General features: G+C 44.8%; 1 protein-coding gene across 2 annotated transcripts; it reads left to right on the top strand.

Annotated features, from left to right (window-relative positions):
- The first annotated feature begins 90,123 nt into the window (after positions 1–90,123).
- NPL (N-acetylneuraminate pyruvate lyase) lies at positions 90,124–287,359 on the top strand. 2 transcript variants are annotated; one of them, XM_078643292.1, is made up of 13 exons: positions 90,124–90,317; positions 96,149–96,190; positions 203,482–203,550; positions 215,346–215,419; positions 217,134–217,221; positions 223,382–223,439; positions 231,001–231,076; positions 250,953–251,045; positions 251,743–251,909; positions 277,423–277,469; positions 278,356–278,440; positions 284,871–284,910; positions 286,742–287,359. In XM_078643292.1, the coding sequence occupies exons 3-13, from the start codon at positions 203,489–203,491 to the stop codon at positions 286,918–286,920; spliced, it is 969 nt and encodes a 322-aa protein (XP_078499418.1). In that variant the 5' UTR covers positions 90,124–90,317; positions 96,149–96,190; positions 203,482–203,488; the 3' UTR covers positions 286,921–287,359. The 2 variants fall into 2 exon arrangements, with proteins under 2 accessions (XP_078499418.1, XP_078499424.1); XM_078643298.1 differs by lacking the exons at positions 90,124–90,317; positions 96,149–96,190 and adding an exon at positions 159,456–159,536 and having other exon boundaries at positions 286,742–287,141.
- Positions 287,360–288,358: the final 999 nt, after the last annotated feature.

Below are 288,358 nucleotides of genomic sequence, written 5' to 3'. Positions count from 1 at the left end.
CTGCACTCACTGTCACTCTACACGCAATCTGCATGATTATGTTTATGTGTCTTCTAATATCCATTGGTGCGGAGACGGGAGAGTGAGGCATAGTTTGAAGGAAGGAGCGGCTCTTCCGCTATGGCAGAGGAGCATCGCCCCACTGCTTTCTTGCAGTGCGAGAAGCTGAAACATAAAATGTAATAACTTCTAGTTATTACCATTTTATGTTTACGTTGCGGGCAAGCAGGTGGCCAGGGCTGCTCTGCTCTCCGAGCAAGGCAGGGGAAGAATGGTGTGCCCACTCCCGAGTGTGCAAAGACTGTTTGGTCGGCCCTCTTGGACCGCCCAAACCAGTCATGCGCGCTTTTCCGTTCTCCATGCAGGCTGCGATACAGCCTGCATTGAAAACATGCCCACCCGATAAGCCCCTGGCTGGGCGCCATCCCGACCAATCACAACGCTGCTTGCAACTTTGTGATTGGCTCAGGGGAGGGAGTCTGGCTGCCTGCTTCCTGTTCCTGTCAGAGGCGGGAGAACAGGAGCAGGGAAAAACACGATACCCAGCCTTAAGGTAAGTTTAAATTAATATTTTTTTTATTAAACCCCGCCACCCCTCCCACACGACCTTCTTCACAGCCTCCCTCCCTGCAACCGCCCCCCCCCCCCCACCTTTGAGCCAGGACAGGCGCAACTTTTTCAAGGGGAATCACGGCGTTTGTAAAGCTTAAACAAACATGAGGAGTCTCCTTACTTTCCGGTCCCTCTCCTTGCATGTTTGTTTAAGCTTTACAAATGCCATGATTCCCCTTCAAACTATGCCTCACTCTCTGGTGCACAGATACGTTTTAAGGCATATTCAAGAGGGCCCTGGCCAGGGTCCCAGCCTTTCAGGGGGGCCCTGATAGAGGCAGCATTGCACTTGCCCTGAAGACCTTGAACAATTCTTAACAGATTGTTTTAAATACCATTTTCCTTTCATGTATTTTTAACATGGGTGATGGATTGGAATCTAGTACACACATTTGGCAGAGAAATGTTTGTTTTTAACACCATGCGACATTCATAAAAACAATTCTTTTAGATCAAAACAGGACCTTACATATGAGAAATGGTGGTGGGGGGGTCACAAAGAATATTTATTAGCACTAATATCAGTAAGCTTCTGCTGAATTATAATATTGAAAAAACCCATAACTATCCCTGAATATTTTATGTGAACACATTTAGAATATGGACAAGTCTGCCTATGCCATGTCAGTGACTTCGCCAAAGAGGGAATGAAAGAGCTGAAATTGATCATAAATTCAAAACTTTTATGTACAGGGGTCCCCAAAATTAATTTGGTCCATGACCCCCGAAATTCTTAAGATGTGATTTGGAATTGCACATGAAAGAATATAGTACATTTCAAAATAAAATAATCAGCATCTCAACTAAATATAAAGAATCTCAACATAAGTCAATAAAAAAACCTAATTTATCTTCACCTATCATAACATTCAACGTGTCACCTCAACCAAAAACAACTCCACACTAATACTCAGTTTCAAGTAACGCAACTCAGCACTCTAGTCCGCACAATGTAAATGAGATCAATAGATCATTCATAATACAACTCAACATAATCCGGTCACCGAAAAGTGAGGCATCGTTTGAAGGGGAATCACAGCATTTGCAAAACTTAAACAAATGTGCGTGGCGACCGGCAGAGATGGAAGGTGGGCATAGTTTGAAGGGGAGGAGGGCCTGGCACACAGAGTGGGAATCGGATAGAATGAGGAGAGAGACAATACGAGAAAGAGATTAGCAAGAGGGCGAGAGAGAGAAAAAGAGAGCTACGGTTGGAAACGGAGACAATGACAAAACAGAACTGGAACACCACCTTCAATAAAGTTAAAATAAAGTAAAAATAAACGCACATAATGAAAAAAGGAACAACTGAACATACTTATTACCGAACGATAATGATGTTTGCTGGAGATAATGTAGGTGCCATTGTGCAATAACTACACTCCACGGTGTTACTTGAAGCGTAAAAGGTCATCTTATTAGGACAAATTAAATCAAATCAAATCAGGAATATTTATTTAGCGCACATATCACCCGGAAGTCTCAAGGCGCTTGCGGAATACTCAGGAGTTGGTTTGGACGAGGAGAGCCAGTTAATTGTCAAAAAGCCGTGTTTTTAGCTCCCTGCGAAAACGATTGTGGTCAGAGATAATACGTGAGTGTAGAGGCAGCTTATTCCAAAGAGCGGGGGCGAGAAAGGAAAAAGATTTTCCTCCCTTTCTTATGGCACAAAATTTGAGGGATGTTAGAAGAGATTTGTTGCTGGATCTCAGAGCCCTGCAAGGCCGGTACCAACTGAGCTTCTTTTTCCAGTAATCAGGACCACTGCCGTACATGTTCTTATGCGTTAGGCAGAGAATCTTGAAACGAGTCCGCTTCCTAACAGAAAGCCAGTGAAGAAGTCTCAAGTTGGGTGCCGATGGGGATCCTGACGGGAGATTCAGCACTAGCCTAGCAGCAGTATTCTGCAGAACCTGGAGCCTAGTGAGAAGATCTTCATTTATTGAAGACAACAAAGCGTTTCCATAGTCCATGTGGTTGATAATCAGTCCCTGGACTAATGGCTTTCTGGCTACCATCGCGAGCCATTTAAAAACTTTGCGCAAATTTCGCATGATGCCAAAACAGGAGCCAATAAGGTGGTTGACCTGGTCTTTCATTGACAATTGGTTGTCCATTTGAATACTTAAGTTCCGAACTGGCTGTCTTGGCGGGGAACATCCTTTACGACGCGGATGTTACCCCGCGCTACCATTACGACGCGTCTCTTACAACGCAAGTCGTAACGACGACTTGCGCTGGAGGGCGCTCAAGGACAAGGAATAGTTAATTTACTATTCCATCACCTTCCCTACTATCCACAAGAACTGGTGTTGGAATAGTAAATTAAACTATTCCTAAGTCCGCACCCTACAGCGCAAGTCGTGGTAACGACTTGCGTTGTAAAACACGCGTTGTAACAGTACGCGTGGTAATAGCCCGCGTCGTGCCGTCATACATCCGTCTTGGCACAGGGCAAGGGCCGAAGGTTTGAGGCCACCAGTCGCTAGACCAGTGTTCATGTGCCTTGCCAAAGAGAACTATTTCAGTTTTTCCTCTGTTTAGTTGTAAGTGATTTGAGTTCATCCACCTATCGATATGGATCATGCAGTTTTTAAAACATGATTACGTGTCTGTTGTATCTAGGCCAAGGGTGATCACAACCTTAGTATCATTGGCATATGACACTACATCGAAGCCATAGGATCTGATCACCTTGGCCAATGGGGTCACGTATAGATTAAAGCGTGTCAGGCTCAAAATGGAGCCCTGCGGCACTCCCATCCTGATTGGCCTATTGCAAGAAACAATGTCACCAATCTGAACAGCGGTAATTCGATCCGTTAGAGAGCTCCTGAGCCATTTTTGGGCCTTCCCTCGGACACCAATCTCCCTGAGCCTTAGATATACAATGCTGTGGGAGATGGTGTCAAAAGCAGCAGATAGCTCTAGCAGGACGAGAATAGATGATTGTCCCCTGTCCAATGCTAGCCTGAAGTTATCTGTGACCTCTACCAATGCTGCTTCGGTGCTGTGGACGGCCCTGAAACCAGACTGTGATGGGTCCAGTAAGACATGGCTCTCCAGATGAGTGATGAGCTGTCGGTTGACCAATGATTCAAGCATCTTCCCAAAGTAGGGGAGTAGCAAGATTGGGCGATAGTTAGTTAGAAGTTTAGGGTCTGCGGTGGATTTTTTTAGGATGGGCCTGACTCTAGCCACCTTCCATATCTTTGGGACGGCAGAGTGTGACAGTGAGCTATTAAATAGGTCAGTGAGATGATCAAGAAACACTGGTGCAATGGTTGAAAGGAAACGCGGTGGTACAGGAGCCACAGGTGATCCGGATTTGATTTTTAGCATAACTCTGGCCACATCTTCCGAGTTGCACAAAGAGAATTCTTCTAGAATGGGAGGAGAGCCCGTGGAAACAATGGAATGGCTTCCCAGGATGTTTATGTCTTCTTGGGACGGAAAGGAGCTATGAATTACAGTGATTTTGTCATCAAAACATTTGGAAAGGGAATCCACCCAGTTCTGTGAGATAGAGGCAGATGACTGGGCTGGAGGTGACATGAATTATTTTAAGATTTTATAAAGCTCCTTATTGGAGTTTGCTCCCTTTTCGATCTGATTTAGGAGAAACACTTTTTAGCTTGTCTGATGTTCTCCAGATAGCTACGATGGATACTTATATATTTTTCGCGGTCAGTCGGGCTTTTGTTTTTTCTCCATTTCCATTCCGTTGTCCTACAGGAGAGCTTTGCTATCTTCAGTTGCTCTGTAAACCAGGGTGCGGTTCTGGGTTTAAATTTAACTTTAGTAAGGGGGGCAACTATATTTAGCGTGAAGGTTATAGCCCCCTCAAGGGAGGTTGCTGCCAGATCAATGTTATCTGCTTGAAATTTAGGCGGAGTGTTAAAATGAGTTGAGAAAGAGATGGGGGTAACTTTCCGCCATGGCCTTCACCATTTTAATTCGTTCCTGAACTCGGTTTTAGCGATATGAGCTGGGATGGTAAATTTCAGTAGATCATGGTCTGACCATAGTAGCGAAGATGGAGGTTCTACCGTGATGCCAGGAGAGTTTGTAAATATTAGATCGAGCTTGTGGCCTGCTGAATGGTTGTCATACTCCAAACCAATTAACAAAACGTAAATATAACAATGTAACTTTATTCAACAATAACTCATACTCCCCATTCATTCTCAAACCATCTCACCTGTTACACTACACTACCCTTTCTTGTTGCAACCTCCTCCATACAGCCGTTCTCACCTTCACTGCCTTCTAAACATGCTCTCTTGATATTCTTCTGTTGCTCCTTGCATCCTGCGCTCCGCCATCAGTCATCTGTACCTTTCCCCCCGAGGGGTGTCTCCACCCGCATGTGACTCACCACCCCTCCAAAGTTTCGCCAACCAGGGAACCCCTGTAGGGCAGTCACCTGCCCCATCAACTCAATTTGTGCACCTTTCCTATCCCCAGTCTTCCCTGCGACACCATATGGACCCATTCCATAGTTTGCTGATCATATCTCGTACCTCCATCATATAATAACCATTCCCCATCCCTGAAATGTTCACCCCTTCATCTCTGAATAAAGCTGGCTCCACCAGCCTTAAACCCCCATAATCAATCACCTTTATATCTTTTGTCTGGAAAAAAACTCTCATAGCTCCCTTCAATTTTCTCTGTGCCTTGTCAATGGCTGCATGACTGACGCCCCCCCCCCTCCACACGCTACGAGGTCCCAGCTCAGTCTATATTATGCATGTTCCTGACAAATTCCTCTTCAACACCTCCAAGTCCCTTTGCATGTGCTGGAGCAATGCCAGTCCTGACATTCTCACTAGGTCGTTTTCTCCCAGGTGTAACACAAGCATATCTGGGCTGCCCCTTTAACATACCATCTTAGACAACCAAGGCAGCAAATCACCCCATCTCATTCCCCCTTTACCCCAACAACAAAGTTTGTGGTGGCTGCTCCTCAAGCCCAGATTATGTCCATACAATTGCTGGTCTGCATACCTGGATGCCCAGTGCACGAATAAGTGTCACACAATCCAGGTAACCCTCTTGGTTCCCGGTCCCCTCACGCAGCCTGTAGTATAAACAGATGGTAATTAGTCTCCAGCAAAAAAACCTCTTCATCAACCGCCCACCCTTATTTCCCCGTTGTTCTGCCCCAATTCCACCCTTCATTTCTTCACGTATCTCTCACAACATCAAAAGCGCCAACGGCCTATTTGGCGAATTTTGTCCCATGACCAGCCCAAATGTGCCGTCGATGTAGCCGCGCCTATGCGGAAAGAATGTGTCCCGTAGTCCTCTAGCTCCAATCCCACCCTTCGGAGTGCCCTGTGAAGCACCGCTAGTAACTGGAAAGCCGTCACTCGCTCCACAGAGAACTACTTCTCAGGCCCATCTCCTATTTGATGCATACTCCAGCCATTGTTGCACCCAGCATACCTTGCTGCATCCACTCTCCTTTAACCACACCCATCGTCCCCTCCCCGCCTTGTCTGTTTTAGACTGACTCAACCAGATTCCCAGTCGTCCTGCACGAAAAACATCCAAATCATGCATAACCTAAATATGGACACCTCAACTTTGTCGTAAGAACAAACTGCTAAAACCCCCCAACAACTCCCACAACAAATCAAACGTGATAGCTACCCATAAAACTCCTCCCCCGTCCCCCACCCCCAGCTCCTGCCCCCAACCTTTCAACATTCTGCTCAGCATTTCGTCCTTGGCGGGATCAAAACCCAGATATAGCTTGCTGTAAAAAGATATACCAGCTAATTTTCCAGCTATGGTCCTCTGCGATATAACCTTTATCTATACAAAGTAACACAAACATCAACACTCCCTGCTCTGCCACTTGACGTGTGATATTCCTTGTTGCTACCCCTGAGCCCAAAAACTCTCCAAACTCGGACCACGCCAGTCTGTAACTCTGTTGAGTGGATTTCGCCACCAATCTCTCAACCAGGCCTACTACTCTCACCCAGGGCCAGATCTCATCCGGCAACTGCGTCTTGCACTGCTCCGCTCCAGGCGCCAGTCTTCGAAATCGCTGCCACTGAGAATGAGACAAAGCATCCGCTATCTCATTGCTAGACCAAGGCACTTGCTTAGCACGAAAAACCACATTCAACTTCAGATACCTCAACAGAAACCTGCGCAACAGTCTCAACACCCTCAGGTCCCTAGCCTTCTGTCTGTTTACAAGTTCCATCATTGTTGTGTTGTCAATGTGGAAAAGCATCGTCTGATTCTGCAGTTCACCACCCCACACCACCAATGCCACAAGCAGAGGAAAAAACTCCAGGAATGCTATACTCCGCCCTTGGCTCAACCAATGTGTAGTTCTGAAAATTCTGGACTCGTGTAATAACTCTGGACTCGAGAATTAAACTTCGTCGTAAAATGACGAATTTGGTATCAAAAGACCGAGAATGGCTAGTACACTCCGTACAAGCATTTTCGTCATATTCGAGTGACGTTTTCACCTCGAAATCGTCATTCTCGTCTTGAACCCTTGGCTTCCATTTTGTGTAAGGCAGCCATTTTGTGAGTTGCCCTTTACATAGGCTTATAATACAGCTAAATTCGATTCCAAAGGACACGTACACCTTGATTGACTCTTCTCTGACCTGGGCAAGTTGGAACCATTGCCCCAGGCCGAACCTGTTTGGTCAGTTCCTCTCCCAGTGGCCGAACAAGATAGCATCAAGGTACAACAGGCCATAAACCCATTCATCGCACACACACCCTGTCGAATCTTGCTCACACCTGTCCTCGCTCTTTTTTCTTTCACTTGCTTTATGATGGGGAGGTGCCCGTTTTTATTGGGGGTCCACCGGTATCTGATGGAAATGCTGGACCTTGCCGGGTAATTTATTGTGGGCTGGACAAACTGAACTATGGCCTTGTCATCATGACTCTGCTTTTTCTTTGTAATGGAAACATTTCAATAGTATAGTAAAATGTAAAGAAGGTTTGCCTAAAGCACAATATTTCGTATAAAAGGAGAAGCCTGACTTTGTGAATTGCAGCAGTCTCCTGAGAATATACATCCCGTGTGTTGTACTTCTAGGACACTTGTTACCTTGGTTGCAGCCAATAAAATCGATCCATGACTTCACCTAGAAGACTCTGAGTTTCTGTGGTCTGAATCAGGAAAGAACTCGAGGTCTTTGGGTGTGTTCCCTGACACCGCTGGGTTACCGGTTCAGTACCGGTTCTGAAAAACCCTGTACCTCAGTTGGCGCCCAACGTTTGGGGCGATTCCAGCGGTACCGGTCCAGCCAGAGGTTCGTGAGGAGCTTCGTGAGAAAATTCTGGAGGAAGGCCTGCCACTTCATCGACCCCTGCATGTCGACGTGGTCCGAAAGTCTTTGCTGCGAGGTTCCCCGCTTCCCGACGGCTACGAAGGACTGCTGCCCTGGCTATCGCCCTGATTTGGACCCTTGAAGTTTGGTAGAGCGAAACGCTGAGACGAGTTTCTGGTGACATCATCGATATTTCAGTTAAGTATAAGTGGAGCGTCTCCCAGTCCTTAGTTGGTTCTTAGTTTGGGTATCCTTTGGGATTAATTTGGAACTTGCAAGTGCCAAAGCCGAAGGACTCTTGTATTCACGAGAAATATCGTAATCGATAATCCTTTGAAGTTTGGAGCTAGACTAGAGAGCGAAAATGCCTGGTCTTAGACTTGGAAATTTGTTTTGTCTTGGTTGTAATAAAAGGGATTCCCGATTGGAGGACTCGTGTCCGGTTCCTCCGAATGGAACTCCAACTTATGAATTATATGTGAAACATGGAGTAGGCCCCATCACATATAACGAAGTGTGGATCAAATACACCAGAAAAGACGGTGTTTTAAAATGGCCCCAATACGGTAGCTTTGATACCGAAATCCTAGATAACCTTGAAGTTAAACTTTGTAAGAAGAAAGCCCGGCCGGCGATGTTTGACTCTTTCTGCCTATGGCGTAAGGAGGCCCAACAGAAGGAAATTAAATTAGCGAAGAAAAATAAGAGAGAAGGGGGTACTTCAATATTGCGAGCTGCTATGCAGTTTAAAGACAATGAAGAAGAACAGATGAATGAGCAGTTGCACAGGCAACGTAAAATGGTGATAGATAAATGCTATCCAGTTTTGCCGCCTCTTAAGCAAGATGCAGCAAAAGAGCTTGAAAAAGATCCGCTAATGTCACATCTGTTAAGTTCGCCACCCCCCTATGCGCAAAATGCTACGGCACCTCCGCAACCTTTAGTTGCGCAACCTGTGATTGCATTGCCTCCTGCTCCTCCACAGCACCCACCAGCTACTCTTCAGCTGGCTCCTGCTCCTCTGGTGCAGCCTCCTCAAGGCCCACCGATCACATCTGCTTCACCTGTGCCTTCTACGACTTTGCCTAGTGCACCTTCTACTGCTCCTAATGCTCCCTCTGCTATTGCCTCTGCTCCTACCTTATCTCACCCTGTTTTTCCACCCGTTCTTCCGTCAGTTTCTCCTTCCGTTCGACAGAGAATGGCCAACACTGTTACTAATCTTTTCTCACCTTTCTTCGGGTCGCCTAATACGACCCCTAACCCGGAACGAAGACAGTTGCGGAGTCAACTGCCTGACTATCAAGAGAGAGATTTACTGAATCGTTTAGCGCATAAATGGGTTCTCGACGCTGTAAGGTATGATGTAGAGTCTGTCATGGAAGTCTTCCGTCAATGGGAAGCACCTAAGCAGAGATATGTTTTTGAACAAATGTGTGTTTTTCTCTGTGAAGATTTGGAAGACAATGATCTGGAATGCAACCCGCCCGAGTTGTGTCGTGTGCGGTTCGACTTCGCAGAGGGCATGATCGTAGGTTCCGATGTTGAGAAAGCAGTTGAGATATTGTTGTCGTATCGGAGTAAGGGGGGCACTTCTTGATCACTATTTGAGCATGATGCATCCGGTAGGAAAAAGGCACGACAGTACCCCATGAGAGAAGTTCCTCCGGTTTGGAAGGAAGAAGTAGCAGCTGGTCCTGGTAACATTCCACCACTTGTGCCAGCACACTTTCAGCGTGTGTGGGTACATGTTCCTTGGAAGCGAACTGAAGTTTTAGCCCTTAAACAGACATTGCCTGATCCCCGTAAAAATCCCGCAGGGTATTACAAAGAGTTGTCACAGACTGCTGGGTCATGTATAATGAATTTAGCAGACATAGACATGTTGTTTGGGAACGTTGTTCCACAGCCTTTATGGGAAAAGATTCGTCATGTAGATCATGATCAGGAGTTAGGTGACTCATGGGCTAATATTACTGCTGCAGATGCCCGACAAGTTGGTGGTACTAAGCCTGAGCCTTTAATAGCTGAACTTCCTGGTAAAATATTCGATTACATGAAAACGATAATGCCTGCGATACGTGTAAACTGGGATAAGTTGTCTGCATGTAAGCAAAAGGAAAGAAGAAACGGTGTCTGATTTCTTCACCAGGTTTGAAGAAACGTTTGTCGACCACAGTGGTCAAGATATGAGCACAGAAGGTGGTCAGCGATTGTTCGTCGATAAATTTGTGCACAATCTGCTTCCAGAGTTGTGTAAAAAGTTGAAAGATTCGGAGAGTTCTTGGGCAGTTTCCTCTTCAGCACAGATATTGGCTACTGCACAATACTACGAAAATAGAGACAAAGACGAGAAAGAGCAGAAAAGAAAACTAAAGAACTGAAAACGAAGGTTTTGTTACAGCAAGCATACCCGCCACGTGGTGGTGGTGGCCAGAATAATGGTGGTCAGAATAACTATCAGAATAATTATCAGCAGCCTCAGCAGTATCAAAGGAACTCACAAAGAGTCGAGTATACTCAGCCACGTGTTCCTGTAGGTCCCAATCAGTGTTCATATTGCAAGGAAGAAGGTCATTTTAAGTATAGTTGTCCTATTCTGTTACAGCGTGCGAATGGTGGTTCAAACACAAGAGGTAGAGGTGTTCAGCAAGCCTCTAGAGGTAGAGGACGTGGAAACCTCCCCCAGAACACACAGTCTCTTCCACCTCAAAATTCTATGAATAGGTTCGATCAGCAGAATAACGCATCTGGTAGGACAGCTCAGTACTATGCTGATGATTACTATACAGAAGATGAACATTGGGAAGGTAATGATTGCTAGGACAGCCATAGACAAAGAGAGGGAGTTGTTTCAGTTCCAGTAGATCAGAGTGGACCATACGTTGAGGTGATTACATCAGGTGTGTCAGAACCTTTTCTGTTGGATACTGGTGCTACAAAGAGTTCTATTATGCACTCCAAACTCCCTGGCGCATCTTTGTCTGACGAAACGAATGTTTCTGTAGGTTTTTCTGGCGCCCCGGTTAGAAATCCGATTTCTGACCCTTTGTCTCTTTCTGTTGGTCCTTGTGAATTAGAAGCACCCCTTATTCTGACAACAGGTTGTGGTGAGAATTTGTTGGGATTAGATCTGTTAAAAAGATTGCATGCGACTTTATACTGTTCTCCTTCGGGAGTACAGCTGACACTGGGTAAGAAAGTGGTCTCTCCGATGTATGTGTCAAGGGATAAACTTCCAACGGAATTGTCGTTTCTGCCTGATATTCTTTGGGCTACTGGTCCTAATGATGTGGGTCTCTTGGAAATACCGCCATATGTTATAACATTGAAAGCCAATGTTAAATTGCCACGAATTCCCCAATACAAAATATCTAGTGAAGGTGAAAAAGCTTTGCTAGCGATCGTTTACGATCTGATTGAAAAGGATGTGATTGAAGAGACTAGAGGCAACGTTTGCAATAGTCCTGTTCTGCCTGCTTTGAAAGAAACCGACCCTTCTCAGCCACCTGTTTACAGATTTGTGATTGATCTGAGAGAGGTCAATAAAGTAGTTGTGCCACAATTTCCAGTTGTCCCCGACATTACTGCCCTATTGACTATGATTCCAGCTTCTGCAACATGGTTTTCGGTGATTGACTTGAAGAATGCTTTCTTCAGCATCCCGATTGCCGAAGAGAGCAGGGACATTTTCGGCTTCAGTTTAGGAGGACGAAGCTTCCGCTTTAAACGAGCTCCACAGGGCTACTGTGAAAGTCCATCAATATATAGTTAAGCTTTAAAGACACAGCTTGATACGATTGTTTTACCTGAAGGCGCTACTCTTGTACAGTACGTTGATGTTTGCTTGTGGCTGCAAATACTGAGGAAATATGTAAGAAAGCCACGTTGTTATTGTTGCGTCATCTGTGTGATTTGCATCACAAGGTGTCACTTTCCAAACTACAATATTGTCGACAAGAAGTGACCTACTTAGGTCTTATCGAAGGAGGGAAGGAAACTGACCCCAGAGAGAATTCAGGCGATAGCGAAATTGAGTGTGCCAAGAACACAGAAAGAAGTGCGTGCTTTCTTGGGTATTACATCGTACTGTAGGCAATGGATACCAAATTTTTCGTTATTAGCCAAACCTCTGGTGGCATTAACGTGTAAAGATACACCCAATCCCGTCCCTTGGTCTGAAGAGTGTCAGAAAAGTTTTTCTGAATTGCGCACAGCATTATGTTCGGCTCCTGTGTTAGGTACCCCCAACTACAGTAAGCCCTTTACATTGTATGTCCATGAGAAACAAGGTTGTGCATTATCAGTACTGACACAGTTGTTTGGAAACAAACAGCGTCCATGTGCATATTTTTCGTCGACTTTGGATCCGGTAGCTAAAGCATTGCCAAGTTGTTTAAGAGCAACAGCGGCAGCAGCTGTTTCTATTCGACAGTCTGCTGGTTTAGTGATTAATAACACCTTGATCGTCATGGTTCCGCATGCAGTAGACACGTTGTTAAACAGAACCAAGACACAGAACTTAACTAGTGCTCGATTGTCAGGTTACGAATTAACCTTGTTAGCGAGTCATGTGCACATAAAAAGATGCAACACACTTAACCCAGCTACGTTGTTGCCAATTGTAGAAGAATTAGATGCTTCAGAACAGCATGATTGTTTCCTTAAGACAGAAGAAGAAACGAAAGGGAGAATAGACCTCCTAGACACTCCTCTTGCTGAATGTGATGGTACATTATGGGTGGATGGTTCATGTTTCAAGCTCCCGAATGGTGACACGACTGCAGCATATGCTGTCACGACTTTGCATACGATTGTTGAAACTGCACGTATTCCACATAATTCAGCTCAAACAGCAGAATTGATTGCACTCACAAGAGCATGTGTGTTGTCAAAAGGAATGAAAGTGACTGTCTATACCGACAGCCAGTATGCGTTTGGAGTGGCTCACAGTTTTGGGCGATTGTGGAAAGAACGTGGGTTCCTGACTTCGCATGGAGCTAAGATTCAGCATGGTCAGTTGGTGAATGAGCTTCTTGAATCACTGACCTTGCCTCTGCAAGTGGCGATTGTGAAATATAGTGCTCACAAGAAGGTGACTGATGATGTTGGTCGTGGAAATGCATTCGCTGACGAAATCGCGAAAGAAACTGCAAGGAATGTGATGAGCCGAATGTATGTTGCAGGCCCTGCAAGATGGGTTGGTGATGTTGGTATGTGTTAAGACACAATAGAGAGTGTGAAGTCTATTCAAGCTGAGGCTACAGAGAAAGAGTTGAACATGTGGAGAGAAAGTACGGGTAGAATGGATGCAAATGGTTGTTGGATCGAATTGTCAGAGCATCAGAGATGGTTGTTACCCGATGCATATGTGCTCGCAGTGGTTACAATGGCTCATGGAATGGCTCATATCAGCGTGAAAGGGATTTGCAAGTTGTTGGCCCCAGTATGGCAAAATTCAGGAATTCCCAAGTGTGCAGAGAATGTCGTCAAGAATTGCATGGTGTGTCTGAAACACAATCCTGGTAGGGGAACCCCAACTCCAGCTGGTCATTTTGCACCTCCTACGTATCCGTTTGAGGTTTTGCAGCTAGATTTCATCCACATGGAGAGGTGCAACAATTTAAAATATGTGCTTGTTGTTGTTTGCGCCTTCTCAAGATGGGTAGTAGCATACCCCCTAAAAAACAATACTGCCTTGTCCACAGCGAAAGCCCTTGTGAAAGAGTTCTTCCCCAGATTTGGAATGCCTAGAATGGTCTGGACTGATAATGGGAGTGAATTTGTGGGTCGTGTGATGAAGAATGTATGTGAAGGGCTAGGCATTCAACAGAAGTTCCACGCTGCAAATCACCCCCAATCAGCTGGATTAGTAGAATGTTACAATGGCACGCTTAAGTTAAAACTGGCCAAAATTCAAGCGAGCACAGGTCTTAAATGGCCTGACGCTCTACCCTTAGCTCTCCTATCCACCAGAATGACTGTGCATTCGCGAGTGAAACTTAGTCCCTACGAGATAGTCTTTGGCCGTCCGGCCAACATATGGGGAGTGCCAAGGCCCACCAAGTTCAGTGAATTGGAACACCCTGTTTTGCTTGATTACCTGTACGAATTGACGGCTAAATTGCGTGTTTTGCATCAACAGGTTCACGACACCCTGCCTCCGGTCTCTGAAACTCCAGGTCACCCAATCAACCCTGGATCCTGGGTCCTTGTCAAGAATTTCCAATGAACCAAGAACGAGCAGCCCAGGTGGACCGGACCGCACCTCGTCCTTCTTTCCACAAGATCAGCTGTTCGAGTGGAAGGGAAGAAGCACTGGATCCACGGGGTCCACTGTAAAAGGATCCCTTTTCCTCTGCCGTATGACCAGTGGGTCCAGAAGGGTGTCGCTGACTCAGAAACTGAAACCGTGCCACGTTTTCTGCCTTTCAGTGATGCACATGTAAAAGGAACTAACTCTGAACGTGAAAGTGAGAACATTTTGCAAGAAGCTGTGCCACCATCAAAGCGATTGAACACTTTGGAGCCTGAACTTCTGTTTCAGGATCAGACAGTACCGGGAAAGAAGCGCTAAAATTTGAGGCCGAGACCTATGGACAAATAAAACCTTTTTTCCCTCCAAGTGCTATTTTTGAAAGTGCAGCTCTCCCATTTGAAAACTTGCTTATTTTTGTTTTTCGAACCGCCATCCGGGTTCCGCTGCTAGGGCCGCAATTGCCCAAAGTCTTTGGGGTGCAGCTGACGACGTTAGGTCGGCAGTTCTGGTTGGTCCAAGGGAGTTGCCCTAGACTGACAGAAGCATTCCTTAGCAGAATCAACCTCCCATCGCGGGCAGCACCTTAGAGAGGATGGAGTTTGTCGAGATGGAGAGACCTGCCAAACCAATGAACTTTAAACACAGATTATGTAAAATTATGACAAAGAAAAGCTTCTTGATATTGTTCATTTTTATGTTATTCAGTGTGATGACATTTTTAATAGGATATGTTTTATTCTCTTTTCATGTAACCTTTGCACCCACTGCATCGCCCATACCTCCTCCTACTGTTTCCTCCCATTCTTTTCAACTCCTTCCTGAACACGAATCCGCTAGGAGATTAGAGTTCATTAATAACTCCTTTGTTCAGCTTTTGCACCAACACCAACTAGTAATGAACACAACTAACTGTTGGGTGTGTGGTCTTATGCCTCACACAACGGATAAAGGTTTCCCTTATCTGGTCCTGCCTTTCAGCCATAATGGTTCTGTGTGGGCATACAGAACAATGTTCATATACGCACGTGAAGTCCACCCCCTACGTTCTGTAAAAGACAACCCCAAGACTAGCGCCCTAGTCAAAGGTATAATTGACATGATTAAGGAAGAAATTTCTTATGAAAATACCCCGGAAGATGAGATATTTGCGTATATAGGATGGAACGTGACCGGATATGGAGCTACTTTAGGTGAGAAACAGCAAGCTAAGAGATCTTCCCCGATTTGGATTGTACCCCATCAGGGTCACTTATGTCTGCAAGGTACTGGCAAGAATCCCAGAGCTCAGTTAGGGAAAAGTGTCTGTACAGAAATGTATGTTTTTGGGTCTCAGACTTCCCCTGCGTTTTTGGCAGCTAAGGGTACTTATTTCATCTGCCATGATAGAGCCTATACATGGTTGCCCCCTGACTTTTCGGGCTCATGTTTTGTTTCATTCCTGTTGCCTCCCACCTACACAGCAGCGGCAGATTACCACAAGACAAGGGTAGTTAGAGGTGTCTTGATTAAAGAAGACACTGCAGGTCAAGAATTTGGGGACTTTGCAAAGGGTTTTCTGCCGTTCTGGGGACCCATGGTTAACAGCAGGAACATAAGGCAATTAACAAGGGTAGTTGAGTCTACCGTGATTGAAACTGCTGGTGCGCTTAGTAACTTGACTGCTGAGCTCCAGTCGGATCGTCTTATGACCCTTCAGAACAGGGTCGCTTTAGATGTCATACTTGCAGACCGAGGTGGGGTATGTAGATTGATCCAATCGAGTTGCTGTGTTTTCATCCCAGATAACGCTCCAACAGTGTATCAGGACATCTCCAAACTGCATAAGATTTCCGAATCTATTCATGTGGATAAAGGAGATTGGTCATTAATGGGGTGGTTCTGGGAACTGATATCCGGCTGGGGATGGAAAATTCTGATGGTCATTTGGGATGGTCTTAGCCATTCTTTTCCTGTTCTGTCTGTGTGTACAGTGTGCTCCTGCACTATGTGGCCTCTGTGTTACATCATGTGTAAGGAAACCTGTATCAAGAGACGAGCTAAGTACTAGGATGATGTTACAGCAACATCTCAATGACTTTAGGAATATAGATCTGGACTCAGATTAGCATGAGGATAGATTAATTGCCTATGTAAGGGCAAAAGGAGGGTTTGTAGTTCTGAAAATTCTGGACTCGTGTAATAACTCTGGACTCGAGAATTAAACTTCGTCGTAAAATGACGAATTTGGTATCAAAAGACCGAGAATGGCTAGTACCTTCGTACAAGCATTTTCGTCATATTCGAGTGACGTTTTCACCTCGAAATCGTCATTCTCGTCTTGAACCCTTGGCTTCCATTTTGTGTAAGGCAGCCATTTTGTGAGTTGCCCTTTACATAGGCTTATAATACAGCTAAATTCGATTCCAAAGGACACGTACACCTTGATTGACTCTTCTCTGACCTGGGCAAGTTGGAACCATTGCCCCAGGCCGAACCTGTTTGGTCAGTTCCTCTCCCAGTGGCCGAACAAGATAGCATCAAGGTACAACAGGCCATAAACCCATTCATCGCACACACACCCTGCCGAATCTTGCTCACACCTGTCCTCGCTCTTTTTTCTTTCACTTGCTTTATGATGGGGAGGTGCCCGTTTTTATTGGGGGTCCACCGGTATCTGATGGAAATGCTGGACCTTGCCGGGTAATTTATTGTGGGCTGGACAAACTGAACTATGGCCTTGTCATCATGACTCTGCTTTTTCTTTGTAATGGAAACATTTCAATAGTATAGTAAAATGTAAAGAATGTTTGCCTAAAGCACAATATTTCGTATAAAAGGAGAAGCCTGACTTTGTGAATTGCAGCAGTCTCCTGAGAATATACATCCCGTGTGTTGTACTTCTAGGACGCTTGTTACCTTGGTTGCAGCCAATAAAATCGATCCATGACTTCACCTAGAAGACTCTGAGTTTCTGTGGTCTGAATCAGGAAAGAACTCGAGGTCTTTGGGTGTGTTCCCTGACACCACTGGGTTACCGGTTCAGTACCGGTTCTGAAAAACCCAGTACCTCAAATGCGCCGGCCACCTTTCTGCACACCAACGCCCATCCCAGAACAAACCAAAACCTGAAGCCCCTGCAGCATCAGAGAATATCTGCACCTGCCAGACTGTTCTCTCCCATGAAATCCAAGGATACACCATTGAATTCAGCCAAAAAGGTCTGCCACACTCCGAAATCTGCCCCGACCCCCATTGAGATCCTGACCTTGTGGTGTGGTAATACCGCACCTGACATGGCCATGCCAAGCCGCCTACAGAAAGTCCTTCCTGCTCTTACCACCCTGCAAGCTAAATTCAGGAAGCCCAGTAGCTTCTGCACAGTCCTCAACTCAATTTTCCTTTCCAGCATCACTTGTAACAGGAAAGCTGCATGGCATCCACTTTATCCTTAGGCAGCCGTATCATCCATTGCACAGAGCCCAGTTCTATGCCCAGAAATGTCAACCTGCAACTGGGCCCAGCTGTTTTCTCCAGTGCCAATGGTATCCCAAATGTTTGTGTCAAACCTTCAAACTGATGTAGTGCTCTCTCACAGGATTCAGAGCCTCCCTGCCCCACGAACAAGAAGTCATCCAAGTAATGTGACACCTCTCTGTGACCTGCAAAAAACACAGTTGATGGACAGAATGTAGAACAATGTCATACATTCACCCCAGTACAAGGATCTGGGCCTAAATCCATCGTTTTTTTGCACTCCACACCACCCTGGGTTTGACACTGGCTATATGCAAATCAGCTCTGACCCTGTGCCTCATGGGAACAGTCCAGTCCGAACTACCAAGCCATGTCTTTCCCAGACCGGAATCAAGCATCCAAGGACCGGTTTCTGGCTATCAGCCTTCATCAGCCTGGATAGCTTGACTCCAGTGGTGTGGAGAGCCTGGGACTCACGTCTGAGCATACCCAGCCCACTCGGGGTGAAAATTGCAAAAAACACAGTTGATGGACAGAATGTAGAACAATGTCATACATTCACCCCAGTACAAGGATCTGGGCCTAAATCCATCATTTTTTTGCACTCCACACCACCCTGGGTTTGACACTGGCTATATGCAAATCAGCTCTGACCCTGTGCCTCATGGGAACAGTCCAGTCCGAACTACCAAGCCATGTCTTTCCCAGACCGGAATCAAGCATCCAAAGGCCGGTTTCTGGCTATCAGCCTTCATCAGCCTGGATAGCTTGACTCCAGTGGTGTGGAGAGCCTGCGACTCACGTCTGAGCATACCCAGCCCACTCGGGGTGAAAATTGCAAAAAACACAGTTGATGGACAGAATGTAGAACAATGTCATACATTCACCCCAGTACAAGGATCTGGGCCTAAATCCATCGTTTTTTTGCACTCCACACCACCCTGGGTTTGACACTGGCTATATGCAAATCAGCTCTGACCCTGTGCCTTATGGGAACAGTCCAGTCCGAACTACCAATCTATGTCTTTCCCAGACCGGAATCAAGCATCCAAGGACCGGTTTCTGGCTATCAGCCTTCATCAGCCTGGATAGCTTGACTCCAGTGGTGTGGAGAGCCTGCGACTCAAGTCTTAGCATACCCAGCCCACTCGGGGTGAAAATTGCAAAAAACACAGTTGATGGACAGAATGTAGAACAATGTCATACATTCACCCCAGTACAAGGATCTGGGCCTCAATCCATCATTTTTTTGCACTCCACACCACCCTGGGTTTGACACTGGCTATATGCAAATCAGCTCTGACCCTGTGCCTCATGGGAACAGTCCAGTCCGAACTACCAAGCCATGTCTTTCCCAGACCGGAATCAAGCATCCAAGGACCGGTTTCTGGCTATCAGCCTTCATCAGCCTGGATAGCTTGACTCCAGTGGTGTGGAGAGCCTGCGACTCACGTCTGAGCATACCCAGCCCACTCGGGGTGAAAATTGCAAAAAACACAGTTGATGGACAGAATGTAGAACAATGTCATACATTCACCCCAGTACAAGAATCTGGGCCTAAATCCATCGTTTTTTTGCACTCCACACCACCCTGGGTTTGACACTGGCTATATGCAAATCAGCTCTGACCCTGTGCCTCATGGGAACAGTCCAGTCCGAATTACCAAGTCCTTGGATGCTTGATTCCGGTCTGGGAAAGACATGGCTTGGTAGTTCGGACTGGACTGTTCCCATGAGGCACAGGGTCAGAGCTGATTTGCATATAGCCAGTGTCTAACCCAGGGTGGTGTGGAGTGCAAAAAAAACGATGGATTTAGGCCCAGATCCTTGTACTGGGGTGAATGTATGACATTATTCTACATTCTGTCCATCAACTGTGTTTTTTGCAATTTCACCCTGAGTGGGCTGGGGATGCTCAGACGTGAGTCCCAGGCTCTCCACATCACTGGAGTCAAGCTATCCAGGCTGATGAAGGCTGATAGCCAGAAACCGGTCCTTGGATGCTTGATTCCGGTCTGGGAAAGACATAGCTTGGTAGTTCGGACTGGACTGTTCCCATGAGGCACAGGGTCAGAGCTGATTTGCATATAGCCAGTGTCTAACTAGGGTGGTGTGGAGTGCAAAAAAACGATGGATTTAGTCCCAGATCCTTGTACTGGGGTGAATGTATGACATTATTCTACATTCTGTCCATCAACTGTGTTTTTTGCAATTTCACCCTGAGTGGGCTGGGGATGCTCAGACGTGAGTCCCAGGCTCTCCACATCACTGGAGTCAAGCTATCCAGGCTGATGAAGGCTGATAGCCAGAAACCGGTCCTTGGATGCTTGATTCCGGTCTGGGAAAGACATGGCTTGGTAGTTCGGACTGGACTGTTCCCATGAGGCACAGGGTCAGAGCTGATTTGCATATAGCCAGTGTCTAACCCAGGGTGGTGTGGAGAGCAAAAAAACGATGGATTTAGGCCCAGATCCTTGTACTGGGGTGAATGTATGACATTATTCTACATTCTGTCCATCAACTGTGTTTTTTGCACCTCTCTGTGACCAGCGCTCTTGATGAACACCCATTGCAGAAATGTAATGAAAATCTCGAACAGGGCGCAAGAAATTGCGCACCTCATGGGCAAGACTTTGTCCATGTAGACGGCCCCTTCAAACTGCATTCCTAGTAGCGGAAAATCCAATGGGTGTATGGGCAGTAGACGAAAAGCAGACTTGACCTCACACTTCGCCATTTCTGTTCCCCGCCCACACCTGACTCTTCCTCAGCAATAAAGTAATTGATTGATCTTCCTTCTGGCCATGCTGGGTGATGAATCATTCTGAATTCCTCCAATTCTTTTTTAGGGACTGCCCCTAAGGGTGACACAATCAAGTCTTCAAATGACCAGTCTGTGAATGGCCCTGCCAATTTGCTGCCACCATATTTGGTAATTCTTTGGCTGATTTCAAGTTGTCTGCCCACCGACGTGCCCTTAGCCCCTGGTAACCCACCCGGAAACCTTCAATAAACCCCCACTGTAAACGCAGGGTCGCCTCCCTGTCAGGGTAAATCAAGAGCCACAGGCTAATGGCCTCAATCTTATTTGGAATAGGAGCCCTTCTGTCCAGACTGTCCCCTCCCCTTCGTTGACCTCCACTGCTCGCTTGGTGTGGCCAAGGTAAAGCACTCAGGGAGTGGGTGTATGTCCCCGCATTTGGAGTTTGTTTGAATTTACATGGGTTCTTGGAACAGAAACCTTTTTTTGAATCTAATAGTTCAGAATATACAGAATACTTTTTCGCACCTTTCATTCTCAGCTTTTCCACGGCCCTGACTGCATTTGGGAGAGCATTGTCATGTTGTCGTGGAACCATGTGTGTAGGCCTGGCCTAGTCGTGTGCCAGTTGCCAGGAGAAGACCCAGACTACAGTCAGTCAGCCAATGCCAGCCCCGTGGGAAGCAAGGGTAACAGACCAGTCTTCCCCGGGGTACTTTTGCAGGCCGGAAGGACAAAGTGGGAGGGGGTCTCAAGGGAGGGATTTAGGGGCAGATCAGGAGTGGCTATAAAGGTGTCAGGACCAGAGGTGCTGGCCTCTTTCCTGACACCTCACACCACCAGGTTAGGGAAATTGTAATTAGTGAGTGTAGCTAGCAGTAGTCCAAATTGGTGAACACCCTAAATATTGATTCCAAAATATAGACTGCCCAAAATATTGAATCAAAAATATACACAGCCCAAAATATCGAATTAATAAAATATAGACAGCCCAGAATATTGAATTTAGGGTATGAAATATCGAATTCCATAATATCTAATTTAAAATATCGATTTCCATAATTTCGATTTTTTTTTTGTGTTATGTATGGTAGTATATGTATTAAAATTATGTATTGTATGTTTAATTTTTTTAAAGTAATGAATGTTATGTAATTAAATGTTTGCGTAATTTAATTCTGTAGCGGGTTGTGGGTTTATAGGGGAATAGGGTGGGAAGTAATTTAATTATAGTAAATTAAATATTAATTTTTATTTATATGTATTGATAATTAATTGATTGATAATTAATTTGTAATTGGTAATTAATTTTTATTAATTGGTAAATATTTTTTATTAATTGGTAAATAATTTTTATTAATTAATTAATTGATAATTATGTAAATTGTATTTATTTGGAGCGGGTTGTGGGTTTATAGGGGAATAGGGTGGGAAGTGATTTAATTGTAATAAAATTAAAAAATGTTTTTATTTATATGTATTGATAATTAATTGATTATTATTATTTGGTAATTAATTGTTATTAATGAGTAAATATTTTTTTTATTAATTAGTAATTAATTTTTTTAATTGGTAATTATTTTTAATTAATTTTTTTATTGGAATTGATCATTAATTTAAATTAATTTTAATATTAAATCATTACTTACCCTACTGTTGCAGTCTTTGGAGTGGGAATAGTAATTTTTACCCATCCGCTATCTAATGTTTTCCCTACTGTTGCACTCATTGGAGTGGGAATAGTAATTTTTACCCTCCGCTATCAAACGCTTTCCCTACTGTTGCAGTCTTTGGAGTGGGAATAGTAATTTTTACCCCTCCGCTATCCAACGTTTTCCCTACTGTTGCACTCGCTGGAGTGGGAATAGTAATTTTTTAATACCCCTCCCCCCCGCTCTCCTACGCTTTTCCTACTGTTGCACTCTTTGGAGTGGGAATAATAATTTTTACCCCTACATTATGCAACGTTTTCCCTACTGTTGCACTCACTGGAGTGGGAATAGTAATTTTTACCCTCCCGCTATCCAACGTTTTCCCTACTGTTGCACTCACTGGTGTGGGAATAGTAATTTTTACCCCCCCCCCCAGCTATCCACCGCTTTCCCTACTGTTGCAGTCTTTGGAGAGGGAATAATAATTTTTACCCCTCCGCTATCCAACGTTTTCCCTACAGTTGCACTCACTGGAGTGGGAATAGTAATTTTTACCCCTACGCTATCCAACGCTTTCCCTACTGTTGCACTCTCTGGAGTGGGAATAGTAATTTTTACCCCTCCGCTATCCAACGCTTTCCCTACTGTTGCACTCTTTGGAGTGGGAATAGTAATTTTTACCCCTACTCTATCCAACGCTTTCCCTACGATTGCACTCACTGGAGTGGGAATAGTCATTTTACCCTCTCGCTATCCAACAAATTCTCTACTTTTTTTTACATTACATTTATTATTTTTATATTTTAAGATTGTTTACATTATTTTAAGTATGTTTTATTTAATTGTTTTTAATATTTAATGAATTTTATATTATTTTTAATATATTTACAAAAATTCGATATTTTAGTTAACTATATTTTTAACAATCTCTATTTTGGAGTCAATATTTTAGTACTTACCTGTTTGTAGATAGGGATTCTATATGTTGTCCTTCGATATTTTGGAGTCAATATTTTGGGCATTCTATATTATGTCCCTCGATATTAAGTCACTGAACCATTTAAATTAGCCAAGGGTGCTTTCTAACAGAGGCCCCCTCTTTTTGGTAATTTAGTGAGCATTAGGTACGACATCTTTCTCCCTACCTGGTCAATCGGTGATGAAATGGCCAGACCGGACAACTACGCGGTGCCACAATACCTACACTAGGAAGCTGGGTGCATAGGTGCAAAGTGACGTCGGAAACCGCCATAGACAACAATGGAGGACTTTAGTAAAGATACTGCTGGCAAAGAAGGTACAAGATTTCGGTGGAATCTAAGGGTGGGTTCTTGAAGTGAAGAACCTGCAAGCAGAGGGGGCAGAGTCTATGCCACTCGGAGGTGACCAGCAGGGGAAGAACAATGCCCACTGATGACGGAAGATGCAGGAGTGATGATGATGACCTAATCGCTGCAGCTAGGAGGACCAGGCGATGCTGAGGAAGACCAGGAGCTGAGCACGAGCTGTCCCATGTCAGAAGTCGAGAACCATGGGGTCGGTGTCCGGAGGGAGCACCAACAAGCCTTGGCAGCAGCAACAAGCGTGTAAAATGATGAAGGAGCCACGTTGGGACCAGCAAGGTCCAAGGGATTCACCAAGTGCAGGAGAGTCTGAGCAGGCACTGAGCAAACAGGGAGCCCACTGGAGCAGAAGATGACCCTCAGGAGGTCCCACAGGCCAAAGGCACAGAAGTCGCAAGAGGATCTCAAGCAGCTCACCAAAGATGAAGGTCCACGGTGCAGAGGATGCAGTAAGCACAAAGATCTTGAGAGGAAGCGATGCTGGAGGATGGAGCGTCTTGTAGCCTGAAGATTTTTAGAGTGGAGAGCAAACAGGCTTTGGCAACGGCAATTCAACACGGTGCACAGGGGTTCGCTCCCAGCGGTTCTGGCAAGGGATACTGGCCTCAAAATTGCAGAGAGGAAAGGTCAGGCCTCAAGGGAGTTGCAGAACCACCACCTGTGTTGCTAAGCCTTTCAAAGTCTGTAGGTTGCCAGTAGCAGCAGACCGGTCAGCTTTGTTGTGGTGCCTGCAGATACAGGGGAGTGACTCCTTCACTCCAAGGGAGATTAGTTTCGGTGTCCTTAATGCCCACAGGTCTGTTGAGGATCCTGGAAGAAGCACAGACACAGACGATGAAGAATTGCAGAACAGTGAGACCAAGAGCAGCAGGAGTCCTCCTTGATGCAGTCTCTGTTCCAGGCAAAATCCAGTGAACTCCAAGCATACAGATGGTCGAAGAGTTTAGCGGTTTCAGGCTTGAGTCTTGTCCCATGATTAATCTGAGGACTCCATTACCCGGACCACGCAGCTCGGACGCACGGATCTGCTGCGCTCCCTATTTTTGTTCCAAGTACCCTCGGGAAGTTTTGGACGCACCCATCCGCTACTTCCACTCCCCCATTGAGGAACGGGGTTCTCTTGTATTTAACTTCTGTTTTAGTACGTGGCCATTTTCACCCTTGAGCTCGCCACGACAACCCTGATCACCCCTTCAACAAAGCAGCCCTGATGAGTCACATCTCCTTCACGGTGTGACGAAACACATGTCGGCTGGCTATTATCTTCTGTACTGACCAACAATTGATTTATAAAAGACTTCTTCACGTACACAAAGATTTGTGCTTGAATTTTTAACTTTGACATACCTTTCCTTCTTGTATGTAACATTGCGTCCTGACAATAGGACAACCGATCTCTCCAGCGTGTGCACAGGATCCGCTTCTCTTCTATTTTGGTCTAGGCCTCCCTAAACCTACACAGGGGTGTTTTTCCATTTGGATTTGTGTTCCCCTGTCCTGAAATGCACCGCGTGACCACCGCACGAACTTAATAACTAAGAGATCACACCGCTTAGAGCGCCACTGCTTCCTGTTCCCTCAACTCAAACCCATTCCCTTACATAAAATTAATCTGAGGACCACCTACAGGAAAACCCTTTTATACCCTAAGAAAGGGGTTAGAATGACTCAGGGGTCCCTCGCAGAGGAGGGGTTGGACAAAGGGGACAATCAATATTCCATGTCCTTTGTTCAGTTTCGTGCCAGAATGGGAGCCACGGGCTCCCTGAACTGGTTCCAACTGGAGAGTGCAAGTACAGCACCAAATGTGCCCTTCAAAGCAGTCTGGTGGTAATGGCAACCTCCCTCACGCCAGCCCAATACACTAAGTTCTGTCTGGGGACGTGGTCACACCTCCCTGCGACAGGAAACCTATTGTTCTACCTTACCCTGCTTGAGCTTGCCTCAGCAGCAGGAGGGCAGAATCGTGTCTGTGGTCGGCAGCAGCACGTGCTAGCTGTCAGACCCTGAAAGGCTGTAACCAGGAGTACAGGGGGATACCCCAAGGGAACCCCCAGTACATGGGAGCATACTTATAACATTAAAATATGTGTTGGGGTACGATTCCAACATGTTTGATACCAAACATGACCCAGTTTGTTGCAGCCACAATAAAGTTAGACATCTCGTAATGACTGATGTCCATTATATGTTTTTAAAATGGCTGACCACACTTACAAAGTCTGGAGAATCGATTCTGGGGCTTGTAGGGGAATCCTGCTCATGCATGGGCACCCTCACACTTATAACCAAGCACCCTGCCATCAGGATTGACACGCCTGGCTTAGGGGTGACTTATAGGTTTTAAGTGTAGTGACCTCAGATATATGGAAACCTATATCTGTCGTAGATGATGCTAGCACCAGCTTACACAGGCTGCAATGGCAGACTTTTAGTCACAGTTTGAGTGCTTTTTCATGGGTGGCATTCATGGGTGGCATAAGACATGCTGCAGCCCATGGGAGACCCTTGGTGTACCTATGCCCTGGGTACCTTAGTACCATATACTAGGGACTTACATTGGTACACCAGTAGCCAATTGTGAAGGTACAAACGTACTTACCATGTCAAATTTTGGGAGGAAGCACATTGGCTGGGGTCCTGATTAGCAGGATCACAGCCAGACTAGTCGAAAAAACACACTGACACCAGCAAAGAGTTAGGATAACCATGAAAGCAGATCCTACTTTCCTACAGGGGCCCTCCCTTCTCTAGGGATCTAGAGGTGTGGATATTGAAGCTATTCCAAGACATTAGCAAGACTATGTTGGTTGCACATTGGCAGACAGGGGTATGTTAGCTACCGGAGGACGTGTACCCTGATGAGCAATTCCTCTCTGTTCAAGAGCCATAGGAGTCATTTTCTGTGGGGGAGGGCTAATACCTACAATAGGAAAATCTTGACAGGACTGCAAGAAACATCTGGTCCATGTTTCCAGAGGCTTCCCCTTGCACCAAGGCTCGTTAGGGGATTCTAAGCATGGGAGGGAGCGGACACCTGGTGTCCTAGAAGTACAAGACCTGTAAGATGGATAAACCAAGGAAGGCGATCATAGCAAGAGCCGCATGATGTGAAGATCTGGCTGAGAGCCTCATAAACAGCGACTGGAAGGTGATCTGTATCTCAATAAAGGGGGTTTCTGGCAATGTAAGACTCTAATCCATTTCAATTATGTACATCAGAATTATTTCACCAAGATAAAATTAAGCAGAATATAGGTTGGTCGCTTGGCGTCTTACCCGCAATGCGGATAGGAAGAGGCTACTTTTACTTACTGATCCTGGTATTGCAGTGCGGCGTTAGTTTATTCGAGGGAGGTGATGCAAATCCGGAGACGGACAAGGATTACCCTTGCTCTTACCCCACATCAGTGTGTCCTGGGAATTGTCAGAAAACTGTAGCATAGGAAGATGCAGTTTACATTTCTCCAACAGGCCTTGCTAATAGCAAAAAGGCGCATCCTGAACCTGCGGGTGACCAAGATCTGTATGTTTTGGTACAGTAGGAAACAGCCTATCACCTTAGTGGGAGTATTCAGTGCACCAACTGGACATTGCAGCATGAGACTATGATGAAGGAATATGTGGCCGGGAATGGACCAGGGCACTGATCAACTGCAACACAGCTGAAGACCTTGGTCTAATCGCTTCATGCCTGACAAGCAGGAGACTCCTTGCTGCAGAGCATACTAACTGAATTCAAGTACCTAGTTCAGGGGCAAAAGTGACTAAAGGGAAAAAAACAATTAAGCTACACACGCTGCCCCAGCGCGGATATAACCGTCGGGGTGATTCAGGCACTATACAAATTCATAAATAAACAAGTCAGTGACACCTGTGGTGCTGCTGGCAGCACTGCAGAGTTTCTTTCCATCTAAACCGTTAGTAAAGAAAGAACCCCTTATAGTGCACTCTATGGTAAGGGTGCTGGGGGTGTCAAGGAGCTGTTGCTACCCTACGTATCGGGTAGAGACTTACGCTCTTCTTCAAAGAACCTGCTGGTGGTACCTTGCTTCCGCAGGAATAAGTGGGGAGGCAGGGCTTTTTCTTCAATCGCCCCTAAGCTATGGAATACTCTTCCTTGCAAAATTAAATCTCAGCCCTCCGCTCTGCTTTTTCGAAAAGCCTTGAAAACTTGGCTGTTTGCTAGGGCGTACCCGTAGTTACTGTTTATTTGCTTTTATGGTTTTGTTGTTAGGCGCCTTGATGCCTTCGGGCTTAGTCGCACATTACAAGATTCCTTTCATTTCATTTCAACCCCAAAAGTTGAAAGACAAGGGAGTCATCGAAAAAGTCTTGGGGCCCCTCCATAGGTTCCTCCCATGGTGGTGGCAGCCAAACCTAAAAAGCAAGAAGTGGTGCAAATATGTATTGACATGAGAAATCCCAACTTAGCTATCGGTTGACAGAGGCAAATCACACAGATACTCGACTACATCATGGCAAATCTCAACGGTGCCCAGGGGTTTACCACGTTAGATTTAAACACTGAGGGACTCATTTATGAAAGGTGTTGCACGGCTGCATTTTTCTAAATAAAAGCTTTTTGAAATAAAAAATAAATAAATAAATAAACTTCTTTCAATAAATAAATTGAAAAAAACAGCGATGCAACACTTTTCCTTCCCTGCAACACCATGGATGCCGTATTTACTGTATGGAGCTCCAAGTCACAAGGATTGATGGATAAATCAAGAATCCTGATGTATCTGTCAGCGCAAAACTCACCCATTGCTGGAGTTGTGTCATAAGCATGTTGTGTCGTAAGCATGCTGCAACTCCAGCAATGCATGGGGGAGGCCTATACCTATTGCACTGTGTCACCCTTCTGCCTGCTATGAGGCAGACATAAAGTTTTGATGCAGTGGCGTCCTAGAAGTGGCACAGCGAAATCTGATTTATTTCACTGTGCCACTTCTACAGGGCTTTCTTGTTGGGGAACGCCCTACCTGCATACATTATACCTGACACGGGCATATTGTGGCACAGGTGTTTACAAAGTGACGCATCTGCCTAGATGCGTCACTTTGTAAATATGACGCAAGTGGCGCATCATTATTTCACGAAAAGTGACACAACTGTGGCGCAAATTTGTTGCAAGGGGCTCATAAATAAGCCCCTCATACTACCAGCTCCTCCTTAGCCCAGAAAGTCACTACATAACATTTCCAACACATTTAGGTCTAAGATGTTATAAGCGATTTAGCAGGGCTTGAGAATGTCCCTAACATTTCCACTTATACCTATATTATACACACCTAACATGTGAGATGACATGTTTATTTACTCAAAGATAAAGGCTGAAAATGACCAAAGAATACGAGCCGAAATACTAAGGGGTCGATTCCGATCCGGTAAATTCCCCGTCCGTACGATTCGTATCCGGAGCCGTTTCCGTACGACTCGTACGGACGCCGTACGACCGGACGATTCCGATCGGCCGACCTGGACGCGATTCGTACGGTACACGTCGATTCGTACGGAAAAGCGCACGATCACCTACACACTGTACGGCGCGTACCCCCCATGATCGCAGGGGTACGCGCCGTACCCCTGTGATCATGCGGGGTACGTGCCATACACCCAGCGTACATGGGGTACGTGCCGTACACCCACCGTACATGGGGTACGGTGCGTACCCCATGTACGCTGGGTGTACGGCACATACCCCACATGATCACAGGGGTACGGCGCGTACCCCTGCGTTCATGGGGGGTACGTGCCGTACCCGGGGGGCGTTCTGTACCTGTTTCGGCGCGAACTCTGCGTTTACGACTGTTTTCGGCTCCCGTAGGAAAAGGGTCGTACGGCGCGTACCCGACACGAATCGTACTTGCTGGGTCGTAAAAACCAGCCGCGAACCGTAGTGATGTCGCGTACAGCCGGTTCCGAGTGAGACTCGTACGGAGATTTGAGTCGTACGGAGTCCTGTACGACTCGTACGGAGTTTGGCACCTGGTACGGATCGTACTTCGTCGTACGTACGGGACGTCTACGGGTACGATTCGTATGGGGAAAAAACTCTCCGTACGACGATTCGGAGCGCATTTTACCGGATCGGAATCGACCCCCAAGTCTGAACAAGGCCTCACCCTACATTAGGAGAATTCTAATGCTTCAAAGAAAATATACAATTCTTCAGAATGTCTTCTCAAGAGAAGTATTAAGTATTAACCCAAAAAGGTTTGATGACAACAAGAATGAAAAGGCACTGACCTCAATCAGCGACAGGAGAAGTTTTCTGGGAATGGCTAACAGGGCCGTGAAAACCGGCCCTGGCAAAGTGCTCGACTCCCCCCCACCCGCCCCTGCGGGTGGGTGGTACGGCCGAGCTCTTTGCCAGGGCCGGTTTTCTGCCGTTTTTGTTACAGGGACATGCTGCAAAAACGGCCCTGTAACAAAAACGGCCCCCAGAGGCCCAAAACCGGCCCCCACCCATGCGGCGCACCGGGGGATTGCCCGGTGCCCACTATGGCCAGTCTGGGCCTGATGGCTAATTATTGCAGAGGGTTCTTCCCTAGGCTGGCAGTGCTAACTTGGTTTACGAAAGAACATGCACCGGGAAGCATACAGAAAGTGAAGAATGCTCTTCTGAGTGAAGGGACCGTTATGTATTTTGACACCCTGAAGCCCCTTGTGGATGCAAGTTCCAAAGGATAGGGAGCTGTGTTGATGCAGGAAGTGAAGACAAGGCGGCGTGTGCCCACAGAATTTACAAGCAAAGCCCTAACCAACACTGAAACCTGGTATTCATGGATCAGACAGGAGGCATTGGTCATCAGGTGGGGTTATGTTTATTTCCACTTATACCTATATTAAGGCTGTACCTGACCACAAGCCTCTTCCTAACCTTTTCAAATGAACTTCTCAACATCTGCTCCCACAATTGAGCAGTAGATTCTTCAATTGTAGAAGTACAGTTTTCAGGTAATGTACCAACCAGGGGTTGACAATCCATCCAACTTCTTCTCACATCATCCAAAGAGAGGAAGTGACAAGTGTAAGAAAGGTGAGGGTGGCACAAACTAAGGCCTATAATCTGAGTATTACTGGGACTATCTGTCTCAAAGCAATCACGCTAGATGAAATGGCTAGAGCAATTGTACAGGATGAATGTGGAATGAAAACCAATAAGTAATGACAAGTGTAAGATATTCCTCGTCAACCACCAAGGGCTCATCACCAGTCAAAAGCATATGATGTTGCAACTTTGGCGAATAAGAAACAAGCTCAGTGTTTTGCCTGTGAGACTCAATCTAAGGGAAAGCTTCATCATTACCCCCATGGCCCTACAGGAGAATATGGTGGCCAGGGAATGGTGAAAAACAAAAGTCGGCTACGTGAAAAGCAATGGTTTCCCAGCATGGATACGATCATGGAGGAAATAGTCAGGAAATGCCGATTTTGTCAGTTTACCAGTGAGCCACATGGTCAGAGCTGATTTGCATATAGCCAGTGTCTAACCCTGGGTGGTGTGGAGTGCAAAAAAATGATGGATTTAGGCCCAGATCCTTGTACTGGGGTGAATGTATGACATTGTTCTACATTCTGTCCATCAACTGTGTTTTTTGCAATTTTCACCCCGAGAGGGCTGGGTATGCTCAGACATGAGTCCCAGGCTCTCGACACCACTGGAGTCAAGCTATCCAGGCTGATGAAGGCTGATAGCCAGAAACCGGTCCTTGGATGCTTGATTCCGGTCTGGGAAAGACATGGCTTGATAGTTCGTACTGGACTGTTCCCATGAGGCACAGGGTCAGAGCTGATTTGCATATAGCCAGTGTCTAACCCAGGGTGGTGTGGAGTGCAAACAAATGATGGATTTAGGCCCAGATCCTTGTATTGGGGTGAATGTATGACATTGTTCTACATTCTGTCCATCAACTGTGTTTTTTGCAATTTTCACCCCGAGTGGGCTGTGTATGCTCAGACGTGAGTCCCAAGCTCTCCACACCACTGGAGTCAAGCTATCCAGGCTGATGAAGGCTGATAGCCAGAAACCGGTCCTTGGATGCTTGATTCCGTTCTGGGAAAGACATGGCTTGGTAGTTCGGACTGGACTGTTCCCATGAGGCACAGGGTCAGAGCTGATTTGCATATAGCCAGTGTCTAACCCAGGGTGGTGTGGAGTGCAAAAAAATGATGGATTTAGGCCCAGATCCTTGTACTGGGGTGAATGTATGACATTATTCTACATTCTGTCCATCAACTGTGTTTTTTGCAATTTTCACCCCGAGTGGGCTGGGTATGCTCAGACGTGAGTCCCAGGCTCTCCACACCACTGGAGTCAAGCTATCCAGGCTGATGAAGGCTGATAGCCAGAAACCGGTCCTTGGATGCTTGATTCCGGTCTGGGAAAGACATGGCTTGGTAGTTCGGACTGGACTGTTCCCATGAGGCACAGGGTCAGAGCTGATTTGCATATAGCCAGTGTCTAACCCAGGGTGGTGTGGAGTGCAAAAAAATGATGGATTTAGGCCCAGATCCTTGTACTGGGGTGAATGTATGACATTGTTCTACATTCTGTCCATCAACTGTGTTTTTTGCAATTTTCACCCCGAGTGGGCTGAGTATGCTCAGACGTGAGTCCCAGGCTCTCCACACCACTGGAGTCAAGCTATCCAGGCTGATGAAGGCTGATAGCCAGAAACCGGTCCTTGGATGCTTGATTCCGGTCTGGGAAAGACATGGCTTGGTAGTTCGGACTGGACTGTTCCCATGAGGCACAGGGTCAGAGCTGATTTGCATATAGCCAGTGTCTAACCCAGGGTGGTGTGGAGTGCAAATAAATGATGGATTTAGGCCCAGATCGTTGTACTGGGGTGAATGTATGACATTGTTCTACATTCTGTCCATCAACTGTGTTTTTTGCAATTTTCACCCCGAGTGGGCTGGGTATGCTCAGACGTGAGTCCCAGGCTCTCCACACCACTGGAGTCAAGCTATTAAGGCTGATGAAGGCTGATAGCCATAAACCGGTCCTTGGATGCTTGATTCCGGTCTGGGAAAGACATGGCTTGGTAGTTCGGACTGGACTGTTCCCATGAGGCACAGGGTCAGAGCTGATTTGCATATAGCCAGTGTCTAACCCAGAGTGGTGTGGGGTGCAAAAAAAACGATGGATTTAGGCCCAGATCCTTGTACTGGGGTGAATGTATGACATTATTCTACATTCTGTCCATCAACTGTGTTTTTTGCAATTTCACCCTGAGTGGGCTGGGGATGCTCAGACGTGAGTCCCAGGCTCTCCACATCACTGGAGTCAAGCTATCCAGGCTGATGAAGGCTGATAGCCAGAAACCGGTCCTTGGATGCTTGATTCCGGTCTGGGAAAGACATGGCTTGGTAGTTCGGACTGGACTGTTCCCATGAGGCACAGGGTCAGAGCTGATTTGCATATAGCCAGTGTCTAACCCAGGGTGGTGTGGAGTGCAAATAAATGATGGATTTAGGCCCAGATCGTTGTACTGGGGTGAATGTATGACATTGTTCTACATTCTGTCCATCAACTGTGTTTTTTGCAATTTTCACCCCGAGTGGGCTGGGTATGCTCAGACGTGAGTCCCAGGCTCTCCACACCACTGGAGTCAAGCTATTAAGGCTGATGAAGGCTGATAGCCATAAACCGGTCCTTGGATGCTTGATTCCGGTCTGGGAAAGACATGGCTTGGTAGTTCGGACTGGACTGTTCCCATGAGGCACAGGGTCAGAGCTGATTTGCATATAGCCAGTGTCTAACCCAGAGTGGTGTGGGGTGCAAAAAAAATGATGGATTTAGGCCCAGATCCTTGTACTGGGGTGAATGTATGACATTGTTCTACATTCTGTCCATCAACTGTGTTTTTTGCAATTTTCACCCCGAGTGGGCTGGGTATGCTCAGACGTGAGTCCCAGGCTCTCCACACCACTGGAGTCAAGCTATCCAGGCTGATGAAGGCTGATAGCCAGAAACCGGTCCTTGGATGCTTGATTCCGGTCTGGGAAAGACATGGCTTGGTAGTTCGGACTGGACTGTTCCCATGAGCCACAGGGTCAGAGCTGATTTGCATATAGCCAGTGTCTAACCCAGGGTGGTGTGGAGTGCAAAAAAATGATGGATTTAGGCCCAGATCCTTGTACTGGGGTGAATGTATGACATTGTTCCACATTCTGTCCATCAACTGTGTTTTTTGCAATTTTCACCCCGAGTGGGCTGGGTATGTTCAGACGTGAGTCCCCGGCTCTCCACACCACTGGAGTCAAGCTATCCAGGCTGATGAAGGCTGATAGCCAGAAACCGGTCCTTGGATGCTTGATTCCGGTCTGGGAAAGACATGGCTTGGTAGTTCGGACTGGACTGTTCCCATGAGGCACAGGGTCAGAGCTGATTTGCATATAGCCAGTGTCTAACCCAGGGTGGTGTGGAGTGCACAAAAATGATGGATTTAGGCCCAGATCCTTGTACTGGGGTGAATGTATGACATTGTTCTACATTCTGTCCATCAACTGTGTTTTTTGCAATTTTCACCCCGAGTGGGCTGGGTATGCTCAGACGGGAGTCCCAGGCTCTCCACACCACTGGAGTCAAGCTATCCAGGCTGATGAAGGCTGATAGCCAGAAACCGGTCCTTGGATGCTTGATTCCGGTCTGGGAAAGAGATGGCTTGGTAGTTCGGACTGGACTGTTCCCATGAGGCACAGGGTCAGAGCTGATTTGCATATAGCCAGTGTCTAACCCAGGGTTGTGTGGAGTGCAAAAAAATGATGGATTTAGGCCCAGATCCTTGTACTGGGGTGAATGTATGACATTGTTCTATATTCTGTCCATCAACTGTGTTTTTTGCAATTTTGTAAAAGTGGCAATTGCTAAACTGTAACTTAACATCCAACTTCACCAAGAGTTGCGATTTTAAATTGTGAGTCCAGTAATACCAAACTTGAAAAGTCTATCTCTTCATAAGAGAGGCCTTTGAAGTCCACAAGGTCCCTGCCCTTCCTGCCCTGGTTCCAATCTCACTACAGGGGTGCATGCAGCTCTTTGTGTCAGGACAAGCACAGCCCTATTCAGGTGCAAGTGTCAGCTCCTCCCTCCCATCTAGCTCAGGAAGGCCTATCAACCTGGCGATGGACAATCAGGATGTGAAAGTCAAAGCTCAGCTCCCTTTGTGAGCGACTGTCTAGAAGGAATGCACAAAGTCCATCTGTCAGCCACCCCAGACATGTATTCAGAGATAGGCAGAGAAACAGTGGGTTTAAAGTAAGAAAATACTAACTTTTTAAAAGTGGCATTTTCAGACTTGCAATTAAAAATCTGACTTTACCATTAGTTGTGATTTTAAATGGTGTGTCCAGAGACACCAAACTTGAAATATCTCTCTTGAACCAATTGGGAATTACACTTATAAAATGTAATAAGGAAATTCCAATGATAACCTATGGGAGGGATAGGCCTTGCAGTAGTGAAAAACTAGCTTTGTAGTTTTTCACTACCAGGACATGTAAAGCTTAAAAGTATATGACCCACTTTTTAAATACACTGCACTCTACCCTTGGGGCTGTCCAGGGTCTACCTCAGGGGTGACTTAAATGTATTAAAAAGGAAGGTTTAAGCCTGGCAAGAAGGTTAACATGCCAGGTCGAAATGGCAGTTTAAAACTGTACCCACAGGCTCTGCAATGGCAGGCCTGAGACACGTTTAAATGGCTACTTGCGTGGGTGGTACAATCAGTGCTGCATGCCCAATACTAGCATTTAATTTACAGGCTCTGAGCACATGTAGTGCGCTTTACTAGGGACTTATAAGTAAATTAAATATGCCCGTTGTGGATATGCCAATGTTACCATGTTTTAGGGGGAGAGCTCATGCACTTTAGCACTGGTTAGCAGTGGCAGAGTGCCCAAAGTCCTGAAGCCAAAAAAACGAGGTCAGGAAATAAGCGAGGAGGAAGGCAAATATTTTGGGGGTGACCCTGCAGAAAGGGCCATGACCAATAGTGGGGTTGTCCAGCCGCGGTCCATGAAGGTAACAGCGGTGAGGCTCTGGGGCCCTGTAAGGGGGGATTTTGAGGGACGATGCAGAGGGAAAATTAAATAAATTATAAATGTTCCCTCTGCATGATCCCTCAAAACCCCCTTACACTGCCCCACCGCTGGTACCTGCTGGGTATATTGGAGCACACCCCATTGCACTAAAGACTATGTCCCCTGCAACACTACCAGTTGGCAGGCCAAATGAGGATGTCCTTTCTGCTGTTCCCTAATGGAGGCCAAAAGGCAACTGACCAGAAGGAAGTACAGCATAAGAGGTGCCTCAAAAATGACCAGAGCAGTCAAAAGAGGCATGCAATCATCCCCCACAATATTTCTTGGGATGTGGTGTTGCTTTGAGACGGTCATCATGAGTGGACGTTACGGACACCATTTGACCGAGCACCACAGATGATAGTCAAAATCAAAGGAATAATGGTGACTGCTAAAAGGAGACTGGAAGTGGTCTTCAGGAAGATGTCTTTGTTTAAGATGCCAGGAGAGTGGTCCAAGCTCCGGAACCACAAGACGGCGATGAGCCTAACTTAGGGAGACTCATTAACCACAGACTGGAGAGTGCAGAAAGATGCACAGTTGTCACCAACAAGCAGGCTCCATTTGAGCTGGGGGCAGACAGCATTGGAGAGCTTGATCAAGGCGAGATCTTGCAGCCCTATGAGAGATTTTTTCTCTCAGGTAATAGCCAAAGGTATGATTTCAGTTCATACCCATAACTAAGAGTCAGGGACAAAGTTCAGTCAGTGTCTATGCTTGAGAAGGCTAAGCATATGATAATTGTTATTCAGTCAGTCAAAAATTACTTTATTTGGTATTTCACAACCATAAAGTATACATATCCAAAAACAATTTAAAAGTAACAAACACTTAAAAGTTCCTTTAGTTAAAAATGTCTTTTCTCGTTTTTTCCTTTACAAACTAACCCAGTCATTATCGAAGGTCTGATTCTGCTTTTTGAAGCTTGGTCTCTACAGAATTCATAAACTTTACCCCGCGGCATATCAAAATGTTTGAACCTGCTCCCAACCAGCTGGTCACAGCTTGCCTGCAGGTACGGATCTGTAGCATATTAAAAATTGGTTTCAGTAAAATTTTCCTTTCTTCTTTAGAAGACTCACACGTGCACAGGAGGTGACACAAGGTCTCACTGTGATAATCGCATAATCTACATCTTCGTTCCTGGTGAGTGACCTTCCATGATGGAATCAAATCTTTTGAGAAATGGTTACCCATTCTGAAGGCCATAAATTTTGATTTTAGTGATAGCCGGAAGTGCGCAGTGAGATAAGGTTGAGGTTTTAGTCGTTTATACGAATTTAGAATGGTCCATGCGTGTCGACGTTTGGCCAAAGTCTTTTTATCCTCTACCAGAGATAAGGCTTTTGCGTTTAGATTGCAAATTTTTTTAAAGGACGTTGTTTCCGGTGGGTTATTCCAGATCTCCACCATTTTTAGGGTATCTAGTGATGCTCTCAGGTCATAGCCCCATGAGTCAGGTTCCTGTTGGTCATATTGTTTTTTAATTTCTTGCCAACATAAGTTGTTTAAGGATCCAGTTTCCGATAATCTCAATTTCCAGCACCATTTCACTAGAGCTGCTTTCCTCTGGTAGATTTGATTTTGTAGACCAAATTCTAGCCTTATTTGGGCAGGGGCTGCTCCTTTGTATATGTGAAAGACAGATTTGTATATTCTTGTCTGGAGTGCGTTTAGGATAGCTGCTTCTTTCCCATGCCATATTTCCAGACCATATGAGAGGGATGGTAAGACTTGGGCTGTCATTACTTTTAACAGGTGGTCATATGATGGACATTGCAATTTCTTTTGCAAAACCTTGTAAGCAAAGCTCAGTGCTTTGGCCTTTACGGCAATTGTTCTTTTATGTTCTATGAGGGACATGTTTTTACTTATTGTAACCCCCAGATATTTATAAGCAGTTGTTTCCTCAATGGGTTTTCCTTTTGTTTGCCAATTGAAGGATTTTCCACCGGTGCCCGTCAATCTCACCACCTTTGTTTTTTTTATGTTTATTTCCAAACCTTCTCTCTCGAAATAGTCAGTTAGTTCCGATATTACTCTTTGTAGGCCTATTGGGGTTTGGCTTAAAACTACAATGTCATCCGCATATTGGAGGCACTGGATGCTTTCATTGGCCAGTTTGGGCGGGTGTCCATTAACATTCTTGAGATGGTCTTTCAAATCGGCCAGACATATATTGAAAAGGCTTGGGGAGAGCACACAGCCTTGTTTAAGGCCATTAGTTATTTTTTGTTCAGCAGATATTCTTCTTCCATCACCCAATTTTATCTTGGCCCATGTTCTGCTATATAAAGCCATTAATATTTCAGTTAGTGCCGGTGGGAGACCCATGAGATCCAATTTTTCCCATAGTCGTTTTCTGGGAACTCGATCGAAGGCGGATTTCAGGTCTATATAGCAAGCTATTAGACCGATCTTCTTTTTCCTTGCTCCTTCGATTAGTAAGGACAGGGCTGACAGATTGGTTAAGCAGCCATGCCTTCCCTAAAACCGGTTTGAAAGTTGGGTATTATATTGTGATCTATTATCCATTGTCGTAGTAGAGACAATATGCAAGAAGAAAAAAGCTTTGCCTCCACATCGATTAGGGCTATTAGTCTGTAGTTACCAGGGTCCATTCTGCATCCACTTTTAAGGAGAGGGTGGAAGATGTTTCCTTGCCAAGATTCTGGAATCCTTTTTTCCTTATAAATGTGGTTAAATAATGGGGTCAGGTAAGTTGCCCAGAAGTCGATATCATATCTGAATAAGGCATTAGGCAATCCATTTGGGCCAGCTGCTCCCTCCACTTTTAGTTTCCTTATTAGTCTGATTAGCTGTTTGGCAGTTGTCAAGGGCATTTGATCCTCTAAGGCAGTGCCTTCGGGCTGGAACTTTTTCCACTGTCCCAGGGTTTTTTCTTTTTGTTCTTGACCCTTTTTTGAGTAATTAGATGTTACTGTGTTAGTTGGGGGGCTCAGGAAGTTATACAAATTGTCGATATATGCAGCCCATGTATCTTCACTTATTCCAATGTTATGTTGATCACCAGCTCCTTTCGATAATGTATTTATGATTTTCCAAAATTTTCCACTGTTAGGTAGTTTGCTTGTTCTTAACAGTTCTATCCAGATTTCCTCTATGAAAGATGTTTTTGCTTTTCTGCAATCTTCTTTATATTCTTTCCTCATTTTTTGTATAGCGGTGTGATCTACTTCTTTTCCTGATCTTTTTTCTGCGGCCATTTTTCTTAACTTTTTCGAAATTTCTCTTTTCTTGTCTCTTAGGTTGAAATTATACCATGGATCTTTATTTACTTTGTATCCATAAATTGCCGGAGATTTTACCGCGAATTTTCCTAGTACAAATTTATGTAAATTCTCCCAATTTGTTATGGGTGATTGGTTTATTATGGCGTTCGTGAAATTTACGTGTTCCAGTACCGAGTCCATAATTTCTTTTTTTATATTGCCTTTGCTTTTGATTTTCTTCAATTTGTATATCTCCGGAATCGCGGTAAGAAATTCTAATTGAGTTTTATCTTCGATGTTTTTCCTCATAATAATCTCTTGTGGGGAATGGTCGCTCTCTGGTCGGATTTGGATTCCGAAATAGTCTATGCTCTTTTTTAATTCATTGCTTGTTAAAGTGAAGTCGATTATAGAGTTCCTTTTGCCACTGGTAAAGGTGGTTTTGGCAGGTATATCTCCCTCTGTGTTTCCGTTTAGGATTATTAAACCTAGAGATTCCAGTTTGCCCCAAATATTATGTAATTTATCGTTAGTCGTATTGGCTTTTATTAGGTTGCTGTTGAAGTCGCCGGAAAGAAATATCTCATGAAATTGATAAGTTTTGCGTAGGGATTTTATCAAATTTGTTAAAGTTAATGCTTTATTCTTTTTTGTTGTCTTATCTGGGTGGATATATATATTTATAATTATTAAATTCCATCCTGGACTTTTTTTGCTTGCTTTTGACTCGATTTTGACCAGTTGTAACCAATTTTCCCCTACATCGAGCAATTCGGTTTTCCAGTCTAGGTTGTTCGTAATAAAGGTAGACAGGCCACCCCTTGGGTGTCCAAACTTTGCCAGTCTTTCTGCCAGTATGTGGTGTTCCTCGTATCCCAATATTTGCTTCGGGGTTAGATTCCATGTTTCCTGAAGTAGTATTATTTCGAAATTACTCAGGTAGTCTATTGTCTCTTGATCTTGGGACATTTCTTTGAAACCGTGTACATTCCATGAGCAAATCTGTATTTTTTTTATTACTGGTTTTGGGATTAATTTGATATTATGTCTTTGATTTTTTAGTGCCAGTTTCACTACATCAGGATTGATGAGAATTTAGTGCCTGAGCTACCCAAAACCAATCCTTCTAATCCTTCTGACGCTGGTATTCCTGCTTTGTTTTGATACTGCTCAGATCTTGTTCGGGGATTGTTTTATTTCTTGCTCCCATTAGGATTGATTGCGTTTTTTCCTTTGTATTATTAGATTGGGGAAATGAATTACTTAACAGTGGGAATTGATATTTTATTGGGGTGTGACGCTCTAGAGTTATTCCCCATTCTGAAAAATGAGTCCTAGTTGAAAAAATAAGATCTGCTATTTCTTTGGATCCCCAGGTGGTTCTACTTATTTCCATGTCTGTTTCTTTGTTTCCTTGGATGAATTCTAGGGCTTTTAGGTCGCTTGTTGTTATACCCCTTAGTTTTGGTATCACTTCAAATAATCGCAGGATATTTCCTCTGTTCAGTTTGTCTGTGTTTCCTTTTGTTTGATATTCCGGCTCAAACAATAATGTACATTCTGCTTCCATACTGACCGATTCGGGATGTCGGATTTGATAGACTCTCCTTTTTCCCTCACTTGGAACAAAATGTATATGAGATATGTTGTCGTTCTGGCAGACCGTAGTTGTTGAGTCCGGTCGGATGTAATCTACCATAGCTGCCTCTTTTGTGGGATGCGATTCTTCTCGGTTTATTTGTATGTTGTTTACGTTTTGCCCTATTTTATCCTTAGACTCATTTTCGGGGCTATCTCTACAGGTTCTTCCTTTATTTCCTACTGTGATGGTCAAGTAAATATTAGATTCCCTCACTTGGTCTGCCTCTGTATTTTGTCTTTGCTCGTGTTCCGTTTTTATATGTTTGAATGGTGGATTTCCACCATTATGACAACTTGATCCTTTTTGGGCCAGAGTTTCGCAAACCCTTTCTTGCGTGTTATCCTGAATTTTTTGTTGTTCTACGGCTTCCATACTGTTTGATTTTAATGTTTCGTTTTTGTTGTTGGTTTTCTTTGAAAATGACTTTTCCTCATCTGTTGGTTTCCCTTCTGTATTTGATGGTAATTTGGTCTGATCAGAAAGTCTTGTTTGTTCTACTATTTCCTCTGTGTTTTTTACTTTTTTCCCATCCTCTCTGGTGGAGGTATCTATAATCTGATTAATTGGGGTAGCTTCTGTCTTTTGTTCGAAAATGGCAAAAAGTTTGTTTACCTGCTTATTTTTAATGGCTTTTTTTCTCGCCTTCCTTGCCCGTTTCCGTTGTCTTTTAGTTAGGGGTTCTGACGTGCCCGACGAACTCATTGTTTTGTTTTCTTCCAGGCTACTCGTTGGTGGTTCATTTTTGTCTGAGTCATTTAAGGTTTTTTCTTCTGTGAGTATGGTAGATCTCTTTTGATTTACGAGTTTGTTGACCTCTATGGCCTCTGTGTTGAGGTTGTCACTTTTGTTGGATTTCCCACATGTTGCCTCTAATATATCTTTCAAAATGTCTGGGAGGGTTGCTAATTTATCGATTATTTCCTTGCAGACACAATTTTGGTCTGTTAGTTTCTTTTTCCATTGTTTTTCCTCCTCCTTTTCTTTTATGAGGTATAACGCAATTTTTTCCAGTTTCAAATTTATCCCTGATATGTGAGTTGCAATTAGGTTCATTAAGTCTACCTGCACATCCAGTTTGTTTGATTGAAAATTCAGGGCACTGGTTGCTTGTTGTAGACTTTTTAGAAGCACATCCCCCCAGAGTGTAGATTTTTCTTCGGTTTGTGCTGACCGTATCCCTGTTGTCCTGTTTAAACTTTCTGATGAAGAAATGGTTATGGGGTGTGCGTCTTTTATTGAGTTTTTACCTATGTCAGAGACCTGGCTTTTACTCCCTGGCTGATTGATTGGACTTGATGTGAGGATTATTGGAGAAGATATTAGCTTCATTTTCTGTCCAGTTACTTTCCTTGTATCCATATTATCATCAAATTCTTGTTTGCTTAAATTTTCAAGACTCAGATGCATTAAATCGACTTCCTTGTTGATGTTTTCTTCGAGCATTCTCCGCAATTCTGTTTCTTCGAAGATCGAGAACGATTTTGACCACTCTGTTTTTTGTGCGCTTTTCTGTAGATTTGTTTGAGCTCCCAAGTTACTCTGCGTGATGTGTATTAGATTATTTTCATCAACCTCATCTGGTATGTTGTTTGGTATTGACTTTGTTTCGTTGCCTGGTGCGTGAACTTGGGCTGTTGTTTTTATCAGCCAGTTTTTTAATGTTGATTTTTCTTTGAGATTAGGGCTCGTATATATTTCAGAGTCGTTACTCATCTTGCGTTTTTTGCGTGTTGTGGTTAGACCAGTTGTTTTATTTTGGCTTTTTTGAAATTTTACGCCGATGCTGTTATTTGGTGTTATTCCCCCTCGCTCTTTTAAAAACTGGAAATTGTACGTCACATTATCATCTCCAAAATTGAAAGGTTCCACTGAGGGGGTATGTGCCTGGTCTAAATGAACAATCCCGGTTTGATCTTTTGGATTGTTCTTGTTCCCTTGTTCCTTTTTCCCTTTTACTGCCAACCTTTTTTTAGCTTTCTGTATTCGAGGTTGTCGAATTTTTCCTGACCGCATCTTCGGTGCTTCAAGTACCGGAAAAGGGTTTCCTTCCTACTCCTATCCTGTGTTATTTTTCCGATGGTTTCCCTGGCCCGTCTGCCACTTAAGCGACAGCTGCCGTCTAGGGAAAGCACTTTAGAAATATGATCTAGGATTGGATTGGATGGAGGGTTCTGTAGATTGCTTTATTAGCGGGAACGATGAGAGTACTCCCCGGAGGTTTCCGGCTAGTCCTTAGCTGCTCCCAACACCACTCCTTATAGGCTCGTTCGCCTCATATGTGTCATATGCCTCATATGCCTCAAAATGCCTCTTGTAGAGTCTTTACTGTTCTGCAAACCCGCGTGGCTCCTCCAGCTCCAACTCCTTCAGCCACTCCCTACTCCTCTCTGTAACCAGGGCCTTGGGGAGCCTTGGGAATGCTTTAAACCTTTTCTGCTTCACCTCGCTAGGGTAGCTAACGTAGATTTACTCCTCTGCTCCCACACTGCCAAAAAACCCTCTTTTCTGGCTCAAGGGCTCAAAGGTCTCAGGGGGTTTCAAAGTGTTCAGAGCGCACAGGAGGCTGCCTGATGCCCAGGCTCCCTCTGCCGCCCTCTGCCACCCTCTTAGATTGATTAGCTGCTTTAGGTTGTCTTGATTTGTCTTTGATTGTCTTTGATTGTCAGTGAACTGACAATATGTAATAAATTGACAAAATGTTCGTTTTTAGAAAAGCTGCAGCAGCAAACTCTTACTATTGCTATTCCCACATAGCAGCCTAATAGCTCCACAACGCCATAAACACTGCAGATGCCAGCAGTGCTAGCTCATGTTACTTGCCTCGGCTCTTGCTCAGCTCGGCTCGGCTCCACTTTTAGACCTCCTCTGCTGGCTGCCGGGTGCTGCTGCTGGGCGCCTCGCTGTATTTGGCGGTGCAGCAATTTGACCGCTCGCTGCCGCTCCGCCTGCCCGTCAGAGCACCACGACCCGACCCGTGACCTGCAAACTGGCAGCGGTCTACAAAGGAACACACTCGTGCTCCGCTCGGCCGTGGCAACCAAGCACGCCAAACACGCCGCCACTTTCTCCTCTGTTATTCATGTTGTTTGTTTGTTTTTTAAGTAGGGCGGCACGTAGTGAGCCACCTGGTGTAAATGATCTAGCAGAGTGATGTAGCACACATCTGTTGGCCGCAGCGGCTGGGAGGATAAATACAGGTGGCTCAGACCGCACGCGGTATCTGATGGTTTGCACTCTGCAAGACACAAGTGGCATGATTTATTAATGCACACCATTAGCGCCTAATGCCTCGTACAAGACCCAATGACAGATGCCTCCAAGACAACACGACAAGCACCACAGTGGTCTTTAAATTTGGCAGGGAAGCCTCAGTTCAGGTGCAGGTAGGCCTGCCAAATCATAAATGGCCCCTAAATGGAGCCCTGCCAGTTGCCACCCATCTAGGGTTAATATAACGCATTTTAGAGTGCATCACTGCATTAAAAAGCAATGTCACGCATATTTAGCTCCTACTCGTTGCTTGAGGCGCTTAACCCTAGACGCCTGGCACTTGGCAATGCTCCACTTCGATCTCAGCACTATTTGTGTAAAGCAAGTGCTAGTTCACCTAATCTTTTAAAGTGCACAACGCAATGTGAGGCAGGCCCAGAAAAGGCTTGACTCTGATTGTCATGATAACAAGTTCTGGGGCTATGAAACCTGTTACAACTGGCACCTTGGAGTGGGTCTCCCTTCCATTTTTGCTGTTGCCTCATGTGTTTTTGCTGGTGTTAGATGCGTTGGGCACTGTGCCACTGCTGTTCAATGCCCCAGTGCCAGTGCTCCCTATTGTAAATTAATGTATGGATTAGTGATTCCATGATTGGCTGATTTGGTTTACTGGTCAGACCCTAGTACAGTGCACTGAGTGGGGGAACATCCTTTACAACGCAACTATTACTACGCAGTACTTTTACAACGCAACTTTTACAACGCAGGTTCCATTACAACGCATGTTTTTACAACACATGCTATTACAACGCAGAGGCCATTACAACGCATGCCATTACTACGTAAGTTTTATTGATTATATAATGTTTTAAATAATGTATATTGTGTTTTGGGAGATTTGTAAGTAATTATTTAAATGTAAAAATTTAAAAATGTAATTAATAAATAAAATTTAGATTATTAATTTACATTATTTTATAAAAGTATTATTACTCTTGTTTAATCTATGTATACAATTTAAAGTATTTTTACATTTAAAATATTAAACATGAATCTATGTATTACATTTTTAGTATTTTTAAAAATAAAAATTTAAACTTGAAAATATTTATAAGAAAAATCATGTTTATTTTATAAATTAAAATTTAAATAACACTCTTGTTTAATATATGTTTAATTAATATATATGATTAGTTATATAAAATTAAAATGTGAAATTATTTATAGAAAAAAATCGTGTTTATTTAAAAAAAGAAATGAATACTCTTGTTTAATATATGTAAAATTAATATATATGATAAGTTATATAATATTTCATTATAAAAAGTTTAAAAAATAGATACATAAAATAATAAAGTTTGAATATTGTAGTTTATTTAATATATAATAAAAAAGAAATTAATAAATTAAATAAAAATACTAAAGTATTAATACTAAAGTATTAATATTCTTGATTTAAAAAATTACAATTATAATATTTTAAAAATAAAAAATATATATATTTTGTATAGTTACAAATATTTAAAACAATATTATGAATTAATACTTTTGTTTAAAATATGTAAAAGAAACTAAAAAAGTATTAATACTGTTGTTTAATATATGTTTAATAATTACAAGTAATTTAATGAAAAAGAAAATTTAAAAATGAAAAGTTGAAAAAAATTACATTTTTTTAATAGATGTTGATACAAAAATAGAATAAATATAAATATAAAAAAATATTAAAGATTTTATTTTACATTTTAAATAAAAACTATAAAGTATAATAAAAAAGTTCCCACGCTTTCTCATAGAGTTTAATGAAAAGTTATGCCCTTCATTTATTTCTATAGCACCTTGTATGTATTCCGGAGAGCAGTTTACTTACTTCATTTTCAGCTACATGCGGGACAGAGCAGAACAAAGTGGAACAAGTAGAGAGGTAAGAACTGTATAATAGTAATTAAGGAAGTATATTTTGCATTTTAAAAAGACAATACATAGTCAATTGTAAATTAAAATACGCAAAACAGAATTATTTTTAAATATATTTATCTGAAAAATAAATATGTTGATTGTAAATATTTTTAATAATTTTATTAGAAATTTTAAAAAACCAATATATTTTTAAACATATATAAATAAATGTTTATTTCCACATTTATGTAAAATAATGCCTAATAATAATAAATTGTCCTTTTTTTCTGTTAGTTGCAGATGATGACGTATACACGTAAACGTGCTGGGACGCGGCCAATTTGAAGAGCGTCGTTGGACAATGCAGCAGCAAGCAGATCTGCGCTCAGGTAGGAAACATTTAAAACTTTATTTACAAACAGTTTATTGGTTAGAATTAAATATATTGTAAGGAGAGAATAAGGGGAGGTTACAAATGTAATGAAATGTGTAATGTTTACGTTTTCAGCATGTCGCCGATCATTTAGCTAGATTATGCCTTAGTCGGGTCGCAGGAAAAGAGTAGGAATTGTAAAGAAATGTTTCAGTATTGCTGTTAAAAAAAGTTTATAAAGTATACTTTATACATTGAATTTGAATGTTTACGATGAATGCAACATGCATAAAGATTAGAAGACAAGAAGAAGATCGAATTCGTGGATTTGTTCCCCGTGGATTTTGGTTGTTTTTTATGGTTTTTAAATGGGAAATGAAATATAAGAAGATTGTTTGAAAAAGATTTTGTTTGCCGAATCGGGAAGGTTTTTGGATTTGATCATTGATGGATTGGAGGTTTTTTTTCCATTTTGGAGATCGTTTTCAAAAAGAAGATTTGTTTTGGAATCATTTTTCGAAGTATTGGATTTGGATTATTTTTCTGCTTGGGAGAACTTTTTGGAAAAGAAGAATTTTTTTATAAAAACAAAGATTAGAAGATGGTTTATTTGCCAATTTTGGAACATTGGTAAAAATGGATTTCGATCTTGGAATGCCTTTTTTGAACAAAAATGGAAAGCTGTACTCATCGATGAAGAATGACTTGAAGAAAAAAGAACATGGGCATTTTTAAGAAAAAATTCTTTTTAAAAATAAGGAGTGGTATTTTGGGTGGATTATATTGTACTGTGGATTGCTTTTGGGTAAAAAGATGTAAAAGAAGAAGATAGAAGACATCTTCAGGTAAGGTGACCCGACATTATAATGTAAAAATTTGTATTTTTTTATAAAAAAGCCAATTAAATTGTAATGTTATAGAAATTTAGGGCAAAGCAGGAAAGTAATGTTTTTGTTTAGGTTACAAATGGAGTATGTTAGCAACATTATCAAGGTAGTCTAAAGCCACACACAACGAAAGTTGTTGTAAAATAGCCAATAGTCTCTCAGACATTTCTTTTGGTCTTTTGGAGATTCGTGGATTTAGACCACCTGTTAATGTTTGTGAGATTCTCATTTCATGAAAACTTTGCTCCTTCTTCAAAGTTTTCAAAAAATGATAGAAATTTGGATGAGGTTTGCCAATTGTATGGTTGAAGGAGTTATGCCATCCCTCTATGGCATTGTTTGTTTTTGCTTCTCCTTCTAAACAGCTCGTTTAGCAGTTCCACCACTCCACATGGAAACGTGGCTTCCTCCTGCGACCCGACCTGCTTAGATGCCCAATCCATGTGTCCTCAAAATAATTTAGCAAGGGTGCCAATTTGTCTTCATTTTCTGTAAAAAACTCTGATTCAGTAATTATTATTATTATTATGCGTTCTTATATAGCGCTCGATTACCCGTAGGCATCTCGGCGCTTGCCTTGGGAACCCGTCCTGGCTTTTCCCTGTGAGAAACCCGTACTGGGCATCCCCAAAGTGAAAGCCAGGCATCCCGCCGCGGGGGGGGGCCGTAGTGGAGATTAAGCAGGCTAATGCCCAGAGCTGCAGAGTGTGAACCCATGATTCGAGTAGGCACCGAAACGAGAATTATCGAGTCCGTGGATATTTGGGCTCAAGACCCTGCCGCGTCGGGAATTGAACCCTGGTCCCGGGTCTGACCTCTGCTTCAGGGTCTGCCTCCTCTAACCAGTGAGCCACACTTCTCCACTCTTGCACAATTGCAGTGTAGTACTCGTCTACACTTTCAGGAGGAACAAAGCAAAGAGCTGTTAGTTTTTTAAGTTCATATTGTAGTTTGCTATCCTTAGAATAATCTACAACCAGGGATGTTTTTTGTAATTTACGCCAAAATGCCTGGGAAAAATGGAAAAAACATCCCTGAATTTGGGTATCCGTGTACGTTTTGGTGATCACATTGATCATTGCAAATTCGAAATCAATAATGATTTTCCTAGGTCTTTTGTTAGAGGTTTTGCTTTTAATCACTGATAAAAGCTCAGTGTAGGTTGCAGATTGTTTGTCAGGTAGCAAACTGTACACTAAGGGGACTACATTGTTGTTAATTTTAGCGTGAATAGTGTCAATTTGAGTGAATGGTTGGGGCGTGCTTTTAAACGTCCCATCCATCATCCAAATTTCACTATTCTCTAATTTGACAAGGTTACGGGGAGTACTAAAGATAAGTATACGTTTCAGAGGGTTTTGATTGTCGTGCAGGAGGAAAGGTTCATTAGAAAAAGAAATAGTGAGTTCTTGTGGAATGTTAATGTCAGAAAAGGTATGTGGAGTGGTAGTATTGGTTTTACTTGCCTGCTTTTTTCGTTGAATTATTCTTCTCAGATTTGGGATTATAGGCATATTACTAGCTATATGACTGGGGACATGCTGGGCAACCTCCCTTAAAATAGAACCTGAAGTGTCATTGGAGGTGCTTGCAATATCTTTCATCTCATTTACAGTTTCTCTAATTTCAATGTCCATTGCAGAGGCAGAGTGGTTGTGCTCAGTTGTACTTATGATTGTTTCATCCAGAGTAACCGCTCTGCCTTTGCAATGGCTTGAGTAATATTGCACGCACCTCCAATACCTTCGTGGTTGACTTATTCTCTCCTTACAAGATATATATCCTGAATGTTTAAGAAGTCTGTTTCCTTTGTTGGATTTTATGTATCTTGCTGTTTTGTCAGGTGACATTTTCTGCAATAAAAAAAAATTGTTTTGTGATAAAATGTAAATGACTTATGTTCATTTTAAAACAGTTTAAGGTTTTTACCCCTTCACTATCCATCACTTTCCCTCTTGCTGCACCTTCCTGGAGTTAGAATAGTAAATCATACCCCTACACTATCCATCACTTTCCCTACTGCTGCACCTTCCGTGAGTTAGAATAGTTAATTTTACCCCTACACTATCCATCACTTACCTTACTCCTGCACCTTCCTGGAGTTAGAATAGTAAATTATACCCCTACACTATCGCTCACTTTCCATACTGCTGCACCTTCCTGGAGTTAGAATAGTAAATCATACCCCTTCACTATCCATCACTTTCCCTACTGCTGCACCCTCCTGGAGTTAGAATAGTAAATTATACTCCTACACTATCCTTCACTTACCTTACGGTTGTACCTTCCTGGAGTTAGAATAGTAAATTATACCCCTACACTATGCAACACTTTCCCTACTGCTGCACCTTCCTGGAGTTAGAATAGTAAATTATACCCCTACACTATCCCTCACTTTCCCTACCTCTGCACCTTCCTGGAGTTAGAATAGTAAATCATACCCCTTCACTATCCATCACTTTCCCTACTGCTGCACCTTCCTGGAGTTAGAATAGTAAATCATACCCCTTCACTATCTATCACTTTCCCTACTGCTGCACCTTCCTGGAGTTAGAATAGTAAATTATACTCCTACACTATCCTTCACTTACCTTACTGTTGTACCTTCCTGGAGTTAGAACAGTAAATTATACCCCTATACTATCCAACACTTTCACTACTGCTGCACCTTCCTGGCGTTAGAATAGTAAATTATACCCCTACACTATCCCTCACTTTCCCTACTGCTGCACCTTCCTGGAGTTAGAATAGTAAATCATGCCCCTTCACTATCCATCACTTTCCCTACTGCTGCACCTTCCTGGAGTTAGAATAGTAAATTATACCTCTACACTATCCTTCACTTACCTTACTTTTTTACCTTCCTGGAAGTATAATAGTTAATTATACCCTTACACTATCCATCACTTACCTTACTGTTGTACCTTCCTGGAGTTAGAATAGTAAATTATACCCCTACACTATCCAACACTTTCCCTACTGCTGCACCTTCCTGGAGTTAGAATAGTAAATTATATCCCTACACTATCCTTCACTTACATTACAGTTACACCTACCTGGAGTTAGAATAGTAAATTATACCCCTACACTAGCCATCACTTACCTTACTGTTGCACCTTCCTGGAGTTAGAATTATACTCCTACACTATCCTTCACTTACCTTACTGTTGCACCTTCCTGGAGTTAGAATAGTAAATTATACCCCTACACTATCCATCACTTACCTTACTGTTGTAACTTCCTGGAGTTAGAATAGTAAATTATACCCCTACACTATCCAACACTTTCCCTACTGCTGCACCTTCCTGGAATTAGAATAGTAAATTATATCCCTACATTATCCATCACTTACCTTACTGTTGTACCTTCCTGGAGTTAGAATACTAAATTATACCCCTACACTATCCATCACTTACCTTACTGTTGCAATTTAATGGAAATAGAATAGCAAATTATTTCCCTACTCTATCCATCACTTTCCCTACTGCTGCAACTTCCTGGAGTTAGAATAGTAAATGATACCCCTACACTATCCATCACTTTCCCTACTGCTGCACCTTCCTGGAGTTAGAATAGTAAATTATTCCCCTACACTATCCATCACTTTCCCTACTGCTGCACCTTCCTGGAGTTAGAATAGTAAATTATACCCCTACACTATCCATCACTTACCTTACTGTTGTACCTTCCTGGAGTTAGGATACTAAATTATACCCCTACACTATCCATCACTTATCTTACTGTTGCAATTTAATGGAAATAGAATAGTAAATTATACCCCTACACTATCCATCACTTTCCCTACTGCTGCACCTTCCTGGAGTTAGAATAGTAAATTATACCCCTACACTATCCATCACTTACTTTACTGTTTTACCTTCCTGGAGTTAGAATAGTAAATTATACCCCTACACTATCCATCACTTACCTTACTGTTTTACCTTCCTGGAGTTAGAATGGAAAATTATACTTTTACACTATCAATCACTTTCCCAACTGCTTCACCTTCCTGGTGTAAATTTTGATAACATTTTATTATAAAAATTCAATTTGATTTATTTTTTTGCTATCTTATTATTTGAGAAGAAGCTTATTAATTGTATTTATTTTATATTTTACTTCAAGTTTCTTACCTTTTTGAGTTTTGTTTTGGTGGCTTGCAAGTTTCTCTGGATTTACTGGTTTGGAATGGAATCCAAATGGTGGCTGTTGTCAATCTTAAATTAAAAAAAATGTTTGAAAGTTTGTTTATTTTACTGTGGTGTTATTGCTTTCGCAAACTGTTTGTCGATTAAAAAATGGTTAATAAGAAACTGTTTTTTGGTGCTTTTAAACAAATATTTACCTTGTTTTAAGTAGTCCTTTTGATGTTGGTGTGTTGAGTCTTTACACTGTTTGAAAATGAGGGTCCTTTTAATGCTTCTCAAATTCTTTTTCACACTTGTATTATCTGTGATTGGAAAAAACGAGTTTATAGAGGTTCATTTTTATATTTTTTAAACCCTACTAAATTGATTTAAAAATGTTGTTGTTATTCAAAATCTTTCGAATGTATTTTACATTGTGTGTGAAATAGAGAAACATATTTTTTGCATTTTTAATATTTTTCAAACATATTTCATCACTTTTTAGACACATGCAGAAGCATTTTTGTAAAAAATAATTTAATTGCGTTTCATTGAAATTGTTTAGCTTAGTGTATAAAGAAAATAGTGAAACAGGTGGTTTTTATTTAATCTTCTAAGGATGGCGATGTGTGGTCCTTTTTGAAAATTTCGCCAGGCTGAATTTTTTTTTATTTATAGTACGTAAACCTTACTAAATATTTGTAAAGTTTTGGATTGTAACACATTTGAAATGTCAATTTATTTATTAAAATCACGTGATAATTTAAAATACACATAACGACAACTTTTCAATATGTGAAAATTTTAGAAATCGTTTAGTTCATATTTTACTTAAAAATAAACGTACTTACATTTATTATCACTTTTGATAATTGACGAGAAGATTTTGAAGAGTAGTTCCTAATTTTTAACAAAATCTGAAAAATAATCATGTTTAAGAATTAATAATATGCTAATATTTGATTTAAATTTAGTAATGTTTTAGTTGGGTTTTTGTTTAAACTTACTTGTATGTACGATAATAGTTGTGTCTTGTGTGTTCAAGTTTTTCAATGTGGCAAGAGGTCAGAGGGTCTGAAAGTCGCGACTGCTCTCTCTGGTAGTAGAATTACTACTGAATTCAAAATGGAGTAGTACTCATATTTATAGGTTTTTTGGAATGTTATCCTAATTTACGAGAAAGGTATCGTTTGGATTGTCTTTTTTCAAACATTTATTTGCTGTGAAAAAGTGCAATTTAAATGTTGTTGTTAAAAGTGTGTGTTTGTGTGCAGAGTATCATTTTGACCACCATTTTGTTTACTGTGCTTCTGTATTTGTTTAATGAAAATAGTTGTAGGACTCATTTTTAGCATTATCTCTAAGATGGCGGCTATCAGTTTGTTTTGCAGTTTTTGGAAATAATTCCCATGTTTACGTGGTTATATATATTTATTTGTGGATTAATTACATTTTTAAAAATAAGTTTTGATGTCATTTAAAGACGTTTATTACTCGAGTATTTTTTTGTTACTCGAGTACCTTTTTTAATACTAGAGTACTAAAAACTATGCTATTTTTTTAAATATACGTTCAGTTCTCTACTATTTTTTAATACACTTCCCCACCCAAAACCCCTATTTTCCCTGCATCCCGTCCCAGGAGTTATTTTACTTAAAAAAAAAAAAAATTTATTTTAAAGATGCGTTGTAATGGCATGCGTTGTATTTGATTTAGTTGTAATGGTACTTTTCTATTAACATTACTATTATGCGTTGTAATGGTATGCGTTGTAGAAACTTTCGTTGTAATGGTACTTGCGTTGTAAAAAATGCGTTGTAATAGCATGCGTTGTAATAGTATGCATTGTAGTGACATACATCCACTGAGTGTGCCCAGGGCTTGTAAACTAAATGCTGCAAGTGGGCTTGCAGCACTGGTTGTGCCACCCACAGAAGCAGCCTGTAAAAGTGTGTCTCAGGTCTGCCATTGCAGAGCCTGTTTTGCAGTCTGATACTGCCATGTTGACTGAGCAAGTGCACCCACTTTCCAGTGCCTAAACCTTCCCTTTTCTTCATATCAGACAAGGGCATTGTACGTATAAGGTAGGACAAGCCCTGGTGTGTGTGGCATGCCCTAATAGTAAATTACAGCCATTTTCGTTTTTCACTATTGCAAGGCTACCTTTTCCCCATAGGCCAGAATGGGCAGTAGATTATTACATCTTATAATCCTAACTGACTCAGGGAACTAGGCAGAAATTCGAGTTTCGTATGCTTGAACTCAGAATGATAAAATGCATCTTTTTAGTAAAGTTGGTTTTAACATTCTGTGTTTGAAAATACCCCTTTTAGAAAGTAGGTATTTTCTTGTCTAACTATCCAAGCCTGCCTCTGCTAGGATGTGTATTCCTTGTCTGGAGTTTGAGTGACAGGAGCTGGGGATTCCAGGAGACAGGGTGAGTTAGCCCAGTGTTGAATAGAGAGATCTGTATCTAGATGAGAGGGAGGAGCTGCACCTGGGACCTGAATAGGGCTGTGCCTTCCCTCCACAATGCTGGCTCAACCTCCTGTGGTGCGTCTGATGTCTCTGCCCTGCACTGTGAAAAGAAAGAAGGAGTCATGTAAACAGAGTGCTCCAGTACTGACTAGAACTGGTTTGGACTAGGCAATGGCCTCTCTGCCTTCAGAGAACAAAGAGAAACTGTGTTTAAAAGAGGGGACCCCGACCCCAGAGAATTAGATCACTTTTGGATAGCAATAAGAAACCTTTGCTGAGGAGTGGAACCAGAGAGACTGAGGAGAGACTATCCCTAAGCTGAAGTGCTGCTTGGGGGATTGGCCTGCAGTGGTTGCCTGACTGCCAAAGAAAGGAGAGAGGAACTTTGTGTACTTTCATCAACTTGTAAGGATCTCCAAGGGCTTTAGAAAAGAGCTTGCCTCCTGTTGAAGTCTCAGGGACAGCAGACTTCACCCACCAGCTCTCCAAGAGTTATTTTGAAGTGCCTGCATTTGTGCAGGACTTTTTGAGGAACTGCGTATCGCAAGGAGCTGGAAGCACGACTCACGAGCAAGAAGCATGACGCCGAACTTCCGCTGCAGCTTCACAACACAAGAGCGCCTCTGTTGCAGCTCGCATCATTGTCGAAGCACCACGCATCGCTGGAGAAGAGGACCGCCGTCGCAGCAGATGGCGCTGCATCACCGAGAAGCATGTCGCAGGGTCTGTCGCGGCTCGCATCATTGTCAGCGCACTGAGCATCGCCGGAGAAGAGGATTGAAGTCGCAGCAGATGCCGCCGCATCACCAGGAAGTGTGTCGCAGGACCTGTCGTGGTCAGCATCAAGAGGAAGACAACATCTTTATTTCTTTGCACCAAAACTTCTTCGCATCAAGGCTTTGCTCACCGCATCGCCACGGACGCGGAGTAAGAAACCGACGCACCTCCGTCCCCTGCGCATCAGTAGGGAACCAACGCATCACCTTCCCGCAACACTTTTGTTGTATTGCGTTACGCATTTTAAGGTACATTGACTCAAAGTGTCGCATTTTAAGATCGAAGAGAACTAAGCTAATTCTACCATTTTAAGTGCAGTATAGTGGATTTTTTTCGTTTGTGGTCTTCTGTTAAATCTATATAAAAGGTACTTATTTTTATTATACAACTTGTGTGGTGTCCATCTGTAGTGGTGTCACTTGATTACTGTATGTGTTCACAAATGCTTTACACACTGCCTCTGAGATAAGCCTGTCTGTTCGTGCCAAGCTACCAAGGGGGTGAGCAGGGGTTATTTTAGGAGTGTACCCCCTTTCCCTGACTATATGCAAGAGTCCCTATTTGTCACAGGTACCTATCTTTGCCAACTAGAGACCCCCAAATCTAACAAAACCCTTGCTAAAAATAGCGGTGGCACAGCTGAAGCCCAGCTAATGCTCCCACATAGCAGCAAGAACTTAGCCAGAGCAGCCTGATGTTTTCAAAAGTGACTGTAAACCATTAAGGTAATCTGTATTAGTAATGCAGCCTGAGTCTCTGTTTACTTTTTCATAACATACCTTGTGTACCGCAGCACTTGTCTATGAGCTCTATCTTATTTAATTGATATGTTTCTCCACGCACCACCATTAACTTTTCCTATGGACTACACGCAATATCGTACACTGAAGACACCCAAATTATTGTGTCAATTCCTAATAACTTTGCAGCCACAGAAGGTTATTTCTCACATTGTATGTCTGCAGTAGCAGAATGGATTGGAAGAAATGTCCTCAAACTCAATAGGGAGAAAACCGAGGTGCTGCTCTTTGGAACGCATTCTTCGATTTTGAATGATGCCTGGTGACCAGACTCCCTTGGCACTGTGCCTGTCCCAACGGATAAGGCTAAAAATCGAGGGATTCTAGATACTGAGCTTTCCCACAATGAACAGGTCAATCACACAGTTTCTATGTGCTTCTGGCTTATAAGCCTGAAAAAAATCTTTCCCATCTCGGCGCGGAAGCAGGTTGCTCTGGCATTGATCATTTCCAGAATTGACTACTGCAACGCTCTGTATCTGGATTAAAAAAATCAGTACCCAAGCTAAACTGCAGGTAGTAAAGAACACTCTCGCTAGGGCTGTTCTTGATATTCTTAAGCATCAATCTGCTTCTGCGGGACTGAGTGAGCTTCACTGGCTCACTATGAGAAAGCATATCAAATTTCAAATTTAAGGCTATCTGAATGGTACATAAGTCTCTTTATCAAGTATGCCCTGCTGGGATAAGGGAGATGTTCCATTGGTACACTCCAAGCAGAGTCCTGCGATCTATCCATCGCAATCTAATCACACTGCCCAGAGTCCATAAGATGAGATGGGTGGGGGGCAGAGCTTTCTCAGTTCTGTGGCCAGACTCTGGGACTTGCTCCTTAAGTCCTTGACTTCAATTAAAGGGCATTTGTCTTTTACAAAGGCATTAAAGACCTGGCTGTACACTTTATAGGCTGTTTTCTCTTTGTGTTCTCATATCTGTTTGGCTGACCGCTGGATCCGGCAGGCTGCTGTGAATATAGTGCCTTGATGCCTATGGGCATTTGTTGTGCTGTATACATTTAAAATCAAATAACCAAGATGCTATGTTTCTGTATTTTTGTTTAAGATGCATTTGACTCTATTTACCTGTGCATAATATTAACTGAGTTGCCTTTAGGTGTCTGAGTAGGTTCTGGTTGTGGGTGTCTGTGTGCGACCGGGTACGAATGAAAGCTTTGGAGTTTGGGTTGAAAGGAGTGCAAGTTTCTCACAAAGCCTTTCAGGGGGTCTTTTAAGCATTTAGACTACATGCTCATGAAATCCTTACCTCTCTGCAGAGTACACAAATAGACAATCATGTGTGCTAACTGTAATTAAAATTTTATTTGAAAGTGTGTGAAGGATTTACACGGTTATCAAAATCTGGACAGTGCCAAAGGAAAAAAAGTGAAATTACTAGCAAGAAAGTGTCATACATTTGGCAGCTTAATGTCTCTCACATATACAGAAACCATAAAAATGTCACTCATAAGCTGTCTAAAAACTTGGCAGATATGTAAATAAGAAGCACAGGTTACAATCAACCAAATCAGAAATACTTGTTTAATTAGTATTGCGAAACTAAAACAGGCTGGTATTTTAGTTTTGTTAGTTCAATCAATTGGCTGGCAGAGTTTAATTTCAGCCAGTGGTTGCAGGTGGTGGCCCCAGACACTTATCTTTAGGGACCGGCACAAATTTTTCTGCATCAGATGTTCACCAAGTGCAAGAGAGGTAAAAACACACTGATCAAAAATGGCAGATGAGTTGGGGGGAAGAGAGAGAAAGATGGAAAAACAGTAATAAAGGGAGAAAGCAGGAACCTGCAAGAGTGAGATTAAGGAGCATGGAGTGTTGAGTCATGGATTTACCCCTTCGATGCATTAGCCGACACAGAGGGAATGGATCACACTTGCGTCATAAGTAATCCTTATGCAAGGGCAACTGTTGGCCATTGTTTTACCCACTCCTGTTGCAAGCACTAGGCCCAGACACACAAGTGCGGTAGTGTTTTTATCAGGACAAGTGGGGAATGCTGGGTGGTAGGAAGTTTGTGGATCCCTGCACCTTCCTGAAGTTTATGTCACAGTAATTCAAGGAAAATGTGTGCTTTTATTCAACGTTTCACCTTTGCAGGGTATTCTGGGTGACAAAACGTTGGGGGAACCCCATAAGTGACACCTCCCTGGACTCGGGATGATGTCTACTTTTTTGGAAATATCTGGGTTTGATAGGTTTCCCTACATGGTTGCCAACTCCAGGACTAATTAGTATACCTACCATAGTTAGGAGTATCATCACAATACATTTCGGGCCACTCCCTGTTGCGGGCTCTTGGCCGACCTACACAAGTGAGGTAGCATTTTTACATGCAGACCTGGGAGAACGCTGGGTGATAGGAATTTTGTGCCGGCGTGGTGATTCCATAACTTTTCCACACAGAAATGCACAGAAAATGTGACTTTTTAGCAAAATGTTAGGTTTGCAGGGGATTCTGGTTAAGAAAACATTGGGGGATCCACACAAGCCACACCTCCCTGGACTCCCCCAGGTGTCTAGTTTTCAGAAATGTCTAGGTTTGGTAGGTTTGCTAGATGGCCACCGAGCCCGGGACCAAAAATGCAGGTGCCCCCCTTATGTTTATATGATTTGTAGAGCGCATAGCTGCCCAAGGGCTTCCCAGTGCTGCAGAGAGGGTGGTGGGTCGTCGCGGAGGGGCAATCATGGAAAGAGCCAAGTTTTGAGTTTCTTCCTGAAACTACGTAGGTCCTTTAGAAGTCACAATTCAGTAGTCATTGAGCTCCAAAGATTTGGGACCAAATGGGTGAAGGATCTTCCTCCCCATCTGGCTCTTTTTATCCTTGTTGTGCTCATGAGGTAATCAGATGAAGACATGAAGGACCTGTTGTGGATATATGGGGAAATGAGGGACTGTGACAAGGTTGCGCCCCTAACGGTTATAGCTTTGTGGGCTAAGCAGAGTGCCTTGAACTTGACTCTGGATTGGATAGGAAGCCAGTGGAGTTCGCTCAGTGAGGCTTTCACTGACTCCTGCTTGGGTATCTTAAGTAGCATCCTAGCCACGGCATTTTGAACCACCTGAAGCCTGTTGACAACATATTTGGGGGCCCCTAGGTACAGTGAGTTACTGTAGTCCAATCTTGAGACCACTAGTGCCTGAATCACAGTTCTCCGCACCTGGTCTGGGAGAAGGTCTATGATCTTACGGATCAAGCGTAGAATACCAAAGCAGGTAGGAAAAAGCCACATCCCCAACGTCTTGATGGAGGGCTTGGGGGCAGGAGGAGCCCCCCAGTTATTTGGCCAGCTGATCCTGTTCCAAAGGTCTGTGCAATTACCCAGGAACGTAAGCTCAGTTTTCTCACCCTTGAGCTTTAGACTTCAGTTGACCATCCAGTTAGCTATTTTTTCAATGAATGGGACTAGCTGCAGGTGATTGGAGTTAATTGCATCAGACACTGAGACTACCAATTGTGTGTCATCAGAATAAGGCACAGTTGACAGTCCAAGTTCCTCTACAATTTGTGCCAGTGGACTCATGTAAACATTAAACAGGGTGGGTCTGAGTGCCGATCCCTGAGGAACTCAACATGGGGCAATGAGCGTGTCTGAGAAGAGGCCTGATTCCATGCATTGGAAAGATCTTTTACTTACGACAATCATAGGAAGGCCTTATCCTGAATCCCAATCCCAAAACATGTTTTCTTGTAAGGTTCCCATTGGGTGCAGGTGTGTCTGTCTGTGCATGGAGCACAAGCCCCTCCCCCCACCGCCCAACAAGAACAAACACAGTCCGAGTCCTCGTCACAGACTCTTATCTACAATGTTGGCTCTCGGCTGCTCCTCTAACTAAGAGTTCATTACAAGCCTTGGCGTCGCCTTGCCATATCCCCACTGGCCCTGGACTTCCATTTGCTGCTCACCAATGACCCCGCCCCCTCCTGCAGGTCCTTCCACAGGGACAGTTTCTTCTGTTTCTGGGTCACAATACAATAACTCTTTTCCCTGAAGTCGGTCCACACCCAGGTCCTTCACTCCTGCCTGACTCACAGAAGAGGGATGGAGAGCTCAGTCTGGAGGTGCATGAGCTGTGTGCTCTGAGGCAACCTAAACGTGCAAGAACTGTGTGCTCTGAGGCAACCTAAACGTGCATGAGTTGTGTGCTCTGAGGCAACCTAACCGTGCATGAGCTGTGTGCTCTGAGGCAACCTAACTGTGAATGAGCTGTGTGCTCCGAGGCAACCTAACTGGCATCAGCTGTGTGCTCTGAGGCAGCCGAACAGTGCATAAACTGTGTGCTCTGAGGCAGCCGAGCAGAGCATGAGCTGTGTGCTCTGAGGCAGTCGAGCAGTGCATGAGCTGTGTGCTCTGAGGCAGCCGAGCAGTGCATGAGCTGTGTGCTCTGAGGCAGCCGAGCAGTGCATGGACTGTGTGCTCTGAGGCAGCCGAGCAGTGCATGAGCTGTGAGCTCTGAGGCAGCCGAGCAGTGCATGAGCTGTGAGCTCTGAGGCAGCCGAGCTGTGCATGAGCTGTGAGCTCTGAGGCAACCTAACCGTGCATGAGCTGTGTGCTCTGAAGGCAACCTAACCGTGCATGAGCTGTGTGCTCTGAGGCAGCCGAGCAGTGCATAAACTGTGTGCTCTGAGGCAACCTAACCGTGAATGAGCTGTGTGCTCTGAGGCAACCTAACTGTGCATGAGCTGTGTGCTCTGAGGCAGCCGAACAGTGCATAAACTGTGTGCTCTGAGCAGCCGAGCAGAGCATGAGCTGTGTGCTCTGAGGCAGTCGAGCAGTGCATGAGCTGTGTGCTCTGAGGCAGCCGAGCAGTGCATGAGCTGTGAGCTCTGAGGCAACCTAGCCGTGCATGAGCTGTGTGCTCTGAGGCAACCTAACCGTGCATGAGCTGTGTGCTCTGAGGCAGCCGAGCAGTGCATAAACTGTGTGCTCTGAGGCAACCTAACCGTGAATGAGCTGTGTGCTCCGAGGCAACCTAACTGTGCATGAGCTGTGTGCTCTGAGGCAGCCGAACAGTGCATAAACTGTGTGCTCTGAGGCAGCCGAGCAGTGCATGGACTGTGTGCTCTGAGGCAGTCGAGCAGTGCATGAGCTGTGAGCTCTGAGGCAGCCGAGCAGTGCATGAGCTGTGTGCTCTGAGGCAGCCGAGCAGAGCATGAGCTGTGTGCTCTGAGGCAGTCGAGCAGTGCATGAGCTGTGTGCTCTGAGGCAGCCGAGCAGTGCATGAGCTGTGTGCTCTGAGGCAGTCGAGCAGTGCATGAGCTGTGTGCTCTGAGGCAGCCGAGCAGTGCATGAGCTGTGTGCTCTGAGGCAGTCGAGCAGTGCATGAGCTGTGTGCTCAGAGGCAGCCGAGCAGTGCATGAGCTGTGTGCTCTGAGGCAGCCGAGCAGTGCATGAGCTGTGAGCCCTGAGGCAGCCGAGCAGTGCACGAGCTGTGAGCTCTGAGGCAGCCGAGCAGTGCATGGACTGTGTGCTCTGAGGCAGTCGAGCAGTGCACGAGCTGTGTGCTCTGAGGCAGCCGAGCAGTGCATGAGCTGTGTGCTCTGAGGCAGCCGAGCAGTGCATGGACTGTGTGCTCTGAGGCAACCTAGCCGTGCATGAGCTGTGTGCTCTGAGGCAACCTAACCGTGCATGAGCTGTGTGCTCTGAGGCAGCCGAGCAGTGCATAAACTGTGTGCTCTGAGGCAACCTAACCGTGAATGAGCTGTGTGCTCCGAGGCAACCTAACTGTGCATGAGCTGTGTGCTCTGAGGCAGCCGAACAGTGCATAAACTGTGTGCTCTGAGGCAGCCGAGCAGTGCATGGACTGTGTGCTCTGAGGCAGTCGAGCAGTGCATGAGCTGTGAGCTCTGAGGCAGCCGAGCAGTGCATGAGCTGTGTGCTCTGAGGCAGCCGAGCAGAGCATGAGCTGTGTGCTCTGAGGCAGTCGAGCAGTGCATGAGCTGTGTGCTCTGAGGCAGCCGAGCAGTGCATGAGCTGTGTGCTCTGAGGCAGTCGAGCAGTGCATGAGCTGTGTGCTCTGAGGCAGCCGAGCAGTGCATGAGCTGTGTGCTCTGAGGCAGTCGAGCAGTGCATGAGCTGTGTGCTCAGAGGCAGCCGAGCAGTGCATGAGCTGTGTGCTCTGAGGCAGCAGAGCAGTGCATGGACTGTGTGCTCTGAGGCAGCCGAGCAGTGCATGAGCTGTGTGCTCTGAGGCAGCCGAGCAGTGCATGAGCTGTGAGCCCTGAGGCAGCCGAGCAGTGCACGAGCTGTGAGCTCTGAGGCAGCCGAGCAGTGCATGGACTGTGTGCTCTGAGGCAGTCGAGCAGTGCACGAGCTGTGTGCTCTGAGGCAGCCGAGCAGTGCATGAGCTGTGTGCTCTGAGGCAGCCGAGCAGTGCATGGACTGTGTGCTCTGAGGCAGCCGAGCAGTGTAATTGACTGTGTGCTCTGAGGTAGTCGAGCAGTGCATGAGCTGTGTGCTCTGAGGCAGCCGAGCAGTGCATGAGCTGTGTGCTCTGAGGCAGCCGAGCAGTGCATGAGCTGTGAGCTCTGAGGCAGCCGAGCAGTGCATGAGCTGTGAGCTCTGAGGCAACCTAACCGTGCATGAGCTGTGTGCTCTGAGGCAGCCAAGCAGTGCATGGACTGTGTGCTCTGAGGCAGCCGAGCAGTGCATTGACTGTGTGCTCTGAGGCAGTCGAGCAGTGCATGAGCTGTGTGCTCCGAGGCAACCTAACCGTGCATGAGCTGTGTGCTCTGAGGCAGCCGAGCAGTGCATGGACTGTGTGCTCTGAGGCAGCCGAGCAGTGCATGAGCTGTGAGCTCTGAGGCAGCCGAGCAGTGCATCAGCTGTGAGCTCTGAGGCAGCCGAGCAGTGCATGAGCTGTGTGCTCTGAGGCAACCTAACCGTGCATGAGCTGTGTGCTCTGAGGCAGCCGAGCAGTGCATGAGCTGTGAGCTCTGAGGCAGCCGAGCAGTGCATGAGCTGTGTGCTCTGAGGCAGCCGAGCAAAGCATGAGCTGTGTGCTCTGAGGCAGTCGAGCAGTGCATAAACTGTGTGCTCTGAGGCAACCTAACCATGAATGAGCTGTGTGCTCTGAGGCAGCCGAGCAGTGCATAAACTGTGTGCTCTGAGGCAACCTAACCATGAATGAGCTGTGTGCTCTGAGGCAGCCGAGCAGTGCATGAGCTGTGTGCTCTGAGGCAGCCGAGCAGTGCATAAACTGTGTGCTCTGAGGCAACCTAACCTGCATGAGCTGTGTGCTCTGAGGCAGCCGAGCAGTGCATGAGCTGTGAGCTCTGAGGCAGCCAAGCAGTGCATGAGCTGTGAGCTCTGAGGCAGCCGAGCAGTGCATGAGCTGTGTGCTCTGAGGCAACCTAACCGTGCATGAGCTGTGAGCTCTGAGGCAGCCGAGCAGTGAGGTAACGGGTTTTTAGGAACCCGTTTGCCAGGGGATAACACCCGAAGACCTCTGAGTTCTCCCTTGTTCCGGACCACAGAAACACTGAGTCTTCTAGTCGAGTCAGAGATCAAGTTTTATTGGCAGCTACCAAGTAACAGGTGTCCTAGAAGCACGACAAACACGGGTCATGTGTTCTCAGGAGACTGTTCGTTTTTACAGAACCAGCCTTCTCCTTATATACAAAAATAATAGCTGCAAGCAAGAATTCTTGAGTTTATGATATGGCTATACACATATTTCTACAATAATACAAAAGAGCGAAGTCATGTAGGCAAGCCCGTATTTTAGATGTCCAATTCGTGATAGATTACCCAGCCAAGCCCGGAACTCCCATCAGATATCGGTGAAACCCCAATAAAAGAAGGCACCTCCTAGTCATAAAACTGGCCATAAACAGGGAACGCGGACAGGCGTGTGTGTAGAAAACATGATCTGGATGTAGTGAATGGTTTGGGGCATGTTATGCATTGATGCTATCGTATTAGGCCACTGGGCGAGGAGCTGCCCAAACAGGTTCGGCTGGAGGCAATGGAGTCAGTTGGGACAGGTCAGGGGGGAGTCAGGGAAGGTGGACGTGTCCTTTTAGATCAAGCTCGACCTTTAATTGACTTATCATGAGGGCAAGACACAAGATGGATACCGTTTACAAAATGGAGTCTGAGGGATCGGGACGGAAACTACGATTCAGGGGTGTTAGCATGTCTCGATCATGACGCAAATGCATAGGAATGATGTCCTAATCATTATCGGTTCGTCGACACCAAATTCGTCATGGTACGTTGATGTTTCGGGACACGGGTATCGGACCTCGATACCGGGACAACAGTAGGGTCCAGAATTTCAGAACCACAGACCCTCCTTTTGCCCTCATATAAGGCAATAATTCATGTTAATCCGAGTCTAAGTCTGTATGAAGGAATTCGTGGAGATGCTGCTGTAGCATCATTCTGTTGCTCAGTTCGTCCCTTGACACAGGCTTCCGTACACATGAGGTAGCACAGAGGCCACATAGTGCAGGAGCGCACTGTACACACAGGCAGAACATAAACAGAAGTGCTAAGATCATCCCAATGAAGATCGGTGTTTTCCATCCCCAGGTAGCGATCAGTTCCCAGAACCACCCTAGTAAGGACCAGTCCCCTTTTTCTACGTGAAGGGAACCAGATATCTCGTGTAGCTTAGAGATGGCCTGGTACACTGTCGGTGCGTTATCAGGGATGAAAATGCAACAACTGGATTGGATCACTCTACACACACCACCACGATCGGCGAGTATGATATCTAGGGCAACTCGGTTCTGAAGGGTCATAAGTCGATCCGACTGAAGTTCGGTCGTCAAATTGCCAAGGGCTCCGGCCGTTGTAATCACGGCGGATTCAACTATCCTCGATAACTGGCGAATATTCCTGCTGTTCACCATAGGCCCCCAAAATGGCAGAAAACCCTTTGCGAAGTCAGCGAATTCCTGACCCGCGGTGTTGTCTTTACTCACGACACCTCTAGCTGTCCTTGTCCGATGGTAATCTGCTCTGGCCGTGTAGGTGGGAGGCAGCAGAAATGAGATAAAACATGTACCTGAGAAGTCAGGGGGCAACCAGGTGTAGGCTTGGTCATGGCAGACGATATACGTGCCTTTGGCTGCTAATAGTATACTAGTGCCTTGTTACTGGAATCACTCTCAGTAGAACGGGTCGGGTACGGTTCTAGGGCGAATAGGAACATGGTCTGGAAAGCCCACAGAGAACCATAATAACTGAAAGGCAGGATGAAGTATGGGATACCCTTATCAGTCGTGTGCGGCATGAGTCCGCATACCCAACAGTTCGATGTGTTCATTATGGACTGGTGTTGGTGTAGAAGTTGAATGAATGAGTTATTTACAAATTCGAGTCTTCTGGCAGACTCGTGTTCAGGTAGAGGGTGAAAGGAGTGTGTGGAGAGAGTGAGAGGAGGAGTTGGCCGAGTGTCATTTGAGAACAAGGAAACTTGAAAGACGAATAGAGTATAACCAGTCAAGAACATTGCTATGCTACACAACATAAAAATACAAATTATCAAAAAACTTCTTTTGGCCAGTATCGGGCATAATTGTCTTTCAAAGTCCGTGAGTCTGGCAGGTCTCTTTACCCTAGGAAACTCCATCCTCTAGTTGCTGCCCGCGGTGGTAGGTTGGTTCTGCCAGGGAGTGCGCTCTGTTCAGTCCGGGGTAACTCCCTTGGACCAACCAGAACCGTTGACCTAAACGTCCCCAGTTGCACTCCCCAGACTTCAACCGCGACCCTAGCAGCAGAACCGGATGGCGGTTCGAAAATCAAAAAATGAGCAAGTTCCCTGGGCGAGAGAGCTGAAGAATCAAAAATAGTTCTTAGGGGAAAAGAAAATCACATTTGTTTGCTTTTATTAGTCTCTTTGTTTAGACCTTAAATTGTACCGTTGTTTTCCTGGTACGGTGTGGTCTTCAAACAATGTCTCAGGTTCGGTAGTGTCCAACTGCATAGACGGTGGCACAATTCCTTGTAAAATATGATCACTCTCCTTTTCGGTACTAGTTTCTTTTAAACGTGCATCGCTGAAAGGGATGAAGCGAGGTATGGATTCTGTCTCGGAGTCGGCAATTCCTTCGTTGACCCACCGGTCGTATGGAAGGGGCAGAGGGACCCGTTTACAATGGGTCCCGTGCACCCAGTTCTTTTTGCCTTCCACCCGAACAGCTGATCTCGTGGAAAGAAGTACCAGGTACGGTCCGGTCCACCTCGGCTGTCCGTTGTTTGTGCGCTGGAAATTCCGCACCAAGACCCACGTGCCGGGTTCGATGGAGTGACCTGGATCGTCAGAGGCTGGCGGAGAGGAGCTGTGAACCTGTTGGTGTAAAACACGCAATTTAGTTGTTAATTCGCACAAATAGTCAAGCAGTACGGGGTGCTCTATTTCGCTGAGTTTCTTTGGCCTTGGCACGCCCCAGACGTTGGCTGGGCGGCCAAACACTATCTCATGAGGACTAAGTCCTAACCTGGAATGGACTGTCATTCTGGTTGACAAGAGTGCTAGGGGCAAGGCGTCAGGCCATTTAAGACCTGTACAGGCTTGGATCTTGGCTAATTTGAGCTTTAAAGTGCCATTGTAGCACTCTACTAATCCAGCTGATTGGGGGTGATTCGCAGAGTGAAACTTTTGTTGTATGCCTAAACACTCACACACTCTCTTCATCACGCGTCCTACGAATTCACTTCCATTATCACTCCAGACAATTCTAGGCATACCGAATCTCGGGAAGAACTCTTTGACAAGGGCTTTGGCAGTTGACAAGGCAGTATTGTCCTTAAGGGGGTACGCTTCCACCCACCTGGAGAAAGCGCAAACAACAACGAGCACATACTTCAGATTGTTGCATCTCTCCATGTGAATGAAATCGAGCTGCAAAACCTCGAACGGATACGTTGGAGGCGCAAAATGACCAGCTGGAGTTGGGGTTCCCCTACCGGGATTGTACTTCAAACACACCATACAGTTTCTGACCACATTCTCTGCATATTTCGGGATATTACCATTTTGCCATACTGGGGCCAATACTTTACAGATTCCTCTCGAACTAATGTGCGCAACTCCATGAGCCATGGTTACTACTGCAAGTACATATGCGTTAGGTAATAGCCATCGCTGGTGTTCTGACAGTTCGACCCAACAACCATTCGCGTCTAGTCTACCTTTACTTTCTCTCCATTCATTCACCTCTTTCTCAGTTGCCTCGGCTTGTATAGATTTTACGCTTTCAATGGTGTCCTCACACATTCCCACATCCGTAATCCATCTAGCGGAACCTACAACATACATCCGACTCATTGTGTTCCTTGCAGTCTCTTTCGCAACCTCGTCTGCAAATGCATTCCCGCGGCCAACATCATCTTGAATCTTTTTGTGTGCACTGCATTTCACAATCGCAACTTGTAGTGGCAAGGTCAGTGACTCGAGGAGCTCATTAACTAGCTGACCATGTTGTATCTTTGCACCATGTGACGTCAGGAATCCACGTTCACGCCACAATCTCCCAAAACTGTGAGCCACACCAAAGGCGTATTGGCTGTCAGTGTACACATTCACTCGCTTTCCTTTCGCTAACACACATGCTCTGGTAAGCGCAATTAGCTCTGCAGCTTGTGCAGAATTATGGGAAATGCGCGCGGTCTCTATAATGGTGTGTAATGTCGTTACGGCTTATGCTGCAGTCGTATCACCATTCGGCAGCTTGAAACATGAACCATCAACCCATAAAGTATCGTTGCATTCAGGAAGGGGAGTGTCCTGTAAGTCTACTCTCCCTTTTGTCTCTTCTTCTGTCCTAAAACAGCAGTCATGGTTATCAATCTTGTCTGTTTCTGTCGGAATGGGTAATAACGTTGCGGGGTTAAGTGTATCACACCTCTTTATGTGGATGTGACTTGCTAGCAGTGTAAGTTCGTAACTGGATAGTCGAGCGCTAGTAAGATGTTGTGTCTTCGTCCTGTTTAGTAAAATGTCTACTGCATGCGGGACCATAACGATCAGAGTATTATTCATGACTAATCCAGCAGGTTGTCGAATGAAGACAGCTGCTGCGGCGGTAGCCCTCAGACAACTTGGTAGGGCTTTAGCCACAGGGTCTAGAGTTGCCGAAAAATACGCGCATGGGCGCTGTCTGTCCCCAAAATGTTGTGTTAAAACTGATAATGCACAACCTTCCTTCTCATGGACATATAATGTAAAAGGCTTACTGTAGTTGGGGTTTCCCAACACAGGAGCCGAACATAATGCATCACGCAACTCGTGGAAACTCGTCTGACAATCTTCAGACCAGGGCATAGGATTTGGCGTGTCTTTACAGAGTAGTGCCAGCAAGGGTTTGGCTAGTAGTGAGAAATTCGGTATCCATTGTCTACAGTACGATGTAATGCCCAAGAAGGCTCGAACCTCTCTCTGTGTCCTTGGGGCACTCAGTTCTGCAATTGCCTGTATTCTTTCTGGTGTCAGTCTCCTTCCCTCCTTCGACAAGATGTGACCTAGGTAGGTAACTTCTTGTCGACAAAATTGTAGTTTGGAGAGAGAGACTTTGTGCGTCATGTTACATAAGTGATGCAATAATGACAGCGTAGATCGTTTGCAAATTTCTTCAGTGTCTGCAGCGATCAGCAGATCGTCTACGTACTTAATCAGAGTTGAACCATTCGGTAGAATAATCGTGTCTAGTTGTGTTTTCAGGGCCTGACTGAATATTGATGGGCTTTCGCAGTAGCCTTGAGGAGCGCACTTGAAGCGGAAGCTTCGTCCTCCTAAATTGAATCCAAAAATATCTCTACTCTCCTCAGCAATCGGGATGCTGAAGAAAGCGTTCTTCAGGTCAGTCACCGAGAACCAAGCTGCTGAAGCTGGAACCATTGTCAATAAAGCAGTAATGTCGGGGACAACTGGAAACTGTGGGATAACTATCTTGTTCACTTCTCTGAGGTCGATGACGAACCTATACACAGGCGGTTGTAAAGGATCAGTACGCTTTAAGACGGGCAGAACTGGACTGTTACAAACATTTCCTGTTGTTTCTTCGATGACGTCTTTATCAATCAGGTCATAAACAATCGTCAATAACGCCTTTTCACATTCGCTAGATATTTTGTATTGGGGAATACGTGGCAACCTAACGTTGGCTTTCAATGTTATGACATACGGTGCTATCTCCAAACGACCTACATCATTGGAGCCATTAGCCCAAAGTATATCAGGAAGTGATGACAATTCAGTCGGAATATTGTCCTTTGACAAATACATTGGAGAAATGACTTTCTTACCTAAAGTAAGTTGTACTCCCAAGGGGGAACAGTACAAAGTCGCATATAACCTTTTTAGCAAATCCAAACCTAACAAATTTTCACCGCAACCTGTTGTAAGAATGAGGGGTGCTTCTAATTCGCATGGGCCAATAGAAAGAGATATAGGACTAGAGATCGGGTTTCTAACAGGGGCGCCAGAGAAACCTACTGAGACATTCATTTCGCCAGACAAAGGTGCGCCAGGAAGTTTCGAGTGCATGATAGAACTTTTTGTAGCACCAGTATCCAGCAGAAATGGCTCTGACACTCCTGAGGTAATTACCTTGACATAAGGTCCATTCTGATCTACTGGAACTGAAACAACTCCCTCTCTTTGTCAATGGCTGTCCTAGCAATCGTTACCCTCATTTTCGTGTTCGGTGTAATAGTCGTCAGCATAGTACTGAGCTGACCTAGACGATTCATTATTCTGTTGGTCAAAGCTGTTCATCGAATTCTGAGGCGGAAAAGAAGTTGTATTCTGGGTGAAATTTCCACGCCCCCTACCTCTAGGGGCATGTTGAACACCTCTTCCCCTTACACCTGAAGCACCGCTCAAACGTCGCGCAAGAGCCGGACAATTACCTTTAAAGTGACCCTCTTCCTTGCAATACGCACATTGATTCGGGCCATAAGCAATACGCTGATGGGAAAACTCGTTTCCTTGCGCGTTTCTCGAATACTGCTGTTGTGGTTGATAATTGGGCTGACTAGCCGTGCGAGGCGGATAGGCTTGCTGGAGAAGAACTTTAGTTTTTAAATCTTTTGTCTTTTTGTCGACTTTATCTAGCTCGTCTTTGCGCCTATTTTCATAGTACTGGGCTGTAGCTAAAATTTGCGCTGACGTAGAGACAGCCCAAGCACTCTCTGAATCTTTCAGTTTATTACACAGTTCAGGGATTAAATTATGTACAAATTTGTCTACAAACAATCTTTGACCACCCTCGGTAGCCATATCCTGACCACTATGATCGGTGAAAGTCTCCTCAAATCTTGTGAAAAAGTCAGACACATTCTCATCTTTCTTCTGCTTGCACGCAGATAGCTTGTCCCAGTTTACGCGTACTTCAGGCATTATGGTTTTCATGTACGCGATAATTCTACCGGGAAGTTCAGCTATTAACGGCTCAGGTTTAGAACCACCTATTTGTCTAGCATCTATAGCGGCAATGTTCGCCCATGAGTCACCTAGTTCTTGGTCATGGTTCGTATGACGTATTTTGCTCCATAAAGGATGTGGAACAACGTTCCCAAACAACATGTCTATATCCGCTAAATTCATTATACATGAGCTTGCAGTTTGCGATAACTCCTTATAATACCCAGTCGGGTTTTTACGAGGATCAGGCAGTGTCTGCTTGAGTGCTAAGACTTCGGATCTTTTCCAGGGGACATGTACCCATACACGCTGGAAATGAGGCAGAATTGGTGGATTCGCATTCGCATCACCTTCCCTCCAAACCAGAGGAACCTCTCTCATGGGGTACTGTCTCGCTCTTTTTCCACCTGGTGCATCGTCTTCGTGACATGATCTAGAGACGTTTCCCTTACTCCTATAAGAGAGCAATAACTCTATCGCTTTCTCAACATCTGCGCCTATAATCATACCTTCATAGAACTTAAAGCGTGTACGCCATAGTTCGTTCATTGTGTATTTGGGATCATTCGTCTCCAAATCTTCGCCCAGATATACACACATCTCTTCGAATACGTATCTCTGAGTGGGTGCATTCCATTGACGGAAAACTTCCATAACAGACTGAACATCATATCTAACAGTATCCGTAATCCATTGGCGTGCTAGTTCATTCAGCACTTTTTTTTCCTCGTAATCAGGCAGTTGACTACGGGACTGTCTATGTTCTGTTTTAGGCGTTGTTTTAGGCGACCCAAAGAAAGGTGAAAATAGACTAGTGACGGTACCTGTCACTCTTTGTCTAATAGAAGGAGAACCTTGCGGAGGAGTAAGTGCCTCGGAAAAAACAGGCTGAGGCAAAGAAGAAGTAGAGGCAATAGCAGAGGAAGTCGAAGTAGTAGCAGACGTAGTATCATAGACAATAGCTGGAGCTGTAGGCAAAGTCGTAGAAGTAGATGGAGTATGTAGCAAAGATGGCAGCCCATGAGAAGGCTGCGCCGGAGAAGTAGAAACCAGCTGAAGAGGAGCTGGCGTTCGTGCAAGAGCTGGGTTACGTGTGCCGGGGCGCGGTATAGTAAAATGCTTTGGCGTTGTAGTAGCGTCTAACGCATACGGTGGAGGTGAGCTTAATAAGTGGGACATTAATGGATCTTTCTCAGATCTCTCCTCTTGACCTTGTCCCTTATTTGGTAACATCGGGTAGCATTTATCTACTGCTAGTTTCTTGCTCCTAAGTATCTGTTCGTTTTCCTGCTCTTCCTCGTTATCCCTGTATGCAACGGCAGCTTGCACCATTGACATACCTCTTTTATTCTTTTTTGCTAACTTTATTTCTTTCTGTTTGGCTTCTTTGCGCCATAAGCGGAAAGAGTCAAACATCGCCGGCCGGGCTTTTCTCTTGAATAATTTGACCTCTAGGTTATCTAATATTTCTGAGTCGAAACTACCATATTGGGGCCATTTTAAAACACCATCCTTGCGGGTGTATTTTATCCACACTTCATTATATGTGATAGGACCTACGCCGTGTTTTACATAGAGCTCATATGTTGGAGTTCCAATCGGAGGAACCGGACAGGAATCCTCTAATCGGGAGTCCTTACTATAACCAAGACAAAACAAGTTTCCAAGTCTGCTAAAACCAGGCATCTTTGCTCACTAGTCTAGCTTCAAACTTCAAAGGATTATCTGTTACGATATTTCTCGTGAATACACAAGTCCTTCGGCTTTGGGGCTTGCAAGTACCAAATCAAAGCGTATCTCAAGGATACCAAAAACTAAGGACAAACTAAGGACTGGGAGACGCTCCACTTATACTTAACTGAAGTATTTGAAGATCGGTGACGTCGCTAGAAGACTCGTCTATCGTTTCGCTCTACCAAGGATCACTGGGTCCAAAACAAGGCGATAGACAGGGCAGCAGTCCTTCGTAGCCGTCGGGACGCGGGGAACCTCGCAGCAAAGACCTTCGGAACCACGTCGACATACAGGGGTCGCTGAAGTGGCTGGCCGTCCTCTGGAATTTTCACACGAAGCTCCTCACGAACATCTGGCTTGGACCGTCGCCGCTTGATACCGCCCCGAGTTGGGCGCCAACTGAGGTAACGGGTTTTTAGGAACCCGTTTGGTGCCAGGGGATAACACCCGAAGACCTCTGAGTTCTCCCTTGTTCCGGACCACAGAAACACTGAGTCTTCTAGTCGAGTCAGAGATCAAGTTTTATTGGCAGCTACCAAGTAACAGGTGTCCTAGAAGCACGACAAACACGGGTCATGTGTTCTCAGGAGACTGTTCGTTTTTTTTTACAGAACCAGCCTTCTCCTTATATACAAAAATAATAGCTGCAAGCAAGAATTCTTGAGTTTATGATATGGCTATACACATATTTCTACAATAATACAAAAGAGCGAAGTCATGTAGGCAAGCCCGTATTTTAGATGTCCAATTCGTGATAGATTACCCAGCCAAGCCCGGAACTCCCATCAGATATCGGTGAAACCCCAATAAAAGAAGGCACCTCCTAGTCATAAAACTGGCCATAAACAGGGAACGCGGACAGGCGTGTGTGTAGAAAACATGATCTGGATGTAGTGAATGGTTTGGGGCATGTTATGCATTGATGCTATCGTATTAGGCCACTGGGCGAGGAGCTGCCCAAACAGGTTCGGCTGGAGGCAATGGAGTCAGTTGGGACAGGTCAGGGGGGAGTCAGGGAAGGTGGACGTGTCCTTTTAGATCAAGCTCGACCTTTAATTGACTTATCATGAGGGCAAGACACAAGATGGATACCGTTTACAAAATGGAGTCTGAGGGGTCGGGACGGAAACTACGATTCAGGGGTGTTAGCATGTCTCGATCATGACGCAAATGCATAGGAATTATGTCCTAATCATTATCGGTTCGTCGACACCAAATTCGTCATGGTACGTTGATGTTTCGGGACAAGGGTATCGGACCTCGATACCGGGACAACAGTAGGGTCCAGAATTTCAGAACCACAGCAGTGCATGAGCTGTGTGCTCTGAGGCAACCTAACCGTGCATGAGCTGTGTGCTCTGAGGCAGCCGAGCAGTGCATGAGCTGTGTGCTCTGAGGCAGCCGAGCAGTGCATGAGCTGTGTGCTCTGAGGCAGCCGAGCAGTGCATGAGCTGTGTGCTCTGAGGCAGCCGAGCAGTGCATGAGCTGTGTGCTCTGAGGCAACCTAACCGTGCATGAGCTGTGTAATCTGAGGTCTTCGAAGTGCCATGTGTGCTCTGGGGCAGCCAAACAGTTCTCAAATTTGTGTGTGTGTCTACTGGTGCATTGCACGGCGCTGCACATAAGCTCGTATGCCCACTGATCACCAGTGTATTTGGTTACTGTGTGTGTGTGTGTGTGTGTTTGTGTGCTTGTGTGTGTCTACTGGTACACTGCACTGTGCTGTACCTAAACCCATATGCCCACTTATCAGTAATGTATTTTTGTAATGGTCTGTTTGTGTGCGCGTGTGTGTGTGTCTGTGTGTGCGTATGTGTGTGTGTGCGCGCGTATGTACACGTTTGTGCTTGTGAGGGTGGGTGACCATGTGTGTGTGTCTGTGTGTGCGCGCGCGTATGTACACGTTTGTGCTTGTGAGGGTGGGTGACCATGTGTGTGCGTGTGTGTGCACGTGCGCGTGAGTGCGTTTGTGCCCGTGTGCTTTCAAGTGTGCATGTCTGTGCTTGTGGGTGTGCCTGTGTGTGTGAGTGCGCGTGTGTGTATATGCACATTTGTGTGTGCGCTTGTACGTGTGTGCTTGTGCATGTGTGCGCATGTGTGTGTGTGCGCATGTGTGTGAGCATGTGTGTCTACTCTGCATGTGTGTGCGGGTGTGTGTGTCTTCACTGGTGCACAGCATGGATCCGCACCTGAGACCCGCCCCAGGTGAGCGCCTGGCAGGGGATTGACGTCACCCAGAGCTAAACTGAGCTCTGTCTGATCATTGCCCCCTTCAGTTTCAGGGGGGGGGGTCTCAGCATCCTTTCCTTACTGCCATCCGTGGGGGACGCACCCCCCCTCCTTTGGAGCCAGAGAGGGGCTCCTCTCCACTGCCAGCTGAGGGGTTGGGGGGTTCACCCATTCCCCCCTTGCCTCTGGAGCCAGAGAGGGCCCCCCTTGAGGGCCTGCGAGTGCCCCGCCGTGCCGTGCCGGCTGTGGACCGGCCTGGCTTCGGAACAGAAATGCTAATTCCTCCCTGGTCTAAGGCCTGTAATTGTGGGCAGGGCAGGCCCCGGGGCCCAGGCACTGGGACCCCCACGCAGACGTGTCCCGGCTGGCCAGGCGGGGGCGAAGGGGAGCCGGGGACCCAGGGGAGGAGGCCAGGATGGCTGACGTGTAATAACCGGTCTGGGAAGAGCGCAGAAGGCAAAGGCCATGCGAAAAAGAAATCTATCGAAATTTGGAATAGTCGTTGTGAAGTTCTGGTTGATAAAATAGATAAGTGTTGCGTTAGAGCATTTTTTTTCGAATAATAATAGCGCCTACAAGTGTCTGTTGACGCCGCCTGTCCCTCGGGCATGTACTTCGATATATTTGACAGAATCCTGGACATGCAGCGTCCAGCGGGTTCTGAAACCCCTCAGACTAGGAACAGAAAGGTGCACTCAGAAGAATTATACAAATGAAGACGCCGAACAGCGCCAAGAATCCAATACTGAGAAACGAAACTGGGTCTTTTGTAAAGCGCTCTGACACCTTCAGGTAATGTTCGTGCTATATAAAATCGCATTAAATAAAATGCATAGTCGGCGAATTTACGATGTTTCGCAAAATAACTCACGTTGTAGTTGTAGAGTAGTCCGTCCATAGGTGACAGTACACCCGGGGCACTGGAGATAACCCCTCTCAAGTGAGATTTTTCAAAACATCTATTTTATTATCAGTACAACTAGTACGAAGTAGAAAGAGTGGGAGCTTATGACTGGGGGTGTATGTGCGACTGCTTGAGGGAAAATAAAAAAGGGAACTCGTAACTGAGGTTCTAATACATGAAACCTCATGGATAAAGCGCCTGCTGATGCCGTCCTACTGCGTGTTGGTGCTGTAAGAAGAACGACAGTCCAGCTCGAGTTAATGGCATTTATTTTATCGCGCGGAAAAGATGAGTTACCGAGTCGACGCCGTCAGTGATTTAATTCCAGTAGATCATTGCTGCCGGTGCATTAACCCCTCGTCCCTCCCGAAACTGAATCGAACGAGGATGTGGCGGAATGACCAGAGCTGCCGACTGCAGAACCAGGTTCATGTCTCGGCAACGGCCCAACATCCTGTGATTTGGAGCAAATCAGACAATCTACGCGTTTATAAAAACAAAAAAATGAATGTGTCTTCGGGGTAGTCCAAACCTGCAGACAAACACGGGAACATGTGCAGGACATTTTTCGAATTTCTTTGGGGAAAATATAAAATAAGCCGAAACCCAACTCCAAAATAATGCAACAAGAATACCAAACAGCCCTTGTTGTATCTACTTCTAATATGCATGCATGTGCAAAAAACCTGTTTATTAGGGACACGAACGTTCTTCTACCCCCACGCACGTATTTCCTCAGGTGCAGATTTAAAGCCCGCGGTTTCTCCTACGCACCCCCGCACACACATCTCTCCTCGGCTCCAGGTTTCCAGGTTTTGGTCTCCTCCACACACATCTCCCCTCAGCTCCAGATTTGAAATCCCCCACTCTCCCTGACGCATCCACCACACACATCTCTCATCGGCTACAGGTTTCCAGGCTTTGGTCTCCCCCACAAACTTTTCCTCAGCACCAGATTTCAAGGACCCTGTCTCCTTCTCGCAACCCCGACACACATCCCCCTTAGCTCAAGATTTAAAGGCTGCCGTGTCCCATACGCACCCCTCACACATCTCTCCTTGGCTCTAGGCTTCCAGGCTTTGGTTTCCCCCACACATCTCTCCTCAGCCCCAAATTTCAAGTCCTCCGTCTCCCTCATGCATCTCCCACACACATCTCCCCCTCAGCACCACATTTAAAGACCGCCGTGTCCCCCATGCACCCCCATATATATCTACCCTCAGCTCCAGATTTCAAGGCGCCCTTCTTCCTCACACACTTCTACCCTCAACTCTACATTTCCAGGTTTTGGTCTGCTCCCACACTTTTCCTCAGCTCCAGATTTCACGCCCTCGTGTCCCTCACACTTTTCCTCAGCCTCAGATTTCAAGGCACCGTCTCTCTCACGCATCCTGATCTGCAGGCAGATAGAAAGCACCTAGATATACCAGGGCTGGTGGGAAGAGACACTGACTCAGGCAGCAGCGCAGCAAGGACTCCTTGGGCCCTGATGCAAGCGAGGGAAATGGTCCCTCTGACTGCTGGAGCAATTATTAGGGTTCAACGGGCCCCTCGGGGCTCTGGGCCCCGTGCACTGCACCTGCTGCACCAACGGTAGCCACGCCCCTGCACTCAGGTACTTATTCATTTTAATAGATGCAGATGGGATGAAATGTGGGCACCTGATCAGTGAGTCTTGGATGGGAACTCCAGACACCCGCCCCCTCCGAGCCCCCAAGCTACTCAGTCACCCCGTGAATCTGATGCCACATAAGAAGGCCCCCTGGAGTGATGTGATTCTAGGGCTACAGAGGCATCAGTGTATCACAGACCTGCCTCTCTTCCCACATATTCCACCATGAGCCACATAATTTTCAGCGCTCAATAGAACCTTTGATCTAGCCACACACCAGGCTCCCGCGAGAGGCCACAACTGCGAAAAGCCTTACAGTGAACAGCCATGTGTGATCTGGAGAACAGACACAGGAGATGGGTGAGTAAGTATCAGTTAAATGGGTGAGGGGTATCCCTGGAGGTTGAGGGGGGACAGACCCTTCCAATGGGGGCGAGGGGGGGGGGGGCTCCACCTTCAAACTCTTCCCGCTCACCAATGGGAGGAATTGTGATGGCCGCTGCGCCCGAAGCCAACCAGGCCAAGTCACAGGGGACGTTGGCAGGGGGGCATAGGACCCGGATCCCCCAGCATGGCCCTACCTTCCCATCAATCATGCAGTACCCCACAGTTAAATCAACCACTGAGATTTGTGTGGGTTAAAAACGGCCATGTTTAATATCAACATTTCATAAACATGACAAGGCAAATCAACTGCATACTTAAAAATTACAACACACTTTCATGTTATTGACTTTCATGATTTGCAAGATTATTACCCCCCCAGCACCAAGGGGCCTCCTGGCTCGCACCCCTCAAAATGAGTTTTCCACGCAGGCGCAGCGCGCCTGCGCCCTTGAGCGGTGGGCCCCCACCTCTGATCCTTGTCCGATATTACCGGGGCCCACCCCCCGACCACAAGGCTGCCCAGGGACCCAGGAGGCTCGTAATCTGTCGCCCTAGCCTCCCCAGCCGGTGGTCACTTTTCCCCGGGCGAGCTTACCGTCTCTCCCTTCGGTGCTGGCCTCGGGAGTACGCAAGGCGGACTCCCCTCCATTCTGTAAGTCAATGTCACTGTTCGCAGGTCTCTTTACAGCCACAAGGGTGGCCAAGGCCTTCGGGTCTGACACCCTCCCCACCTGCGTTCAGTATGAAATAAGGCCAAAGTCCCTTGATCCATGTACCCAAGTTAGATGATTGTACTCCCTCGTGATGATACCTTGCGTCCCCCAGAGTTCATTCTGTGCGGGATGTGACATAGCAGCCCTTCGCTGAGCTCGACTTTTGCCAGTTCCCCGTTAAGCCGCTTCACTGCCACGTTCAAGGATCTTCATCGCACTCCGGGGCCCCACATTCCGCGTGATGTTCTGGCAGACCAGGTGATTCTAGTCGATGTGAAAAAATTCGCCCTAACCAAGCCAATTCTATCAGCAACTGCGGTCATTGTGATACCTCACCTCACCGATAACCATTCAGTGTGGAATGTGCCGCGAGCGGCCCTTCACTGAGCACAACCCGGCACATTCTTCCTCGAGCCGCCTCACCGAGACCTTCAGGCTCTTGCCGAGCTCAGGGTTCCTTCGCCCTGCGTGGTATCATACCTGACCATCGAATTCTGCCAAGGGCAAGATCCTTCCCAGCCCGGCCACTCCATTAACGGCCCCTCTCCGACCGTCGGGGAAGAGTGCCCCAGTACTGTACCACCGTGGCCGGGAACCCTACTGAACAGGAGAGAAATGGAAAAGTCAGGTACAGTCATGACCAAATTGTAAACATCATCGAACAGCCACCCAAGCTTGATATGACGGCGAAACCAGCCGACCACCAGTATCCTATTTTTTCCAGAGTGTTAGATGGTGAGCCTGCCCTTGCTGCTAAGGCCGCTGCCCCATTCTAAATGACCCAACTGAAGCTATCGGTTCCTTAGTACAAGCCAACTGTCGTTTAAAACTTGTAAATCACCTGTCATGATTATATACCGGTTATGAGTTAGTTCCTTAACTCTTCTAGCAATATCTTAGACTGGCGTAGTGAGTGCCATAGACTAGTAAAACTGAAGGCAGCTCCACCTAGTTAATCAAACGAAAGATCCACTAGCTACTGGGTTGATTAGACGAGAGATCTGTTAGCTAGGAATCAGTTAGTCTACAGATCACTTAGCTATCTGAAAGACTTATACGACTTGCTGTAGGCTACCTAACTGATCCGCCCTTTCATAAACACTAGCTATACTATAGGTATGTCAAACTACAGGGCGGGTCGCCGAAGTTAAATTGAAAGGTGACCCAATTCTCTGATTAGTTAGCATAGTGACTACCAGCTAGAGATTAGTTGGGCAGAAGGACCCCCTTATTCCCTACCTATCTGATTGCCGGACTCGTGGTTGGCTCAGGGGTGTGGAATTTATTAAAATATCTACTTGTCCATGGGACAGGTTGCTTCATAAATCTAATTGTCCTGTAACAAAATCCACTTGTCCCTTTGGTGCCATGTTGTGCGGCGCAAAGTTATGGCAGCAATCTCTTATATCTCTTATATAGCCTCTCTGATTATGCCAGGGCACCTACCAGAGTAGAGTTTGAATACTAGCAATCCCTTTATGTTGCTAAGTTTCCACAGACCTAAATACTGGGACTGAAGGTAGTGGTAAACAATAGTTCCAGGTTTGGATTGTCCTTTTGAGTCTATGCAGACCTATTAACTTGCATGTTTTAAGGGTTTTCAAAAACTCTTCTCTAATCTTGTCCAATACTGAAAAATGTTGGAAATTTACTCCTGACAATGGCAGACGTAAACCTTCTTCCAGAGTTGGGAATAAAGTGGTTGGAGGGAAAATAAACTTGCAAACTCTCAGGTTATCGCAAGAGCAAATCTACACATGCACATTTGCTCATGCTAAAATGCAGTTCACAAATATTTTCTAGGAGTACTATTTCTTGCCTGACTGCTGTAAATTCTTGAGAATTCACGAAAGCCATTTGCTGCCCTTACTGCAAGGACACATACCAAGGGTGCACTTTTGAGACTTTCTTTAAAAAGTGGGCCCCTAATTTGGTCTGGCATTAACCATGACCTTTTGTGTTTATTAGAATTCTCTCTCTGTATCAGCTGAGTGAGTGACAGCATTCTGCTCTTTCACAAGGAGCATATCTTTCACACAAAGTAGTTTTGTTCAGTGCCACTAACTAATGTAGCAGTGCATGCTTTTTTGAGACCAAAAACAATTTTTGCTTTTGCCAATGTTTGTTATAATGGTGAGGATCTGGCAGCTCTCACATCAATAAGGTTTTACAAAAACCATGCCAAAACAAGTCACGTATTGCCAAAACTAAAAAGTTGACCATTTCAGACCTACTGGCTTCGCCAATGTTTGTTTATTTTTGTTTCCCAAAATCATATTGAAACTGGTTACACTGATTTTCTAATATTAATATTTTGGGGAAATACTAGCATGCATCAACAGATTTTACTAAATGATGCTGCAAAAAAATGGTACCTGAAATTTTACAGTAGTTTAGCATACACATTTTTTTCCTACTTTCATTTTTTAGGAACATTTTATAGTGAAAGCAAATAATCATTAATCTTGCTTTCAAGCTTCTGCAAATATTTGCATCTAATCAGAGAGCATTATGCATAGCCTCATATTGCTAAACATTGAAACAGTGTGTCCACATTTTTATACTGGAACCACTGTCAGTAGCGCTGTCAGAACTTACATTTACTGAGAGCGCTCAGCCTAATAATAAAGGCTCTCAATTAATGAACCATAAATACAAGTTTGAAAAGCATTAACATATGCACACAAATATTAACCTAACTTCAGGCAATGCCCTTCCCTGATCATTAATGTGGTACTGCAAACTGGCAGCCAAAGGGTTTGTGCTGCTGGGGGTTGGGCCTGCTTGTCCCAAGGACAAAATGCACATTAAAACTTGTTGCCCTTGACCCCAAACAAAATGTCCTGGGAGTCGGGCTATAGGAATTCCACATCCCTGTTGGCTAGCTTAGGGAGAGTTCGGCCTGGTGTTAGGAAGGTATGATTTAATCAAACTAGTTGAACTGTCAACAGCAAGCTTCTCAACAGAAGCACGTGGCGGGGACCCTGACGTGTCAGATCTAAACCGTGCGTCTTATGCACCCTGGGAGCTCCATTTCCCCTTAGTATGGGGGATTCTTTCCCAGGCCCTAATAACACAGTTTGTAGCTACCCTATAATGGTGTGGCTGGGTGCGGTTATCAGTTATGTTGATTAGTGAATCGTGCTCCGCACTCGACCCCACCCTCTGCCACAGATTACCTGCCGTTGTAATTCGACGGCTGCTACTTGTACCCAGATAAACGAGTTTACTGATCCAGGACACGTGTGCCTGAGGCGACAGCCCGCGCTTCCACGCACACCTTCAGTAAGGATCACCCCTGGTTGCCTATTTTAACTGTGGAATGCCAGCTCCTTGGTGAGACAACGTGGTCGCTAGAGGCCAAGCGTTTACAGATATACTGTATTATCTTTCCGCTCTGTCTCCCCTCCATCCCAAGGGAGACAACATAGCGCCTGTGAAGGTACACAAAATTCTGGCGCCCCAGACTATCCTGGGAAGGAAGCCGCAGGTACCCCCACCTGCAAAATGATGACTAGCACACACAAACTCTATCACTGAGAAACTCACCCTGTTCAAATGCACATTTCCCACGCAGGCCGGGAAGGGCCAAGTAAAACACATTTCAACTTATGTGGCAGGGTTGACCCCACTGTGTGGCAAGAAAAAACAATTACGCCCCATAACCCAGCACCTATTGAGAAACCATTTTTTCTCATTTGTACAATCGTTACCCCCTCTGGGTCTGGTGTGCCTCTTTAGTCCCAGTTTAACACCTAAAGATAGCGACAAGGGACATAAAGATGACCCGTCCGCTCTTGCAAAATGGGGGGGGGGCAAGAAAACCACGTATGCAGCATAGCACAGCACATATTGCGAAACTATTATGTCAATATTTGTACCATTCTTACCCCCCCCTGGGTTTGGTTTGACCTCTATAGCACCAGTTTAACACCAGCCAACCATTGCCACAGTCATTCCCCTTCGTCCTAATACGCCTCACAGCGCTTTTAGTAACTTCGAACAGTTCGAGCTAGAAATTATATCTATATTTGTTAAATCAGATTAGGCAGGATATAATGGATTATGTGGCAAATGCGGAAAATCCATATTCCTGTGAAAATACGCTGCGGCCGCACAGTTGCATCATTCAGAGGCACTGGCTTGTTTGGCATCCCAAAGCACCGTGGATTGAAGCCCTGGCAATGAACATGGCGACTTATCCGTTGAAAGTAGGTACACTGAGTTCTCACAGCTGGTTTTCTCAGCTACCCCGGGATTTACACTTCAACGTTTTCCCCCAGCAAAAGGAAATGAAATAAAATCTGACTATTGTAGTCCAATGGGCGTTAATGCCTCGAACGATGTTTAAAACTTTACTTTATCCAAAAGAAGTTGAGGGGCCTCAATTAATTATTTGAACATTATGAGTTTGTTACCCGTACTGTCCAATTTTGTTTTCCCTTTCCTGTAAGTTCTTCCACACCTTTTCAAAACATGTGTGCACAGAATCTTGTCGCTCAACATTATAAGAACTTAACTCTATATTCGCCAATTGCGATTGGTTCAGACAGACGCTGTGCAGTAAAGAGTATACAGACCTGCACTAACAGAATTCAAAAGATTGCGAAAATCGCCAGTAACCGAGTCTCTAACTCGTAATCACCACTAAATGGCATCGACCTCAACCAGCATAAAATATGCACAATAAAAACACGTGGCTGATATCTCGTATCTTGTGAAACTTGTGATACATTTTTTGTTTCCTATATCTTATAATCTCCGTTTCCCCAAAATGAACGGTCATGCAAGCAGCTGCGTTTCTCCGGCATTTTGTTTTTAAAATAAAACAGCATTACTAGAGTGTGCGGGGTCACTAACTATTACCATTGCTGAACGCTCGGTGCTCGCAATGCACAACAGTTACACAGTTACCTTTCTTTGGCGGGATAAGTGAGTTCTGACTCTCGTCTGGAGAATCTCAATTTTTTGCCCTTAAAATAAACTATGAAACATTTCAGGTTTAAGGCGAGCGTAGGGGGACTCACTCCTCTCTTCGAGCTGAGTGGTCGCTCCCAGCGCCTCCTGCTGCCAGTTGGTATCGTAGCGCTGCTTTGCCTCAGAAATTGCCAATTATTATTTCCTGCTATCTGCCTGACTGCCGCTTCGCTTAATTAGCACTTTAGTTATTTATCACTGCTGTTTTCACTTTGGACGCGCGTCTGTCTGTAGCGCTCCGCTGTGCTCCCCCCTCCGCCTCCATTTTGATTGTTGTTGTCGTCCTCGTGTGCCCGCCCCGCCTCCCAGCTGAGACGCCCTCCCACTGACCAGATACAGCGCTCCTCTACCTGAGAGCGCCGTGACTCGCTCCTCTCTTCGAGCTGAGTGGTCGCTCCCAGCGCCTCCTGCTGCCAGTTGGTATCGTAGCGCTGCTTTGCCTCAGAAATTGCCAATTATTATTTCCTGCTATCTGCCTGACTGCCGCTTCGCTTAATTAGCACTTTAGTTATTTATCACTGCTGTTTTCACTTTGGACGCGCGTCTGTCTGTAGCGCTCCGCTGTGCTCCCCCCTCCGCCTCCATTTTGATTGCTGTTGTCGTCCTCGTGTGCCCGCCCCGCCTCCCAGCTGAGACGCCCTCCCACTGACCAGATACAGCGCTCCTCTACCTGAGAGCGCCGTGACTCGCTCCTCTCTTCGAGCTGAGTGGTCGCTCCCAGCGCCTCCTGCTGCCAGTTGGTATCGTAGCGCTGCTTTGCCTCAGAAATTGCCAATTATTATTTCCTGCTATCTGCCTGACTGCCGCTTCGCTTAATTAGCACTTTAGTTATTTATCACTGCTGTTTTCACTTTGGACGCGCGTCTGTCTGTAGCGCTCCGCTGTGCTCCCCCCTCGGCCTCCATTTTGATTGTTGTTGTCGTCCTCGTGTGCCCGCCCCGCCTCCCAGCTGAGACGCCCTCCCACTGACCAGATACAGCGCTCCTCTACCTGAGAGCGCCGTGACTCGCTCCTCTCTTCGAGCTGAGTGGTCGCTCCCAGCGCCTCCTGCTGCCAGTTGGTATCGTAGCGCTGCTTTGCCTCAGAAATTGCCAATTATTATTTCCTGCTATCTGCCTGACTGCCGCTTCGCTTAATTAGCACTTTAGTTATTTATCACTGCTGTTTTCACTTTGGACGCGCGTCTGTCTGTAGCGCTCCGCTGTGCTCACCCCTCCGCCTCCATTTTGATTGTTGTTGTCGTCCTCGTGTGCCCGCCCCGCCTCCCAGCTGAGACGCCCTCCCACTGACCAGATACAGCGCTCCTCTACCTGAGAGCGCCGTGACTCGCTCCTCTCTTCGAGCTGAGTGGTCGCTCCCAGCGCCTCCTGCTGCCAGTTGGTATCGTAGCGCTGCTTTGCCTCAGAAATTGCCAATTATTATTTCCTGCTATCTGCCTGACTGCCGCTTCGCTTAATTAGCACTTTAGTTATTTATCACTGCTGTTTTCACTTTGGACGCGCGTCTGTCTGTAGCGCTCCGCTGTGCTCCCCCCTCCGCCTCCATTTTGATTGTTGTTGTCGTCCTCGTGTGCCCGCCCCGCCTCCCAGCTGAGACGCCCTCGCCCCTCCCCCTCCACTCTCCATATATGACAGTAGCTCCCGCGCGCAGCGTTCACGCGCAGCGACCGCGCCCAACCCGCGCCGAAGGTGCGCCAAAGGTAAGCCCGTCTACGCCCGTCCGCGCCTGGACCGCGCCCAGCGCCAGACCCCCTGCCCCTCGCGTTGCCCAGCCCTCCCGCATTACCTACGATGCCGCCACCCTCCTAGCCCTTAACCCCGGTCGCGCCCCCAACTGCGTCCAAGCCGCTCCTGGACACACCCATGGACCTTTCTCTTGCTACTCCTGCAAATTCATCGGCACCGACAACATCTCCGCTACGACCACACCACATACTCCCGACCCCGACCACCTACAATGCATCCTTCTCAACACCCGATCGGTCCACAGGCACACCATTGACCTATGGAATCTACTAGACACCATCTCTCCAGACGTGGCATTCCTAACAGAAACATGGATGAACGCTTCCTCCGCCCCAGACATCACCATTGCCATCCCTGAAGACTATAAGATCACACGCAAGGACCGTACCGGCCACACAGGAGGAGGAATCGCTATCGTCCATAAGAAATCAATCCGCATCTCAACCAGCTCTGACGCCAACCTCGCCAACTCCGAACACCTTCACTTCCAAATACACATCGACCCCAAGACCACACTCAGAGGCACCCTCCTCTACAGACCACCAGGACCCCGCGCTAAATTCAGTGAAGACATCACGGACTTCATCACCCCACACGCGCTCCCCTCCAAAGACTACATCCTTCTGGGAGACCTCAACTTTCACCTTGAAAAGATCAACGACCACAACACCACCACACTCTTGGACAACCTCGCCAACCTCGGACTTAAACAACTGGTCACTTCCCCCACCCACATCGCAGGTCACACACTCGACCCCATCTTCACCTCCAGCAATCATGTCTCCTTCAGCCACACTACGGACCTCCTCTGGACTGACCACAGCTGCGTTCACTTCACCTACAACAAGCCAAAACCCACCAACCACCTCCAACCAACTCTGCAAAGAAACTGGAAAAAAATCACCACCGACCAGATCTCCGCATCGCTCCTTCTAAACACCCTAGCCCACTCTTCTAACCCAAACCAAGCCGCCGCCAACCTCACCCTATGGCTATCCAACACCGCCGACACCTTAGCACCACTGAAAAAACGTCAAAGCAAACCTGGCAGCAAGAAGGCCTCATGGTTCAACGATGATCTTAAGAAGTCCAAGAAACTCTGCCGCTCCTCTGAAAAGGCCTGGAAAAAAGACCCAACCACTAGCACCAAGGACGCCTTCAAAAACGCCTCCCGCACTCACCACCAACTAATCCGAAAGGCCAAGAAAACAGCATTCAAGGATCGACTTGACAACAACGCCCACAACAGCAAGGAACTCTTCAACATCGTCAAGGAATTTTCCAACCCCTCGGCCAACTCCAACGACATCACCCCCTCTCAAGCCCTCTGCGACTCCCTAGCCTCATTCTTCCACAACAAGATTGCAGACATCCACAACAGCTTCGACAACCAACCCGGAGACCAACCCACCCAATCATTCGCTGAACATTCTCCCCTCGTGAACACCCTTAACGACTGGAACCCAATCTCCACTGAGGACACCATCCGCCTGATGAACTCCATCCACTCAGGATCCCCCACAGACCCATGTCCTCACCACATCTTCAACAAAGCAGACTCCATCATAGCACCGCACCTCCGAGACGTCATCAACTGCTCCTTCAACTCCGCCACCTTCCCGGAAAGCTGGAAACACGCTGAACTCACCGCCCTTCTGAAAAAACCCACAGCGGACCCCACCGAACTCAAAAATTACCGCCCCATTTCGCTCCTTCCATTCCCGGCCAAAGTCATCGAGAAAGCTGTCAACAACCAGCTCGCCGCTTTCCTCGAAGCCAACAAATCCCTCGACTCCTCACAATCTGGCTTCCGAGCAAAACACAGCACTGAGACCGCCCTCATCGCAGCAACAGACGACATTCGAACTCTACTGGACAATGGAGACACAGTCGCCCTCATCCTCCTTGACCTCTCTGCAGCCTTCGACACGGTCTGCCACAGCACCCTCTTACAACGCCTCAAAAACATCGGAATACAAGGAAAAGCACTTGAATGGATCACCTCGTTCCTCACCGGAAGAACACAGAGAGTCCGCCTCCCACCATTCAAGTCCGAGGCCACTGAAGTCATCTGTGGCGTACCACAAGGATCTTCACTCAGCCCCACCCTTTTCAACGTATACATGAGCCCCCTCGCGGCCATCGCCCGTCAACACAACCTCAACATCATCTCTTACGCGGATGACACTCAACTAATCCTTTCTCTCACCAATGACCCCAACACCGCCAAAACTAACCTACACGAAGGAATGAAAGAAGTTGCCGAATGGATGAAACAAAGCCGTCTGAAACTGAACTCAGACAAAACAGAAGTCCTCATCTTAGGTACATCCCCCTCTGCATGGGACGACTCTTGGTGGCCGGAAGCCCTGGGAAAAGCACCCATCCCGACAGACCACGCACGGAACCTAGGCGTCATCCTGGACTCTTCACTCTCAATGAACAGACAAGTCAGCGCCGTATCCTCATCCTGCTTCAACATTCTTCGCATGCTCAGAAAAACATTTCGCTGGATCCCCACCGAAACAAGGAAAACAGTCACCCATGCTCTAGTCACGAGCCGACTGGACTACGGAAACACCCTCTACGCAGGTACTACCGCTAAACTCCAGAAGAAACTCCAACGAATCCAAAACGCATCAGCCAGGATCATATTAGACATCCCGCGCAACGAACACATCTCTGGTCACCTGAAAGACCTCCACTGGCTACCCGTCAATAAGAGAATCACCTTCCGACTGCTAACCCACGCACACAAATCACTCTACGACATCGGACCAGAATGCCTCAACTCACGACTGTCCTTCTACACCCCCTCCCGCCAACTACGTTCTTCCAGCCAAGCCCTCGCCACTGTACCTCGCATCAACAAGACCACCATGGGTGGCAGATCCTTCTCATACCTGGCTGCTAAAACATGGAACTCACTCCCCGCTCACCTTCGCCTCACCCAGAACCACCTAGCATTCAGAAAGCAACTTAAAACGTGGATATTTGACAAATAATCCTCCTCCCCTTTCTAAGCGCCTTGAGACCCTCTGGGTATGTAGTTCGCTATATAAATTCTCTGACTTGACTTGACTTGACTCTTATGACTTAATGAGTCAATGATCCTTTTAGCTATGGTAATCACTGGCATACCCAGCCCAGGGAACAATGAAACACCAAAACAAACCTGTCGAATTTGCTAAACCAATATTTTGGACCACCCATTTTCTACACAGCAACCAACTTTGTTTATGTTTCGCTCGGAACCGGCAATTCCTTAAGGGGAGTCGAACATTCAGTGAGCACGGCCCTTCAGGCGCGAACCCGAGTCTCCCAGACAAATGTCAACTGCTCTAACAACTGAGCCACGCCCCTACGCAGTAGTCCGAGTGACTATTGAGCACAATTTTTTCTTTCACGTGTTTAAGTTCGCAAAAAACGCATGAACATGCGCATCCCTTTTCCTCGACGTGTATTACAAAACGTTATTTTGGTTTTGGCTCCATTTTTTGTTCTTTTGCATATTCAAACCTTATGACCAGACACCAGTCATATACTTGCGCTCATCTTCATATGCATGCATAACAGCGCAAAGAACCCTCTATGATGAAGAGGCTGCAACACAGAATGGGGCCCTTAAACATATGTAATTTCTGTAATATATTCCGCGGTATCATTCGATGTACACACACGGTTTTTTCATGAGATTGTCTTTAAGGCAATCAGCTTGGCAACATTCTCGACATTTTTTCACAACGTAATCACTGGGGGAAAACGAACCAACCAGAAAGCTATCCCTTCTCTGTTTTGGTGACAAATGACTCACTGAAGATGCCGGGATTGAACCCGGGGCACCATACATGCCAAGCATACGCTCTACCACTGAACTACATGTGATAATGTAAACTTAATTTACAGAGCCTTAAGCCCGTCTCTGCCTCTCGCCTATGCGCCGCTGCTCCTCTCTCGGCTTCAGGCTGCTGGAGACTCAGGGTGTCCAGATCCCTGCTTAACGCTCCCGACATCCCCACCCTTTGAAGCCCGCCCACGTCGCCCTCGAAGGAGCCCGCACCCCGAAGCCCCGCCGGCAGCCGCAGACTACCAGAGCGGACACGCACCCAACTCACAAAACCGTCTCCCTTCCGCAATCCACGGCTGCCAGCAGGCCCCCGAGCACCCGGCTCCCTACCTGGCGAGATGGACGGTCTCCAAGTCCTACGCCCTCCTCTTCGTCGCCTCTCCAACGGGCTCAGCAGTGCTTTCCTGCCACCGCTCCCAAATCCTCCGGCCTCCGCTCTAGCGAAACCAGCAGCTGGGACAGTTAACAAAACTAAGGGTAGGCAATGGGAGGAGGGAGCGTAGACGGCGAGGTCAGCCGGTCCCGGTGTAGCAGAGGGAAAAGAGGTCGAGGCCACGCACACTTGACCCTAAATAGGCCAAAGGTCTCCGCCCCCTGCTGCACCGGATGTGCGTCACTCCCCCCGACCCGGAAGCACTTGACGGCCGGACGCCAACTGGGCGAGCCGGCCATCCCCTACCTACGTGACTGGGGGGCGGGGACCGGATCCTAAGTGCGCTCTCCTTTAAACTTGCGCTTGGCAGAAGGCAAAGAACCCCCACCTAGCAGCCGATGACTGGGTATCCAAGGGGGATGTACGTAGGGGCTCTCTATAGAACAGGAAACAATATGATGTACTCAAAAGGCAACTTGGCCTTAAGAAAAGCCTGAAACCTCCTTAAAGATTTGCAGTTCATCTTTTAACTTATAAATAAGGGATTCAAAGTGCACCCTGTTGTTTATGTTGTACAACCAGGTCTGGAAGGTGGGGGTCAGTGCAGTCTCCAGTGTGGCAGGAGCTCAAGTTTGGCCTCAGGTGAGGCTGTGGAGCGCCACCTATTAACATGTTGGGTCACTCTCTCCTACACACTCTCTACAACACACTCTCTACTACACACTCTCTACTACTCTACTATTCTCTACTACTCACTCTATATTACTCACTCTACTACACACTCACTACTCTCTACTACACAGTTACTACTCTCTACTACACACTCTCTATTACACACTCACTACTATTCTCTACTACTCACTCTCTACTACACACTCTACTACTCACTCAACTACTCTCTACTACACTCTCTACTACACACTCTCTACTACTCATTCTCTACTACTCTCTACTACACACTCTGCTGCACACTCTCTACTACTCACTCTCTACTACTCACTCTCTACTACACACTCTCTACTACTCTCTCCTACACTCTCTACTACTCACCCTCTACTACTCATTCTCTACTACTCACTCTACTACACACTCTCTACTACTCTACTACTCACTCTCTACTACTCACTCTCTTCTACTCACTCTACACTACACACTCTACACTACACACTCTACACTACGCACTCTCTCTCTTTACCTCTCTCTACGCGCACACATATGCATATATATATATATATATATATATATATATATATATATATATATATATATATATATATATATATATATATATAGTTTATAACTTGTACAAATTTAGATTTTGTTTTATAATTATAGCAAAATGTATGCTAGGTACAACAGAGAAACCTTGAGCATTTTAAAAAAGATGTTGATACATATATATACAATGTTTATTCTATGTCTATCATTTAACCATGTGACACAGACTGGGGTGTGCATTTAAATGTCAATCTCGCGTAGGTTGAACTACATGTGATCAAGGCCAGCGTGGCTGGCCGAAACGCGTAATGGCAGGTTGTGGGAGCACAGAAGCAGAAAAATAAAAATTACTGAATCACGCCAACTGGAGTTTGTGTTTCTCTCCATCGTGTCTGGAGGTTGGGGAGTTCTTGGATCTTGTGATATATATATATATATATATATATATATATATACATATATATCATACATCTGCATATCTATATAAATACATATACATATATGCAGGTTATGTACATGAAAGTGTGAAAAACACTAAAATAAGCAAAGCTAAAAAAACACCTAATTTCAAACAGAATTACTTTAACTTAAACGAGGGCGAGACCTATTGCATTTTCTTGCATTTTCAATGCTTGTTTAGGACTTGTGCCCCAGTTGGCATGTATGTGGTGCTCTCCCATTCAATGTATGAAAGTGCACATACCCCCCATTTCAAATTAAAGAAGTGCAGGCATTCAGATGCAGACAGTACCTGCCCATTTAAAGCTCTGGCCGCACCAACGTTTAATTGCACCAGCAGCTGCGCGCTCCTGAACAGAGCCTCGGACACCGGGACACATTCTTTTACAAGCCCTGGCTAGTGACATGCATTTGCTCATTCGGCAGCCGGTGGTTTCCACTTGGCAACACAGCAGCCCTAGTTCCTGGCTCTGGAAGCTAGAACTTTAACAAATGCCATTGCGCGGAGATTTTTTTTTAATTCCCTCGATGTGTCGGTGGAGGCGAATGGCAGTAGAGAGGCAACAACAAATCACTGGATGCTAAAACAGAAAAGAGGCCACGTGACCTTCCACAGGGTTTGTCACGTGAGGTGTTCTGTTCCAGTGATGTCTGCATCAGACCGGTATACGTCCGTCCAATCAACAACCTCTAGCTGATCCGGCAGCTGTGCGCGCCCGGTACTCGCTGAGAAGGAGCGCGCTGTCAGGCTGCTCTGAAAAACTCCTCTGCGACACCGGAGCAGAACGCTCAACGCTGAGACGACAGGTGAGAAAAAATGTCAGGTACAGGTGCCTCTGAGAGCGGAAGCAGTCCCCCAGAACAGGAAGCAGAAATACAAGACCCAAGATGAGCCTAGGAGCAGGAAGTATTTATTGTATTGTCCCGAGACGGACAGGAGAAACCAGGAGCAGGCAAATGGTCATTTGAAGCAAAGATCCCAGAACATGGCTTTAATGAACAAGAGCCAGTTCAGCCTGAGTCCAAGAAGCACGAAAGGAGTCACACCTGAAGCACGCAGCCACGCGGTCGACTTCAGAAGTAGGCAATGCAGCACTGAGACAGGAACCGGGCTTTAAAGCATGAAGTCAGACGCATATCAAGTCCCGCTGGAATTATGCGGCAGGGTTAACTAAATTATGCGGCAAAAAGCCACATTATACACCGAAAGTAGTAATGTTTGTAATATTTTTACTTTAATGATTTTGTCATTTTTCCTCACGTTAACACTGTCCGGGCAAAGGTTTCATCTCATTAGTACCAGTTTAAGTTCCAAATACAGTAGCAAGCCACTGAAAGATGACCAGTCAACTTTTGCTTAGTGCCTTCCTCTGCGCAACAACACAGGTCACTGATATTTAGTAACTTTGATCTGTTTAAAATAGAAATATTTTTGGGGGTCAAAATCTGCAGATTATGCAGTAAATTATGGATTATGTGGCAAGGGCGGCTAATTCAAAATTATGCTTCAACGGAGCTGCCACAGAATCGTATAATTCCAGTCACCCTGCACATAGGTCAAGGACAGATATTTTAGGACTGAGTTAGGCATCTATGCCCTGGTACGACCAGGAGCATGGCAGTCAGTAAGTGAGAAAACGGGACACTTAAAAATAAACAGTCCTGCACAACTTGCACACAACAAGTGAGGCTTGAACAATTGGTCCTGGGTGCAACAGATTTGGGCCTTGCAACCTTCTGGAGAATAAGTGCCACAAACACAGTTGCTGTGATTTTTAGCATGCCCAAAAGACCCATAAAGGGCATGGAACAGTTTTTTATTTTTTTATTTTATTAACAAACACTCATCATGGGATGCCGGGCGAGCCAAATTCTAGTTTATATCAAAACCAACAAAAGTGCCCCTTGTGCATCAAATAAATCTATGAATTAATTTATTTTGCATTTCATGTTATAGCATTCACAAACGGGAGATAATTTTTTTGATTATTCAGTACTTTAAGGTAGAACAACATTTTATTGTATAAGTACCCTATTTGTGTCCCCTCTGGGGTAGAACAATTGTACCCAGTCACAATTTCCTTCTAAAAGACAGAAATAGAAAAATATAACACGTGTTTACATTAAAAAAAAAAAGATGGAGTTGGGGCCAAAGTGATGTGGCTGGCTTTAAGGGTGAATTAATACAACCTTCTTAATGGGTAGAAGTGGAATGGTCAGAACTTTTGTAGTTTTAAATATTGTAATTATTTTATGCCAGAGTTTAGTGTTTTATTTAACTCGACGTTAAACACCAAAAGAGTACGCCCCAACTAATGGTGTCGTCGAAAGATATATGGGAACCCTCAAAAGGGTAATCCAATGAATTTCCTTGGAAGGAATCGACTTGAACCAAGCTATTTGCCAGGCCCTCCTGGCCTATCAATCAACTCTGTTCTACAATGGGCAAGAGCCCAGCAACATTGCTGTTTTGGAGACCCATCAGAACAAAACTAACTCTATGGAAATCAGATCGGTCAGTGAACACTGACAACCTTTGTGACACTGACTCTACTGGTTAAAATAAAATGACAGGAAACAGTCTTTGACAAAGGAGACTGGGTACTGGTAAAGCAGATACAGAAAGGAAAGACAGACACGCCATTGATCCTTTACAGGTGATGTCCTGAAAGGGATACATGGTGACAGCACATTGTCCTGGAAAGTTCATCACTTGGGACACGTCAGACTTTAAACATCTACTTCAACACTTGCCAGTTCCTGAAACTACTTTGGAGGCGACCACACCTTCAGGTCTGGCTCTCGAGCCTGAGCTTCCGTTGCCTGATAAGGGTGGGCCTCTATCACCTGCGATCACCCGAGCCGGCATACAAGTCTGAGCTCTTAGCAGACTTTTTGAGGAAATGCGATTCAAGTGATGCCATTTTTTATTTACCAAAGTGGAATAAAGGGCAGCAACACTCTGATAGAGGCGAACTTACTTTCAAACCGCTTTAGAATAGGGAACAAAAATGGACGAGTATAAAAACCGAAAAGGAATCCGAGAGACAAAATCATGATAACTACACTGAGTACAGTACAGTTTCAGCAGACCAAATTTAAAGGCAGATAAAAAAGGGTCAGAAAGATGTGGCACCAGGACCAGGCGGAGTTCCTCCTGCTCTGTTCAAGGAGGACCCAGCTTTCTGGGCGACCAAAGTAGCTCTACTTTTCACTTCCATTCTAGCAAAGAACAACATTCCACCCTCTTGGCGAGGATCGATCCTTGTTCCAATCTTTAAAGGAGGGGATAAAAAATCCCCTAGCAATTATCGGTTAGTTGCTCCCATTGATAATGAAGCAAAGTGCTTTGCAGGGATTTTGCTGAATTCATTACGGGATTGGGTCGAGGAACACTAAATAATCCTGCTAAACCAAACTGGTTTTACAAGCTGAATGGGCACTATGGTTAACCTCATGGCTCTCTCGTGTCTGATAGAGCTTAGCACCTGATTGTTTTACATGGGATTCATAGATTTTAGTTCAGCATTCGGCAAAGTCAATAGGGACAAGTTGTGGCAGAAGCTTCTTGCTCTGAACATCCCAGATGGTCTACTAAGAGCCTTACAACTACTGCATCAGGACACATTGGTCAGGATTAAGATTGGCAACGGCTCCAGACTGTCAGGACCAATTTTCACAACAAAAGGGCTGAAACAAGGATGTCTTGGCCCCCACACTTTTCAATCTATTTTTAGCAGATCTCCCAGAAGCCCTTAACACAGTTAATTCTCATGCTCCTAAACTAGGCAGCTTAAAGCTGTCAAATTTTTTATATGCAGATGACGTGGTTCTCCTAAGTAGCACGAAGGTGGGCTTAACAAAGACTTATGGATGCGACTGCCGCAAACTCACATAAGAACAAGCTTGAGATGAATAAGAAGAAAACAAAAATCTTGGCGGTTCGCCCAGGAAGGCTAAAAAAGTTGACATGGGTCTTAAATTCAGAAAGAATTACAGAATCCAAATGTCACAAGTATCTAGGAGTGCTCTTCAACAACAACGGAAGATACAAAAAACCTCATGGGAGAACAAAAAAAAGAAGGGTACAGTGCTAGCATTTGCTTTCAGTTCCATCCATAAGGAATTACTTGGCCCAACATTCGCTCCAACACTACAGGTGGCACAGGCAAAAGTCATCCCAACCCTAACATATGGAAGTGAGGTGCTTAAGGGATTGGACAGCGGTCAATTAGACACAATCATAGCAAAACAATTTAGAACAGTCTTCCAGTTACCATCTTTCATGTCACCGGCACAAATCAGGCAGGAACTGGGCATCTGCAAGCAAACATTGGGTAGAATGATGAATTTCCTAATGTGCTGCCACAAGCTGAGGTTATCAAAAGAGGGCAGTTTAGCAGAACACCTATTATCCAATCTGAATACAAAACGATGGCAAGCGGGGCATCGATATCTGTCAAGTAGGCTAAAAACCTTAGGCCTGAGCGATGTATGGGACCTACATGTCAGCCAAAAGGAGATTAAAAGGCTAGCAAAAAAAGTACAAAAAAGCTCTCCTCAATGGGAGACAAGGCGAGCCTTGCAAGAAGAAGCCATGGTTGGATGACCCTCACCTCATACGATCAGCTGACATCTCAGAGCTATTTAACTTGTACCTTCAATGCACCACTAAACTCTGTTTTTTCAAATTAAGATTGGGGGTGATTAACTTGTCCTGCCACCTTCCCGAATGGAAAAGAGAGCAAGCCCCGGAGACATGTCGATTCTGTGGCAACCATAGGGAAGACATAATTCACTTTGTGTGCCTGTGTCCCAGCCTCCTGAAAGAAAGAAGGATCCTCCTACGGAGGGCCTGAAATAACAAGGAAGTCAGATCATGTAGATCTGCAGTATTGGCCTGCTTCGACCCACGGAACACACATTTAAACTGCGCACTGGTGAGGTTTATGGACTGCTCAGTAAAAAAACTAGGGAAGGGGAGATGCCGATCGCTACCTCAGCCAGAGGCGCTGATCCATGGACCTCCTCAATATTGAGAATTATTGCCTTGTGGGCACCCTGACATAAGAAAACCCGTCGGAACTGCAAAAGCACAATTGACATAAATAAAGGGCTGTGCGCACAAGCTGGACACCTTTAGACTGCAAAACACAATCTTGGCCACAATTATCTTGAAGGGATTGTTTTCAAAGGTACCTGCAGTGCAGGGCACAAATAAGAGAGCTTGGACATGTGGAGGGCTGGGCATTCTTTTATCACTGTTACCAGGGTCCTACTTTTATCCAACCCAATAAGTGTCAAACTTTTATCTATATTTTTATCAATTTAATCTGTATCAAAAGATTTTATCTCTTGTACCGTGCAAAGGTTTTTAAAAATCATGCAATAAAGTTTCTTCTTCTATTTACCAAAGTGAGAGATGTAGCATATCGATGCTATGCGCACTAAGACCCTGGGGGTTCTTGGCAGACTCTCAACAGAAACTATGTGAAATGCGTGGGAGGTGTTAGGGTGTGGTTTGGGAAGTTTGACGTAATGGGTAGAGTATGTATTACTGTTGGAGAATAAAGACATGTTCAGCTTCTGCTCCCATGTTTGGGGTGTAATCTGCTTGCATGATCCAGGGCTGGGGAAGACCCTACTCACACTCTAGGTCTGCAAGGGTCTCCATGGTGACAGAGGGCATGTGGCTTCCTCAAGGCAAACTGAAAATTGTATATGCGTGCACCCCATCCCCTGTCTTGGCAGACCTAGGCATCTTCAATCCACAGTGCAGTTTGATTGTCATTAGCAATCTTATTATCAGCCTGCATTTTAAATGGAGCAAGCAGTGCAAGCTTGTGCTTACTTTTAACAGCAACTGGGCTTCCACGCTCAATAAGATCTGCTCAACAGAGCTGCTGGGACTTCTCACCAAGAAAGACAAGAAGACCTGAAAGTACTCATCCTAAAACAAATCAGCTTGACGCATCGAGTGGGCGCGTAGAATTTCTGAGGCCTGATACAGTTATGAATAGTTAGCAAAAATACAGTCTGTAAAACAAAATATAATCCACCTAAGAGGGCCTAATGGAGATTTATCAGAGTGCAAACCCAGAGTATATTAGAGTGGATAGCCAGTGCCATAAATCTTGACTAGTAATATGATCTTTCTGAGCCCATGCAAAATGTCTCTTGAGAGACCTTAACACAAGTGTACTCCCAATCCAACATTAAAGACCTATTGACGTTTAACATACTCTACTCAGAAAAAATCGGTAGTGCTTCTGAATACTCTTATCTGTTTATCACATAAGTTCTTGGAAGCAGCGGAGGTGTCAAGTTAGAACTAAATAAACATGCTAGATGCTAGTGTCCACAAGCATTTAGGTACACGCCAACCATAGAAAAAGCACTGCGTGGGCATTCAGCGGCAGTGCATCTGTCACTATGCATTGTATTGTATTGTAATTGCGTTTATATAGCGCTTACTACCGCTGTGTGACCGTCCGTAGGAATTGGTGCTTAATTGACTACTCGGATAGTTACAAGGGTCTTTATAATGTTTTATTTAAAAAAAATAGTTATTCTTTTGTAAAAATAAAAAAAGTTTGTCTCATGTTGTGTAACGTCTTCTTCTTTTCCGGGTCCTTCAGAGTTCCTCTCCGCCAGCACCCTCGGGGGAAGCAAAGAAGCAGGTAAGTGTCTACCCTTGTTTTACTTAGAATAGGTAGGTTTGTGAGAGTGACTTCAGTCTACTACGTTGGAAGAGTGCTTGTTAGCAAAGCAAGCAAAAGTAAGTCTGGCTAAAAATGAAAGAATTAGATAGCCCAAAATCAGTTATTTAACTGATTGCCCCTCTATCTCTTTCCTTGTAACTTAAAGATTCTTTTTTTTTTCTGTCTGCTTTCCCCTCCTTTTCTCGTTTGCCTCTTCTTATTCAGCTTTTTGTTTGCCTCTCCTCTACCTTCTTCCTGTTATTATTTTTCAACTTTTTGGTTCCTAACTAGGAACTGGGCATGCACCTGATGGAGCCACGTCCCTCCTGGGACGCGGCAGGCTTCTCTGGATGGGCGGGCAAGAGACTCCGCCTCGGCCGGTACTTCCCGCTTCTCCTCTGAAGGGCCCGTTCCTCGACAAGCGGCTTCACCGCACACTTCTTTGCAGGTGACTTCATCGGTTCTCTCGTCCTCTCCTCATTCTCCTGCCTCTCGACGCTGGCTTCCTTCTTCTTCTTTGCTCTCCTTCCGGTCCGACCCCCCCCTCGTCGTCTTCTTGTTACGGGTCGTCCGTTGAGACATGGCTCCTTCCTTCCTTCTGCCTGACGTCCTGGACAGGCAAGAAAGTACGAGCCGGCCGACGTGCTGGATCCAACACGTCGGTGACACCCTGATGAGGCATTTAAGCACTTTTTCGGCGAGAAGCACTCTACTCCAGAACCCATTAAGGATTAGTGGTGAATTAGTATAGTGAAACATGAAGGTAATTTGAGTGTTGTATTGCAGAAGAGATACGGGCATTAAACATGCTAAGTAAAAGGGTTTAATAACTTAAAAAATGGCCACCCAAGATGGAATCTTTCAAGCAATCCTTGAGATTTGTAGCTGGATTGTTTGTTTTTCAGTAAAGCTGTAATCAACTTTCCCTTTGTAGAAAGTGAGGGCCGATTTCGCAATTCAACTAACATACTAATAAGTTGCATCACAGAATGGATATTTGCAGGAGGTCACAACCCCCCCCCCCCCCTGCCTCGTGAATATTAATAAAACAGAAGGGATTTAAACTCCCTGTTAATGCCTGTAAGCACAGGGATGGAGGACTTCAATGAACAGCAGACATCCAACCTTCTGTAGGTATTCCTTTGGGGAAAAAAATTGGCAAAGATGCACTTTAAAAAATCCGAAAAAGTTCTCATTGAAGACATGGGTGACAGTACACAGTGATTTCTCCTGCACCACTGTCTCCAACACCCCTCCACACAGCCCTCTTTCTCAACACCGCCAGGAAACATTTCCAACCCCCTTTCCCAAAGGGGAAGCCAGGAAGGATTTTGAAAGGAGACCGCTTCTAACTGACCTGTGTTTGCAACTGCACTTGCAGTCCTAAAAGATTGATACGGCAGCCATCTTGGAGTGGGGTGAATGCCACGAGGTGCATTAGTGAGCAGTGTAGTGCCCTGGATGTCCACAGGGACTACTATTTAAAGCTCGCTTCCCCGCGTAGCGGTCGCGCCTTCCCTGCGCCTGAGTCACGCCAGAGTCCAGCCCGTCTGCGCCCGTCAGCGTCCCGGAGGCGGTCGGGGCGCGGGCAATTTGGACTCGGGGCGACGATATTACTTGGTAGCAATTATGGTGAGCTATACCTCTGCGCAACTTCGGTCGCTAAATACGGTGTCCTACAGTTGCCGCAAGGTCTTTCCCGGGCGTTAGAGGTAAGAGCACATGTCCTGGCTGTGGCTGATTGAGAGTCGCTGGTTCGCGGCTACCTCCCCTTCGGAATGTGGTACTGGTGAAGCATTTGTGTATGCTATTGAACACTAGATCTGTGCGTAGTCACGCTCAGGAGCTTTCAGATCTCTTAACTTTGGAAAAACCGACTTGTCTGATGCTCACGGAGACCTGGCTGGGAGCTGCCTCCAATCCGGATATCGCTTCAGCTATCCCGTCAGGCTACAGCATCTATAGACAGGACCGGCAGGGAGGAAGGGGGGGTGGGGTGGCCATCGTGGTGAATGATTCTGTGGCATGCTCTATCATTCCCACGGAGGTTATTAAAGGGTCTGAGTCCCTTGCCTTTTCGTTAGTTTTGGCGCCGCATCAGTCTGTGAAAGGTTTGTTAGTCTATAGACCTCCGGGCCCTGCAGGCTCGTTCTTTGATGAACTTCAGTCTGCCATGTCATCGCTGGCCATGAGAGCTGACCATTGTATTTTGGCCGGCGACTTTAACTTTCACATGGATGATGCCCTGGACCCTGACGTGATTAAATTAGCTGATATCACAATCCCCTTGGGCTTAGCCCCTTTTCTTTTTGGGCCTACGCACGATAAAGGCCACACCTTGGACCAGGTCTTTTCCTCTTCCTCCATAGAGGTGACTGCACTTCTACCGGTGCTCTGGACCGATCATTACCTGGTGCAGTTTTCTATACCGGCCAACGAGAGACTCCGGAGCAACGCCTCTAGGCAGTTTGGCTCTGATACAAGGGCGCTACACCAGGTGACCCCTGAATTGTTATCTAAGGCACTACTTGACCATCCGTGTCCGTTGACGGGAGATCTGGACAGCGACTTGGAATCCTTGCAGAATTGGTTTGAGGAGAGGCTAAATGACCTGGCCCCGGTTACACCTTCTCGGCCACTATCTAAACGGGTCTCTGCCCCGTGGTTCACCGGGGCGCTGCACACTTCTCGCAGGCAGTGCAAGGTGGCTGAAAGGACCTGGCGAGCCCAGTATAATCTAGAAGCCAAGCTCGAATACAGGAATATGGTCAAAACTTACCATAGAGCGATTTTGGTTGAGAAGAAAAGCTATTTTGCCAGGAGGATCGAGGATGCTTCGAACTCCAGCAAGGAGATCTTCTCGATCGTTAGGGAATATATCACCCCGCGGTCGAATGGGACTCAGTCCGCTCCTAGTCGGAAGTGGGCCTCGGATCTGGCTGGCTTCTTCACCACGAAGATCAAGACGATACAGGAGTCATTTCCATCGCGGCCGGAGGCTGTTCTGTCTGGCCCTGATGCTGGCTATGTCCCATCGATTTTCGCGGGACCTATTCTTTCTGATTTCCCGCCTTTATCTATGGCCTCCTCCTTGGCTCTGCTCGCCAATCTTAAATCTGGGTCACCGCTTGATCCATGCCCGGCCAATTTTTTGGCGAGGATGGCGGAGGTAGTTAACCCGTTGGTTAACCCTCTCCTGAATCGCTTCCTTAGCCTAGGCGAGGTTCCTGTGGCGTGGAAGCGGGCTATGGTCATTCCTTTGATTAAAAAGCCCGGTCTGGCTCCTGAGGTCTTGGCCAATTATAGGCCGATTTCTCTTCTTCCGGCCTTAGCCAAGACCCTGGAGAAGCATGTTCACGGCGTGCTTTCCAATTTTCTGGAAACCAACGACCTGCTTCACCCTACTCAGTCGGGCTTTCGCCCTAACCTGAGTACGGAGACGGCGCTGTTGGAGGTTTCTGAGGCCATCAAGGAGTCGCTAGATCTGGGTGGTAGAGCGATGTTGATCATGCTCGATCTGTCGGCGGCCTTCGACACCGTCCCCCATGGGGGTCTCCTCTTAAGACTTCATGAGATCGGTCTGAGGGGGACGGTGTTGAGATGGTTTACATCTTTTCTAGCTGGTCGCCGACAGTCGGTCTGGGTTTCCTCGGCTTCCGCCGAGATGCCGCCATTGGGAGTCGGAGTCCCGCAGGGCTCGGTATTGAGCCCGACTCTGTTTAACATCTTCTTGACCCCATTGGCGGCCCTGGCGGAGTCCTATGGAGCCCAGATCGTATCCTACGCGGATGACACCCAGCTGCTCTTCACCTGCCGGAAAGGGGAGGATTTTGACGGAGAGAGTATCTGTGAGTGCCTTGGGGCTGTTTTTAAATGGCTCCAACTGAACAGCCTCAAGTGCAACTCAGATAAATCGGAGGTACTCTTCTTCGGTTGCCAATCCGACCCGGACTGGCAGATGTGGTGGCCGACGGACATGTCTCCACCGAGCCAGTCGTCGCAGGTGGCAAAGAATCTGGGGGTCAAAATTGACAACGGTCTGACCCTCAGATCTCAGATCCTCACTCTTACAGGCTCGTGTTTTGGACTTCTCCGCATGTTGCGGAAGTTCTTTCCGCTGCTTTCAGAAGATCACAGGAGGATTGCGGTGCAGGCCTTGATTGGTTCAAGATTGGACTATGCTAACATCTTATATCTTGGCCTGCCCGAATACCTCCTGCAGCGGATGCAGGTGGTCCAAAATGCGGCGGCTCGCGCCATTTTTGGCTTGCACAGGCGAGCGCATGTTTCTGGCTGTTACAGGCACTTCATTGGCTGCCTATCCGACAGCGGATAGTTTTTAAAACTTTGACTCTTGCTCACAAGGCCTTTTACTCAACTGGGGCTAAATACCTGCAGAGGAGGCTTAAGCAATATTGCCCGTCGCGATCTTTGAGATCAGGATCACAGCTTCTTGCCGTTGTGCCCCGTGTGAGGAAGGCTCGACTGGGAGGTCGTTCCTTTATGCTTCGGGCTCCTCAGCTCTGGAACTCTCTGCCTTTTCTCTTACGAAGCAACTCTAATTTGCTATCTGTTAGAAAGGCCCTCAAAACCTGGCTGTTTGCCTCTTAGATTTTACAAAACAATTAAAATTTGTTTTTTTTGTGCTTCCCTCTTTATTCTTCATGTGTTATGTTTGCTTTTAGGATGTCAATAAAGCGCCGGGACACTCATTGAGTAGCCGTGCGCTATAAAAGTCACAAAATAACATAACATAACATAACATAAATGCCATTGTGACTTGCAAATAGTGGGATGCCCCCGACCACCACTTCCATTTTAGATTAATAATGTTAATCTGAAAAGCTGTTTTACGAGTAAGGAAGACTTGCCGAAAACTAGTTCTCGTTCAGTAATAAATGCAGAGTCAATGCAATTATGAAGGGAATCTTTTAGTTAGAAGATTTGACATTTGCTAATATTTGTTCCAAGCTGCAGAATGGGGTTTTTGGAAAAGAGAAAGGGTGAAGTACCAATGGGCAGTGAGTGAGATGGATGCTGAGCTGGAGAGATGATCTTAATAGGAGAGCAGTGCTATAGATACCTACATTTGAGATGGGGCTGTCTAGAAGTGACTGATAACTAACTGGCTCACCAGGTTAGCAGAGGCCATGGCCTCCACTGCCCGAACAAAGACACCTACCAGATCTAGAGATCCCTGCTCGCCTCACAGGGAACCCAGTGTCTTCAGTGCAACTCCACTGAAGGCGCAGATACTTCCAGAGCCAGCACTGTTTGGTGTGTCCACTCTGCAAAATGTTTTGATATACATTCTTAGCAGACAGGCCGTCGGGCAAAGGTTTCATACGACATAGACAGCTGAGGATCCCCTGGCAGAAACCTGGTGCTTCTCCCACCTCTAACCTGGCCAGGCCGAAGGAGAATTAATCAAGCTCTAAATACTCGCAGTCTTCAAGAGTAAGTGAGGATCAAATTTTTATCTAAGGGTTAATGCAGCATTAGCTTTTGAAGTACATTAAACCTCCTTACTTGTATGTATCTAATAGAAATAGAACCTATGTTTAAAGTGCAGAAGGGAAAAATGACACGCACACAAAATTAACCCCCATCCCCTCTCTTTCTAACGACAGACATTTTATATTTGCTTTTGTGGCAGTATTATTTATGATGACATCCTTGTTGTAGTGGTACGGTATCTGCAGGGCTTTAAGTGGGCCGGGAGCACCAGCAGTTTTGAGGTCTCACCTAGTGTTGCAGCGCATGCGCTGCTTCTTTGCGAGGCATGCAGTATTCGGTATAGCTGGAAGCTTTGTGGAAGCTCTGCCCACTCTACACCCATCCTTTTCATTGGCTTGTTTCAAATGCTGCCTTCCTATTGGTTGTAGGCTTCTAAGTCCCTCCTTATGGCTAAGGCCTTCCATGGCTACCGGCCCCTTTACTGGACAGACTACTTTCCTACCATGCCCCCCTCCTCCCGATGCCTTCTCGCAGCCGTCTGCACCCACCCCCGTTCTTGCCTTGTTGCACACACTCCGTTTGCAATGCAATAGGTCTTGCGTAAATGCGAGTCCTATTGCATTGCCAAGGCTTGTCATTCTCTCCTTTTACTTTTCTCTTTCTTTGTCAGTTTCCTGAAAGTTTTTAATCGCTAGTTTTACTCTTCTTCGCGCTTCCCGCCTTTTCCTCCTTATGTACGCACATTCCTGGATGGTTTTTTTTAATCACACTTTTTCTCTTCTATGCTCTTTCCCTTTTATCCCTCCTCGCGTTCATATGAGTGTTAGTTAAATGAAAGGGGTAGCGTTGTGATCTTTCTGAGGCCGTTTACTTTATAATTATAAAGATCGATGTATGCCTGGGGGCTGCAGCACTGTGCTAGAGACCCACAGAAACAAAGAGGTAAGGGTAAGGGGTCCGTGTATCATGACTGAATGTTTGTGCCGGCTTTGACAAACAATACATTCTTCTATACCTTTACGGAGTAATCGTGCAGGCAGTGTGGACGCTGTACCACCCACTGCTGGTGCATTTTAAGAACTGTGCAGATCACGGTTCCAGGGAGTACCGTGTGTTTGCTCTAAGGGCAGAGGAGAGGGGGCCACGTTAACGCACCACTCCACATGATAGAAGCGTGGCCTGTTCTGTAGCATACACCACCCTTCAGTGTGAGGGACTCCTGAAGCCACTTCATTCAACATGTTGCACAACTATGCCGGCTGTTTTTCACCCATCGCAAAATTAATAATTTTTAAGAGTTATTAGAACATTGGAATGTTGGGAGCTCCATTGCAGACAATGGAGTGCTCCCTGCTTCTACGGGCCGGTAAAAGGCCCGCAGAGCAACATTCCAACGTTCTACTAAGGCTTCTCGAAGTTCGAGGGGATTTATATCCCCTCGAGCTTCGAGAACCCTTTGTTTAATTTGTTAGAACATTCTGCCCTCTAGTGGCAGAATGTTCTAATAGCCTTATAGCCCTTCGTAGCAGGGCAATACCGGCTATTAAAGTCCCGCTGTTTCGTTAAAGTCCCTCGCCTTCGGCTCGGGCCTTTAATAGCCGGTATAGCCCGCTACGACGGGCTATAAGGCTATATTATATACAAATTATTATTACCCAATTCAATAGTCGGTTCATCGACCCCAGCAAAATCACCTCAGCCCGGATTTGGTTTTGCGCACTACATACCACCCGAAACGTTATTCTTCAGAGGCTAGTTCGCCAAGATATACTGTGGGTTTACACCAGAAATATGCAACAAGCTGGTACTTCTAATTTTTTTTTAAAAAAAATACCAAGGCTGTGATATTTTACTCCATTAATTTGTTCTGAGTCAGTGGTCTTCTGATGTATTAGAACATTGGAATATTGGGAGCTCCATTGAAAACAATGGAGTGCTCCGGGCTTATAATGGCTGGTATAAGCCTGGAGCACCAACATTCCAATGTTTCTTTGTCTACAGCTCTGGCTGTGAACAAAGGCTTCAGGGAACCTGAGGGGATTCCAATCCCCTCACGCTCCCAAAAGGCTTTGTTTTTTTTGTTAGAACATTCTGTCCTCTAGTGACAGAATGTTCTAATAGCCTTATAGCCCTTCGTAGATGGGCTATACCGCTATTAAAATCCCTCTCCCTTGTTAAAGGCCCTCGCCTTCGGCTCGGCGCCTTTAACGCTGGAGAGGGCCTTTAATAGCCGGTATAGCCCTCTACGGCGGACTATAAGGCTATAGTAAATAATTGTCTGCAGTAGACAGAACAGAAGCAATTCTGTTGCAAGCAATAAAGCAGCACTACTCAATAAAAAAAAATAGGAAATTAGAAGACCCTTAAATATGTGTAATGGACCAGCAACTGGATGTTGAGGCGTCGCACCCTAGAGTGATGCACAGCTGCACAGGCAGCATAGCAAAGTAGAGTCAGGAGAAGGCAATGAAGGCAGCAAAGCACTGTCGAGACAGACGAAGGAGAAAGGCAATGTAGGCATCATGTTGGAGAAAGGTGAACGGCAGTCAGTGGAAGAGTAATAAAGTCCAAGCCTGAGTGCGCCGAGGCAGCTCTGAGAAAAGCTGGGTAAAAGAAGACTAGGTCGATCCCACGGGGATGAAAGGGTGAAGATAATCACACGCCATTATTTAGCTGTTACTCTGCTGCACAACAGCGACTTAAAAGAAGTCATGGGTGCTTTTGTATTTCTTATCCTTCCCGACCTCAGCCCCCTCAGACGTCCCTGCGGCCTGTCCTCTGTAGCTGCCCCGGAGCAGCTGGTGCGGGCGCCCGGACTAACTCCATCTGCACCCAGCACTGCCGCCCTCAGAAACACACCCAGAGCGCGGCTGGGAGACGGCCGATGCAGGGCGAGGAAAACACCTGGGGAGGTAGCCCCAGCCCACAAGCCCATTTCATCACCTCATATGTACCTATTAGAAGGACCACTCCCATCTGCACTGTGCAGGTAAAGGTCACCCACCTAACTCTTGTCAGATGTTTTTTTGCCTAATGCTTTTTAGTTCTTGATGAACTTCTTGTGGGCAGCATAGCATACAGCAGAAACCCGCATTCTCATGATTTAACTTCTAGTTTACTATGCATCAAGTCTATACATCATTTTGCAAGACGTGCCATGTCAGCTAATAACACAATGGTTGTGGTGTGTGTTTTTAACCTGTTCACACAGCACACACATGCTTCAGGATTAATACAGGAAAATGTTTTTTTTAAAAGGGGACATGTTTTGTTTATTGGAACTCCGATGTGCGACATACTAGTGGTTATTCAGGAATTACTTTGTAAAATATAGACCCTTCTGGGGTGTGGGCAACAGTATAAACTGGTTTGCCTTTGCATTCTGTAGTCTTGTTTAGTCATCATTAAAAGTCCAATTGCAAGTGCCAGAACTGAAAAAAACAAACCTGGGCTTGAAAAGATACTTGCGCATGGACTGTAGAAACTCGAGAGCTCTGGTACCCGTTGTCCAGCATTTATTATGCAATAGTAGTTCTTATAATAAAACAAACTACAAATCCCAGAGTCCAGAGTTATGGCACGCCTGGCTGAAGAAAATGGACAGTCATGCTACTGAACCAGTAGACAACTGACATGACTTGTCTCTCCAGACGTTAAATGGCAATTTTCACATGTTTTTAATTGTAAAATTGTTAATAACTCAATTGGCCATGAAAAATAAATATCATCATCATAAATACTTTTATGTAATTTAATTTAATTTAAAAAAATCATAAAAGGGTGGGGAACCACCATTAGTAAAAATACATTTTGAGGTTAAAAACAGAAGAGTTTGAAACATTTGGACTGGGCCGTTAGTGGGTATGCTGGAACTTATTAAATTAGTGAATGACTTCCTTTTTTTCCAGTTCTTTTCCTGCCAATTTGAGAAATGTTATTGCTGTACAGGACAGTTGGATTGATAGCCCTCAGAGGCACTGGATGACGGCTGCTCTGCATGAGCGTATTTGTTCCTTCCTGAAGGCTTCCCGTAGGACCGTTCTTCGGGTCACTGCCCGTAGAGGGCATATGCATAGTAAGTGTAAGAGAGACTCGTTCCATCCTCCGCATAAGCGACTTTCCTTGGATTGCCAGGGGTATTTCCATTTTGGTGTCAGGTCTTTTGATGGAAATGACCCCAGCCGCAGTAACGTTAAGTAGTGTTTTCTCTCCTGGGAGAAGTGGTCTAGTAAGTATGGTTGAGGGTTCAGCCGCTGCTGGCCTTGAATCACGGCCCAGGCGTTTTTTTTTTTCTTTTTGAGACAGCTGTTTTATCCATTAGTAGGCAGGTCCTTTTGATTGCGTTATTCACTACGGTTTTGAAACTGGAGTAAGTGGGGAGGGTGAGCCAGGCCTCGACCTGCAATGCCGCGAGGGAGTCTTTCAGAACACTGAATGTTGAGTTACTAAGCCTGGATTGAAATTCAATTTCCTTCCAGCAGTAGTGTGCAAGGGTGTTATCCTCTGCATCCCTCATTCTCCAATAGTATTTGGCTAAGGCCCCTTGTCTGTCGGGAATCTGGTTTCTCAAGCCGTACTCAAGACGAATTTGGGATTGTGAGAGGTGTCGGGGGATTGAGAACAGGACCTTAAAGAGGGTTGATTGTGCTGAGTTTAGGGAGATGACATCTTTCATATTTAGGATTTCTGAACCGTATGAAATCGATGGTAAGAATTTGGCTGAGATGGCTTTAAGCAAATGGCCTGTAGAACACCCTGTGAGTTTTTTCTTTAGGACTCTAAAGGCAACTGCAGTTGTTTAGCTCTGATACGGCCTTGCCCCAATTGTAATTTGTAGTTGAAGGTACGGTCTATTAGGATACCTAGATATTTATATGAGTCTACCATGGGCAGAGGTTGCCCGTCCAGCTACCAGATGAATTTGCGATGAGTGTTTGTTTTAACTTGTCTGGCAAAATACATCACTTTTGTTTTTTGGTGGTTGATGTTTAATTGGGCCTTGGTGGTATAAGCTCCTAGTTTGGTGATGAGTCGCTGCAGACCTACAGGTGTTAGAGCGAGCAGCACAATATCGTCCACGTATTGAAGACTTGGTGTGGGAATGTTGCCCAGTTTTGGGGGGTCTGATTGAATTGACCGTAGTTTATTATCTGGGTCGGCGATGTAGATATTAAAGAGGCAGGGTGCCAGCACACACCCTTGTTTTAACCCGTTATGGGTTTGGAACTTTTTGATTTTGCTGTGTCCGTCACCTTTCCTGACCTGAACCCACGCGTGGGAATACAAGTTGATTATGGCGTCCAGGAGTTTGGTCGGAACACCCCAGTTGTGCAATTTTACCCATAGCTATGAAGCATGCATACAAAGGCCTAGACTTTACGAGGGCTTGGTTGGCTAGTAGGGTGACCGCGGAGATGTTCGTGAGTGTGCCCATCCCTGCCCTAAATCCTGTTTGGGTGTAGGGAATGAGGTGGCCATTTCTGACCCAGTCCTCCAAGTCAGTCAGCAAGTTTGATTCATACATTTTAGCCTCCACATCGATTAGGGCTATCAGACGGTAGTTGGAGGGGTCGGAGCGGGCACCCGACTTGTATATTGGATTTAAAATACTGCCCCTCCAGGAGTCTGGGATGGTAGAAGAAGCTAGGATAGAAGAGAAAAGTGGCGTGAGGAGTTCAGACCAGAATAGAGGATTATGCCGGAACAAGGCGTTTGGCAACCCATTGAGTCCTGTGGCTCCCTCGGGTCTTAGTTTTTTAATGATTTTTAGTACATGCTCCTTCCGGATTTGCGGAGAATATTCAAATGCTTCAGAGTTGGGGGTGATTTTGATGCGGCCTGCTACAATTGGCTTCACGCCTGGTTCTGAGCCATGCGTTGCCGGACTAACCATTGACATATCATTGTATAGGTAATCAATGTGGGAACTCCAGGAGTCTTCCATGATGTCAGAAATGTGATGCCGGTTCTTGCCGTTTGCTAACTGGTTAATTATTTCCCAGAACAACCTAGAGTCCCTTTGTTTGGTGGAATGGTGGAGTTTGGCCCAGAGTTGTTCTTGGTACGCTTTTTTTGGTGCCTTAATGTATTTTTTTTAGGTCTTTTCTGGCTTTGGTAATTAGTTGCAAAAGGTCCTGGGAGGGGGCGGAGCACTGAGTGCGTAGTCTCCTGAGGTATTTGTTCAATTGTTGTTTTTGCGTCCTGAGGTTTTTTGTGAACCATTCAGCCCCTTGGAGTCTTTTTACTTTTTTTCCTGTGGCCTGCTTGCAAAATTTTTGATTTAATTCTTGGGTAAATCGCTCCCATGCCTGAGTGTTTATGGGTTCTGTTTGAAATCTTTCTAGGAGGTGGGTGCATGTTCCCATGATGTCATTAATCGAATCTGATTTCCATGCCAGACGTTTTAAATTGAAACATTGCGTTTGGTGGGATAATACTCTGGATGGCACTAGGTTTTCTATGTTACTTTGTAACATAAATGTTTGCGGTTGGTGGTCGCTTTCGGTCCTATCCAATATTTGAAAATTTGTGATAAATGGGAAGAGCTCGTGATCCGTGAAGGTGTAGTCTATTGTTGAGGCTGATTTATGAGTAATCCTGGTGTATGCAGCTGGACTGTCCGTCGGACTTCTTCCGTTTAGCATTCACATTGAAAGCTCCGCCAGACTGGCCGCACATCTCTTGCCGAGCGTATCTCGTTGTTTCGGTACATGTGTGCGCTCGTTAATGGCTTGCAGTAAGTTCATATTAAAGTCCCCTGACAGGATGATATTTGCATCCTGGTAGGCGAGTTTTAGAGTTGTCATTGTTGCTAATAAGTGATCTACACTTATCTTTTTTCGGTTGAACACTGGATGAATATAGATGTTAAGTATCAGCAGACAAGTGAGAGGCGGTACTTCGAGTTTGACACATTGCAGCCAAGAGGACTCGAGGTCTATTGTTGAAGCTTGCCATGAAATATTGGTTGAGACAAACATTGAAAGACCTCCTTTGGCTCTCCCTTGTTTTCCGGCTTTTTCGGCGGTCCTCTGAAATTCCTTGTATTCGGTTATGGGAGTAGCATTAATCGTCCAAGTTTCCTGGAAGAGAAGAATTTTATACTTTGAGATAAATTCCATGAAGCCTGGATCTTCAAGTTTTGTGCTAAGCCCGAACACATTCCAGGAGCAGATGTTGCAGCCTTGGGGTGGATTGGGAGCTGCGTAGGTGTTGATTCATGCCATATCTTGAGATGGTTCGGCTGCGATTCGGTCCCGGGGTCCAGAGGGCTTAATGGATTCTGGGTTGGAAAAGGTGATGGTAATGTTCTTCGTTATGCACTAATTTCTTTTTTGGAGAGTTTGGTGGTCTGAACCTTTTGCCCCCTTTAGCAGACCCTCTGATTGGTAGACTGGTTGGAGCAGGTTGGGGCAGCAGGGGGGGTCGATCTTTTTTAACTTGATGCCCCACTTTGCAAATTGGTCTCTCTGCTGCCAGATTTGTTCAATAAAAGAGGTGGCTGAGAACGAGGATGTGGTGATTTCTTGTCCCATGAATTTTGGCCGGCGACTTTAACTTTCACATGGATGATGCCCTGGACCCTGACGTGATTAAATTAGCTGATATCACAATCCCCTTGGGCTTAGCCCCTTTTCTTTTTGGGCCTACGCATGATAAAGGCCACACCTTGGACCAGGTCTTTTCCTCTTCCTCCATAGAGGTGACTGCACTTCTACCGGTGCTCTGGACCGATCATTACCTGGTGCAGTTTTCTATACCGGCCAACGAGAGACTCCGGAGCAACGCCTCTAGGCAGTTTGGCTCTGAGACAAGGGCGCTACACCAGGTGACCCCTGAATTGTTATCTAAGGCACTACTTGACCATCCGTGTCCGTTGACGGGAGATCTGGACAGCGACTTGGAATCCTTGCAGGATTGGTTTGAGGAGAGGCTAAATGACCTGGCCCCGGTTACACCTTCTTGGCCACTATCTAAACGGGTCTCTGCCCCGTGGTTCACCGGGGCGCTGCACACTTCTCGCAGGCAGTGCAAGGTGGCTGAAAGGACCTGGCGAGCCCAGTATAATCTAGAAGCCAAGCTCGAATACAGGAATATGGTCAAAACTTACCATAGAGCGATTTTGGTTGAGAAGAAAAGCTATTTTGCCAGGAGGATCGAGGATGCTTCGAACTCCAGCAAGGAGATCTTCTCGATCGTTAGGGAATATATCACCCCGCGGTCGAATGGGACTCAGTCCGCTCCTAGTCGGAAGTGGGCCTCAGATCTGGCTGGCTTCTTCACCACGAAGATCAAGACGATACAGGAGTCATTTCCATCGCGGCCGGAGGCTGTTCTGTCTGGCCCTGATGCTGGCTATGTCCCATCGATTTTCGCGGGACCTATTCTTTCTGATTTCCCGCCTTTATCTATGGCCTCCTCCTTGGCTCTGCTCGCCAATCTTAAATCTGGGTCACCGCTTGATCCATGCCCGGCCAATTTTTTGGCGAGGATGGCGGAGGTAGTTAACCCGTTGGTTAACCCTCTCCTGAATTGCTTCCTTAGCCTAGGCGAGGTTCCTGTGGCGTGGAAGCGGGCTATGGTCATTCCTTTGATTAAAAAGCCCGGTCTGGCTCCTGAGGTCTTGGCCAATTATAGGCCGATTTCTCTTCTTCCGGCCTTAGCCAAGACCCTGGAGAAGCATGTTCACGGCGTGCTTTCCAATTTTCTGGAAACCAACGACCTGCTTCACCCTACTCAGTCGGGCTTTCGCCCTAACCTGAGTACGGAGACGGCGCTGTTGGAGGTTTCTGAGGCCATCAAGGAGTCGCTAGATCTGGGTGGTAGAGCGATGTTGATCATGCTCGATCTGTCGGCGGCCTTCGACACCGTCCCCCATGGGGGTCTCCTCTTAAGACTTCATGAGATCGGTCTGAGGGGGACGGTGTTGAGATGGTTTACATCTTTTCTAGCTGGTCGCCGACAGTCGGTCTGGGTTTCCTCGGCTTCCGCCGAGATGCCGCCATTGGGAGTCGGAGTCCCGCAGCTCGGTATTGAGCCCGACTCTGTTTAACATCTTCTTGACCCCATTGGCGGCCCTGGCGGAGTCCTATGGAGCACAGATCGTATCCTACGCGGATGACACCCAGCTGCTCTTCACCTGCCGGAAAGGGGAGGATTTTGACGGAGAGAGTATCTGTGAGTGCCTTGGGGCTGTTTTTAAATGGCTCCAACTGAACAGCCTCAAGTGCAACTCAGATAAATCGGAGGTACTCTTCTTCGGTTGCCAATCCGACCCGGACTGGCAGATGTGGCCGACGGACATGTCTCCACCGAGCCAGTCGTCGCAGGTGGCAAAGAATCTGGGGGTCAAAATTGACAACGGTCTGACCCTCAGATCTCAGATCCTCACTCTTACAGGCTCGTGTTTTGGACTTCTCCGCATGTTGCGGAAGTTCTTTCCGCTGCTTTCAGAAGATCACAGGAGGATTGCGGTGCAGGCCTTGATTGGTTCAAGATTGGACTATGCTAACATCTTATATCTTGGCCTGCCCGAATACCTCCTGCAGCGGATGCAGGTGGTCCAAAATGCGGCGGCTCGCGCCATTTTTGGCTTGCACAGGCGAGCGCATGTTTCTGGCTGTTACAGGCACTTCATTGGCTGCCTATCCGACAGCGGATAGTTTTTAAAACTTTGACTCTTGCTCACAAGGCCTTTTACTCAACTGGGGCTAAATACCTGCAGAGGAGGCTTAAGCAATATTGCCCGTCGCGATCTTTGACTTCAGGATCACAGCTTCTTGCCGTTGTGCCCCGTGTGAGGAAGGCTCGACTGGGAGGTCGTTCCTTTATGCTTCGGGCTCCTCAGCTCTGGAACTCTCTGCCTTTTCTCTTACGAAGCAACTCTAATTTGCTATCTGTTAGAAAGGCCCTCAAAACCTGGCTGTTTGCCTCTTAGATTTTACAAAACAATTAAAATTTGTTTTTTTTGTGCTTCCCTCTTTATTCTTCATGTGTTATGTTTGCTTTTAGGATGTCAATAAAGCGCCGGGACACTCATTGAGTAGCCGTGCGCTATAAAAGTCACAAAATAACATAACATAACATAACATAAATGCCATTGTGACTTGCAAATAGTGGGATGCCCCCGACCACCACTTCCATTTTAGATTAATAATGTTAATCTGAAAAGCTGTTTTACGAGTAAGTAAGACTTGCCGAAAACTAGTTCTCGTTCAGTAATAAATGCAGAGTCAATGCAATTATAAAGGGAATCTTTTAGTTAGAAGATTTGACATTTGCTAATATTTGTTCCAAGCTGCAGAATGGGGTTTTTGGAAAAGAGAAAGGGTGAAGTACCAATGGGCAGTGAGTGAGATGGATGCTGAGCTGGAGAGATGATCTTAATAGGAGAGCAGTGCTATAGATACCTACATTTGAGATGGGGCTGTCTAGAAGTGACTGATAACTAACTGGCTCACCAGATTAGCAGAGGCCATGGCCTCCACTGCCCGAACAAAGACACCTACCAGATCTAGAGATCCCTGCTCGCCTCACAGGGAACCCAGTGTCTTCAGTGCAACTCCACTGAAGGCGCAGATACTTCCAGAGCCAGCACTGTTTGGTGTGTCCACTCTGCAAAATGTTTTGATATACATTCTTAGCAGACAGGCCGTCGGGCAAAGGTTTCATACGACATAGACAGCTGAGGATCCCCTGGCAGAAACCTGGTGCTTCTCCCACCTCTAACCTGGCCAGGCCGAAGGAGAATTAATCAAGCTCTAAATACTCGCAGTCTTCAAGAGTAAGTGAGGATCAAATTTTTATCTAAGGGTTAATGCAGCATTAGCTTTTGAAGTACATTAAACCTCCTTACTTGTATGTATCTAATAGAAATAGAACCTATGTTTAAAGTGCAGAAGGGAAAAATGACACGCACACAAAATTAACCCCCATCCCCTCTCTTTCTAACGACAGACATTTTATATTTGCTTTTGTGGCAGTATTATTTATGATGACATCCTTGTTGTAGTGGTACGGTATCTGCAGGGCTTTAAGTGGGCCGGGAGCACCAGCAGTTTTGAGGTCTCACCTAGTGTTGCAGCGCATGCGCTGCTTCTTTGCGAGGCATGCAGTATTCGGTATAGCTGGAAGCTTTGTGGAAGCTCTGCCCACTCTACACCCATCCTTTTCATTGGCTTGTTTCAAATGCTGCCTTCCTATTGGTTGTAGGCTTCTAAGTCCCTCCTTATGGCTAAGGCCTTCCATGGCTACCGGCCCCTTTACTGGACAGACTACTTTCCTACCATGCCCCCCTCCTCCCGATGCCTTCTCGCAGCCGTCTGCACCCACCCCCGTTCTTGCCTTGTTGCACACACTCCGTTTGCAATGCAATAGGTCTTGCGTAAATGCGAGTCCTATTGCATTGCCAAGGCTTGTCATTCTCTCCTTTTACTTTTCTCTTTCTTTGTCAGTTTCCTGAAAGTTTTTAATCGCTAGTTTTACTCTTCTTCGCGCTTCCCGCCTTTTCCTCCTTATGTACGCACATTCCTGGATGGTTTTTTTTAATCACACTTTTTCTCTTCTATGCTCTTTCCCTTTTATCCCTCCTCGCGTTCATATGAGTGTTAGTTAAATGAAAGGGGTAGCATTGTGATCTTTCTGAGGCCGTTTACTTTATAATTATAAAGATCGATGTATGCCTGGGGGCTGCAGCACTGTGCTAGAGACCCACAGAAACAAAGAGGTAAGGGTAAGGGGTCCGTGTATCATGACTGAATGTTTGTGCCGGCTTTGACAAACAATACATTCTTCTATACCTTTACGGAGTAATCGTGCAGGCAGTGTGGACGCTGTACCACCCACTGCTGGTGCATTTTAAGAACTGTGCAGATCACGGTTCCAGGGAGTACCGTGTGTTTGCTCTAAGGGCAGAGGAGAGGGGGCCACGTTAACGCTCCACTCCACATGATAGAAGCGTGGCCTGTTCTGTAGCATACACCACCCTTCAGTGTAAGGGACTCCTGAAGCCACTTCATTCAACATGTTGCACAACTATGCCGGCTGTTTTTCACCCATCGCAAAATTAATAATTTTTAAGAGTTATTAGAACATTGGAATGTTGGGAGCTCCATTGCAGACAATGGAGTGCTCCCTGCTTCTACGGGCCGGTAAAAGGCCCGCAGAGCAACATTCCAACGTTCTACTAAGGCTTCTCGAAGTTCGAGGGGATTTATATCCCCTCGAGCTTCGAGAACCCTTTGTTTAATTTGTTAGAACATTCTGCCCTCTAGTGGCAGAATGTTCTAATAGCCTTATAGCCCTTCGTAGCAGGGCAATACCGGCTATTAAAGTCCCGCTGTTTCGTTAAAGTCCCTCGCCTTCGGCTCGGGCCTTTAATAGCCGGTATAGCCCGCTACGACGGGCTATAAGGCTATATTATATACAAATTATTATTACCCAATTCAATAGTCGGTTCATCGACCCCAGCAAAATCACCTCAGCCCGGATTTGGTTTTGCGCACTACATACCACCCGAAACGTTATTCTTCAGAGGCTAGTTCGCCAAGATATACTGTGGGTTTACACCAGAAATATGCAACAAGCTGGTACTTCTAATTTTTTTTTAAAAAAAATACCAAGGCTGTGATATTTTACTCCATTAATTTGTTCTGAGTCAGTGGTCTTCTGATGTATTAGAACATTGGAATATTGGGAGCTCCATTGAAAACAATGGAGTGCTCCGGGCTTATAATGGCTGGTATAAGCCTGGAGCACCAACATTCCAATGTTTCTTTGTTTACAGCTCTGGCTGTGAACAAAGGCTTCAGGGAACCTGAGGGGATTCCAATCCCCTCACGCTCCCAAAAGGCTTTGTTTTTTTTGTTAGAACATTCTGTCCTCTAGTGACAGAATGTTCTAATAGCCTTATAGCCCTTCGTAGATGGGCTATACCGCTATTAAAATCCCTCTCCCTTGTTAAAGGCCCTCGCCTTCGGCTCGGCGCCTTTAACGCTGGAGAGGGCCTTTAATAGCCGGTATAGCCCTCTACGGCGGACTATAAGGCTATAGTAAATAATTGTCTGCAGTAGACAGAACAGAAGCAATTCTGTTGCAAGCAATAAAGCAGCACTACTCAATAAAAAAAAATAGGAAATTAGAAGACCCTTAAATATGTGTAATGGACCAGCAACTGGATGTTGAGGCGTCGCACCCTAGAGTGATGCACAGCTGCACAGGCAGCATAGCAAAGTAGAGTCAGGAGAAGGCAATGAAGGCAGCAAAGCACTGTCGAGACAGACGAAGGAGAAAGGCAATGTAGGCATCATGTTGGAGAAAGGTGAACGGCAGTCAGTGGAAGAGTAATAAAGTCCAAGCCTGAGTGCGCCGAGGCAGCTCTGAGAAAAGCTGGGTAAAAGAAGACTAGGTCGATCCCACGGGGATGAAAGGGTGAAGATAATCACACGCCATTATTTAGCTGTTACTCTGCTGCACAACAGCGACTTAAAAGAAGTCATGGGTGCTTTTGTATTTCTTATCCTTCCCGACCTCAGCCCCCTCAGACGTCCCTGCGGCCTGTCCTCTGTAGCTGCCCCGGAGCAGCTGGTGCGGGCGCCCGGACTAACTCCATCTGCACCCAGCACTGCCGCCCTCAGAAACACACCCAGAGCGCGGCTGGGAGACGGCCGATGCAGGGCGAGGAAAACACCTGGGGAGGTAGCCCCAGCCCACAAGCCCATTTCATCACCTCATATGTACCTATTAGAAGGACCACTCCCATCTGCACTGTGCAGGTAAAGGTCACCCACCTAACTCTTGTCAGATGTTTTTTTGCCTAATGCTTTTTAGTTCTTGATGAACTTCTTGTGGGCAGCATAGCATACAGCAGAAACCCGCATTCTCATGATTTAACTTCTAGTTTACTATGCATCAAGTCTATACATCATTTTGCAAGACGTGCCATGTCAGCTAATAACACAATGGTTGTGGTGTGTGTTTTTAACCTGTTCACACAGCACACACATGCTTCAGGATTAATACAGGAAAATGTTTTTTTTAAAAGGGGACATGTTTTGTTTATTGGAACTCCGATGTGCGACATACTAGTGGTTATTCAGGAATTACTTTGTAAAATATAGACCCTTCTGGGGTGTGGGCAACAGTATAAACTGGTTTGCCTTTGCATTCTGTAGTCTTGTTTAGTCATCATTAAAAGTCCAATTGCAAGTGCCAGAACTGAAAAAACAAACCTGGGCTTGAAAAGATACTTGCGCATGGACTGTAGAAACTCGAGAGCTCTGGTACCCGTTGTCCAGCATTTATTATGCAATAGTAGTTCTTATAATAAAACAAACTACAAATTCCAGAGTTATGGCACGCCTGGCTGAAGAAAATGGACAGTCATGCTACTGAACCAGTAGACAACTGACATGACTTGTCTCTCCAGACGTTAAATGGCAATTTTCACATGTTTTTAATTGTAAAATTGTTAATAACTCAATTGGCCATGAAAAATAAATATCATCATCATAAATACTTTTATGTAATTTAATTTAATTTAAAAAAATCATAAAAGGGTGGGGAACCACCATTAGTAAAAATACATTTTGAGGTTAAAAACAGAAGAGTTTGAAACATTTGGACTGGGCCGTTAGTGGGTATGCTGGAACTTATTAAATTAGTGAATGACTTCCTTTTTTTCCAGTTCTTTTCCTGCCAATTTGAGAAATGTTATTGCTGTACAGGACAGTTGGATTGATAGCCCTCAGAGGCACTGGATGACGGCTGCTCTGCATGAGCGTATTTGTTCCTTCCTGAAGGCTTCCCGTAGGACCGTTCTTCGGGTCACTGCCCGTAGAGGGCATATGCATAGTATAAGTGTAAGAGAGACTCGTTCCATCCTCCGCATAAGCGACTTTCCTTGGATTGCCAGGGGTATTTCCATTTTGGTGTCAGGTCTTTTGATGGAAATGACCCCAGCCGCAGTAACGTTAAGTAGTGTTTTCTCTCCTGGGAGAAGTGGTCTAGTAAGTATGGTTGAGGGTTCAGCCGCTGCTGGCCTTGAATCACGGCCCAGGCGTTTTTTTTTTTTTCTTTTTGAGACAGCTGTTTTATCCATTAGTAGGCAGGTCCTTTTGATTGCGTTATTCACTACGGTTTTGAAACTGGAGTAAGTGGGGAGGGTGAGCCAGGCCTCGACCTGCAATGCCGCGAGGGAGTCTTTCAGAACACTGAATGTTGAGTTACTAAGCCTGGATTGAAATTCAATTTCCTTCCAGCAGTAGTGTGCAAGGGTGTTATCCTCTGCATCCCTCATTCTCCAATAGTATTTGGCTAAGGCCCCTTGTCTGTCGGGAATCTGGTTTCTCAAGCCGTACTCAAGACGAATTTGGGATTGTGAGAGGTGTCGGGGGATTGAGAACAGGACCTTAAAGAGGGTTGATTGTGCTGAGTTTAGGGAGATGACATCTTTCATATTTAGGATTTCTGAACCGTATGAAATCGATGGTAAGAATTTGGCTGAGATGGCTTTAAGCAAATGGCCTGTAGAACACCCTGTGAGTTTTTTCTTTAGGACTCTAAAGGCAACTGCAGTTGTTTAGCTCTGATACGGCCTTGCCCCAATTGTAATTTGTAGTTGAAGGTACGGTCTATTAGGATACCTAGATATTTATATGAGTCTACCATGGACAGAGGTTGCCCGTCCAGCTACCAGATGAATTTGCGATGAGTGTTTGTTTTTAACTTGTCTGGCAAAATACATCACTTTTGTTTTTTGGTGGTTGATGTTTAATTGGGCCTTGGTGGTATAAGCTCCTAGTTTGGTGATGAGTCGCTGCAGACCTACAGGTGTTAGAGCGAGCAGCACAATATCGTCCACGTATTGAAGACTTGGTGTGGGAATGTTGCCCAGTTTTGGGGGGTCTGATTGAATTGACCGTAGTTTATTATCTGGGTCGGCGATGTAGATATTAAAGAGGCAGGGTGCCAGCACACACCCTTGTTTTAACCCGTTATGGGTTTGGAACTTTTTGATTTTGCTGTGTCCGTCACCTTTCCTGACCTGAACCCACGCGTGGGAATACAAGTTGATTATGGCGTCCAGGAGTTTGGTCGGAACACCCCAGTTGTGCAATTTTACCCATAGCTATGAAGCATGCATACAAAGGCCTAGACTTTACGAGGGCTTGGTTGGCTAGTAGGGTGACCGCGGAGATGTTCGTGAGTGTGCCCATCCCTGCCCTAAATCCTGTTTGGGTGTAGGGAATGAGGTGGCCATTTCTGACCCAGTCCTCCAAGTCAGTCAGCAAGTTTGATTCATACATTTTAGCCTCCACATCGATTAGGGCTATCAGACGGTAGTTGGAGGGGTCGGAGCGGGCACCCGACTTGTATATTGGATTTAAAATACTGCCCCTCCAGGAGTCTGGGATGGTAGAAGAAGCTAGGATAGAAGAGAAAAGTGGCGTGAGGAGTTCAGACCAGAATAGAGGATTATGCCGGAACAAGGCGTTTGGCAACCCATTGAGTCCTGTGGCTCCCTCGGGTCTTAGTTTTTTAATGATTTTTAGTACATGCTCCTTCCGGATTTGCGGAGAATATTCAAATGCTTCAGAGTTGGGGGTGATTTTGATGCGGCCTGCTACAATTGGCTTCACGCCTGGTTCTGAGCCATGCGTTGCCGGACTAACCATTGACATATCATTGTATAGGTAATCAATGTGGGAACTCCAGGAGTCTTCCATGATGTCAGAAATGTGATGCCGGTTCTTGCCGTTTGCTAACTGGTTAATTATTTCCCAGAACAACCTAGAGTCCCTTTGTTTGGTGGAATGGTGGAGTTTGGCCCAGAGTTGTTCTTGGTACGCTTTTTTTGGTGCCTTAATGTATTTTTTTTAGGTCTTTTCTGGCTTTGGTAATTAGTTGCAAAAGGTCCTGGGAGGGGGCGGAGCACTGAGTGCGTAGTCTCCTGAGGTATTTGTTCAATTGTTGTTTTTGCGTCCTGAGGTTTTTTGTGAACCATTCAGCCCCTTGGAGTCTTTTTACTTTTTTTCCTGTGGCCTGCTTGCAAAATTTTTGATTTAATTCTTGGGTAAATCGCTCCCATGCCTGAGTGTTTATGGGTTCTGTTTGAAATCTTTCTAGGAGGTGGGTGCATGTTCCCATGATGTCATTAATCGAATCTGATTTCCATGCCAGACGTTTTAAATTGAAACATTGCGTTTGGTGGGATAATACTCTGGATGGCACTAGGTTTTCTATGTTACTTTGTAACATAAATGTTTGCGGTTGGTGGTCGCTTTCGGTCCTATCCAATATTTGAAAATTTGTGATAAATGGGAAGAGCTCGTGATCCGTGAAGGTGTAGTCTATTGTTGAGGCTGATTTATGAGTAATCCTGGTGTATGCAGCTGGACTGTCCGTCGGACTTCTTCCGTTTAGCATTCACATTGAAAGCTCCGCCAGACTGGCCGCACATCTCTTGCCGAGCGTATCTCGTTGTTTCGGTACATGTGTGCGCTCGTTAATGGCTTGCAGTAAGTTCATATTAAAGTCCCCTGACAGGATGATATTTGCATCCTGGTAGGCGAGTTTTAGAGTTGTCATTGTTGCTAATAAGTGATCTACACTTATCTTTTTTCGGTTGAACACTGGATGAATATAGATGTTAAGTATCAGCAGACAAGTGAGAGGCGGTACTTCGAGTTTGACACATTGCAGCCAAGAGGACTCGAGGTCTATTGTTGAAGCTTGCCATGAAATATTGGTTGAGACAAACATTGAAAGACCTCCTTTGGCTCTCCCTTGTTTTCCGGCTTTTTCGGCGGTCCTCTGAAATTCCTTGTATTCGGTTATGGGAGTAGCATTAATCGTCCAAGTTTCCTGGAAGAGAAGAATTTTATACTTTGAGATAAATTCCATGAAGCCTGGATCTTCAAGTTTTGTGCTAAGCCCGAACACATTCCAGGAGCAGATGTTGCAGCCTTGGGGTGGATTGGGAGCTGCGTAGGTGTTGATTCATGCCATATCTTGAGATGGTTCGGCTGCGATTCGGTCCCGGGGTCCAGAGGGCTTAATGGATTCTGGGTTGGAAAAGGTGATGGTAATGTTCTTCGTTATGCACTAATTTCTTTTTTGGAGAGTTTGGTGGTCTGAACCTTTTGCCCCCTTTAGCAGACCCTCTGATTGGTAGACTGGTTGGAGCAGGTTGGGGCAGCAGGGGGGGTCGATCTTTTTTAACTTGATGCCCCACTTTGCAAATTGGTCTCTCTGCTGCCAGATTTGTTCAATAAAAGAGGTGGCTGAGAACGAGGATGTGGTGATTTCTTGTCCCATGAAGTACGTGTTCTGTTTAAATGTAATACTAACAATGTCGCTGGTAGTTATGTGGCTCAGGGGGGGCAGAGCTTTAAAGAGTATAAGTGGGATGCTTCTATTTAAAATGTTGTGGTTTTGATCCAGCGGCCTATAGGAAATATGTCATAAACTACGCTACCATCTTCACAATATACACTAAAATTCACTATTCAAACACAAGGCCCATAAATCAAACATGACATAATTTGACCAACTGAATCATGTGGCTTAATTAACCTTTTCACAAATTATATACATTTATATACAACCGCGGTAAATGAAAATCATCATACTTAATAAACCCCACTAACTATTAAGCCACTTTTGGCGATAAATCTTGCTTGTAGTAACCTAATCTCATGAAATAACAAGTCCAGCTTGTTTTCCAAAGTAAGAATTTTATTAGCTATTGTTTAGAAAATTGCAAATTGAAATCTTTATTAAAGCATTTTATTAGAATCATTGCAAGTAATTATGATAATTGTATGAAGTTTAAAATTTATTATTGCAAATGAATTTATTAGTTTGACATTTTTAAAACCTAAATCCCTAACTATGTTAAATAATTGGAAATAAAAGAATAAAGTCTTTGAGGGCTCTTACGTGCTCCAAGGAAAGTTCAACTGCACGACACCCTCATCCAAAGGTCAGCAAAAGCAGCAGCGCAACCCTTCCACGGGGAATGGGTTTTTATACCTTTCTACGCTAAGCTAATCTAAGAAAGAGCATATTTCTCTGCTGAAATCGGAGTCCCATTGGTCAAAAAGGTGACAGGCGACGTGTCACCACATTTTCAGAATCACAGTTCCGTCACGTTCTTAGAGACCATTGTCTATAGTTTTCGAACAACGCAGCTTCCTCCAGTTGCAACATTTGATACAAGGAAAAGTTTTTTGGCTTCCTCAGATACGTAACATGTTTCAGACCTTCTTGCCGGTTCCTGGCCTTGGCCTTGCTCGACTAAAGGTTTGTCAGCTCAGCACAACAATTTTGTTTCAGGCCGGAGGAAATCGCTGCCAACATGGACTCTCTCTCGCTCCAAGCAGATTTTAGTAAAACGTGAATGTTCATTAGGCCCAAAGTCTCTTTTAGAAACTATCATATAAACAAATACAGAAGAATAATTCATGCGAGTAATATAGTTCGTTCTGTTGCCACCCACCATTACTAATGATCAATCCATTAGTCTAAATTACCTAGCTGAAGCGAACAAATAAAGCAGCAATTATATCTACCATTCTTCATCAAAACCAACGAAATTCTTTATGCACCTGTAAAGAATAGAGTGACACCACATTGACAAGGAAAGCAAAATAAGCACGTCACTTTTAAAACAGCCGCAATTAGTTATGACATGACAAATAGACATTTTTAGATTATTATTTTTCACAAACAGAAAGATGCACAATAATGCACGTTTATGAGCACACATGTTAGTTTCCCGCGTTTTCTGTGTAGATGCAACTTTAAACTAGGTTGAATTAATACACACACAGCACAAATCATTAGTAAGATTATTTCTTATTATGGAAGTGTGACTTCACGAGTTGAAATTAAAATTATTTCCAAAACTCGCTCCATCAACTCCTTCATCTGGTGATTACCAAATCACCACACCACACCCAAAATTTTTAATTTTTTTTTGTTTAAACGAAAATGGTTCGAATTCACTTGTACTAGTATTTCTAAAGACTTGTTTCAGCAAAATCTTTGCAACTGTCATATTGAGCTCTACGTAACTCCTCCAGTTCAATTTCCCTCTCCTGTTCCTTTTTGATCTTATAAATTCTTCTCTTCTCCTTCATGTGTTTCTTTCTCTTGTGTAACATGCAACTGATTTTTGTCAAAACTATCACAAATATTATTACAAACAAAGGTATTAGGATCTTGCCAAGAACTGAACCACCAATTTCTTGAAACCAGGTTTTGATAGCCTGAAATCTTTTTGAAAGTCGTTCTGAAAAATCATCCTCTTCTAAGGGGACTATTTCTGAATGCATCTCTGTGATGTTCTTGATATACATTTCAATATTCTTACTTTCATCTGGGATGTAGGTACAGCAGTGCTGGACATGTAAAATACCACAGACTCCTCCCTCTTTTGCCAGGAGTATGTCTAATGCAAGGCGATTTTGCATCACCATAGATCTAACTGCAATGACCTCAACATCCACTAGCTGTAAACCACCCGCTGTGTCAGTTGACAATCTGCCAACAATTGTGGATAATTTTCTGATTCTTCCTGCATTTAAAGTTATACCTACTAAAGGTATTACTGCCTCAAAAATATCTCCCAAAATTTCCGAAAAGCTTTCTCTTTTATATCTATTTGCGTGGTTACTGATTTCAAATGATCCTTCAGCATTTCTGTCAACATGAAACATCTTTGGGAAAACAAGTCCAACAAAACATGTCCCGTACCAATGATCAGGAAGATTATAATAAGCTTTGTCACCACAGATAAAGTAAATTCCAGGAAAAATTGGATCTTTGCCACCTTTGAATCCCCAACCCCCCATGATTTGGTAAGTATCTTCACAATTGCTAGCACCTACGAAGAAATTATCAAATAAAGTGTTATCTCTTCTAATGCAAAGTTTACCACTAATTGGCTTGTCTATGTGTATTGCAACATTATCAAAAGTTTTGCCATTTAAGTTTCTCATCCTCTTTCTGCCAGAATTTGGATTTGGTCTGTTTGACCATTTCATTTCTTTTATAAATCGCCCTTCTCTCCTCAACTAGGTTCAGGAAAGTCTTTTCTTCAGCTCTCAATTTGCAAGTTAAATTATTTCTATAAGCATACTCATAGGTGAGTTCATTAGTAACTAAAAAGAATTCCCTCATCTGTTTAGCTCTTTTATGTTTATTCAAAGCACTCTCAATTTTCAGATTAGCAAAAATGTCATCAAAATTAGAATAATAATACTCCAAACGACCAGTCTGGTAAAATAAGCTAGCTATTACACTGCAGGTCATGCCATATGTAAGAGGAAGCATATTGTATGTCACTACCTCAGAAACCGAAGCTGGCAACTTTACACAGATATAACAATCTTTGACATTCATGACTTTAACATATTCTCCCAGAAGTCTTGAAAATGTGTTGCTTGAAAAATCACTAACCGATTTATCCTGATGAGCCTCAGGTTTATGATCAATTACTTTGTTAGCTTTGCCTGTTGCACTATGTTTGTCTTGACTAACTGAAGCTTTACTTGTCATGTTAACCTTGTACAACTCTTTATTGATCTCAAAAGGAACGACAACAGCTAAGATCAACCAAAGCAGAATTAATATGAGCACACACACTAGTGTCATCTTACAGCATTTCTTAAAAATGGAACATTTCGAAGTACTACGTTCCATAACCTAAGGCATTCTAGCTAGTTTATTTTTAAGGAAGTAAAGAAAAAGAAAACAAAATTTTAAAATATGTAAAAATCTAAAATCTAAACTAACACCCCCCTTTTTAAAATCTTTTTTTTTTTTATCCCTCTAACAACTTTTCTTCGACTTTATGACATAAGTTATTTTCCAACTAAACATAATTTCTTCGGCCTTGTGTCATCTAACACAATTTCTTCAGCCTTTTGCCAAAAACAGAAACCAAAAATGTTATCATATAAGTATTTCAATCATTGTCACTGATTTCCTCAACTTCTTCTTGACTACTGCTGTTAATTTCAATAACAGGAGGTATATTTAGATACGTCCATTCGGGTGATTTGTATTTCTGATTAGGTCTAAAAACCCTTTTTGTCTTTCTAGTCACTACTTCTATTTTCCTTCCTTTTTCTGCTTTCTTTTCAGGATCCTCTTGACTAGTAATCTCATTCACCTGCTCCTCTGATCTTTTAATTAACCTGACTCTTAATCCTCCGTTTTTTCATTTGGCCAAGTTTCTCCTTTTCTCAGAATCTTCCTTTTCGGTTCAGCCAAATTAGATTCTGTTTTCCAAGATCTCTTTCTCACACTTTCTCTTTGACAATCTTCATCGCTTTCTCCAGAATCACTGTCAGAAATTTCAATTCTTGACTCAGGAACTTTTCTAATCGGCAGTCTCACTCCGTTAGGAACTATACTCTGTCTTCCATTACTGGTACTTGGCAATTCGTTTTCATTCTCTTCTTCAATTACCTTCAACTTCCCAGTTTCTGGTTTTCTGTTCCTTCTTTCAGAGCTTGTTTTCTGCTTTTCGATACTCTCCTGGTCAGATATTTCTGCAGATTCAACTTCTTTTTCTTCGATTTTATCAGTTATCCTTATTCCATCTGCTTTGTTGTCTTCTAGCAGATCTTCATCTTTTTCAGAGTCTATTTCAATGATTTCCAAATCTTTTCTGTTCAGATTTCCATTCACAGACACTTTTTCCAGACGTCGACCTCTCTGTCGATCTTCAGAATCTGGAACTTCTTCACCTTCTATCTCAGAATCTGAATCAGAATCTGAATCAGCTGTTGTATCACTCTCTTCATCAGAGTTTTCAGGTGTAGGTATCGGAATAGTGTGACTTGGATGAATCCACCTCTTTATTCCTCTACACTTCACTTCACTGCATTTGTTGTAACAAGAATCACCTGCCTAGGCTTCTGCCACCTCGGTACCAGACAATTTCTTCTTCGATGAACTTTTGTTCTGACCCAATCTCCAGGTCTCAGATCATGCGTTCCAACCTGATTAGACACAGAAGCCACGACGTCAGACAACTGTTTACAGTATTCCAAATTGCACTGTCATTAATGCTTAACAGCTTTCCTACAGGTACAAATGCTTGTCTCATGACTCTGCCCATGATAATATCATGTGGACTCAAACCTGTCTTTTATCAGGTGTACTTCTCAGAGACATCAGAACAAGTGGAAGAGCATCTGTCCACTTTATACCTATACCTAGACACATTTTTCCAATTCTGTTTTTTATTGTCCCATTAATTTGTTCGACTATTCCAGAAGCCTCTGGTCTGTATGCACAATGTAACTTCTGCTCAATGTTTAATGCTTCACAGATCAAACTCAACAGTTTATCAAAATGTCCTCCTCTATCACTCTCAATAGTCACAGGAAATCCATACCTAGGGATTATCTCTCGTAAGAGTAACTTTGCTACAGTGATTGAATTATTGTGACATGTGGGGAATGCTTCTACCCATCTAGAGAATAAACAGACAATTACTAAGACATATTTTAACCTGTTATGTCTAGGCATCGCTATAAAATCCATTTGTAACCTGGTGAAAGGACCACCCTCCCGACCTATGGTTCCCGTTCCCACAACTGATTTCCTGTTTGGGTTCATTTGTTGGCAGATCAAACACCTTTGACAAAGTGATTCAGCAATCGTTCTGAACTTGGTATTAAACCATGTTTCCTTAAAAAGTCTAATCATTGAATCTCTTCCAATATGGCCAGGGCCATGGTACATTCTAGCCATGTCAGCAATCATGCAATTTGGTAAAACTACCCTGCCATCTTTGTAAGTCCAAATTCCATCCTCATCTCGCTGTCTACATTCTGCTCTTAACCATGTGTCTTTCTCTTCATCATCAGCTTAATTTTGTAAATCTCTAATTTCCTGCCATGTCTCAACAATTGATGTTAGCATCAGTGAATTTGAAACATAATCTCTGTTTTTCTCCCGATTAAGTGCATAATTATTCCTTGCACAATACTTTGCAACTTTATCTGCATAAGCATTGCCTTTGGTGATGAAATCTTCACCTTTTCTGTGTGCTGCACACTTTACGACAGCAATTTCCTTTGGCAACTGTATGCCATCAATTAATCTTTTAATGAACACTGCATTTTTAATTGGTGATCCTGCTGATGTCATGTAGCCTCTCTGAGACCAGAGCTGTCCATAATCATGCACAACTCCGTACCCATACTGACTATCTGTGATTATTGTTATTCTTAAATCCTTTGCCAATTCACAAGCCCGAATCAAAGCAATCAATTCAGCCACTTGTGCTGAACGAATTCTTTCAAGACATGATGCTTCTTCAACATCTGCTACTGTACAGACTGAGTATGCTGCTTTCAAAACACCTCCCTCTGATCTCAGACAGGAGCCATCTACAAAGTAAACAAAATCTGATTCAGGCAAAGGTTCGTCTTTAATGTCTTGCCTTGGTTTTGTACAATATTCCATAACATCTAAACACTCATGCTCTACATCATTTTCATCAGTTATTTCAGTATCAGGTAACAGTGTGGTAGGATTTAAATTCACACACCTTGCTATTGACACATTATCTGCTCCCAGAATAATGTTCTCATATTTAGTTAATCTGTTACTTGTCAGGTGTGTTTTACTCCTTGTTAATAAAATTTCAACTGAATGGGGAACATATACTTTTACAGGGAACCCCATTATGATTCCTTCGCTCTGCTCAAGGCTAACACTTGTTGCTGCAACTGCTTTTAAGCAACCTGGTAAGGCCTTTGCAACATGATCAAGAACTGCTGAGAAATATGCAATAGGTTTTCTCAGATTTTGATGTCTCTGTATTAACACAGACAATGCACAACCTTCTCTTTCACTGCAATAAAGCTCAAACCCTTTCTCATAGTCTGGCATGCCTAGAGCTGGAGCTTCACACAGGCTTCTGTTTAGTTTCTCAAAAGCCTCCAACTCAGTTTCAGTAAGAACAATTGGATCTTTTACATCTGATTTTGTCAATTTCTGCAGTGGCTTTGCAATTACCGAAAATCCACTTATCCACTGACGACAATAACCAACCATTCCTAGGAACATTCTGACCTGTCTTTGTGTTCTTGGAGGTAACATTGCTTGAATCATCTTGATTCTCTCAATTGTCACTTGTCTCATTCCTTTTGCAATTCTATGATCAAGATATTTTACTTCTTGTTTACAAAATTGCAACTTCGCAGGAGACACTTTATGACCTTGATCTGCCAGATGATTCAAAAGAGTTATTGTATCTGTCACACATCTTTCTCTAGTTTTTGCTGTAATCAACAAATCGTCAATGTACTGTACCAATGTCAATCTGCCAGGTAGGCTTAAATCCTCCAAAGATCTTTTTAACAGCTCATTGAAAATGGAAGGACTCTCTGTATACCCTTGAGGAATTCTACACCAAACGAGGGTCCTATTCTGGAACCTAAAAGCAAAGATTTCCTGGCTCTCTGGATGCAATGGAACAGTAAAGAATGCATTGCAAAGATCAATGATAGTATACCATTCTGCATCATGTGGAATCTGGTATAGAATGACAGCTGGGTTTGGAACAACTGGACAGCAAGGAACCACAATTTGGTTAATCTTTCTTAAATCCTGAACAATTCTATAAGTTCCATTTGACTTTTTGATTCCCATGATTGGTGAATTACAAGGACTGCTCTCAATTTCTTTTAAAACACCTTGTTTAATGAATTTCTCAATCACAGGAATGACACCCTCAATTGTTTCTGCTTTCATTTTATCTTGAGGAATGTTTGGAAATTCTATTCCCTGCTTGACAGAAATTTTAACTGGATCGATATGTTTCATCAGTCCCATCTCATTTCCTGTTAAATCCCAAATTTCAGTTTTAACTGTCTCCTTTAGTTCTTCTGGTAAATTTTCTTTTTCAAATGCAGGAAACAATTTTGTTTCTTCTGCTTCCACCAATAACATTGTCATTTTATACAAAGCATCTTCCTCCATTGTTTGTAATTCTATTCCTTCAGGGGAGCAATATATTCTACAATTCATTTTGCATAATATATCTCTCCCCAGTAAGTTCACTGGACTGCTGTTACAAACTACAAATCTGTGTTTGTCTTTAAAACTGCCAATTTCAACCTGCACTGGATCAGTTAGATCCGTTTTAATTTGTTGATTACTTACTCCGACTACTTGGATGGTATCCCCAGAGAGAGGTAGGTTTTCAATTTCCACTGATCTAACAGTAGAACCGGTAGCACCAGTGTCCACAAGAAAAGTAATATCTACATCATTTACTTTTCCGTTTACAAATGGACCAGACTGGTCAACCTCAAGAGTGGCTCCAATTACACACTCTTCCCCCTCTCTTGGGCACCGTCAGAAGCAGTCATCAGAATCGCTTCCTTGGTTTTCTGTTAACAAAAATTGTCCTGAAACATTTTGCACATTTTGTCTTTTGAGTCCTTATTACCTGGTCATCTCCTCCAAATCCCACACCTGGATTATATTTTTGACTTCCCCCACAAATAGGAAATGGGGGCTGTGGAATCTGATTCTGTTGTTGTGTTAACTGATGCTGTAGCTGTCGCTGAAGACTCAGGTCATTTAGTTGACGCTGTAGCTGTAGCTGTTGCTGCAGATCAACATCATTCTGCATCTGTGGGTTTAATAATGGATTTTTAAAATTTCTGGGTGGGTTTTTGCACTCACTTTTTCAGTGTCCAATCTCGCCACAATTAAAACAAGGTAATTTCTGTTTTAATTCTTCAACTTTAACATTATATCTTGGTTTATTATTATTAACTTTAAATTTTCCTTGACCCTGATTCTGGTTCTGATTCTGAACAAAATTTGTATTTTTATTTTCAAGACTAGCTATTTGCTGTTCAGCCACTTTTACTTGTGCCCACGTCGCCTTCTCTTTTAAATTTTTCTGTTTGACTTCTAACTCGTCATTGCAGTATTTAGCTTTTCTTAGGATATCATCAACTGAACGCGATTGCCATCCGACAATATTATTCCTGATCATTTCTCCAACCTCTGGTCTAAGACCATAAACAAATCTGTAGATAAAATGACTCGTATCCTTTTCATCTAATTTTTCATAGCCACTGTATTGTTTGAAAACCAACAATAATCTTTCATAAAATGAATGAACTGATTCCTTTGGTTCCTGATTTGTTCTGTCTATTTTTACCCAATCAACTTCTCTTGGGGCAATTTTCTGTTTTAACCAATAAATCACTTTTTCGTAAAAGTCCATGACTATTGGAGCTGGAGCAACTGTTTATTTAATTCGCTCCGGTTCCTCTTTTGGCCAACTCACAGCAACTTTGCATTCTGTCCAAAGATCTGATGGGACAACAATGTCAAAAAATCCATCCAGATCAATCCACAGAACTTTCGAAACTTTGATGAATCTGTCTACCTGTCGATACCATTCAACAGGCTTCTCTCTCAATCTGGGAAAATCATTAGTGAAAAGTAAAATATCCTGTCTCGACCAAGGGACATGAACATAACCTCCACCTGCAATTTCTCTCATTGGAAATTGTTTAGACAATTTTTCCAACTTTTCATCTTCCTTCTTTTTAGTCCATTTTACTCTCCATTTACTCAATTCACCTAACTTTTTTATGTAAACGATCAAATCTTTTATGTGCATTATTCTTCCCATTGTGTTAAAGTTTTCAATGTCCTTCTCTGTAAAATCTAATCTGTAGTGTTTACCAAAATGTTTCTGTTTGTTTAAATCGATATCTAATTCACCTGCCAGTTCTTCTAACTGATCATATTTATTCTTTGTTTTCCATTGAATGCTCTTACAGATGAACAGGAGTTCATCATCACGATAAAATTTTAAACTGTCAGGACCAATTGTGCCAATTATTAATTCTTCTAAATTTGCTTTTAATTTCGCAACATCAAGTTTTGAATTTGATCCTCTTCTTTCAGAAGATTCAGCATCTGATTCTGCACCCATTGGTGATTTATTAAAAGAACCTTCATTAAAAGTCAAATCAGGCATTCTAGTTTTCTCACGATTAATTTCAGATAAATCTGAATAAATTTTTTCAGCAACCTTTTGAATCTCTGCATTTAAAGGAATTGTCAAACCTATTTTATTATTTTCTCTCTGTTCGAAAACAGGCTGAACAGGACCAATCGTTACTGGAACTGTTACTGCTTCTATGCCCTTTATCTGCCGAATTAATTCTTCTTTTGATCGTAAATATTCTGAAGTATTTACAATTTCTTCATTTCTGTCAGTTCTCATTAAATTACTAGGAGCCTCCCTTTCCTTCGGAGTTATTGAAAACTGTCTGCTTCCACAGTAAACACTAGTGTTTATTCCTGTGTCTAATTTTTCTGGAGTTTCAAAAGAGTCAGAATTATTTGGATATAATTTAGGCGATTCATGTATTAAAGGTGCACTTGGTATGGTTCCAGTAGAACCCATTGGAGTAGACCATGAATGAGGTTGTCTCAAAGGTTCATTTTTTTTATTAGAAGTAAAAATTTCTTCTAAAACTGCATCTTCAGATTCACTTTCTGTGATAACATTATTTTTCTTTTCAACTCTTTTTTCACCTGGAGACCCTAAAACCATTTCCCTAATTAAATAGAGACCATCGCACATGTCTCCTTGTCTCCACATTCGCATTCTATCCTCATGCGTTTTTCTTCTATAACTCAGTGTTTTCAAAGGCTTTTTAATCCCACTCGCTTCTCTCTGAAGTTGAACCATCTCATCTTCCCATTCAACTAAAGCTTCAAATTGTGTCGGTCTAGGCTTTGGTATAAGAGTTGACATCCTTTCTCTCAAATTTCTTAAAATTCTCATGTTAAATGAACCATCGTCTGGCCAAATCAAAACGCCACCGTCGTTAGTATAATGTTTCCAAACATCAAACCATAAAACAGTATGATAACAATATTCACTTTCCATATACGCTGCAGGTGTTTTGTATTTATGAAGTAATTTACCACCTCGTGTTTTTATTTTCTTGTCAGGTGAGATAAAAATTTTAAACCTTTGAAGCATTGTGGGCTTTTTCTCAACATGTTTAAAATAATAACTCATTTTCCGAATCAAATCCACTTAATAAAATTGATCGTAAATTATTTCCTGGATGTTCCGTTACACCAACCAATCCGTGCGCGAAACACACCAACAAGCCAATCACGGTTAAGCTACGTCACTTTCTTGGTCAACCAATAGAAATGGTGTTTTCTCAAAGAATCAATCAGCTTACAGCTAGTCAGAGTCACGAGAGCCAATCAGAACACAGCCTGTGACGTATGCTACCCAATCACTGCGCGAACTGTATGACGTACACAGCTGCTGTGGTTTTTCGTGTCTCACTCTCAGCGCTCACCCCTCCTTCACAAAAACTTTTCACAGCGCCATTTTAAGAACGCCTTTTTCACTGAAAATTAATTTAACAATGACAAGAAAGACTCCTCTGTCTGTTTCTCTAATAAAGTGACAGAATTTCAATCGTACAAGAATTCTTTTACGTGGAATAGACGGCGCTATTCTCACAGAATATACATTCGCCAATAAAGTAATCTTTTTACTCTACCCTTCACATAAGTAATAGCGAACGCGTTTCTCTCTGAATGCACATTTAAAGTAGCAATTCAAAGTTTGACTCGAACGGAATTACAAAAACAATTATGCACTTTCAAACAGAAATTATCCCTAACCATACACACATGAAATCTTTACAGGACTCTCACCTGTTTATAGATAACATGCACCGTTAGTAAAATAAGCCACGTTATCTTACCCTTCACTCAAGCTTAAATATATACTATTACTTTATCACATTGAGTTTTAAAACAGGCTCATTGTCCCTATACTCAGTTTCAATTTCATAGATAATCCTCACTATCCATATATTCACACCTAATTTCCCTAACATGTGTTGCACGGCGACAACACTTGTGATACACGTCGATACCACTACTCTGAAACAGATCAAATGTGCTGTGTGACTACCTTCTCATCACACTATTTTGTACCGGTACAGCTTACGTATAAGACGAGAACGAACTCAACATAAGTTAGACATTTATCCTATGTAACTACCATATAGTATGTTGGTTACCATAGCAACCATCAAATCTGCTACCAGGGAATTGATCCAGCGGCCTATAGGAAATATGTCATAAACTACGCTACCATCTTCACAATATACACTAAAATTCACTATTCAAACACAAGGCCCATAAATCAAACATGACATAATTTGACCAACTGAATCATGTGGCTTAATTAACCTATTCACAAATTATATACATTTATATACAACCGCGGTAAATGAAAATCATCATACTTAATAAACCCCACTAACTATGAAGCCACTTATGGCGATTAAATCTTGCTTATAGTAACCTAATCTCATGAAATAACAAGTCCAGCTTGTTTTCCAAAGTAGGAATTTTATTAGCTATTGTTTAGAAAATTGCAAATTGAAATCTTTATTAAAGCATTTTATTAGAATCATTGCAAGTAATTATGATAATTTTATGAAGTTTAAAATTTATTATTGCAAATGAATTTATTAGTTTGACATTTTTAAAACCTAAGTCCCTAACTATGTTAAATAATTGGAAATAAAAGAATTCAGTCTTTGAGGGCTCTTACGTGCTCCAAGGAAAGTTCAACTGCATGACACCCTCATCCGAAGGTCAGCAAAAGCAGCAGCGCAACCCTTCCACGGGGAATGGGTTTTTATACCTTTCTACGCTAAGCTAATCTAAGAAAGAGCATATTTCTCTGCTGGATTCGGGGTCCCATTGGTCAAAAAGGTGACAGGCGACGTGTCACCACATTTTCAGAATCACAGTTCCGTCACGTTCTTAGAGACCATTGTCTATAGTTTTCGAACAATGCAACTTCCTCCAGTTGCAACATTTGATACAAGGAAAGTGTTTTGGCTTCCTCAGATACGTAACATGTTTCAGACCTTCTTGCCGGTTCCTGGCCTTGGCCTTGCTCGACTAAAGGTTTGTCAGCTCAGCACAACAATTTTGTTTCAGGCCGGAGGAAATCGCTGCCAACATGGACTCTCTCTCGCTCCAAGCAGATTTTAGTAAAACGTGAATGTTCATTAGGCCCAAAGCCTCTTTTAGAAACTATCATATAAACAAATACAAAAGAATAATTAATGCGAGTAATATAGTTTGTTCTGTTGCCACCCACCATTACTAATGATTAATCCATTAGTCTAAATTACCTAGCTGAAGCGAACAAATAAAGCAGCAATTATATCTACCATTCTTCATCAAAACCAACGAAATTCTTTATGCACCTGTAAAGAACAGAGTGACACCACATTGACAAGGAAAGCAAAATAAGCACATGTCACTTTTAAAACAGCCGCAATTAGTTATGACATGACAAATAGACAAATTTTAGATTATTATTTTTCACAAACAGAAAGATGCACAATAATGCACGTTTATGAGCACACATGTTAGTTTCCCGCGTTTTCTGTGTAGATGCAACTTTAAACTAGGTTGAATTAATACACTCACAGCACAAATCATTAGTAAGATTATTACTTATTATGGAAGTGTGACTTCCCGAGTTGAAATTAAAATTATTTCCAAAACTCGCTCCATCAGTTTCCCCTTGATACATAATGGGGGATAAAGTCTAATTTGTTGGAATTTGAGGAGGAATCCTGGTGCGACGCTAGGTGTACAGCCCTTCCCGAATCTTTATCGTTCAGTGGTGACTCTGTTGTTCTCGAAGAAGTGATCAGGGTTACGTCTGTGTTGTTTTGGATTAAATGTTTATGGACCTTTATCTGGGTTGCTTGGTTGTTTCCCGCGTTTGAGTTATTACCTGTGTCTGTTTGGCAGGTATCTTCCCCTAGGTTTTCAGTTACTGAAAATGCTATGCATGGACTTGTTGTACTTGTATCCTTCGTACGTTTCTTTAGATTAATTGGGGAGTTCTCTAAGTGTATTGCCTTGGTAGATTTAAAGAGTTTCTCTTTCCTTGGTGGGTTAAATATACTATATACTTTCTCTGGCTGCGGTAGTTCCCTTTTGATGTTATTTAGGCGGTTTGGAGGAGTGGGTTGCGTAGGTGGAGGGTTAGATTGATTGTTATATGAAGTTATATCCGGAGAAGTGAGGGCCGCATCGTGGTCACTATGTTTCAATCCCTGATCGGTGTGGACAGGAAATAAATTGGTTGCCTGTCTAGAGTGCCTTTTGTTTCTTGTTTTTCTTATGCGTTTTCTCTCACGCTTAGTTAGTGTCTTGATTGATGTAAGTGGCTCAGCTAGTGGTTGCTCCCCATTTTCAGTTGGTTGAAGGGTTGAGATATTTGGGTTGTTAACGGTAGTTGCTGGACTAGGTGTTGTGAGGTCTATCAGTAGTTGTTCTTAGATGGAAACTGTGCCGCTTTGTGTCTGCTCGCCCACGTGGCTAGGTGGTTCGGTATCCGTCGCCCATGGTGCATTGTAGACTTGCTCTATTTGAGGGGCGTTCTTTTTTGTGGCTTCCCTGGTTGTAACGAGTAGATCTGACAGGATCGTGGGAACCTCCACTAGTTTGTCTATTATTTAGGTGCAATGGCAATTACACATTTGATATGTAGTTTCCTGGTCTCGCTGCACCCTCGAGACCATCTCGTTGAAACTTTGCAGTTTCTGTTCTACCCCCTGAACGTGGATTGCTAAGATGTTTAGAAGGTCCACTTGGGTATCCAACTTGTCTGCGTGGTAAGACATTGCTTTGGCAATTGTGTCCATTGTTTGTAGCAAGAGCTGCCAGGCTGATGGGGTTGAAGTACTGCCTGGTTCGGTTGGGGAGGCCTGGGCGCCGTTTGTCCTATGTATTGAACGTGCTGACGGAGGGGAGTGTAGAAAGGCCGGGGTCCTACTAAGTTGTTCCCTGGTTTGGGGTGATGGCTGAAAAAGGTTTAAGTCCTGCATGGCGGGGAGGGGGGACTGCACCTCCTGTTGGGTTACCTGGTGATAGAACTGGTGGTGATGCTGTTCTGCTTGCGCTTCGAGCAAAAATGAAGAAAAAACAGGCTTTTTAATAGGATTGGGGTTGGCATATCCCTGGGCCCCGATGATCTGGACGCCCTGGGATTTTGTCTGGTTCGCTGTTGAGTTCCCAGTTGAGTGCGAGATGTTTGTGGTCGTCTCGTCGGCAGGGGCCCCTTCATTGTAACTTTGGTGTCCATCTGTACGTGGGGAAAATAAAAATGATGTCTGATGTTTGGGATAATCAACAGAAGTGGGAGGGTTATGTATTTGTGCCTCAAAGACTTGGTTATTTTGCTTATGTCGGAATTCAAAAGGGATGAGAGCTTTGGATGATAGGAGCTGGAGGCTTTGAATTCCTGTAGATGCTTTGTGGGGGGCTTCCGGACGTTGTGGTGACTGGGAACCTTTCCTAACGCACTCCAGGTTCGAAGTTTTTCCACTAGGGGTGCGTGTCGTGACCTCATTCGCTGGGCTGGTGCTGGTGCTGGTTTCGCCTCTTGTGTTGAAGGCGCCGGAGTTACTGCGGTGTTAGTTAGTTGAGGTAGATTCTATTACAAATTTTAAAAAGTCCGTAATCAGTGCCCGTTTACTGTTTGGTGCTGAGTGGTGCCTAGGTGGGTCCATGGGGATGGTCTTGGTACTGCCGCCCCATTTTGCTACAGGAGTCGCCGCTGTAGGTATTTTTAATGCGGCAGTTAGCCAGTTGCTTGCAGTTGCTACGGTTGTTGCTTTCGTAAGCGGTGGCTGCATGTCTGTTGAGACTCCAGGTTCTGGCCCCTGATGTATTTCGTTTTTGGCAGAAAGACGGGGGCCAGGGGAGATCATACATTGGAGTTCTTTGGCTGCTGCCTCTTTAACTTTCTCCTTGTTCTTTAGTGGAGGTATGCTTCTAACTCTCCCTGACCACATCCTCTGTTACACCACCCCTAAGGGGGGGGGGGTGGGTGTGGCTTTGATTAGATGGGGGGGAATTAGGAGGTGATGCAAGTTGCACAGAATGTTCGAGGCAGGTGAGTTCTCTGTTCTGTTTCACGGTGGCACAGTGGCAGTTGGTTGCGGTGGCAGTAATGACGGTAGGTGGCGATGGAGGGGTTAGGGGAAGCAGAGAGCAGGTCTCGCTGGGGATCGCAGGCCAGACCGCCACCTCGACTCTCCTGGGCGCTTCAATCTGCGACCTCCTGCTCGCCGTCCTACACACTTGAAAACCCACCGGTGTCCCACCAACGCCCACCTGCCCACTTGCCTGTGTTGTTACTTGGCTGCCACACCACTTGCACCGCGGTCCGACCACAGGTCCGCCTCCGCCTCGTGAAGACTCCTCAGGCCCCCACTCACCCATGCGCAGCCCTATTGTGGCTTGCGGGCTTCGGCGCTGATCTTGCTGGATGGGGGATGAGGAAGCGGCCGCTGTCTGTTGGCCGTGGAGGCGGAGGCTGAGGCGAAGAGGGCGGCAAATGAGGGGCTAGCGGAGCGAGCCTGCTGAGGAACGCTCAAACGCTCGAAGATGCGGCTGAACCTCCTGGTAGAAGGTCCGGGGTCGGGAGATCGGGAAGTCTGAAAAGCCACGGCTTCGGTGTTGACGTCCTTCCCCACTGCAACCTGCGGGCGATGTGACTATGCGGCGGCTGGATTCCTTCCGCGTCGAAACTCTGGAAATAAAAAAATAAATAATATGTATTTCTCCATGACCTCTGGAATGCTGTGGTTTAAAAGTAAACATCCGCCACTCAGAAGACCTCTCAATCACATACGCGTTCTCTCAAAAGGCCAAATTTTGCATGATATGTGTGGGCCCAGCGGGTCAGGAACATGTTTTATTTGGAGGGGATTGGAATGGCAGTCAGGTGGGTAGTGGCCAGTGTGAAGGGTCGCCACATGGGGTCCATAAACTCCTCTACACTGCAAATTTGGTCTGAGGTGTTGTTCTGAGCAGAGCGGCGTAAACAAAATAACAGGCCTGTATATACTGTGCGCCGTGACACTGGGCCAGTAGTAGAGCAGCTGCAGACAGGGGTCACCGGAGCTCAGGTACCAAGATTTTTATTCCAATGAAGAGGATTTTAATGCACCATTGTTTGCAAACGCTATGTATTTCCACATGTGGTTTTGTGTATGAATGGGTGTTACTTGTACAGTGCCATGATGCCCTAAAAAGAGTACGGCTGTATATCTCACTTAGTGTTAAGTGCCAGAGCTTTCTTTACGGTTTATCTATGTTGTGAGATGTTTGCTGATGCTCTGGTGATCCAACTCGGCGCCATGCCCATTTCGTGGAGTTCGCTGCAGCAGGCCCTCACCATGTTGAGCTACCCTTGCAGCGACTTGTGCAACAGATCTCCGTTGCTCTCAGTGGCCTAAAAAGGTGTTTCCTCTAAACGTTGGCTTATCAGTTAAAGTGTATGTGTAACAGTGCAGTATAACTATGGCTCCCGGTTTTATGGTCTTTAGTTGTTTTGACATTTCCGTCTGTATTTATCCATATTTATGTTTTGTTTATTATATCTGTATTTATTTTAAGTTTTGTGAAAAAAGCTGAAACTAGTATATTTCTGCATTTATTTAACCAATAAATGTATGCTCTTATTTGAATGTCTGACAAGTTTCAATGATATATAGACCCACAGATGGTAAATCAATATAGAGATACAAAAATATTAAAGCTTTAAATATTAACTTAATGCATATCTACTAATGTTTAAGCCTCATTCATAAAATGTCTTACTTTTTTGAACTGCCTGTACCTGTCAATCCACACATCTATTGGCCTGACAGTCATGGCTGGCAGTATGTAAAAGCACTTAAAAAAGAATGTAATTTACGTTTAAAAATAAATCCAGACATGAAATTTAATGGGTTTTTGTCTGTATTCATCTGTAAAAACGAAAAACAGGGAGCCTTAATTCAATTCAATTTCAATTCAAAAATTCTTTATTTCGACCATCCAGGTCATAAAAGAGTACAGATAAAAACATTAAAACGTAAAAAAGGAGATATTTACAAGCCATTAGATAAACATCCTAGATTTCATTATGCAAATATTGGCCGTATTTGCAATATAAAACGTTTTCAAAATATTAAGAACTTTACCAGTGGATATCAGTTAATTTGTGCCTTCTGGTCCACATGGCTAAGAGATGCTTAGAACGTGTAAATACGATAGAACTTGATGTGTTGGTCTTTAAGATTCTAAAAGCATACAACAGTTTTTAAATCCTAAGTTTCTACAAAGTGGTGCCAGCCAGTAGTTCCTGGATTTACTGTATGCAGGACAGAAAAAAAGCACATGAAGTTCATCCTCAACATCACTGCTACATCCTGGACAAGACTTGTTAGCGGGGACTGACCATTTGCTTGTAAAAGCTTTAAGTGGCAAAGTACCATATCTCCACTGAATAAAAGGTTTTCTTGCTAAAATCGGAAAGACAATATCCATAAAATCCTCAAACATATAAGAATTTTTGAAATCTAAAAATGAATCAGTCAGGGTATCAACATTTGAGGCACAAAGAGCAGAGTTCAATTTTTTCTCCTTAAAATTCCTGGTCAGGGACTTACGCGATAACTCGAGACAGCCCCTTTCCGGGTTGTCCCACATATCGGGCAACCCTAAACGCAAAAGTTCATGCTTCACGAATGCCAGCCAGGGAATCTTGCCAGCACTGTTGAGGCTCAATACCTGTTTCAACTCTTGCCTGTAGTATAACAAATCTGTGGTTGCCCATAGCCTGTGCCAAAACCTAAGTGGTTTTAAGGCTAATTCATCTTCTATAGGTGAGACTCCAAAATCTAGCCTTAGGAGGAGAAGCGGGGTACTTTGAGTGAGTGTCAACAGCTGTCTGATGAATTTTGTTTCCAGCTTGGCAATTTCAGAGCCGCAAGAATGTCCCACAGCTTTCCGCCATAAAGAGCTGCAGCCCTGACTTGGGTCTTGTAGATCTCCAAAGCTGGGCTCACTGGCCTGAGTGTAGATGAATTTGATACCTTGAAGATACCACCCACCAGCTGAGACTATTACAGTCGGGATTTTACTTGTTGAGGTCCCCAGGAGAGATTTTCATGTAATGTTACCCCAAGATATTGGAATGTCGTGACCTTTTCCAACCTTACCAGGCCCAGAGTCTGATTTGGCCGAGTAAATACCGGAGGATTAAATATCATACATTTTGTTTTGTCGGCATTTATCTCAAGGCCACGAGAACAACAAAAATCCCCAAAACCATTCAGTATCCGTTGTATCCCCATAGGGGATTTGGAAAGCAGGAGAGTGTCGTCGGCAAACATAATCGCCGGCACCCTTCTGCCTGCCAGCTTTGGGGCGTCGTTATTGGGGACATTGTCCAGATGTGAGATTACACCGTTAACGTAGAGGCAAAACAGGGTCGGTGCCAAAACACAGCCCTGTCTCACCCCTCTGTCAACTGGGAACCTAGATGACAGTGCCCCATTCCTTCCACATCTGACCTGGGCGAAATTCCTCTCGTGGAGCCTCATGAGCACATTCAATATTTGGGAAGGGACACCCAACTCCTGGAGAACCCCCCACAGTTTCCCCCGTGGCACTAAGTCAAACGTAGACCGGAGGTCCACAAACACCATGTAGAGGCTGCCACCCTCGATCTTTGCCGTTTTCCAATACAGGAGAATCAGGCGAAAGATCTGATCCATGGTGGATGTGTTCCTCCTGAACCCCGCCTGAAAGGGACTTAGGACCTCGTGTTCCTCCATCCATTGCAGGAGATGGTCCAGAACGAGCCGCGCGAAAAAAATTTGAGGGACGTCAATGAGGCTAATCGGCCTGTAGTTGGCTGGGAGCAGAGGAGAGCCCTTCTTAAAAATTGGGACTATCTCTGCTCCCAGCCAAGTACAGGGAACCTCCATACCTCCTAGAATTGCATTGAAGAGAATGAGCAGGTAAGGGGCCCAGATCCCGGGTTCATGCCTAAATAGGTCCCATGGGAGTTTATCGAGTCCCGGAGCCTTGCCCACTGCTAGTTTCCCTATCGCGTGAGAGACCTCACCCAGGGTGAACTCCAAGGGTGCATGCTGGTCTTCTAAGACTACCAGGGCGGGCATATTATGCACAGCAGGTTCATCAGAGTATAAAGCTTTAAAATGAGATTCCCACGCTGAAGCATCGATATTGGGTTCTATTGAGGATTTTGGTTCCCCTGAACCTGTGTTAACTAATGACCAAAATCTGTGTGCATCTCTTGATTCCAAGGCAGTGGTTAAATTACATCACCTGTCCCAGTCCCACTCACTTTTTGCATGAGCCAATACTTCTTTGTAATGCAACCTTAATTCACAGATTTTTTGTTTATTGGTCCCAGACTTAACCGCCAGGATCAGCTCAGACTTGACCTTTCTGCAAGCTGAGTTGTACCAGGCTGAAGCTGGTGTTCTCTTTTTCCTTCAGGGAACTTGGGGATTGAAAACCTCTCCTAGACCGGAGACTAGATCCACATAAATGTGGCTTAGCTTCCCGTTGAAATCTGGGGACATCGGTTGGGTAATCAAAGTATCGACCTCCAGAAATCGAGGGCGGACTAAGTCATACAGTTTTGCTAGTTCATCTTGAGAATCTGCTATTTTACCCCACTTTACCCTATGTCTATTGTTTGTAAGTGTCAACCCTGCACCCAAGTCGTCCGTTTCTGCAGTAGGAGTTTCCTTTGGTCCTGGGAAGACCATCTCCAGGCATAGTGCATTGTGGTCTCTGTCAACCCTAGGGATCACTCTAAAATCAATAACCTTTGACCACATCATCGTTTCTACCATGATGTAGTCAAGGCGCGATTCGTGACCCTTTTTGTTAAAGGTGCACATCGATGGAATATCAGACGGTGTGCGCCCATTACAGGCCCTTAGCGAATTATTTAAAATAAGGGTCGTAATCTGGATCGCTAGGGGAGACCACGATTTTGGACGTGGCGATTGGCACAGTGAAATACCCCAGTGGTCATCCTCACCCATGAGGGCACCCTTAATTATAAACACATCAGGGATATTACCACTTAACTGAAAGCGCTTCAGCGTCTTGTCAGGGGCTTGAAGCACCAAACTATAAAACGCGTTTACTATAAAACGTGTTTAATTTTCTACATAATTGCCCTGGTCCGCACACTTTGACCCAAATGTCCTGTTCTAAAAAACAGGCAGACCCTGCCGACGTCCCACCTGCAAAGGATGCTCTACACATTGTACAGGTCGTTTTAAGACTGTGCCACATTGGCAAATTATTGTTTTTTGCCCTGTCGATTTACTGGTGCCCACCTGTTTCTAAGTGCCTAAAAACTGCCTAAAAACTGCCTAATAAGGTAATCAGGACTAGGAATATCTATGAGTTTCTGGACTCTTGGGCCCCTCTTTAATTTTGGGGTGGGGGGTGTCTGAGAGGGACGGTGTGGCTTTCATCACCGGAAGTGGGCATTAGAACAGTTTTGTGTGAAGCAGTACTTGGAAGTTTTAGCCAGGAGATCACCTCTACTGCCTGGGACTGCACAACTTCATCTTTTGTTGGTACTAGTGATTTAATGTACTCAATGAAAATTCCAAAAGTAAGTGAGTTTACAGCACTGATCGTTACCAGTCAGATTTCCGCAGTGGGTGCTCTGAACACTGATCATTTGGATTCATATAAACTCTTCAAACGTCCCAAGTGAATTGAACTCCCCAATTTTTATTTTCCCCCAGATATGTCTAAAGGACGTCACATTTGCTTGTTGTCTGTTTATAACTTGGACAACGCGCGCATTGAAACAGGATGAGCTATTTTTGGAATGGGAACTAAATACCAATAATCATCACCCAACCCGGAGTTCTGATGCGTGTGCAAACTGAAGTTTGACATGGATCAACATTCTGCTCAATACATAGAACCATGGCCAGAGTATGTTATTTATAGACACAACACACTTTGTCGCCCAAAGGCACAAATGCAAAGCACTAAATGTGTACTATTGTAGTTATATGTGAACACAAGGCCTGTTAAAAGCAGGTAGAATCTTATTTGGTTTCCGGAGTCACATACTACTCGCCGTACGTTGCTTCAACACCTCGTCAGGGGTAGTAAGCTCTATATAAATCCAATTACAATATCTTTTTAGCAGGGGTGAGGGGGAAATGATGGGGTGCTTAAGAACGAACGTGTCTGTTGCTGTGTACCTCATGCGTTGCTTCTTCTTTGCACGTAATTTTTCCCAGCTATGTGTATGTTAAAAGTGGGGTCTGAGGTCCTCTTAAGGAAGCATTTTAAGTGTTTCTGTTTTCCTCACTTTTCACTCCATTCCAAACCAAAACACATGGGTAAAAGATATTATCATTTACAATACAAATAGCTCTAACTCATTAAATGCGAGACCGATTGCATTGCAAATGCTTGTTTAAATGGGGCCTCGAAACGACCCTCAATCGAGCTCTTTGGTGCCCTTGCACAGGCGATCTGTTTTTTTCCAGACTGCAGTGACAGCAGGCACATAGATGTGCGTGTGCTCACACTGCTCACTTCTCACTAGTGGAGAAGTTGGGGCATGATTTCATGCCAGGTGAATGCCCTGTGAGCTTTGTAAGGGAAGGGAAAGCCTTTTCAGGGTTCTCCAAAGTCGGTCCTGGAGTGCCGAATCCATGCCAGATCTTTAAGATAACCACATTTATCTAAATGGGGATATGATAAAAATCTTGCATGGATCCGGCCCTTCAGGATCAACTTTGGAGAACTCTGCTTTAGAGTCATTTTCTCTCTGGATTTCCCTTCTCTTTTTGAAACTCAGGAGCAGCAACATTGTCGTGATGTCAACAGGTCTTGAAGTGGAAGCTTTTTCATTATTATATACAAACCATAGTTGCTGTTTATCTTATGCAATTAACAACCATTGACAAAGCCAAAGTCCGGACTTGTTGAAGGTATAATGTTACTTTTTGTATCTTATATCTGGATGTAATGACAGGAACAGCAAAATACAATTTGTGCGGCACACTATGCTAAGCACAGATTTTTAGGTTACATGTTTTTAAGCTACGCCTTTAATTATATTGGCCACCCCCCTTGAAGAGACACCCCTGTATGTTCATCCCACTTAAAGCCCTGGCTATCTGTGTGACTATGGAACACTGAAAAACAATAAAGGATGCATTAATGCTTGAATTAACTTTAGTCACTAGGAATAACTCTGGGGTGCGTTTCACTCCACATTTGTTTTCCCTTTCTGCTGACTGCCATTGCAGATGCAAATCAACCTTTATAAACCATCCTTGGGCCTGCTCCAAATAAAGCACGCCCCTGCCTATAGTGGCACAGTGATGACAAATGATGGACTGGAACGTTGACCATTGTAGATAGTTATTTACTTGGTCTCAGATACTGCTATCTTTCCTACTTGTTTTTCTGACAATGTAACCAGGTTATTTCTGGGTGTGTTTGTCCTTGCCTGCATGTGTCTGTGTCAACGTGACATGTAATGGTGTCTGTGTCATTGTGTGTCTGGGTATTTGCGATTTTGTCTTCATGCCAGTTGATGTGTTGTGTCTACGCAGAGGCTGGCATCTTCGTATCCCATTCCTACTTTGTGTGCCTGGAAGGTATTTAGATTTGCTAGTTCCTTTGATTACCTTAGGCACTTGAGCACAGGCTTCTCCCTCATCTCATCTCCTCCTGTGCTGCTGGTGCCTGGGTTCCTGGCACTAGTCATGGGCCACCCCCTCTGTGCCCACTACACTCATATAGGTGTGCCTTGTATGGTCTTCACCATGGTTCATGGCCACAGGCTATCCCGTCCTTGCTGTAAACTCTATATAAAGCCCCAGTAATGTTATGCACGCAATAATGTACTACATGTCATTTGAAGCTCTGAGCGTTACTTGTGGAGGACGGTGTAGTGGGTTGAATAGCTGTGTAGCTAAGAATAACTGACCTTTATGCTGTTTATGTTAAATAATGACCACTGCGCGTCACTCCTACAAAACTTCGTTTTCCCAATAAATGTCTACGCTTTTTTAGCATGTAGTTTATTATATGTTCTTGATTAACGACCACCTCAACATAGCTTTTTCAGTGAAGTACATGTATATTTTGCAAGGGACTGCATTCACTTCCCTTAAGTCTTGGATTCATTTTGACTACTCTAAACGTTGCTTCCCAAATACACTTTCAGTACACTTCCTTCGGTTTTGATAAATTGTTTGTTGGAAGTGGCGGGGGAAAGTTATTGAGGGTGTCCTGACGGAGCTGTTTAGCATGGGTACCAATATAGGTGTTTTTCTCCACAAAAACGGTAATATTTTGAGAAGGGTCTCAGGGTAGTTGAACAGTTCCCAGCACAAGAGAGGAATTGAAAGCAATGGTCGCAGAGGGGGTTTTGGCGCAAGCTCAGGTGGAGCAATTTGAGTTTGGTGATACAGTTTTTGGGCAGATCTGGGGAGGGGCGTGTACAAGAAACATAACCACTATTTGCTAGCTTATTGTTCTAGGCCAGATCTATGGTGTCATTATGGACTGTAGACTAGAAATATTGAAACTATTATGTGGTCCACGGTGGGCGGTTTTTCCTGTGAGGGGGCAACATCTGTGCCATGTTAGCTATATGAAGTGTGATGTCCGCTTCCTGCTGTGGGTGGTTTTTCAGGCGAGGGGAGCATCAGGGACTACAAGTCCCAGTATCCTGAGGGGCATACAGGAGGAGCCCCTCTTACAGCAACACCTGTGCCCTGTGAGTGCTATAAAGTGCGAGGTCCGCTTCCCACCATGCTGGACACACCAGGGCAAAGCCTGAGCCTAGGGAGGGCCCTTCTGCGCCTGGAAAAGCCTGAGCTGGGCCAAGTCACGTTCATCTGGCACAAGGCAGGTCACTTATCTCTGTTCCGACCAGCACTCCTCTTATGCCCCATTGCCTTGATTTAGGTTTCAACGGATCTCAGATGTACCACAGCTGAAACCACTAACATACTGGATTCGCATCTGGGCAACCCCTGAGCTAGTAGACTATAGGGACGTCTTGGGGGATCTGATGAAAATGGGCAGTCCCATGAAGGTTCCTTGGCTGCACTTTGTTTTTAGCTGGTTCAAGAAGCTAGGCCTAATTAGACTGTGGAAGGACCCTGGAAAGATCTGCAAGTCAGAGATTGCCCATTTGGAATCAACATACTGGGCTTACGTGTACGATCAACAAGCTAAGAGGGGGACACATTGGCAGCTAACCAAACAGTTTGATTTTAAAACCAGCCCGTATTTTGAATTATACATGGCTACCATTTACACACCCCCCCCCCCCCCGCCAAAAGCTCACATGTAAACTTTCATCTAGTAGGCAGCTTGCCCCTGAAGGCAGTTAGTAGCAAGTGGAAAAAAGATCGGGCCTCCAGCTTTGTGTCCAGCCTGTAATTTATTCCCTAAAGCAGAGCAACATATTTTGTTCTTCTATTCGAGGTATTGCGGCTTCCACCGGAAGTGGATATGCCTGAATTTGGGGATCATCCATTATACAGTTGCTTAGAGAATTTTAAAAACTGCTTCTTCCAGTCCAATTGGATTGTCTCTTAGCCACTTCCTATTAAATGTTTGGTTCAAACTAGCAATGTTCCTGACCTAACTATACTCTCTGATAGCAGCCTGCTCCAAATTCATGTTGTTCTGGTGCTAGCTTCTCTGACCCAAGTCAGAACACCTGAAAAATCAGTTTGTACTGGTTGTCACAATCTCTTTTAAACATACAAAATTAGGTTTAAGCTAATTACGTAAGCACTTGCATTTAGCAATTTTGCACTGTGTTCTGTTACATTGTCTACCTTGTCTAGACTTTCAGGTCCTGCAGATTACCTGATATCTCTGCACTTTATTTGGATGTGCCACGCTAGATTTTTAACTAGTCAAATTTGATTTTATATTTTTTGAGGATCACCTTGTACATGTGTAGAGGACATAGTACTTTCTCTTTTTGTGACTCATTTTGATTATTCGCTGAGCAGACCTTTGCAATGATTATTGCTGTGAGAATTGAATTTTACAACAGTGTTTTTTTATTAATTGATTGTTAATATTATACCTTGTTTTAATGTACACTTTGAAAGTTATGGCACCCGAATAAAGTATTTTGATGATGTGGTCCATGAGCAACCAGACCCAGAGGGTGCTCCAAGACACTGAGAAGACAGATGGACTTGCCTGATTCATATTTCATAATTCTTCAAGCAAATCATATGTACACTTAACCACATAGTGCACATTCTGGGAGGGATGAAGGAAAGGTTCCAGCTTTGGGTAATGGCACAGATTGTACCAAAAGAGTCGTAGACCACTTTGCCCGGGATATCATTGTTCCTATAATACTAGGGCCCTGGATATGGCAGCAGCAGCTCAATTTTTTTTCATACTGGTACATAAAAAGTGAGGCAATTTATGAACATTATAGCTAGGGCACACTGTCAGAAACTTTTTTATTTACTGCAGCACAAACATCTACTTAGAACAGTACGCTAGGCACATAAGTCTATTTGTTCGTCACAGGACTAACATTGTGTGTACCTTGGTAGACCTCAGAAGATGGATGAGTCCTTCTTTGAAACTTTAAAACTTTGGTTTTGTGGTTCAAAGTATGTGTTACAAAATGCACTACGTAACTCCGTTTTTATCAACTCCATGTCTGAAATTTCAAGCCGTTTTGATTGACTTTTTTTGTTGTTTTATTTCCCTTCACTATTTGACCCATGGTATGAAGTGTCCTGAAGTGTCCTGGTTTCTCACTTTGGTGATTATATGCAGGTCCCCATGAAGCTTTTTCATTTACAAAGTTTTCTTAAAAGTGGATGCAATCATTGCAGATTTATTTTCATATACTGTCCATGCTGCAAAAGGCTGTTGAGACTGTGCACTGTTAGCCAAGAAATAACGTTCCATACAGTGTATTCTGCAGTTTGATGTATCTATATGTTATCAACATAGAAAAGTACCTAAGCGTTCAAATGTTTGCTCTACACACCTTACTTTCGTCCCATGCTCTCTCGCGGATATAGTTCGCTACTGATGAAGTCCTTGGTCTGCGATTTCATATACACCCATACATTTCTCGTGGATCTGCCTGGAGTAATCTTGTCATGGCAGGAAATACAAAAATACAAAGCTAAGATGCTGCAGTTAGCTCTTTACTGCTCCGGCCTGTAGAAATATTTCTTCTCTATAGTCCAGGAAGAAGATAGTTTGAAATTTAGAAGCCTGCTGACGACCAACATTTTCAGTGGTTCCTTCGGATGAGGGTTTCAGGTCTGTACAGTTATTGCAAGACTCAGGAGTATCTCTTTGACGTCACAGTCACCTGTCTGGCTTAGGCATGTGTTCTGTGGTCGCCTTCTGGATCCAAAGAACACTTCATACAAGACACGAATGACACAACCATGCCACCACCCCTCTTTGATGTCTGTGGTGATGACATTGCTACCAGTTTATAGCTCCAGATATTAAGAGAAGGGTTCTGTGGTGAGACCTGTAATGTTGCTATTGGTGTCACCATTGTTATTGTTCAGAAAAGTCACAGACTACATGATTGATGATATCATCACCTTTCATTGTCGGTAAGCTGTCATGAAAATGTATGTCTTGATCACTAGTTGTATGGTGTTTGTGCGATATCAAATGCACCCAATAAATTATTACACCCTGGTTATTGTTATTATCTGATCCAGTAAAAATCTGCAATTATAGATTTCCTTGCGAAACTGGGGAGTATCATGCAGATTTTGATGCTTTCCCCACCAAAGCCTGAAATTCCTGGTGTTTTCCTGACCCTTTTGTCCCCAGTAAATAAGAGCAGGTTCAGGGTCATTGTGAACTACACAGATCCGTCCAATTTGTAGCTACAGCGGAATTTGGGTTCTTTATGGGCCTCTTCTTTCTGCAATTTATAGAGATGGATGGACGGGTGTGTAAAAGGATGGGTGGGTAAACGGAAGCATGAGTGGCTGAAAGGAGGGATGGAAAGGTGGGTGAATATATTAAAGAATGGTTGGATAGGAGAGGATGGATGTGTGGGTGAGCGTATGGGTGGATAAGTGGGTGAGAGAATGGGTGGATGAGCGGGTGGTAGCATGGATGGGTAGGTGAAAGAATGGCAGAGTAGATGGAAACCTGAGAGGATAGATGGTGGGTGAAAGGATGGCCGAGTAAATGGAAATTGGGTGGATGGATAAATGGAAACATAGGAGGGAATATGGATGGTGAATGGCAGAGTATATGGAAATCTGAGAGAATGGTTTGGTGGTGAGTGCATGAATAAATGATTAAATGGAAATCTGAGAAGATGGATTGCAGAAAACAAAATGGAGATCAGAGGATCGATGATGGGCCAAAGGATCAATTAATGGGTGAAAGGCTTTATTGATGGATGGATACGTCAAATTATGGATGAATGGAAGGGCAGTTGGATGTAATGGTAAAATATTGATTGAGGGATGAACGAACAAATGGATGTCAGAATGTGAAGTGAAATGGTGGATATCAGCTTGTGGATGTGAGTATGAAGAAATAAAAGCTTGGATGGAAGAGACCAGGGAGGTTTTCTAGTGATGTTTGGGCTCACTTTCTTCACCCGATTTGTGCCATCATAGCTTTAGTTCAAAGTGGGGTGTGTTATAATGTGCTGGCTGCTCCCTTCAGCAGGTTTAATTTGCTGATGTTTACCTGGAGAAAATTTCTGAAGGTCCCTTTTTATTACATCAGGTAGTTACCGGTTGCGAAAAAATCGACAAACCCTTAATTCTGACATCCACGCAGACTAATTTGCATGGGTGTTGGACTTAAACTAAACATGCCTAATCACGACCTAAATCTTTGTGAGTTGTAGAAATTTGTGAAACTCCATTAACTGCACTTCTTTACCATTACCTCACAGCTCGGAATGTGTCTGTGAGTCCATCCACTAACATGGGAATGTGTGATTGTTTTTGGGTCGGGGGAGGGGGAACTTAAAAAGTTGATTTATAATGTTGTGAGGAGTGTGGGTGGACTGGTCTCTTCTGTACTATACCATTTATATAGTTAATACTGCATTATGGGGCGCCCAAGTACATTATCGAACATCCACTGCACTGTAGGGTGGTGCGTGGTAGGCGGTGTAGTATTTAATCTGAGCTATGTGGGAAGTGTGTAAGTGTTGTGCGTTAGTGACCAGGGAGGTGCTGTTATCTAGTCTTGGGGTGCAGTGTCCAGCAGTTTGATGGAGGAGGAAGTGTATTAGATAGGTGCAGAATGGGAGGAAGAAAGGAGAAGGAGGCAGGTAATCTACCTAGATGGTTTGTATTTTAAGTAGTCCAGTTTGGGGGAGCAGGACTTGAATATATAGGCAGCTTCACCACATCAATCTAGCGAGATTGGTGCAGTGTAAACCAATAAAGGGGTAAATCCAAGAATGCCTGATCCATGATGTGACTGGCAATGTCTCCAGCCAGTGGCTGAACATACCAGAGCCAAAGAAGTCAATGTCTGAAAGAGAATAATCCAATACCTCCTAGAGTACGCATGTGTTCTCCATAAATGGTGCAAGCGTCGTTACATATCAAACATAGAAATATAACATTGCATAGAGTAGCAACCATGGGCTTTTATTCTATCCCAAGGTGTGAAAGAGATGGAGTTCAAAAGGTTTTAGTTTGGCTCAAGAGCTCTTGTTATGTGGCCCCCAAAAAATGGCCGAAGCCACCTCTGTGTACAACATGTGTGCATAAAGTTCACAAAGTTAGTATACGTTAATAAAGGTCTCTGTTTTGCATAATGTGACCAAGATGTGAGAAGCTGGCTCTATATATGGTGTAGAGGTTCCCCCAGAAGTGTACAGGGCTCAATGTAAAACCAACGTACTCTGTTTGTGGAAGTATGGGCAAGCAGCCTTAGACCTAACACAGAGGAGCGTAAGACATTTGTTATGCACCTAGTGAGTAATAAATGACGCATGACTCAAAAAGGAGATGCATTCCAATTTTATAAAAAAAATAAGCTTCTTTTAAGTTTTATTTTAAGACCAAGATGTACACAAAAAGGTAAGTAAGTTATTAAGGAAAAATACTTTACACTTTAAAAAGTGGTCACAAAGCAATTTTCAGGCTGTATAATGGCTCTTCGGAGTTTCAGGTCAACACCAGGCAAAGTTCCAATTGGTACCTGTAATGCACCACCAACTGCACAGAAGCAGCAGGGTGCAGAGGTCAAATTCGGGATCAGTCACCCAATATTAGGCAATGGAAACGGGGTAATTGAAGATGCTCTGAGTCGCATACAGCTCCTGGAGTGATGTTTGTGAACCTGAATGTGTAGTGGCATTAGTGGATGACATTTTGCATAACTCTGCCCCCATTTTGCATTTGAGGTGTTTAGAAGCTGTTTCTTCTGATCCTGTTTCAACAGGAGTTGCTTCTTTTGTAAAGAATGGGTGGTCTAAGGAAAGGAGTGTGGAAGCTTGGTTATGACCTTATGTGCATGTTTTGGAGGAATATCTTTAATCAATGGTGTTTTATTTTGGTCTGACCGTTGTTTACCACCCTCTTCATTAAGAGAACTTCTTATTGAAGAGGCCCATAAGGGGCACTTGGGTGTCAGTAGCAGTCTAAGGCTCTTAAGCAGTTTTATTGATGACCATCACTGAAGACCCAAGTAGCTTCTTTTGTTGATAGTTGTCCTGCATGCTTGGTTTCTGACAAGCACTGGAAAACATGTGAAACACCTCTTCCTGTATCTTTTCCATTGGAGTCTTGGCAAAAGGTAGCCCTAGAATTTGCTGGGCCATTTGAGTTGCTTCAGGCTAGTCAGAGATACAAGATGGTGCTATTAGATTCTTTTTTAACGTAGGTGTAAATGGATTTTCTTTTTAATCCCAATACTGAATCCATTGTTAAAAGTGTTGCAGAAATGTTTTGGGGGTGGAATGTGCACCTAAGGAAATTGTCAACGATAAATGGTGGAACTGATCTCAGCGCCAGGATACCCGCTGGGTGACAGCTGCGCTTAATAAGCATTAAAATACATACATACAAAATACATACATAATGGCACACATTTTTTCTGTTTCTCAAACAATTAAATCGTTTAGGGAAAATCATCAGATTGCACACATTAACGTGTTTCTATTCTCACAGTCATCTGTTGGTCTTATGGAGTGCATGAATAGGTTCTTGAAAGATGTAGTACAAACTCCATTAGCCATGAATTCACGAGGTCAAGGGATTTTTGAGTAAGAAAATGTGGTATTGTTTTGTCACACCTCATAGCACTACTGGGGTTTGTCCTTTTCTTTTGTTGCTCAAAAGACTTCCCAGACGATTAATCTGTCCAGATTGGATAGGGGAATTAGAGAAGGGAAAAAGTGAAGATTCTTAGAGCATTTCAGCCAAAGTAGCTGTGAAGCAATTTCATGCAAAGGAATTTAATGATACGAAACACAAAGTTAAAACATGTGTTGTAAAGAAAGGTGATTGGGTGTTATTAGGAATTCCCACAAGAGTCAAGAAGGGGCAATCTAAATGGTCTTCACCATCCTTAGTGGAAAAAAATTCTGCATGTTTACTTCCGTTGCAAGGTAAAGGGTGGTAGAGCAGGAGAGATGTTGTGAGAATCACAGGAGATCAAGCACTCAGAATTATGGCGGTCAAAGGACGACACCTGATTATGGCTATGATTTTTGGGGGGGATCAAGATTATGCTCCTGCCCAGTCTAGCTTTCAAGCTCCAGGGATGCAGTAGTTCAGGTGGATGTTGGAGAATGTGAGTTTTCAGATTATAATATGCCTTCTTCTGTGCAGGAAGTACAGTCAAACATTGCAGAGGTTCAGCCCTCCACTAAATAAGGTGTCTCATAATGTAGGTATGCCTGTTTAGTTCAAAGATTATTTGTTTCATAGTAATATTTGGTATTAGTTTTTCTTTGAATCTGTGTTTATGTGGCTGCTTTTTGTTCATTTTAAAAGGGAAGGTGTTGTACTATGACTTTATGCTGTTGTAAGCACTGCTCTTGAGACTGTACGCTCAGTCGCTGCGTGGCATTCAAGGGCAGCCTGATGTAAAACAATCTTGTATATAATTAGTTAGATTTTTAAGTTGTTGTTCTCGTGCACCTACCTGTTCTTATTTGAAGTATGCTAGCCTTGCTGTGTGTCGCCTGTTTTTCGGTTGAGTCAGTTTACAGTGGCTGCCTGGGGCTCGGGTGGCAGATGCTGTTGTCTCCAATCTGTTTATACTAAAATAAACCTATTAAAAATACCTCCTTGAATTTCGAGTTTCGGATGGAACCAACCTTTGCTACACGTCCACACCGGGTTTACAAGTGATGCATAGTGAATGCGATACACGACTTTCACAGGCCCAAAGCAGGCAAAATGTCTTCGTGAAGAAACGCCTGCAAATAGGAAATATTTGGAGGACTCCCGAGTCATGTTAAATTATATTTCTCATTCTTCGGGCAAAGCTCGTGATTGCCCGGTATTCTTGCAACCTAAAGTATTCATCATACCTCCTTTGCTACTTCCGAGTGCAGGATAACTGTGTGGTATTGTACTACAACTTAATTGGCCCATAAGTATATTTGCGCTATGCAATAACCAGTATTTCTGCACACCGGGAACGAAGACCAGTGATGAAAATAACCAAAGTGACCTGAACAGAGAAAATCCCTGATTTAGTAGCCATGAGCGAATTGGCAAAGTGTGATTCAAGGTCCGTACCTCGGGAAAACTTGCCCCACTTCATTGGCGACACTGAACAACTGGCTCAATATGTGTTTTTTCAACTTTGGTAAGCCATGTAACGACACGAATTTAAACTGAGGCGCGGTGATCCTGTCGAAAGTTTGAGTTTAGAATTTTTGTCACCTGACTGATCCCCATGTTGTCTAGATTTGTGTAACCCTGTTGCAGCTCTGTGTGTGCCCTGAACCTGTACATTATGTTTATAGTATGATAGTTCTGTCCATTACCGAAGTCTGTTGTCGTGTGTGTCACCTGAGGGATAATCGACTGTAAGATGTATGGTGTTACCTGGCGGTTAGGTTAGCTAGTTTGTGCCAAGCTACAGGCCGCCTAGGTCTGTCGCTTCAGGGCTAGCTCTGTAGGGCAGGCCAGACGGAGTCTGTGTGTTACTGAAGCCGATTAAGTAAGCCTGAATTAAAAATTTGCAAACATTCGTGACAAGAATTTTCAATTCTATTAAGGACACGGAGGCGAGGATTATTCTTTCTCCATTTCTTTACTACAGACAGCAGCCAATAGGAATACAGTAAAGAAAACAGAAACTACAACACCCATGAACACCTGGGCTACCATAGAGACTGTATCCCTATATAAACCGGATAGAGGATATCACTTCCTCTTTCTTTGCGTAACAGTTAATCAGAAAAAAGTCAACTCAAGTGAACCGGAGCCATCCAGCAGGAGACATCCCAAGTCCAAAGGAAGGCGAAAACAGGTGAAGGAAATCCCAGGAACCAAGTTGCCGGAAGACGCAGCAAACAGCTACAAGTCCGGAAACCAACAGCGGAGGCCAAAGAACAGAATGGACTGCAGAAAATCCTTACTTCTGATCAGATCCTGAAAGAAAAATCAGAGCCGTAACACACCATCCCAAAACCAAGGAACTCCAAGGAATTAAGGGTAGGGAAGAGACATTGCAATAAAAGAAACCAGAACAATGTCATAACATATACAAGCATACAGTAAAAATATGCAGATAAAACATATGGGTGGGATAATCCTCGCCTCCGTGTCCTTAATAGAATTGAAAATTCTTGTCACGAATGTTTGCAAATTTTTAATTCTATGGCAGGACAGGAGGCTCAGATTATGCTTGTTCAAAGCTGCGCCACCACAACAGAAGCAATATCAACAATTGGCTTGAAATAACATTTTTGAAAACAGAATCGGAAGACCAATCAGCGGCCTTCATAATATCAGTCAAAGTCACTCCAACAGAATAGGCTTTAGATGCCATGGCTCCCCGAGCAGAATGGGCTCCGAAAATGGAGACATCAATTCCAGCTTCAGACATAAGCCAACGCACCCAACGTGCCAAGGTAGCAGGCGCCACAGGCTTAAAGGGCTTTTGTAAAGCAATTAATAACTGACCAGACAAGTCCTGCCGAAAAGGAGCTGTACTCACCTCATAATCCTTTATGCATTGTACAACACATAATTTGGAATTCTGCGGAAAAGCAGGATACGTGACAGAGGCGGTATTACATTTAGTACGTCTAGAGATGGTGAAAGTGACTCCGTCCGGAGAGAAAGACCTACCCGCCAAGTCCAAGGCCCGAACATCCGAAACCCGCTTGCAGGATACCAAACATAAAAGCATTGTCAACTTTGCTGATAACTGTTTCCGGGACAAGGAAGCGTTAGCAGGCCAAGACTCCAGAAAACGTAAAACAACGGAGACATCCCAGAGAGTCACATACTTGGGACAAGGCGGATTTACCAGCCTGACACCCCGTAGAAGTTTAGAAATTAAGGGATGTTCCCCCACAGGTTTCCCATCAACCATGTCATGGCCCGCAGAAATCGCAGAGCAAAAAGAATTGACCGTCCTGTAAGCAAGACCTGAAGAGGCCAGAGAAGCGAGAAAATTCACCACTACAGTAACATCTGCTGAAGCGGGATCCAAATCCCGTTCAGAACACCAAGTACCCCATCGTCGCCAAGCGGAGACATAACGCTTGTGGGTATTGGGGGCCCAGGCCTCTCCGATAAACTTTGCAGCGTCTCCAGATAATCCCGAGACCTGCCAGCATTCCCCGAAATCCGCCACGCGACCAACCGGAGCTGACCTGACCGAATGAGAGGATGAGGGTTGAGCAGGGGATCCAACAACAGGTTCTTTTTCTGAGGAAGAAGGAGCGGCGTCGAGCAACTCATCTCCATCAGATCCGGAAACCAAGCTTGAGCCCTCCAAAGAGGAGTTATCAGAATGATCTCCGACCGAAAGAGCTTTGTCCGAGCCAACACCCGCGGAATCATTGCGAACGGGGGAAACGCATAACAGAGGTGGTGAGGCCAGTGCTGCAGAAAGGCATCCGTGGCCAGGGCCTCCGGATCTGGACGCCAACTGTAAAACTTGGGCAGTTGAGCATTGAGGCGGGAAGCGAACAGATCTATCAACGGACGACCCCAAATGCGGGAGAGACTCCGAAACACCCTGGGGTGAAGCCTCCAGTCGCTGAAATCCAGCAGATGTCGAGAGTGCCAATCGGCCACCTGATTGTCGCGACCCGGGAGATACTCCGCAATAAGAGTGATCCTCCGCTGGAGGCAATAATGCCAGAAATCTTTGGCGATCTCCGCCAAGAGTCTCGATCTCATCCCCCCCTAGTTTGTTGACGTACCGAACCGCAGAAATGTTGTCCATGCGGAGAAGTATGCAACAATTCGTCGCTTGCGGGGCAAGACAACGGATCGCAAATGAGCCCGCCAGGAGCTCCAGACAATTGATATGAAGATCCAATTCCTCGCGAGACCAACGACCTCCCGTCGTCACCGACCCACAACGGGCTCCCCAGCCTCGAAGACTGGCATCCGATTCCAGAACGACATCCGGGGTAGACCCGAAGAGGGCTTTCCCATTCCAAGCTTCCATGTGTTGAAGCCACCATAGCATCTCTGATTTGGCCTCCTCCGAAAGAGGAACCAGATCGGAATAACTCAGTCCTTTCTGTAAATGTCTGATCTTGAGCCGTTGAAGAGCCCGGTAATGCAACGGACCCGGAAAAATTGCCTGAATTGAGGAAGCCAGAAGGCCGACAATCCGAGCAATCTATCTCAACGACACACTCCGTTCGGACAAGAGTGATTTCAACTCCCTCTTGATGGACCTGATCTTCTGGGATGGCAGCAGGAGCTGACAAGAGATCGAATCCACCAGAAATCCCAAGAACTCGATCGACTGAGTGGGAAGCAAAAGAGATTTTTGAGGATTTACTAGAAATCCGAGAGATTGCAAAAGGTCCACCGTCCAATTCAAGTGCGTTTGCAACTGAATCGGACATTGAGCCATCAGAAGAATGTCGTCGAGGTAAATTATCAGACGAACACCGCGCGCCCTCAGAAATTCCACAACCGGCCGAAGAAGCTTCGTGAAGCACCAAGGTGCTGACGAGAGGCCGAATGGGAGTACCGTGTACTCGTACCAAATCCCCAACCACTGAAACTGGAGATACCTGCGATGTGGTTGAAACAGTGGGACCGACAAGTACGCGTCTTTCAAATCCAGGCGAACCATCCAGTCGCCCTCGCGAAGAAGATCCCTGAGTAGATGGATGCCTTCCATCTTGAAGTGGCGATAGACCACCCCGCCGTTGAAGTCTCGGAGATTGAGAACTAATCGTGCTCCGCCCCCTTTCTTCTGCACTAGGAAGACGTTGCTCACAAACCCCTGAGGATGGCGTGTTGTTCGAACTACAGCCCCTTTTGCGAGAAGAGATGTGATTTCCTCGGAGAGGATCTTTTGATCTTGAAGGGAAAAATGAAGGGGAGTAGGAAGACGAGACTGACAGGGGGAGCTGTAAAACTCTATCCTGTATCCCTGAACTGTTTGCAACACCCAAGCATCGCTGGAGATCATGTGCCAGTTCCCTAGAAAAAAACGCAGTCTGCCCCCCAGAACAACCTCTGAATAAGGAATTATCCTCACCTGAATTGGAGTACTCCTGTCTTCCTCCTTGATTTCTGCCATATCCTCCTTTATTGCCTTGCCCACGACCTTTACGGGAGGGGTAAAAATTAGCCTTTGAACCTGAGGTGAAGGACTGATTACCTCCCTGTTGGGACTGGTTGCCACGCTGCTGGCCAGAACCTCGGCCGAACGAACGTCCCCTTGAACGTCCGGCCCGCCCAAAAACCGGACGGAAAGCTCTACGAAGAGAATTCTGCGCCTTATCCAGGCCACTGAAAGTTGCTACGAACTTTGTTAGCTCTTTAAGAAAAGGCTGTCCGAACAGCAGACCCTGAGCCAAATGGCCCGATTCCGAAGAGGCCAATTCTGTCAATTTCGGATCCATCTTTAAAAGAATGGACCGCCGACGCTCCGTGGACAGAGCACAATTGGCGTTTCCCAACATGCACACTGCTCGCTGAGCCCAACCAATTAAATCATCAGGGTCAATAGAAGAATTAGACTGTTTTGCGAGATACCCCAGATCCAGCAATTTGGTCAGAGGACCAAGCAAATCCAGAAGCTTATCCTGGCATATACGCCAGGAACGATCAATACCCTTAGAGGGATCCTTGGTAAACTTCTTGAGGTAAGTCAGAATTGTGGGATCCACCTCCGGAGTACAAGCTAGCTTGTCTGCCAAATCTGGCCGGGGACATTCTGAGCGCAGACGAGTGCGCACCTCCTGATCAAATGGTTCTCTGATATGATCCTGAACATATTCAGCAACTTCAACGGAAGGGAGCCAAGATTTAGAGTTAGGGTGGACAATGTCTGCCGGGTCAAAAGTTAACACTTGAGGTCTGGACGGAGCGTCCACATAGTGCTCTTTGCGGGCTTTTTTGGCAGGGGGAGGCGCATAAGTGTCAGAAGAAGAAGAAGAGGAATCATCCGTATCATCAGGAGTATGAGACGCCTTTGAAGACTTTTTAGAAATACTGGTCGATTGCAGAGTTTTTGCCAAATTGGAAAAATCTAGAGAATGTGGATTCTTTGGTGATTTACTGTTTTTCTTCGATGAGGCGGAAGGAAGCCAACCTTGCTGGGTGGCATAGTCCGTCAAATGACGCTTGAGAGGTCCTATAGCGCGAACCAGCGCCGTTTTAACTGATTGTTGCACCCCCTGATCAAGGGCGTTCACCAACGTGTCCTCAAAGGACTCCTGGTCATTGTCGACCTCATAGTAGTCGTCCTCCTCTTCACCATACTCAGCCATGGTGATATAATCACAAAAAATGTAGCAAAATGGCAATGAACCAATAAAGAATAGGAAATTGTCTCTGAAAGCCCACAGAGGAGAACGCAAGTGGCCAAAATATAATGCAACCACACAGGGGGAGTGACAGAAAAACCCCAAGCTAGCCCTGAAGCAAGCAAACAAGGAATAAAATGTGGAGGGAACCGGCTTGCAAAAGAATATGCCACTCTAGGCCAAAAGCCTCTATAAATTTTCCAAACCCCACTCTAAACTGGGCAGGGGCGTCAGTTTGGGGCTCCCTGGCAGGCTGTGGGCGAAAGGCGTCTCCAAAACGCTGCCTCCGGCGTGTCTGTCACCGCACTACAAGCGGAGCGTCATAGAGGGCTTCTGCGCATGCGCAGAAGCCCGCCTGCACACGTTCAGGAAGGAGCGTCGCGCGACTGAAGCGCGCGACCTCCAGAGCCCCGTTCCCACTCCACAAGCAGCAAAACACGGGCACAGAGCGCCCGAGTGCAATGAGGCGACCCGCGCTCTCAGAACCAGAAGCGCCGCAAACCGGAGCGGAGGAAAAAACAGTACCGGCAATGTAAGCAACACAACAGGTGAGCGCCGTACGAGCGCTGACAAAGTGATAAAGGAAGCAAGCGCTAAAACACACAATCATTAAATGCCATAAACAAAGCAGACATGAAGCATGAAATAGATAGAACACTTAACTCGGCTGCGAAGCAGCAAAGAAAGAGGAAGTGATATCCTCTATCCGGTTTATATAGGGATACAGTCTCTATGGTAGCCCAGGTGTTCATGGGTGTTGTAGTTTCTGTTTTCTTTACTGTATTCCTATTGGCTGCTGTCTGTAGTAAAGAAATGGAGAAAGCATAATCTGAGCCTCCTGTCCTGCCATAGAAGTTTAAATACGAATGACTGCGACCTCTAGGTAACTTGAGGGATAAGTGCAGGGTTTTAAGTGGGATGAAAGAAGTAGGGGGTCTCTCAAAAGGGCGCTGCCGATGTAATTAAGGGCGTGGCTTAAAAGTACGCAGGGTAAAATTCTGTGCTTAGCATAACGTACCACCCGTCTCGTGTTTTGCTGCTTCTTTCATTGCAGACAGATATAAAATACAAGTAACGTTACACCTACAAGTCATGGCTATTGGATTTGCCAATGGTTGTCTATAGTTGTGTAAGATTAAAAAAAAAGCAACAACTATGGCTTGTTTGTATAAATACTGAAAATGCTTCAGTTCTGAAATGATGAGACTGAAATAACTGCAATAACAAGTCTCTTAAAAGTTACTTCAAATGCAATGAAGGGTAAGACTGCTGCAGAGTTGAGATTTGTTTTTCCCACCCTGAGGGCAAAAATGGAGAGCCCGATAGAGACCCGTCTCAACGCCTGCTTTTTAAAACTGCCGATGCTTAGCACCGGCAGGACCCGACCCACTTAAAGCCCTGGATAAGGGAGCCATGTGATGTTTAGTCTGTACGTTCTGGGTCGCACATGGCATACCTTCTCCTGTATTTAACCAAAATTGTGTTCGTATTTGTAACTAAGAAGCTAGTGTTGCTGCGCGAGCCCCTAGTTCAGTGCCCACCTATTCCCACGATATTTTGAGGCGAATGGCAATTTTGGACAACGGGGGGAGGGGGTATATCAGGTTGGTCTTCCTTTCCACAAAACGCTCATCCTGTACTACCGCTACAGTTGCAATGTGGTTTTGGCTGTATTGAAAGGAAGGAAATCGCCCCCTGGCCTCTGTCCGAGTTATCGAGCACTACGCATGCTTTAGTGACCCCCCCAGACCTACTGGACCAATGGCAGCTACAGCCCTGTCTTCTCTGGGAACGTGACGCTGAGCCTGCACTTTTGAGAGGGCACGTGCCGCCTGACTTCCTCTGCTGATCATTGCCTTCCTGATTCTGTTGAGGGCCGAAGGCTGAGGGGAGCAGACGCAGAGATCTCCGGTCCAAGGGTCCACGGTAGGGCGGCATGAAGACTATGGGTGAAAAGTTAACTTTTTAAACCCAGATTGGAACTTACTTTCCCTGAATTGAGTAGTCTTGTGGTCACTCAGGCGTAGCTTTCAATAGTGCAGCAGGTGCAGTGGCACCGGGCCCAGAGGGGTAGGATGGCGTTCTTTTTTTATTACCCAAACAGGAGCAGGGTTCCCATTCCTGTCTTGAATCAGAACAATTACACCTTTACAGTGCGAGTATGTGCTTAATGGGGCCATGGGGTTTGGGCTGGAGACAGTGCCTCTGCGCTCCGAGCTGCGTCGAGTGAGTGAGACTCACGCCGAGCTGCCCTGACTCCAACCTTCCACTGTCACAACAGGCTCAAGGTCCGCACCGTTTTGATTTAACAGTGGGATTCACTGTATTATTATTTCTTGGAATCGTCTCGAGGAAAAGGGAATGTGCGCACTACGCACTGCTTCAGCGGGTACTGGGCAGCATTGATCCTCGGCAGATGCCCCGTGGCACTCAAAGGAACTCTCCGTTCAGTGCGACAATAATGCGTGTTTTTCGTGTCGATAGTGAAGCACTTTCTTTAACCCTGGACCACCTTTACCCAGTCTAATAAAGGCTAGAGCATGGATGTCTAGACTTGGTCAGTGTGTAGCCCGGAGTTCGCCTTTCTCTAGTCTGGGGGCCACAAATGACATGACGAACCCCTTTCTTCTGTCCGCGGCCTTCCGTTATGCAGGCCGGCGAGGTATATTCTGGCCTGGAGCCTGCCCCGTTCCAGTGTACACCGAAGAAAGGGCGGCTTCAAGTTGTGACTGCACGGACTAGAGGCATGGACGCTTCAAGTTGTACTATGCCCGACAGTCCGAGACGAGTGAAAGGGGTCTCCTAGCTATACACGACCTCTTCCTATATAAATGGAGGTTTCATGTTATTCGCTACCCCGACTGCCGAAAAAGGGGCTCCAGGTTGCACCCGCTAGACCAGAGAAAAAGAGACTCCTTCTGGGGGCAGATTATACACCACCTAGGCTAGTTAAAGATATATATATATATATATATATATATATATATATATATATATATATATATATATATATATATATATATATATATAGCAAAGCTTGTCACTTATAAGACAAAGAGTCGACCCAAAAGTGCTGGTGCAAGGGTGGTTTAATTCAATAAAGCCAGCGCTGCCGCCATGATGCGTTTCGCCTTATATATATATATATCAACTTAATGTCCTGGCCCATACCACCTCCCTACTCTTGCTCAGATGGATTCACCCCTATTTGGACACAAAGTAGTGACAATCGTTGCAGGTGCAGTGTTACCCAAATGCTTTCAAGATAACCCACAGTCTGCTAGTCTGTTGCAAAGTTCCTCACCACATGAGTATGCAAGCATGTAGATGGGGCTAATTATCAGTGGCCACCCTGCCTCTTGCCCTCAGCTCCCTCCCTGCTAGAGCTCCCCAGAAATTTGTGACCTTATCATTGAGTTTGGTGTTTTTTGGACGGAGGACTTTGTATAGGTGTGCTACTTGGTGTCCTAGTGTGTTGAGACTGGCTGCAAGTTGTATGAGCGATGGCGTCTGGCTGTTGAGGTTTGCCTTCCTGACTGCTACTTTAATTTTCAGGAAGTTGTAGAGCTCTATGCCTTGTAGGTTGTGAGTTTCTTTAAGGGTGTCAAAAGTTGTGTGCGTGCCCTGTTTCTGGAGATCTTGGGCAGTGGAGATGCCATGTTTGTACCATTCGTGCATGTCTAGAACCTTATCTCTGTATTTCACTGTGGGGTTGTGCCAGATGGATTCAAATTGGCCTCCCTTGATGCTTGTTGTAAGTATTTTGTCGATGCTTAGGAGCGCTCTTTTCGTGTTTTTCAGGACGGGATTGTCCTTGACTGCTGGGTGTCGGGTGGCGGTGAGGAGGGTGATGGGGTTCATGCCTTTTAATAGTCCCCGCTCTAGTGTTAACCACGCTGGGGTGTATTCCTGTCTTGGGTCCAGCCAGTGTAGCCCCTGTCTCGCTATGCATGCTACCTGAAATCGTTTGAAGTTTGTTATGTTCAGACCTCCTTGGTCTTTTGAGAGCCTGAGCTTGTGTAGGCTTATTCTGGGTTTTTTCCCTCTCCACAAGAAGTGGTTCAGTAATTTGTCTAGCCTCTTGTGGAAGTCTTCTGTGTTAATCAGAGGGAGCATGGTTAGCATATAGTTGATCACCGGTGTAAGCATCATTTTTATCACTTCTACTCTCCCCCACCATGTTGTGAATTTGGGGGACCACCCTTCTACTTTATCTTTAATTTTCTGGATTGTTTCTTGTTCATTGTGTTCCAGTGTTGTTCTTAGGTCTCTCTCAAAAAGGATGCCTAAGTATTTTATGGGCTTCTGTTGCCATGTTAGTCCTGACTTCCCTAGTACCGTGCTCGTTGTGTGGATGTTTAAAGGTTTGCACTCTGATTTATCTTTGTTGAGTTTGTACCCCGATACCTGGGCGTATTTTCCAATAGTGTCAGTAAGTGCTATGATGGATCTTTCTGGGTCTTCTGTGACTATTAATACGTCGTCAGCATACGCCGCTAGCTTGAAGGTTTCTCCCCCTATTGGTATCCCCACTATGTCTTTGTTTGTTCTAATCATCGTGAGGAGCGGTTCTATGGCTAATAGGAATAGGGCTGGTGAGAGTGGGCAACCTTGTCTTGTGCCTCTGCCTAAATTGAGTGTGTTCGATGTGCTACCGTTGACCACTACCCGTGCTTTGGGGTTGTTGTATAGGGCCATAACCATCTTCCTAAAGTTTGGTCCTAACCCGAATTTCCCCATGCAGTTATCTAAAAATGGCCATGAAACTCTATCGAACGCTTTCTCCGCGTCGAGGGCTATCATGACTGCTGCATTGCTGCTTCGGGAGGAGGGGTTAATTATGTGGCATAGTAGTCTCGTATTGTCGTGGGACATGCGGTTTTTGAGGTAGCCAACTTGAGAGTTGTGTATAAGTTTGGGTAGGTATGCGTTGAGTCTATTAGCAAGTATTTTTGCATAGATCTTGCAGTCTACATTTATGAGGGAGATCGGTCTAAAATTCTTCACCTCGTTTGTATCCTTCCCCTCCTTCGGTATGACAATTATGTTTGCCTCAGCCATTGAGGGTGTCATGCGTCCAATCTGGACACGTTCCGTGAATACCTGTTTCATTGTGGGTTTGAGAATGTGTAGGTAATGCTTGTAGAAGCCAGCTGTGAAACCATCTGGCCCCGGTGCTTTATTGTCCTTGAGGCTTGCCGTGGCTTTCTCTATCTCGTCCTCTGTTATGGTCAGCTCTAGGATGTTGCGTTCTCGGTCTGATAATGTGGGTGTGGTTATGCTTCCTAGCAGCTCTTTGCCCCCGTCCTCCTTTAGCGTTTCATCTTTGGTATACAGTCCCTCATAGAAGTCTCTGAAGACCTCTAGGATGTCTTTGTTTGCAGTCATGGACTTGCCCAGTCTGTCTTTGATGGCCGCTATTGTGTGTTGTTTCTGTTTCCCCCTTATGTAGGATGCTAGGTTTTTGCCCGCTTTGTTTGCAGTGCAGAGGATGATAGATTTATATTTATTAATCCATGTCCCTGCTCTCTCACTCAGTATTCTATTAAGTTCGTACTTCTGTTTGGTCAGGTTCGTGAGTGTGTTCTTATCCTCCATTCTGGCATTCACATTGCATCTTGCTCCTCATGGACAGTCGCTACTCCTGCAGGGTTCGCAGGCTCCTTCTCTTGCTCAATAGGGAGACTGGGTTTTAGGTGCTTCAAGATAGGTGATCTGCTCTTACAGCAAGGGATAGGCTTATGCGATATCCCCTTAACTCGGGGAAGCTGGCTTTCAGGCATGCACCAGCTGCGGTTGCATAGCAATCCTCAGAGTACTCTGCGGACACTGCCATCGTTGGTAACAGAGAATTTTGAACTCTAATAACAAGTGTGTAAATGGGTCTCATTTTTATACATTTAAGGCATACAATGTGGAGCCCCAGTCTTTGCTTTCAGAACCAGTTTGGAGGCGGTTCTCCTCTCAAGTGTCCCTTCCAGGCTGCTCTCCAGGCATAGCCTTTGTGTAGAGTGATTCCCCTCACAGCATCGTAGTCTCCAGCGTGAAGCAACCATACACAAAGCACACAGCACACAGACGTGTGAGCTTTTTGCACCCGACTGTAATTACCCACACTGAAGAGTGATCTGGGAAAGTACACAATGCTAACACAAGGAGATGATGGACGGAGCGCTGAAACTTTTCAGACACTCACCCCCATTCACATATCTGGGTTGAATCCATCATCATTCTTTGGCTCACTTGGCCACCCCAGTTCAGACACAGCTATATGCAAATCAGTCTTGACCCTGTGCCTGATGGGGAACAGTCCAGACGAACTGCCAAGCCATGTCTTCGCTGGACCAGAAACAAGCATCCTGGAACTGGTTTCGGGCTAGCAGCCCTCATCAGCAAGGCTAGCTTGAATCCAGTGGCAAAGTGAGCAAGGGACCCACGTCTGGGCATACCCTGCCAACTTAGGGCGAACAAAGCAAACACAAGGAGATGATGGACGGAACACTGAAACTTTTTAGACACTCACCCCCAGTCACAGATCTGTGTTGAATCCATCATAATTCTTTAGCTCACTTCACTTCGCCACCCCAGTTCAGACATAGCTATATGCAGGGCCGGACTGGGAACCACAACCGGCCCTGGCAAAGTGCTCGGCCAGCCCCCCCTCCCCACTCAGGGGGGGGGGGGGGGGGGAGTGTTGGAGGTGCCGCCGAGCTCTTTGCCTTGGCCGATTTTGTTACACGGGGATTGCCCGGTGCCGCTATGGCCAGTCCGGCCCTGGCTATATGCAAATCAGTCTTGATCCTGTGCCTCATGGGAACAGTCGTCCGCATGAAGCCATAATCCAAAAATTCAAACTTTCCCTCTGGGCCCAGGAAAGCAGCAGTGTGTGGTCATTCCAGGTAAGTGTTGGCCGCAGTATGTGGCCTCAGTTATTTCCTTGAAACTTGAAGCAGAATCCCGGGACTGCTGCGAGCACTGGAAAAGGACAAGAGTGCTAGTGTTGATTGAGCTACCTTTTCAACGTTACAAAACTGTAGGTTTAAGTTCATAAAAATCGGATTCTGTCAGCAACGATGCTGCTGACTCATATTCAATCCAGGTCGCCACCCACCACAACTCAACCAGCATTGGCAAAGTCAATAGGTCCCGCCTAAGAAAGAGCAATTGGCTTTCTTAATGCTTTGTTTAGCCATGTTGTACAACAGTGGTGCTGCTGTGCAGCATGGCTGAACGTAAAGGAAACAAGTATATGATGTGGCCAGTATTGACCGCGTCAGTGTTTTTCCCCTTACTTTTAGCCATGATGCTGTATAACATAGCTAAAACACATAGACTAAGCCTATAGGTTTCGCATAGGCGAGACCTATTGGCTTTGCCAATGCTTGTTTTTTTATTTTCTTGTTCTGAGCAAAAACTATGCTTCTGAATACCAAGGTGTCACAAATCGGAAAATGTAGGCTTGTACTTTCCTAACATTTAAATACATTTTAATGACTCAAGCAACACAAGCACCCCCTTCATTATTAAGTTGAAAAGATGGCTCCATTCCTCTAAGAATGCAGTGCTTTGCTCCAGTACTGGGCTTTTATTTCACAACATAATGCATTGTGATGGTTTTAGTCTTGATCCCTGTGAATTGGCAGCAAATTACAGGGGCGTGTAAGAAGAAGACTCCGGATTGGACCATTGTGACTTTGAGATGGGGTCCACTGGTAATCTTGTAATGGAAGTGATGACGTTTTTTGGCTGGGGTGAAAGTCCCATTGTAGGAAGAACTTGAATGTTTGAAGTCCAACATGAGTACATTACAAAATGTAAAATCCTCGTTATACAAAACCTCCCAACAAGTATTGTGCTGCTGTTTATTTTTTTTTTATATGGCAATCTCTGTTCCTGCCTCTCTTCACTTCACCATCATTCTGACATCACTTCTGTTCTTACTCTTCCTACACTTACTGTTTTTACTCATTGCCTCATCAATTCACAGTTTTTATATCTCTTAACTGTCACATCCTTTGCAACACTTCACTGCCACACAGGGGCGGGTGGTGACATTTGAAAGTGGTGGGCCGCAAAGTGATTAGCATACTGCAACGTAGCGAGCGAGCCCGAACCCATTAAGGGGGGTTTGGGGGGATAACCCCCCCAAAGAAAATTTTGAAAAAAGTGAAGAAAAATCGTGCATTTCCAAGCAAATTTGACAACTAATAATGAGGCAAATTTGAGAAAGCAGGAAGGTTAATAAAGCAATTGTGAAAGTGCAGTTATTACATTAATAGATGGCATAACATAGGTAGCTGCTTATACAGTATAACCATAGAGCTTCATACAGTCCTCCTATTACGCTGCTGAATTCAGACTATAAGACTTGCATGAAAATCTCAGCTCTAAGAGTAGAAGTTGCACAGCAGTTGGGAGACAGCCTTTACAAAGCCCTTTTTTGTGCCCTTCTGCCCTCTGTCCCACTCGTTTTTGTGCCCTTCTGCCCTCTGTCCCACTCGTTTTTGTGCCTTTCTGGCCTCTGTCCCACTCGTTTTTTGTGCCTTTCTGCCCATAAGGGGGGTTCGGAAAATTTTGAAAAAAGAGAAGAAAAATCGTGCATTTTCAAGCAAATTTGAGAAAGCAGGAAGGTTAATAAAGCAATTGTGAAAGTGCAGTTATTACATTACAAACACGCCCACACACAGAGACACGCTTTCACATACAGACTCACACACACACCCACACATCAATCCACACACACACTCACAAAGACACCCCCCACACACACACGCTCACACACACATATCTAGATAGATTCCACTCTCCACAGTCACTACATGAGGTGCCAGCTCGCTACCACACATGCCTATTCTTTCGAAAAGGCAAATAAAGGATCTAGGATACACACAGACACACACACAGACACACACACAGACACACACACAGACACACACACAGACACACACACAGACACACACACAGACACACACACAGACACACACACAGACACACACACAGACACACACACAGACACACACACAGACACACACACAGACACACACACAGACACACACACAGACACACACACAGACACACACACAGACACACACACAGACACACACACAGACACACACAGACACACACACACACACACACACACACACTCATTCAGATTGTGTTCCTGCAGGGAGCTTGCTGTCAGGCTGTTTGAGGCCTAAGTACTTGTAGCCAGTTTTTACAGTCCGTCTTTGTTTACATCTTAGATGTACCCCAAAAGTGAGCACATCCCACCAGCAAAACCGCATAACCATAAATATTGTAGCAAGGCCAACTCTGAAGCAGTGTAGTCTTACAGGCTAAGGGAAAGATGGAAGCAGCTGGGCCCACAAAAATATGGTGGCACTGTGGCAGCCATTGTGTGCTCTTTAGCCACATTAAATTGAAGATGACCTGATTTTACTGCTTTGGCATCGGTTCTGTTTTTCTAACAACTTTCCACCTATTAACTTTTAATAAGCAGTCTCTTTCACTCACACCCAAAGCACCGCCTATTTATAGCACATTCACTGCAGAGTGTGTACAGGTGATGTTTATCAATAATCTGAGCAGCCCAATAAAACAGGAGGAGCGTGAGCATTGCTCTCACTTACAAGCTGAGTATAGCATTCTCTGGCCCAACACAATTGAAAGCTATAAAGAACGCTTGTGTTTGAAAGAAATGTGCAGCCCCTTTGCACACCAGATGAGTCCTGATCCAGCTAAACTTGGCATATAAATGACCCAAGAGAAGCACACTTCCTGTTGGAAGAGAGCATGAACCCACTCATCCAAAATGATGGGGGCTCCCTGCAGTGTGTAATGAGGGGCCTCGAGTCTCACAAATCTGGCTTTCGGCCAGGGCTGGAGTGTACGAGTGCAGCTATGTACCTACAGTGGGTTCAGGGGCCTGCTCTACCCCCCTGCACTCCTGCACTCTGTCTGGAAGTCTGCACAAGTTTATCCGTCACAGTAACCAGAGTACAAAACCGTGAAAGCAGCGACAAGCCCCCTAGCAATAAGCAAATAAGGCAAACCACGCCCCAATTTGCATGACCTAAATATTTTCTACATATATTGCTTCGAATGAGGCACACATAACAGAAACCAAAACTCTCATTAGCAGTTGCACAGCCTTCTCCTGAAAGGAACAAAAAATAACTTTTAAAAAGATACAACGAATATAAAGTCTCAGATGCTGACCTAGTCATTTGTGAAACCTCACTCAGAGAGGCCAAACATGAGAAGGAGGCTGTAAAAATCAGAAACCAGAAAGCTGAGCAGGCCTGTGTACAACATGGACACAATACAAGACAAGATGACAACTAATGATGAGGCATTTTGGAATTGGGGAGAAAGTTGTACATGTTATTAGGCACCAAGAATCAAACTAAATTCAAAAGCCAATACACCAGAGTGGCCATGGGCACAAACAGGTTATATACCATTGCGATTTACATTTTCCACTGTTCTTCCGAAAAGGCAAATAAAGGATCTAGCATACACACACACTCACACGGTTGTGTTTGTCTGCGTGATCTGTTTGTGAATGCCTGCATGGATGTTGAGTGTCTCTATGGGAATACATTATACAAAAACCGTGCCTACTGACTTCCACACTACTTCCTACGTATTGAGCGACGCTGTGAAAACGAAGAGCTTCTTTTCAAGATGTGAAAATCTTACGCAAATCTTTCAGGAAATGTGTGTAATAAACGAATACATCAGGGGAGACGAACGGCTATCTATTTATTAGTTGGCACATGTCAAAGAAACATTTCCCATCAGTTAAACTTGCTTTGTTGTGTATCTCAATATACTGTGCTTGTCTTGGGGAATTTAAAAACTGATTTTAAATGAACGATTGCAATAAATCATGCACGGGCGACGCCCACTTTAATGATTACAAAATGCGTGTCTTGTTGTACTCTGAGCCGGGATGCCAACTAAAGATTGAACAACTTATTGCAAGTTCAAGAACAGTCACGCGCAATCAGCTTCCTTCTTTGTACAGAATGATTCGCGTCATAAATTAGAAATTACCACATTAATAACTTCCTTACCTCGGACTAGTAGGTTCAGTCTTGCCTGCAGCGCATCTGTTCCCGCGCCGGAGTTCCTTGGTAGAACCGTGAAAGAGGAGGGTAAACGCACCGCATTAAGCAGCATAATCCGCCTGTTGACCAAATATTAGTCAACTACTGCACAATATGTTCTTCCTGTGCCGCATAATTACAGTGATCCGGTCAGTAGGTAAACCGTGACGTTCCATAAAACTTTGAACTGTGGACAAGTCCACTTTATGTAACCACCACTAGTGCACTATTACTGCTTCAGAAAGTTAATTTACCACATTTCTGAGGTGAATGACCTTGGAACATGCGGCCAAGTTTGGGGCATAATCACTTTGCGCTCTCTTGTAAGCAAAGGAAATAGTGTTTTTTTTTGTGGTTTTTTTGAGGGGGGGAAAGCTATTCTAGAACGAGCTTTAATTAAATCTATAACAAAATTAGAATTTGTAAGCAAGAGTTTCATCCTACATTTTTTTTTTTTTACAGTTTTGCAATAGTGTCACAATTGGTTTCCTCTGTTCTCTGGTTCAAATTCAAATTGTTTTATTTAACATAGACTTCAACAAAATATGTTTTTGTTTCCCTTCCACAGAGAGGCACACTGCACCCCCTCTCGACAAACTGCCACTATCATGCTACGCTAGTCCCCGCCTCGTCTTCAGAGCCCTGTTACCCAGTTTTTATGGGGACCTCAATTCACACGTGTCGCCCCAGGTTGAAAAGCTACAATAATTTCCTGTCTCGGTTTTTGGGCGCAGCCTTCCTCCCTGGTTGATATTGTGCAGGCCCAGCCCATACATCCCACATGTGCGCCCATAACTCTACAGCCCACCTCATTATTTTTAATGAGCAAAAAGCGGCCAACCTGCATGCAGCCAGTCGGACCATAGTGTGTTAGGCGGCAAGGCAACTCTTTGGATTAAAACTGGCCTTAAGGACGCAGGTGCAGAGTCTGCAGGGCTGGCAAGCCTTTCATCCTTCAACGGTCAAGGAGAAGTGTTTGATATAAACAGTTCATAATTACGGAAGCACAGGGGTGGTAGACAGGCACAGAGGCCGCTGCAATGAGCACGTCATTGCTCCGTTTTAAGTACTTTGCTGTGCATAGACAACCTCTTTCATTTCAAAGGTCAACAGTGAGTGACGCGGCCCATAAAGCCAGAGTAGAGCCCGTAACAGTCACAACATTTCAACGAATGAAAACAAATAAAATAGAATGGAAGCCATGGACAGTTTCAAGTACAACACCTTTGAACAGAAATGAGTAAATAAACCATCAAAAACCACGCCATGATCGCGTGTGTTTCCTAAAGTATGAGCACATAGCCTTGTGGTGCTTTGCATGAATTTGGTGAAAGCGATAACGCTGTAGGTGTGTTTGGGCTGAGTGACAGGCGCTTTGTATGAATTGGTTAAAGTGAACTTTACTGGGAGAGGGTAAAGGGACTTTGAGTGGATTTTTGAGGGCTTGAAAGACGCCAGAGTACCACGGAGCCTCAAACCCGCCCCTATATAAACCTTAATACGCAGCCCTGGCTAACAAGCTATACGAAGTCTGCAGCAGAACTCAGACACAAAGGGAAGCTAGTTAGGGTGCCAAGAATAAGGCCCGTCATGGTACCGAAATACTATGGGCCGTACGGGCATGCCCTGCACCCTTGCAGTAAACACAGGGTCCTAACTAACAGTTAACGCCCTTGCCTACCTTGACTTATGTGACAGACAAGCACCTGCAATTACGCACCAGGAGGCGGCATTGTTGCGTGTGGGCTCTTTGAGGGATTCATAATGTGGACCTGGCTAAAGGTTAGGTTAGAGTCCCACATGGGAATGCACTTCTCGCGCCGCCTTCTGTGCGCCTCGAATACACAGAGGCGCTAAACTCCAAATTCATTGGCTCTATCTCCCCCCCCCCCCCTCCCCCCCCACGAGGACATCGTGAGCCTGAACCTTAGACCAGAGAAGCCAAGGGCAACCAGCAGGACCTTCAGATGCGACATCTTGAGTCAGTCCTCCGTCATTGGTACCAGCTGATTGCCATCAGCTATCTGAGGACCACGCTCCCCCCCCATACTCCCCTTCCACACACACACCGATACACCCAATCTAGGGCAATTTTCACGCACAAAACACACATTTTCAGGACAGCATTTAACTCTCTGTCACTTTATTGTAAGTGGACAATTTGCACCAGATCCCCTCTCTTCACTAACCTCTGAAAGGAGATGATCTCGAGGGTCACATTTTAACCCAAAGAGAAACACAGTTAAAAAGAACCATAATGGTGTCACGTGCTCAGTAATAAATGTGCACTGAAATCAGCAAAAACTGCACCTGAACGGCGTCTTCAAGCCCGCAACAGGCCTGCCCTGGTTCCACATCCTAGAAGGTCGCTTCTTGACGTGTCTGGGAAGTTCTTCCGAGACCTTCGTCCTCTTTCCTAAGGGTGAATCCATCTGGGTGGTCGAAGACACCGGCCATGGTTCCTGGTGGCTCCGACTGGTCATTGGAGAAGTAAGTGGGGGATGAGGAGTGCGCACATGGTGCACGGAGATGGTGAAGACCACAAACCACCGTCCCACCCGACCCAGGCACACAACTGTGGAAAATGACTCTGGAAGAGCACGCTTTTGCTCGTGGTTGGTTGGTGCACAGGGAGGATGTTGCCTGGGTGGGCCACATGCGCAGACAGGGCGTCTGGGGCCAGTAATCCGTGGCTGCCTCCTTGAATCCTGAAGGAGAGAAGGTACCTCGGAAGGGTGCTGTGTGTCCAAGTGGTCGCTGTAGGGGGTAACGCCACCCCGTGCACTGGCGGTGCTGGGTGTCCAGGTGTTGGCAGGAGAGGGTCATCACACCACACTCTGCTGACTGCTGGGGTCCCCAGTGGCCACACCACCCCGTATCTTGTGATCTGTCTGATGTCCGGTGCTGGGAGGAAGGGACCACACGATCAGCAGCGCTGCGCGCCGCAAATGGCCAATCACTGCATGACTACATGAAGTCAGACACAGTGATTGGCCATTGTGCAGTGCGGTTGGCGGCATCTAATAATGGATTGCCCTGCCCTGCTGCGCGGTGACCAGCCAATCCTGGCGCTGCATGCAGCGCCAGGATTGGCTTGGGGGGCACACTACCTGCTCGCCTGTCGCCCTTGTTAACGCCGGGGCTCCTCCTGCCTGTAACCAGCCCCCCCCTGTCACTATTGTACTTATTGGGGGAACTATCATGCGCATGCTCGGGCTAGTTTCAGCCCTGAGCAGCACTTGCGCAATAAGTTGGTATGCCTCATCCTGCAGTGTCTTGTGACGTGGACTCGACTGTCACTCACACACAGTCAGACCAGCCCCGCCGCCCAGCCCAGCCCCCTGCGCAGCGCACTCCCATATCAGTCGGGTGCTGCCCGGATTCCCACCGGTCAAAAATAAATCCTGATAAATGTATTTCCTGCCTGAAATGTATTTTAAAAATACCACAGTGACAATTATACTTGCAGCCGCGGGTCCATGGGCTGGTGGGGCTACGCCCCAATGGACGCACCGCGGCTGCTGCCACATCTCTCGAAAAATCCTGCATCCCTTGACTGTCATTTCTCTCCAAAGCCCCAGCATTTTCTCCAAGTTCCAATAATTTATCTACAACCCCAGCATCTTATCACAGCAGGGTAACGTGGCTTTGCCGCCAATGACAGCGAACATGCAACAGCTAATGGAGCTTCCCAAGATATGCCTTTTTATGTTTTTTTTTTAGCTCCGAGCAAACCAAACACACACATCTGTATAATTTTTAGGTCAAGCCTAGGCAGCGCTTGCGCTGTATGTGAAAAATATTGTATTCAGTCTGTAGGCTGTAAGCACTCCCATGTAATGCCATTGGTTCTTTGTTGTGCCATTTAGAAATGCTGGCTTTCTATTGGTCCATTGCTTTGAATTGTCCCTCCTTTGGGTGTTTGGTTCAGGCCAGGCGATTTCTCTAAGTGATGGTTTTGCTTGACCATCGTACGCTTCCTCAACACACAGCGTGCAATGGCCCCTCCTCCCTTCTGCGCATCGCAGCCTAGTCGCGGAATTCTGGTTGGCACAGGGGTCATTTTGGTTGGCCATCGCAAGGCACACAAATCCCTAAGACGAGGGGGATATAAACACACGCTTACATTGTGTATTTGTATGAGATGCAAGCCAACCCATACTCTAAATTCACAAAACTTTTTTTACTGGTATGTAAAATACACCATGCATTTTTAGTTAATTTTGTATTTTAGAAACACTGCGCATATCTCCATTTCAGCACTATACCGAGTCTATCTGTGTTGGGGCTTTGTTTGTGCCTCTGACCCCGGGCAGCTGAAGTCTTTTGTTTTAAGCACTGCCAAATAGTTGACACAACACACCAACCGCCTAGCTCGGAAACTGAAGCAGTTCAGCAAGCTCGGGGAAGGGCTGGTGGGCTGCGGGCTCCGTGAATCCCAGGCACAGCCAGTGCCCTGTTTTCCATGGGGAAATTAGCTTGGATTTATTTGGGCGAGTCTGTTGGGGACCCACTTGTCATTGATTGCCGATGGTGGACTGCCAGAGATGGGGTTGTTTCCACCAGCTGTCACTGGCTTTTGATACAGCCTTAAGATGGCCGGAGGATGTGATTGGTTCAGTGCAGGTGCCTTATAATTACAGGCCACAGCTAGCTTGGAGTGTGGATTATAAAGTGAAAGTGTGTTTCGGCAGATAATAAAAATTACAGTCGCGAAGACCAGGATTGCTATTGTGTTGCTTTGGCCGGTAATAAAACATGAGTTTCTGAAGTAAGCGTGCCACCATGTGTTCGCTAATCCACCTTCCCACCTGCTTTGATTGTTAATAAAAATCTTTCACCAAAATTCTAATTTATTGACCAACGTTTTTATAAGGTATCAAATATTTTTTCTAGACAAAAGGTATTAGTTATGATTTTAATTCAGTTAAGCCTATATATCTGTCTTTTCGGTGTGTGATGTGTAACAATGCAGAGTAAATCACCTCTATGCATGCATCAGCAAAGGGAGCTCCCGTGATGCTCTTGCATCGAAAATAGCGCCTTAAGCTTTCACGGAGGGCAGGCGTGACTAGGGCGCTCTTATGTGAGTGGCAGTTGGGCCGCAGTCTGTTCCACTGCTCGGAGCCCTGACTCTGCCAATCACTGCTCACTTAGTATTTGTTGCTTTAGATATCGAATGCAAAAGGTGGGCAGGCGAATATTGACTTTAAGCTCCTTTCTTGCACCTCTTTACATAAAACAAGTGAATCTTGTAAAACACAACTCCTAAGAGTAATTGTTCGATATCCCAATAAAAACTGAAAACAAGCTAATCATGGATCTCCCCGTGTCTAGGATCTACATATCTCTGTGGCCTGTGGGCGCTGCATAGAATAAGGTTTCACGTTTCCTTCTTCAAAGTTTGTGATATGACTACATCCATGAACTTTACATGTTGAGGAGCGTATTTAATTGGTTGCCTGGCTGAGAGTGTAACCAACCGCTTTTCTGGGGAGTCTGTCCCTTGACAATACTGTATTTCAATAACTGCATTTGAGGTTCATTAGATGCTAATGTATGTATGTATACGCTAATATATGCATGTTAGCTGGGTCGTTTTTAAAGATCATATGAGTTCAGAGCCTCAACAACGAGTCAGCATGCAGTCAGAACGTAAGACCGCCACCAGGGCTACGTGTTCCTTTTCTTTGTGGCTTTTCTACAGCAGATGGTGTCTGCAGGTCTCGCTTTTGCCAGACCGGAAGTGTCATATGCTTTCAGTGCAGTGGTGTTTGCTAATGTAATGTTGTTGGATCTAGTTCGTTTTCTTGTGTAAGTTGTGGAGCTCCAGTGTGGAGCAAAGATGGATTGGATTTGTGTAATAGTAACCCACAGGTGGAAGGACGTTTGTGAGGAGAGCCAAAAGAAAACCAATGCTCCCTGTGGTAATACAGGCGTGTGTGCTGGCTTGTAAGCGCTGCTGTTTTTTCTTTCGTGAATAGCAGTTTTGGCTTTAGTTTTTCAGCAGTTTTTGTTTTGCAGTGAAAGGAACAACTCCTCTTAATGTGCTCTTGCACATCTTCTAAGTAACTTAACAGTTTAAAATACAGTATCAACAGTATTTCTTCATTTTGTACATTTTAAATGTTTTTGAGGCATTTTATTTGCTAAAGTTTTTTAAGACCTTAATTAATATGACGCGTTCTTAATACTTTAGGGTTTTGCGTATTTAATATGTCCCGCTTTAACGTGCCTCGATTATATCGTACTTCATTAAAACTCTTTTTTTCGTCCTTATCGCGTATAAAAGCACTTCGTTATATGAGTTCAGACTTATTTTATTTATTTATTTTATAGCACTTATAAGGCGCGCAGCTACCCACAAAGGGTTTCCCGGCGCCAGGATAGCAGAGCCCAAAACACAACAGGAGAGGAGACAATCAGCAGCCAACTATTTGTCAAACAGCCAAGTTTTAACACTTTTTCTAAATCTCAGATGATTTTCTTCTTTACGTATGTGGGGTGGAGTGTGTTCCAGAGGGTTGGCCCTAGGTAGGAAAAGGATCTCCCACCCATTCTGGCCAGTTTGTACCTGGGAACAGCAAAATTCGCTGCTGTACAAGAGCGAAGGTTGCGGTTGGGAAAATAGGGCTTGGCAAGGTCTTGTAAGTACCTGGGGGCAGTGCCAGCTTTGATTTTAAACAGATAGTTCAGGGCTTTGAATCGGATCCGATTTTCCACCCTTAGCCAGTGCAGATCCCTAAGATGTTTTGAGATCCTAGCAGATCTAGGGATTCTGCATAGCAGCAGAGTTTTGCACAAGCTGCAGGCGTCTTATCACTGCTTTGTTGGAGCCCAGGTAGAGGATGTTCCCGTAGTCAAGCCGAGATGTAATTAAGGCATTGACTACGGTCTTCTGGGTAATAGGTGGTAACATCCAGACAATTTTGCGTAGCCATCTGAGAATGGTGAAGCACATGCCTGCCACTTTGTTGGCTTGCTGCGTCATAGATAGTTCATCATCTATGATAACCCCAAGGTTTCTAACCTGGGTGGCTGGTGGCGGGAGCCTACCCAACGACGTCGGCCAATGGGGATCACTCCAGAGGTCCTTGCTTTTCCCTAAGAGGAGGATCTCCGTTTTCTCCCCATTAAGTTTTAATTGGTTATCCGACATCCAGTTAAAAACTTCGTGAAGGCCTGTTTTGAGAGCAGATGGGGCAGACGGATCAGATTTGGAAAGTGAGAAAAGGATTTGCGAGTCGTCTGCATAGGTCATTAAAGCAAGACCATAACTCTCTGCAAGGTCAGCAAGTGGACGGAGGTACAAGTTGAAAAATAGAGGACTCAAGATTGAGCCCTGTGGCACACCGTGGGGGGAGTAGAGCACATCAGAACATGCCAAGGAAGAGAAGGTCTGAAAGGTACGAAGGGATAGGTAAGACCTGATCCAATTCAGTGCCGTGCCACCGACACCATTCTCCTCCAGCCTGACAAGCAGTCTGGAGTGAGAAATGGTGTCAAACGCCGCACTAAGGTCCAACAGAACCAATGCGATCGTTTGGCCATCGTCCATTAGCTCCCTGATCTTTTCTGTAACCCCAAGAAGGGCAGTTTCTGTGGAATATCCAGTCCTAAAACCGGACTGGGAAGAATGAAGCAGATCATTATTTTCCACGTAGATTGAGAGGGCACTATGGATGTGCTTCTCCAAAATTTTAGAGAAAGCAGGAAGTAACGATATTGGACGATAATTGGCCAGTATCGTAGGGTCGGCCGCCGGCTTTTTAAGCAGTGGACTAACCATAGCGTGTTTCCATAGCGCTGGAACTGTGGCCTGTTCTATGGAGGAGTTAAGTGTCTCAGCTATGATGGTCAAAGCAGAGTCCTTCAACTGGCAAATGATGCTAATAGGAATAGGGTCTCGTGGGGAACCCGACTTAATGGATTTTGACAATTCCTTCAATTTATCCAGAGTAATGGGAGGCCAAGTTTCAAGGCGGTAATCTCCTCTGGGGGCTTGGGGGGTGTCGTCCTGCTTGTATGTATCGGTACAATTTTGGTTGATATTGGAGATGATGGTCTCAATCTTTCCAACGAAAAAAGACGCCAGATCCTGGCACTGCTGAGTGTTAAGGGGGTTCACCTCAGCTCTCGATTTCTCCCCAGCCAGATCTTTTACGGTATTAAAAAGAGTCTGGGATTTATTTACAGCCATGTTGATGGAAGTTGTAACATAACACGCCTTGGCTTTCATGCAGGCCGAGTGGTAAATGTTTCTGGCCCTGCGATAAACCTCTTTTTGGTTCGACTCATATTTCTTGCGCCACTGCCTCTCCAGAGCCTTGCATATGGATTTTTCCTTCCTGAGGGCCTCAGTATACCAGGGGGGCGGTGCACTTTCCCTTTACAACGAGAAAGAGGCAAGCAGGCATCAACTGCGTTTTTAAGCCATTTATGTGTAGCGTCTGCTATACTTTCCATATCCCCAACTAAGCATGGGGGATCGTTCCTCAGTACGTTATGTAGCTCCTCCCTGTTAAGGGTTTTCCAGTTCCTCCTGAAAGTTTCGGAGGGGGTCACGGAAGGTAGTGTAGAGTGTTTAAGTGAGATGCCAAAACGTGTGAGGAAATGGTCCGACCAGCAGATGGGAATGGTATTCAGCCATGTAAGTTCTCTCATATTAGAAATGATGGGATCTAACAAATGGCCAGCTTTATGGGTGGGGCCCTTGTTGCGCAGCGTCATGTCTAAGGCCGCGAAGTCATCAATGAGATTTATACAAGCAGTATTGTTATCGTCTTCTAAGTGAAGATTTAGGTCCCCTAGTACTGTGAAATTTTGGGCATTAAGATGGTATGGTAGAATGTAGTTAACCAAATTTTCTGACCATACAGAATTATTCCCTGGCGGGCGGTAGATCAATAGGCCAGAGGAAGTAAAATTGGGGCTAAGGGTAATCTTAAACGATGCCGCCTCACAGCTAGGAATGCCTGCAGGTTCAAGGTTGCACACAAGATCTCTATTATAAACAATTGCAATCCCCCCGCCTACTTGTCCTACTCGGTCCTTTCTTACAATAGCGTAACTCGAGGGGAGGGCAGTTGCAACATCTGGACCTGCACTATCGTGGAGCCACGTCTCCGTCAGAAATACCGCACTAGGCTTTTCCTCCATTAGAAGATGGAAGATATCTAGTTTGTGTTGTGGTAATGATCTACAGTTTACCGTATAAAATGTAAAATCACAGGGGCCCTTTCGCAGGGAATAGGCTTTGTTATTAGTACCGTGTTTGGCTTCGGGATAGGGCTGATAGTTAGTCAGAGAGAGGGTGCAATGAGGGCATGCTTGTGCTCCAGCAAGTAATGGATTCAAGGTAATACAGTTATTATCTCTCATAGGGCGAAGAGCCCTGAGTTGCTCACTTGTTGTCATCCCTAAAGTAGGTGGGGCAGACATCCGAGCCCCGTGTCCCGGCCTGGCCCGGACGGGCACAGACGGGCCGACTCAGGCTGGACTCTGGCGCTGACGAGGCACGTCCACAAACGCGTCCGCTAGCGCGGAGAGGAACCGATTCCTTTTATGCCCGAGACTAGAGCGCTCTCACCGCTCTGTCCCGACCTAAGATGGCTGCCACTAAAGTCCCTGGTGCTCGGTGCCTTGCCCTAGATCGGCAGGTACCGGGCGAAAATGTGCTAGCAAATGAATGCGGGTCAGCTACAGGACCCATTAGTTTTACCAAAAAAACACTTTATATAAGTACTTCTCAATGCAGTACTAGAATGTGCCTATTAGTGGCAAAGCTTCTTTGTCAGAGAAATGGACTTATTTTAATTTTTAAGAGACTTTATCATATTTTTATTAAATAACATAAAAGCCCATTCTTGGGTGTGTGTGGCTGTTCACCAGTGGCATGTGAAGTAACAGTAGATGCTGTAACAACCAGGATAATGTGCTAAATACTTATTTGGTCACAAAGGCGAGACCTATTGGCTATGCCAATGCTTGTTTCATCTGGGTTTTTTTTATTCAGTTTATTCAGTCAGACATAAACTGGTGAATTCCTGCAAATCTAAATCTGGCTGGCAGGAAGCCGAGTTCAAGGAAAGGCTCACCTAGCTTAAGACCCTGGGATGAGAGCAAAGGCCTTGGATACTGAGTTGGCCCACTGCACGAACCAAGGTTAGTAACCAAAGACCCCATAAGGGATGGATTGAGGTGTGTGAAAAGCGAAAAGGAGCAGATGACTCCCATTGACCAAAGGAATCCTCTTGGAGAACACCGCCGATCTTCTGAGGTAGGGCTGCTCCAGGTCCGGCCCCATTCAGTTTTATGTAGCACAAACAGACGGGAGGGCACCTGGGGGATTGGCAGGATTTAGGGGTACCAGAGAAGTTGTTGTGTATCCTGACACTATCTGATTTCCAGGTTTTTTGGCCTGGGAGCACTTTCCTCTGGCCCAGCCACAACCAGCGGACTGGGGAAGTGAGTTGACATAGCTTGGATTGTGAGGAGATGGATACAGATTAGCTGTTGGGAGGAGAGTGGTGCAATCCGTGGCCTGCCCCACGTGAAGTCGGAAATCTGGTCCCAACATGCAAGACCATGGTGCCATGCTAATCACAAGGGGCCCTATTAGATGACATACTAGAATCCAGGGTTACTGAAGACATTCTTTCTGATGGCAGTCACTCAATCGGGGACATAGCTAGCAAGAGAGGAACCCATGATAACAAAAGATTGCTTTAGAGCCATGCTACAGAGTTTAAGAGCATACTGGAAGAAGACTGGAAGCACAAATTACAAATGGTCAGCAAAACAATTACTGAGACAACAAATGCCATCAAACTGGGCGAGGAACAAACTGGGCGAGGAACACATGACTTAAAGAGTAGGAAACAGGCAACAGGGCAAACCAGCAGCGACAAAATGGTAGCAATGGAAACCAACAATGCATTTTTACCGAAATGTGAGCATTTTTTAAACCGCGCTAGGAGAGACAATTTAAGGATTAGAACTGTCGCAGAAGGAACAAGTTTCATGGGCTATGTACACTCAATGTTTGCACAAAGTATAATCTTTAAGGAGAATCAATAGGCACAGAAAGAGGACACAGAGTGGGCCCAAAGCCTCAAAAACGCATCTGCTAGACCATGAGACATTGTGCTCAAATTGACATCTTTTCAAAAACAGGAAACTTCGATTTGCAAAGCAAGAAGAAACTCCCTACTTAATCTGCCGGGCTTAGCACCAACAATGCTAATAAACAGAATGGCTCTGACTAGTAGCCGACAAACTGGCTAAACGAGATTGCGGTTTCCTAGAGACTAACTCATGTAGCATACATTTTCAGTGTTTGAAAGCATGTATAACTAACTATATAATTAATATTCAGGAGGGCTGTTGAGCCCTGAAGGTAGGACTGCATGGAAACATGGAAATGTCAAAGAACTGCACCGGTAAATAAATGATAATTAGTGAAAAGAGACTGCACAAAGAAACAGGATTGCAAGAGGAAGCTCTTTAAGAGACCAATCCAAAGCAAGAAATGCAGAGAAAAACAAGATCCAAGTCTCACTTGAGTTGATGATTGCACATGACATAGGAGAGGCTACAAACTGATGCCCTAGACACCATGAACAGAGAACTCACTCAGCATTTTCAGAGAATTTACTGACAAGCTAGGCGAGTTCCTACAACTGCTTAGCATCATAACCTGGATAACCAAGTGATAACTAATAAAAGTATCCCTTCACATGACTTGATTAATTGACATGGTCCTGTGAGCCTTGTTGGGGATTTGAGGGTTGTTGGGAAAGGCAGGAGGGGGAGGAACTGTTATAAGCTGCAGAGAGATGTCCTACAAATCCAGAAAGGGTCCAAAGAACATGAACCCTAAGAATTAAAAGCAAACTGGGTTTAAAGTACGATGTTACAGGCCTAAAATTGCCTACAAGAGTTTGAGGGTCTACCACAAGTTAAGAGAAAGGTACAGTTGTCCTACTACAGGGAGCACTTCTTGAACAAGGGGATACACAGGTTTAACACAAAAGGTAACACCCAGATCCTTTTACATCCTGGCAAAACCAAAGTGGTGTCAGTGTAAATGAGACATTCTGTTACAGCAGTAATCCTTGAAAACCGCAAACAGGGAAGTTATGACAGCAATTCTACATTCTGGCCACTCTGTATGCCCCAAATCAGTGAGGTTTGAGACTCTTGCTTTGCTAAGGAAAAATAATAATGGGAAGTGACATCAAACAGGTGCTCCATACAAAAAAAAGAGCAGTCAGGGGAGCGATACAGACAGACTAGCCACATGTCTCGAGAAGCACTTAAACATATGTACGGTTTGGGCCTGATAGATCTCTGGAGGGCACTTCATCTTGAGGAGAATGAGTACACATATTACCTCCATGCCCATCACACATACTCTAGGATAGAAACGTTTTTGATTTCAGGAGAGCTGAGGCGACTGTTAAGCTACTCAAATATAGGATTTATGTTCTTGTCAGATTACGCCCCCTTTATTTGTACACTTTAAGGTATTGATGTAACTCCAAGAAATAGGAGGTTGAAATCTGGTAGACACGCTTTACGTCATGTAGGTAGGAGAACAATTGTCAATATAATTAGGGAATACCTAGACACGAACAACACAGTTGACCTTTCTAGGAAATCTGTGGGAGAACTGCTGAAAGCAGTGATTAAAGAGGGAATTATACCTGTTGATCTGGTGGATGCAAGGAACAGAATACTGTTCCAAAACAAGCTAGAGACTGTCTTAAAAACCACAGAAGAAAGACATAAGCAATCAGGAATGAGAGCACACCTGTTCAAGGTAAGTAAGAGGACAACTGAACACGTTGCTGTTAAACAGATCAGAGAAAGCTTTACTGGCGCTTTCATCGGAGGACATACAAATTTGGAAATAAAGCACTCAACCTCCCGGCGCGACCATTGAATGTAAAACCACACAGACCCCGGATTCTGTGATTGAGAGCCAGAAGTGAATAATCTACTGGTGATGGGTTGTGCACCGCCTTTTATATTCCACTTTTGTCCGTGCTCTGGGGTATCACTCCCCTCCTGGAGTGTGTGTAAACGATCCGTAAGTTGCAACCCTACTTCCCGTGGGGTTGTCACCCTAGGCACTGGATTTATGCTGATCTCTCTTCAGCTTTTAATTAATATATTTAATTCATCACTCCAATTCTTTGTTTTGTTTTTCCAAACGTGTTTAATTCATCCATGAATTCTTGTTTAAATTCAATGAATTTTTGCATGTTGTTTTCACATGATTTCAACGTTACATTGCATCTTTATATATTCCAATGCATTTCGGTGCTGCTTGCACCTTCATCAGGGATAAATTCTGAAATTAATAAACAGTGAAACACCTTTAATATACTTGTGCTCATTTCACCCTGTTTGTCTACATTTAATTATGTCTGTCCTTACTTTCTACTGATTACATTCTCAGAAGTGTTACGAGCGTTCTGCTTATACATTTCGTTAGTTTCCCACTCTGATTAGACCGCTTCGTCTTTCTAACTTGTAGCGTTTAAAATGAAAATACATGACCTTTCCGCTCTCTCTTGTGATATCTACGACAGGTCTTACACGCTACTGCAAGCTTTCCGTTACGTAATTCCCTAATTTCATTTAACGTTATGTGTTCCTTCTTACCTTTCTCGTTTGTTGCTGTCTGTCTCAACACCCCTGAGCGTTTCCGTGTCCTGCTTACGTGTTGTACGTGCGTACGGCCATTTACGCTGCTCGCTGTTTTGCGCATGCGTAGAGCTACAATAACGCGCTTTTTCCTTATGTGCTATGCTAAACTTTATTGGACCACTGTCTCCTCAAATATTTAGATTGTGCTAGCTAATCAGCGCGCTGCTCTATATCCAGTATCCATGACTTGCGCTTCGCGTCTTCTTCCATGAGTTAACCTTCTGACAAACAATATGCAGTCTCCCGATGTTATAAGTAACACATAAATTCAGTCCTGTCATTTAAGCCAAACGGTTTCAGACTGTTCGAAAAATAAATCCAGTGATTTTCTCTTTTTAGTAAGTTCTTTTTGTTGTCTGGTCTCTATCTACGGGACTATTTCTAACACACAAGCTTTCAACTGGCTGACGTGATGTTTTCTATCCAAAAAGTGCGTGGCTACTGATGATTTGGGAGATCCCATACGGATATTGCTTTTATGTTCATTCAACCTGGTTTTTAATTTTCTTTCAGTATGTCCCATATATACAGCCCCACATGGGCATTTTAGCATATAAATTAAGTTCATTGAATCACAGGTCGCGTTCACTTTCAGTGGAATCTTATAACCCTTCATCGGGTGGGAAATGAAACTCCCTTTCATCACATTGAGGCAATTGTTGCAATTTAAACATGGGCTGGTGCCCCGAAAAGTGCTCTTTGTTTGGTGTTTTCAATAGTTCGCCTACATTTTTTGCTCTGGTGTAGGCAAATAATGGTTCTTTTGCAAATATGCCTTTGAAGTCAGGTTCCATGGTTAGTATTTGCCAATGTCGTTTGATTATGGCTTTGTATTTGAAACTTACATTAGAGAATTTGCTAACGCATGTAATGCGTTGTTCCGTGGACCTCGTCTTGCTTATAAAGAGATCTTCTCTCTTTTTGTTTGTGTCCTTGCTAGTGCTTGCTGTATTGTTTGTTCCGGGTATCCTCTGTCATAAAATCTTTGGGCCATTATACCCAGTTGTTGGTCTCGTTGCGTGTCCTCTGAGACTATTCTTTTAACCCTGAGAAACTGTGAATAGGGTAAATGTTGTTTCAATGCTTGGGGGTGATGGCTCTCAAATTTCAACAGATTGTTTCTATCTGTGGTTTTGCGATATAGATTGGTCATAAACATATTGTCCTTCCTGGTTATTTCCACATCCAGAAATTGTATGGTGCTTTTACTAATTTGCCATGTGAACCTTATGCGTTTGTCTTTAGTGTCCAGAATTTCCAATTGTTTCTGTAATGCTTCCGTAGTACCTCTCCATACCAAAAATATATTGTCAATGAATCGGACGAACATTAGTAGTTGTTCTTTCCACTCTTGGGTGTCATAGATATGTTGTTCCTCAAATTATGTCATGTATAAATTTGCATATGCAGGAGCTGCACAATTTCCCATCGATGTGCCATTTCTTTGGATAAACCACCTGTTTTCGTACACAAAATAACTATGCATTAACGTAAATTCCATCAATTCCATTAAAAACACATATAATTCATGTGGGTATGTACTGTTGAGTAAAGCTTTTTCTACTTCCTCCAGGCCTTGTTTATGGGGTATTGAGGTATATAATGCTTTTACATCAACTGTTGCCATTGATATTTCTTCCTGTGTTTCAAGTGTTTGTAGTTTCATTAAAAAGTCTGTGGTGTCCTTTATGTGTGATCGGGACTTAAGAACCAATGGTTGCATGTATCTATCCAGGAATTTTCCGATGGGTTTGTGTAGACTCTTTTTGGAGGATACTATTGGTCGACACGGTGGTTTTTCAGGATTTTTATGTACTTTCGGTACCATGTATAATATTGGACTGATGGGATTATTTTGTGTCAAATATTTTCTTGTTTTCTCATTGATGACTCCTTTATCTCGTGCGTTTTGTAAGATAGATTGTAAGGTTCTACGTATCTCTTCTGTTGGGTCACTCAATCTCCATGTATGTGTTCTCATCATTCAGATGTTCTTGAACTGCTTCTTGATAATATGTTTTGTTTAGTATGACCAACGCTCCCCCTTTATCTGCCTTTTGGCAGATTATGTTGTCATTTCTGGCAATTGTACTCAATATTCCATATTCTTTGTTAGTCATGTTGGTATTTTTGCTTTTTTTGTGGTGTTCAATTGACTTGTCTCTTTTGCATAGCTGTTCAAAATCTATTGTTTTATGACTGATTGGAGGCATATATGTACTAGGGGCTTTCAGGCCTCTTAATTCATCAGTGGTTTCAGATCTGGTTTCCGTGAGTACATTTTCAAAAAAGTGTCGTAATCTCATTTTGCGTGTTAGCTTAAATAAGCTCACTTCCAATTCCAACCTGTTGGTGTGTGCAGTTGGTACATAAGACATTCCCTTTTGTAGAGTTTTAATTTGAGTTTGATTTAATTGATAGTCTGATAAGTTAATTACTAGATTTTTCTCTTGCTCTAGTGTTTTTTCTTCTTCGCCGCTGTGTTCCTGGTTTGTGGTGGTTGTCCCTTTTCTTTTTGTTTTGCCATGTCCCCTCCGGGGTCTTTCGTGTTTTCGGGATCTACTCCTAAAAAAGGCTCCCCTGTTGATGTGCCCGGCTTTTCTTGTGGGTGTTGAGCCCTTTGCGCTCTGGTTTTACCTGCTGTGGATTTCTCGCTATCCGTTGATGATGTCTCTGTTTGGGACGTGTAGGTTTTAGTTTGTCTCCTTTTGGCGTAGACTTCCGCCCAAGTATATACTTCCTGAAGTTTATAATCAACTGTATCACGCCTACATTTCCTTAATTTCCTGTCATTTACTTCTTGTGTGTGTTTTGCCAATTGGTTGTTTGTCCTCCAAAAATTTTTTCAGTCCTTCATCTGTAACTGATTTTTTTAACTCCTCTGGTTTTTTTCGATGTCCTTTTTTGCACCGAAATGCATTGGAATATATAAAGATGCAATGTAACGTTGAAATCATGTGAAAACAACATGCAAAAATTCATTGAATTTAAACAAGAATTCATGGATGAATTAAACACGTTTGGAAAAACAAAACAAAGAATTGGAGTGATGAATTAAATATATGAATTAAAAGCTGAAGAGAGATCAGCATAATTCCAGTACCTAGGGTGACAACCCTATCGAGAGCCAGAAGTGGTCACTTTAAATTTAGTGACAGGGAAACGGGGTAACAGTAAAGACTCTTCTATACTTCGCTGTATACACAGGATCCGGAGATCTCAAGCTTCAGGATTAGTTCTTAGCACATATAGATCTCTACACTACACTACATTAACCCAGTTCCAATACACTCATGGGGACTAATCTAGTGCTAAAAATACTAACGTGGAACGTTAACGGCTTGGGGGACAGGATCAAGCGTAGGAGTAGTCCTTCAGTACATTAAATGTCAGACACCGGACATAGTACTGCTTCAGGAGACACACCTGATTAGCAACCTGTACTGCGTGATATCAGGGTGCTCCTGCTCGAACTTCCACTATCACAAAAGAGGGATCCCTGAAGACAGATGTAGGTAAAGGACCAGGGGAAAAAAGGACCAATATTCACAAAGGATGAGCTCTACCTATTTCACTTAAACATATGCAATATGTCATATATTAAGTCAGACACTCTGGCTGGACCATTAACACAAATATAAAGATATTTAAGAGGGTGTGCATTATTTGATTCATGATTTTATTTTCCATTTTTAATGTTATTATATATACTTTCAATACAAAAATATCAGTACATTAATAAGTACAATCTGATCCCATCGCACAACTTTCATTCAAAGCCACTCAGCCACCTTCATACTCAAACTATACTCAAACTTCCAACAGGAGTGCTGGTATTGGGCAGCGACTTTAATCTCGCAATGGATGGCTCTCGGGATCGCCTTCCTCCCGTTGGGGATCTTGATTGTCCAGGTTTGCGTCCGCATTGGGTCTGGTAGAAGTGTGGCGCTGGCAACCCTACAACCACACAATTGACTTATTATTCAGGTGCCCATAATAGCCAGTCCCGCATGGACCATATATTCAGGCTTGCTCAGGATGTCCAGTTCTTCGTGACCTCGAGTGTTTAGCCCGTGGAATTTCAGATCACTCCCTGATTCTGACGACACTAACCATGGGGCATTCGCGGAGTCGCTCCACCCTCACAATAAACCCATGGGCACTTAAGGTGCCTCATATCAAGGAGGCTTTACTTAAGGACTCTGACTAATACTTTAACGAAAATGTAGGGTAGGTTTCGTCGCCGTCTTTGATATGGGAGCATATGGTGCAGCCATAAAGGGTAGGGCTCTGTTACTCATGGTTGGGCACAGGAGGGAACTCATCAAACGTGTGGTTGAACTAGAGGAGGATATCCTCGCAAGAGAAAAGGCCCTGGCATCGATGCCCGACGCAGAGGCTCGGTTCTCGCTGGACATGATGAGACTGGACTACCGTGTGCTTCTAAATGAAGCTGCCACGGCCCCATATACTGCTATTCAACATAAAATTGAGCATACGGGCAGGATGTTGGCTTGGTTGGAAAGGAAAGAACGTGCGTCCCGGTGGATACATTCGATTCAAGGTGCAGATGGCGATCTCCTTACCGACCCCCAAGACATCACTAACGCATTTGCATAATATTTCTCCTTGGTGTACACACCAGCCGAGAACTCACAGTCCGCCATGGCTTCGGAACTCTTGTCGACCATTAAGGTTGCTTGTCGGTCTACACAAGACAGGGACTCCCTTGAGGGCGATGTTATGGTGACGGAAATCCAGAAGGCCATCCAAGACCAACCCTCAGGTAAAGCCATGGGACCTAATGGGCTCCCGATCGAACTTTTCAAGCCAATGGCATTCAAGCTCTCCCCCCTCCCCCCCCCCCCCACACCCCCACCTGTTAAGCATGTATATGGAGAGTTTTGACACTGGGGAATTGCCCTTTGAAGTTAGGATGGCTTCCTTTGTGGTAATACACAAACCAGGCAAGCCTGCGACGGACTGCAAATCTTATCGTCCGATTTCTCTCCTCACGGCAGAGGCTAAAATCCTGGCTTCTTCCGTATCTGACCGGATTGGTGCATCCGGACCAATCCGGGTTCATGCCAGGCCACAACACGGCCTTAAATCTACGCTGTTTGAATGGGGTTTTGGGACGAATAGACGCCATAAAGGAAGATGCCATTTTGCTGTCACTTGACGCAACAATGGCTTTAGACATTATTGAATGGGCGTTCCTTTTCGCAGTCTTGGCCCGGATGGGGTTTTGCCCCAAATTCATCAAATGGGTTAGACTCAGCCGACTGCGCAGGTGGTGGTCAATAACCATGTATTGAAAGCGTTTCCACTGCAACGGGGTACCAGGCAGGGATGCCCCCTGTCGCCCCTTCTTTTTGGTTCTCGAAACCTTTGGTGGTTTGGATCAGGGGAGATCCGATGATTAGAGGGCTGAAATGGACCGATGACCATGAAGACCGTATTTCCCTATACGCGGACGACATCCTTCTTTACCTAGCCTCAACTGCGCAATCTCTCAAGCAAGCCCTAAATATTTTCCGGGTATTAGGAGCCCATTCTGAAAACACAATCAATTGGTCCAAGTCGCAGTTGTACGTCCTTTGCGGTGACCAACCGCGTAACCCGAGGGGCTATAACATACCAGTGGCTTCACAGGGATTTAAATACCTGAGCATTTTTATCACCACAGACCTGGTCTTGATCCAGGAGTCTAACCTGCTCCCGCCATTGACCCGCCTCCGCTCTCACGCTAAGCGCTGGCAGTCTCTTGCCTGTACTCTCCTGGGACGGGCTGCCCTTTTTAAAATGCTTTTTTTTTTCTTCTTTTTTTTAAAAAAGTTACCTGGCCACCAATTTCAGTACTGCTAATTAATACTGCAGATTCGAAATACAACGCAAACAATCATTGTACTTTACTTTCATATTTGTATTGATTCAACTTCACTTTAAACAACTATTAATCACTCTTGATGCATAGGAGGAATACACATTTCATTCAGTATATTGTGCAACTCAAAGTTATATGAAAAACATTTTACAAAAACATATTAGAAAGTCAAAAACAAAGACAAAACACTGTTGTATTTGCATCAATTAATTACACCAGTCCAAAATGTCAACAATTGCCTGTCAAAATTCAAATTCTATGTGGCATTATGACAGGCAGACTGCGGGGAAAATTATTTTTTATAAAAGTTCGTTCTCGGGGTATATTTCAATTATGACACCCTCACTAGAGTCCCATTCAATGTTGATCCCTCGCAGACGATTAAAGACGTGCCAAAAAATGTATTAGACGTCCTGCCAGGCTCCCAGAACGGACGAAACCCCTTTGGTTTAAACTTTTTAAAATGCTGGCGCTACCAAGCTTTCTGTACGTGTTACAGAACTCCCCCAACACGATTCCCGATGCTTACTTCACTGGGTTGGAGACCACTGTGTGAGAACTATTCTGGGAGGGACGTGCCACACGGATTGCCATCAATAAGTTGACGATGGGTTGGTATGATGGGGGCATTGCATTGCCTGATATTGGGCAATACTATCAAGCTTCTCAATTGATCACCATCAATAAGTCGGCACACGGTGAATTTTCATACCTACCGTTGGCTCTTGGGTAGGGGCGGTTATAATTAGGCCCTCTACTCAAACCCACACAAACTCCACCTTACTGGGCCCACGGCGCATACGGTAGAGATCAGGCTTGGGGTCAATAAGAAATGGCCACCCCACTCTGGGAGCCCGACATGTTGGGCCAACTTAGTCAGTGCCCTGGATTTGATAAGTGGGACATAAAAGGGATCTCTTCAGTGGGCGACGTGGGTGAAAGGTAAGCTAGCAACATTTGAAGATATGCAGGCCAAATACCACCTAGCTAATACAGAGACTTGCAGATACTTACAGATAAGCCAGGCGATTGAGGCTGCCCTGCCTAAAGACGGCCCTTTGGCTGCATCCACCCCGCTGGAGGATAGACTGTTACTCGACCCTATGCCTTCAAAGGCCATATCCCTCGCATACAAGAAGCTTCTGAACAACCGGCCAGACCCCATGACCCGATTGCCCCAGCGCCGGTGGGTGGACCTGGGAGAGATCGAGGATGAGGACTGGCGCGATGCCCTGGCGTCCCCTAGGGAGGTGGCTATTCCCTTGTGCCTGCTTTTGGTACAACTGAAAATCCTACACCCAGTTTATTTTGACGCTCGCACACTGTTTAAAATGGGGAGACGACCTCACCGTCTGTGCCTCCGGCGCTGTAATTTGCCAGGCACCTTCTTCCACATAATGTGGGAATGCCCCAAAATGCGAACATAATGGGGGAACATTAAGAAGCAGATGGAGAGGGCAAGTGGTAAATCTGTGAAGGCTACCCACCAGCTCAGTCTACTCAACATGTGGGACGCCACGGATCTTACACAAGCAGAACAGGTTTGGGCTTCGACTGGGTGGTCACTCATGAAACACAATATTGCGCAGAAATGGGGAGTGGAGGCGGCCCCAGGCCTGAGGGACTGGGCGATAGACATGAACAGGGCAATGATTGCTGAAAAATATGTTTTCCAAGCACAGAGGGTGCCCCAAAAAATGGGACCACAAGTGGAGGAGGTGGAATAAATACAGAGGTGACTTGTGTGTATCCCCTACCATTGAGCTAAAGCGAGATCGGCGCCTCATGCTGGAGGTCTCCGGATTTGGCGATACACTCCCACCCTGATGAGAATGTCACGCTTGCTCTATAGTATGTCACCGAAAGGGATGGGACTCTTACTGCGAATGACTATGTGCCCAGGTGCGGATTGCTGCCTAACAGTTATGTTATTCACATGTATGTGAGGTGGCGGGGTGCTGGACTGTATTATATTCATACTATATAAGATGTATTTGCCATGTTTTCTCAGTGGACCTATATGCCAACTTATCAAAGCACCGTACCATGTCTTTTTCTTTTTGCTTAATTAATTTTAAAAAAAAGAAAGCACTTTAAAAAATAATTCTGCTAGGTTTAGATGCAGAGAAAGCGTTCAACAGGGTAATTTGTTAATTTGTAAGGAAAGTAATGCTTAAATAAACTGGTGCAAGATTGGGTATGCAGGTCTATGGCATCCTACTAGAATCCAAAAGAAACGAGCATTGGCATAGCCAATGGGTCTCGCCTTTGGGACCTTAGAAGTGTTTAGTTATCCAGCACAATATCCTTGGTGCAACATCAACTGTTGCATGACTAAACACTTCTAAGGTCACGAAGGCGAGACCTATTGGCTATGCCAATGCTTGTTTATGATGTTACGTTTCAGTACTGAGACCGCAGGCTCAGGAAGGATTAATGTCATTTTCTGTGTGACTTTTCTCAAGAGGTATAAGGAGTGGTATACAACCTTTACAACGCAACTTTTACCACGACCTACCATTACCACGCATTTTTTACAACGCAGGATCCATTACAACGCATACCATTACCACGCATGTATTTACAACGCAGGTACTTTTACAACGCATACCATTACAACGTAAGTATTGGTAAGTATATTATTTTATTAAAAATATTATTTGGTTTTTTTTGTAAAGGGGTATTTTTTGGGTTCAGGGTCAGTTTTGGGTTTTTGGGTAAAGGGGTATTTTTAGGGTTCAGGGTCAGTTTTCAGTTTTTGGGTAAAGGGGTATTTTTAGGGTTTAGGGTCAGTTTTCAGTTTTTGGGTAAAGGGGTATTTTTAGGGTTCAGGGTCAGTTTTCAGTTTTTGGGTAAATAGGTATTTTTAGGGTTCAGGGTCAGTTTTCAGTTTTTGGGTAAAGGGGTATTTTTAGGGTTCAGGGTCAGTTTTCAGTTTTTGGGTAAAGGGGTATTTTTAGGGTTCAGGGTCTGTTTTCAGTTTTTGGGTAAAGGGGTATTTTTAGGGTTCAGGGTCAGTTTTCAGTTTTTGGGTAAAGGGGTATTTTTAGGGTTCAGGGTCAGTTTTTAGTTTTTGGGTAAAGGGGTATTTTTAGGGTTCAGGGTCAGTTTTGGGTTTTTGGGTAAAGGGGTATTTTTAGGGTTCAGGGTCAGTTTTGGGTTTTTGGGTAAAGGGGTATTTTTAGGGTTCAGGGTCAGTTTTGGGTTTTTGGGTAAAGGGGTATTTTTAGGGTTCAGGGTCAGTTTTGGGTTTTTGGGTAAAAGGGTATTTTTAGGGTTCAGGGTCAGTTTTGGGTTTTTGGGTAAAAGGGGTATTTTTTGGGTTCAGGGTCAGTTTTGGGTTTTTGGGTAAAGGGGTATTTTTAGGGTTCAGGGTCAGTTTTGGGTTTTTGGGTAAAAGGGGTATTTTTGGGGTTCAGGGTCAGTTTTGGGTTTTTGGGTAAAAGGGTACAGTGTAAAAATTAAATATAATTAAACTTAAATTAAATTGATTAAATTAAATTGATTAAATTAATTAAATTAAATTACATTATATTAATTTTAATTAAATTAAATATTAAAAAATATTATATACTTACCAATACTTACGTTGTAATTGTATGCGTTGTAAAGGTATATGTGTTGTAAATACATGCGTGGTAATGGTATGCGTTGTCATGGATCCTGCGTTGTAAAAAATGCGTGGTAATGGTAGGCGTGGTAAAAGTATGCGTTGTAACGTCATACATCCATAAGGAGTTATCCGAAGGCCCATGACCTAAGGGAGTGAAATTTGCATATTTTGGACCAGTTGTTAAGGAAAAAAATAGAATTTACAGATGTGAGAATCCGTTAAAGAAAGAGTGGCAATTGAAAACACTAAGCAAATACAATGATGGCACTGTTAGTAAAGTTGGAAGGGAGACAATTGCCCTTAAACTCTCTCTCTTACCAGCTGCTGGATACTTGGAGCAGCTTCTTGGCCCTACGATGAGGAAATCAGAGCCGAGGAATTGACATTGGTGTTGGTGCCATCCCTGCCCAACAGCCTTTTAGAATAAACATGGAGAAAGGATGTGGTGTTTCACTCAGAGCTGCCAACTTTTGAACTGGGATTATTTGCATCAGCGCAATATCCTGTTATTCTGGACAAATCACGTAATCTCCCCATGCCTAAAAAAATAATAATAATAATAGACCTTGTGTAATGTAACTGGTGCTCGTGTAAAGCTATAGATAGATAGATAGATAGATAGATAGATAGATAGATGGATATATATATCGACTCCACTTTTCCTTAGTGCCTCCTCGCACAAACAGGATCACGGACACAGAGTATGCTGGTGTCAGATTTTAATTTATTTTATTTTTCAATGCTGGAACGGTGCATGCCTCAGACGGGTTTCGGACACTGGGCTGTGTCCTTGTTAACTCTTCCTTTTTTTTAATTTTTGCTGCTGAAATTTAAACACCCATTTTGCGACAACTAAGTACGTGCATTGTGTCATAAACACAGAAAACAGACTTGTTTTGTTTATCCCATGTAATGAACGGAGAGAGCCATCTTACAATATGTTCCAATTTCATATAACAAATGCACAATTGAGCACAATATGAAAATTTAAAATCGTCTAAGGGTTCCCATCAACCACAAAGAACTAGATGCACATAAAATAATGTAAATCTACTCCAGTTCGAATATTTCATAACATAATATGCATTGCAATATATGATGGCTTGCTTATAAAAAGTGCAAAGTGCCTAGATAAAAACAATTAAATGTATCAAAAATACAATTAAAAACATTATGAATATACAAATATATTTTTATACATTGCATAAATAATATGTATAAAGGCAGCAATTTGATATATATATAAAATGCTATGTAGATGACACTGTCTGGAGTCAAGCTCTATGTGTATTGGCCGAACCCAGGATGATCCTGCTTTACTTGGGCAAAATACTGCATGTTTGTGCAAAATGCGCAGAAATGGAACAAGGTGCCCGTGCTACAATAATTGTACAAATACGATGAGAACACTAAATGACATGTTCTCAATGCAACCCTTAATTCAAGATAGTCCAGATCACTAGTGCAAAGATATAATTGTGCAAATACGCTGAGCTAAATCATCACATCCATGTAACGATCACTGTGCAAATTCGCTGTGGGATAAAAAGTATATTTTATTTATATATATATATATATATATATATATATATATATATATATATATATATATATATATATATATATATATATATATATATATATATATATATATATATTATATTACCTACTGGCGGTCGCCAGTAGGTATATATAGTTAGGATTTTTTCTCTATGGGATTTTTGAGAATTCTACGTCTAATAACTTTGGCGTTTGTGGACGGAATTGGATGAAAGTTTCAGGAACATGGAACATTTTGTTTCTGAGCAGCCCCTGAAAATATGGGGGGGTTTTGTCAAGGGGGGGCCGAGAAAAAAGGGGGGTCCCAAAACGTGTTTTTCCCATTCATTTTTCCATAGGGCGGTTGGACTCACTTTTAGCTCGAACGGCTGAATGGATTTCCACGAAACTTGGCAAAATTGTAGATATTGTTTGCCCGATGTGCCTTTGCTAGGTCTCAAGATATGTGCTCCTGTGAATTTTGAGTAAATTAGGTTTAAAAAAAGATATATATCTAGAGCCGCGCCCGGTGCGCGTACCAGGGAGCGCTCCGGGCGCGCCACGCGACTTGCGCACGGCAAGCTGATTGGTTCTCGAGTGTCTGTAAACATTCGAAACAGTCCGCAGCGGCCGCCATCTTGTGTCTCGGTAGGATTGAGACACAAGAGGTGGCAAAAATCAAAGGGGGAAATGAGCAAAAGGGGGCAGGGTACACCCCCCTGACCCCCTAGTTTTGATGTGGGGGCCATAAAAGGGTCCCGCGGGTAAAAAAAAAAAAATTTTAAAAATAGATTTTAGCGGGGGGGGGGGCAGCACCCAGTACGCGCACCGGGGAGCGTACGGGGGAGCGTACCATGGAGATAAAAAATGACAGACTTTTTAAAAAAAAATATAGCATTTTTTAATAAATTGGAGGTAGTTCTGAAAAGAACTTTTTTTTTGTTTTTTTTTTATTTATATTTTTTTAGACTTTTTAAAACGATTTTATATTTTTGGGGGATTTTTGTCGGGGGAAAAACAAAAACAGGGATTCCAAAACTGCTCAACAGGAGCAAAAAAATGTGAAAATTTAGGGACTGGCAGTGCAGCGGTGTTGCTGTTTCTTTATGGCAATGAGTTCAACACTCTGCTCCCCATAGCAGAGCAGTTCGTCACACTCCGTGCACAGAAATTTGATGCCTGCAAACACCGGCTGTATGTTAGGGACCATTCTTCCACGGGGTGGTCCCGAAGGTGTTGCTCCACCAGTGGACGTGCTGCCGCCATCTGTGGGTAATTTCCGTGCCAGCTCTCTGACACTCTCCCTGGCAAAGTTGTTTGGGTGTCTTCTTTTGACATGCCTGATTAAATTGGCATTTCCAAAACTATATTTTTTCAGAGGATTGCCTCTGGATAAAGTACTACCACATATTTTGCAGGTTACTTTGGGAGCATTGACTTTTTTTTGTCCTTCAGGGATGTCATAGAATTTCCAGATGAAATGGTCTTTTTTCTTCTGCTGAGGAGGGTCCTCATCTAAAAATCCGTCGGAATCACTGCTGGATGACTCTCTTGCAGCCATTGCTGTAGATCAGGAAAGTAGGAGATGAAGACAGTACACAGAACAGCTCTTGCTCTCTCCAAGTACAAAGCAATAGTGAGAGAAATGGGTGGGTTTCACACAATTTGAAAAAAAAAAAGTTCTGAACCAATGAAAAGTGTTATTTTAAAGTCACATGGTTTGACGCGCTTACGCTACGCGCCCCAGGGCGCGTCCCGGGGTGTGTTTCATAAGCGCATCGGGGCGCTTACGTTGCGCGATCGCATGCGCTTCCGGGTGCGCTTACGCGGTGCGTCATAAGACGCATCTCGCGGCTACGCGATACGTGTCTTATGACGCAAGGCGTGGCGGCTACGCAATACGTCACGATGTTGTTTTCGTTCGCGGCAATAGCGCTATTGGGACGCTCATCAGTACGCGCCCCGGGGCGCGCCGCAAGATTGCGCTTACCCGTGCGTTCACCAGTCCGCGCCCCGGGAGCGCACCAAAAAGAATTAAAAAAAAAAATGACATAATTATACAATATAAAATTCGCTTTAAAATTTATTATTATAAACATTTGCTATTAAAAAACCTATGAAATTCACTGAAAAAACCATAGGTTATAGACCATATATAGTTAGGAATTAGCATTTACAAAACCATTGAAATTCACTGAAAAAACCATAGGTTATAGACCATATATAGTTAGGAATTAGCATTTACAAAACCTTATTTTACTCACACAAAACCATTGAAATTCCATATATAGTTAGTTGCACTAACTATATATCGCGCACTTGCAATCCACTGCTGATGATGTCACATATTACATCATTCATGACATGGTCAGTGACATCACTGATGACATCACTGATGACAACATCCAGTGACTGTATGTTTCTGTAAAGTTAAAATATGTCTTACATATTGAAGAATGAGTGGATGTATAAGTGTCTGGATGAAGGATTTAGTAGGTGCATGACTGACTGTATAAGTGAGTGATTAAATGTGTCTCACCGAGTGCATGGGTTAGTGACTAAACTGTTTTAAATTGTGCATCATTGTGTCTGTTGTTCTGTAATCTGATGCATGTGTTGATCATTAGCTATATGACTGACTCTATGGGTTATTGATTGGTTGCCCAAGTATTTGTATGGGAGACTGAGTGTGTGTGTGGGTGTCTGGGAGGTGTATGACTCTGTGCATAGATGTGTGAGCAGTTGATTCACTAGATGTATGGGTTCAAAAGTGCATGTGGAAACAGCTGTATGGGCGGTTGACTGTGTGCGTGAGTGTATTGGTGAGTGAATGGATATCTCAGTGCTACATGTCAAAGTAAGTACATATGTAAAACACAGTACATGTGAGAGTTGACATATATAAATAACTGCATAAGAGCATCGTATCATCACATGAATGATGTCATCAGTGATGTGATCATTAATGTCAAATGAGATGTCATCAGTGATGTCATCAGTGATGTCATTTGAGATGTCATCAGTGATGTCATCAGTGATGTCACGGACCATGTCATGAATGATGTAATATGTGACATCATCAGCAGTGGATTGCAAGTGCGCGATATATAGTTAGTGCAACTAACTATATATGGAATTTCAATGGTTTTGTGTGAGTAAAATAAGGTTTTGTAAATGCTAATTCCTAACTATATATGGTCTATAACCTATGGTTTTTTCAGTGAATATATATATATATATATATATATATATATATATATATATATATATATATATATATATATATATATATATATATATATATATATATATATTTTTTTTTCGTTTTTTTTTTTTTTTTTTTCTTCCTCATTCGAGTCATTAGAAGTGAGGTTAGTAACCCTCCTCTGAGCAGTCACTCCAATACCATATTTACCTTTTTTTTAAATGTAGCTCCTCCTACACAGTCTAGTAGGTGTGCCTTCAGTGGCATCTCTATAAGTGATTTCAAGTGAGGAGTGGGGGTAGGACATACACTGAGCCACAGATAAAACTGGTAAGCACAAGCAAAGGGCAATTGTAAAGCGTGCGTGCGTGTGTGGACATGTGTATGTATGTGTGTGTGTATATATATATATATATATATATATATATATATATATATTTATATATATATGTATGTATATATGTATGTATATATATATATATCTCTCTCTCTTGACGCTGGACAGAGTGCCTCCACCAATGGTTATTGAGGCGTGCTGTACAAATCAGTGAACTCTGAGCATAAGATGTAAAGAAGGCATCTGATGAAAGCAGGCATCTGATGAAAGCACACAAAGCTGAAACGCGTCATGCAAATTAAAGGTGCTACGTGTGTCAAAATCCGAGGTGGCTCTGGTCTTTGCCTTGAAATGATTTTGGACACACGCACATGCGCTCACACAAGCACGCACACCTACGCACACACACCTACACACCTACGCACCTACACCTACACACACACACACACACACACACACACACGCACCTACACACGCATTACACCGCGAGGGGTGAGCACATGGTCAGGAGCACTGTGCTCTTCCACCAATCGGAGGGATGCGGGACTACTTAAAACACAGGTGGCGCAGCATCCTGGCATTACAGCGGCACCTGAGGAAGGCTAAACCAGCCGAAATGCATCATGCTAGACAGCTGCTTAAATAAAGGGCTTCTGAGTGAAACTTCCCCGTGTGGCCTCTCTCTTTCGGCAATGGGGGGCTAGTTCAAAATGGGAAAATGGCGGCCACTTTTCGGCAAAAACATTGCTGTGGGTTAATGGTCTAGTCTATTTTTAATCAACGCAAATGAGGGCTCTATGCACTTAGTCACTTTTAAATAGACTGTTTACACGGTGGGACTCTATGGTCCAGTTAAGGCAACAGCCGAAATGCGTTTACTGTTCTGTTTTGTTTTGCACTAGGTGTAAATGAAATAAATTACCTGGAAAATGAAAAAGCGTTGTGGACTCCCTCTGTGCTGTAGTAACTTTGGAGGGGATCTTGCAATGTTGTCCTTGATGATATAGAGATATATGTAAACACACAGACATAGATACATGACTGACTGATATGTGCATATAGCTTTATCTATTATATATATATATATATATATATATATCTATAGAGAGAGAGAGCGAGATACACATACATAGTTTGAAACCTTTAAAGCAAACAGTTAGGCTTGTCTGTGCCCTCAAACAAACCTGTCTTTCCAGTGAAAGGTAGATGGACAAATACACAGCTTTGGTGGTGGGTCGTCCCAAGAGGGACCAGGACAAATCGAGATGTGGTAAGAGCCACATCTGCCTCACCCTATATTCACCACTGCATACCCACTTTGAGCTGTTGCGTATGGTCGGTCATTGCTTTGACACATGGTTCGTCAGGTCCTCTTGCCTGAGGGGGTTCAGGGAGGTTTCACTCAGGAGATGTCCAATACCGGACAGAGCATCAAGTGGTCTGTGTTTTGGAGATTTGCAGGGCTGAGACGTCGGCAGTTTCAGGTACTATCTCCTGTGAGAGTGGCCAAGCAAAGTATGTACTAATGACTTCTCTGCCATGCTGTAATATCTGCAATATGGGAGTTGCTATGATATAATGATACAATAATTGTTCCGCGTGGGTGCTGCATCATTGTGATGCCTGTGTGGTGCTGTGTTGTCTGGATATGTGTCTGGCAGCCCGTTGCAGTGTTTAGCTTTGGTATTCCTTACTTGTAAAGGCTGTCACTAGGAAGTAGACAAGAAGTAGTGTTTAAATTAATTACTGGTAACCCCATTACTGCATTCTCCTTTTCCTCAGTCATTATGATTGACCTCGGTTGAACGACTTGACTGCGCAGTAACAAAGCGGGATGTCTCCTGGTACCATCCTGAAAAGGGCCTAATGGAGCCCGCGGGAGATGCTCAATGTTTAGTTAGATGTGGAAATATGGCAGCATGTGCCAACCTGGGGGGGCAGGTTTGCATGGCTTGTAATTACTTGAATGGGGAAGAATAAGCTCAGAGTAAGGGAGAAACTAGTCGATTATGTCAGGTTTCAGAGCAAATACTGTCAAGAGACGGCCCTCAAAAAGGATGTCGTAACAGGGACTACTGTGTGGAGGAGAAAGGTCGAGCTTCTTACCTCATCTATGGAATTCTTATAAAATAAATACATTTTGTAGAGACAGACCCTCGGCAACTGGGGAGAGATATTCCTGTCAAGGGAATGTTCTCATAAAATAAACTAGTTCTTTGCAGAGTCAAGCAATGCAAATAATACGGCGGGATGGCGCAAAGAGACGAACGCTCCCTGCTGACAAATGCTGTGAACTTAAAGGGCTCGAATTTCAATCAGCAACATACAGACTCGTCTTTCATTCCTTACGAGGTGAGTTAATTTTGAGCACAATAAAGTGTGTAATAATTAAATAATATGTTATTAAAAAAAACCTATATAAAACCTTTTATATTTTAATGTCCGTCTAGCTTTATTTGTCACAAGAATTATTTCGCAAGGCGGCACCCTCCGAGCATGCGCCGGAAATGCCCTTCCAGTAGTGCTATAAAAGACATTTCTTCTCTTGAAAGTGAAGGGCTGGCACTGTGGGGAAGGGTTCATATCGTAGATTGTTTTTAATAATCGCGATTTCTTCCAAAGTAAGGCATGCACACAAACTGAACCGATTCAGAGGGTAGACCCACGATTTTTCAAGCCAAAAATTGCTTTCTTTTTTTTTTTTTTTAGCTGTCTACCTCATAAAATTGCCTCTGCTTCTATAGGCGTTAATGAAAATGCATTCCCCCTAATTTTATATTAAAAACCTCCTGCGTTCTAAAATGTTGGTATGTAGGGGAAGGGGACCAGGCAGTGCTGAGGAGAGGTGTTTTCTTTAGTGACATTACCTCATAAAAGAACGAGTTTCATTCTGGTGTACCTCCACGCGGCAGAACACCACCTCATGGACTGTGATGATTTACAATCAGGCGACGGACAGAATCTCACACTTGTTGATTAAGGAAGCGCCACTTGAGCACAATGTGCACCTGGGGAGGGCGCATGGCGGGGAGCGTGGCTACAGAGATCTCGTCATCCCACACATATTATTTGTCTTGCGCGCAAAGCTCTGTTATCAGGGGGGCAGGTTGACAGGGATTGTCTCTCCCGTAGCGAGGGGAGGAGGAGCCCCCGTGCCGACCACATCCTGCCTCGAGCAGATGTTACCTCATGTCATAGAGTGATGGCAGTCACCACTAGATGGCAGTGAGTCAAAGGGAAATCCACCACATTAAAAACAATCATTCTTCACTCATGCTTGTGGCGTGCCGCTGCTCGCTCCCGCAAGGTGGATGCCTCCACAAGCACTAGTGCAGTGCTTGAAAAGTGAAGATCGATGGCTAAAGGCCATCCTAGAGGAGCGCATGGGCGCTGCCTATGTGAGACCTAAACATTTTGCGTAACAGGATTCTTTGAGGAGAGATGGGAATTAAAAAAGGCACTCAACAAGGGTGCATGATGTCACCATTATCCTTTGCAATGGCCATTGAGCCTTTAGCACCAGCCATGTGGGTCCATTGGATAAAGGAATGGGCTTTACCGGGGTTCTCCATAAAATATCGCAATTCGCCCTTGTTGTCCTATTATATGTTAGGGACCTGTTGGATTTACTCCTGCATCTACTGGCAGTGCTGGAAGACTATGCTAGAGTTTCACATTATAAATGTAACTACGTTATATCAGAGAAGATGTCCCTACAGACAAATAATATAGGAGCTGTTCAATTGTGCGTGAATTCCCACATCATTAAATATTTGAGGGTGTGTCTTAATTAACAAGACCATAAAGGCTCTCTTTAAAGCTGACCACCCACAAGATAGAAGACCTAGAAAGGACCTATGCAAATAGACTGTTCAATACATATCGTGGCTAGGGAAAATCAGGCCTGGCCAATCAGAGAAGACTCAAGTACATTACAGAATATACAGAACGCCTTTCTCCATTTTGTCTGTCAAAGGAAGCTGGCTTGAATATTTAACATAAAAAACCTCTGCAACCTACACACAAATGGAGAGTTGGGCTTTCTGGATAGTGGGAGTTACTATAGTGACTTACAGCTTAAGTTGAAGAAGAACCGCTGGGGGAAGGAGAGTATGGGGCGTTTCTATGTGGGTATAAAACAATGAAACGTAATAAAAATATAAAAAAAAATATGGGAATGAAGTTTTGAGCTGGCCTTTGCAGCCTGTACCAAGGAACAATTGATTTCTAGCTCAATGACAGACCTTGAAGACCTCACGGCGAGAGAGGAATGGATGAGATTGGGTCTTGAGGAGCTGATAAAGAGGGACCACCAGGACTCTGGTGTACCGCGCCTACCAGTAGGGTGATCTACTAGGTTAGCAGAGGTTTGACACATGGCCAGAGTTACAATTCAGGATTCTGAATTTAATAGGGAATAGTTATTTTTCTTTGGGTTGATAGTTGATAGAATTTTTCAGTTCATTACTCTCTCAAGACATCATTCATTACACAGTTCATGGTCTGATTTGAATGCCTACTGCTTTGATTTGGTTGTCTTGATAGTTTCTTTGTTCCAAACAGGTCATTATTTGGTTGCCCTCTACTAAGCAGTAGAGTGTCCGTCAAAAGCACTGCAAACTGCATTTCTGTGTCCTGAGGCAATCGGGACCCCAAGAGATTATAGAAAATCCTCATTGCAATGCACTTTCCATGAACTGTAAATGTTTATAAGTCGAATGCATGACTGTGAGAACTAGAAGACTACATTTTGGGACCGAATCACTTCTGCACCACACCTCAAGAAATGCACCATATTAAGCTTTGTTCCTGTTTTGTGATTAAAGTATTCCCTTTCCTCTACCTAGACTCTTTACCTTTAACACGACTGGTTTTAACGTTTGTAAGGTGCCAACAATTATACGTGTCCCTTCCTGTTTAAGGGATCTTTTTTGAAAGCCTTATTTATTCTTTGCAAATGCACAGATGTGCTAAATTCAATCAAACTTTTTTATTCCACCACAGGACATATCTTTATTGTGTTTTTACAGTGATAAACTCTGCTTCAACCTCTGATGGGTACAATCACAGTACATATCCAAAGCGAATCACTGTCCCAATGAACTCCTGGATCTCATTAATCTCATTGCCGGTGTACCTGAAAACGGTGCAATACAATAAAACTTTAACTAGGTCGTGGTATGGATGATGACTCGGATGCCACTAGTGCCGAATTGTTCACCGCTGGGGAGTCTGCTTCTGAGGGAGACGGGGAGGGAGATGGGTTGGAGGGCTCTGGTCCAGGGTGAGGCCCTGCTCAGCACGCACTAATGTTCCCTGCTGTGTATATTGTGATTTGCTTTGATTCCCGAAGATCTACTTCTAGATGTGATGTCTGCGCCTCGAGCCCCACATGAATGACCTGACTTTTACACATACTCTACTACTGATGCCACGCACGGGGGGGGTTGGTTGTTGTTATATGTTAAAATTGTGTTTTATTGAAAAGCATATCTATCCAGTGGGATAGGGGTAGGATTACATGGAGGACATAGGAGAGAATGTATATATAAAAAGAGAAAAAACCAGCGGATATAACGATGTATGCATATTGTTCGCAATACAGCTATGATTACGTGTGATATGCTATGACTCTACGTCGCCCAGCCTCCGGGATGTGGGCCCAAATGGCTGTGTGTTACCCTGAATGTTGCATGTGGCTATTCCTTGTCCTCGACTCATCGGGGAGGCTATGAGGACTTGTGCCTTCTATGTTTCCGCAATAAAAACATTTTTTTTAAATAAAAAAAAAAACTAGGTCGTGGTATTGGGTGAGCTTAAGCTCCACACATTGCTAGAGAGCACTTCAGGATGCTGAATGACCACCTTGGGATGCTGTCAAACTGATTTGAGGACAGTAAAAACAACTTGAGATCAGTGACCACCAAAACAGTGATGAGAGTGGCTGCAAGGCACTGAGAGTCTGGTGCATTTGTGTTGTTGTGCAAACCGGAGCATCAAGGTAACCACATAGGTTCACATATCCTTTGAGCCCTTGGTAGCACTATGATTGAGTAATAAAGAGCATCTGTGGTAGTGACAGTGACAGTGAAGACGTGAAAAAACAGGCATTAAAACCAACCCCCTGGATAAATCGAGGGGGATGACAAAGAGCTTTGAGTTGCGGAGGTGCTTGCTTGTCGTGGCTGTGTAATGCTTGCAGGAACTGGGTCAGTGGATGTGTGGTGTGTTCAACCATATACAAATGTGGCATACATGTTTACAAAACCAGTGGATCAATAGATGGCAGGCAAGTTATCAATTAATGTGATGCGGAAGTGGTAGGGGATCCACTCCTAAGAAGCGTGTCTACGCTGTGAAATTTGTGCACATTAGGAGACCTTGGTGTTTAGTGGCAGGAGAGTGACATGCTAAGTATTCATTCCTGTTCATGAATCACATCTTATATTTTTCATTCCAGTTGCAACATGGCTACTCAAGAGTTTCTGGGCCTGGTGGCTGCCACCTTCACTCCAATGACCAAAGACAGGTAAGGTAACCATTCGCTATGGTTATAAATGTACATGCAACCATTCGGAGCTAGTGCTCTGGAACGGTCACCTCTACTCTGGCTCACTTTGTCTTCCAGATGATTCCTGCCATAGCACCCTTACAACACCTTTATGAATCATAGAATAAGTGCTTAAAGAATATTAGAGAGACACACAGAATCACGATGCATCACAACAATATACTACATGTGCAGTTATTTGATGGTATCGTGTGGAAAGTGTGGCAGTAAAAAAACTAAAGATGTGTTATTCAGTCATGGTTGAGATGTTTTGAATGGCGTGTAAACGTGTTCAATCCTTTTGGAAGAACCAGATTCTTCTTTTAGGTCTGGTGTAGAGAACTCTTTAGTAGGGTTGTCAGTCTTGGGTAATACATTTTATTTATATAACTAGGCTTTGGATAAGCTGTCTTAATCCATTGGTCCGTTCAACTGACATTTATTTTAGTCTAGCATGTTTATTGATTATGTGGTGCTGGTTTGGGTGGCAGGATGTTTTTTCTCTTACTTTTATGGCACATGCTTGCTATAAAAACATAACATCAGCTTACCATGGCCAGATATATCGGCTTTGTCAATGCTTGTTCTTTCATTGAGAACTATGCTTTTGGGTACTCTGCAAGTGCAAAATACTACTGATTGAGTTGGGCTGAACTTTCATAATAATTTATTTTCTAGGCTAGGTGTGTTGAGGGGAGAAGGGGGAGAAGCCTGCTCTAATCCTATTGGTTTTCAGAGTTTTAGTAATTAAAATAGTAGCAACTATATTACGAAGGGGAAGTATTTTACAAGTTAATGCACATGTGCAAACGCACCGTTTTCTGATAGTGGAGTTGTGCCGAGTTATATGGGGATGTCTATAGCTATACGATATAGGACTTACTATATTTGAAAAGAAGTTGGTTTAACGGCTTCACCGCGGCGGATATTACACAGCGGTGTGGAAAAAAATGATGCGTGCGCAGTTCAGACGCCTGTCCGCACACGCCCACCGTGACATTGGACTGCCGGTAGCTGTCAGAGTCATTGAAATGGTTAAGATAACAATGTTGCAATAAGCATTTGTCCCATAATGACTACTTGTTCTCATTGCATATCATGGTGGGTAGTGTTCTCCTCAACCTAGGTACTTGCCAATGACTACGCCACACACAGAGCTTAGTATAACACTTTTTTATTCTTCTGGTGTACACTCTAATGCTTGTGTCAAATATCTACCAGTCCATCAGGAGCCCTAAGGATTCCTTAATTACAAACTCCCACAATACTACAGGGTGCATGCAGATAATAGAGTGCAGTATGTAGCAGCCGACTGTATGTTCTGTGGGAAGCCATTAAATCGCTCCAGAGTTTAATATGAACTTTGAACTCAACCCCAAAATTGTTTTTCACTCGCCAGCCCTTTTTAAAACATGTGTAACACCATAGTACTTTTTTAGATGCATCATCACTGCCTTGAGGCCAATAAACGAAGCATTGTTTCTTTTAAAGCCCTGACAGCACATTGAGCATGTCTAAGGCCCATATATCACACACTCTAACGTCGCCATAGGTAGCACAAGCCCCCCTCCTTTGCTTCTAGTTTGCTCCTGATTAAGACTTAGTATCCATTGGCAAGATTATGTCACTTCTCAACAAAGCTTGTAACTCCCCCCCCCCCCATATAGCCGAAGTCATCTGCCTCAGCCTGCCAGTTGTGGGTCCTACTTATCACTGTCCTTATTAAGGGTAATTCTCCATGTATTCAGTACCCTAGACGATGAAACATGCCATTGATACAACCTTCGCGAAGAAATCCTACACAAACCCAAAAAGACTGGCCTAATTTTGACCTTTCACAATCTATATTTCGTTCTGCAGATAGCTGGTGGTGTATAGCATTGTATAGATCCAGAGTATATTAGATATATGTGTGGAACAAGCGCTCTCATGGATGTGCTCCTCCTCTGTTCAAAATAGAAGTATTTTGGATGGAAGTAATGAAGTATTTAACGAACATCTCTGACGTGCTGTAACCAGCATTTGCAGTGCAATAGGTCTAACATTTACAAAATGTTTGAGCTATTGGCATTGTAAATGACAATGCCTTTTATTTATGTGTTGTTTTTAAAACCGATAAATAAAAGGCATTGTCATTTACAATGCCAATAGCTTAAACTCTCGCAAATGCGAGGCCTATTGCATTGCAAATGAGTTTGTGCTATAAACATTTTTTTTTTTTTATTCAAATCTGTTTTTATTGTGAACACAGCGATAAGCCTACAACCCCTTTCTGGAGCCGGCCGCGCATAGAAAAGCCAGTAGGTAAAACTAGACAGGGGAGGTGGAGTCATTAACACAGCGCCCTGCCTACAACCCCTGGAGGGGGGGCCGGCCGCGTGGCTTAGGGGAGAGCAGAGCAAGAGGTGGCTATAAACTGGCAATGCGTCGTTGTGTGGGGTAGGCTCGTATGTGAGGAAAAGCAATGGCGTCACATTTTCAAAAGGCCCAACAGGGACCTAACTGCCCCAAAGAGGGGTGGAAGCCAGAGTGGCAAGTAGGAAGGAAGAAAAGTCGGAAAAGGAGCTAGCAGTGTCAAGGTGAAGAGGAGTCAGGGGGGTGTACCCGTGGCCACAAACAGGAAATGTGAAACACAAAGCGGCACTGGGGGAAGCGGTTAAGAGCCTAGTCTACTTGGGTCAGCAGGAATGAGGGCGTCCTCGAACAATTGTAGAGCGCGAAGCCTGGGAGGCATGTGGCGGGCATAGCTGATGGAGCACAGGTGACGCACTAGGGGTTCCCACACTGCCTTGAAGCGCACCCCCCTGGATTGTATCCGCGCCGTGAGTAGTTCCATAGTCAGGACCTGCCAGAGGCGCACGAACCAGGATGCTATCGGCGGCGCCTCTGCTCGCTTCCAGTACAGGGCAATGAGCTGTTTGGCAGCACCTAACATGTGAAGGGTGAGGATCCAGTCGCTGCGCGTGAGGGCTCTAAGTGTGGGGGGTCGAACGCCCAGTAGGAGTGTGCAAACCTCTTCAGGGAGGGGGAAACCCAACACCTTCTTAATGTGACTGAGGACCTCCTTCCAAAAGACAGCTAAGGTAGGGCAGGACCACCAGATGTGTACGAAGTCACCAGTCGCAGTGCCACACCTCCAGCACAGCGGCGAGGAAGTGGGGAACATTTTGCTGAGTCGCAGGGGGGTGTAGTACCATTGCGTCAGCATCTTGTACGCATTTTCTCTTTGCGGGATGCTGCGGTAGGCTTTGGGGATGTCGTTCCAGAGTCGAGTCCATTGAGAGGGTGTGATGTCAGTGCCTGTCGCCGACTGCCACTGCTTCTGATAGGGGTGCACAGGTGGGGCGGTGGGGTGCTGCAAGATGTTGTAGATCTGGGAGATGAGCCGTTTCAGTCCCCCGAGGGATCGTGCCAATTTCTCAAAGGGGGGTATATGCCCTAGTAGCAGCCTGGTACATGTCGTCTCCCGAGGTCCAGTGGCGCAGCTGCGCGTATTGTAAGTGAGCGGTGAGAGGGAGCCTGAATTCCTCCTTGCAGTCTAGCCATGTTTTAGGCGACCCGCCAAGAAAAAGGTCTCCTGCAACTCTGCAGTCGCCTTGCGTCCAGCTCTCAAAAGCTCGGGTCCGGGCAGCTGGGGGGAAGTGCGGGTTACCTGCAATGGGAGTGTGTGGAGAGGGAAACGTGGTGAGACCCTTGGTCACTGCCACCCTGTCCCATACTTCAAGAACCGTCCTCATGGGGACCGCAAGATATGCACTTCTGGAACGTGCCACCCGCGGTAACCAAGGCAGGTCCCAGATGGTGCGCCCCGTGACCGATCGGTCCATGTGGAACCAGTGTTTGTCGCTTTCGCGTGCACCCCATTCGATCACGAACCGGAGGTGTGCCGCCCAATAGTAGTGGAGGAGATTCGGGCAGGCAAGGCCGCCTCTGTCTCTCGGTTCCATCAGGACTTTCTGCGAGAACCGGGGTCTTTTGCCCCCCCATATGAAGGACGTGAGGTCGCGTTGGAGGTTTCTGATGCAGTGAATCGGGATCGGGGTGGGGAGGCACTGGAAAACATACAGAATGCGGGGGAGGATGGACATCTTGACCTCGTTGAGCCGCCCCAGCCAGGAAATCATCAAGGGTTTCCATTTTCGCAGGTCAGCCAGAACTTCCTTGCGGCAAGAGGCCCAATTCCTCGAGGACCACGAGTCAAGATGGGGCGTGAGGTCCAGGCCCAGGTATTGAATATGGCTGTCCGCCCAGCGATAGGGCGTGACCCCCTGCAGAAAAGAGATCTCCTCGTCGGGGATGGTGAGATTAAGCGCCCAAGACTTGGTGTGGTTGATTTTAAGGCCGGACGCCTGCTCAAACAGGGAAAGGGCTTTCTGCACCGCTGGGAAGGAGACCCGAGGGTTCGTAAGAGTAAGAATCAGGTCATCAGCGAAGAGCGCCACCTTATTAGTGCGCCCTCCGTGGGAGATACCATGAATGTCAGGGGTACGCCTAATCAGCTCCGCCAGCGGCTCAACCGCAAGGGCGAACAGGAGCGGCGACAGCGGGCATCCCTGCCTCGTGCCCCTGTGGACCGAAAGCGGCGATGTCAATTGGCCATTGACCCGAATTCGGGCTTGCGGTCCTAGGTAGGGGGCCATGCACCTGGATATCATGATAGGGCCAAGACCTAGTTTCTTGAGGACCGCCCGCAGGAAGATCCAATCGATCCGGTCGAAGGCTTTTTCTGCGTCCAGCGAGAGGAGGCAAGCCGGGATTTTCCAATGGTGCACCTTTCCCACCAAGTGCGCCAGCCTGCGGACGTTGTCGGCTCCCTGGCGGTCCCGAATAAATCCCACCTGGTCCGGATTCACCAGGCCCGGCATGTGTGGGTCAAGTCGTTTGGCCAAAACCTTGGTGTAAATCTTGAGATCAGTATTAAGGAGGGCGATGGGGCGGTAGGAGGCACACAGGTCCGGGTCCTTCCCAGGCTTGGGGATCAGGGCTATTTCCGCCAGGCCCATGTCGGGGGAGGGGCCGACGGTGTCAGAAAAGGAGCTGTATAGTCGCAACAGATGCGGGCGGAGCTGGGTCAAGAACAGGCGATAGAAGGCCAACGGCAGGCCGTCCGGCCCCGGAGTTTTCCCCACGGGGAGATCTTTAACAGCCTCCGTTATTTCCTCCTCCTGTAAGGGGCTCTCCAGCGAGGCCGCACATGCCGGGGACAGGGTAGACCCCCCGTAGTCTGCGAGGACTGCCTCCCGGGCCTCCGGAGAGGTGGGCTCCTCGGCATATAGGGAGGAGTAGTAAGCAACAAAGGCGGCCTGCTTGGTCTTCTCAGTTGTAGCGCAAGTGCCGTCCTGCTGCTTGACATTGGCGATGTGGGCCCTAGCGGTACGTGCCCGCAGCCTGCCGGCCAGTAGTCGGCCAACCTTGTCCCCTCCCTCGTAATACCGTTGCTTGAGCGCTAGCAGGGAGTGCTCCGCCTTGTTGGTACGCAGGGTGCGGAGTTGCCCCCGTAGGTTAGCGAGAGTTCTCTTTGACGCCCGCGAGGGGGAGGCCCGGTCCCGGGCCTCCGCAAGTTTGATCTCGCTAGCCAGGTCGGTTTCCAACTTGGACGCTTCCTTCCTCCGTGCCGCCGCCAGGGAGGTGATGTGGCCCCGAATAGTGGCCTTGAAGGCGTCCCAGACCGTGTGAAACGGCAGATCAGGGGTGTCGTTAACGGCGAAATACGAGTCTATGGCGTCACGGATGCTGGCGACGTCGTCCGGGTCCCGAAGGATCCTCGGAGGGAGCGTCCATCGGCGTTCACGAGTGGCGTGGGCCAGGGGGTCCTGTAGCAAGAGCGCCACGTGAGCGTGGTCCGACAGGGAGATGTCGGAGATAGCTGCAGCTAAAGAGTCTCGGGCCACCTCAAGGGAGGTGAAAAGGTAGTCGATTCGGGAGTACGTCCTATGGGAATGCGAGTAGAAGGAATAGTCCCGGGCTCCCGGGTTGTGGTAGCGCCACACATCCACAAGCCCCAGGTCCCTAAGCTGTGTTCTAAGAGTAGAAGACATTGCTCCCGCTCCATTAAAGGAGGCTCCCGCCCGATCTAGCTCGGGGTCCCAAACAAGATTGAAGTCGCCGCCCAGGATCACATTATTGTCGCCCGATGGGAACTGTTCCCGCAGGAGTGTCTGGAGGTATTTGTCCTGCGACTGGTTGGGAGCATATACACATCCAAGAGTGAACTGCACACGGCCCATCTGTATCGTGGCTCGGAGGAAGCGCCCATCAGCACTTTTGAAAGGTTTCACGGATCCCCGCCTAATGCCAGCCCTGCAGAGGATTGCCACCCCCGCTGTCTTGGTGTCAGAGGATGCCCAGAACTGTGTAGGGTATCTAGGGTGGGCCATGCGTTTGGTGTCTCCCCTGAGTAGGTGCGTCTCCTGGAGGAGGATAATGTCAGGGGCGTGGTGTAGGAGGTAGCGCCATACCTGCTGCCGCTTGTTGGGGGAGTTGAGCCCTTTGACGTTGAGGGAGAGGACCTTCAAGGGTGTAGGGATGTTCGCCGTCATAGCACTAAGGGGGAGTGGAGTCGCGCAGAACCCAGTGTAGCAGACCCTCCCGCAGACAATACAGCGGCAGCCACTTCTCGCCTCCAGCGCGTCAGCCCCCGCAGAACCCACCCCTCCACCCCACCGCAGGCGCGAGGAGAACGTGAGAGGAAAGGGCAGTATAAGAGCGAAGTAGGAAGAGGAAGGTAAGAAAAGAGAAAAAAGGCGCAAAGAAGAGATTGAACCAAAACAGGCCAACAGGGCCAGTATACAGTGTCCCAGGTACCGGACATCCTCTACCCGAGGGTTCGGATGAAGCCAGGAATGTCACTTCCTACAGGACAAAGGGAGGGAGCAGAGATCCGGGCAAGTGAAGTAGAATCAAATCGTCTCAGAGCCCATCCACCCCGCTGCCTAGAGGTAGTCCGGGGGTGTGTCAGGCTGCGGGGCCACATGGTCCGTTCAGGCGCCAGTGGGGCGCTGGGGCTCCGCGGTGAAGTCCGTGACCTGAAGGAGGCAAAGGGCGTCGTCCTTTCCACGAACAATGGGAGTAGGCCACCATGGAGCAGGAAGACACGCTGAAGTGCCTAGTGGGCGAGCGTGTGTACAGGGTAGCTGGAGTCACAGTGGCAACGTTCAGTGGTCATCTGGAGTCGAGGGGCGATCCCCACCCTCAGATCCAGAAGCGGTGGGCTGGGAGGCCCGCCCCTCGCGGTCGCCCTCGAGGGAGCGGATGTGGGCAATGATGTCCTGCTTGGTCTGCGAGGTAGAGAGCGCGTCCACCGGAGGGGTCCGCCGACGTCTGCGCACAGTGGACCATTCAGAGCGTGGAGGGGCCTTCTCCGAGTGGGGAGGACGTGTCGGACTGTGATCTGGTGACTCCGGCATGTCTAGCAGTCGTGCCGCCTCTCGGTAGGACCTGAGTGACCTGCGCTTGCCCTCCCACCTGAAGATGAGTGCAAAGGGATGTCCCCACTGGTAAGAAATGTTGAGGGTCCGGAGCTTCTCTGTGATCGGGCGGAAGACTCGCCGTCTGTGGAGTGTGGTGGGGGCCAGGTCCTGGAAGATCTGGATTTTGTGGCCTTCGTACCGCAGGTCCGGGTTATCCCTAGCCGCCTTCAAGATGGCCTCCTTCTCGGTGAAGTAGTGGAGCCTGGTGACGATGTCGGGCAGGAGACCCGCTTTTCCTCCCGCTCCGAAGACACGGTGTGCGCGGTCTAGGCGCGGCGGGGGGGCTTCCTCTTCGCCCCACACCGCTTGCAAGAGTAGGGCCACATAGGCCATGGTATTAGTCCCCTCTTCTCCGAGTGGCACACCCCGTATGCGGAGGTTGTTGCGGCGTCCCCTGTTTTCCAAGTCTTCCTGTTTGATCTGGAGCTGGATATGCTGTTCCTCGAGGGTCGCCACTCTCTGCCAGATTTGCTCTAGGTCCTCAGTGCGGGAGTCGACCGTTCTTTCCAGGCCGTCGACGCGGTCGCCAAGGTCGGTGACTTCCTTGCGCATTTCTGTGACGCAGGTGTGGACCTCCGTCCTGAGGGACCCAATCTCAGTCTTCAGATCAGCCATAAAGGAGGTCATGAAGGCCTGCGTCACCGGTGGAGAGTCGGTTGATGGTGGGGGCTTCCCCCCTGACGATGATGAGGGCCCTCCGGAGGGCAATGGTGAGCCCGCCTTACCCCACATAGAGGCTACTGACGCCCCTCTGGTCGTCGTGGGTGTGGGGTCCAGCTTATTCCCCCTGCCGCGGGTCATGGTCCACTTGGGCCGCACTCAAATAGAAGAAGTCCAGGCCGTGGGGGGGCCGCCGGAGCTAGGGTGGGTAGCGCACCCGAGCAGATAAGGCAGCGCGGAGGCAGGGGAGGCGGCGGATAGGTGAGGACTGTAGGTGGGCCACAGCAGGCCGGGCCTGGGGTCCGCAGGCGGAGGGCCTCTCGCAGTCCCGTGGTGTGGCTCAGTCCCCTGGTCAGGGCCTCCTCCCAGCGTAGCGTCCAGCCGGTCCCACCGCAGCAGGCAAGGAGTGTCCAGGAGGGTCCCGGCCTCCCAGCAGCGAGGAGCCCAGTGTCAGGGGGTAACAGGCGGCAAAGGCCCCTGGGGTCCCCGTGTGCTCACGGCAGGGTCACCCAGTCCGAGGTCCGCCAGGCGTGGCAGGGCCGGGTCTCGGCGGCGAGGCGGCCAGGGGTCGTGTTCTGCAGGGCTGGGGTCCACCAAGGCTCAGGGTTCGCCAATACACAGCGGCTCAATAGCGCACCAGGCCGCAGTCTACGTGTCCAGGGCGGCTGGAGGCGCTCAGGCTGGGATTGTCGGTGTGTGGGGGCCGGCCCTCCGCCAAAGGGGGGAAGTGGCGGGAAGACCAACCGCCGGGCCCCGCAAGCGCCGGGCCCCTCCGGGAGATGGCAGGCGGGGGGGGGGGGGGGCAGCGCGCTGCAGCTCACCGTCTGGGCCCAGCGACGGGCGATGGAGTCCCGACCAGGGCTCGCGTGCACGGGGGCCGCCGGCAATCCCGCAGATCCGGGCCTGGTTTTCCCGCCGAGGCCGGGGACTCAGGTAGATGCGGCGTCCGGGCCGCCGCTGTGCCTCTCGCTGGTGGCAGTCCGGCTCCAGCAGCTCCGGCTCCAGCAGCTCCGGCGCGGCTCCGCCGGCGACAGGCTGGGTCCGCTGGTCCCACACAGCCGCAGGTGAGGCCAGGGGTGCTCCGGTGTCTCCTCCGGGCCGCAGTGCCGGTTCTCTCCCCAGGAGCTCGTCCCGACTCTCCAGCAGCGGACCCAGGGCAAGATGGCGGCCAGCGGCCGTTGGCGGGGGATCCCGAAGGCTGGCGGTGCGGCCGCCGGAACTTTCACAACCGCGTCTCGTCGCCGAGGAGGGGCACCAGCAGGATCAGTGATGTGTAGGGGTCCCCAGGGGTGAGTACCCCCCGAAAACTACGCTGAAGCAAGCTAAATAGAGCAGCGGGGCGACGGAGCTCAAGTGAGACACGTCTGCTCACATCGCTGTCTCAGCCACGCCCCCCATAAACATTTTTTTAAAAGCATTAGCAAAGAGCTTGTCCTGTCTCCAACAGCAGGCAGACATTTTAAGAAAATTGTGCTCGGAGTGTAATTAAAGCCTACCGAAAAACCACACAAGTAACAGGGATTGTTGCCATCGGAGGTTACAAAATCAGATAAGGCGGTACTAAGGAGGGACTACCAAGCCTATTGACCAATGAACTGGCACAGTTTACAGTGGTCAATGACACAAGCCAATGATAAATATGAGTGGCAAGTGGGCGGAGCTTCAATTCCCTACCTGAATACAGCATGCCTCGCAGAGCAGTGCATGCTCTGCCCAGGCTCGACCTAAAAACCGATACAAACTGAACTGTACTTATGAGGCATTTTGCTATTTAAAAGAAAGGCATGCAACGCATTTTATCAAGTAAGATAGTAGTTGTGCCATCCATGGATTACGTAACCGATCCTCTCGCTTTTGACTGAGATATCTGACTAAACGAGCACCTGTAGAATGAAATATCCAACCTGCAAAGGGCCTCTTAGAGGAACTGGTGGGTCGTTTCCTTTCACGTGGCAGCTATTTCTCGTATTTTTTAAATGTTCACTGGATTTGATTCCTCCCAGTGTTCCAAGGTTGATTTTCCTGCAGAATACTGTAATTTTATTATTTGTCATCAATGAAAGTGATAACTATAATGGAATGCTTGTATGTGTAATGCTGTCCACTTGCAAACTTGTCTCATTTTTCGTAAATAAATTGTGAAAATCAAAAGCTTAAAAAAATGAAACATACATTTTGAAAAGAGAGATGTGTTTAGAAATCCTTTTTTATGCTTCATGTGCTGCCTGAAGTAACCATGTTAGGGCTCCACTGACAAAGTAGCCAGCAAAACTATGTGCTCCAATGCAAAATGAAAAGGGTTTTTAAAGCTTGAGGTCTTACAAGTATAGAATGTTTATTTTCTCTGCAATGAACAGCATATGGGAAAAGGCAAATGAAGACTCTACCAAGTTTTTACCCAACAGGGTTACATGTGTCTCAATTATAAGGGCACCAGTTTGCTTGTAAGGAGGCTGCCAAAGCAGTATGGATATGCAGGTTCTCCTCAGCGCTCTTCTTTGCGAGGGAAGTGGTACCCTTGCAATTCAGACACAGGGACTGTTCACCTTGTAGATCAAATACAGCTGCAGCCTGACAATGTTGATTCATCACTATTGACTGAATGATGTAACTACACAGCCCATAATTTGAATTATGAAGTTTGCTCTTTTCTGCATAAGTACCTGTTGAAACACACTGAGCCCGTACATTATACAATTGATGTTGGCCGGTGTTTTTAGTACTGTGATAGTGTTTACATTGGGGGGTCCTGAAAAACACTCCAGAACTTTGTTGGGGGGGGGGGGGGGTGGAAACAATTGTAGTGCCAAGTGTTTGCCACTTTGTAATGTACACATACTCTATTACAACATGTTGCAAGCCTATCTTGAGATCATTTTATTAGGCATATTCGTGATATACCAGTTGATCACACACACACAAAATACACACTGAAAATAAGATTATTGCCACTGTTGTCCATTAAAGGTGATTTTTACTCATTCCACTGAAAATGCGAGACCAATATAGTTGGCAGGGATTGTGATCTCTGTGGCGACTTTTGATTGAGGTTAATGTATGCCCAGATCTCCACAGGGTTATAGAGCGACCCCATTTTCTATAATGAGATTATCATGGCTCTTTAAACCTAGCCCGCCCGCCCACCAGAGATGGACTAACCTAATTACTTAAAAATTGTGGAGGTGCCAGGATCTGTCGAGGCATTCTGTGGGAGGATTTGCCAATATTTAGAGGGAACTTGGTATTCTATTTTGGTGCTTTGAGCACCTGGCTGAACAATAGCAAAGCCAACTTGGTGATTGGATACAGTTTATAAAAAATGTATCATATATTCTAAAGTGTAGCGAACTTGTCTTTCCCTATTTGTAATACATGAATGAGCCAATCCACCAGTAGATCGCAGAGGACACAAACCCCTTTCACAAGCAAATTAAATCGTATTCCATAAAAGCATACATGGTGAATTGAGGGCATCCAGTGTGGAGATTTCATTATAAAATGCTCCTTCCTTCTGTGTCAACATAGGGGTACCCTGAATAAGTGCCCATGACCATTTAAGGACATGTTAAGGCCTGGAAATGAAACTGTTTAGAAACATGATGTAGGGCAAAAAGAGATAACTGACTGATTTTGTTAATTTTCCAGTGACATAAACCTCTCCGTGATTGGCAGATATGTTGATTATCTCATTCATACCCAAGGTGTAAAGAAAATTTTTGGTAAGTTTCAGGTGGTTGTAATTTTAACTTGCTCACATTTCTGATGTTAGCCAGACACCTCTGACCGTACAGTGACACCAGGACGGTGTGTAGTCTGGCTGCTACCACTTAAAAAAACACAAAACAATGGATTATTTTATTCGTTCATGTTCTCAATTACAGTGAGTCTGTGCTCTCTGATTATCATGTCCACTGTTAATTAGTTCTTGGAGGGCATGTTTTCCCTGATCTTGCCCGGCTTGTGCTTTGAAACATTAAGCCAGACATTTCCTATCCACACTCCTAGTGGCCTTGGTTCAATTGTGGTGGACAGAGGACACCTTAACTGAAATAGCAAGTAGAAACTTGATCATTCTATTATAAAACATTATGTAAAGGGGAGCCGTTTGGGACGGTTTGAGGCTTTACTCTGGGTCTAGTTGAGGCGGTACTCTGAGTCATGAGTATTACATGCAGTAATGCTGTAACATAGGTTGCTCCATGCCTTTGTCAACATCAGTGGTACAATTATAGGCTTTCATCTAATGAACAGATAGGAGATTCAGTAGTGTGGGTCTAGCCTCTTTCAGACCAGTGTTTCTGCTCAGAATGCACATGCAAAAAGTCCTGCCTTTAGGATAAAAGTGGTATGTGTTGAGGTAGTTGGAACATTCAATCTGGTGCAAGGTTAGAACAGTGAAGCCTCTCTGAGGCCCTACACACTAATAGTGCAGCTTTTGCCTTGATTTTTTTTTCCTCCTAGTTTCAAATGCTAGCTTCTGCCATTCATTAGGTGGATTGAAAACTCCAAATAATTGTTTGAGTCATCTGAATGAGTGTCCATGATGAGACCTAGATGAGCTCAATAGGAATCTTAGCATTAGATTGGCTTTGGTGACCTTTTGTTTTGTTTTTTAATGGAACCTGTTGCATTATGGACATTCCTCTCATGATGGTGTGAAAACCTGAAAACCTCAATTTTAGCATGAGACGGGAAAAGTTTGTGCGTTCTTTTTTTCCCCCCAATAGTTTCATTCCACATTACATCACTCCTGTGGAGGCAAAGCTTTAGTTAAGACACTTTTGGATGTTCTTATTTCCAACAAAAACCAACGTTTAATGAGCCAGGAAATAAACTAATATCTATAGATTTCAGTGCTTTTAAAACGTAATTACCGGCTGTGGTGATTCGTTGACTGATTGGGCATTGTGTTTGATGTATTTTTTCCAGAATGTATACTATAACGGGTTGCTAATGAGCAGGTAATGGGTTGATATATTGGGTCAATGGAAGCTGTTACAAGCCAAGGTATTTAGTGTAAAATTCTAAAACATTTGGGATTCTATTCGAAACCACTCCTAATTATTGGCTTCCATTTTGTTGTCACATAAGTACTTCACTCCCGACATTTTAAACATAGAAGTACTTAGACTTCTTGAAGAATGTATTAACTTTAACATTTTTACACATGTAACCTCATCCCACCCTAAAGTAACAGGAGGTGTGAAAGACTGATGCGCTTCAGGCACCTATGTCACCTGTGACGGCACTAAGTTTGTAGCAGATTATGCTAACCCTTGTTCCCTAGAGAGTTGTTTCACTAAAGCTCACCATTGCCACAATCTTTCACACCTATCCTTTTTCCAGGTGGATGTTGCTGTTAGCCTCTTTTTTTTCTTTTTTTTTTCTCTAGTAGAGACCTTGATTAATTTGGATTGTAAATTTTTCTTGCAGTGAATGGCACGACAGGCGAGGGTATATCCCTAAGCGTCCAGGAGAGGAAGCTTCTGGCGGAGGAGTGGATAAAACAAGGGAAGGGGAAGTGAGTAGATGATCCTCTGTGAAACGAGGTGTTGCATGCCACTGAAAGCTTTGGTATACCAACCTTGCTTAAACTGACAGGGCTGGACTGGTGCATCGGTATCTTGACATTTTTCCAGTGGGCTGCTTTTAATGTATGGTGAACATTAGCAACAAGTTGGGTCCTCCAGAATCAATTAGTAGTATATTATTCTAGCATACAAGGATTAAAAGCTTAGGCAAAAATAGCATGATGAACAATAACATTTTCAATTATTTGTGCAACCATAAGTTCATTCATGACATGGAAGAACAGATGCTAATAAACATGGTTCAAAAACAGTGCTACTTGTAACATGATGGTGCATGCATGTTGACAGTGACTAAGTAAGAAAGTTGATGAAACACACACCACACAATAAAATATATTTTGGCTGTTAGTTTAGAATAGAGCTGTCATCAATGATATTCTTAAGTGAGGGCTCCACAAGTGTTAAAATTGTATTATCAACAGCCCAAAAAGTATTTGTTTATCAACGTTTGAACCCCTGCATGCTCATTTAACCTGGGTCTTCATCAGCACAGATAATTACGTAGCCCTTTGGGAACCAGAATGGGCAAATAAATCCACGTTCACTCAGAGGTGTGATACTCTTAACGCATCCAATTATTAGATTAGAAACCCCTTACCTTTTCCATGGAATAGTCCGGGATGGTAAGGGAGCAATGCAGCACAAAAATGTATGTGAATGAGCAAGTAAGCTACTATTGAGTTTCTACTGCTCATAATTCCTTAGGACTAATGGGTAACTGTTTGTTGCAAATTTAGTATAGTGTGCTCCCATAATTCAGTCCTGTTAGACCCATCTACCCAACTCCAGCCGTATTGCCCAGCCAGTCCCTGCACCCATTTGAGCAGCCCACTCGCTCTCCTGACTGAACACCACGCTTTTAACAGGAAGCTTGATTTTACATTCTTAAGAAGCAGACTACGTGTAAAATCGTGCAACATGGCATTTGTTTGCCCTTAAACTGTTTTACCTTCAGGAGACCGGAGCAGGAGCCGGCACCTGGGGCTGAAAGCTCACTATATCTTAGTGCTTGGGCAAAAATGGAAGGAACCGCAGAGGAACAAGAAAACTTGGATTGCCATCTATGCCAGAATCAGCATATTGAATCCACACACTTGAGCTATTTTAGTCTCTTGCATCAAACTCAATCCCAGCTGCCCCTGGCACTTGTGAGGAGAGGTGAGAACGAGGGCAGATGGGATCGCATGCCACTTGCGCCGCAATGGAGCTTTAGACAAAGGGACATCGCTTTGGTACGAACCTGCTCCGTGTGCTTGTTTGCACTGCAGTGTTGCTTTACATAGCAGGACAGTTTGATTTCTGCCAGGACAGTGGTGATACGCGTGCCTAGTGTGGTCTCTTGCATGAGTCTGTGGTCTGTGACCTTTAAGATGCTCACCCACGCACACAAGGCCCTCCACGGCACCGGACCAGCATACCTGAACAGTCGACTCAAATTCCACGCACCCCAAAGGACCCTACGATCAGCCCAGCTTTCCTACGCTGTGGTCCCCCGCACCAGAAAGACCAGATCGGGAGGCCGCTCCTTCTCCTTCCTCGCGGCCAAAGCATGGAACGCCCTTTCGCTCCACCTCAGACAGACAACATCGCTCCCCATCTTCGCAAGAAACCTCAAAACCTGGCTCTTCGACAGACCCCCTCCTTGATGGAATGAAACCTGCACCCCCCAACCCCCCCCCACCCCTAGCGCCTTGAGACCCTTACGGGTGAGTAGTCGCGCTTTAACAAACTCCTGATTGATTGATTGCATGCTAAAGTAATGTGGATTTTGGCATGCCACTCCTGCTTTACATGCACAGCCGACACATGCTGGCATGGCAGTGGTGTTTTATGTATTGTAGAAACAGCCATTTAAGTGTGTGGTTTTAATACTAAAGAAATGCAAACTCCAGGTTATGTGAGTACTACGTTGAAGTCAAAGGGTAAGGTATGCCCGCCCGCGTCATATGTAACCTTCACCACGTTTAGCACCACCAGAACGGCTCCCTGAAAAAAGTGTTTCCTCCACCTAATGAATGGCACTGACTTTGAGCATCAGCGACCACGTCTGGCTGTCTTATACTTCCAAAATTCTATTCAGAATTTAGATAGAGGATCTGCAACACAGGGTAGTTGATATAGAAGAAGGGTCAGCCCGTACGTAATCGGTTGTGAACCAGCATGATGTCCAGATCACGTCCCTTCAGGTAAAAATCGAAGATTTGGAGAATCGCCAAAGACCTCTGAATCTGAGACTCTTTGGTATACCCGAAGGAGCAGAAGGCTCGGACTCAAGGGCTTATGTGGTAAAATTGTTTCAGAAGGCATTCCCAGACCTATCTGATTGGGCCTGGGATTCTCAACTCCAAAGAGTTCACATACTACCTCTAATACAGAGGAACGGGAACTTTTTACTAAGACAGGCAGTCTCCCTGAAAGCGCGGCCCAATTTTCCAGTCACCACAGAGAATGTTTCTTTTTTTGTACGATCCGATCTTAGCAAGGCTATGATGGATAGAAGGTGGAAATTACGTAAACTTATTGATCCATTCAAATCTCTGGGGGGCCAAGTGTTTTTACAAGAGCCTGCCCGCCTTAAAGTTATCAAGGGGGGCCACACTTATTTTTTCACTGATGAGAGGGAAGCTGAGATTGCGCTCTCTAAATTTGTTTAGTTAAAAGGGCAGAGAGGCTTAGATATATCGTCTAGCTGCTAAAAAGGGTTAGGTTAGGTCTGTTACTTTTTTTATTTTTTTTCTTTATTTTTTTATTTTTGTAGGCTAGTAGGTCGAGCCTCAGGCTGCCACTCTTCATGGCTGCCCATCCAGCGGCAGCAGAACATAGAGGGGTGCTCTCCCCGTGGGGGAAGAGGGGGGAGGGTTTGGGGGGTGGTTTTGTGAGAGGGGTAAAATTTTGGAAAATATAACACGAGAAGGAGATTCCTTGAAATTGATAGGAGGGCGACTATTATTTGTTTTTTGGGAGCAGAATGGCAAAGACTATATTATCTTTTTTGAATGTTTCGGTTAAGATGTTTAGCCTGGAACGTTGCGGGTCTTAATAGCAAGAATAAAAGACGGCTTGTTCAAGAAGAGTTAAAAATGTATGATCCACATATAATTTTTTTTTATCTGAGACTCACAATGCCCATAAGGATAGAAAGTTACTCGGACAATTAGGCTATGATGTAACAATCTGCTCTACATTAAATGCTTCAATAAGGGGGGTTGCTATTCTCAAGGATAGAAGACTTAGAGCAGAAATTCTTAAAACCGCTTTAGATAAAGGTGGAAGATGGGCTATCGTACAAATGTCTTTTGACAAATGCAAATATGTATTTTGTGTGGTTTACGGGCCAAATTCAGATGATCCTATTGTTTTCGATCGACTAAATATGGAATTACTGGGCTGGGAAGGGGAACTTGTTATTATGGGAGATTTTAATTGTATAATGGATTACCAGCAAGATACCACCAGGCGTGGTGCTTTTCAACGTATGCGCAAATCACGTGCTGCTATCTTAGAAATAGGTCGTATTCATAATATCAGGGATATCTGGTGAAGCGTTCATCCCAACATTGCCGGGTACACCTACTATTCTGCGCCCCACAAATTATGTTCCCGTATTGATATGGCCTGGGTCACAGACCGTATACTGAACACTAGCTCTATCGAGATATGCCCACGGGTCACTTCAGACCATAATCCTATTCTACGAACGTTCAATACCCCATAAACTCATCAGTGCCCTAGGATGTTCTCCTTCCCTAGATACTTACTGTCAGATACTATGTTTATTTCTCAGCTTAAGTCACACCTTACAGAATTTATCGAAATTCATCTCAATTCAACTTTATGCTCCATAGTTTGGGATACTTGTAAAGCTATTATAAGGGGGTTCACCCAACAATTTGTTCTTAGACAGAACTCTGTAAAATAAATAAAATGCTGACTACTAATATTCTATCGCAAGAACAACTATTAGCTGACGCTTTACATTCAGGCTCCCCTAATGCGATCGGTAGGATTAATTTGATTAAAATGAAGGTACTTCCCAAATTCTTATATTTATTGCGGTTCATTCCCTTATCACTCAGTAACGTCTTCTTTAAGAAACTTGATGGGATATTTAGTAGTTTTATATGGGGATACCGGAAAGCTCGTAGATCCATGCCGCTACTTAAAAATTCATTAGATAATGGTGGGCTTAACTTCCCCGATCTTAAATTATACTTCTGGGCAACGTTTCTCGGTCGGCTGCGCAGCTTACTTAATTTGGACAATCAATTTTACTTTCATACATTTATGTTACACGCCGACTCTAATATGTTTCTGTTAAGAGTAAACAACCCCAATTACTTTAAAAGGGTAAAATTTAAGACCGCCAGAGATTTCATTAAGATATGGTTCAATATCCTGGCGTTCTGTAAAATCTCTTTTTTTCATCCTAGTTTCTTGTTATGGGGTAATCCGGGACTCCCAGGGATTTTTAACCACGGTATGGCAAATATATGGTTGGCTCATGGCATTAAAACTTTAGGTGATCTATATGGTACTCACAGTTTCTTGGACTTCGAGACACTCAAAAATGAATACAAACTACAGAACCAATGAGATTTAAATACATTCAAATTTATGATTTTCTTAAACGCAAGATGAAAGTGCGGGAAATCGTGAATTCTGACATATGGAACTGTTTTTACTCGCGTAAGAATAAATCTTTAATCAGTGAAGGTTATAAATGTCTTAATACTTATAAAATCAGTGACTGCTACAAACTGGCGGAGAAATGGAGTAGTAAGCTGGGGTTTAATATCACTTCTAATATGATTACTGCCTCTTTATGTAATATTAATAATCTTGTTCAATCTTCAAGTTTAAGATTACAGCAATTTAAGACCACATGTATGTTATACCATACACCTGAAAGGATTTCTAAGTGGTCTACAAATAATCTTTTTAGCGATCGTACTAAATGCCCCAAATGTGATTTAGTCGCAGCAGATTTGGAGCTCTGGATAAAATTTTGAAACAAAAACTGGTTAAACTGTCCTCACTTACTCCATCAACAGTATTATTAGACATATATACCATCACTATTCCGCAGAAAGCCTTAGTAACTATTTTATTGTCATGCGCCAAATTCGCTGTTGCCCGAGCCTGGATTTCCCCGAAGCCCCCTCACATTATGGAATGGTGGTCATTGGTCAATGAAATCCACTCTGTAGAGCATGCTCTGGCAAGATTAAGAGGTCTCCGCTCATTAAGGAAATTTGACAAAATCTGGGGTACTTTTATTTAAAAATCTTGGTTGTAACACTTAAACTAAGTGGGCAAATATCCCGCAACGCCCTCTGTTATGCTATTATGTCATGATTTATATAATATTGATTTGTAAAAACCTATTCTCATTCTGCTATATTATTTATCTCTCCCACCTTGGCATGTGTTGTACTACTAAACTGTATTTTATCTCGTGTTGTCAATAAAAATAAAAATATATATATTCTAGTTAGAAGATTCTGATATATGTGAGTAGCACACCCGACACATTGGCATGTTTAGCAATCAAATATTGGGAGCAGAGAAAGTTTAGTTGAACTTTTGACGAGCATTACACTAGCGTAAAATTTAACACGCACCTATGTATTTATCTTTGTATATTATTTTGTATCTGGCATGGCAAAATAGTTCAATTGAATACTGCCATAAGAACTGGATTTTTCATTGTTACACATTCAGAACATACAGAACTCTGTAACTCCTACGAGTCGTTAGCTAATTAATCTATTTGAAACAAAGTATACCATAGTGGAGAGGGTTGAGTTCACCCATTTCCCTCGCGCATACAGTGGCATGATGGAGCTGGTTTGACATTTTTTGCTGGGCTGACTTCGGACCAAAGTCCTGCCTCGAATATGTGCCTAATGGATGTTTCACAGCAGTGTGAAGTATTTGTGATCCTAAAACGGCCCACAACCTACTTGTATTTCAGCAAAGCAAACCATGCTTCAGTTTCCTGTTCACAAATGACCACGCGAGGTGGGTTACCCACCATCTCCGCTTCTGTCCCGAATTCCATTTTGAAGGTTTGTTTCCCTTTCTCCGTAGGATGGATGAAGTGATAGTTCACGTTGGATCGTCATCTTTGAGAGAAGCTCAGGAACTGGTATGTGAGCACTATATTCCTTTCATGGTTCCTCCCTTTCTTTGATAAGGTCTCTGCTCTCCCATCTCGTTTGATAATTGTTTGTATACTTTTCCTCCCTCTAAAGCCATGGAGTTCATAAATAATATAGATTTGATGCAAAACGTGAAATATGGATCCATGATGAACGGCTTGGGTTTTTGAAGTGAGGGCAGAGGGTTGATATACCATGCTGCTTGTCCATTTCCATCTTGCATCATACAGTGTGACCTCTGCCTTGATGAGAATTAGCCTGAGAAAATAGTCTGCTATAAACCAAGCCTTTTCATTCGAGGTTGATGTACTCCTCGATAAAAGCATTTTATTTAGGTGGTGAAAACGGGTAGATAACCGATCATGACCCCCGTCCAAGTTAGCTGTTTTTCAGCCCGGGAGTTACTTGAGCATAGGGGGGTGATGCCCTGTATAAGAGCCATTGAAGGCATTTAAGAAGAGGGTTTCTACGGATGCACATCGGAGAGATGGTTCAGAAGGTATTGAGAAGGGGTCCCAAATGTGATTTTTTTGTTTGTCTTAAATATAATGGGAGTTCGCATGGGAAGGTTTTGCGCATGGTTAACTGCGAAACTGTTGGACAGATGGCACTCACATTTTTATGGTAAAACGGTCATTCAGTGCCCTTTCTGGGTTCGGGTAAAACGTATTCAGCTTTTTGGAGATATGAGGCATATGTGGAAGTATGTCGCTTGTGTTTATTCTTGGTGGGGGGGGGGGGACTCTGGTCATACGTGGACTGTAGGTCTACACTGCAAGCACAAGGTAGGACCAGATTTACAAACATTTTGCGGTTTTGACGCAAACCACCACAATGTTTGTAAAATTGTATTTACTTTCCAGTGCAAAACTTGTTTTACCTTTCCAAGATGGTCGACATATTGGTTTTAAAAGTGGCAGCCATGTTTGGATGTTTAACATAAGGATCGACTTCGTACAAACCACTGACACTCGTTGCTGTTTTATTTTGTTATTGCAAGCATATGTCCCCCTTACTTTCTTTACCTCCCCTGTGGCGTGTCCAAAGTACTTCTGTCCTTGCACTGCTCACGTTTTTTGGAGCTATCTTTTTTCTTTTTATGCCCCATTAGTGTGCATGTGTATTTGTAGTATTCTTGCATCTTGTTTATGTATACATGCTTTCTCCACTACCAGTCCAGCTTGTAGAGTGTTGCAGCTATGATGCACAAGAGAATGTTGGGTCTCAGTGGTCTGAGGTCTACAGTTGACATTGGGCTGAGCATCATGCTGGATGCTCCTGGTGGGGCTGCTTTCCCATCTTATCTGCATATCTTCTAATAAACATCTTAACATCATCTACTGCGTGGGACATGATTACTACTTTATTTATGGCGACGATGGATCAACGAACCTACCACTTTTACAGATGAAGTGCAACTACTCTAAAGCAAGTAAGCAAAAGATACCTCTCAAACAAGAAACCTATAAAAAAAAAGCGTTATTAAATAAAGAGTAACCTGACAAGCAAGAGAGAGGTCACGCCTGTAAGCCCCACCAGAGTCCACTTCACCGGACAGCCCAAGAACAGGCGTGCTACATCATCAAGCAATTGGTCAAAAAAACAAAAAACGGAAGCCTTCCAAGTCACAAGAAACCCAACACTACAAAAAGAAAGGTTTGAAGACTTAAAAGAAAGAAGGTAAGCAGAGGCTGTGTGTGTTAGCTAATATTAGCCTGCTTGCCGTGAAAATTCACACTTTTGTTTAGTATCAACCCAGTATTAACTATGACTTTGAAGGCTAGCAAATTAACGATCTTTCTGGACCTAGAATCCGTTTAATTAAGGAATAACTTTATTCAACGTATGGTGTCAGTTTCTTTCCTAAATGTGAAGTTGTTCCAAATCGACTGTTGTTTGGTTTATTCATGTCCGGAGGCATAAATCGAGCCTCGGAGATAGTAGTACTCATTTCCGGCCACCGGGTGGTGCTTGTGTGATACCTACCTTATTTTTCGGAGATATTTTCACAGAACTATAGCGAAATTAAAGATTTACCTGTTTTCTTCCGTTGTGTGACGGTTGACAGTTGCCGTGTGGAGTCGTCTTACCCCTGCCGCCTCAATTTTACTTCTGATGACGTCGCAGAATCTTCTGAGGGTGTTGGTGAGCTGGGGCGTCATGGAACTTTCTCGGCAGGTCATGGATGGAAGCGTTTCTTGCGCTGCTCCGTTTTCTCCGCGTTGGCCATTCTAGACTGAGTTATGCATGATGTCATCGCGCATGAATGTCATCACACACGCAAGCCGCCATATTAAGTATCCTTGGTTACCGGCACGACGTTGACCGCAATTTCAATTTATTCTCGAGCCCTGCACTTTATTAACTATTTGATCATTCCGGTGCAGTGGCTACACACCAAGACTCATTTTGCTTTTCCTGTTAGGTCTTCTTCTTCTTCTTCTGCATTGGATCGTAGAAATGATTCTCCACAGGTACTTTGGTTAGTGTCTGTTGACTAAAAATTACTTACAAGATATACTCTGGAAATGCTTTGTCTCCGTTTGAGATCGGGTGAGACACCGCTCAGCATGACATTTTTACTTCATGTGGAACAGTTTCTTCACATTACTTCGACATTTTGTTGTTTTACTGTCAGATTATAATGAGTACGTATTTCTATTTTTACTGTACCATGTAAAATGCTCATATGCTTTTATTTATTTTATAATATGGTTTTTCCTAAATAGGTTTTAATGTTTTGCATACAGTTTACTTATTGCTTTGTTTTTTTGGCACCTGAGTTACTTCTAATGTTTTCTTGCTGTTATGAGTGCCATACGTAATTCTTCAGGTACATTGTAAGCGCACTGAGTCAGTTGTTACTTGTGCTGATTCAGAAAAGTGGGTGGTGATGAACAGAGTGCCTGAATTAAGCAGACCACTCTTACCCAGTCCAAAGATCAGGGCTTGATCCATCACCGTTTTTTAGCTCACTGCACCATCCCAGCTCAGAACTTGGCTATATGCAAATTAGTCTGTTCCTGTCCCAGTGCATGATGGGAACAGGGCAAACCAAACTACCAAGCCAATTCTTGTACTGGGAAGGAAACAAGCTTCCGGGGACCGGTTTCTGCCATTTCAGGCGTCTTCGGCCCGGCTTGCTTGAATCCTGATGGTGCAATGAGCAAGGGACTCACATCTGAGTATACCCTTCCACGCTTGTGGTAGACAAAATGATTCAGAAAAGGGGGTGGTGATGAACAGAGTGCCTGAATTAAGCAGACCACTCTTACCCAGTCCAAAGATCAGGGCTTGATCCATCACCGTTTTTTAGCTCACTGCACCATCCCAGCTCAGAACTTGGCTATATGCAAATTAGTCTGTTCCTGTCCCAGTGCATGATGGGAACAGGGCAAACCAAACTACCAAGCCAATTCTTGTACTGGGAAGGAAACAAGCTTCCGGGGACCGGTTTCTGCCATTTCAGGCGTCTTCGGCCCGGCTTGCTTGAATCCTGATGGTGCAATGAGCAAGGGACTCACATCTGAGTATACCCTTCCACGCTTGTGGTGGACAAAATGATTCAGAAAAGGGGGTGGTGATGAACAGAGTGCCTGAATTAAGCAGACCACTCTTACCCAGTCCAAAGATCAGGGCTTGATCCATCACCGTTTTTTAGCTCACTGCACCATCCCAGCTCAGAACTTGGCTATATGCAAATTAGTCTGTTCCTGTCCCAGTGCATGATGGGAACAGGGCAAACCAAACTACCAAGCCAATTCTTGTACTGGGAAGGAAACAAGCTTCCGGGGACCGGTTTCTGCCATTTCAGGCGTCTTCGGCCCGGCTTGCTTGAATCCTGATGGTGCAATGAGCAAGGGACTCACATCTGAGTATACCCTTCCACGCTTGTGGTGGACAAAATGATTCCGAAAAGGGGGTAGTGATGAACAGAGTGCCTGAATTAAGCAGACCACTCTTACCCAGTCCAAAGATCAGGGCTTGATCCATCACCGTTTTTTAGCTCACTGCACCATCCCAGCTCAGAACTTGGCTATATGCAAATTAGTCTGTTCCTGTCCCAGTGCATGATGGGAACAGGGCAAACCAAACTACCAAGCCAATTCTTGTACTGGGAAGGAAACAAGCTTCCGGGGACCGGTTTCTGCCATTTCAGGCGTCTTCGGCCCGGCTTGCTTGAATCCTGATGGTGCAATGAGCAAGGGACTCACATCTGAGTATACCCTTCCACGCTTGTGGTGGACAAAATGATTCAGAAAAGGGGGTGGTGATGAACAGAGTGCCTGAATTAAGCAGACCACTCTTACCCAGTCCAAAGATCAGGGCTTGATCCATCACCGTTTTTTAGCTCACTGCACCATCCCAGCTCAGAACTTGGCTATATGCAAATTAGTCTGTTCCTGTCCCAGTGCATGATGGGAACAGGGCAAACCAAACTACCAAGCCAATTCTTGTACTGGGAAGGAAACAAGCTTCCGGGGACCGGTTTCTGCCATTTCAGGCGTCTTCGGCCCGGCTTGCTTGAATCCTGATGATGCAATGAGCAAGGGACTCACATCTGAGTATACCCTTCCACGCTTGTGGTGGACAAAATGATTCAGAAAAGGGGGTGGTGATGAACAGAGTGCCTGAATTAAGCAGACCACTCTTACCCAGTCCAAAGATCAGGGCTTGATCCATCACCGTTTTTTAGCTCACTGCACCATCCCAGCTCAGAACTTGGCTATATGCAAATTAGTCTGTTCCTGTCCCAGTGCATGATGGGAACAGGGCAAACCAAACTACCAAGCCAATTCTTGTACTGGGAAGGAAACAAGCTTCCGGGGACCGGTTTCTGCCATTTCAGGCGTCTTCGGCCCGGCTTGCTTGAATCCTGATGGTGCAATGAGCAAGGGACTCACATCTGAGTATACCCTTCCACGCTTGTGGTGGAAAAAATGATTCAGAAAAGGGGGTGAATGTCATCACACACGCAAGCCGCCATATTAAGTATCCTTGGTTACCGGCACGACGTTGACAGCAATTTCAATTTATTCTCGAGCCCTGCACTTTATTAACTATTTGATCATTCCGGTGCAGTGGCTACACACCAAGACTCATTTTGCTTTTCCTGTTAGGTCTTCTTCTTCTTCTGCATTGGATCGTAGAAATGATTCTCCACAGGTACTTTGGTTCGTGTCTGTTGACTAAAAATTACTTACAAGATATACTCTGGAAATGCTTTGTCTCCGTTTGAGATCGGGTGAGACACCGCTCACCATGACATTTTTACTTCATGTGGAACAGTTTCTTCACATTACTTCGACATTTTGTTGTTTTACTGTCAGATTATAATGAGTACTTATTTCTATTTTTACTGTACCATGTAAAATGCTCATATGCTTTTATTTATTTTATAATATGGTTTTTCCTAAATAGGTTTTAATGTTTTGCATACAGTTTACTTATTGCTTTGTTTTTTTGGCACCTGAGTTACTTCTAATGTTTTCTTGCTGTTATGAGTGCCATACGTAATTCTTCAGGTACATTGTAAGCGCACTGAGTCAGTTGTTACTTGTGCTGTGCTTAGTGAGAGTTTTAATGATGTTTAGTTCGTTTTTTTGGCTAGTATTTTCTTGGCGCTAGGACTTGTACTTGGGGGATTTATTGTTTAGGAGCTGGTTTCCTTACATTTATTATATTCTTTCAGTTGAGGTAGTGCACACCTTTTCACTGATTTCATTCCCTTTAGTTTGGTATGTCTAGCAGCTTTAGCCTTTCTTACGTATCACTCTCATGTTACCTTTTGCGTGTGCTCAAGTATAGCACGATTTATTTTGTATGTATCTAGGGGGTTCAAGTCCCACCTATGTAATTAGTATTGGTTGTTAGTCCCATACACTCAGTGTTTAAGGGGGTTAGTCCCACCTTCGTTTTTTGTAATGGGTTTGAGTCCCATATACTCAGTTTTAAATGGAGGTTCTCTATATGGGAATCATCTTCACCGTCCCTTGTTGGGGCAGGTCTTGGGTTAGAGTCCCATTATCCTCAGTTTTACATTCAGCATATTTTGTTTGAGAGGCAGGATTTGGGTTAAAGTCCCACTATCCTTAGTTTCACATTCTAGTTCTTTTGCTTGAGAGGTAGGATTTGGGTTGAAGTCCCTTTATCTTTTGTCTTACACTTTCCGTCCCTTATTTTAGAGGCAGGATTTGGGTTACAGTCCCATTCTCCTTATTCTTACATTTACTGTCTTTTGTTTTAGAGGCAGGTTTTGTGCTAGAGGCCCTCGTTTTTTTGGGTCAAGAATTTGGAAAAGTTTCTATCTATTTTGTTATATTATCTTTCTGGTGGGAAGATGGGTAATGTTGACATCTTTTGTTGTTTTAATTTTATCCATTTTCTCATGTTTTTAAATTGTTCGCTCTCGTGATGAGGTTTATTTATTGTACATTCATGAGAGTTGAACTATTTCGTATATTTGTTCTTGTACTATGTCTTTCCTTCTTGCATGCCTGTTCTGGCCAGTAGGTGTGTCTGTCGGTTAGTCATCGGTATCTTCAAGCTTAGTTTTCCTCTTTGTTGTTTCCTTTTGTTCGGTTTCTGTTTTTCTCTTGTTAATTGTGGAAAGGAGGATGGGTATGTTCTTCTGTGTGTTTTTCATTCTTTGGTTCTTCATGACCAGTGTTCTCTCCTTTTTATTTTTCCTTGTGGAAGAAAGGGGATAATGTAGTATTTTTCTTTGGTTCTTTCTGACTAGCGTTTTCTCCTTTTTGTTTTCATTGTGGAAGAGAGGGGATGATGTAGTATTCTTGCATCTTGTTTATGTATACATGCTTTCTCCACTACCAGTCCAGCTTGTAGAGTGTTGCAGCTATGATGCACAAGAGAATGTTGGGTCTCAGTGGTCTGAGGTCTACAGTTGACATTGGGCTGAGCATCATGCTGGATGCTCCTGGTGGGGCTGCTTTACCATCTTATCTGCATATCTTCTAATAAACATCTTAACATCATCTACTGCGTGGGACATGATTACTACATTATTCCAGTAGTCTCGCTCATTTTTAATTTGTCCTTGTGTGACCGCCCCCAGTGTTGCTCTCATTTGTAAATTGTTTGTACGCTTCTGTTCCTTTCCTGCTATCCTCCATGTTGCTCTCCACTCCCACTCATTCATGTTATTCCCCTGCTTTCACTCTGTTTCTTTCTCTCGCCTGTGTGCTTCTCTAATTCCTCCGTACCTAGCTCAAATCCAGCCCAAATAACCTTGTTTAAAAAAAAATGCAACAACGCAGCCGCTGTCTGTCATTTTGTTGGTGCGAATATGAGTGTTTGACATATGTACATGCCTAAAAAAGGACATGGCTCAGGGGCCACATCATTGTGCTTATTTTTGTATTTTTTTTTAATATGTTCTATAAGCTGTACAGCATCTGCTTTGAAGCTGTACAGCATGAGGAAAAGACACAGGCAGAGCCAACAGGTCTTTAAGTCCTAATGCTTGTTCTCTCGTGTTAGTGCATCAAAGGGGGCCTTGATTGAATTGCTGACTTATTTTCTTTCCAGGCTCGTCATGCAGCAACAATCCAAGCTGATGCCATCTGTGCCATAAGTCCTTCGTTCCTGAAACCAACCAGTGTGGGTAAGAATCTACTCAAAACAACGCGCAAATACCATGCTTGGGAGGAAGAAGTAGGAAAGGGTAGAACATTAATCCTGACTAAGCATAGAAATGTTTTGTAACTAGGAAATGGTTAGTAAGCGGGGGTGGTTCCTCTGTTTTTTGTTTTACTTTTCTTCATTTTGCACAACAGATCAGATATAACTACAGAGAGTGACTTTGGCATGCTTTGCAAAATGACTCCTCTAAAAGATAAAGAAAAGCAGAGCTAATCTATTGCATTCCTGGCTACTGATCAAAACGCTTTCATAACCAGCATTAGCAAAGCAAATGAGTCTCGCTTATGCAAGGGCTATTGGCTTTGCCAATATGTTTTAGCCATGTTGTACACCAGTGGGGCTGCTGTTCAGCATGGCTAAAAGTTATTGAGGTAAAGGAGAGTGATATAGAGCGGAGTGGAGCGTCGTAAAGTAGAGTGGAGGGTTATGGAGTAGTGTAGAGATGATTGGTGTGGAGTGTCATGCAGTGATGTCGAGTGTCGTAAAGGTAGTAGAGCTTTGTAGAGTGGAGTAGGCTGTCAGAATGGAGTAGAGTGGAGTGGCATAGAGTGGAGCAGGCTGTCAGAATGGAGTGGCATAGTGTTGCAGAGTGGTGTAGAGTGTGTTGCGTAGAGTGGTAGAGAAGAGTAGATTGGCATTGATTGGCATAGTATGCAGGGGAGTGGAATTACATGGAGAAGAGTGTTGTAGAATCAAGTGGAGTGGCATAGAGTAGAGAAACAGTGAAGTAGAGTGGAGTAGTGTGTCGTAGAATAGAGTGGAGTAAAGTGGCATGGGTTGACATAGCAGGAGTTGCATAGTGTAGTAGTGTTGTAGAGTGACATAGAGTAGAGTACAGTGGCGTAGAGTGGAATGGCATAAAGTGTAGTAGAGTGGAGTTTATTTGAGGAGAGCATCATAGAGTGCAGTATCGTAGAATGGAGTAGTGGCCTAGAGTGAAGTGGTGTGTTGTACAGTGGTGCAGAGTGGTTTGGCGTAGAGTGAAGTGCCTTAGAGTAGATTTTTTTCAGAGTAGATTGAAGTGACATAGAGTGGATCCGTGCAAGTTAGGGTGTAGAGTAGAGGGGTGTTGAGTGCAGTGGTGCAGAATAGATTAGAGAGGCATGGAGTGATACAGAGTGTAATGATATAGAGTAGGTTGGCGTAGAGCTGAGTGGGGCAGAGTAGAATGCAGTGGCATAGAGTATAATTGCGTAGAGTAGGGTGGGGCAGAGGAGAATAGAGTGCTGTAGAGTGCAGTGATGTAGAGTGCAATGGTGTAGAGTTCAGTGTAAAGTGGCATTGAGTTCAGTAGCGGAGAGTGCAGTCTTGCAGAGTAGAAAGGCATAGTGTGCAGTGGCATAGAGTGTTGGAGAGTGGAGCATAATTGTGTAGGGTGCAGAGTAGTTTGCATAGAGTTCATTGGGTTTGAGTATAGTGGTGTAGCATAGAGTGCAGTGGTGCAGAGTGGTGTAGAGTGCAGTGGCGTAGAGTAGATTGTTTCAGAATAGTGTGAAGTGGTGCAAGGTAGAGTGGAGTGGCATAGAGGTCAGTGGTGCAGAGTGGAGTAGAGTGCATTGGCTTAGAGTGGGGTAGAGTACAGTGGTGCAGAGTAGTGGCGGAGAGTGCAATGGTGTAGAGTGCAGTGGCGTAGGGTGTTGCAGAGTAGAGTATAGTGGCATACAGTACAGTGGTGCAGAGTAGATTGGTATAGATTGCCGTGGCATAGCGTATATTAGTTTTGAGTAAAGTGGTATGGAGTGCAGGGGCATGGAATAGAGTGGAGTGCCACAGGGTAGAATGCAGTGACGCAGAGTGGCATGGCATAGAGTGGATCAGAGTAGAGTCACATAGAGTTTAGTGGCGTAGAGTGGTGCAGAGTAGAGTGCAGTGATGCAGAGAAGAGTGGCGTAGAATTCGGTAACAGAGTTCAGTATTGGAGAGTGCAGTGGCTTCGATTACATTGATGCAGAGAAGAGTGATGTAGAGTTCAGTGGCGTGGAGTGGTGAAGGGTAGAGTGCAGTGGCGCTGAGTAGATTAGAATGACTTAGAGTAGAATGGTGTAGCGGGCAGTGGCATCGAGTGGAGCCATGTAGAGTGGCATAGACCGTAGTGGTGTACAGAGCATTGGCATAGAGTGCTGTGCCATAGAGTGCAGAGAAGAGGGACATACAGTTCAGTGGCGGTGAGCACAGTGTTGCAGAGTAAAGTGGTGTAGAGTGAAGTGACGTGGAGTGGTGGAGAGTCGTGTATAGTGGAATGGTGAGAGTAAAATGGTGTAGAGTGCAGTGACATAGAGCAGAGTGGCATAGAGTTCAGCGACAGAGAATGCAGTGTTGCAGACGAGACTGTCATGGAGTGCAGTGGTGTATAGTAGTGGTGTGCATTGGTGTGACGTACAGTGGTGCAGAGTAGAGTATAGCTGTGTAGTGGAGTGACCCTTGCAGTGACCCTTGACCCGGTCACTCCACTACCGCACGGCCCCCGTGTGCCCGGATTCTGCTGCTGCTGCCTGCTTGGCCCTCTTGCTGCCGCCTCTCCTTAGGGCCCCTGCTCTCCAGGCTTGCCCTCGCTCTCCAGGCTTGCCCCGATCTCCAGGCTTGCCCAGGCTTGCCCTCGCTCTCCCCCGCTCCGCTTTCCCTCTCTTCCCCCCCCTCTGCTCCCCGCCGCTGCTCTCCTGCGGCCCCGCACCCCTCTTCTGTCTCCCGCTCCTCATTCGCCGCCCCGCTCCCGCCTCCCAGCTGCTCCTCCCTCCCACTTCGCCATAAATGGCGGGGACCGCGCGTACGCGCAGCGGCCACGCGCAGCGGGTGTGCTGATTGCGTGCCAAAGGCAAGCCCGTCTATGCCCGTCCACGCCTGGACCGCGCCCAGCACCAGATCCCCTGGACCCCGCCAGAGCCAGCCTACCCGACTGAGCTACGACACCGCCACCCTCCACGCACTCAACACCGGCCGACATCCAGCCTGCTACCAAGCCACCCCGAAACGCACCCACAGAGCCTTCACCTGCCACGCCTGCTACTTCACCAGCACTCTGTCCTGCACCGCGCCAGCCAAAACAGCCGTCAACAACAACCACCTCAAGTGCATCCTGCTCAACACCCGCTCCATCCACAGGCACGCCGTCGAACTATGGGACCTCCTGGACAAAATGGCACCAGACGTCGCCTTCTTCACAGAAACCTGGATGAACGCCTCCTCAGCCCCCGACATCGCCATTGCCATCCCGTACGGCTACAAGATCATCCGGAGGGACCACGTCAACCAGACCGGAGGAGGCATTACCATCGCCCACAGAAACACTATCCGCATCACGACCAACACCGACGACACCCTCACCACCGCAGAGGACCTGCACATCCGGATTCACACAGACCCCAAGACCACCCTCAGAGGAACCCTCATCTACAGACCCCCGGGACCACGCTCACACTTCAGCGAGGCCATCGCAGACTTCATCAGCCCGCTCGCCCTCGCCTCCCCTGACTACATCCTCCTAGGAGACCTCAACTTCCACCTGGAGAACGACCAAGACAACAACACCACCGCCCTACTAGACAACCTCGCCAACCTCGGAGTCAAGCAACTGGTCAACACCCCCACCCATTACGCCGGCCACACGCTCGACCCTGTCCTCTCCTCCAGCAACCACATCTCCTTCAGCCACACCACCGAGCTCCACTGGACCGACCACAGCTGCGTTCACTTCAACTTCAGGAAAATAACGACCCACCACCGCCCTCAACAAACCCCCCGAAGATGCTGGAGCAAGATCACCACCGACCAACTCACCACCTCCTTGCGCCTAAACCCTCCCACCAACACCACGGACCCCAACGAAGGAGCCCGCAACCTCACACAGTGGATCACAGACTGCGCCGACACCCTTGCTCCACTGAAAAACCCTCCCAGCAACCTCAACAGCAAGAAAGCCGCGTGGTTCACAAAAGATCTCAAAGACTCCAAGAAATCCTGCCGTGACCTCGAGAAAGCCTGGCGCCACAACCAGTCTACGGATAACATAACAGCCCTCAAGTACGCCACCCGCAAACACCACCAGCTGATCCGCACCACCAAAAGGTCATCCTTCAGAGAACGACTGGACAACAACACCCACAACAGCAAGGAACTCTTCAACGTCGTGAAAGAGCTCTCCAACCCCAACGCCAGCGACAACGACATCACTCCTTCTCAAGACCTCTGCAACTCTCTGGCAACCTTTTTTCACCGTAAGATCGTCGACATACAAGACCGCTTCGGCGCTCAGAACACGTACCCCACCACCGAACCTACACCCCCCACCACCACCATGTGCGCCTGGACTCAGGTCAGCACGGAAGATACCACCCACACGATGAACACCATCCACTCGGGCTCCCCAGCCGATACCTGCCCACACCACTTCTACAACAAAGCCGTCTCCATCATCGCACCCATACCTCGGGACATCATCAACAACTCCTTCATATCCGCCACCTTCCCGGAGAGCTGGAAGCACGCAGAGATCAGCACCCTCCTGAAGAAACCCACCACAGACCCCTCAGACCTCAAGAACTTCCGCCCCATCTCGCTCCTCCCCTTCCCTGCAAAAGTCATCGAGAAAACCGTCAACAAACAGCTGACAGCCTTCCTGGAGACGAACGGCTCCCTTGACCCATCGCAGTCCGGATTCCGAGCGAACCACAGCACCGAGACCGCCCTCATCGCGGCGACCGACGACATCCGGACCCTGCTGGACAACGAAGAAACCGCCGCCCTCATCCTGCTCGACCTTTCGGCTGCTTTCGACACGGTCTGCCACCGCACCCTGACAACCCGCCTCCGCCACGCCGGGATCCAAGGAAAGGCCCTGGAATGGATCACCTCCTTCCTCTCTGACAGAACCCAAAGAGTCCGTCTCCCGCCCTTCCTCGCAGAAGCCACCAAGATCATCTGCAGCGTACCTCAAGGCTCCTCGCTCAGCCCCACCCTCTTCAACGTCTACATGACCCCCTCGCAGCCATCGCACGCAAGCACAACCTCAACATCATCTCCTACGCCGACGATACCCAACTGATCCTCTCCCTCACCAACGACTCCGCCAGAGCCAGCTTCCAGGACGGAATGAAAGACTTTGCAGACTGGATGAAGCTCTGCCGCCTGAAACTGAACTCAGACAAGACGGAAGTCCTCATCCTCGACCCATCCATCTCCGCCTGGGACGACTCCTGGCGGCCCCCTGCTCTGGGCCCCCCACCCAAGCCCACGGCCCACGCACGCAACCTGGACTTCATTCTTGACTCCTCCCTCACGATGGCCCGGCAAGTTAATGTCGTTACCTCCTCCTACTTCAACACAATCAGTCTGCTCAATAGGATCTTCCGCTGGATCCCCACTGGAAACAGGAAAACGGTCACCCAGGCCCTCGTCACCAGCAGTCTGGACTACGGGAACGCCCTCTAAGCTTGGACCACCGCCAAACTACAGAAAAGACTCCAGCGCATCCAGAACGCCTCAGCACGACTCGTCTTGGATATCCCCCGACACAGCCACATCTCCGCTCACCTGAGGATCACGTTCAGACTCCTCACCCACGCACACAAGGCTCTCCACAACTTGGGCCCCGAATACCTCAACAACCGCCTCACGTTCTACACGCCAACCCGCCAGCTCTGCTCCGCCAGCCTCGCCACCGTCCCACGGATCCGCAGAACCACCACCGGAGGAAGATCCTTCACCTACCTGGCGGCCAAGACCTGGAACACCCTCCCCACCCACCTACGACTCACCCAGGACCATCTCTCCTTCAGGAAGCAACTCAAGACCTGGCTTTTCGAGCAGGAGCAGCCCCCCCCCCCCCCACAGCGCCTTGAGACCCTAGCGGATGAGTAGCGCACTGTACAAATACTCTTGATTGATTGATTGATTGATTGTAGAATAGAGTCACATAGAGAACAATGGCGTAGAGTGCAGTGGCATAAAGTATTGCAGAGTACAGTATAGTGGGGGTTTTGAGTAAGTTGGTGTAGGCTGCAGTGGCACAGAGTAAAATGGTGTACAGCAGATTGTTTCGGAGTGGAGTGGTGCATAGTAAAGTGCCGTGTAGATTAGAGTGGAGTGTAGCGGCATAGAGTGAAGTGTTGGAAAGTAGAGTGTCATAGACTGAAGTGGTGTAGAGTGCATTTGTGAAGAGTGCAGTGCTGTAGAATAGAGAGACATAGAGTGGAGTGCTGTAGAGTAGAGGGTTCTGACAGTGTGGAGTGGAGTGGCATAGTGTGGAATGGTTCAGAGTAGATTGCAGTGACGTGGAGATGCAGAGTACAGTGTAATGGGCTAAAGTGAAGTATGCATGGTGCGGTAGCGTACTGTAAATTCGGATAACACATCTTCAATTGAAATGACCATTACATTTGCACGGACATTATTTTTTTTTTCCAGGAGTTTTATTTAGTGCAAACTAGACCCGAAGGTATCGGAGCGCTTTACATGAGTAGTTACGTTACAGACAAACACATTCATATTATTAGGTAAGGGTAGATTACGTGATTTGCCCAGAATCACAGAATGTTGAGTATCCCTGCTGAGACTCGAACACAATTCCCCAGCTTTAAGGTCGACCACTGATAATATGGAGAAATGTCATCACATAATGTATTGATTTGTTCTGATCGGATTAAAATATTTGTTTCGACCAAACTTCAGAATTACCAAAAAAATGGGCTTCATTCTGCTTTTCGAATTCTGATATTTTCTGAAATATCTGCAGTTTATTCAGACATTTAAATGTTGTAGTGTGCTAGAAAAAAAAGTATCACACAGCATTTCTCAAGTACACCCCAGTAGTATGCCTGATTATAAGTCTTCTCGCTTTGAAGTCAGAGAAAGAAAAGTAAACACAAAGGATCACATGTACGAACCATTTTTGTTGTCGTCGTTTGCAACAGCAAAATTGCATTTTGGCATGTACAAATCCCAAATAGCGATTCACTAACTTGTTACCAAATCGCAATGTGGGTATTTTGTGGTTCCGTATTATGAACAGGCGTGCTTATTATTGCATCACCGTGGTATGTATGAATGTTTTGCAATTCAAATGCGGTTGCAAAACATTCACAAATTACTGCTATTTGAAAAATGGTGGTAACCTATTCGCAATTGGGAGGGGGGTCCCCAAGGGACCAGGTTCCCATTGAGAATGGTTGGTAAAACATTTTTCAAAAGCAGGCAGTGATCTCACGGACCACAGCCTACTCTTAAACTTTAATTGCTTTATTTAAAAGCAATCACAGACATGGTGGTCTACTGACCCCAGCAGGCCACCATCCCTTTGATGACTATGATTCCTAATGGGTCGCAAATTGAAACCTACCTCATTAATATTCATGAGGTAGGTCGATTTGTGACCCATTAGGAATCGCTATTGAAAACTTTTACATTTTCTTAAATTACGAATTGCGATTTCCAATTAGGAAATCGCAATCCTACAATTTCGTACATGTGGACCCAAACTCCCTCGAAGACCGAGCCTGACATTTGACCTCTGCCTTTGATTGAACAGTAAATGTGTTAAGTTCAGAACAAGATTTAAAGGTCGGTTTACAGAAAGCTGGACTGGTGGAAGAAAACAGTAAATTGGACTGGGCAACGGAAGGGACAAACTCAAGGTGGACAGCCTAAAACAAATAGAGCTAGAACATAGAAAGCTAGCAAATGTGAGTTACAAATCACGAAGCCAAGGGTTAGCAATGAGCGGAATTCATTCCCAGGGAAGTTTTCTGAATGTCCCCAAGATGATGTTAGCAAACCAGACAGCTGCGCTGTCTAGTAGACTTCTACCTAAAAAAACACAATGGATTAATTTTCATGAAAGAATCTCTGAGGTGTATTGTACCTTTCCCCAGTAAATCAGTGAAAATATTAATCAAATGATCTAAAAATATTGCAAGAAATGTCCTAAGAGCTGCATGAAATCAGCCCATGATTTTCCGCCATTATGATCTGCCATTGATTGTTTTAAATACTGCTTTCTATGAATGTATAAATAATCAAGAGTTTTAAAAAGCTGGTCTACAGTTATCTGTGTGCCCCTCAAAAGCGCATATTCTGGGGTTAGGAGGAAGAATATGATTAATAGTATAATAGTTTCCTCTTCCTCTGTGAGTGAAGCTCCTGGTACTGGAAAAAGTTGTTTGAAACAGTGAAAACAAAAGAGCCAAAGTAGGGTGTACTTGTTTCTTTTGTTCCTCAAAAAGTGAACATAAAGTGGTTACGTCTAATTGCACAAAAAAATAGGAAATCAGTTCAAATTGCTGCACAAACGTACCAGGTGAAACGCACACAATCACTATTTATTTGGCTGTGATTCCCAGGGGGATTTTCCTGACTTTATGAGATTGAGTGAAGTCCTTCATAAGAATGATGTTGTGACAAAATCCTTGTAGCTTCCCAACGGATCCTGGCAAGATATTGGGACATACGTTGCCCACAACCCCTCCAAAATCCCTCTTGTAATCTAGTAATAACACGTGTTCCTTCCTATTAGGATATAATGTGATGTCTACAGCTTTCTGCTCTTTCTACGCTAGGACAGCTGGACCATTCTCTGCTACATATAACATCCCTAATTCTTTTCTTCCTTTAAACTCAAAGGACAAGGTCCTCTAACCCAGCATAATGGTCGGATCCCTAGTAAAGCGTTACGGATGTATGTCTGAAGGCATTTATTCATTTGCAGTGATGCATACAAACTTATCTGCCCATACATTCTTATCAACAATAGTAAATAGTGTACCATAATCTGTGAGAGTCGCGACTGAAATTCTGCCAATTTCCGTCTCATATACTGCTTATTCCTGCTATTTATATTCAAACCCAAAAAGCCACGCTCTACACTTATTCCATTCCACTGTTTTCTTCAGTTCATGTTGACTGAGAATCTGATCCATCTATGACACACTTCACATTAAACGTCACATTGGAATTCATCTGCTTTTTTCTGACCGTTACTGACATATCCTGTAATGCCACAGAACACACACTTTTCATTATCTTCTCAACAACATTTATACTGAGCAGACTCGTTTTTACTTCTGTATCAATAACAGCCAGAACGGTTATATTGATCTCTCATAGACTTCAGACAATTGCATTTTTAAATTACCCCTTGACCCACAGTCTTACTAGTAGTTTGGTTCACCTATGTTTCTTCTATTATTCAGACTTGTTTCTCCATTTCATTATACATTCTTAATTCCTCTGAACCTAGAGTGTGCAGAAGAGTTTTCTTCTTTCTGATGGGAGTAAGTTCCTTTTGATGTGTCAACTTCAATTGTGGAAATATATATATTTTGAAAAACACTTAGTCCATTCAGGCCACTTCATGCGCGGTTCGCCTGTCACAGAAAGAAAGGCTTTGTCTGCCCTCCGCCTCTGATTGCCACACAGTTCCCCTTACATGAATCCTGAGCAGAGTTCTCGTAGTGCTTGGATTTATTTATTTATAAAATGTTGTGTATCACAAACTTGATCCCTCTGTGGGGCGGTAGAGCACTTTACAGAATGGGAACAGGGGAAACAACAATAGGTAAAAGCGGATAGCCTAACTGGTATAAAAGCAGGTGGTATTCAATTTACAAAAAAAATGTGCTTCAGGCTGTAAATTACCCTGAGCACAGATGTGCTTTTTTTCACGCGGATATCTCATGGGAATGGTCGTATGAAGGAACCACACAAGTGATTATTTCGCATGCCTTAAGAACGCGGTCTTTACCATGACCGCGTCTTTATCACACATGCCTTTACCACAAATTTCGTTGTAAAGGCATGATTGGTAAAGGCATATGCATGTTAAAAATCACATTCCAGCCCCCCCAATCTGAGCCCTAAAACCCGGCCCCCAGCCCTGCAAACCTCCCTGCCCTAAATACTACCACAACCTCCCACCCTGAGACCTAAAACCTGGCCCAAGCTCTAAAAACTACCTGCCCCCTGCCCAGAGCCCTAACACAGACCCCCAGCCCTAAAAACTGCCACGACCTCCCCCTCCACCCCCCATGCCCTGAACACTCGGCCTTCAGCCCTACATACCAAGCCGCATCCCGATCCTTCCTATTTCTCCTTCCATTCTCCCGCCCATCTAGTCTGTATCTAGAGCGCTGACTGCCTTTACTATGCATATGCGTGGTTAGGGCACGTGTGGTAACGCTTGTGGGTAACGGAACACGTGGTTCCGCCTGCGCTCTAAATGCCGTTTCGCCAAGGGAATTTCTCTATTAAATGTAATTGGCAGGACAAAAGCCCTCCAGCTAGCAATTACAGGTACATTGCTCTGGTTTATGACATCTGACTGCTGTCACCAGTAGTTAGTAGGTTGCTCTTTAAGCACATCTTGAATTCTTTATGTAAGCAGCAAGGCAAGTTACGTTTTGGAAAGTTTGCTAAAATCGGCCCCTATTATGTTTATAGTTCTCTTATCAATTTGTGCCTTCAGGAGCCGCACTTCTTTTTATTTTAATTGTACACCCACTGCTATCCTACTGATGCGGGGTGATATCCTTTTAGTCGTGAATACGATTTAGTGGTGTCCGTTCCCCTCTGGGACCCAGCACACTCCCAAATGACGTGGCCATGTGTATCTTCCAGCGAGCGTGATTGATGTGCTTGTGTGTATAATTCAAACATACATAAGAACAGATGCCCCTGCTTCCAGCTTCTCCTTGGCATTGTCCACTGGCCAGATCTACTTTGTAGGTAGGGAAAAATGGAGGATAGGAGGAGCAGCCCAGCAGCTCCGACCATCGCTCCCGCTCCACCAACAGTGGAAATTAACCAGGATGTGGAGATTGTAAGGGAAGGAGCTAAGATTGTTCCTTATCCATTCCCTTCCACACTTCTTTTTGCTTCATTTCCTCAATGCACTGCTCCAAGTTTATTGCCTGTGGGCACCCCAAACCCAATGAAAACCCACATGTCCTGTGTCCCCCACACTCAGGGTAGGATATGTTTCAGTGCGAGAACTGTTGGAAAGAATTGCTATCTTTTGGGGATAAAGTACTGAGAATATATGAAACCTCATGTTCAGCGAGTTCTCCCACTAGCCAGTCAGGGCGAGGGAGCTCAGGCTTACACCAATAGCTACCTTAGGTTGCATAGAATTAGAAAGCACGTATGTTTATACTTTCCAAGTAGTAATGGGCTTGATATCTATCATCAAATTGACCGTCCACATAAGCTCATCCCTCCACAGATCGGTACCCTGTGATAGTACATCATTGACTGTGCACACCACATACCCTAGGAAAAACCGTATACAGTTAGTATTTCCAAACACCAGACTCTGAGGGAAGCATGTTCTTAGTTATTATTCTAGAATTTATGCTTGTCTACTTGAGAAATGCAACAAAATAGTAAGCAAATTTGTTTACAAAAATTAAAAACACATCTCCACATTATTGCACTATATTGTTGGGTTACAATGTGGCACTGATGCAGAGGATACACCATTACATTGCTCTGAATGATTTGATTTGATTTTGGGTTTTATAAAGCGGGTGAATGCCCATGGGCGTCTTGGTGCTATGTGACCCTAGGCCCTGCTACCTCGGGACGTGGTTCAGAGACTTGTGGTGAACAGCCAAGTCTTTATTTCTTTTCTAAAAGAGTACAAGGAGGGGCAGTTTTTGATTGCTATTGGGAGCTGGTTCCAAAGCCTGGCTGCATGCAGTCTGAAGCTTTTCCCGCCCCATCTAACCTGCTTGAATCTTGGGACCTGAATCATTTTCAATTGGCTGGATCTCAGGAATCTAGAGGGTTCATACCATTTCAGGTGATTTTTCAGGAACTGACAGCCTGTTCCATGGAGTGCCTTGTATGTCAGGCATAGTGACTTGAATTTAACTCTTTTGGCAATTGGCAACCAATGTAGGCCCCTCAGTCTGTGTGCCCCTGGTTCATACTTTGGGATGTCTAGCACCAATCTTGCCGCCGCGTTTTGAAGACGCTGCATTGTCGCCAATTGTTTGACCTGGATCCCAGCATATAGTGCATTTCCAAAGTCTAACCTTGATAGCGCTAGTGCTGTGACCACTGTCTTGCGTGTGTCAAGAGGAATAAAGGGTAGAACTTTCCTAATTGTTTTAAGAATAAACCATACGGAAGAGGCTAGCTTGTTTGTTTGTGCCGTGAACGTAAGTTTATCGTCCAGGAGGATACCCACATTTCGGACCTTATCAACTGGGAAGGGGCATTGGCCTAGGCCCTCAGGCCACCATTCCTGTGACCAGGATTGCATGTCTGTCCCCAACAGCATTACTTCGCTTTTGCTCCCGTTTAATTTCAAGCAGTTACTCTGCATCCATTGTAAAGATGTGTTGCATGCATTTTTTAAATTTCTCTGCTGTCTCTTTGATGTTACTTGAGATTGACACTACAATTTGTGTGTCGTCAGCGTAGGAAACTGGCGTGAAGCCATGGTTCCTTATTATTGCCGCCAGGGGGGCCACGTAAAGATGAAATAAAGTGGGACTTAGCGACGACCCCTGTGGCACGCCGCAAGGGGAACTGAAAGGTTTGGATTTAGCCTCTCCTACCTCCACCGTGAATGTCCGATTGGACAGATAAGATGCAATTAGAGTTTGGGCCGATTCGTGTATTCCCACCTCACTGAGTCGGCGGAGTAGTACATCGTGGTTTACTGTGTCGAAGGCCGCCGAAAGATCTAATAAGATCAAGGCGGCCTTCCCCCCGGCGTCCAGAATATACCTCAGTTCTTCTGTGGCAGTCAGAAGGGCTGTTTCAGTTCCATGCCCTTCTCAAAAGCCAAATTGCGCATGGTCCAGCAGATTATTGTCAAACAAATATTGGGATAACTGCCTATTCAAAAGCTTTTCCAGAACCTTCGCAGCAAAACGGTATGTTTGAAATCGGTCTGTAGCTACTCGGCTCTTGTGGGTCAAGGGTGGCTTTCTTTAGTAGAGAATGTGCTCGTAAAAAAGCTTTTCATGGATGCACAAAATACTAGAGAGGTACATGTGTTTGGAGACCTTAACATCATTAAAACAAAATATGTGGCACAGGGGTGTGCAAACACCTCATTAGTAAGAGGGTTAATGTTGTTACGTGAGAACAAGCTGCCAAGTTTACCTTTTGTTTAACTTGGTGACCTGAAAATATTTGGAAGAAAGATTTGTTTCTTAGTTCTGCGTCTTCAACAAAAATGGTGAGCTTTTTTGTAAAGTATTTTTGAGTGTGAAATGTAGTGCCTTATTACTGAAATTTGCTGTCTTACTTGTACTGCTTACTTCTAGAGCTATCCATGTAGTTGATGCGAAGCCAGTTGGAATGCAGTAGATTGTTTCAGTGAAAGAGAGGAGCCTAGTAGAAGACTTTTGGGCTGCTGTGAAGGGTGCATGTCGGGTCTTATGGAGACCTGTGAGTGTTTTCTCATGTTTGATTCTTGAAGTGACCATAGATTGTTTAACTTTAGGGCTACACAGCCAAACCTAAAAAAGGTTACTGAGTGACAGAGCTCTCTATCACCAACCTGTAACCTGGAACACGACCCTTACTGCTCACACTAATTGGTGACCGACTCATAGAACGGGAAACATCCTTTTGTACGCGGTCATTACACCGCGTACCATTACTACGGATGCGTTACAACGCATGCGCTGTAATAACGTGTAGCCTTTAGTACGCATGTTATTACTTCGCATGCGCTATTACAACGCATCTGTAGTAATATGGGAGTCGAGGAGGCAGCGTTGACGGCTCCGGGCACCCACCAAGGAGATACAGGTAAGAGGGACTGTTTCATTTTGTAGGGTTTGTGTTTGAGTAGTGTTGTGGGTCGTGTAGGGTAGTGTTTGTGTGTAGTTACAGGAGTGGGGAATGGGGTAGCGTCGTGCAGGGGTTAGTGTTGTGGTGTTTGTGTAGTGTAGGGTAGTGTTGGGGTCGTGCAGGGTAGTGTTTAAGTGTAGGGAGCGAATTAGGGTTAGGGACAGGGTCGTGCTTGGAATTTTGTTTTAGGGTTTAGGGTACTGTAGTAGTGTTTGTGTGGGGTAGTGTTTTAGGGTTTAGGGTAATGTCAGGGGGTCGTGTAGGGAAGTGTTTGTGTGTAGGGGCAGGACAGAGTAGGGGCAGTGTAGGATAGATGATCACTCGTAATTAGGTTATAAGATGGGTTTATTCGCATAAAAAGGAAGCACCACTAGTAACACATTCTGTGGCACCTGTCAGCATACATCAACTGACAAACTGTAAACATATGTTAAACGGCATGAAAATAGATCGTGCCATGACTACATTTAAATAAATATAAGGCGCGTGAAAGAGAGAACACGCGCGAGTACGCGCGAGAGAAAGAGCATGTGAGGACACAACACACCTTCCTCCTTTATAAAACTAAATAGAAAGAATTTAAAAAAATGGAAAAGAAAAAAAAACCAAAATATATATATACAAAATTGGAGAACAATTCATAAATTAATTATCAAATCTCTCTTTGACAAAAGTAATAAAATCAGACATCCACTTTGGTTTCCTTGTCGTTCTTTTCTACAAAACAACATCATTGTTATCAACAGGCTTAGTGTATATATCATTGTTAACATTAAGTTGAATATTTACATTTGAATCAGAATTATCTTCTACATTAGTATAACTGGACGTTGAACCATTGTCTTCACAAATTGTATTTTCACATGAGTCATCATCCAAATAAGAATAATCTGAATGTTTTCGAGTAAAAGTCTTTTCATAAATTGCTTTATCAGCCTTAAGAATAGCAATCCTGTTAAGATTCCAAACTTTGTTATCAGATAATCTTACTGAATTCTTCAAAAGTTCAATGACCTCAAAAGGACCCATAAATAAACTTTCCCCTTTTTTGACTTTCCAAGGTTTCTTTACTTTGACCATCATACCAACCTCAACTTTCGGATCAATTTTAGAACCAAATTTCTAATCAAAGTACTTCTTATTAACACTGTGAGTATGAGCTAGATTTTCCTTAACTTTTTTTAAATCTACATTTGAAGAGGTTGACTTAACTAACCATGACGGATTTACTTTAGTTCTGGGAAGTCTTCCCCTCATGATCTCAAAAGGAGAATATCCAGTCATGGAATTCATAGTGGTCCTATACATCCATACCTTCTTAAAAACTTCCACTTCCCACTTCTTGCCATCATTGCCAACTGATTGTATTGCACTCTTCAGAACTCTATTGAATCTTTCTATAACTCCATTTCCACTGGGATTATAAAGAGAAGTGGTGGAATGTATTATGGCCAGTCTAGTGAAGTAATCTTTAGCCTTGTTGGAATTAAATTGAACCCCATTGTCAGTTATGAGTCTTATCGGTAGACCTTCTTCAGTGAAAACTCTATCCAAAAAACATAAAACAGACTCAGTGTCTATTTTCTCAACAATCTTGATGGTAGGCCATTTCGAAAAAATGTCAATAGCTGAAATGATGTACTTTGAATCACAACCAATAGGACCCATAATGTCCATAGCGACAGTTTCCCATGGATTGTCAGGAATAACATGTTCACCCATATTTGGTTTGAGTGTAGTTAAAGACTTGTCAGAATTAGCACAAATAACGCAATTTCTGATTAAACGTTCAATAAATAAATCCATGCCTGGCCACCAAAATAACTTCTTGACTTGCTGTTTAGTCCTGATAATACCACTATGACCCTCATGACCTTGTAGAACTATGGTCTTTCTCACACCCTCTGGTGGAACAAAGCGTTCACCTCTTCTAATGATATTATCAACATATGAAAGTTCAGATCTAACTTCCCAAAAACTCTTAAGTTCTGAGTTGATATGTTTTCTATCAGGCCAAACACCAGTAATGCAATCTGCAACATCACTTAAAATCTCATCTTCCTCAAATTTCTTCTGCCACAAAGCTTGGTCAATAGAGATAGAACCTTCATCATGAATCATGGCAATCTGCAAATCATCCCACTCATTATGTAGATCCTCCTGAATAGGCAAAGGCATCCTAGACAAAAAATCAGCAGATACATTGTCTTTTCCTGGTACATATTGTATTTCATAAATACAATCCTGCAAACGCATAGACATTCGTGCAATGCGAGCGGAAGCCCTCAACATACCTTCAGTTGTAAGCAAACGTACCAAAGGTTTATGATCACTCCTCAATGTACATTCCTTACCCCAGACAAACACTCTGAAGTGTTCTAAAGCCCAAACACATGCTAAAGTTTCCCTCTCAATCGTGGAATATTTTTCTTCAGATGGAGTGAGGGCTCTGGAAGCATGTGCAATAACAACTTCCTTACTATCCTTTGTCTTTTGTGTAAAAACAGCACCTAGCCCTTTTGAACTGGCATCAGTGGTGATAATATTTCTTAAGGAAGGATCAAAGCAAGAAAGTGCAGAGGCAGAACATATAGTATCTTTTACATCACTAAATTCTTTTTCACATTCCTCTGACCACACAAAAGTAACTCTGTTCTTAATCAACTGTCTGATGTTAAATGTTCTACAAGAAAAATTAGGAACATATTTGGCATAAAATTCCACTAACCCTAAGAATTACCTAACATCATCTTTAGATTGGGGATGTGGTGCAGATTTAATGGCTTCCAAAAGTTCAGATTTAGGTTTGATTCCATCCTCACACAACTCATGGCCTAGATAATTTATTGAATGAACACCGAATTTACATTTCTCATGTTTTATGGTGAGACCATGAAGATTAAGTGCACCCAAAACATTTTCTAAAGAAGAAATGTGTTTTTCCTTACTGTCACTGAACACCAATGTGTCATCCTGAAAACAGACTGCATCTTTGCAATCCTTTAAAATGTCTTGCATAATCCTCTGAAAAATGGCAGCTGCTGACGCTAACCCAAAAGGCATTCTATTAAACCTAAAGCATCCAAATGGGGTGATAAATGCTGTGAGATCCCTACTCTTTGCCTCAAGTTCTATCTGATGGTAGGCAGCTGATAAATCTATGGTTGAAAAAAACTTTGACCCACCCACAGATGATAACAATTCAGAAATGCGAGGAAGAGGAAATTGATCCACAACAATATTGTTGTTGAGATGGCGAAGATCAATGCAGAGCCTAACTTTGCCATTGGTACGTCTGGCAACTACAATGGGAGAAACCCATTCCGATGACTCAATTCTCTCTATTATTCCCTCTTTGACTAATGCATCTAACTCATTCTTTACTTCATCACGAACAGCAAAAGGAATATTACGTGCCTTATGTATTTTAGGACATGCATTTTCTTTCAAGCGAATCTCATGTTTAAAACTGGATAGTTTTCCAATGTTCTTTTGAAAAACATTTGGAAATTTGTTTAACATCAAAGAAGAAATACCATTCTGCTCATCTACTAACATTACAGGATTAGGACTATTAGGATTCAGAATGATATCAAGTTTTCCCTGATCGAACCAGCTAAGAACTGAAGGACCTTTCTTAGAGATATAAAGTTTAGCAATGCATTTTCTATTTTTAAACCTGAAAACAAGTGTTCTAAATCCTAAAATATCTATTCTCCCTCCTGAGTATCCTTCAGGACTAATATCACTCTTCTCTAAATGACTACCTAATCTATTAACAAACAATTTTTTCCATACAGATTCACATACGATAGAATATGGTGAACCAGAGTCAGCAAACATGTTAATTTTGACGCCCCCAATAACCATATCACATAGTGGTTTCTTCTTAATCATGGAACTGTCAACATTCAAAACAACTATATTGGACTCTTTAACGAATGAACAATTATTTGAATCATTAGAGAAAGCATCGTCCTCACTGTTATCACTTTGTTCAATGCATTTAACTTTTTGGTTAATCTTATTCCCCACACTTCTCTTGCATGCAGAGGTAAAGTATCCCATCCTCGTCGCCAAATTGTAGGATAGATGATCACTCGTAATTAGGTTATAAGATGGGTTTATTCGCATAAAAAGGAAGCACCACTAGTAACACATCCTGTGGCACCTGTCAGCATACATCAACTGACAAACTGTAAACATATGTTAAACGGCATGAAAATAGATCGTGCCATGACTACATTTAAATAAATATAAGGCGCGTGAAAGAGAGAACACGCGCGAGTACGCGCAAGAGAAAGAGCATGTGAGGACACAACAGGCAGGGTCGTGCTTAGGGTGGTGTTTTAAGAGTTTAGAGTAGTGTTGTAGTGTAGGGTAGTATTTTAGAGTTTAGGGTTGTGTCGGGGGTTATTCAGGGTAGTGTTTCAGTGTAGAAGATGGACTGGGGTTAGGGGCATGACCGTGCTGGGGTAGCGTTTTAGGATTAAGGGGAGTGTAGTAGTGTTTGTGTAGTGTAGGGTACTGTTTTAGGGTTTTGGGTAGTGTTGGGGGGTCATGCAGGGTAGTGTTTAAGTGAAGGGGACGGACTGGGAGTAGGGGTAGGGTCGTGCTGGGGGTAGTGTTTTAGGGTTTAGGGTAGTGTAGTTGTTTGTGTAGTGTAGGGTCGTATTTTAGGGTTTAGGGTAGTGTTGGGGGATTGTGCAGGGTAGTGTTTCAGTGCAGGGGATGGACTGGGGGTAGGGGCATGGTCGTGCTGGGGTAGTGTTTTAGGATTAAGGGTAGTGTAGTAGTGTTTGTGTAGGGTAGTGTTAGGGTAGTGTTGGGGGTTGTAAATGGTAGTGTTTAAGTGAAGGGGACGGACTGGGAGTAGGGGTAGGGTTGTGCTGGGGGTAGTGTTTTAGGGTAGTGTAGTAGTGTTTGTGTAGGGTACTATTGTAGGGTTTATGGTAGTGTCGGGGGTCATGCAGGGTAGTGTTTGGGAGTAGGGACAGGACTGGGGCTAAGGGCAGTGTTGTGCAGGGGGTAGTGATTTAGTGTTTATGGTAGTGTAGTGGTGTTTTAGTAGTGTAGGGTAGTGTATTTTTGGGGGTTTTGGTAGTGTTTTTAACTTTGGGATATGTAGTGTATTTGTATGTAGAGTTGGGTTTTATTATTACTAGGCAAGTTTTTAGTTCGCATACATTAACACTTTCAATGTAATGGTATGCGAACTAAAAACTTGCGTAGTAACGTTTTTTGCTAAGAAAAAAGCGTAGTAATGGCATGCGAACTAATTGCTTGCGAAATAACGAGTCATATTCCCATAGAACTACTTGGGACACACCACTTCATCTCTTACAGTGCAATCAGGGTGAGAGCACCCTCAAGTTCCACTGTGTGATTGTGGTCTAAGTATCCTGAGGATTACACACAATTGCATACGAAGGAGACTGAGGGACTCCATTGTGAATGGTTAAAAACTTGTGAATCTTTTGATCATTCCTTCAGTTGCAGATATTTGCAGCACTAGGGACACCAGTATTAGTCTGACTGAAACTTGTTTTGATACCGAAATTATTTAATCAAATTTGTGGCCGAATAAATAATGCTTCTGCTGACTTTTTGGCAAGTGGGTCCATGGCTGGTAGGAGTGGGCACAAAGGTATCGCACGCAGGCTACAATAAGCACTGAGGTAGCCAGCCCAAGCTCAACTGCAGCCTTCAGAAATGGCTAAGAGGAACAAAGATAATTGAAAAGCGCTTTCACCCGTCAAATGCCAGGGCCTGACCATTTTGACTTTTGAGAAAGTGGGTTCAAGGTTTAGACCAGCGTGGGATTGTCTTTTAAATGGCCACTGCTGGACAGTAAGTGATAGCAATAGCCCAAGAGCGGCTCTGGCAGTAGAGCTGGCACTAGACTAGTGAATACCAATCTACTATGTTTGAATCATTCACATTTGGGAGGTTTTTGTGAATGGAGTTCATCTTAAACACACAGTGAAAAAGGATAAGAAAAAAGCATGATTTTCCCTGTTGACTTTCACCTATTCTTGCAGGTGCACTCGTCGCTTACTTGAATGAAGTGGCATCGGCAGCCCCCGAAGTTCCTTTTTACTACTACCACATTCCAAGCCTCACTGGATTGAACTGTAAGCATTGCATCTGAGGGGGGGCGGTGCCCAGATATGTCTAAACAGGGTGTGAGTCAAAGTGAAAACAGCACGGATGATTGAGGACTTCTGAGATGGGTCTAGTTTACCTCTCGGTTGGATGTGAATACAGGGATAAAGGTTGGGTGGGGTAACGAGCGAATGCTAAGTACTTGGGACCTGGGGTTAGTAACAGTATTAGGCCTCAGCTGGGGCATGACTGACTGATGCTTTGTGTTAGGTTTGAGAATCAGGTCAAGGCATTCAGTCGGGCACCAGGGCGAGGCTGAGAACACATGCTGGCCAGTATCAGGCCTGAGAATCTGCAGGGTGACTGCAGCAGGCCATAACTTTAACACTGCTGCAACTGGTAGACTGGATGATTTGGGAAGTTTGTGTCTGACCCACATCTCCCTTGGTGCCATCCGGACTCCTCTAGAATTGCCTCAGCGAACTGGAGTATTGGTTAATGTAGCATTGAAAAGTTTTGTGATGGGCTGTCCCTGGCAGAGTTGAGGCTTTTAGGGGCAAGCTAGGGACTCTGTTATGGTTTCTTTGCTAGGTGGGGCCTGATATGGGGCTATACGAGCGTACTGGAAAGGGAGACTGTGTGGGGTGCGTACGCTCTTGCAAGTTTGATACTGATAATAGGCAAGCCCAAAAGGAGCTCTGTATATTTGGTTTTGTTCCCCGACAGTCCGCGTGGAAGATATTTTGGATGAGATGAAAAAACGCAGCTCAAACAAAGGTGTTTTAAATCCGAAATTCCGGGGCGTGAAGTTTACTGGCCTTGACCTCTTGGACTTCGGACAGTGTATACATCGATATGGCCAGGAACTTTCCTTCTTATATGGAGTGGATGAGGTAAAAAATTTTCCCCTTCTGTTTTGTAACTGGTAAAATAATTAACTATGATTTGACAACATTTTTCTTTTAGGGTACTTGTAACTGCAACCAATCTCTACATAAATCACGATAAAAAACGGATCAAATGAAAACACACATGTACGTGTCGCATCTGAATGTTTTATGATCAGGAATGTCTTGGGGTTGTCATTGCTGGATAATAGGAGCACCTGTGCACCTTCCTTACTAGGTGGTCCTGCCGAGTAAAAAGGATGGATTTAGGTCCAGATCCTTGTACTGGGGTGAATGTATGACATTGTTCTACATTCTGTCCATCAACTGTGTTTTTTGCGAGTAAAAAGGATGGCATTACAAGGGACTTGTGGGAGTTCCACATAATAAGGGCAACCGGTACCTCCAGTATGTACTGAGTTTCTCTGCTGTTGAATGCGTGCTGTTGAATGCGAGTGTGCATAACCTTGGGTCTTGGAACGTATGTAGAGCAAGAGGGTGGAATGCAGTCCTGGTGTGGCATGTCCAGTGGGGAAAATGGGAGCAATCTTGGCAGTGCAAGGTAAATTACCACTACTTCTTAACCATATAACTCCAAGAACCATGCTATAAATGCTGCATAAAAAGCCATCGAGTAAGAATTATGTATGTAAGTGTTGTAAAATCTATTGTTGTAGATTTGAGTATTGTCGAGTGGAATAGAGTGGAGTGGTGTATCATACAGTGTAGTAAAGTGTTATCTAGTGTAGTGGCAGTCTCATATAGTGGAGTCAAGTATCGTAGACTGAAACAGTAGTCTGGTCTGTTGCACAGTGGATTAGGGTGTTGTAGACTGTCCTAGTGTGGAGTAGAGTGTTTGAGTCGAGTAGGGTGAAGTAGAGTAGAGTGGAGTATCATCGAGTGGAGTGTCTTCTTGTACAAAAGAAGAATGAGAAACTTGATCCCTGTGTTGTTTCTCAATGTAAAGGTGAATTATCCAGCTGTTGTAGATTTAGGTTTATTCTGGTTGGTGGTTATGTGTTGTTGGTTGGTATCCAGTTGTAAAATAATTGCTTTTACTCATATGTAGGATTTCTCATAAAAAGCTCAAACTTATCATTTCAAAGCTTACTAAATATATAGATACCAAAGGCATCCATCTATTTTTCACTTTAATATTTTTTGTAAGGCAAGTGATTTCATCTGATATCTTGAGCCTGTCTTTTGTTAGGCATATTCTGATATATATTCACTGAAAAAAACATAGGTTTCAGGAGTTATATAGTTAGGAATTAGCTTTTAAAAAACCTTTGAAATTCACTCCAAAAACTATAAGTTTTAGTGGTGTTATAGTTAGCTGGACATTTTACTCATACAAAACCATTGAAATTGCTCCTTTATAGTTAGTTGTACTAACTATATTTCGCGCACCCGCAATCCACTGCTGATGATGTCACATATTAGATCATTCATGACATGGTCAGTGACATCACTGATGACATCTCAAATGACATCACTGATGACATCATCCAGTGAATGTGGTTTGCTTCGTTATTTAAATATGCATTATATATATAGCAATTTGCATTGAAGAATAAGTGGATATATATAAATAAATATTTGGATGGAGGATTTAGTAGCAGTGTAATTGACTGTTTACTTGACCAATTTATAATGTCTCACTAAATATAGTGGATAGTGACTAAACTGTGTGAATATCAGTATCACTTTGTCAGTTGTTGTGTAAACTGATTCTACAGTTGGTTGCTAGCTATGTGAAAGTCTATATTAGTAATTGATTAGTTAACTGAGTATTTGTATGGGAGTGTGAAAGTGTGTGTGGTTCGGTATATATATATATATATATATATTCACTGAACAAACCATAGGTTTCAGGCCTTATATAGTTAGGAATTAGCTTTTAAAAAACCTTTGAAATTCACTCAAAAAACTATAAGTTTTAGGGGTGTTATAGTTAGCTGGACATTTCACTCATACAAAACCATTGAAATTGCTCCTACATAGTTAGTTGTACCAACTATATTTTGCGCACCCGCAATCCACTGCTGATGATGTCACATATTAGATCATTCATGACATGGTCAGTGACATCACTCACTGATGACCTCTCAAATGACATCATTGATGACATCACTGATGACCTCATCCAGTGAATGTGGTTTGCTTCGTTATTTAAATGCGCAAAATCAGGCTAACCAGGATCCTCAGCCGCTCTCTGTACTGCGAGGGGCTCGCAGCAAACCCCCGGACAGTCTAGAAATAAAAATACAAGGGGTAAGAAAACAATATGCTCCGAAAGAGGCAACTATTCTAGACTGGACATGGGTGTCCAGGACCATAAACAACAAACCGGAAAAACACTGACATGACAAATCCGTAATTGGGAAACCACAACATTTTAAATTCTGCTCCTGGAATATCAACGGCCTAGGGGATAAGCTTATGGACCTGGAACTAAAACTTTACTTGCAAAGCTTTGACCTCATATCGCTGTAAGAAACTTGGTCAGACTCTCCGCCATCACTTCCAGGCTTTACCCAAAACTTCATCCCTCCAACCCAGTCCGCAAGATTTGGCCACAAAAAAGGAGGTCTTGTTACTTATAGTTCATTAAGAAGCACGCTAACAGTTGTGCCGCTACCATACAATTTAGACCCTCCGAACGCAATGAAAGCACTACGAATCTCCACTCGAGATCAAGCAAAGATAGAGGAAATAATTCTAATAAACCTTTACCTATATCCCCGAGGCAAGAAGCAAGTATCCCATCAATTGAAAGAAGAGCTCATAAAGTTATTAACTGCAGAGAATACAAATAGTCTGATTGTTAGTGGCGACTTTAATCAGAACGTGCTCAATGAAACGGTCACAGAAGTCAGTACTGATGAGGATCCATTTGCATTGGAACAATATTCTCAGGACAACTCCTCAGGGGGAAGAAGCACAAAAGCAGCGCAGCGACTGTTAGCAACACTTGAAGAACTGGGTCTTCGAGCGCTCAATAGGAGATTCCCAGGGGATCGTCCCCAAGCGGCAACATTTCTTAGTACAACGATCAGTTCAACAATTGATTTCACCTTCCTCTCTGGTAATTTGTTTCAATCGACAACTGATTTCCACATCGGTTTACTTGACTACAGCGATCACTTACCACAAGAAGTGACACTAGAGGCCTTTACAATACTAAGACCAGAATGTGCTATTGGGCATGAACTAGTTTACACAGGAAATGACATGCGGTTAAAGTGCAGAACAGATGATCCTCCGGGCTTCCTGCTCTACTCCAAGCAAGTACTTGGCGAAGCCCAAAATGAAACAACCGACCCAATCGTCGGCTGGGAGAAATTTGCAGAAACATTACGCAATAATATGGGAAAAAGACAGAGGAAAAATCAGCTCGAAGGAGGGTGCAATGCTGCAAATCAAACGCGGTATCACAATTACACCTTTACAAACAACGTTCATCTAAAAAATCTAAAAACTCTTATTGGCCAAAAGTTACGAAGGGCAAGGATAGACCCTGCTGCCAAGGATGAACTGAGGTTGTTAAAACGTGACCACAGGAGGCTGGTCTGGCGACTTGAGCGTGAAGCAGAAGAGTCCCTGTGGGCCAAACTCTTACACAACGCCAAATCTAACAACAGCGCCCAATTCTGGAGAAAGATCAACAATTTGTCTATGGTGCGGAGTCAAGGTATCAATTTCCATGTTCTAGAAGATGACTGGGTAACCTTTCTTAGCTCGCACTTCAATTGTATTGACACTAACATCCAAGGAATGCTCAAACTCACAAATGACACAGAGGATCGATTAACATCACGCCGTGAATGCCTCGACATCCAGCAGCAAGACCAGGCAATTGTAATTAAGTGTGCACTGATCTGTAACAGAATCTCAAAGGGAAGACGCGAGGGGGCCCTGGGACCAAACGGGATACCCCCCCCATACTGTTCAAGCAAGATCCAGATTATTGGGCAGCCGCCCTTAAACCAATGTTCGTTAAGATTCTACAGACTTCATTAATTCCATCATCATGGAGGGGAGCCATTATTTCTCCTATCTTTAAAAAGGGAGACCAAAGCAACCCAAAAAACTATCGGCTAGTGGCCCTGCACGACAATGAGGCAAAATATTTTGCGGGTCTGCTCCTAGAAGAATTATCATCTTGGGCAGCTTATGTTTCTGCAATCCCATACAACCAAACAGGTTTTTGTAAAGGTATGGGCACTTCAACTAATATTCTAGCACTTTTTTATTAATTGATGCAGCCCTAGAAGCGAACCATCCACTCTACCTGTGTTATATTGACTATAGCTCAGCTTTTGATCATGTCAACAGAAACCTACTGTGGGAAAAGTTACATAAACTGAACATTCCTCCGCTGCTTTTAAACCAACTAATTCTTCTACACAGCGAGACATGGGTGCAAGTTAGGCTGGGCACCGGTGGCTATCTTACAAAAAAGATCCCAACACACACACGAGTAAAACAGGGCTGTGTACTTGCCCCAACACTTTTTTTTTTTTTTTTTTTTTTAAAGGACCTTTATTGTTATAGTACGGAGATACAAACATGGGCCTACAACCAATCCGGCCGGCCGCTATTCAAATCGGTTAAAAAGCAATATGGTATAAAAACATACAGCGGTCCGGAGTTCAATGGCAGAATAGCATCCAGGATATGACATATAATGAAAATACCATGCGATAATAAGGATCTGAGACGGTTCATTTTGCAATAACGAAAAACAAAGTGAAAATCAATGTCGCATAATCACACACTCCCCTGAGACAGCTAACTAAAAGCAAAAGGTTTTGCGCCAGCGATGTACATAAAATGAGGAGACGGGGTATATGAATCAGGATAGATGCAATAATCACAAAGCAATCATGGCGAACTAGCCCCACCCCTCAAGGCGAAACACAATATGGGAGACATGGAAGACGACAACATCGAAATAAGAAAAGGGCAAAGGGCCATAGAAACAAAGAGAGAACAAAATAACAAACCCATCCCCCAACCTGCACCCCTGCAGAAGGCTACGGCCTACCCCCCCAGCAGCGTGCCTGTCGCCCTAAATAAGAGACCCGAAATACAGAGAAGAAAAAGAAAGAGAAAAAATACAGGAGAAGGGCCCTCGATCTGGTTATCCGGCCCCTCCCACCACCGTGTACAAAAATCGTATAAACAGTAACGGTAGAAGAAGTACAAGTAGCAACAATCACGTATAACGCAATCAATTACATCCCCGCTAAGCGCCCCTTAAATCACCATCAACCATCGAAGATTACCTCAATGTCCCAAGCAAATTCACCCCTGGCCTCGTCTGTCAATAGTACCAACGTTGAACCATCCCTCAGACGGGATACAAAGTAGCACAAAGGGTCCGATTGCACCGGGAGGATCAGGCAGTGTCGCCGCTCCATAGGATCCCAGCCACCGAAAGTTCGCCGATGATGCATGGCGGAAGTCTGATTGTGACAATGTCAACACCGCCAACAGTCTCGAGTCCGAACACAGTCCCGCCAAACATGGAAAGGGAAACACACAATGCGGGAAGCGCCGAAACCCCGACGGGCCCGCCCAAACCGTGTATCGACGCTGTTCATCCACTCGCCGATCAGAGAAAGGCCCCGATGAGACAATCACATGCGCCACAGGTGTATCCACAGTAAGCTCATGAACCAAATCTATCCACGTCTCCGAGAATGTAGACTCATCCGGGGAATACGTCAATGAGGCAGAGGCAGACACATCGGCGCCTCCTTGAGAGCGATCCGTGCCGCTACAAGGTGGCGGGACAACAATGGCGGCCATCCTTCGTCCCAATTCTCGGGCCTCCCGGATCAGGGCAGTTTGCAGGGTTGTTAGTGCAGCCAGTATATGTTTGGGCGTGGGCGTTTTCTCGCGTAGCCAAACCCCGGAATTCTCTTGTGCACCGGTTTCTCTGCCCGGATGAGGGGTGCGCGAGAAAGTATCATCCGCCATTTCAGCCGTCGCGTTCTCGTTCCCCTCCACCTCACCTCAGGATCGGGTCCGACCCCCGGGAGCAGCAGGATTCACAGCGGGATCTCAATAGTCGGGGCAGGCAACAAAAAGGAGAGTCACCAAAAGGCTAAACAAACTCCCTGCTGCCTCTCGGGAGTCACCCACCGGCTCCCGGGGGGGGGGCTGTTAACATGGCCGGGTATCACACCGAAGGGGAACTGGGCATCATGGACTCTCTCTGGCCCAGCTATACCGCACCTCCCGCAGGGCAACCCACTATTGGGAGTGGGTTGGTATCACCTCTTCCGGCTCGCAGATCTCAGGTTCTCTCCGATCGGTTTCCCATCGCAACCAGAGGCCGCAGGTGTTGCAATCACGGCCGGACACTCTCCACACTCGAGATCCCGGTCTCAGCACCTCGAGGGCCGCCAAACAGACGGGGACATTTCTTCGGGTCTACTGCACGGTGGAGCCTCAAAAGCAGATGGTAAGAGAACGCATTCCTTCACCTACTTAGATTAGCAAATACTGCTCAAGTTTATCACCAGGATATATGTGCGGGGCGGGAGGGCTCGCGGAGCCAAGCGTTTATGCAGCCATCCCGATCGCCATCTTGGCTCCTCCCTGCCCCAACACTTTTTAATCTTTTTATGGGAGAGCTATCTACGTTGAATGAATGCAATTCGCACGCCCCAAAGCTAGGGGGCTCACAGATCTCTAATTTATTCTATGCAGATGACTTGTTACTCATCAGCCGGACCCCTGTTGGCCTCCAGCGGCTGCTGGACATTACCTCAAGATACTCCGCGGCTAACATGCTTACCGCGAAAAATCAAAAGTCATGTGCATCAACTGTTCCAAAAAGAAACCAACACGAAACTGGCTCTTGTCATCTAGAAAGCTAGAAACGGTCTGTGAATATCGATATCTGGGGGTCATCATTGACCACAAGGGAAATTTCATGCCGCAGTGCGAAGCCATAAAAAGGAGAGGACTAATCATTGCAGCAAGCCTCAGAAACTTAAAAAACACGGTTTCTGGCCCAAGCTTACTTCCGCTTATAAAGGTGACACAGGCCAAGCTAATTCCAGCCATTACTTATGGCAGTGAATCTATGAGAGGGAGGGATGCTCCTTTAATAGATAGGACTGTGGCAAAAGCACTACGCATGATCTTCGGCCTCCCAAGGTATTCATCGCCCGCCCAAAAGAGACTAGAGTTCGGGTTACAAAAAGAAGAGCTGGCATGCAAGGGAGCGTACATAAAAACCTGGCATAAAATAAGCAGGGGAGACCCGAATACCCTAAATGCCCTCCTGTGGAAGGAACTTCAAAATAAATAAACATGCTTGGCAAGGCGGTACCTGGAGGCCGCCATTGAGGACCTTGGCTTACAGCAACTCTGGGAACTTCCATGCTCTACAGCAGTCTTTAAAAAGGTGGTCAACAAGACAGTCCGGAAGGAATCACTATTGCAGGATAAAGCCACCCTATCAGAGCGGGCTCATGGCTGGCTTACACTTCAATCGTACACTACGTCTTTGCCTCAAACCTATCTTCAGATAGGTTTCACTAAAAAAATAAAAGAGAAGTTCCTGAAATTTCGCCTAGGGCTGCTGCCATCGGCGGCCCACCCACCTCCATGGTTACGGCCACACTTACCAACAACATGCCGTCTTTGTGGGAATGGCAAGGAAAACATAGTCCATTTGATCACTACCTGCACCAAGCTCGCCCAAGATCGACGCGTCTTCCTGCGACCACTTTTCAACAATCGCAAGATACAGACTTGCAGGCAAGCAGTGCTTGCCTGCTTTAAAGGAGACGATATCCAACTGAGCTGCAGAACGGTAAAATTTCTTGAAAAAGCAGAGGCCCGCTTTTAAACTTTGAAGGAAACCGAACAAATCTACTAGTACCGTAAAAAGCCTAAAGGATGAACCCCATGGTACCCCTATTGACCAACTACTAGAGTGACACTTTGACTCTCCCACATATCGGCTACCACTTATTACACAATACGGACTTCCCGAACTGTTATTATAATTGGCACTTTATTATACCTCCCTTTGGCCGGCATCAATGAAGGACCTATTTTTTAACTCTTTTATGATAAACTGACCGTTCAACATGATGTTAAGTTTCTTTTAATCGTGTTATTGTTATCTCGCCATGCATTTTGCTTTTTGTTTTACGGACGGAACTTTTGTTTTAACATGTTTAAATTTGACTTATGTTTTATAAAGTGAACTTCCTTTTTTTCTATATTGTAACGGTTTTAAATAACCATGCACAATAAAGTATCTATCACTCACTCGTTATTTAAATATGCATTATATATATATAGCAATTTGCATTGAAGAATGAGTGGATATATATAAATAAATATTTGGATGGAGGATTTAGTAGCAGTGTAATTGACTGTTTACTTGACCAATTTATAGTGTCTCACTAAATATAGTGGATAGTGACTAAACTGTGTGAATATCTGTATCACTTTGTCAGTTGTTGTGTAAATTGATTCTACAGCTGGTTACTAGCTATGTGAAAGTATATATTAGTTATTGATTAGTTAACTGAGTATTTGTATGGGAGTGTGAAAGTGTGTGTGGTTCGGTGGGGGGTGTGTGACTTTCCAAAGATGTGTGAATAGTTGATTCAGTAGATATATGAAGTTAAAACTACATGTTCTATCAGTTTGGGTGAGTGAATCTCTTTATGGGTGTGTTGATGAGCAAATATATTTCTCAATGGTACATGTCTAACACACTAGAAAAATAAAAGCCAGTGTATGTGTCAGTTGTATATAAATAAGTATACATGAGACTCAATGATTGTGTGAGTGACTGTATGGATAACTGTATACTTGTAATATTGATTTTATAATTCACTAAGTATGACTTACTATCTAAATGAATAGATGAAGTGGTGTTTGTATAAGTGTTTTGCTAAGTAAATATGTAAGTATGATCCATTGTTTGCATAAGTGAGTAGGATGATTTCATATGTGAATAGGATGTGTGCTGTTGTTTAATGTCGATATAGGTGTATAAGTATTTTTGATAGTGTTCTATTGTTCATTGTCAGCATGTATGAGTGAATCCATAGGGAAGTGATTAGATGTGTGTATACATCTATGAATCACTGAGTGGATTTTTAGATACTTGTATTGATGTGACAATGGATTCAAATATGATACTCTGTATTTTACAAAGAGTGATGGAAGATTTTTATAGTGTATGAAAAGGTGTATGTGATTGTCAAATGGATGATGTCATCAGTGATGTCATTTGAGATGTCCTCAGTGATGTCACTGACCATGTCATGAATGATCTAATATGTGACATCATCAGCAGTGGATTGCGGGTGCGGGAAATATAGTTAGTACAACTAACTATATAGGAGCAATTTCAATGGTTTTGTATGAGTGAAATGTCCAGCTAACTATAACACCCCTAAAACTTATAGTTTTTGAGTGAATTTCAAAGGTTTTTTAAAAGCTAATTCCTAACTATATAAGGCCTGAAACCTATGGTTTGTTCAGTGAATTTCAAAGGTTTTTTAAATGCTAATTCCTAACTATATAAGGCCTGAAACCTATGGTTTTTTCAGTGAATTTGCAAGGTTTTTTAAATGCTAATTCCTAACTTTATAAGGCCTGAAACCTATGGTTTTTTCAGTGAATTTGCAAGGTTTTTTAAATGCTAATTCCTAACTATATAAGGCCTGAAACCTATGGTTTTTTCAGTGAATTTGCAAGGTTTTTTAAATGCTAATTCCTAACTATATAAGGCCTGAAACCTATGGTTTTTTCATTGAATTTCGAAGGTGATTTAAATGACAATTTTTAAATGTATTAATTGTTGTTTTTTTTATACTGATTTACTACATTTTTGCAGGCAGGTGTTCAGAGGGCACGCCCCCTTTTTACAACACTCTGCAGCGCAACCCCTGGCGCGTTTGCAGAGGAGGAACTAATTTCCCTTGCATACTGGGGGTCCCTGGGGGGGGCAACTGGCCCACCAGGAGCCTCCAGTATAAGCCAGGGAGCTGCATTACAGAGAGGTGTAATGAGGCCACACCCTTTTTTACACCTCTCTGCAATGCAGCCCCCGGGCGTGTTTGCAGAGGGGGAACTAATTCCCCTTGTATACTGGGGGTCCCTGGGGGCCAACTAGCCCACCTGGAACCTGCAGTATGCGCCAGGGGGCTGCATTGCAGAGAGGTGTAATGAGGCCACACCCTTTTTTTACACCTCTCTGCAGCACAACCCCTGGCGTGTTTGCAGAATAGGAACTAATTCCCCTTGCATACTGGGGGTCCCTGGGGGCCAAGTAGCCCACCAGGAGCCTCCAGTATGCGCCAAGGGGCTGCGTTGCTTTGCCCCGGTGGTGGCGGTCCCCGGGGCAGTGTGGACCCCCCACACTTATTTATCACTATGCTGCCACGATTTGGTCCCCCCGGGGGGTAATTTTTAAAAAAACAGACCAGGTTTTTGAAAAAAAAATGTGGGCCTTTTTTGTCCTTGTGGGACCACCTGGGCAGGCCTAGGGGGTCAGGGTGTATCTACCCTGCCCCCTTTTTGTGTTCTTCACGTTTGTTTTTCTGCTTTCTTGTGCCTCGGTTTATCGAGCACAAGATGGATGCCAACACTTCCTGGTTAGAAGTGTTGACAGCCAATGAGCATGCAGCTTTCTTCTGAAGGCATGCTGATTGGCTGCCACTGTCTGTCAACACTCCAAACCAGGAAGTGTTGGCAGCCATATTGTGCCTCGGTAGAACCAAGGCACAAGAAAGCAGTGAAAAAAGGTGGAAAACAAGCAAAGCGAGCAGGGTAGAAGCACCCTGACCCCCTAGGCCTGCTCAGGGGTCCCACAAAGACCCCCCAGGCCCCCCAAATTTATTATTTTTTTTTTGTAATCACGGGGTGGCGCACCATACTCGTACGGTACTCGTACCCCGCGATTAAAAAAAAGAAATTGGGGGAGCCTGGGGGGGTCTTTGTGGGACCCCCTGAGCAGGCCTAGGGGGTCAGGGTGCTTCTACCCTGCCCCCTTTTTGAGTTCTACACGTTTGTTTTTCTGCTTTCCTGTGCCTCAGTCTACCGAGGTACAAGATGGCTGCCAACAATTTCTGTTTTGGAGTGTTGACAGACATTGGCAGCCAATCAGAATGCAGCTCGTACTCGGGAAGGTACAGAGTACAGTAAGCTTACAGTAAGCTTATATAGATATATACATTTTTTCAAATTAAATTTTCTCAACAACTACTGGAGGGATTTACACCATTTAAACAAAAGGCCGTACTACGTACCAGTCCCTACCATTTTGCCAAGTTTGGTGTAATTCTGTTCAGCGGTTCGGGCTGTAGCCGTGTCTAATTGTCCCATGGAAAATAACATGGGGAAAACACGTTTTGGGACCCCCCTTTTTTTCTCAGCCCCCACTAGACTAATCCCCCCCAAAACTTTCAGGGAAGGAGCGGAGTAGGCCATCTTCTTTGAGAAATTCGCAGAAATTCATCAACCGGCGCCAAAGTTATTCCCAATAGAATGTTGCGGATTTCCTATGGAAACTAGGTCCTAACTAGTAGGATGGATATATATATATATATATATATATATATATATCTCAAACAAGAGCTCCTCCTGGAGCGCTGGGACCCGCTTAAAGGTGGCGAACACTCCGGTGAAGTCTGCCGGTATGATTAATGATCTAAAAAAGTTATATATATATATATTATCCACAAAAGTTAATTTAACGAACGCTCTCGGCAAATGAACAGGCAAGCAGCAATCTTGTAATCCGATTTATTACACACGTGTGTAATAAATCGGATTACAAGATTGCTACTTGCCTGTTCATTTCTCGAGAGCGTTCGTGAAATTAACTTTTGTGGATCATATATATTTTCTTCGTAGCTCGCAATATTTTGTTCACCATAAAGAAAGTCCCCATGATTGAGACCCATATTATGTTTAAAAATTATTATTGCAGAATAGCCTTTGTGTAAGACCTCAACAGGAACAACTTAAATCTCCAATTCACAGCTACTGTCAGTAAAACATCCATTTCATTCCTGGACACTGAGGTCTTTATTGAACAGGGCAGAATAGAAACCAGACTGCACCGTAAGACCACAGCAGGAAATTCCACCTTGCATGCAAAGAGCTCACATATTAAACACTTTGTTAACAGCATCCCATATGGCGAGATGTTGCGCCTGAAAAGAATACACAGTAGGGAGACTGATCTGAAAGATGCCCAGAGGGATAGCAAATTGAGATTTTATTTTTGGAAAGGGGCTACTCCCATAAGATCATTGATGCAGCTATCTGCAAATCAGAACAAAAAGACAGATCCAAATTACTGGTTGGGAACACACAGGCACTACCAGACAGTGGGGATATTGCTACTAAGCCACCTGAATTCAGATTCATTGTGCAATATAGCGCTCAACACAAACCGATACAAACCATCATCAGTAAGAACTGGCCATTAATCCTAAGTGACCCAGTGATAGGGAGGGATCTCCCCAAAAGGCCTTCCATTACATACAGTAGAGGGCAGTCTATGAAAGATGAACTGGTTAAAACCAGTCCTAAAGTCTTGGAATCATCAGTTTGGTACCAGACACATGCAGCATTCTACAACTGCAAGGTGTGTAAAGCCTGCCAACAAGCAGTCAACAAAACTTGCTACCACTCGCCATTTGACCGCAGGCAACATAAGATCAACAAAATGCTAACATGTAAGACGGAATATGCCGTCTACGTCCTGGTTTGCCCTTGCGATTTGCTCTATGTAGGAAGCACTAAGCTTCCTGTGCACAAGATAATTCTGCAGCACCTAAGAGCAATTAGCAACCAGGACAATACTTACCCTGTTGCGAGACATTTTAAAGCCAAACACAATTCCAAGAGTAGTGAACTTAAGTACTATGTAATAGACTGTGTGCAGGCAAGCAGACGGGGTGGCAATAGAGAGGACAAATTGCGCCGCCTCGAAACACGGTACATAATTGAACTCAACACAAAGCACCCCTCAGGCCTTAATACCACGGAGGACCTTTACACTTGTCTATAATACAAACACCAGATGCCTTATTGTTACTATGCACAGGTTTTTTATAGGATTGGCAAATTATTTAGCATGTTTTATGAGTTTTAGGTTGTTATTTATACAAATTATGAACTAATTGTCCTATGCTCTACCATCTGTTAACAATCATATTATATGTGATGGTTTTTAGATATATCAATTATGAATTCATTTTTTTAGCCATTAATTAACCATTTTAAAGGTTTTTATCCATTGGCGTATTTATGAATCCTATGACTGTGTATATTTATTGATTACCATTGATTGTTAGTTATATATGGACAGAACATAACATCATGCCTTATATACATGCGTTATTTGCACATTGTCTACAAAACAACAGGAAAGATGGCCCAGTTATTTGGTTTAATTTAGGGGGTGATTAGGTATTTGACCGGTATTATTTCCCCTTTATAATGAGATCAACCCCTCGTCTGGGAAGTGGGTTCAACTTGCACACCGCACTTTTTCTCCTGCCACAGTGCTCATGAACATTATATGGACATTACAACATATGGGGCTCCATATCGTTTCCATTACATGCACGTGTTGGCAAGCCTTAGCAATGCAGACTTATTTACCACGCTTTGCATCATATTATGAATCAAGAAGAACATTATGACTGATGCTGCACTTTCAGAAGAAACTTAATTTAAGTCCTTGAATTTTAAAACACTGTTTTGTTTATTGCACTATCACTATTTTTATGGGACACGGTTTTTACACTCACACGCTGAACAGTACATCTGTTTTTCTTTGTTGGGCGCCAAACATTTAATACAAGCCACATTGGGCCTGATACTAATGATGAAATACTTTCTGTAGTTTTTGACGCCGAAAACTCTTCTATGTCTATGCTAATTGTAGGCCTATTGAAACATGTGATGAGTGTATTTAAACCAATGCCTGGTGATAATCTGTGTCATGTGAACAAGCGCTCTGGGAAGAGCGAAACGCGTCGTGATGACTGGGAGCACCGCAACTCAATAAACAATTTTTTTGCTCTTATCTTGGGTCCGCGTCCGTGTTTGCAGCCTGGAGAAAGCCTGCGCCTTGCCAGATTATAAAGTCCCCATGATTGAGACCCATATTATGTTTAAAAATTATTATTGCAGAATGTAAGAGTGTCTGTCTAAGGAATTTTTTAAGATTATTTCATATTAAACACGTTAATCTAACAAACAAAACAACATTTAAATATTATAAAACAAATTTTAATTATTTGAGGAACTGCATTTTAACCCTGAACAATATTACTAATGAGAAACTGAAAATAGTAGTAACTGTAGGTGACAAAGCTGTTCTCTAATCAAACAGTGTGCACTGTAAGTGAGAAGTAAGTTTAGTAAGTCGTACTAAAATCGCTGACGATTTAAATGTTACAGAACATCTTTCGCTCAGATTATCAAGAAAAATGGTGTAAATAATTCATGCTTCATTCATGCAGATCCAAATAACAGGTCCATATTTAATGTTAAGTGTAGGAGAGTAGGGTCTGCTTCCTATGGTTACCCCCACTTTTTGCTGTGATTCTCTGGTTTGTCGTCTGTAGTATGGTTGTGGTCCTGCTAATCAGGCCCCCAGCCTAGCTGTTCTCTCTCTAAATTGATACCATGTATTTTAGGTACATACCAGATTGGTTGCTGGGTCACCTTTGTATAGTGTACCATAGGTACCCAGGGTGCATAGGTGCACCCTAGGCCTACCAGGGGATGCAGCATGTATTGTGCCACCCCTGGTTAGCCTTCCAAACTGACACCACAGGTCTGTACTGCCAGCCTGGGTAAGGTGGTGTAAACACCCCCTACTTAGATATAGTATACCTATATCCATATACCTATATAGACACACATTAACCTATAAGCCACTCCTATAGCAGGACCTCGACAATCCTGGAGGTAGAGTGCTTGATTTTATGTGAGAGGGTGCCGTAGCAGGAGCTGAGCCCCTCTGCAGCTTTCGGAACCATCTCCTTATAGCTGTTCTATGATATAGCCATACCATATACTCTTAAGTGCATTATAATCCTCGCAGTTAATGCTAACTTTGGTTTGGCTTTATCGAAACATTTTGTGTAAGGTGCAAACACTTTGGAATACTACCCCAGCAAGTTCTGGCGGCGGGGGTAGCATTCCACCCTTCTAGAGGGAGAAGACATGTAGTTACTGGTAAACCCAGTCAAAGTCAGACAAAGCCCCAGCAACACAAAATGGATGCTGCTGCCACAGACACAAGTCTGCCCTCCTGCTGCTGGCTGAAACTCTGGCAGGGGAGGCTTGGACAATAGGTTTCCTGTCCAGGGAGATGTTGGCACCTCCCCATACAGGCGTTAGTGTATTGGGGCAGGGAGGGTTGCATTCAGTGAATGCTTTTTAGACACTGCCTGGGGCACACTAGGTGCTCCATGCATTTCCCAGTTCAAACCGTTTGCTGGGGCACTGAGCCCCAGCTCTGGCGCGAAACTGGACAAAGGGGAAGGGGTGTAACCACCCCCTCCCCAGGTCCACCCATAGGAGGGACCTTAGAGTTAGTCCAACCCCTAAACTTACTATGAGTATAGAACCACAGTCCCCAGGAATTTAGATTACCCTGGACGAAACTCTCCAACATACATCTTGGACCTTCGACATTCCATTTCGACTGGAAGACGGAAGAAATCTCCCTTGTTGTCAAGGAGTGACCACCCTGTTCAAACAGGCACCTACAGCATCTCTGCCAGTCTGCATTTTCGAGGCTCCCTGCCGGATCCCAAAGAATCTGCGACACAGGACAAGGACTTCCAGACATCTCTGACGCTGACCTGCGCTCCCAGCAAAGCTGAGACCTGTGGCCGACACGAGAGACGTGGGACCGGAACTCCTGGACATCCTGCATTTTGCTACCTGCATTGACTGCCTGAGGTATCCCAAAGTTGTGCATTGTGGTGCTTGAAGCCCCCGCCCCGAGCACCTTTTGCACTGAAGCTCAGAGGCCCACACTCCATGAGTGTCCCGTGGGCCCGCTTTGTGCATTTCAGCTCGACGCGTCTTCGCGGTTCCTATTCCGTTGGCTAGTGAGCCCCCAAGAAGACCAATCCTTTATTTAACTTGCTTTCCTGGTTGCTCCAGGTTTGCTCCGACTTGCCTGCAAAGGAAAAGTTCCTCGGACCTTGCTGGTCTGCACCAAAGCCAATCTCGACATCCTGCGTGGGTTGCATTTGCCAAGGCTTGTTGGGTCCAATCAGGATACCGACACCGGAATCAACTAGATCCTTTGTGGGACAGCTTGTTTCCAGCTCCTGGTTGTCGTCTACGCCTCCTGGACCACGTGGCTGATGAGACAAACATCACCTTCTCACCTGAAATCACCGACATCTGGTGGCATCGTCCTATCGCCACCCAAGTCACTGGCTAGTGGCCCAGACTCTGTCTCCTCTGCTTTCAGGTTCTTAACATCTCCGATCCACCTTTGGATCCACCCTGACACTTTTCCTCTGGTCGCCTGCAGCACTTCTTTGCAGCTCTCCATTGGAATCGACGACGAAACCCAACACAAAAAGACACCTATGCACCCGGCTTCCCTGGGTGAGGTAACACGAGTACTCCGGTGCTCCTGTGGGTATGGACTCTCCAAGTGTCCTTGTCTAAAAGCGTTCCATCTCGTAGTTCACCTCCTTGGACCTTTAATCTTTAAAATTGTAACTTGTTCATTCACCGATCTTGCTTCAACTAAAAATGGGACTTGGTGACGTGGCCAGGATAGCCCCGATTGGCGCATGGTGCCTGAGAGACCCTACTACTAAGAAGGAGCTGGTGCGTGTCACAGATAGTTATTTCCAGGAGAATGCGGGGACGGTCGACTCGGGATGCTCCCTCTGGGAGGCCTATAAAACTGTTGTCAGGGGGGGAGGCGCTCTCCCTAATCTCTGGGCAGAAGAAGAGCAGGGCGGAAATCGATAGGATTGAGGCAGAGTTGTCGGCCTTGGAGAGGGAGGTGTCCACTGATGGGGATCCGGGGGCGTTACACCGCCTCGGCCTTCTCAGAGATTAATACAAAAACCTGGCGTGTGATAGGGCGAAGGTGCAGCATGCCAACACCCAGAGCAGAATCTACGAACACGGTGATAAGGCCGGAAAACTAATAGCGTGGTTGGAGAAGGGAGACTGGGGGTCTCGTCTGGTGCCGGAGCTGCAGATCGCGGGCTCGGGTGCCACGACGGATCTACAGACTATAGTGGACGAGTTTGCCAGGTATTAAGAGGAGGTTTGCACATCTATCGGGGACTATACTGTGGAAGATAACGCGGAGGTCATACGGGATATTCCGATGTCCGTCGAGCACAGGGAGTTTCTGGACTCCGCCCTCACGAATGACGAGGTTGCGGCGGCCATCAGAGGGGTTCACTCCGGGAAGGCCTCGGGCCCGAACGGTATCCCCATAGAATTGTATAAATTGCACGCCGACCGTCTGGCTCCATTTTTGAAACATATGTATGTTGAGAGTAGAGACAGTGGTATATTGCCCTATGACCAGCGCATCGCTAATATTATTGTAATCTATAAGGAGGGTAAGCCTCGATTGGAGTGTCCCTCCTATCGACCAATTTCCCTCTTGAATGCGGAACGTAAGGTGCTGGCCAAGTTACTCGCTACCCGGTTGGTGAAGGTTATTGCGACGCTGGTTCATCCGGATCAGTCTGGTTTCATGCCGCGCCGAAATACTGCTCTAAACCTCAGTCGACTCCATGGAGTAGTGGCGGGAGCATCTCGAATTCACGAACCGGCAGTGCTCCTGTAGTTGGACGCCACTATGGCCTTTGATAGGGTAGAGTGGTCTTAACTTTTTGCGGTGTTGGAGAAGCTGGGGTTTGGACCCGAATGTATTCGTTGGATTCGTCTTCTTTATTATGCTCCGCTGGCTCGAGTGGTGGTTAATAACCATAAGTCCTGGGATTTCCAGTTGGGGAGGGGCACCAGTCAGGATTGCCCCCTCTCACCATTGTTCGCCTTGGCCCTGGAGCCGCTCGCGGCTTGGGTACGGTGGGACAGATCAATTAAAGGGCTGAGATGGACACTGGACTGGGAGGATAAAAACTCGCTCTATGCGGATGACATTCTTATGTATTTAATCTCCCCCCGACATTCCTTGATTGTTTTCCTGGACATCTTAACAATTTATGGGAGGTACTCTGGCTTTGCCATTAACTGGGCGAAATCAGTCCTCTTCGTGATGAGCGGTGATCCGCCTAGGGTGCCGGCGAATTGTCCGGTAAAGGTTGAACTTGTGAGCTTTCGCTACCTTGGAATCCAAATATCGAAGGATCCTAAAGTGAGGTTTAGTGCAAACCTGGGACCCCCCTTGGCCATGCTGCGTTGCGATGTGGCAAGATGGAGGGAGTTGCCGCTCTCCTTGTTAGGTTGTGCGGTTCTTTTTAAGATGATGGCTCTCCCCCGGTTTTTGTATGCCTTACAGAATTCCTTCGATCCCGTACCCCCCTCATACTTCAACGAGATTGAATCGCTGCAGCGCCAACTTCTCTGGGGAGGGAAATCACGGATTGCGCTTTCTAAATTGATGCTACCCTGGTACGACGGAGGGATCGGTTTGCCTAACATTAGGAAATACTACTGGGCTTCCCAACTAGCTCCAATTAACCATGCAATTTATGGCTCGTCTGTAGACCCCGGGTTTGCCATGAATCGCGGCCAGCTGCCAGGGGGTGAGTACACTAGGGTTTTGTATGCTAGACGTGGTAGGTTTCCTCTGCTGGGTCCGACGTCGGTGGCGACGCAAGTGTGGCATGAGGCTAATCATGCTCTTAAATGGGAGGGTAGAATAACAATGGCCACGCCTTTGTGGAACTCGGAGGGACTAGGTGGTTTGTGGAAATCGAAGGGATTTGATCGCTGGGATCTAATCGGTATTTCGCAGGTTCGGGACTTGTGGGGTAAGGATGGGATTGTAACTTTCGAGGAACTACAGGTCAGACACCAGCTGAATGAGAGCGAGCGGTATCGTTACCTACAAATCAAGCATGCACTGGCGGCGGCTATTCCTCGTGATGTGAAGCCGCCGGTGGCCTCTCCGCTAGAGGACCGACTGTTGGATGGGTACCTCCCTACCAAGGCGATTTCCCTGGTGTATAGGAAGCTGGTCAATCATGCTGAGGATCTCCTAGTGAAACGTAGAGAACAGTGGGTTGCTGATGGCTTGGTCCTGGATGAGGAAGATTGGGGGGAGGCTGTGTCTTCCCCTCGTGTAGTAGCGGTCCCTATGAGACTTCGACTGGTGCAGCTTAGGATTCTTCATCGATCCTACACTACGGGCCCCGGGTTGTTGCGGATGGGGCTTACTACGAATGCAGATTGTCGCAGAGGTTGTGGGATGACTGGAACGTTTATGCATATCTTGTGGGAGTGCGCGGAGGTCCGTGACTATTGGAAATGAGAAAATGAGTGAGGTGTGGGGTATACAGATTACACTGGAGGCACGCCGTTGCCTACTCAATGTTTGGGAACCTTCTGACCTCTTGAGCCATGGTAAGCTGTGGGTCACTCTTGCATGCATGATTGCCAAGCGTAATATTGCACAGCTATGGGGCGCTAGCCGAGCTCCTCAGCTTGGGAAATGGATGGAAGACCTTGGCTGGTGCATGTTCCGGGAGAGGTCTGTGTATGTGGCCAGGGGGAGACCCCGTAAATGGGGATAGATATGGGATGTCCGGAATGCTTATCGTGGGGACATCTGTACACCACCAGATCTGGATCCTGTCCGTGAGGAATTGGATGTCGCTTGAGCCCACTTCTCGCACTCCTTAATATTTTCTGTAATGATGGAAGTCTACATTTTCCGCTTATGATTTGCAGATACCCATGGCACAATGGTCACTTTCAGTTTGTGTATTGTTGTTTATGTTCAATAAAAAGATTTATAATTAAAAAAAAATTGTAACTTGTTCCTTTCCTATAGAAAGTCAATGGTAACCCGCGGCTGTGTTTAGACACTGCACGCGTCTCCCGTGGGCCTCCTACATCCTAACCTTTGGTTGTTCCTAGAAGCCCCAGCGATTCCACAGGCCCCAGGCCTGCTTTCTAACTCTCACATGGTTCTTATATCACTATTTTAGTATATGGTTTGTGAGGCCCCTAGGGCAAAACGTATACTGTGCACCTTACCGTATGCTAATTAAGTTCCTTGTATTTTACTTTTACCTCTGACCTCATAAAGAGTGCAGAGGGGTTTGTTTAGAATAAATACATATATATTTGATATATACCTTGTGTGGTGTGCTTTCATTTGGTACTCAAGAGATTATAAATGGTAAAACAACTTGCTTAACTCGTCTCCAAGTCTTAGCCTGAAGGCTGCTCTCCACAGCTACCACTAGGATAGCTTTCTATAAGGTTGATTTTATAACCTGCCATCAATAAGGGTCGATTGGACTGATGCAAGGTGCCCACTAAGATAGTGGACATCATATACCAGGCCAACTTATCTCAGAAAGTATTGATGCTGTCGCTAATTTTATGAAGCATTTGTTAATTAAGGTCTATCGGCCTCTTCCTAAATCAAGGATTCTATTTTGATGGACGAAGCACATTTGTAAGTCTCGAATACTGTTCGGTTTTTTAACCATTGGAATCATAATGATCAACTTTTTTTTTTTTTTTTTTTACATTTCCCACACATACGGCATTTGTAATCATCATTTGAAATGATTGTTGACATTTAATGACCCTGCTTGTCCATTTTACTTGGTGGCTAGCAGGCTCTCATTTATTTTGCGTATACATTGTTTGCATATTGATGCTCCTCTTTAGATCTTTACAACAGGTGTTTAGAAGATGGAGTAGATGAGATCATTTTCCCGATCATTTCTATCTTTGTACAATAAAGGAAGACCATTATTGATCATTAATTTATAAACTATGAAACTTGAGTCACTCAAATTTCATGCAGTTTGCGAAAAGAAAGACCTTATGATATTGTAGCTGATAGAACTACAGTTTGGCTTTGTTTTAGCGGGTTATATTTTGCTTGTTCAGCAATTGGTAGGTGGTATGTATTGTGCAAGGTTATTCACAAAGTAAATAGCTGATTGTAGCCCTTTATTTGGTAATCCATTTCAGTTAGTAAAGTTTGTTTTTCCCTCTATTTGTGTATAAGTAAAGGGTCTTGACTGTCTTGGAGACCAATGTAGACTTTGACTGTGTTCAAGCAAGAAAATAAAAACCTATATAAAAAGCATGATAATTTCAGGCAAGTGTGCATTAATCATTTTCTTTTAAAGTGAACCCTTCTTTTGGTTTCAGACGTAGAATTTGAAAGATAACGTTGAGCTTCTAATAAGCTGTGTATTATATGTAAGGTGATATTTCATCAAATGTGAAAAATCAATGCCCACTATGGAAAACACGATTTGCTACTAATTATGGGTTGTACAATTCTAGACATAGTGATCCCCAAATATGTTCATTTATTGGATTCCCATTTGAACGGCAGCATTGTGTAGTAACTTTTCATTATCAAGCTATAAACAGATTATTGCAAATATATTAAACTGTGCCTCGAGATATCAGAAGATGAAAATGCATTATTTAATGGGCTAACATTGCTAATATTAAGGCTTTGTCTGGCAAGAGACAGGGGTCTGGTAATGTTCTACACTCCAACCCTTATGTACAGCTGCATTATTTCAACAAACTCCATTTCCAAAATCAAGGATTCCAAATGACTCGGACAAAGCTTATTTCTGAAACAATGTGAGTGAGCGGTCCAGTGCTCGGTGGGACAGGATACAAAAGGCAATGTGCTTCCGGGAGCGCAGCGGGCGCGACGGAGGCGCGCCAAAGGCGCGCCAAAGGAAAGCCCGTCTGTGCCGTCCGTGACCGCATGGGACCCGGGGCTTGTCATCATGCCCGATTTGTTCTGGAATACTCACCCAGCCATTTACTATCCTTATCCAAGAGCTACCCCGTAGACCCAGCAACCGCCTCCCATATTTTGGCCCTAGGCATTACCCGACTCCCACCGCCACTGGAGGCTATCAACCCCCTGTCCACACCCCCCAGCAGCCACCCGTACCCGGGCACTTCCAACGCCTTATTAAATACTAGGTCAGCAGTCGCGCATCAGCAGGAGATCTTCAACCTCCTTGACAGCGACAGCCCCGACATACTGTGTTTAACCGAGACATGGTACCGCCCTGACTCCCAACCCAGTGTCTTGGCGGCCCTTCCTTCTTCTTATTCCATTCTTCGGGCTGACCGACCTGATGGCAAAACTGGTGGTGGGGTTGCCTTAATTTTCCGTGACAACCTCCGGTTTCAAATACTGGCATCCCCCTCTTTGCCTGCAGCGGACTGCTTGGTCGTGCGCTCTCTTATCCAAATCCCCCGTAACCTGTGTGTTGGTTTACCGCCCCCCCCAACCCTCTTCCCAGTTTATCCTTGCTTTTCAGGAGCTGCTGGCCCCTTTAGTGGTTAACAACGCTACTGTACTTGTGCTTGGCGATTTTAACTTCTGGCCTAGTGATCCCGCAGAAGACCTCACCTCCAAGGATTTTACCTCACTGTTATCAAGTTTAAATTTTATTCAACACGTCCGTGCCCCTACACACACCCGGGGCCACATCTTAGACCAAATATGGACCCTTAACCTACCCGCCACCAACCTGTCCATTACTCCTTGCGTATGGTCCGACCATCACTTACTGTCCTTCTCCTTGGACCTTCGCTTGCGAAATGTTCCCCTTAGTTCTAAAACCCTTTGGGCTAGGAGCTGGAATCGTGTTGATATCCCTGCGTTTTGCGAATCCTTAACTGCCACTTGCCCTGACCTCACTGATGTGCCTCCTCAATTTCAGTTGGCCACTTTGGATAGCTGGCTAATTCACCTCCGTGACCAAAAGGCCCCTTTGAAGTAAGTTACCATCAATCACCATCACCACGCTAATAAGTGGTTCACCCCTGCTCTGAAAGCAATGAAATTAACGGTTCGTCAAGCAGAACGGGCTTGGAGGTCGAAATACTGCCCTGTTAGTAAAACTAACTACACCACCTTGCTTTCAGAGTATAAAAAGGCCATCCAAGAGGCCAAGAAAGATTATTTCTCGCAACGCATACTGGCAGCAGAATGCCAGCCTCGTGAAATTTTTGCAACTGTTCACGAATTAGCTCTATAAGACAGGCCTTCGCCTACGATCATGCCCTCTCAGTCACTGTGTAACTCACTGAACGAGTTCTTTATTGATAAAGTGGCACAAATAAAAGCACACATCCCTCTCCCATCAAACCCTTCATTAGACTGCTCTTCACCACAGAACACCCAGTGCCTTACTCATATCCCGGAGCTAACTAGTGAGTCCCTCTTTCCGCTCCTGAAGCGCGTAAAATCAGGGTCTCCATCTGACACTTGCCCGGCTCGCATTCTGGCCCAGGTGTTCTTGGCGTGTCCTGTTCCCGCCCTCACTGTCTTAAATGACACTTTCTCCAATGGCCTAGTCCCTACTGCATTCAAATCTGCCACCATTATCCCCATTTTAAAAAAGCCCGGGGCTGATCCTTCTTCCTTAGTCAACTACCGTCCCATATCCTTGCTCCCCTATTTGGGAAAGGTAGCTGAGGCGCATGTTTCTCAGGTGCTGAGCTGCTTTATAGAGGACAGCAATTACCTGGCCCCGTGTCAAGCTGGGTTCCGTCCACGACACTCAACCGAGAAGGTGGTGATCTCGGTCATGGACCAACTTAGGGAGGGACTCGACGCCAACACCCCCAAGATTCTGGTCCTCCTGGACTTATCCGCCGCCTTTGACACTGTGGACCATGACATTCTTCTGTCACGTGTCAGGGCGGCGGGGATAGGGGGACCGGCATTGGCTTGGGTCGAGTCCTTCCTGATGGACCGCACTCAGACAGTCCACCTAGGCACCTTCTCGGCTCCTCTATGTAATGTCAACTGTGGTGTTCCCCAGGGCTCCGCTCTTTCCCCGTTATTATTTAATCTTTATATCTTTCCACTGGTGTTTGCTTTACAGAACATGGAGGTCACTGTATACAACTATGCAGATGACCTACAACTCATTTTTGATCTATCCACCCCTTCAGGAGTTGGCAGTTTCCAGTCCGTCATGTTATTTATCCGAGACTTAATCCGGATAAAACAGAACTAGTGGTGACGGGCGGTGCTGCCAACCCCTGGTCCCCCTCTTTTTGGCCCCTTTCACTTGGGTCCCCTCCTCTTCCTTCTTTTTCAGTTAAAACACTTGGGATCACGCTCAACAATCAACTAACTCTTCATTCACATATCAGCTCGGTGGTGTCCTCCTGTTTTTTTACACGAGTCATTCGGAAAGTTGCCAGGTTCTTTACCACCTCTGCATTAAAGCTGATCCTTATGGCCGTGGTCTTGTCAAAGATCGACTATGGCAATATCATATATAATGGAGCTCCTGCCTATGCCCTGCAACGTCTGCAGTTGGTACAGAATCAGGCGGCCCGCCTGGTTTTTGGTTTATCCAGGTCCCACCATTCGACCCCTTTGCTCAGAAGCCTACACTGGCTGCCTATAAAACAACGGGCCAGGTTTAAGTTGGGGTGTTTGACTTTTCAAGCAAGAGCGGGCACGGCCCCTGCTTTTATCAACTCTGCAATCTCTTCCTATGTTCCCCCCAGGGACCTTCGCTCCTCTAGCCTGGCCTTGTTAACTACGCCTCGCTTTAAAAAGAAACGGTCAGGAGGGCAGAAGTTTGCTGTCCTTGCACCCACCCACTGGAATGACCTCCCTCTATCTTTAAGACTCTCCTCTTCCTATATGGAGTTCCGGAGGTCACTAAAAACGTTCTTATTCCAGCAGGCTTTCGGCTCCTAGCTCTCTCCTTGTACTCACTCAGTGATCTTGTCAGCGCCATGAAACTGATTCAGTGTACGTGCGCTTTATAAGTCTTTTTAAATTCAAATTAAATTCAAATCAGTGTTGCAGTGATGCAGCTGCACAGAAAGTGAAAGCATGGCAGTGTGAGAGATAAAAGAGTATGTGAGAATCTTAATTTTCATTGAGTTAAAAGAAAGGTGGCTGCCAAGTGGCACTAAGTCCAGGTAATTGGAATGCCTGAGATGTAGGGATCCGTACTCTACTCTCTCCAGTTTTTCTCAAGGCAGTGGTTTAAGGGGCACTCAACGGCTAAATGTGACCCTCGTGTAATGCATGAAAATGCCTTCACACTCCAAGTATCAGGGACATACCCATGCACAGGCTGATTTTTCGTATCACAGACAGCCAACGAACATTGCTCTGTTAAACAAGAGAGCATTTACACATAGGGTTCCAAACGCTATTGACAGCTAATCTGCGCTTGCAGCACAATTTTTTAGTGATGAGTGACCTGCACGATAACTTTTATTTCTCTCAGCAAATAAAACTGTAAAAGTAAAACTTTATTTTCTTTTTAATTAGCAACTTCTCAGTGCTGTGGTATTGCGAGCAAATGGAGCTGTCGGAAGGTAAGGCGCATTTAATTAGTTTGATTTTAATGACGGTGTGATAACGATGTGATGATGATGTAATGACTGAATATTTTGATAGTTGGAAGTTTAAACAAATTGTGCAAACTTGATTTGTATGACACAGTGTCCAAACAACAACAGATCTGATTGACTGATGCTCTACCTCTGAGGAGTCCGTGCGTGTGAAGATCTGGTTCCCTGTGCTTCTCCATTCTGTGGCAATAGATGCTCTCTTTTTTATGTCTTCCTGTCTGTTTTCTTTCAAAAAGAGATGCTTTGGTATTTTATGTGTCTTATTTGTGAGAAAATTTCGATGATGTTGTGAGTGTGTGTGTTTAGTCTTGGTCATCAGATGTTTTCCTTGTATGTATTTCCTTATGAGAATTGGACCATTTCCCTATGTACCTCTGCTTTGTAAGACTGAGGAGGTAATTTTCGTGTTTGCTTGTGCTGCTGGTTTGGTCTACAACACTCAGCTCCAATTTCCAACTGTATGCCTGCTCTGTAGGAATGGTTCTGTTATTCTCGTGTTATCCCTCTCCTCAGAGAATGAGATCCTACGTGTAAGCCAGTGTGCTGTTAGAATAAAACTTTTCCTGTTCTGCACTTTTCCTGTTCTGCATTTCTGGAGTACGACTCCCTGGTGTGCTGTGTCACCGGCTTCTGAGTCCGAGGCACTCTTATCTGCTTTTTTAATATCTGAATGAATGAGACACTAACGTTCCCGGTGTCTGACCTGTGAGAATCAATCGCCCTTTTCCTGTGTGGATCTAGAAATGAACTTGTGTTTGTTTGTCTATGTGAAAGGAAGTACTTGCATGCGGAATTATACTTTTGAAGGCTTACTGCATCTGTTATATTTCCTGCCGCCTTTCCACAACAGCACTTACAACTTCTTGGGGAAAGCTGTTGGTGCCATGCTGTCTGACTTCCAGAAGGGAGACTTCCGCAGTGCTCAGGACAAACAGGTACTTCAGTGGAACTTGTGTTCTTGTGTCGACAAAGTTAGTTCAAGATCCCCTGATTTAAGATCCAGCTTCAGGGGGAAAAAAAGGAAGGGGAACTGATGAGAGACTCTGGGAAGAACAGAGCGGTGAGACCTAGACCTACCCCACCTGTTCTGGTCATGAAAGGGATCCAGGGCTACTGTGAGGATTTTGGTGCCGTACCGCCCACCCGTCAGGTAGAATGATGCTGTTCACATGCCCAATGAAAAGCCCCGTGCATGGCTTGCTCCCTCTCCAACTAAATTTTCAGCCAACAATCTAAATGGTTGGAGCGAAAAGAGATTCTCAAGTACAGAGGCCAAAGCATCAATCATGTCAACGTCTGGTATGGGAGATCCGAATTGACACTCACTCTACATGCTTTGGTCTGCTGGTGGATGAACATATTGCGGTGTGAACTCAAAGCAAACGCATAGAGAGGAAAATCAACAGGACAGCTTGTCACAGTTTTACAAAGCCATCCAGAAGACTTCTGTCCCAACACTGGAGCATTGCAAAAATCGGTTATGGTGCGCATACTGGACCAAGACTTTCTTCCGAGCTAACTTCTACGCAGCACTTGATATGGAAATATAAAAGTGCAGTTACTCTTTGTCCCAGAGTACCTGTTTGCTGCTGAGAAGTGCTGGTACTTTAACATTAAAAGCATTGGAGCAGTGCTGAGAAGTGCCAGTACTATCCCTTCCAAATTAAAGAAGTGCAGGTATGCAATACCTGCCCTTTAAAGCAGTTTCGACCCCATCTAACTGGTAACTAGTCAGCCTCACCATCTCCCATTCTCAATTAAAAGGGACCGATTTATCTTGTGGTAGAAAAGGAAACTGCTTCTGAAAGTGTTTAAGCAAAGCAATGCGTGGCCAATACCATGCTTACAACTGTGCACCCTATATGGTGACCCTCCTTCACTCCCTTTTCCAGCCATTAGTGTAGAATGGAATCTGTTTCCCTGACGGTCAGTAGCTCTGTACCAGCTCGTTTTTTAGGTCTGGCTAGCATTGCAGCGCATGCTCTGCTCGCTTTGCAAGGCATGCAGTATATACGATAGCGTGGAAGCTCCGCCCATCTTTTGTATTCACTTAGGTCCTAAATGCTGCTTTCCCATTGGCAATTGGACGACGTAGGGTATAGACTGGTGCACTAGGGATAGTACACTAAAAATCACAATAATTAACACTCCACCAACTACTGGGGCATCGTCCTAACCTCAGATTAGACTACACAAATACAACAAAAGAGCTGGGAGTGCTTGTGTATTTCTGAAACAATTAGATGTTTTAATTTGCATCTTATTATGACCATTAAATGCATTTAATGGTCATAATAAGATGCAAGTTTATGTTCTTTTCACATGCGATAATTGACCAATGAATGTATATATGTATTGATATATTTGTATTTGTGTGTTTGCACTTGCAGCCCTGATGACGTCCTGTCTATAGGACGAAACGCGTCGGCTGCTGAACATCAAGGAAATCAAGAATTTTGACTGTGCATATGTTTCTTATATATATGTTTCTGATGATATTTTTGGACCATTGATTTATTGGTGTTGCTTTCAAATGATTAAAACATCTAATTGTTTCAGAAATACACAAGCACTCCCAGCTCTTTTGTTGTATTTGTGCTTTCCCATTGGTTTTAGGCTTGTTAGTCCCTCCTCCTGGCGGCCATATCCTCATTTGTGTCCTTCCATGGCTACTGGCCCCTTTACAGTCAACACTATTTGGTTCCCTGTACCTCCCACAGTCCTTGACTACTCTGAACAACACCCCCCCACTCCCGAGCACTCCTGTTTCTGCCTTTTTCCTTACCCTTACTTTTAAAAAGCAATAGGACTTGCGTACATGCGAGTACTATTGCATTGCAAATTCTTGTTTTTAAAGTAGTACCTTACATAGTACGCATTTGCACCAAAAGTGCAACTTGCTTTGTTTATATCCAGCGCGATGTGCGCGCTTTCACTGTCGATGCTGCCGGGACACTTGCAATCGAGTGTTTATTCATTAGTTAACAAATAGTCCCCTTACTATGTACATGACGCTGTTTCCCATCGCTTGCTTCCAGATACACTGCACAGAGTTGAAGACTAACTTCTCGGCCGCTGATTCTGGTCACTCAGTATCTGGCTGTCTTTCAGCCTATATTGACCCCTCCCCCCCGTGTACCAAACAACCAACCTACGCTTCCTCTGCACCACAATTGCTAAAGTCGTAAAGATGTTAATGACATCTTTAAATGTAGGGTGAATTACTTGGGAGTAAATAATTTTAAAAAAACACTAATTGGTCACATTTATAGCATATTTCAAAAGATGGAATATGTCGGGTTCAACACGGAGAGTAGGCATGTCCCTGCCACGCTATTTGGGATCTCAACAAAATAACATATAACAAGCAGTTAAGGAAAAAAGTGCACTGTCTGTTGCCTCGAGTCAGGGTTGTTTAGGTACCCTTGTAAAACAACAAACAGACTCTTGCTTACTGACCACCTTCCCTCGTCAAGCTGCAACCTGTCCCAAAGGTATGGAGAGGAAAGGCTCTCTTGCACACACACTTTTATATCCCATGAACTTTTTGTCTCTTTTCCCTCTCACACACACCATCTCTCTCCTTCTAGTACAGAGCCACTATCAATGTATTTCTCACTTGAGGTGCAAGTCGTGTTTCAGGGTCAAGAGCCTGTCTTTTCTTTGTAGGATGTATGATTCCTCTTTGAGCTACAGGTTATCTTTTAAGAGCAAAGCTCATGTTCTCTCTGAGGTGCAAGCCACATGCTCTCTCTCTCTCTTGCCTCTCTGAAATGCTGGCGTCTTTGGGCTGCAGGATACAGGTCTCCCTCGCTGCACTGCAGGGCACTAACTCTCTTACTCTCTAAAGTGCGACCTGTCTCTTAGGGAACACTCTTCTTTTATATTGTGTGTGACTCGTTCCACAAAACATTTGCGGGCACAGGATCCATGCTTCCTATGTGATGTGCAAGTGCCACATCCTTTCTTCAAAGGCTGGCCACAGGCTCCTTCTCTGAGTTGTAATCTCCCTCACTGAAGTTCTGGGTGTAGAATCCCTCTCTAATGTGCAGGGCGCATGCTATGTCTCTAAGGTGCAGAATCATTCTCCACAGGGACAGGCTGCACCTCCCTCTTTAAGGTGCAGGATTCAGACACACTCTCTGATGTGCAGACTGACTCTTGTCCAAGTACTTGCTAACAAAGGAGCAATTGGTATCTGTGGTGCAGGGCACATTACCTCTCTCTGAGGTGCAAGCTTCTGACAGTGCTGGTTACGGGTGCTACAGGTCGTATTAAATGCCTAAAAGCTAAGAATCACGGGGGCGGCTGAAGACTACCTCAATAACATTTACATACGTTAGGTAGGCTCTGCACAATGAGACCCTTTCCCCAGCAGAGGTAAAACTTGCTTAGTCGCTGTTGTGAGAGTGTCGCAGCTCAACATTATATAATGATGGACTTCCTTTGCCATGTCTGGGTTAAAATGTTTAAAGTCCCCAAGCCCTTGCTGTGTGAGTCTGCGAGGAAAGCAGTCCTCTCATCAGAACATGCTCATCCGCTTCAGCTTCCATCCCCAGTAAAACAAGAATATGCAAATTTAGAGCTCGCCTATTTGAGATCTGTTGGCTTTTTTAAAATGTTTTTTAATGATGTTGTACAGCATTGTATCTGCTGTGTAACATGGATGAAAGTTTTTAAAAAAAGTGTTCTAGCTTACTCAACACTGGCTGTATCGTATCGCTTTTTTTTTTACTTTGCACCCTGCTGCACAGGTCTGCACAATTCTATGTACAAGATAGCAAAAAACTGACAGGGCCAAAAAGCTCAAATATTTGGCTTCCTCAGTCTTTTCAAAGATTCATTGGCTCTGCCAATGCTTGTTCTGTTTCACCTCCCAACTCTAGATTCAGATCCTGACAGTTCACGTTTTTCATATCTATAAATATGTGCCCCTGAACACTTTCAGAGAGAAGGTAACCACTGCTTCAAGGCCACAGTAGTATCAGCAGAATGCCATTTCACTTACGTTGTTAATTTTTTTGTTCTAGCCTAGCGTTGTAGCGTGCAAAGTGCTCTGTGCACTATAATTATAATTGTGCTGGGGCATTCAAAGACATTTTTAAACCAAGTACCACAATTAGGGACGCAAACAGGAAGTGCACAGTATTTAATCTAAAACGCGTTAAAATGTGTGTTGAAGCTTTAAAACCATAGGAAGGTAGTTCGGGCCCCTTGCTGTCAGTAAATCAAAAAGTTCAGGCAACTCCAGCAAATAAAAAGCATTTTTAGGTCTAGCATTCGAGATCTCTTGTATATACTTTAGTAGAGGTCAGAATCACTTTAGCATTCTCTAGTTTCCAGTCCATATAAATTGTCTTCCACAAACACCCGTAGACAATAATATTTTTTTCAAATCTTGTATATTAAGTGATATGACCACCGAAGGCTCTGCTTTTATATTAAAAACAGAGATTTGGACTATACCATTTCCTGCTGAAAGGCAATATTTCTCTCCATGTGTTCCCATACCTGCCATGTCACGCAGTTTGGTGCTTACTTTGCCTCCATGTTAAAGAACAGTAGATGTTTCAGCACCCAGGCTAATATGCTGCATAGCTAAATACATATAAGGCCCCAAAGGATAGACCTTTTGCATTGCAAATGCTTGTCTCAAGACTGTTGTTCTTTTAAGTTCCTCTTGTCTGAGGTGGAGGCGTTTCTACAGCAGCAGAAAGGGTCCAGGCCATTTGCTGATTGCAGCATTTGACCCTCGTTATCCCGAGCCACACTGAGTTCATTGGGGTCATTCTGACCTCCAGATAATGAAAGGTCCTCCCGCCCCAGAGAGAGACTATCTCTTTATATGAAAAATAACTCCAGGTTATTCCAGAGGCTTTAGGGGCTGCAGTCATGTTCGTTTTGGGGGTAAATCTCCAAGTAAAGCAGTATTAGAAGAATCAGACACGGCCAGCCCATGTTAATCAATCTATCCTGCTGACACTGATGGGCTGGGCAAACGCGTTCAGCCTTCTGAAGAGCGCTTCTTCCGCTGACCACAGGCGCAAAGTGTGTTCACAACGGATGCATTGGATTTCATTTGGGACCACCCAGTAACTTGGGCACTGACGTCATTGATTGTTGTATATTGTGTCACACTGACTCTAAGCTCTCAACCTTCAGGAGTAAGTCTTCACTGCTCGAGTTGTTGTGCACCAGTATTGTGGCCCTGAGACACCAGTGGAAAACAGCACTAGCCTGACTGGGTTATGCCTCTTGACCTTCAAGTTCCCCAGGTCCCCAGAGAAAGGACTTCCAAACAGTTTCAGGGAGTGGGTTCCTGAGCAGGGATACCTGCACGCTAGTTTTTCCAGGACAAAGACTGCATAAATGAAAGAGAGCAACCACCCATGGCATGCACACAAGACAAAGCAAGACACCCCAGTTAATGCAATTTGATGTGCCATTCACCGGAGAGCAAGCCGACGAATTTCCCACAAGATTACAGGGAACATTGACTGTTCTCCTGAACTAGTTACAGCCTGGGATGGTGGGGTTGTAGCCACCCTCTATCAAAACGCGGGGAGAAACATGTTAATTGCATACCACCACTAGTCATTACAGCACAGTTCTGATGATCAATAGGAAAGTAAAAATGAAGCAACTCAAATGGACCGGCATGATTGCTGAGTTCGCTGGAGAAAGACATTAGTAAAAAAGAAAACATTTCGAAAGTCGAAGCACACAGCTTTTCCAAGATATGTAGAAGACTTTTAGCTCACCAAATAGTCAGAAATAACGTGGTGATAAGCAGTTTGCTCTCTTGGGTGGGGGAACTTTACACGGGCAAAATGGAGGGACCCTACCAAAACAGGGAGAAATAATGTAAATGAGACACAAAGGACGAATGAATGATTGTACAAAAAGAGGAGAGAGTAAGCTCAATGAAAAAAATTGGGAGGCGAAGACTGGAGAGAAAAAGAGAAACAAAAAAGGCCGAAACTTTGATGTGGGGGCACCATAAATGGAGGAAGTAGCAGAGGTATAAACAGTGGGAGATTAAGGATTCCAAGTCGAGCCCTCCCCTGCTCAAAACTCTTTACAAACTGCATTGCACATTTTGGGAGATAAATGAGGAGTGTCAAGGTAAATGGAAGATGGATATGGAAAGTAAAATGGGTGAGGGAAGGAGGGGTAGTGGATGAAGTAAAACTTTCAGAATTAGAATCCAGATTGCTAGCAGTAAGGTGATTAAGCCGTAGAAGTAAAATATATAATAAAATGAAGGTTGACGAAGAGATGAGTGAAACTGAGAAATGACTTTTTTGGAGTGGTGGAGAGGTCTAGTCCCGTTTTGTGCTAACCACGTGTCTTCTTCTTTCCTAGTTCCTGATTCAGGAGTTCATAAGCTACTTATTCCACCAAGGTAAGAACTTGTGCATGCCTTTTCACCACCTCCGTTGTCCACTCTGCCACTTTAACTGCTATCTCCTCTTCCCCCAAAACACCTTGTATTGTAATTGCATTTATATAGAGCTTACTACCCCCGACAAGGCGCCAAAGCACTTTTTCAGTGAATAGCACGCTACACCGGATCCCCTAACGGATTAGTGGTGAATTAGGATAGTGAAAATATGAAAGTAATTCGAGTCTTGGATATGTTATTCAGTTATTTGGATTGAGAAGGATAGTGAGGGATAGAAGAGGAAAAATGGTTTGCATTTATATAGCGCTTGCTACCCTTGATGAGGTGTTAAGCGCTTTTTCTGCAGCAGTACACTGCATCTCCTGGTCTACAGAACAGAAGCCTCCTTACACTATTTTGTTTAAGTGAGGGTGGGTGCCTACACAACTACTTGTTAACCATGGCTTGGCTGTATCACTCTTTTTCAGATTGGACTTCCCTTCTACTCCTTAACTATAGCCAGAGATTTGCCTCTATCCCTCTCTTGTAGGAAAGGGTGCCCTTCCTTTAATCTTTATTCACACTTCAAAAAGTTACTTAAATCCTGTAGATGCCAACCTTCTTCATAATAGAATATTTACATTTCATAAAAATGCACGGTGCATTGCCTTGTTTATTAGTCCTTAATCTTGATAGTTCTGTTCCCTGCAATAAAATGTCACATAGATAAGAACATCCAGTGCCTTCCCATACTTTCTACAAGGCCTGTTCATTTTTTCAGTCCTTGCCAGGACAATCTAACTTTAAAACCACCACTTGACCAAATTGGAATTACCAGAACTTTCAACTCATCGCAAGCTCCAAAAACTCTAGCAGGTGTCAGTTGTTCGCATTGTCATTAAAATCCTATTGCCTTTTGTCTTCTAACTGCCAAGAAGGATTTACGTTCCTAGTTTTCTCTGACAGGATCTAGTCAGTGATGCTTCTGTTCAAGAAAAGATTAAGATAACAGTGCATTTTTGCAGCTCCAGCCCTCTGTCACACCAGTTGCAGATTGCGGGGAAAAAATGTCAATTTCAAATCTACACAGGAAAGTTCATGATCTTGCCTCCCAATCCTCCTCCCCCTTAAAAACATTAAGCCTGCTTTGTTGCCCTGGCTCAACATCCTTATGTTTAAGAAGATTTTGCTATGCTTCAGGGCTATCTCGGTTTAAGATGTGAAGTGGTGGCTTTCAATCTCACCGTCCACCCACCACAAACACTGCAGTGCATTGGTGACCAGCTGAGCTCTTGCGCTGTTTTTTGTTCGTGTTTTGTTACAATTTCCTGGAGTGACGGTTGTTGCTCCAGTCTCCCTTTAAGGTGGAGCGTGTTGTCTTTTGTGGATAGTGTGCCCACGCATTGTCTTGTATCCTTCTGACACGTGTTGCTGAGTACCATACTATATTATGTGTGTAGTGATTTGTCCTTATCATTGGTAAGGTATTTTTCTTGTGTTGGTATCGCAGGTGTACCCCTTTCTTCATTTGTTGTAATGTAAGCTGTGATGCGGTACACTGTAGTGTGAGTGACTGTTCTGTATACTGCAGAGTTGCTGAGGCTTGAAATAAGAGGATGCCGCTTGATGGAGTGCGTGTACATTTTCTGTAGCTCTGTCCTGTAATTAAGAAGAGTAAATCAACATTGTTTCTGTATCTATTCGTGGCTATCATTATACATTCCTTTTACAATGGTTTCCCTGATGCCAATACCAAGGTTGAGAATGTTGAGAGTATGTGGTGGATAATGTTTTTCGACTGTATTATTGTACTTTGTAAATTTTGATTCTACATTTGTCCATCTTGTTGTAGGTCTGGGTTTAGCAGACTTTAAAAGACTCATGTCCTTGGTCTCCAACATTGACCTCGGCCTTCCACGGCTCCCAATGCAGATAAACGAGACCGTCAACCTTGCTAGCGCACTAGATAAAATGAAGGCACTGGGACTGTACGTGGCTCCTCAAGCCTCCAAAACCTCCTCAACTCCATGAGACCTGGACTGCCTGTTACCAGCCTGCAGATTTTACGGTGATCCCTTGCAACGAGAAGTGGTGTGCTACTTAACTGCCCCTCTCCAGACTGTCCTGTGGTGCTCTCAGCCAATGCAATCCTCTGGAGGATCTGTCAAAGGACGCAACGCTGTTCTTCTTAACTATGCCCTTTACCAGAAAGAACACTCACATTAACACTTTAATAAAGTAATCCAAGATCAGTTGTCCCAAGTGTCCTTTAGTGTCCTTCACCACTTGTGCACTCAGTCATTCACGAACGCAGTGGGAACCTAAATATCCTTCAAGGATGAAATACAGCGTGGTCTTTCACCCCCTGAGAGAAGCAAAATGGTTGTATAGGTCTGTCTTGGTGTATATCCTTGTGCTTTATGGCACATATTTGGTGGTGTTCGAGAATAAATCTCGAGTTAAATTGGAGGACCACTTGTGTGACCTGTCCTGTGTTTTTACTCTTTCACTTCTACTTGATCTTGGAAACCAAAGACCTGCCTGAATGACACAACACACTTTGCGTTGGCAAACCGTGTACTTTAGTTCTGGAACTGTTTAAAAAATGTTGTTTCTGAAAGTGGCATCATCTGTCTTACCAAATTGCATGCTTTTACTTTATTTTTACTTACTTTATCTGACTTTATCTTTCTGACTTACCTCCCATGTATGATAAAAGAGGGAGTGTTTAGAAGCAGGGACTTCCCACTCTTAAGCACTGAATGAAAACCTACTAATGAAGCCCAAGTGATGCTTTTAGCCTCTTTTTTCATGTGCTCTCATAAATTTGTTCTGCATTAACAAAAGCTTATTTGCAAGTAATAGGTCTTTGAAATTCTTTTTTTGAGAAATGTAACTTTCGAAATCTTCTATTTTGACGAGATCAAATCTTAGGGCCTGATTATGAGTTTGGTGGATGGGTTACTCCATCACAAACATGACTGATATCAACGCTGCCTTATTACGAGTTCCATTATAATCCATTGGATATAATGGAACTTATGATATGGCGGAGGGGCTATCCATCACTTTTGTGATGGAGTAACCAGTCCACCAAACTCTTAATCAGGCCCAAAGTTTTGAAGTAATATTAAAGATACCTGTCCATAGAGCTCGAGAAGATCTTTCAAGTAAATTACTCAAGATCATCAATGGAACAGGATCCTGCAAACACTTGTGTGAAAAAATGTGTCATTTACTACGGACATGTGGTGGGTACTCCAGCTGTATTAAGAGTGGTGTATCTTGTTCTCTTCTATACAATCAGGATTTATAGAGTGCATCTAATTACCCACAAGAGTATCCAGGCGCTGAGAGCCAAGCAGCTAGGGTGGCATCAGTTGAATAGGCAGGTCTTGAGTGCCCTCCTGAATACCTGAATAGGGTGAGGTCTGGAGATGGAGTGGGAGGCTGTTCCAGGAGTATGTGG

This window comes from Lissotriton helveticus, chromosome 1_1 (assembly GCF_964261635.1).
Source record: "Lissotriton helveticus chromosome 1_1, aLisHel1.1, whole genome shotgun sequence".
In the NCBI taxonomy this organism is placed as follows: Eukaryota; Metazoa; Chordata; class Amphibia; order Caudata; family Salamandridae; genus Lissotriton; species Lissotriton helveticus.
The sequence above is the reverse complement of the archived record's forward strand: the minus strand, read 5'-3'. Positions and strand labels throughout refer to the sequence as shown.

Bases quoted from the DNA above. Each gene is read 5' to 3' on its own strand.
- NPL (XM_078643292.1), top strand. From the start codon at position 203,489: ATGGCTACTCAAGAGTTTCTGGGCCTGGTGGCTGCCACCTTCACTCCA. The intron at 215,420-217,133 runs GTAAGTTTCAGG...TTTTTCTTGCAG, and splicing joins AGGTGTAAAGAAAATTTTTG to TGAATGGCACGACAGGCGAG. The intron at 277,470-278,355 runs GTAAGGCGCATT...TTTCCACAACAG, and splicing joins GCAAATGGAGCTGTCGGAAG to CACTTACAACTTCTTGGGGA.